We start from the raw sequence: 276,555 nt of genomic DNA, 5'->3' as shown, positions 1-276,555 counted from the left end.
TACAGACTCACAATGCAATTCCTCCAATATATTCACGAAATCAAAAAATTTTACCGATTTAAAAAATCACTAAATATAATAAGCAAATGATAGCGACATATCCCGGAAACGTGAATGATTTCGAACTATGTATTCAATATGGTAATATGTAGTACTTACTGGTTCCATTTTGGTGGCAGATATCCTTCTCTTATATATAAAACTTACAAACTTTAGCGATCCTCTTTGTACGATCCCCGGCTTATCGCATGGAATTTATTCTGAAGTTTCGACTTCCTACTTTAATGCATACATTTTCATTGACCGGCCATCTTTCGTTATTCTCAGCAATTAACGTCCAGGGGATTGTGATAGACCTTGATGTGGGCATCGAACTTTGTGTCTAGTTTCCAGCTAGAATATAACTGACGACCAAGTGGATTTCCCGCTAGTACTGTCGTTTAGCCATTCTTGAATGACACACCGTGCCTGGTTATCCGTTGAGAAGAACCTCTTTTCACTTTTCTAGCACTTCGGGACGAGTAGATAAAAATTTTACAAATTTTTGCTATTTTCAATTTTTAATGAAAAGAAATGTCGAGAGCGAAAAATTGTTTCGCCTCCAGCGCGTATGGTTGCTATCTTAGTTTTAGTTTCCATTTAGTATCGTTTCAAATTAAAATAATTGATTGGGTGATATAATAATATTATGATCTTAAAGCTTGATCTAGCCTGGATCAATTCATAATAGTCCCGCTGTTATTTCGAACCCCATTTTATGTATAAAAGTCTTATTTAAAGTAGTTTTCGTAGGTGAATAACATAACAATACTGGTTTCAATTATATAGTTATATAGTTACGGTCTGGTAGTATTTGAAGAAATTTGATATCTGTCTCACCCACCCAGATTCACTCACAAGTCACAAGTAACAACAGTGCTAATGGAGACTGGTTGAAAGTTATGCAAAAAAAAACTAGCACAAAATGTCCACCTTTACTCACAGTATATAATAGAGTCTTTTCAAAGTTCTTCACTATTGTTTCGCTGACGGCAGCCAAGCTTCTTATTTTACTTTGCACAATTCAATTAAAGCTACGCGTCTCAATTTAGCATCAGCTTAATTTGCTTCGCTCGGGGGAGATGAAAGAACTTTTCGTGTGACAATTCGCTTAGCTAATTTAATACATTCCCTTCTCATCTCTTGTTTCAGTGCAAAATTTCTTCGCTTCATCGAGACAAAGTGAGGAAAATGGAAAAAAAAACTTTTCCATCCCATTAGAGTACATTCTCGAATGAAGCCCTTGTCAAGGCGACGATCGGCTAGTTCACTGCGTTGGCAGTGCGAAAGAGTGCCACCGGGTGAGACTGGCGAGGAAGCGAGGAATAGTTTTCCATAATTAAGTCTGTCCGGCTCAATGAGTAGTCTTCATTATCGGAAAGTTGCGTTTCAAGCAGTAAATTAGCAATGATTCACCACCAGCCAACGAAATACCATACGAATCCTTTGACACATTTTCTCAACTTACACAACTCGCATGCCACAGCGGCAGCAGCAGCCGCAGCTGCAGCTGCTGCTCTGGATCAGCACCAGCAACAGTTCCACCACCACCACCACCACGCGCATCAAAAGCTTGGCGAGGATTTAAATCTGCTCAACAACAATAACGCGGTAGGTGGGGACGACGATTGTGATAAACACCCGGATCTGGTGGGTGGGAATAGTTTGGATATCGAGAACAACGATACGAACCAGACGAGCGATGCAGAGAATAACAACATAGATGTAATCGATGACGAAGACGATGTGTGCGAGGAAGATGTGCTGGAGATGGTGCGAAATGACAATCAAACCCCCGGAACGACCCCACTGGATGCCGACGGCATTGGGAAATCTTTCACTATAGCAGCCATTTTAGGCCTGAAAAAGAAACACGACGCCGAATGTCATAACTTCAGTGATGCTATGAATCTTTCGCTGAACAATCACGCTGACAGTGGGTCTGCCTTTCAGCAGCGAGTAAACCGAGAATCAGACTTGACCTCAACATTAGAGAACAACCAAAATCAAGTCAATCATCACATATCACAATCACCGCAAAGCAATGTTAATAGCAGCTTAGCAGCACTACAAACACTGCACCATATCCACGGTACTGCCAGCGGCTTTACACCACATCAATTCCATCAGCATCTTCCACCCGGTGGTAACGGTGGCGGTAACAGCGGTGCCAACAATGGTGGATCATTGCAGCATGCCCTTCAGCACCACACGCCCCATCATCCGCACCATCTTCATGCGCACCAGGCACTACCGGGACATCCTGGGGCACATCTTGGAGGCCATCAGCAGACACCACAGCAGCCGCATCTGCCCAACAACCATCACCACCCGCACCACCACCATCATCATCATCACCATTTGGCGATGGCGGCACATCACCATGCGCAGAATCATAATCGGGATAAGTTTAAGGGTAAGGATGATACTAGCTAAAAAGTTACAGGAATTGCCTCGAGAATGGGAAAATGCAAGGTTATAATCGTACAAATTGCTATCACCGTTGTAAATATTTCAATTTTATAGCAGTGTTTAGCCGAATTTATGTCTGATATTAACATTAATACAGTACTTTGTTGGCACGTCGTCTTTGCCGAATAGTGTTTTTTTAAATCGATTTTAAAATTTAATTATATTTATTGTAGTGTTCCAAAATTTAACATCTTTTTATGAAAATTCAAGATAAAATATTTGTGATTTTTTGAGTATGTATGACACTGGCATGTTACCGTTTCTATCTCTTATTTCGACATCCGGAATGAAATAGCTCAATTCAATTCCGTTTACTGCTAGTATGCCAGACTCGCATTTAATAAGTAATTGAATATTTTTGATAATTTTATTGCCTATCCCGAGATAAACTATCGTTTCGTCGATTTGTTGCTATATGTGACACAAATAAGTGCGAACGAAACAAAAATAAACGTCAAACCGCGTTTTTTCGCTCGCACTAATGCAAAGTGAACATGCGCGTAATTCGGCGCACGGCTTGGTGGCGCATGGCTGAAATGTCTCGATGTGGATTTTAGAAAAGATTCGCAATACATAACGTGCGTTTCGACTTCGTCTCGTCAGAATCCGGCACTAAATTAGTGACAAGGAATAAGCTAATTGTGTTCTTGAGCAAACTAGTCCTAATCAAGTGTAATGTCCCGCAAGTATGAACTCCTTTTCTTTTCTTTAGTGTCTCAGTTTTTGGAGCTAATGTCAATCCGGAGCTATTTATAGAAAAAAGTTATGTTGAAAAAATTGTACTTATTTTGTTACACCATACCAAATATATATTACCGTAAAGTATTTTTTTATGTACAGGCCCGAAGATGCTCGTTTTGACTTACTTTTTTTGTAGTACTTTTCACTGCCTATCTCATAGAATCGAAATATCTTCCACATGTTTTCACATCTTTTTTTACATTTTAACGACATTTAATTCGCTAAAGATTACTGGGTGGGGAAAGTTATGAAAATTTAGAGCCATAGTACTCAAGTGAGCGCAAGCATGTGAAGTATACAGATCGGAGAACTAGAAGTAGCACGGTCATTAGAAACAGGCTTAATATCCTACAGGCTTGACTTTTGTCTTCTGTTGGTGGGGGTCGAGCTTAGGCAGCATAACTACGATTCAATCAAGTTTCACATCTTTTAGTATTTGATGTTGAAAATAGCAATATTTTTAATCCATTTTATTTAAAAACTCAAGCACAGATAACAGACGTTTAAGCTCGATTTGAATCGTGTGTAAATACCCGCTACCGAAATTCCGAATAAATTAGACGTCTGAAACGTTTGGCAAACGTTTGCATATGGCGCAGTAATCGATACAATGCAGCTGCACTCAGCTGTCAAACACGTGTAGCAAACAGTTGCACAGATGGCAATAGTGAAACACGGATTTCCAACGTCTTCGACAAATATCTGTACTTTCTTAATTCCAACAACTTCATAGAACAATTAAAAGAATTAGAAAAACCTCGGAAAAAAGTTATAATGGAAAATTGATTTTTTGGGTGCCTCCCGCAAACAACGCGCTTTATTTCTATACCGTCACATTTCGGAGAGTTTTCTCGTAGTAGGATTTTCTATAATTTAGTCATCAGTCATGTCTCGAAAGTTAGTAGAAATAAATTTTCTATCTCACTTTAAGGTGGATACATCACAATTCAATATACATCAAAAGAAGACAGCTGAAAAAGTATTCCTAACCAGGGTTGTTAATGCGATGAATTCAACGATATCGATTCAACGTAATATCGTGGAATGGATATTTTTTTGTTTAACCCTTTCATGCCCAATTTTTTTTCTAGTGCATGCAGGGTTTCAAAACTATTTTTCCTTGAAAATGGTGGGGTCAAGAAACACGAAAAGCCTTTGCATAAAGGTAGGTGCTTCCCTCGCAGTGCTAGAAGCTGCTCCATTTTTATCTTCCAATGCTCAATACAATTCTCCTAGAATATTTACAATAGTCCAATTGCGTGGAAAATGTAGCCAAAGACAGGCAAAATTGATGAGTTTTATCAATTTTCAATAATATTGCAACATAACGAAGATATACGAAAAAATCATTTTCCGTCGTCAACGTCAATTGTTACTAGCAGCACTGCTCCATAGGAATCCAATCAGACTAATTGCAATAACTTCAGTTCTAGAGCTGGTCCTTGAAACTATTAATACTCAAATGAAAGGCAATAGTCACATTTATTAGCCTTACTTGTTTTTGTGAGCAAATTTTGCCGTAATCAAAAGATGTTTAACCCTCTAGTACCCAAATTTTTTTTGGATTGAAAAAAATTTTGTAGGTCGGATTCGTGATGAGAAAACGAAAATAATATTGATTATTCTTGTAAGTAATGGATTTTTCATTAAAGCCTTTAAATAAGTAGGCCGCCTAGAGGTGGCGTTGGGCACCTGGGCGAATAAAAAGCAAAAGATTTTTTCTTCTAGTTACTTTAACTTAAGCGAATACAGATGGTTGCTTATATTTTGGACTCCATCAGAACGCAAATAACCTAACTGTAAGGAGTATTTCTCTAGTGCTTCGGTTGTTTAAATATTGACTTCTTATTTATAGTAGGGGACTACAGGGTCTGCTGGCGATGGTTTCACTTATCATATTTTATCATTTTAATTAAAGAAGATCGTGTAAAAGAGAATGCGTTGCATAAAAGAGCAGACTGTTGGCTGCATTACTGAATTTTAAATATGTGACGCGAAAATCTCGCCAACTTACGACTATACGCGCAATGATGCTACCTGGCCACTTTTGATGATAAAGTATGGATCGCGTGAGATGTCTTTTCAATAAAACTGCAAATCAATCGATACTTGTTATTATTTTTCAGCCTCATTGTTCCGGCATTTTAAATTAGGCGCACACTTCGTATTCAAAAGCGAATTTTCGAAATCCTTCAGGTGAAATTTCGACGTAAACAAACTAAAAAAAAAAAATTGTTATTACGTATGCAATCATATACGGCCATGGAAAGTTCTTTTCGCACGCTATCGAAAAATCTAGTCATTCGTGGAATAGCTTTGAACTCGCTCTAAATAACAAAAATGCCGACATTTAAAAACTTCACATAGCGTAATGAGCCTATTTTCGTCTTAACCGTAAGAAGCCGGTGGTTAGATCGGCGTTAGCCATCTTTGTTCAACGCTTTGTTTCATGTTTAGTAGTTTTATTTAGATTTTTATAGAGACCGCCTAGAGGCGGTGTTGGGAACTAGAGGGTTAAAAACGTTGTTGTCCACAAACAACATGGGCATAAATGGGTTAATTCAACGGCGTTGATTTTGGAGTTAATTTCATCGTTAATCGTCAACGCACTTCGATGAGTGTAACATTAAGGTTATCAAAAAATTTGCGTTGATTTTTGTTTTAAACACTTGCAGAATGGTGTCTACACTATCTAATAGATGTACCAGTTTAATTTAACAATAAAAAATTATGTTTAATATTTGAATAATTATTTTCAAAGCTCATTATCTCATCGTTATGTTGAGAATATAATTTTTTAAACACCATGGGGACTTTTGGTAAATTGTGGGAATGGGGTCTTATAACTGATCTCTTAGTGAGGATATTATAGTTGACAAATCATGTCAATATCAAATAAAATAGTCTCGAAAAACTTGATGTCTTCAGTAAAGTTTTCAAGAATTTTATTGCAAATAACGTGTCTAAAGACACGAATGCTCCATATATTTAGTGTATTGAGATATATTAGTCTAATTACGAAAGTGAACCTTCAACACAAGTTATTCTGATATTACTGTATATGATCAATCTCTTCTGCTGTTAATAAACAATAAAATAAACATTTTATCCAAGCCATGTGTCTTTGAAGCTTACAGTAATATTGAAGAAAGCTGGATTTAAGAATAATTCGGTAAATATTGTTTTATATCTCGATATTCTACATGCATAGAGTTTTCATATCTTCAATAAAGACGTTTTAAATGAAGTTCTATACAACTTTGCTGATGACATCAAGTCTCTTACTACTTTTTTGAAGAGTTGATTTTCCATTATAATTTCTAGAAGGATTTATCACTACAATTATTATGTCAGATGTTTTTTATGTTCATTAGAACATCGATTTGGTTCTCAGTTTGTTAATCAAGTGATATCAAGGGTGTCGCTGATGAGGTGCTTCACATTCTGCTGCGGACTCCAAATGCACGTAAAATGCATCTTTTTCGTTCTTGGATCTCGCTGCGTGAGGGCTGTGTATGTTGAGGATGCTGTAGTTGCAGAAACTGCCTTTGATCCACACACATCCATTCGCTGATCATCTGTTACCTTATTACGGATTGGCGCATCTTGCCCAGCACTACAAAGCTGATTCCGAACTCGTTTGTTGTGCCGTCGCTCTAGTAGAATGTAACCACTCGATGCCCGCTTTTCCACATATTTCTTCCGATTTCTTCGTAACGTGGATTTTTTCTGGCCAGCTTGTTGGTTTTGACGCAACCTCCTGTCTCGTCTAAGAACAACCGTGCGGGGGTCGTAATCAGTTCTGTTTACGGTAGGGTTATAGCGCCCATGCCCATTCGCACTTTCTCATTTCGCTTCTACTGTAGAAGGCGGTAGTACCCAATCGATGTCGACCTTGTCGACCTACAGATTAAATGTCATCAATAGAAGCACAGGGAAGCATGAGATAGGAACTTGTAAACCTTGAGAAGTATTTACCATTTGACGACCAACCTTCTAAGTTGATGGTTTCGAAATTATGTGACCGTAAAAAAGTTATCGAACATATATTCCACTTTGAAAGTGTATATTCTTTGATTTTTTAAAAATTTATCTATGAAGATATGAAAGTAATTCTACATTATTTTCTCATTTGTAGAATGGAATGGTAACACTGCTGAACTGTTTTTGATTTTGAACTTTCAATAGTTTATCAAATTTACGCCGGCGGTAAAACATGATGATGAGTTATGTTCTACCATAGACCATGCAGTAGACTTGGGCGAAACGCCCAACTCCTACTTTGCAGAAGGCAAAGAATTCTTAACATTTCCTTTCGATCATGCCCATATGAGCCTGCCTAGTTCTAGTTTTCCGTTCTAAGTTTATAACTGATTCGCTCTAGAATACCTATCCGTCTTTCAATTTCATTGCTTTCGTTTCTCTTAGTCTTAAATTTGCCGAAAATAGCCAACAAAATCGATACAGTAGAACCTTGCGGCAATTAAAACATACTAACAAATTAACTTTTTTAAAACAAGATATGGTGTTTATATGACTCGCGGAAAAAATGTTCTCAATTGTTTTTTCACACACACACACTTCCCCGATTGTATCGATCAGGAGCTGGACAATGTTCAATGCTTCAATGTTAATTCTGGGGATTCGGACTCGTGGACGTGGAATCTTTCCCGCGCTGTTACAAAATGAATCTGACATTCTCAAACAGGTCTCGAGAAAGATTATGCTTATCAGTAATCAGGAATTTTAGCTTAGTTGAGTGTCCACTGCACGAAGTGCAACATGCTTATCAGTGTGGGAAATCCACCATCACTCTACGATGTTTACAACATTGAAAAGGTCTTCTTGTTCAAGCAATCTCGCTTGGACGTATTCCTAGATATCGAGGGTACCGTAAACCGGGGTGACATTGATCACTTTTCGAAGAAATCATTACATCTTTTTCAACACAACACATTTTTTTCAAGTTTAACATTTTTATACCAGGTACTGATGTATGGTGAAGAAGATTGGGGTTTTACCTGAAATTGTTCGCTTATAACCATTTGTCCAAAATTGATTTCAATTTCAAGACCGCTTTCGTATTCAGGAGTGACTTTGATAACCTGCATGTTCACCCATATTAAATTCTTGATGTCAATTTTTTACATTCAAATGTTTGTTTAGACTAATTCTGAAAAGATATTCAATTATCAAATATTAAAAATAGATGTTAATTGGTATTGTACGAAGTATCTCAATCTACTGTAAAATTCGAGTGATCAAAATTCGTATAATTCGGGCCAACTAGAATAAAAGAATCTGAAAACATTTTTAACTGCTACACTTGTTTTATTTCAGTAGTTTATCAATGTACAAAGAGTTTCATCCATTTTAACGCTTTGGAGTGTTGAATATAAAAATATTGCGAATTTTAGCTGGAAATAATCTGAAATTATTGGCAACTAGTTTTACAAAAAAATGTTTTTGAAATAAGCGAACTATTAAAAATAAATTTGGCGCACCCCACTATAAGGAAAAATTAAAACTCACTTAGAATTTATTACTCTCGCTAATATCTAAGAAATTAATCTTATAACAAGAGAAACCAAAAAACCGAACAATATGCTCAAAAAATAACAAATCAGTATTTTATAAGTTTAGAGCAAAACTTATTTCATTTCAAATTTTAAGGATTCGGTACACTATTCTGGCCAAATAAGCAATCTACGAAAAAAGTTTCGAGTGATCAAAGTCACCCCGATGATCAAAGTTACCCCGGTTTACGGCACTTTTAACAATGTGCTCTTATAGTCCTAAGACAATACGTGACAATAGGGGGGGGGGCGTTTTTGTTCCAATTTTACGTCAGAATGATTCTGACTTTTTGCGCCGTACGCAATGTTACTGCAGGGATATCGAAATGATGTTTGGCAGTGTTGCTATATTTATAGGAAAAGATTGTCATTATTTTTGACATATCTAAATTGAACTGAAATTGTGCGGCAAAGTGAAACAAGTATTTATCATTTATCATTTACCGTATACGTAGTTAACACTGTTAATACTAATACAGTTAATCACTGTAACAAAAATAAGATAGAAACCACACTATATTCTAAAATTATTCAGAAAATGGCTTCATTAAACCTTACTAACACTCATGACATGGAAAAACGGATTCAAGATACAAAACATGAACGGAATAAAATAAATTGACAAAATTCCATTTTCATTAATAAAAATAGCAGCACTGTTCGGAAGATTTCGGCAGGGTGAAAATAGGCGAAAGGAAGAATCCAGAAGGAAAAATAAGAAGCCGATCGTCATGTCTTGTCTTAGTTATAGTCTATTCTGGAAGCGATGCGTGGTCATAGAGTATCTACATGTATCTTGGTTGGATAAACGCAATGCTTAGTAATCGCATTCTTTGCTCGTCACTGAGATAAACAGAGAAGACAAAATTAAGTATTTGCCGTTGTCCTCAGGTTGGCGTTCTGTCACGTTTGCTATGGAACCAGGTTGCTTGGATTAGACCTCATCGATTAGTTCAATCTCTTGTCGGTACCGGTGGATCAGCTTTCCAATAAAGTCAGCAGCTATCCGACAGAAATCAGCTCTCTCAAAGCAGCATTTCCGGAAGTTTTCAGCGACGAACCAGGGCTATGTTCCAAAGCGAAATTAAAGTTGCTGATGCTTTGCAACCACATCAGTATCCACATCCATTGCCGCAAGATAGCTTCGCTGAACCAGCAAACTGCAAGGTCTTCATTCAAATCGACCTATCAGATGCATTTTTGCAAATGGATGTAGACGACTGTCGGGACCTACTTACGATTAACATACACCGGGGACTTTATCGGTACGATCGGCTTCCACCAGGAGTTAAAGCAGCCTCCGGAGTTGACGAAGCTGATTATTCACGAAATCTTGAAGTTGGCCTTTGTCGGATGAAAGGAATTCGAAAAATGCGCGTTCGGCCAACACCAGATCAAGTACATAGGGCATCGAATTGACGAGCAAGGTCAGCATCCTGATACAGCAAAAATCGAAGCACCAATCGACGTATCTGGAGTTCCATTATAATAGGAAGTTTGTCCCGAATATGAGCACAGAACGGTATTCACTAGATGAGCTTTTGAAATACGACAGGAAGTTCGTTTGTTCAGAAGGGTGCAAGAAAGCCTTCTCCGCCTTCACGAAAATTCCTAAATCGTAGCTGATTCTAACGCACTATAATCCACAGCTTGATATAATCGTTTTCAGATGGATCTATCATGGTAGTTAGTCCGCCGAGCAAGCCTATCCAATAAACAATTTAGTTGGATAATAGCTTGAACTGTCATTGTTCAGCTTATTCCCTCTCGATAAAAGCTTGTTCAGCTATCGGTGTTTGTTGGGTACAGTCCGCTAGATACAGCGAATCGACTCCGAAAGCGCCGGCTTTTCAAATTATTCCTTTGCGATTTCAATATCGTCTACTTGGGCACGGATAAGTTCGGAAACACAGATATCCTGTCTCGGCTGATTGAACAACATGTCAAACCCGAAGAAGACTGTTATTTCCAGCATTATTTTGTAGAATGATGTAAGATCAATCACATTGAATGCAGTTGACGCACTTCGTCTTAGTTTCAGAGCGATTCGGCATGCCACCCATACTGATTCAGTTTTAAGCATTATTCACCACTTCATTCAACAACGCTGTTCACACTCCAAAAACGCCAATAACTGGACCGGGAGATCCAGCTTTGGAACAGTAACCATGTTGATCTTGCTACCAATCACACGCGACTGTAGTGTGAGAAATGGACAAATGGTTACATGGGTGAATAAATTCTTGCTCCCAGCGATATTACACTCACATGTAGTTTTCCTTACAGGACATTCCATGTGAAGATTCTCTCTCGAGAGGAGTGGTTGTCTGGCTACATGAAGAGAAAACAACAAACACAAGTGGCCTGTTACACTGACGGCTCTCTGATAGAGGGACGTTCTGGTGCTGGTGTCTACCGTCGTGAAATGAGATTGAAACAGTCTCACTAGCTGGGTATACTGTACTATACAGCGTAAATTCGTTAGTTGGGGGCTCTTTAGATGGGGTGTTCGTTAGCTGGGTGTTCGCTAATTGGGTCGTACACCAACTAAAAGGCAACTGGATGTCAAAAGCTTATGTCAAATTTTCTTTGCCAATTAAGCAGACAATAGTTAGAAATGTGAGCTCGCTAACTGGGACGAAGTCGAGACCCAACTAACAAATCTGCGCTGTATTCCAAGCGGAAATCTTCGTGATTATGTACAGGATACAATCGACCCTTCAACAACAACAACGGCAAAGTTATAAACTTCCGCTCCGATAGTCAGGCTGCTATCAAGGCCCTTAGCTCGGACAAATCACGGTCCATCCTAGTGATCGCGGTACGAACCCAAATCGATGAACTTACAACATTGTCAACACTATCTATTTTGTACGGGTGCCCGGTAATTCTGATATTACTGGAAATGAATGGGTTGGCGGATTAGCCAGCGCAGGTAGAGCGATTGACTTTGTTGATCCTGAGCCCGCCCTACCAATTTGGATAATAGGAAAAAATCAGTACTGAGTTTCGTCCGAACACCGCATTTATTAGAGAAATTCACAAACCTGTAACCAGACAAGCGTTTCCAGAACAACCGTGCCGTGGGATTTCGAAAAATCTCCTACATTTTACGAAACTCCACTGCGTCATGCTGAATAGATCTTTAACGCAATTATCACACGGCAACTATTCCGAGCGCTGAGTCATTTTCATATGATCTTTGTGAATCTGACTACGGAAACTCACACACACTTAGTTTTTTCTGCCGAATCTCAGTTAATACGCAACTTTTGCCGAAATCTCAACAGCTGAGATCTTAGCTAGTTTTACTAAGATCTCAATAAAAGTGACGTTTGATAGCTGCGACTCGGAAAATATTTCACCGAAAATCAGCAAACAAATTTCAATTCACTGAGATATCAGTTTCTAAATCTGCTAACTGCAAGGCTGTTGTTACCAAGCCGACTTGAGTGTATCACCCAAATCAGAGACATACTAAAGCTCATTTTCCAATGCGGTAAAGAGCTTTCGGCTTTCTCGCATGCGATTTAAACTGCTTATGAGTTCAACTTACCAGCTGTTTCTTGACAGTAAACATTTTTGCCACCCTTCAAATTGTACTTCCTCCTCCTATCATTCCTTTCAGGGAAATGATTAGAAGACACGCCAAGACACAAATCCCTGAATACATACGGGGAATATGTTACTTGAGCCAATAAATACTGATTCCTGATTCTGATATATGGAAAGTAAATCGAGTGAATATTTTTGCGTTGGACTTAAAAAAATCACTTGAAACATTAAACAATCAAAATCTTGCAGAAATTTGCTTAGCAAATACAAAATTTGTTTATCGATAGCCATCTGATACCTGGATAATATCTAATCACTTCATTTACTCTAATACATATTTTTCAATCAAACAAGAATTAACTAACGATTGGTCTTTTTCCACAGATCTTGCAAAGAAATCCTCCATTTCAGCATCGTCAGCGCTCAAAAGCAAACGCGTCCGAACGATCTTCACACCGGAACAGCTAGAACGACTCGAGGCCGAGTTCGAGCGTCAACAGTACATGGTTGGTCCCGAACGGTTATACTTGGCACACACTCTTCAACTAACTGAGGCACAGGTAAATTACTTTTTCACTTTTGACTCCATGGAACTGCCGATCGTAAACAGCAGGCTTTACATTCTAGGTTAAGGTATGGTTCCAAAATCGTCGGATAAAATGGCGCAAACATCATCTGGAAATTACCCAGCAACGTTTGGCCCTGATTCGGCAGCGACAGATAGCAAGCGGTGTTGTTCCACCTCAAGTGGGACCCGTACCCGCTGACCGTGCGTCTCCATTATCCGAGGGTGCACAGCAGATCATCAGTGGTGGACGTATGATACTAGACCACGTAGGCGGAGAACCTGAATCACCAGAGCTGACTATCTGTACAGATTCGTTGGAGGCCCGAAGTATTAGTGAAAGCGATGAATAAACAAAAAGTAGCGGCACGCGCCTCAGTGCTGTGCAAGGAACCTAAAAATTGTAATTAAATACAGGGAATATAGATTTATGTTAAATATTTTGATTTGTAGACGTGAAAGTAGTCACCGACGTAGATTTGCTTATGAGTTGAATACTTACGATCGAACACGATAATCAATTTTATGTAAACAGTAGAAAATATGTGTATAAAATGTTGAAAACATTCATTAAAACTAGTTTTTTTCCGAAAGAAACTTAAAATACCTTAACTGAGACTGCGGAACCCAACTTCAGCACTGGGAAGATACATTGTAGAGAGTATGCGGAGTACGGACCTGGTGGGATGAACTGTCAGTGGGGTTTAAATACGCGAAAAATAAATAACGGTAATTACATGACAAATAAAGTGCTCTTATGAGTTGATTGGAGATCCGAATCATCCGATACCGGGAATAAATTTGGCGACGAGGATGATCTCATCTCTAGTACAGGGGCCCTATTCCCACAGTCACGTCACCTAGTGACTAGGATTTTTTCTTCGAGTCACTAAGTGACGTGACTGTGAGAACAGGGCCCCAGGCTAACAGACATAACACCATAGACTAACAGATATAACACTCAAAAACAAAGCTTCGCCCGCTTTAACGGTCATTTTAAATATATTTGTAGTTGGGACTGTGGCCACATTTGAAATTATGGCGCCACTGACATATGAACAAGCATATGGGGGGTAGACAACTAGTGAAAAGATGTTCCCAAACCTGAGGGGTAACCCACCAGTAAATGAGTGTTTGGGACCATGAATAAAAGGCGGAGCTAGTGTTCTGGGGAAGTTGTCGGATCGATGTTTTTTGAGGGAATTCCCTCATAGTGTTATGTCTGTTAGTCTGTGATAACACTATGAGGAAATTCCTTCACGATATCTTCTTCTTCTTCTGGTTCACTCTTTTTGAAAAGAGTCGAAAAGATGGCGCAGCATATTATACCATGTTCACACTAGAGTTGAAACACGTTTTAACACGTAGTGTAACCGTGGTATTAGCTATATTGCCAATTATTGTCGCGCTTATAATAAAATCTCACATTGCGGGCGTCTGAAAGGCGCATCAAATATAGCCGCAGTTGCTCCGCAAGCAGATTTCAGTGGAGCTTTATTTTTGTGCCAGCTGTGTGCTTTTCGAAAGCTTCAAGGAAAAAGCTGCCTATACATTTATATAGGCGGCTGTCACGCGCCTATCTCAATTGAGCTTTCATATAATCGCATATCGAGCGATTATCCTGCAAGGCACAATACTTATTCTTTTATAGTCTTGTCGACTTTACTTTCTGTGGACTGGGTACCCGAATAGAAATGTACAGTAACAAAACCACGATTTTCACTGTGACAGTACAGTAATTTTACAATAATTTACAGTAAGTTTTAGTGTTATGCTACAATACAAAAACAATAAACTTTAACGTTTTTACAGTAAATTTCAATGTAAAATAGACTTTTACAGTGAAAAAGGGGGGTGGTTATGTATCTTAACATTAAAAAAATTAATTTTTCTCCATGCATTTTTTTCTCGAAAACAGTAAAATTTAATGTAAATGCACTGTATCAGATTTTTGCTGAACAGTGAAATTTATTGTTACATGAAATTTTATTGTAGATCTACTGTGAGAACTTGGCATCGAACAATGTTGAAACAGTAATACCTATAATATTTATTGTTTTATGATTGTTTGTAGAGTAAATGCTATTGTAAAATTCTATCCGGGTATCGGCGAGAAGTCCGCAACGCCGCCACACCGGCCCAATCTAGCACACAAAACAATTGGTCCTTCCACAAAAAAAAACAATTCCTTCGGTACCAGGAGAATTTTGCGCGTTGAAAATCGCACCGGAAGTGTTCACAATACATCGCTAATTTTACCACAACAGTAGCTTCACCTATATACACGATCCGAAAAACTCATTGACAGGATGGTTATCCCTCAGACTCGGGAACACTTTTTCACTAGTGGTCTTTCCCCCATATACTTTGAATGCGATCGGAGTATGGTTTCAGCAAAGTTGGACACGATTTCCTAATGTGTCACGCTTTTTCATCGATTGAAACAGTTCTTGATACTGCAAGTTTTGACATTTGTATATTGAAGAAATGAACCGTTCGAAACATGTAAAGTATTCTTGTTCGAGTGTGCAAAATAATATTGTCAGTGTAGTGAAAACGTCAGCATCGGTTTCGGTTTGTTACGAATTTGCAAATTTAAATCTTTTTCCCCAGTATATCGGGTCTAAGTGTCTGACATCTCTATTGCGCACTTCCCACTTGACCACCAGTCAAACTAACCAGTCTATGAGAAGAATTTAATAGAATAATAGTAAGTGCTCAGTGCGGATAGAGTACAGTTTTGCTCAAAATCGTTTTTTCTCGAAATGTGCGAAATGGCGCTTCTCATACGATAGCACAACAGCGACGATGTCCTGTATGTCCGCATCCGCTCACTGTAGAGATGGTCGGGTTCGAGTTTTTGGACCTGAAACCCGGACTCGACCTGATCCCGACGGGTTTCGGGTCGAGTTCTGGTTCTATAAATTTAAACTTCTCGGGTTCGGGCTGGGTTCCGAGTTTTCGAATTTGAAATTCTGGGGTTTGGGTCGGATCCAGGTTTTTGAAATTTTAAACTTTCTCAAATTGAGCAACATTTGAAATAGGTACATCGTCTTATTTTTTTTAAACAGATAACTCAAGTAGTTTTATCCCAAAATTTATTTTCTAGATAAGACAGTATCATGAACAACGATGGCACTCATATGGTAATGGTATACCAGTGCCACAATGAAATAAGTGGTACATATATGAAACAGATACTTACTGTCAGATTGTTCCAGGGCTGGGCCGTTGCATGATCCGTATTCCTTCATGAAACACATTTCCACGATCTTAAGAAATTGATCGTAAAATTATTGTATGTTATGTTCAAGCCATTGGCGGATTTGTATAAGTTTGGAGTCGTTCGGAGAACTCCATTGGAGATGTCTACTGGCGTACATACCGTACTATCAGAAGCATAAAAGAAATTATATACCCCACCAAGGATGATCATCCTAACGCTAATGATGTGACATTAAGAAAACGTCAGAGAATTTTTATTGACACTCTTCGACACAAGTTTGATCGTACCAACCAGAAACGCGGGGGACGTCGTGTAAACTGTCGAATACGAATTGCCATAGCTTAATTTAATGTGTAATAAATTATACCAAACTACCCTCTAAGAACGGTTGGTTTCAAAATCGCCCAATGAAGGACGTTCGTTGGACCAATTTGGACGACGTCCAAATAACCGTTCAACAAACGTCCATCGTTGGACCCGTGTTGAACGATTTTGAAACAATTTTTTGGACGTCTCAGTGGGTATTCTGGAATGGTTTTCGTTAAAAAATTAGAAATTCTGGTTAAGTACGATGGGCAAGGTTGTTTGAAATTGTCATCATTAATCATCTCAAATTATAAATTTTCTGTTTCGGGTCGGGTTCGGGTTTTTAAATTTTGAAATAGGGATCTTTAGGGGTGTGCGGGTTAAGGCATATTCTGATGCAGATTAGTACCGTGAGTTAATATCTCAGTCCTTTTTCAATTTTTAGGCCCGAAACTATCGAAAAACATATTTTTTAGTTTGTTTCCTTTTAGGACAATAACACATCCAAACCCATGCGACTTGCACGACTCTATAGGTTGCCTTATCAGATCTACCATAATTTGCAGATGAAACTTGAGATGGCAGGCTTCTAGTGGATTGCAAAAGTACCAGATCATGCTATGTGGGATGCTGTCCCGGTTAACAATGAGGCGAACGAGATATTTGCAGATACGTCATTTAGTAGGACAACTGTCAGTTTGTTGGTTGACTTTAATTTGGTTTTTTAAAGTTTAAAAATCAGAAAAAAATAATTAAGGTTTAAGAATGATATGAGTGTACTCGTAAGGACACCCGCTATCAATCCATATGAAAAACTGACACAATTTTTTCAAATTAAACGTCCCTACTCTCGGGTTCGGGTTTTACGGAATTTTCATTCTCGGGTTCGGGTAGGACTCGGATTTCACAATTTTCAAGCTCACGGGTTCGGGTTCGAAAAAAAAAATGAAACCCGACCATCTCTAGCCGCTCAGGCTGCTTGTTTGCAGTGTCCTGTTTTCCCTTCCTCCTGGTGATCCGTCGCTTTCAATAGTCCTGTTGTTTATTGAAAGCGACGGATCACCAGGAGGAATATATTATATATATTTGCTTCTTTTCTCACTTATTATTTTGTTATTGCTCCCAGTAAAGTTCAGCCGGAAATGAACTGGAATTCTGGCTGGTTCCAGTTCGTATTCCGGCTCCAGTGCAACAACCGATTCTAACTAGAATCGGTTGTGTCACTGGAGCCGGAATACGAACTGGAACCAGCCAGAATTCCGGTTCATTTCCGGCTGAGCTTAACTGGGCTAGTAAGACTTGACTATGAAATGTCAATGTTAATCTATCAATTCGGTAGCATTTTCTAGAACTAATACTTGATATAATGAGAACAGAAAACTACATATTTTATTATTCTTATATCTTCTTCTTATTCTTATGTATACTCCACAGTACCCAAGCTCGACACTGGGAAAATACATTGTAGGGAGTATGCGGAGTACGGGTCTGGTGGGATGGACTGTCAGTGGGGTATAGATATGCGAAGAATAAAATTTAATTTAATTATTTAATAACAGTAACTACCAACTCCCTGTCAAGGATGGCGTCTCTGTACAGCTAGCATCACTGCCATGAAAATCAAAGCAATAATTTTGGACTGAATTATAAAAGCTGTCTTTGGTTACCAAGCGTCGATTTTCTGAATGATATTGTATTTAGTCATCCCGCAAGATGCAAAACGACATGTGGAATGCTTGAATATTGTGTATAGCGCCAAACAAAACTCTTTGTTTGGGGCTTTATAACTATAACTACAAACACTTTATACACAGACTAGCGAAGTGTCAAAAATTGCAGCCAAACGGACTGTCAAAAAGTGCAGCCAAACGAGCATGATGGTTTTGAGAGGGGAAGTGCAAGAGGAAGCCCATGCAAAGCTTACACACCAGTGATGCCAGATTTGCCTTCATTTTGAAGACATTTGAAATGTTGTGAAGACGTGTTTTTCATTTTGAAGACAAATTTATTCGGATGTTTGACTGATTTCTGGCTGAAAATCAATAACCGATTCAGAATCCTGGCCGGTGAAGACAGATGAAGACATTTTTTATAAAATGTGAAGACGTTTGAAAAAGATACCTGGTATCCCTGTTACACACTTAAAATCCATTACCTACCAGTAGGTAATTTTTATTTGCTGTCCATATTTCACTGCCGGAAAACAAGGGAGAGCGAATGATATTTTTACTCAAAGTTAATGGGATTAAGTTTAGTCGGCTTTGGGGAGTATCTCATTATTTTTGGGTAAATTTGGACTCTCTCTCGTACGTTTTTCGTTGAGGAAAGTAGGATGCACCGATTGAAGATTATCTACTGCTAGGTAATGCAAGTTTTCCGTGTATGGGAGCTTCCGTGATGCCAGTTTACATCCATGATTGCTAGTTTTACTGTTTTTCTCTCCGCTATCACCGCTATCCGCTATCACCGATCAATTTGTTGATAATTGTTTATGAAAATGAAGGAAAACCATCAATTTATAAGATGATGAGTAAACATCTTGCGAAAAGGGTGTAAAACATAGTGGTTTCTAATATTATTCGCAGAGCTATATGGGTGCTGTTTCGAAATGTAATTTGTTGAGCACCGTAGCCGCCGCAACATCATTTACCGTTTCTCCTAAGTTAAGCTAAACCTTTATGAGATGGTGTAAATTCATGATCACGCGAGGAAAGAATATATCCGGCTAATAGCTTTGTATCATACACAGCCGATCCTTCTCTCTGATAGCATTCACTGAATCTCCAACGTAGTCCAAAATATGAGGAGTTTGACATTGGTACTGATTGGGTCTCGGTTTCGAGTTGGAACTTTACTTATGGGACGATTTTTTATAATCACAATAATACCCCCATTACATTTGGCAGAAATGTATTGTCTATCTCGAGATAATATCACAGACGAACAGACATAACACTATGAGGGAATTTCTTAAAAAATATCGAACCGGCAATTTTCCCAGAACACTAGCTCCACCTTTTATTCACAGTCCCAAACACGCTTTTGCTGGTGGGTTACCCCTCAGGCTTGAGAACAATTTTTCACTAGTGGTCTATCCCCCATATGCTTGTTCATATGTCAGTGGCGCCATAATTTCAAAAGCGGCCACAGTCCCAACTACGAATATATTTAAAATGACCGTTAAAGTAGGCGAAGCATTATTTTCGAGTGTTATGTCTGTTAGTCTGTGATAATATAGCATTTCGTCGAGTTGTTGTTATATGGGAAACACTCGAGTGCGATCGAAACAAAAACAAACGTCAAAACGTTTTCTCACTCGCACTGATGCATATCCCAACAAACAACGAAAGCTGAACAAGCCTTTAACCAGTGAGAATAAACTGAACAAGAACTGTTTAAGCCATTATCCAGCCAAAATGTTTGTTGGGATTAGATGGGCGCGTAATTCAACGCACGGCCCGGTTGCGCATGGCTGAAAAGTCGCAATGTGGATTTAAGAAAAGATTCGCAATATGAGCCAAATAATTGCAAATGGCTGTAATTTCAAAATAATTGCAAATAAAACTAAATTTCTTACTCGTTTCATTATTATTTTGGCAGTGGTAAGCTTTTTTCCCGAGAAGAAAATGAAGTTTTTGTTGAAAGCTGCGACTCACTTGCGGGTGAAAAAAACCAAACTGTATCACTTTGCCAGTTCATGAGCTGAATCATAGGTGTCGGATGACTAATTTTGGTTTTGCCGCAAATCGCCAATAACGTCTCTTATATGTAGGTCGATGTCAAACTCCATATGCTGGTATAGGGTTGCCAGGAGGCTGGTAACTACTCCACAGTCGTATGTTTTCATATTAACCTTATGAAAACATAGTTTTTTATGCTTCAGAAGTTAATTCTTATGAATTTCGCTATACATTTTGTCTGAGTATATGTACTTGTGTGCCATACGAAAACTTGTAGTTACCCGAATAGAAATGCACAACAGTATTACCAACGAATCGTTGGTATTACAGCATTTTTATTGTTACATTACAACGAAAAACAATATTATTCTGGAAAATTTACAATGGAAATATAATCACATTTGTTGTTTCTACATCCGATTTCATTGTAAACCCGATTTTTACATCGAAAAAGGGGGGTCGTTAAGGGATGTAACAATGAAAAAATTGATCTTTTCCCATACATTCTGAAATCAAAAACATCGATTTACATTGTTTTTCCGTTGTAGAGGCATGAAGGACTGCATCATAAGTACATTGATGTTACCAGAAAAGTTGTTGTTAACAAATAAAACTGTTGTAAATTCAACGTTTCTACGATCAATTTCGATATTACCTTCTGTTCGTTTGTTGTTAGTTTGCATTTCAAATATATGTTTTGCGCTTGGTCAGTTTAACCTTTTTCCCATCTAATTGCTGCGTGAAGCGTATGGATTGAACACTTTCTGCAGTCAGATCAGTTTAGAGTACCCATTTCTCTAGGCAATAACTGTTCTTAAACTCTATAAGCAGACCTTATCCTAACATTTAGTCTGTGTGTAAAGAGTCTGTGGTTTTTAGTATCGATAACCCCTCGGCACGAATGATTCAAGAATTTCCCACCCCTGCAATCGTACAGTTGTATAACAATTTCGTTTCGACCAGTTTTCGTTTGACAATAATCATCAGCTGGAACGAACACTTTAGCATTTTTATAAAAACAAACAAGCCTTTACTTTATCAGTATGCGTGTGCCATTTCGAAAAAAAAGCTCACTGACAGCAGCAGACATCCTAGCAGCAGACGAACAAAAGTGACAGAGGAGGCCATCATCTTTATTCGGTTGAGTGTTGTTTTTTCACGGAACAAGCGATTTATCGAACGTGTGAATTTTCGTGAAAAACGGTAGCGATAACAAGCCAGTTGCTGCATTTCCGCGTTTAAACAGTTTCTCGTGACGTGCAAAAGTCTTCCAGTAAATTCTACCGTGAATATTTTCAAAAACGGGAAACAAATTTCACGAAGAGAAAAAAGCAAAAAATAGGTGTCTACGTTTGTGCCCTGATGGATGACCTGTTTCCCAAGCCCAGTTGGTGTTTTCATGAAATTTTATTCTATTCTTTTGTTTCCGAAAACAGCTGGTAGAATTTTAGTTAATTGGGATTGGGAAGTGCAGTTTTGATTTGCTCAGATGTGTTGCGTGTTTGCAAATGGATGGGGCCAGAGTCGAGCAATATTGATTGCCTCATAATGGCGTTTTGCTAAGGCCAAATTGCGAAGCGAAAGGGAAGAAGTGAAACGATTTTTCATCAAAGCGGAGTTATGAAATTAACGGAACTCCAGTGAGACAGTAATGTGTTTGTAGTGTATTTTCCAGTTTGCATCCAGTCCAGACGGGGCTGATAGTGGCCATTGCTGTTTCCGTTGCTTGCAGTTGATTGCCCCCGGGGGCGATTAGGGAGGGGGCAGAAGATCATTTTGCTTATTAGGCAATCATTGAATCACTTCAAAGTGTTGGGACCTAGTTCCAATGTGTCTGCCTTCCGGTTTCCGGAGCAAGGTCAGAAAAGCTGGAACCGACTGACATTGGTTTGTGGGAAATGTCCTCCTCGGCTGGACATCATCATCTAACAACGCTCCAGGTGGGCAGTAACAGTTCCACCGGAAGTAACGTTACGGTCAACGGAAACCGATCGATGCTAGCGGTTAACTTGGAGGCAGCGGTAATGGCCAACGATCCACTGCGGGATCTATTTGAAGCGTGCAAAACCGGCGATCTGGTTAAAGTGAAGAAGCTGATCACATCGCAGACGGTCAACGCGCGGGACACTGCTGGGAGGAAGTCTACCCCACTGCACTTTGCTGCTGGTAAGTAAAGGAATATTTTTCCGGATTTTTTTTTTTCTTTGTTTAGAATTGCTATTTATGGTCATGTCATCATAATCATGGTGGCCGAAAAATTCAAGTGTATCATGTTGCAATGAAATAGTAGACCTACAGGTTGCATCATCATGGACATCATGTTTTCATGGCTTGAAATTGATTGCCCCTTTGGCGATATGGGAGGGGATAGGTTATTGTGCTTGTTAGGCAATTATCTTAGAATCACTCCAAAGTTTTCGCAGAATCCAACTATGGCCTGAAATTCCAAGAACCGAGTTTTTAATCAGTTTCCGTTAAACATTACCTTGCCATTCGTAAATTGTTTCATCCGGGATGGACGATGTTTCTAGCCGCTCATTACAGGGAAAAGAGCCGATAGAAGTTCTGTTGTGCGACGATACTGTTTTGACAATCAACATCGGCTAATGTGTAATTTGCTCAGTAATCGTCATTGTAGGTGCTAAAGTACGATTCACACGATACAGCAGGCTTCCATCAACGATACGGAACATCAACGGAACGTCAAGATTAGTTACATTAGTTTTAAAATACCGCACGTGTGAACGGGTACGAGAGAAACACTTATCCTAACGGAACGGTGACGTTCCGTTGACGTTGACGGAAGCTGATGTATCGTCTGAATCGTCCTGATTGTTTGTACGACATATACCGGATATAAGAGGAAAAAACAGCTAAAGTAGATGTTCGGATATTGCATTTCAATTCTTGACATGAAACATCTGTCGATGAACCTTGTTGGAATCAAGTAACAATTTATCTATCGTAGTTCGAACAATATACCCGTCTGTAATCAGCACTAAAATATGGATAAATGTAATTCAAATGAACGCTACAGCTGGTTCAGGTTAATGGTTCATCATAAAAACCGATCTAATCCGCACTCCGATCAAGGTTTCCGTTCGTTTCCTCCAAACAACTGACCCACTTGCTAAATGGCCTATCGTTGCGCCTGGCTGCAAAACTTTTCAGCCAACGGGCTGAAGTGCAACCTGGGCGCACAGAGGTTATTTAGCATGATTTGTTTTCGTCTTGTCTTGGCGCAGTCATTTTTCTAGCCCCGCACACAAACACAATAGACAAACACTACCGCTGCAACGCCATCGATCGGCTCTCGGGGGTTTCACTTTTCAAAAAACCATAAGCAAAAATAATAGCCAACACTTGGTAATTCTCAGTCATCATCAACCCCCTTTCGCTCTCTCGCTTTGTTTAAATTTCAATTGTGGATTTCGCAAAGCCACAATCCCCGTCCCACAGCGCTTCGTGATTCGCACCCCACGACGACGACGACGGTGGCGTCGGTAGAAGCGTATTGTCGTTCCGTTTGCTGTTTTATGCTTCTTGTGAATATATGAACATCATGGTTTCTTTGTTTTTGCTATCATTTCGCATTGGTTGGAAACCGTAGAAAATGAATAGGTAATTGTATTGCCAGACAGACACAGACCCACAGACTAGCAAAGTGTCAAAAATGCAGCGCACCAGACTGCAAAAAAGAGAATTTCTGAAATATGTGGTTTGTTAGAAATTAAATAACTTATAACTTAACCACTATCCAATGGGATTTAGAAATGATGTGTTGTAATCAAGCGGCTGCTCTTCCAATGATAAAGGTTGGACAGAGAATGGGCAAAAATCAAAAACGTGTGTTAGATCTTCATAAAAATCAATCAGCTTATGTAGAATGTTGATACAGTACTGCTGATTGATTTTTATGAAGATCTAACTCACGGTGTGGAAAAAATTGCTTTTTCGTTTTCGTTTTTGTCGATTCTCTGTTCAACCTTAACCCATAGGATAGAATAGATAACACAAATAACGTGTGAATTCTCGTATCGTTATATTAAAGTTCTGTAACTATCATCCTTGACCTAATTAATGGTTAAACCAACAGGTTACCGTGCAAATAAAAAATTACTATTACAAATTATGCTCTTGTCAAACTGCAAATGATGAGAAATCAATTCTTTTTGATTATTTTTGTTACTTAACCATTACTGTAGCATTCGTGTCATTGGAATTACGCACAATATGAAAAACAGAAGGCGGAGTTCTAGCTTCTATTAGAAACGAGTAGAGTTACTATATTAAGAGTTAGGCAGACACAACAGCCTGAAAACTGGCAGCACTTATTTCAGGAAAGAAAACGCTGGCATCCCATGTAAATGTTCAAGATCTAGCTTGATAATTTCATTGTCGTCGTAAGTAAGAACTTCACATGCACGAATAGAAAAACCAATTCGAAGATCTGATGATATGATTCCGATCATGAATCGACCAAAGGTCCGAAGTCGCAATGATATCGAATCGAGAAAAATAGCTTTGAAAATTCGGTTCAGAAAATTAAATCGTATTTTAACAATGTTTGCATACTGCGCTTTCAAATGTATTGAAACACTTTGAAACAATACTAGTTTTCGGAAGCATAACTAAAATGTTTTATATAATAACGTTTTCGTTGATAAAATTGAAAACAGATTATTTCGCCGAGTGTTGTTATGAAATGTTGATTAGGCCATTTTGGAGTCGCCCTCTTGTTTTGACGACTCTCAATTTCGCCCTGCAGTGTCGCCAAAAACAAAAATCAAATGTGGCTTTCGCCGTGCTCGCTGGAGGGGAAAATTTGTTATTCCCCCTGGGCGTAACAAGCACTTGGTTTTTGTTTAGGGCGATTCTGTTTACGGACCTTGTAAACAATGATGCTGTCAATTTCGCCTGTATACACTACCTTAGAAATGCAGAGGCGTAACCCGCCTGGCATTTTGTTTACAGTTGAAAGTCGGATGCGCCGTTTTGTTTTTTATTGATTTTCATGAAGTGTGGAATATTTATAAATGAGTTTTTATATTTTTTATAAAGTATTTTTACTCCTCTTTCAGATATTAATCAAATCTCTGTTTGTGTACATTTGTTAGTTTCGCCCATTTGTCGGTTCACGATCGATTTCATACTTGTGCGAATATCTCTTCTTGTTACAGAAAAAAATTTGGTTCTTTTCGTTTCTCTACACTCGATAACACTGGATAAGAGTAAAATAGTTATGACCATAATCACAATACCTTTTCCATATACATCCAAAGAGAACATGTTATGTGACGTCATGCTCGATTGGCTCCGGTATTTTACATGTTCAATTGGTTCCGCGCAGTGTCTCCGCCTAACTATGAATATAGTAACTATAGACGAATTTCGCGCTAAATCGTATTCACAGTTGGCAGCACCCTCTCCGAATTTATCGAAACTTTCTGTACATAAAGACTTTGTCACAAAACTTTGTTTTTCCAAAAATGATCTAGACTGTCTTTTGAAAAGGGCCAAACTATTTTAACCAATTTTAACCAACTTCCAAGCGCGCTTCGTCTACCAAGAGCAATGGTAATTTAAAATTTTAAACTCGATTATCTCGAAATGTCGTTTTACTAAAAATGGTTTTTCCGTGATCACGATTGCCGAAAAACTACTTAATCAATTTACATAATTTTTTTTTCAATTGATCGTAATTAATTTTTCTCGTAGCTTAACGATTCTTTTTTATTCATAAACTTGTGTTTCTTGGATAAGAATTTTTTAATACAATTTTTAGAGATTAAACAGCATTTTTTTACTAAAAACGCTGTTAATCCACCTAACAGTGTGATGATACATTTCTTATAACTCTTCCTCGCTTTCTTCGGGTATTATATCGATTGACAACATTTAGAACTTGATGCTTCGCGATGTTTTTGATAACACATACTACATGGGATAGTGGCGGGACTCAGAGAATCGCTCAAATTAGCATAGGACAATATCAGTGCAAGAAATCTCAAAGGTTAAACTAATTCAATGGAAAAGCGGAAAAATGGCCCTTAAAATAGAAATAAAAACGAATTATTGCTAAGGCTCCGTTAATAAAATATATAAATTCTTAAATCAGTGCATTGTGTAAAGAAAACTAAATTTTCCTAAAGGGGTTATGTATGTTGTGCTGAGTCAAAAAATTCGACAAACTTTCGAATGGATTTGAAGTTCACACTTAATTGCTTTTACTCCAATTCCCAACGCGGCTGAGAACTAAGCACTGCAATTTCAGCTCTTGATATCTCGCTACCTTTGAAGTGCATGTGTGCATAGTTCAAACATTACTTCGATATCGACTTTTTATAAAAATGTCTTCCCAGTAGTATCTTTGATCTGAATTATTATCCCTAATCCTAATGCCAAACAACAAATAAAAGTCTCTCGAAACCCGTTAGGGAAAATCATTATCATTACTAGAATTTTCTTTTTCGCGTAACTTTTCGATAACCTTCCGTCACTTCTATTAAAAAATTTCAAATGCTTTATAATTTACATAATCTTATTAGGAACACTCGTTTAAGAAGCTTTTATAATATAATAATATATTTATTTTATAAAATTTTCTCTATCTGCAACATATAAACCCTTAAGTATATCAATTAATTTAGGATACCCTTTTAACATAAACTATCGCACGAATGGGAATAGGTTCGCCGAATTTTGGAAGAAGTCGATAAAATAACCCCTTGAAAACTACCTAAAAATTGGTGTAGCTCAATGCAATTGAAAGAAAATATCCTCAGAAAATGGGATGTACCTATTGCTGTGAATAATAAATACAGTAAAGACCCGTTTTTATCATCTCCATGGTGTATTTTAGGCTGACAAAATGGGGACATCAACTAAATCGCGACATTTTTCTTCATAATAAACTGAAGCTGTTAACATATTCTTCCCTTCCCTTGAGGTACTCTAATAACTATTTCTGATTATTTAAAATAGTCTTCTAGCGCAAAATTAAAAAAAATGAGTTTTTTGCATATTTGCATCTTTAAGATAAGGAAAACATGGTCAAGAAAGGATTTACTCAAATTCAGCCTTGTTTGTCTGCTAGAGTCCATCAAACATATTTTCATATGAGTCTGATAAAATTGGGGGCTGATCAAATCGGGTCTTCAATACATTATAATAGATAGGCAGTATTCGAAGAAGTTTCTTGTGGACTAGTGTAGAACGACTTTGTTTCTACTTTTTTTTATTGTAGTATTTGTCTTTATTGAAGCAGGGAAAAGCCCCTGGGAGTGCAACTTTTTAGCCGCTTTCTCCCACAGGCACAAAACCTACTTGTCTTTTCATCTGGTATTACAATGATTTTGAATCCTACTAGCTAACCCAATGAACTTTAAGTTCTTTGAAGGGTTGGCAAATGGTTTCTATATATATTTTTGGCATGATAATTTAAACAGATAAAGTAAAACAGATTTTTTTATTCATGATGTTCTTATATAAATTATTTTTAAAGATATCGCGCTAGGCTACCGCTTAAGTGAAGTTTTAGTTTTTTTGTGAATGAATTCCTATTTGTTGAGTTTTTTATATCAGTAGGCAAGTTATTGTACATAATGATTCCATCGTGTGTTAACCTTTTTCTTCCGTATTCTGTTCTAATTATATGCAATTGAAAGTGATTTGTGCGTCTAGTGTGATGGAGTCAGCGGCCTAGTTAGAAATTCGGTTTGGTTGGACTTCGGTGAAAATATAACTTGCTGTCCAAGTGGCATAATTACGAAACCGCTATCTTTGAAGCTTTAAAATTATGGAGAATAAGCTTTTCAAAAAAAATTAACAGTACCTTGAAAACATGGAGCCTTTATGTCTACAAAAAGTGGTTTGTAATAGCGCTCCCCAAAATTTTCTGAAGACATTAAGTCTGGAAAAAAAATTGTTTGAAAAGTAAATTCGCCATAAATACTTCTTGGAGGATATAACGCCAAAATTATTTTATCAAATGATGTGCTGTTAACGTTTGTAAAATTCATCGAAGATACTAAATTGGTGGAACGGAAAACACCATTTTTCATAAATTCCCCTACTTTTAGAAGGTGGTTTTCAAGTTATTAATTCTATAACATTTTCGTCTCAACTCAACGCATTCCCATAATAAAAACATTTTCAGCAAATGTTGAAAGTTATGTAATTTTTCGGTGAGCAGTTCTAAGTTTCATAGACATTACTGCAATTCCAGTTTCGCTTCCTATTAAAAAATTTCCCTAATCCATATTGCAGTACACCCCATCAAAACTGAACTCAGTATGATAGGATATTATGATTATGATTATTATTGATTTCAGAACTCTGGAATAAATTTATATTGGAATGTTTTTAGGCAGGTATTTGATATTGATGTTATTAGACAACTGTGAGATCAAGACCAATATATCAGTTACAGATCAGGATCGCATTCCCACAATTTTTAAAAGGTCCTGTTGATGTTTTAAACGATAGGTTATCAGTGTACTGATCAGATCATTATCATTGTAATATTAAATCAGTCAGCATCAATAAATTTTTAACCTCAATCCAATTTTTTTTGGGTGAGGGGGGTGGTTAAACCCCAAAGCATCCTCTTGGCTACACCACTGCTTGAAGTTATTCATAAAACTAGCGGTTTAGAGGGAAAGTTCTGCTGTTCTCTTGGCTATAAACTAATTCGCTACACTCGGATCTTTTTCTATAAGCCGAGTTACTAGGTGTGGCAGTCGTTGGACTAGCATCAATCTAAACGGCAGGTAACTTGCTTCAGCCACAATTGACTGAAGGCCCCAGATGACTGACGTTTCACTTCGTTTTATGATGGAGCAAACATTAGGACCATCTCATCGTGATTGCTGCTGGTAAGTCCTTCTCCGAAGAAAATCTTAAGAGATTACTAGCGTGCAGAGCCGTTTTCAGGAGTGCTGCTCGAGTACTGCTTTTAAGCCGACAAACCAGAATCCGGAGCATATTTGTTTCTTTGGAGTAGATTTTTGAATTTGTGTCGGTGAGATGTTGGAGATACGTCAATTTTAAGTCAGCCGCCACCATTGAGATTCTCATTTTCCTTAAAAAGCGGGATGAGGGTCTTGATTATTTGGATAAATAGGGTAAAGTGTCTATTTTCACCATACTAAGGAAGATGCCTCGCTGATCCATTAATTGTTCGGCCTACAAACAATGATGTAAGCACCGCAGGGAATATTGGGCATACCTGTTTTGTAGCACGGATATTTGTTAGTAAGTATAGAAATTGGATTTTCCTTCTTCATTACCAACGCCAGAGAGGTGACTCCACTATCTGGACTAAATATCGATCCATCAATTCATGGACCGGAGACCAACGGCTTTAGTTCCTTTCCGAAGGAAGACGTAACCACAGATTTTTTCTCCCCAGAAAAATCTCAACGAGCTCGGTTGGGATTGAACCCACACCAACTGTCACGCTTACCACTCATCCACCAGCGCCGTCATTTAAAAGCTCAGACAACCGTTTTAAGCTTTGACCCAGACAAACGTTCCGTTTGAGGCAGACAGCATCATAACAACAGCGCCAATTATTGTTTTCAACGAAAGCTCTGTTCGCCCAAACATAAACTAGTCGAAATATAAAAAATAACTACTTTTTTATTCAAAAATGTGATAAATAGGTTACTTTTTACCATACTGGATTAAGAACAACAATATATCCTTGAGTTTTAGCTCACTGTTCATTTGATATGTAACTGTCCTACATTGCAATGTAGGACAGTTACGCATCAAATTGTATGAAGTTCCGTTAGCGGATTCGCAAATATCACACAAATAATACTCAGTGCGCTTAATAGTAACCATGTGATAATTAAGTTTTCATTGTCCACCCAGTAACCTGGCTAAAATGCTACAATTGGGATTGTCAAAAATGCAACAAAATTCTTTGACATTTCGGATTCACATGCGGCAGATTTTTTTTGTTTGAACGCAAATTTGCAAACTACACCAATGGTGAGCTTGTTCGGATGCAGCCCAAGGGACCATTCATAAATTACGTAACGCTTTTAGGGGGGAGGGGGTCCGAGAAATTGTGACATATTGTTACATATGGGGAGGGGGAGTAAGCTAGAACATTACGTAACATGTTTTTACTGAAGAAAAAAAATTTTTTCGTGGAATTTGTTACGTAATAGGGGAGGGGGGGGGGGGGGGGGTAAGCAGAGAAATTTGTGACAATTTGTTACATGGGGGAGGGGGAGTCAATTTTGGGTAATTTTTGCGTTACGTAATTTATCGTAATCGACAGCGATAAAACTGATTCTTGACTAACGTAGTTAATCGCAGCGCCTGTTCTAGTAAATTTGTTTTCAGTAATACCGGAATGACCGGTTAACCAAAAAAATGGACAGCATTTGAAATCCTGCTTTCTTCGATTTGAGTTCGACTTGGGGTTACTAACTTGGGTCTCGGATATGCCGAACTAAGTGTTTTCGGGTAGCCTGACTGGCAGATCAAAACTAAATTCTACCGTAGGTTCCCTGTAGAAGTGTCGATGGTACGTCACACAGAATCACGGAGATAGTAGGTAAGAATAGAGACAAGCAAACGACGGAAATTTCGTTCGTGAACGGTATCGTCATACAGCGCACTGACTTTTCTTTCCTATTGCCAAAATAAAAATCCTAAAGGCAAACATACGTAGCACGCATATTCCATTGCCACTCCGCACTGGAATCAAACGAAATACCCACATCCACCTACCGCCGATGTTGGCATTGAACCTTACGTGGAGAAGCGGCACGACCGTCGAATAATTGGTATTCCTTGTTTCGACGACTTTCACTTTTTCGCCGACCGCGGTTACAAATTAGATCGCACGTGCCTGATGGGCTCTCGATGGCTAGTGTCCGATATTTTTAGTTTGCAATTACCCTTCAAACTAAAATGTTTGCTAGTATTGCTCGGATGCATGCTGAAGTTCATGATAAAGTGCAATTCTAATGGTGCACTGTCCAAGCGGTGCTTAAATGCTAGCACTCTTAGGTGATGGTTGAGAATCTTCTAGGGAGAGTAAATCAATTTTTTATCATCATTTAACGCTCCGTCGCTCTGTAGATGCAATCAAAGGAAGTGGATCTAGCTTGAATTACTATTTTCAGATACAGATATAGAGCTACAAAATTTACGTAAATTCCAAGGGCGTCCCATCAGTTTTTTCACCAAACCGTGCTCTACTAAAAATGGTTAGAAAAATACATTTAATATTGGTATTTTTTAATAGAGATAATTGGATCAATTATGGTGAATATTTTTTCTAGCAAGTATTTAAAATTATTATAGTAAAAGTAATTAAATAAACGTTTATTCAGCCATTGTTTAGCGTGCTGTTCATCCCTAAAAGAAAAAACATCTTGATTAAATAATAAAAAGGTTGCTATTTCGTTGTTCAGTCATAGTAAAAGAAAATTAATTTTTAGTACGTTCTGTTTTGTGGGTATTCTTGGCTCCAGCCGTTTTGTCCAATTATTGAAAAACCAAAGGCGTTATCGCAAACAAATGCCTTTCTTGTAAAATTACTTTTTTGTACGCCTTAGCAATGCATGAACGACTCTGGCGTCGATTTTTTTTAAATCTTAGTTTGAATGCCCCAGAAAGGCAAATTTTTTCCAAAAAATTGGACCAACAAAATTAAAAGTAGCTTTTCCAAATCCCAGCGTCAACTCAACTCAAAAATTTCTTTAGGACAAAGATATCATTAAAGAGAAAGATACCCAACTTCGACGTTTCCCATTAATTCCATTGGAGACTGATGAAAGAATTTAATTTATTTTGTCAACATGAAAAAAATTTATTAACAATTTCGTAAAATGATAATTTTTACCATTTTGAAAAATGTGGTCAGTTGTCGGCACCCTAAGAAAATTTACTAAAAATAGAAAAATATGAATGAAAATCATCAAGATTCAAAGGGAAAAGGAAATTTATTCATTTCAACAACCATCAAAGGCATTTTGAACATCATTCTGCATCAGAACCACAATCTGTGTATGTGATAAACTGGTGCGAATATTACGCTCTGCTAATGCACTGACGGATCGAATTCACTGCAATTGAGTGAGTATCAGGCAGTCCATTTTTTGACCAAAGCTTCAGACAAAACAGAAGTGAAAGGGGGAGAGAGCTACAGGGTAACCCCGTTATACCCCCTCGCCATTTTTTGATCGAGACAATCTGGTATATACAATGCGACCTAGCGGTGAAAACACAGGTTTTCTTTATGTAAATGTAAAACGCTAAACCGGAAGTCGCCTTCCTGGGTTTCAGAATGGTGCCAAAGATCGATCTCTGGTATCTATTCGTAAAACCCGGTCAAAATATACCCATTTTGATTAAGTTTTTGAGAACTCAGCATTTGCCACAAAAAATGGGGTGCCGACAACCGATTTTAGTAACATTTTTGAAAACTGAACAAAAAAAATTGTGGCGAACTTTTCGGTGCCATTCAATGTTGAATCACAAAATAGAATAAATTCACATCGTAAATATTCAATGCACATACTTTTTCGATCGATTCACTTCTTTCTATAACTCTAAGCAAATCACAAAAAAACTTTTAAGTGGAGTTTCACTTGTTCAAAAAATATATTGGTTGTAAAACAGAACATTCGAGTCTGTTTGTTTCAGCAATCGGCACAAAAAGATCGTGCTGATATAACACATAAATGATATTTATCAGAACGTCCATGTCTACTTTCTGTCAAAAGTGCCGACAACCGACCAGTGCCGGCAACCAACCGCTTTCCCCTACCTTTTGTTCAGTTAAAACTAGTTCATACTAGTGGGCTATTTCTGTATGAGTTTAGCAAATATTCGCCCTTTTGATCATCTACACATATGTCAAGTTACCTCATCGAGAGCGCTGCGGTGAGTAAAAATCGAACTAGTAATGGCACAAAACGGGAGTACTACGAAAGGCCGAATCACATAAGGCCGAAATCACTAAAGGCCGAAAACCACAAAAGGCCGAATCACAAAAGGTCATTGTAGTAACCTTTAATTTCTTTTTGATTTAATTAAATTAAATTAGATAAAATTAAAAAGAACAGCTTATATTAAAAAGATGGAAAAATATCCTAAAATAATGAACATGGCAGAATATATAAAAATCAGTTCAACACTTTTCTCGTTGCGTGTTTGCCGCTGTAATGGCATAAATAAACCAATTGCGACGATTTAAAGATTTAAAAGTGGTTATTTCCCAAAAAGGAAAACAGATGCTCAGTGTCAATGGGTTTCTCTTCAACATGAACAAAAAGATATTCTTACTTATAAAAATAAGATTATAAAAGTTCAGAGGCGACGCGTCGGTACGTTCAATCTGTTCATTGAACAGGTTTCCAAAATCGGACGACCCGAAACCCATTTTGAGTTACCACTAACAACAGTAGTACGATAACTATTTTAAATGAAAGTAATAATCTCCAAACTTCGAAGTTTGACAATTTGATCTGAACGATAAACCAACTCGACGTCTCCAGCGAGTAGAATTCAGAAATTTTCTGCTTTCCCATGACCGGTTCAACCAAAAACTTGCACGCATCTCATACTCTCACCGCATGCTCTGTATGGAACCAGCTTGATGAGCGATGGCTGGAATAACAGAGTGAGTGTCAAGGACGACTGCTTTTTCTATTCCCTTTTGCACCGGTTCAAATCAAATACTGAACCAGCGTGCATTGCTTGGCGTTGGAACTGTGTGCAAAACGAGAGCGCTTTATAGAGTTCTATGCAAATGATTTCACACTACTTGGGGGTTTATTTTCCTCCAGCTGTCATATTTAAACCTGTCCGTCAATTTAAACGTTTGAAATCGCTTGCCTAATGTATTTATAATGGTGTTTAAATGCTCTGTGTCACTGTGAAACTTATTCCGGAGACTTCAATACCGGTTGGGTTCGATCCACCATGCAAATAATCTGACCGAAAAGTTTTTTTTTTTTGATTTGTTTTCCTCCAGCTATCAGAAATTATGACAGGTGGAGGAAAACAAATCGTTGAACACACTAATACAGTTACAGATTGTCAAGTACTCTATAATTTCCAAACACATTGCGCCATACGTTCATACGCTTGTTTTCTGGCTGGATGTTGTTGGCTCGAATCAAAACTTGTCGAAAGTAAACAAAGTTCATTTCATATCGTCAACCTGGCGCCCAGGTGGTGAAATCGTTAGAATTCAACGGGGTGCTGGAGCGTTGCCAGATAATTTTTATTTCCAGTTTAAATTTTACTAAACTTCCCAGTTAAGCTCAGCCAGAATCCTGGCTGGTTCTAATTCGTATTCCGGCTCCGGTGACACAACCGATTCTAGTTAGAATCTTTAAGGGGTACCATTTCGATGCGACTTAGCCGCATAACGGAGGCCTAGGAACCGAAGCGGCGCAAAACCGCTGAGAATCCGCCGGGCGAGGTGGCCATCGACCCGCCGTCGGAAACAAGTGAACCTGTGATCCACTCGTTTGCCCAGCTTACTTCAACATAGGGGCTATACGTAGTTTAAGCACACGCAAAAGCTATGTGGCGTAGCCACATTGGGTGGTGGACACAAAATAATATTGGCAACGCTAGCAAAATGTAAACACAAATGAACACTCCGGATGAACCTATCGTCAATTGACATTTCGACCAGTTTTGATTCGAGCCAATGGAATACTTTACGCTGATGTGAAAAATGAACTCGATCTTCAATGATGAAAAATGAACTCGATGTTCATTTTTGACAGTTTGATTGTACTGTTTACATGGACTTAGAAAAATTCTTTGAGATTTGCTTCGAGTCGTCCACCGAATTTTTCTAAGTCCATGTAAACAGTACAAGTGAACTGTCAAGAAAACTGAGGTTAGCTGGGCCAGTAAAGAACCTAATAATATGGGCCCTGCCTAACAAAATGTTTCTCCCCTTGGGAGGGACATACTAGTAAGCGTATTTGGTTGGTTCAACGATAATAATGAACCATCTACTTTTGCTTGAAGGAAACTGTTTGTTTGCATTTACATGCTGAAAATATGTCTGAAACCGTAAATAGACAAACTCAAATCAGGAGATGTTCTAATCATGAGTGCATTGCAGTTTTCCTATATTTTGCGAGGAAAAAAAGTTCTCTGGATTTAATTAATTGCATGTGGAAAATTCCAATTGCTATCCCATTTGAAAGATGTAATATATTTTTTGCTCTTGTTCTACGGTAAATTAAGCATCATATGATCAGAAACGTCTCATGGAATTGAATTAGTGACGTTTCTTATCAGTTGCTTATTTCGTGACACTTTGAGGGCCCTCGTGATATATTGAACAGTTTGACTGTGGAACCACGCGTCGCCTCTGTAAAAGTTAAATTATTGCAATATTCTCTAATTAGGCTAACGATCGCTTCTACTGGGACTGCGCCACTAGACACCATTCGAAAAACAGGGACCACAATGAACTCCACAATCACGATGCCAATCCTTTGGACGGAATGGAGAAAGAGTACAAGTCGGACCTAAAACGGAAAGCTCTCGAGTCAATGGAAGTCCCTTCGAAAGTAATCCGTGAAGTTTGCATCCAATACGATCCAATCGTACAAACCCGAGTGTCGAGTAAAGCACGGAAAATAGTGATTCGAAGACACAGGGAAACAAGTGGAAACAATTTGCGTGTGATTAATCAGAACGGCGAATTCATCGTTCCAGATGAACTGAAGAAAACGCTGAATGGAAAGCTTTTCTTGCAAAAATACGTTCGCTACGAGAACAGCCACATTATGATATTCACAACGATAGCAAATCTTCAGCGACTGGCTGACTCCCGGTATTGGCACGTTGACGGCACATTCGCGACCGTTCCTCTGGAATTCACACAAATGTCTTCCATCCACGGGTCGTTGTCTTATCAAGACTACGAAACAGTTCCACTGGTATTCACTGCTGAATAATAAGACGCAAGAAACATATGCATGCGCATTTCAGGCACTGTTGGAAGTGTGCCAGGAAGCACAGATTGAGCTTCGTCCTCTCTGATTTTGAGAAAGCAGTTATTAAAGTGATGAAGGACATTTTTCCGGATGCAAATTGCTTTTTATGCTATTTCCATTTTTCGCAAAATTTATTAAAACAGTTGAATTTTCGAGGGTTGGAAATGCTGTATTCCAGTGATATGGATGTTTATATGACTGTAAAAAACCTACAAGTTAGTACAATTAGCATAAGCATAAGAGATCGCCCGTAGTTGCTACTCCGTTATTGACCAGAACCAAATTAGGTTGCAAAATGTTCATTGGAACAACATGCTTGGGAATAACATGATGAGCCACATTGTACAATCTATTCTGATCCCTGCATGCTGATCAATACCGACGCCGGCTACGTCCGAATGCAGATCTTCTGGGAAAGGAAGGAATGTTAGTCCGATACATGTTGCTGCTAGAGACCGAGGAATCCTCTGCATCTCCACATGTATCACGGGAAGGGGAGAGTTGTTAGTAAATGTGTCAGTAGTGTTATCATGTAATAATTGCTCTGGGCAGCCGGCTGCCGAAAATTTGGGAAATTTATCATTTGTTGTATTAATACGATTAGCAAAATGAGCACCTTGAACTCCGGATAGCCGTCTATAAGGAGCACTGCTTATATTTTTTAATAATATTCAATCACGCGACGAATTTGTTCGTGGTTTCTATCGTGTCGGTGCTGATTTTACCCGGCGATCGTTTGAATAAAATGCGGAATCTTATACAGAAGGTTCATCAGACTCTTCCATAGGTGTCGCGGAGTTAGTGGTTTGGAAGGGAATAGGGTCTAGCATTCGCTTCCAACCCCACACAGCCGACCGTGGGAGTATTGCCTAGTAAAGATAACCTTATCTGCGTAATGGGCCGGATCACTATTTATTGCGACATTATTTGGACTAATTTGGCTATTCCGTCTCTACGATATATTTTTGGGTTGCAAACTACCGAGTGATAACACGTTATACAGACAAAGAGTTATGATAGTTCGAGATGTTATAAATCAACGAAAGTATTTCCTATTTTCCTTATTGGACTGTTTGTGAACACGTATACGAACGATTATATCGAACATTGAAGGGAAATCGTTAACCCGATGCACGGGCCTGTTACCAATAACGGAACTTGAAATTAGACTTGCAAGATCACCAAAACAGATGCGGCGAACCTTCAGTACGCATCGACCCGCTATCATCGACACCAGTCAAATCAAAGTCCCATTGGAGCCAATCCCCGAACAACAATTCGTCTTTACGGTATTGTCTTCCCGGCCAGATCCGCTCGCACCCCCTCACTCTGCCACCACCGGCAGAAGGCCAACAGCACCCAGTCGTCGCCTGTCCGAGGACCAAATGTCATCAATAGACCCAGACTCGCGTGGGGGCATGAGATAGAATTGAACGCTAACCAATGAACATAACAGAAAAACACTTATTCTTCGTGCGGACATAACTGAAGGTAATTGCCAACAGGTCCCTGATCCCTCTCGCGAATTGTCAATTCTCAAACATTATACATGATTGAAGTCATCATTCCACTCGAATAAGGCCATGTGTTTTCCCTAAGCACATCCCAAGTAACAATTTTGGTTATATTGAAGTTTTATAGCGTTTAACAAAACTAATATTTAAAACCTACCATGCTAACTTTATAGTCTTATGTACTTCCTACAGGCAGCTATAAACCCACGTTATGACAAATTGGCCCAGTTTTATTGTAATCAGTAGAACTTGTTATGCAAACTATCATAGGAGTAATAGTTTTATTACAGTTCTATTCTACTCTTTAGGTGTGATACTAAACCAACAGCAAAAAACCTTCTCCTGACCTAGCAGTATGGAAAACCACTATATGAGCACTATGAAACCATCATAAAACTGTGTAAAGTCTTCCTGAAGAAGTCCATAAAACTTCGTATGCTATTCATGTTAAAACTTTCAGTTTTAACATGAATTTTTTCACTGATTAGATGCATTCAATAAAATTTTATCCTTGTTTTTTCCTTAACATCGCATGATGCCAATCATCGAACAAAATGTCATATTGTAAGGTATACATTATTTACAGAATAGTGAATAAAAGAACTTTATTATTGTTCATAACACATCCATGCGTGTTTGAAGGCATGCCGTTAAGGATTTATGGTGAAACATCATGAAAGAGCAACGCAAAATAGATGCGCCCCATGAATTCTACTAAAAAAGAGCATTCGGTAATATTTTTCTGCAAATATTGAAACAACACTTAATCAAGTTTTAGTAAAAAATGTGAAATGTTTTGTTAAAAAGTGCAGATTCTTTCAAAAAATGTCTCAACGTTTGATTCCACCCTTCATTCGAACAAGAAGGCGTATATTTGAGAAATTTTACTTTGCAATTAGCTATTTTTGCTTCAAGGCGATATTTTTTTTTAAATAAAACTTGGTATACTTAAATATTTCTTTCATAAGACAATTCTTCATAAAACGGTCATAACTGAGCAATTTATATAGCAAGCGTGTTTATCATGGCACTTCTGCATCTATGTTGGGAATGACAAGTTTTATGCTGGACTAAATCACAGCTTGCTGGTTTTGATTATTTTGACAGTGACTTTGTCCAGGATGGTACATGAAAGGTAGGGGTTTTTGCTACGTAACGATGCGGTTGTCAAATTTGAGTAGCGCAATAGATTAAAATAAACACACTGAATACTCGCAATCTCTATAGTGTGTTCACCATTTACTGTCAGTGTCATTTCAATCGAACACGAGATTTGTCAATAGTCCTCGTTGGATAAAGATTCCCAGATATTTTCTTCAAATTGTGTACCGAAATCTAGGGACAGATCTCTTGAGATGCATTTTTAAAAATCAACGAAATTAAATATTTACTTTCCTTCAAAATAGGAATTTGAAATGCATTTTGCGTTGCGTGTGAGACGTCAAAGCCCTACCACAAACTAACTCTACTCCAACAAAGTTTCGAACGAAGTAGATCAGCGTAAGACGCATGTTGAACAAATGTTTCGGCAAAAGAGTGAAAGTTGATGCAATAATGAAAATGAAATGCGTTTTGTCAAATTGGATTCAAATTTGTTATGCATTTCTAGTGATCTAACCCTAGACCGAAAGGCATTTGTATGAGCTTATTGTTTATAGTACTAAAACACAGATGGACTTCCTTTTTTGTAATATAATGCGAGAAGTGGTTCTTAAAATTGTTGCAACGGCTGTTTTTGTCGGAAAAGTCAATTTTTGTAAACAGTCAAAAAACAAATCATTGCAACCCTCCCAATTAGCCACTGTCAGTGATGTATTCTTCATCACACCTAGAAAGTTCATTTATTACATTGCTGCTTTCAATATTAAAAAATACCATGCCATTTGAGCCAACTACCAGCTTTTATTTAATTGTCAATAATGACATAATTTTCACAAGTGATCTAATTTCGATATTTACTTATTTTTCAAACGAATGTTATTTTGTTAAATGTGTTTTCTAGCATCAACATAAGTCACCAAATCGTAAATCGTTTTAAAAATGAAATAATTAAAGATTAATGAGCTTCTCTTGATTGACAACTTCATCAGCACGCACCAAAAAGCTCTCACCTTTATTTACCATCTTGATAATCATCCTGGAGAAACGAGAAAAACAAACCAATCCTCCTGTCAGCGGTTGTTCAGAAATTCTTTCTTTCTTTCTTTTTTTTTTTTTTTTTAATTGCCCGCCTCTCACCCCCACACCAAAAGGCTCGCAAAGAGAGCCCCCTGGTAGTGGACACATCAGTTCTCAGCGTGCAAAAAAAAGGTCAGCACAAAAATGAAAAAAAGGTATTCGCGAAGACGCTGAGAACGAAAAAATAGACAAAATTAACACGTGAAAGTAACCGGCACAAACATTACAGTATAATGTACAAATAATAGCTACAAAGAGCACCCAGTGGAACGCTAATTCCTTTTAAGGGGCCCGCTGTAGTATTAATATTAAATAGATTCGGATTTTAAACTAAACTATTTAAACTAAATTTAAATTTAATATTAACATTCTAAGAAAATGGAAAAGGAAAAGAAAGAAAGCTTTTAGGGGGAACATCAAGTTTATGCAGTTCATGTTAAGTTCATATTAAAAACACACTAATTTTATTTTTCAAATAACGTTTTAAGCTTGTTTCAAAATGGATGCGATTTGTTATCTGTCTTAACTCAGTAGGAAGCTGATTGAAAATCGTTGGCCCGGCAAAGGAAATGCGTTTCTGACCAAGGTTGCTGAAAGCCCTGGTGCGTTGTAAATTATTGGCTTGCCTAGTGGTATACATACGAATGCCTGTAGTAAACCGTATGTTATTATGTGCTAGAGGGTTGTACTGTGCATTAAAAACATACAATATTGTTTGTAATTCAGTCAATCCAAGCAAGGGCAATATGTTATGAGAATTATTAGTATAAAGCAGGATAGTTGGATACATGATTGGCTTCTTGAATATAATTTTAAGGCATCTATTCTGAAGTGTTTGAAGCTTTTTTAAATTGGATATGCTGGCATGCCCCCACAGTGATACAAGATAATTTAAAAGGGAATGGATATGCGCATAGTAGAACTTCAATAGTACGTGCTGTGGGATAAAAGAACAAACCCGGCGCATAGCCCCACATAATGAAGCGATCTTTTTTTCAAGTGATTTTATATGGTCGTTCCAAGAAAGTGTGGAATCAAGACAAAGACCCAGGTATTTGAAGACTTTCGTCTCCTCGATCATGTAGTTTTCAGTACACGGGTCAGGGTGTTGGGCTATAGATCTTCTAAATGAATGGAAAATCATATATTTGGTTTTGGATAAATTTACGGAGAGAAGGTTAGCGTTGAAATATTTTATAAGCAATTTTAAATCATCTTCCATATCTCGCACAATACCACTACAGCTGGTGTTTGGATAAAACAAGGCGGTATCATCTGCAAAAAGACGAGGTGTACCTTTTAATTTAAGCCTTCCTAAATCGTTTATGTAAAGCAAGAATAGCAATGGACCAATATTGCTGCCCTGTGGAACTCCTATTTCGATGCTTCTATACGAGCTAGATACATTTCCAATAGACACGCATTGAATCCTATTCGTCAAATAGCTGCGAATCAGATCATTGGCTAAACCCCTTATACCATAACATTCTAACTTTCCTAACAAAATAGAGTGATCTAGTGTATCAAACGCTTTTTTTAAATCCAGGAAAAGGGCGCCAACAACTTTTTTTTCGTCAATTTCTTTTGCAATAGAATTCTTAAGAGTTATTAACCTGCAAAGACGAAATGATGCTGTCTAATTCGTCTTCTGCTTTGGGTCAAAAGAAATTGAGGGAGAATTCCATTTCCGAATGGTATTTTCGAAGTAACTTATTTGCACTACAGTTATGCAAGTAAACAAAGATTCGAGCTTCTGTTGGCAATTTTATAACTCCTTAGTATAGCGCATGCCTTTCATTAGAGTAATTATTTTAAAGAGGTGTAAATATAGACATTACAAAACCTGAATACGTGCAAAATCTACGATAAAACTGTCTTATAATTTAATTTCTTGTTGTATGTTAGTTTTATTCCAGTTTTAACAAAGTATATAGAACCGTTTCACAACCACTATATAAACTTGTAACCTAAAGCTTTATCGTGGAAGTCATAACATAGTTTTATAGTGAAATTCAAGAACAAATGAAATGACAGCTGCATAAAACCATAATAAAATCACCGGTTTCAAGGATTCCTTCATAAAACCAGGATAAAACAATGATAAATCCCCGAGGCATTTTAATTGTTACTTGGGATTGAATGTTCTGTGGATCAGTTCCTTCGTTGGTAAAACAAACCCCAAACAAACATAGAAATTAGCTTGCTCAGTCCAAAGAAAAGTTAGCCGACCGGCGGACACGTGTTTTGCCTTTCTCATATAAAGAAAGGCTATGCAATCACTGTAAAAATCGACTTTTTAACCGAGGCCCGGAGGGCCGAGTGTCATACACCATTCGATTCAGTTCGACGAGATCGGCAAATGTCTGTGTGTGTATGTATGTGTGTGTGTGTATGTGTGTGTGTGTCATTTAAACTCACACAATTTTCTCAGAGATGGCTGAACCGATTTTCGCAAACTTAATTTCATCTGAAAGGTACAACGCTCCCATAAGCTGCTATTGAATTTTTAGTTGATCCGACTTCCGGTTCCGGAGTTACGGGTTGAAGAGTGCGGTCACACAGCAAATTCCCATATAAACTGGTACCACCATGATGTTCAAATGATGTAAAACATTAAAATTGATGTAACATTACTCTAGTTTGCGGGTCTGGATCACTAATGATCAATCAAAGCAGCTTTGACCACATTGGCCACCTATGACGGTTCATGACGCCCCCGGGGAACCCGCCAAGTTCCTAATCTAATATCACACCCATTCCCCAACGAATTCTCTACCGATTTTTACAAACTTGATTTCAAATGAAAGATACAGTAATACCATTGACTGCTGCTGAATTTCATTTAGTTCTGACTCTTGCTTCCGGAGTTACAGGGGTGTTAGTAAGGATACACTGGAATTTCCTATATAAATCGGTGCAATCGTAATACCTCAGAGGCTAAAAACTATTGAAATGGTCACCAAATTACTTCTAATCGATCTAGATCACTGATTGCCAATCAAACATTCTTTGAATATATTGTCCACTATCGACGATTCCGGAAGTCCGGAACTCCGGGCATATTCCACAATTAAAGTCACATCGCTTCTTCGGTGATGACTGAACCGATTTTCTCAAACCAAGTCTCAAATGGAAGGCAAAATATGCAGTTGAGTATTGCGTCGCCGCCCCTCCCCCCCCCCCCCCCGGCCTTGCCCTTACACCTCCCTCCTTCATCACTCCCCCCCCCCCTCTTGGACCACCCTCACGCCCGCATTTCCTTCATCGACCCCGTATACCGAAATAAGATGAAGGATTTCTGACGCATCCTCCACTCCCACAATACTAGCCCCCCATTCCCTCCACTTTCAAACCCATTCCACCAACATTTCAAAATATAATCACATGAAGATAACATTGAACTCATACTGATTATGCTAATTAAATAATATTCTTTTGCCTTTCTCATATAGAAAGGTTGTGCAATTGCTCCAAAAACCTACTTGCTAACCTCATATAACATTCGACTCAGTTCGCCGCGATCGCGAAATATCTGTGTGTATGTATGTGTGTATGTATGTATGTGTATGTATGTATGTATGTATGTATGTATGTATGTATGTATGTATGTATGTATGTATGTATGTATGTATGTATGTATGTATGTATGTATGTATGTATGTATGTATGTATGTATGTATGTATGTATGTATGTATGTATGTATGTATGTATATATGTAAGTATGTATGTATGTATGTATGTGTGTATGTGCGGATTTGTTAACAAAATGTCCACATCGGTTTCTCGGAGATGGCTGAACCGATTTTTACAAACTAAGATTCAAATGAAAGGTATAATATTCCCATAGGTTGCTATTGAATTTCATTTTCAACCGACATCTTGTTCCGGATTACGAGTTGAAGAGTATGGTTACAAAACAAAATTTGTTGATTTGTCCACATCGGTTCTCGGAATTTTCTGAACCGATTTTGACAAACTTGATTTTAAATGAATGGTCCATTAGCTGCTGTTGAATTTTGTGTGGATCCGAGTTCTGGTTTCTGAATTACAGGGTGATACGTACGATCACGTAGCAAATCCCGATTCTAACGAATTCTGCGATGAATGTAAAAAGGTGAAATTTTTTTCCAAAATGTAAACACAACTGTTGAATTTGTAGATCTAGGTCACCAACTGTCATTCAAAGTCTCTTTGGCCACACTGGCCACCATCGACGGATCCGGAAGCATCCAAATTCAGAATAACGGTTATATTAATTTCTCGAAAATGGCTAGACCGATTTGATCAACTTAGTCTCAAATTCCATCTCCATCCGACTTCCGGCTCCGAAGTTACGGCGATCACATAGAAAACTCCGATTCAAACCGATACCGCGATGAATGCAAAAAGGTGCTCTTATATCTACTTACCAAGTGTAATAAGAATGAAAGACATTTCCATAATGTTATATTGTACGAACCAGCTATTAAATCATAGTTTGGAGAAATGAAAAAGGCACAATTGCACCTCTAGGTGGATTAAAACAGGTTTTTTTACAGTGCCATCACATCAACGAACGCCCAAAATTTACATGCGACAAAATATCTGCAATCCCGAATATAAAAGAATCAAAACCTCTACTCATTTGCAATAAAATAAGAAAGCAATAAAAACAGTTGAATATCCAAGAATATTCAAAGATAGCACCGCTGACAAGGGACGCGGACGAAATTAACTGAGCTGGTTTGCCACCTATTTTTCAGGTGAAGAATTTTGGGGCGACACCTGGTAGTCGCTAGTCGCTGGTGAAACACCAATTATTTGAATATGTCAAATTTCCTTATCGCCGTATTTTTTCACTTTTCGGATCGAATTCTACTTTCTGAAAAACCATTTTTCACTATTTCTAGAAAGCACACTGCGCTTCTAGATGTCTTCTGTACACTTTTACAGTCCTTGCATCGGAAATCGACGGCCCGTAATGCGAGGAAAAGATTCCCTTTCATTTGCCGAAACTAGATTTTCACAAACTGTCACACCTCGCGTCTGTCGAAAAATGCTTTTATAAGCCACTTCACTTTGCATCATCGCTAAATTGCACCGTTATTCACACTTTCGATAACCAAAAGGCAGCAAACTGTGCCGCAAATAAGGCCATTACAAATCTTTTTTAAAAATTATGTCCAAGTACAAATTTTTTTCTGAAGGGGGGGGCAAACAAAAAATAAATATTTATTTTAATAAACACAATTTTTTTTTTCTTTTTACATTTTCTTTCGATTGTTCTCGTGGACGTTTCCGCAGGGTGATTTCGTATAGCGGGGTTGAGCTATTTGTTTTACTAGAAAAATTCAAGCAAACATTGAATCAATCAAAAGTGTGAATAGGAAAGGGATGCTAAAGTTTTCGTTTTAAATAATTTTCCGAACAGTGCAATTTCTAAATTCCCAATAAAAGCTTGAAAGTCCTCTATGAACTTAATGTAAACATTTAAGAGTACATTAAGGTATTAACTTTTGGTTGCTTGAATAGTTTTCGTTCCGTTGTGGCGGCATAAGGACCGACTGTACACACAAGGCATGAAAATCGGTCAAAGGTTTTTCATATAAGGAAGACTGTGCAATCACTCTGAAACTCGACTTTTTAAGCTACACCCGGAGTGTCGAGTGTCATATACCACTAGATGCAGTTCGTCGATATCTGAAAATGTCTGTATGTTTTATAGTATGGTTAAATAGCTTCAAAACTGCATTGGCCCTAGGTGGGACTCACTTTTGTGCCTAACCACTACTAACAGTCCTCACTTTTCTTCCTTCCTTTTGTTCCACGAGACTGCATCGAAGCGTTATATCGTGGGGAGGCTGATTCAGTCTTAAGACAAAATGATACATTAGAGCGGTTTAGCTCCGAACATATATCGGGCTAATCGCAGTGGTGAACTTCCGTTAGCCATTTGGCACCCGTTTCTGTGAACCATTTAGTTCCTGTTTTCGCGAGCCATCTCAATTCCTCGTCGGAAGTTCTCCCGATACCGATGCCTGTTGCGCGAGTCATTTAGCTCCCAGTTTTGTCGCAATCTACTCGCATAGTCCATAAATCCTACTCAAAGGGCCAACCAGTACTTGGCGAGGACGGTTCGGCGATACCGGATGGAGCGTAGCTTCTGGTTCGCTGCTTCCGGTTCGTTGAAAACTCGACGACCCACCGCTGGTGCTTCACTCGATCTACTCGATCTTGTCCCTGACGGTGAAACTAGTCTGCTCACATGCTTCGGTCCAGCGATTTCCGCTGGTTCGTGGTGCCCAGTACACTGGTGCCTCAAGCAAAGCTGTGGTTGCTTTCACAGCCTTCCCCTTAACATAATTGTCGTGACTTTAAAAGTTCAAGTCGATGATATATTTTCCGACCGCGCTGTCTTTCGGCTGCTAGTCTTCACCAACTCTGTTTTATGATGGGCAATCGTCTCCGTGTCGAGTGTCTCCTCTTCTAGCGATTGTCCGATTACTTGGAACACCACATCATCCGTGAAGCCGAAAATCGTTATATCTCTGGGAAGGTTCAGCTTCAATACTCCATCGTACACTGCGTTCCACAGCGTCGAGTCGAGGAACGTCAGTTGTAGTTGTGATTCCCCCTTGTCTGTCTCGTAGATCAGTGTTCGGTACTGAAAGTAGCTCTATAATATCCTGCAGAGTTACTCATGCTGTACAGCGAATGGGCGATTGCTTCCCAGCTAGTACTATTGAAGCATTCTTCACGCCTAAGGGAGCACCACGAAATCCTTATCTCTGCTGTCTCCACAGCTCCCACAACCGTTTGGATGGATTTCATTGTAGACCTGCCTATAAGGAAGCCGAATTACATGAGATGCCGTTCTCACGGTCCGCGTACTTCGTTAGCTTGTTCAGGATTACTCCTTCTCTCTAACATTACCAAGGGATATATTGACTACGCTGAAAGATTTCCATGTTGTCCCGGCATCGGAAGCAACATCAGCTTTTGTCGCTTCCAATTATCGGATCGTTTTGAACATATCCGGGCTCTTATGTATCGCTTCACTTTTATGGCTTTCGCCATCTCGATAAGCTGTTTGTTGGTAAATCGATCTTCATCTTTGTGATCATCCTCCTCACTGTACAGCGTAAATAGATTCATGTTGTGGGGGAAAACCTTTCGATGGTGACCTCCATCTTTTCCGGGCACCTTTCAGGTGGTGCAACTGAGCCTTTTATCTTTGTTATGCCAACTTTGTAGGTCTCTCCTAAGGAAATTCGCGTTGGCTTTGTGGCAAGGCTTTCTTGTACAGCTTGACTGCTTTGTTGAGAGCGGTTCTTGCAGCTCGCTTCCCTCGAGCTTTCTGACTTCTTTTTTAATTTTAAATATATTTGACACGGCACAATGCGTGAGCACAACTGAGCCGTGGAGCGCACCTTGGGGGTCATTTGGTCCGTTTTCTCTCGCGTTTTCGTTTACGTCCATGTCATCATCGGTACTGCATTCATCTTGCTCATCGTCGGATGTTCTTATTTGTTGTTTGTGCTTACGGGTCGCTATTGTAAATCCTTCTTCATCGGTATTAGATTCCTTATTGGTGGTGTTGGTTGTTGGTTTGGAAACATTTGCTGTAATCGTTGTTACTTCGATGTTGGTAATGGCAGTTGGTTTGGTGGTACTGGGGCCGATCGTTGTTGAGCTGGTGCTTGTGAATGCCCGGTCTGCAGTCGTTGGTTTAACATACGATGATTGTATACCGGCTTTGGTCGTATTAGGTGGAATTTCTTTAGCATTCTCTGCGCAAGGTTTCCCGTGGTGTAGCGGATGATCACAATATTGACAGGTAGGAATCTGTCCTGGATACGTGACTAGTATTCGTTGAGAATATTCAACACCATGAGGTGATTTGCATGTGAAAGTCAAGTAAGAGGGAATAGGTTTTGTCGGACGCATTCTCACCACACGAACGCCGTTGCGGAGTCTTGGGAAGAAGTTCCTCCAAGTATCTTCCTTAACACTATTCACCTCTCCGTATTTCGACAGGATTTGTTTGATAGCGAAGGAACTAGTACGTGGTGCCAGGTCATGTATCTTTATTTCAATACTGTCAACATCTATATACGTTGGGATACTGTATAAAATGTCATTACATTCGATGACGTGTTTCATGTTGTTCTGGGAAGCGAATGATTCTGCTTGACTAATGTTTTTTTAACATATTCAGTACCGCATGACGTAAATGGTGGAATTGCACCGCATAAAGTACCGCAAGCTACGTTGAACTTCAAGTTCACCTTCAACATTTGCTCCCCTTCATGAATTGATGGTATTACCGGATATTTCGTGTAGTCAACAGCAACACAGTTTGCCCGCATCGTGATATACTTTTGCTTTGCATTGTCACTCATTGTTTGTTCACGTTTCACACACTAGGCAGAAGGAATCAATTTTTGTCTTTGCAAATAGACCAAGCGTCGCGCGGGTAAATTTTATTATTTGCCCTGCTATTGCAGCGGAGCGATTTCAGGCTTCTGAACTGAGCGAGATAAGAAACCGAAGTGATCTCCGACTTCTTCTCCAAGTTCGGAGGCAACTTATACGTAGATCGATAATCGTCGTATTGCACCCGGCGACCGTTTCTCGGTTTCCCATCCCTTGGTATGGTCGCATTACACGCCCTTGTTAGTAGTGCCGTGAACTCGTTCGCATTTAGGTTGAAGAGGATACCCTCAAATTCAAGTTCTTCGACGGACACGTTCCTGTGAAAAATCGTTGTTTTCCATCTTCACTCGTTTATATATCTCCCACATATTCATATTCATGTGTAGTTCATAGTCCTGTTATCAATGCTGTACCAGATCGCTTGGTGGTCGCTGTGGATATATCCTCGCACACTTTTCAGTCCATCTTTCCGGTTACTCCAAGGCTACAAAAATTGACATCGATAATGGATTGCCGGTTCCCCCTGCGGTAAGTGCCGATGATACCATTATTTGTAAGATCTATATTTAGCTTTGCTAGAGCATTCTTGATCGCTGATGGCCAGACAAAGTTCTTTTGTTTCCAGCGTCTATCTCGAAAATTTCTCATGTTTCTGGTTCTTGGAATATTTCAGAATTAATGTCTCTTCGGCTTCTTGGAAAACGACTTATTCGATTTTCACAAGCTTAGCCTTAAATGGAAGGTTCGGTAGCAGATTTTGATCTGATCAAGTTCATAAGAATCGCACATATGGCTGCGGAAATACGGTATGAACACTACGATCCCATATGAAATCTTTAATTGTCAAAAACTTTTCGGTAAAGCTCATGTATATTGAATATTGAACCACATATAATTCGCCAGGAGTCTGATTTGAATTCAGATTGTTTCCTTATCAAAATTATTTTCGAATGCAACGATCGATTATGTCTCTATCGACTGTTGCGTTTAAAATGGAATCGATTCAGAAGTCGGTCTGTATTAGCCTTTCCATGAGATTTTCGTATGATGATACACAGATGGGTCCTTCCTTCCGCGACCAGCAAACGTTTCATTTGTTGTTGGACTGGATCGATGATCTCATTTAAAATTCACATTTACCCGAGGATGGTCAAAATAAAAATTATCATGGGATGGTAATTTCTAAAACTACCATAATAGTTTTCAGTTACGAAAAGCAAAACTCTATGGAAGCTATTGTAGCTCTATAAAACGTGACAATTTTTTGAATTTTGGTTATTTTAAAAAAATTATTTGCCCCCTGACTTTTTCAGCGATTTTGAAGGGGGGGGTGACATAATTTTTAAAAAAGATTTGCAATGGCCTTAGATGAATCGATTTCTGATGCCTGTTGGTCTGGTGGACTTGCGGTTGTATCTGATTCGTCCTTTTGTAATTCGGCCTTTTCGGGTTTCGGCCTTTTGGGGTAGGTTCGAACATCTTCGGCCTTTTGTGTTTCGGCTTTTTGGGATTCGGCCTTTTGTACCGCTCCCCTGAAAACTATGCCCCAAATTTTTGGCAGAAGCTGGGTATCTTATTGCAATCTTTGTTTGAGGGCAATCCTAAAAAAATCAGTCATCCTTTTCATCTCGTACAGACCAGATGCACAAAACACACTACTTGTGCTCAATATAGAGTACGAATAAATTCTACGCGTGTCGTTTCGCTACCTATAAACGCTAGAAACAGCAAAGTGAAAATGGAACTTGAGCTTAAGGAAGTGTCCGCCATTCAACTTCACCATATTCGCAATGAGCTTCTGATAACTTTCAATAGTTTAGACGCGGCAGAAAGTTATGTAAAGAAAAACAACATGCAACACGAAGTCAAATATGACAACGTTAAAACCAACATTCCCGTGGATATTGAAAACGATATGACGGAAATTCGCCTACGCGATCTAGCTCCGCGCACTAGCTCAGAATTCATTATAAGATTTATGTCGAAATACGAAGAAGTGGAATCCGTTACAAATGGCATTTGGAGAAGCTTTTTGCCTGGTATTCCCAACGGTGTTGAGGCGGTGAGAATACGACTGAAACAACATATTCCTTTTTACTTGACATTCGAATCCAAATCACCTCAATGGTTTTTCCATAGTCAAAGACCGCTATGCACATACCCTGGACAGACACCCACGTGCCAGTTTTGTATCCAAACAGCACACTACAGAAAGCCATGTGTCAAAATCATTAAAGAAAATTCATCTATTACAATTAATACTAACAACCTGGGACGGGACTTGCCGATAGATGTTTTCTTTTTCTTTTTTTCTGTTCATTCTATCGTTCGTCTCGCATAGCCTCTCTTTTTGCCTCACATAGTTTAAATGGACTGGCTGCATTGACCGTACCTCCTGGTTGCATTTGACGTTCGATTTTTTGCAAACTGCATGTCTCGTCTCAGCTAACAACTATACGCTGATTTACCAACTACCCACATATAACTAACAATCAATTAAAATCACTAAATTCGACTTTCTATCTCCATCCTTAGGTTATGGTCGCCGTGACGTGGTCGAATTTCTTCTAACCAACGGAGCATCGATTCAAGCTCGTGATGATGGCGGCCTGCACCCGCTACACAACGCCTGCTCTTTCGGGCATGCTGACGTCGTACGTCTGCTGTTGGAAGCCGGTGCCAATCCGAACACTAGGGACAATTGGAATTACACTCCTTTGCATGAGGCAGCCAGCAAGGGAAAGGTAGATGTTTGCATTGCACTGCTACAACATGGCGCAGATCCTAATATAAGGAATTCGGAAAATAAAATTCCGTTGGATTTGGCAGACTCCTGTACAAGCCCCGTACTGACTGGCGAGTACAGAAAGGATGAACTGCTGGAAGCGGCTCGATCCGGTTCGGAAGAACGTCTGTTGGAACTGTTAACACCACTGAATGTGAACTGTCATGCAAGTGACGGGCGTAAGTCCACCCCACTTCATCTGGCTGCCGGTTACAATCGTATACGGGTCGTACAGATTCTGCTGCAGCATGGTGCCGACGTTCATGCCAAGGACAAAGGCGGTCTTGTACCGCTGCACAATGCCTGTTCCTATGGTCACTTTGAAGTGACCGAACTGTTGATCAAAAATGGTGGCAACGTTAACGCCAATGATCTCTGGGCTTTCACCCCGTTACACGAGGCGGCATCCAAAAGCCGTGTCGAAGTATGCAGTCTGCTGCTTGCCGAGGGAGCTGATCCGACGCTATTAAACTGCCATAACAAGTCGGCTATCGATTCAGCGCCGACACGGGAACTGCAGGAAAAAATTACATGTGAGTAGAGTTTTAAACTATAAAATATATCAAAATTTTGTATTTTAAACCACATTTACAGATGAATACAAGGGGCACTGTGTGCTGGATGCTTGTCGTCAGGCTGATATTCAACGACTGAAAAAGAACCTCACAGCCGAAAATGTCAACTTTGTACACCCGTACAGTGGGGACACACCATTGCATGCAGTATCCCACTCGGTGTACCCGAAACGAAAGCAAGTTCTAGAGATTTTGATTCGTAAAGGTGCTCAGTTGAACGAGAAAAATAAAGACTTCCTAACACCGCTGCACATTGCAGCTGATAATTCACACTACGAGATTATGGACGTGCTTCTGCGTCATGGTGCCAAGGTGGATGCGCTCGATGGACTCGGTCAAACGACGCTACATCGGTGCGCTAGAGAGGATAACATTCAAGCATGTCGACTGTTGCTGTCGTACAACATCGACACCAGCATTGTGTCCCTGCAGGGCTACACTGCTGCCCAGTTAGCGACAGAGAATGTGCTGAAAATTTTGCAAGATCCGCCTTCAGACACAGTCGATCTAGAGTGCCAACTGTTGGAAGCGGCCAAAGCCGGTGATCTGGATACGGTTCGACGGATTGTGCTTTCCAATCCGATGACGGTAAATTGTCGTGATTTGGATGGGCGACATTCGACCCCACTGCACTTTGCTGCTGGCTATAATCGTGTCCCGGTGGTAGAGTTTCTCCTGGAGCACGGTGCAGAAGTTCACGCTTCCGACAAAGGTGGGCTTGTTCCGCTGCACAATGCCTGTTCCTACGGGCACTACGAAGTGACCGAGCTGCTAGTAAAACATGGAGCCAACGTGAATGTAGCCGACTTATGGAAATTTACTCCGTTACACGAAGCGGCCGCCAAGGGAAAGTATGAGATTGTGAAGTTGCTGATCAAGGTAAGATATTACGCTGGTTATAAAATACTATGATTTAAAGAACATATAATAAAATAATCAGTATAGTAGTAGCTCGTATAATGCTTAGCTGAACTCCCTATTATCAGGATGAACTCTAGCGTAGCATCATACAAGTATTTATAGTGTGCAAGCACACCAAATTGAAGCTCAATGCATATTCATTTTTCATAGCATGGAGCTGATGTAACGAAGAAGAACCGTGACGGTGCCACGCCGCTAGATTTAGTACGTGAAGGTGACCAAGATGTAGCAGATTTGCTACGAGGAAACGCAGCGCTTTTAGATGCAGCGAAGAAGGGCAATCTGGCTCGTGTTCAGCGACTCGTCGCGCCAGATAATATCAACTGCCGGGATGCTCAGGGCAGAAATTCGACTCCACTTCATTTAGCTGGTTCGTTTCTTGACATTAGAGTCTGATGCATTCGAATTTGCAATAATTTGTTAAATTCATTGATTCCAGCTGGCTACAATAATCTAGAAGTTGCCGAGTATCTCCTCGAACATGGCGCTGATGTAAACGCACAAGACAAGGGAGGTTTGATTCCCCTGCACAATGCTTCTTCCTACGGACATTTGGATATCGCAGCTTTGCTTATCAAACATAACACTGTGGTTAATGCTACTGACAAATGGGGCTATACCCCTCTGCATGAAGCAGCCCAGAAAGGACGTACTCAACTGTGTTCATTACTCGTAAGAATGCCATTGCTCACCATTTCATTAAACACATTTAATTTGATATTGTTTTACAACAGCTCGCTCACGGTGCCGATCCGTTTATGAAAAACCAGGAAGGCCAAACCAGTTTGGATCTGGCGACTGCGGAAGACGTCAAGTGTCTTCTACAGGATGCCATGGTAGCATCACAGGCCTCAACGGCCGCCGGTGGCAGTTCGGGAGTTGCCAGCAGTACGTTGATGGCAACCGCTTGTTCGCCAACAACTGAAACAGTTACATTGCCAACGGGTGCTTCGATGACCCTTTCGGTACCAGTGCCACAAGTATGCCAGTTGCAGCTATACGTCACAATGAATGTACTTATTTTTCCAACGATTTTCAGCTTCCCATCCGTAGCTGCCTCAGCCCCGCACAAGGGGCAGAGACTAATGTCGACGGCGTTGTAATAGACGACGACAAAATGCAAAATATGGTATCAATCGAATCATCCGTATCCGCTTTTCTCACTAGTCTACAGTTGGAACATTTAATTGAACTACTCGAGCGAGAACAAATCACAATGGACATTTTGGCTGAAATGGGCCACGAAGATTTAAAACAGGTGGGCGTTTCGGCGTACGGCTTTCGTCATAAAATACTGAAAGGGATTGCAACATTGCGTGCAACCACAGGTAGGTTAAAACCAACAAATAATTACCGTGATGCGATTCGTCTAACGTTATTTTAATCAGGTCTTGGATTAACTCCAAATCCGGGTACTCTCCTGGTTGATCTACTTCCCGATGACAAAGAGTTTCTTGCCGTCGAAGAAGAAATGCAAGCAACTATAAGAGAGCACCGAGATAACGGCCACGCTGGCGGTTTTTTCACTCGATACAATATTGTCAGAGTAAGTTAAGTGATTAAATACTGGTCTTCAGTAACTAATGCATATGCTTGTAGGTGCAAAAAGTACAGAATCGAAAACTGTGGGAGCGGTATGTCCACCGCCGTAAGGAAATCTCAGAAGAAAACGGTCACCAAGCCAGTGAACGAATGCTGTTTCACGGGTCATCCTTTATCAATGCCATCGTGCAGAAGGGTTTCGACGAGCGGCACGCCTACATCGGTGGCATGTTCGGAGCAGGGATTTATTTTGCGGAGCACAGTTCCAAATCGAACCAGTATGTTTTCGGAATCTGTGGTGGTATCGGATGCCCAGCACATAAGGATAAATCGTGCTATCAGTGTCATAGGTAACTAGCGCTGCATTGACAGTTAGTCAAAATTAATTTATTTTCGGTAACGCTTCCAATTTATTATCAGACAATTGCTGCTCTGTCGAGTGGCACTAGGAAAATCGTTCCTACAGTTTAGTGCAATGAAGATGGCGCATGCGCCACCTGGGCACCACTCCGTCATTGGACGACCCTCGGCTGGTGGGCTGCATTTTCCTGAGTACGTTGTATACCGTGGCGAACAGGTTAGTATAGCTGGTCATACAACAAATATAGCCCATTTTTCAAGAGGTCCTATGTGCAAATGACAGCTTTGTTTGCTTTTCTTGTGTCAATGAATCGGTCGCTTTTTCGATAAATTCTTAGATCTTTGTCTGATGTAAGTTGAAAGATTAATATTCACACTGTACAGACAACATTTTCGGATGGTGCTGTGATAATCGAAAGCTGAACAAAGTGAGTCTCACATTTGCACATAGCATTATTTGAAAAAAATAGCTAAAAATCAATATTTTGGATCGCAAGGGTGGCAAGAATCGAAACTTTGTTTTATCACCAAAAATGAGGATCACTTATGGTCACTTCAGTACCATTACAATGCGGTTGAAGATGTACTGAATTTCCTAACTATAAAGAGATAAGAGAAAAATCGCTTAGTCATCACTTAGTCAAGCAATCAGCAAATGGGTGTATGTCCAAAGCGAGAGAATGGTGTTATATTACAGGGTATTTGTTTACGTTGTACTTGATCTGACAGTGATCGATTTTCATTAAACTAACGATTTGTTTTTCACACAACACAGTGCTTTAAAAGAAAGTTATCGGTATCTAAATAATGGTCCAAGCCATATATTTTCCTCGTAGAGTTCAGAGAAGTGGTTCAGTTCACCTATATACGATGCACAAAAAATGCTACTTTAGATAGATAACTTCGTATAACCATCGTCATGGAAGCTTTGATTGAAATAGAACCCAGTCGTATAAATGGCGACTAGGCTTGTGACCCATGTGTAGAGTTCAGAAAATTATTCAAGTATTGTCCCATGCACCAACAACCTCGCCAAAAACCCACCGTTCACTAGAAAACTTGTATGGGGATTATGAAAGCCACTGTTATCGTTCTATCACGAGTGTGATGTAAGGCGTTAGCGGACCATTTATGAGAGTTGACATTCTACCAACCGCATTGAAAAAATTTAAGTTCACATTAAAATAAATAATTTCTAACTTCGGTCATTGTGGTAGGTTTAATTATTTGATGTTGGATGTTTTATAACCTTTGTCAGCATCATCATCATCACTGAATCGTACGTTGCCCGCAACATGATGAGTTGAAGAGTTGGTTCCTTATCCTCAACACGCTGCTACGGCCACTCACCGGCCTCCAACTGATCAGCTGTCGCTGCTACTTACCAACCATTACAAACCTAATGCCATGCTGACTTATCGCCACCACTATACTCGAACGAGGTATCCGTGGTTGTATTTATTATGCGAAATTCTCGTTCGCCGGTGCCACTACCACGCTTTCGAACCTTCTGAAGGGATGTAATCTTACTGATGATGCTGCCATTAAAAGATATTGCTGATACAGCACCGCATTTTTGCTTGTCCCGTTCCGGGACAGACGCTATGTAGAATAGCTCCTAAAATGGAGAACAGACGCTTTTTAATTTATCCCTGCCCTGTCAATATTCGACCAAGATCCCATAGGGGCTGGATATCCAATCTGAACTAAGGTTGCTTGTACTGCAGCTGATACCGCGGGGAGATAATGGATAGGAGCTTTGTATCAAAAGTGAATGTAAGAAGAAGAATCACTCCCGTATATTTACTAACAAATATCCTCCTCCCGTGATACTTGTGGAGTGCGCAGTAGTATATACGGCCTCTAGCAAAAGCAGGTATCGAACTAACATTCCTCCCCTTCTCTTCCGCGATCTACGTTCGGGCCTGGTTGGCGCCGGCATTGACCAATAAACACTTTAGGAGTTGCACATTTAAAGATGTTTCGCTACTCCCAAGCATAATTATCTGCCGAATTCCTGTGCAACTTCAGCTAGTCAAGATCGATAACGGAGTAGCAGACAGGGGTGGTCCACAAGCTCAATCGCAGGACTTTGTATCAAAGGTGAGTGACTACATGGTAGGACATCATGTTGTATGATGATACAGTATTGACAAACAAAAACATCCACTGGCCGCAGGCGGCTCCAATGTTGGATACTGCAAGACATCATCATCATCGTAGCACGCGTGTGTCGTTCAATAAGTCCTTAGAAAAAGATGGGAAAACAGTTTTTTGGAAATTTTTATTTTTATTTCTCAACATAATCTCCTTTCAGCTCTACACACTTTTACAACCGCTTTTATCCCGTCAAAAATAGGATTTCGGAAGTTCTGCAAAATACTTATTCGTTTGAGTAATGACGTCCTCCTTGGAAGTGAACCGTCGTCTGCCGAACCTGTCTCTTCGTGTCTGGAGTATAGTAGTGTATCCAGGTTTCGTCCACAGTGACATTTCGGAATTCGATAGGATTGCATTAGAAGTGCGTCAACATAACCACTACACGATTGGGTTTATTCTTCTCTGAGAGCAAACGCGGCACCCATCTCGCCAAAATTTGTTTCACAGACAATTATTCATGCAAAATTGAAGCGACTGTACCTTGTTATACGCCTGTGGTCTCAAGTAATTCCCGCACTGATTCGCCTATCGCTCAAAACCAGATCGTGGATTTTATCGATGATTTCAGGAGTAGACTCCTCAACTTGGTATCCTGAACGATGTCTATCTTTTGGGGATGAACACCATATTTAAACTCATTCACCCAATTGCAAACCGTCGCAAAAACAAGTGCAGATGTACCACGAACCTCATCCAACTCGGCTTTGATTTTTGTCCGGGTTTAAGCCTTTCAAGTGGATATGTTTGATGACAGCCTTGAACTCGCTTTTTTCCATTGTTATGAACAAACAAATGTTGTTGACTTTAATCTACAATAGAAATTGACCAACGCTATGGATCGAGCTGAAATTTTGACAGCTTTCCTATCGATAGTGATACTTACAAAAAAAAACTTTATCGGCACTACGAGCGCCACCTCTCGGATTTTCTAAGGACTTATTGAACGACACTCGTAATCATTGTACACTAAGGTTTTTTTTACACGGTTTTTTTCGCACGGTTTTTTTTTTACACGGCTTTTTTTACACGGTTTTCGCAATTAGCACGGTTTTTTTTTTGCACGGTTTTTGCAATTAACACGGTTTTTCGCAAAAATATTCTAAGTCCTTTTAAAGGCAAAAGACTTAGACGATTTCTCAACAATTTTTTTTGCACGGGTTTCGCAAAAATGTTCTAAGTCCTTTTGGAGGCAAAAAACTTAGACGATTTTTGATCAATTTTTTTTTGCGCGGATTTCGCAATTAACACGGTTTTAGCAAAAATCCTTATGAAGGCAAAAGACTTAGACGGTTTTTGACCAAGTTTTTTTTGCACGGATTTTGAAATTTACACGGTTTCTGCTTTTCCATTTTGAATGCAAAGAATTTCGAAGATTTTTGGAAAAGTGGAAGTGATTGCTTTTGGAACAGCATTAACGAGTAGATGCCAAATGTTCATGTCTGAGGCCATTTAGAAAACCAAGATGGCGACTTCCGGTTCAGTGGAATTCTCTGAAACCCCATCAATATGGCTATTTTTGGAACGGGATTGATGAGTGGACGTCAGATATCGATGTTTAAGGCCATTTTGAAAACCAAGATGGCGACTTCCGGTTCAGTGGAATTCTCTGAAACCCCATCAATATGGCTATTTTTGGAACGGGATTGATGAGTGGACGTCAGATATCGATGTTTAAGGCCATTTTGAAAACCAAGATGGCGACTTCCGGTTCAGTGGAATTCTCTGAAACCCCATCAATATGGCTATTTTTGGAACGGGATTGATGAGTGGAATTCAGATATCGATGTTTAAGGCCATTTGGAAAACCAAGATGGCGACTTCCGGTTCAGTGGAATTCTCTGAAACCCCATCAATATGGCTATTTTTGGAACGGGATTGATGAGTGGACGTCAGATATCGATGTTTAAGGCCATTTTGAAAACCAAGATGGCGACTTCCGGTTCAGTGGAATTCTCTGAAACCCCATCAATATGGCTATTTTTGGAACGGGATTGATGAGTGGAATTCAGATATCGATGTTTAAGGCCATTTGGAAAACCAAGATGGCGACTTCCGGTTCAGTGGAATTCTCAGAAACCCCATCAATATGGCTATTTTTGGAACGGGATTGATGAGTGGACGTCAGATATCGATGTTTAAGGCCATTTTGAAAACCAAGATGGCGACTTCCGGTTCAGTGGAATTCTCTGAAACCCCATCAATATGGCTATTTTTGGAACGGGATTGATGAGTGGCCGTCAGATATCGATGTTTAAGGCCATTTTAAAAACCAAGAAGGCGACTTCCGGTTCAGTGGAATTCTCTATAACCCAATCAGCATGCATATTTTCAGAGCGGGCCTAATAGAGCGCATGATAGAGATCAGTGTCAGAGGCCATTTGGAAAACCAAGATGGCGACTTCAGGTTCATTGGAATTCTCTAAAATCGAATCAATATGGGTATTTTTGGAATGGAATTGACGAATAGACGCTAGATATCGATGTCTGGTGCCATATTGAAATTCAAGATGGCGACTTCCGGTTCTGTGGAATTCTCCAAAGCCCAATCAATATGAGTATTTTTGGAACGGGATTGACGAGTAGGTGCCAAATATCAATGTCTGAGACCATTTCGAAAATCAAGATGGCTACTTCGGTTTAGTAAAATTTTCAATTACCACAACAATGTGAGAATTTTTGTAATAGCGTTAATGAATAGATACCGGATGTCAATTCCGGAAGTCATGTTTTCATCTAAGATGGTGACTTCTATTTTAGTGCCAAGACGATGTTTTAAATATAAAGACACGCGGCGAGAAAAATAGTAAATTTGGCTGCACGGTTTTACAAATTATTTGTCTGCTAGTTTTGGCAACCAGGAATATTGTGTAAACAGCGAGTGACTTGCAGTTTTAATGAATGCTTGGCGAATTCCTTTTTTGAAATATTTCCCACAATACTCAATCATGTAACTTGGAAACGCATTGATTTACGTTACTGAGCCTGCCTACATGTTTTTCGTTGCACTAGAAAAAATGTATCGATGATGCAGGATGCAGACATGCATTTCTTTTCATTTCAATCTTGATACTCCCCACGCATTACTTCCTAAATCCGCCATATTTGTTTACATTGCTAGTTTGGAACCGTTGTTTTGGGTTCGATTGGAACTTTTGGCTTCAGTCTTCGCGCATCTCTATAAGCATCATCTCTGCTTTAGTGTACATCTCATTCATCTTAAGGGGGCTTCTGGTGTAGTGGGCAAAAAATCGACTTCTTTTTTATCCGCTTAATTGTTAGTATTGAGCCTCTAGAATCGTCTCCCGCAATCTCGGTGACCACGCTGAACTTCTTTTGTTTTAAACAGCCATGCATTCCTCGCGCGTATTTGCTGTGACACACGCAGATTTCAATCTATCGGCAACAATTTTCTTAAGACTGACAGCGATAAAAATACAGTGTGAACAATACACTTTAAACTACTTCCACCCAAATTTTTAAGAGAAAATACCAAATGGATTGTTTTCCACGTCATTTTTTCCGTGATGCAATTTGATATGGAGTATCATTTAATAGCGTTTTTTCGAAACCGCGTTTTTCAAATTGGTGAACACGATAACTCAAAAACTAATTAAAGAATTGACTTGATTTTTTTATGAAAATGCACAATATGTGTAGCCTGTCGGTGAACCACAGAAAACGGAATGAAAAAATTGTTCTCTCTATTATTTTGAAGAAAAGTGCACGAATTTTACAGAAAAATATGAGATTTTTCGGTTTACATGAAGCCATTTTCCTAAACTCGAACTTTTTTTTGGGTTCATCGAGTAACTACAAGTCTAAGCTTTACAAATTTTACTTAATTTCCTGTGTCAAACAATTTTATCAAGAGTCATCGTGTTAGCCGCGGCGCTCCTCGACGTGGAAATGGTTGGACGTCTACTCTTGGAACGCTCGTATGTGTGGCTCTGCGTGGCTGCCGACCCTATTCTGCGCGGCGTGTAACGTGAGACGACTAATCTCACCTCACTCTACGTGACTTCACCCAATTCTGAAGAGTCACTTCGGGTGACGTGAGACTCCCATTTAACCGCAATGAGGAATCTCACCTCACCCGAGTCGACTCTCAGAATCGGGTGAGAAAAGTCACGTAAAATGAGGTGAGTTTCGTCGTCTCACGTCACATGCCGCGCAGAATAAGGCCGTGCAAATATTTTTTTCGTACAGAATAAACGTACAAATTTAAAGCTTAACATTACATAAAAGATGCATTGTTCCCTTGCCTTCAAAATCGTAAAACAAAATAACTTTCGGTTTGAGCACTTTACACCAGACGCCCCCCTTAATAATACAGCGAAGACCTGATTTTATTATTTCCCCCTGATTATGTCAGCTTTTTGATTCGACTTTGAGTCTCGCATGAAGATTCGCTCGATGAGCTCTAGCAGACGAACCAACTCAAATTCGAGTAAATCCATTCATGAGCACATTTTTCTTATCTTATAAATGCAAAATATACAAAAATAAATGTATCTTTTTGTTTTACGCTGGATATTTATACTAAATAATCAGAACCATCTTGGGTTTTACAATGACGCCAGACTTCTGGCAACTGCATATTTGTCAATCCAGTTCCAAAACACTCCATGTTGTGAGTTATACAGAATATCGCTAAGCCGATAGTCTCAATGTTGTATTTCAAAATGGCCTCAGACATTGATCTCTATCATGCGCTCATTAGGCCCGCTCGGAAAATATGCATACTGATTGGGTTATTGAAAATTCTGTTAGACCGGAAGTCGTCATCTTGGTATTCCAAATGGCCTCAGGCATCGATATTTGGTGCCTACTCGTTAACACTGTACCGAAAACAACCATATTGTTAAAGTGCGGGACAAAAGGAAACCTCAAGATCCGACGTTTCCACTTTTCCAAAAACCTAAGGAATTGGAAAAAGCAAAAACCGTGCTACTTACATAATCCGTGCAAAAAAAACCTGTTCAAAAATCGTCTAAGTCTTTTGCCTTCAAAAGGACACAACATTTTTGATAAAACTCCGAAATCATCCCTTTTCCTAAAATCGTCTAAGTCTTTTGCATTGAATGTAACGCGGTTTTTTTTGCACGATTTTCGGAATTACGCGGTTTTTTTTTGCACGGTTTTCTGAATTAACACGGTTTTTTTTACACGGATTTCGCAATTAACGCGGTTTTTTTTACACGGATTTCGCAATTAACGCGGTTTTTTTTACACGGATTTCGCAATTAACGCGGTTTTTTTTTGCACGGTTTTTTTTTACACGGTACGTATCCCCCGTGTAAAAAAAACCTTAGTGTATTCTAGATTTCCAGATTACTCGTTTGTTAGAAAACCCACCGCTCTGAGGAGGAGTTACTTTCGTTCTTCACAACTGGATGGTGTGGAAGAAAACAGCGAGCGACGTCCTTACCTTCTTCCTGGGAAACCAATTTCATATGACCCAACGTCTCGTACTCTTGCATAAACAATATATACTGCTCTCGCAGACCTGTATCCCGAGCTAGCCGCCTTTCTAACTGCAAGAATCTTCTTTCTGCAGTGACTCTAGACTCGCCCAACCTGGCTACCATTTCGTCATCTTTGGGGTAAGACACTATATACCGACCTGAGGATTCTCTCTGGGTTGTTTGTATGAAATAATCCTCGCATCTTGCCTCTTCCGGAGAGTAGTTACTTCCCAAGTCGACCTCCTCGCATTCCCAGAACTTCTCCAACATATCGTCTAACCGACTCGTAAGCGCAACATCACACAAGACAGATTTAATAGGGCCATCCACTGAATATCGTCCTGTAATCACCCATCCAAAGACTGAGTCGACCAATGATGGTAAGTTCTCCCCCAATCGTATACGTCGGTCGCTCGAAAAGAATTCAAAAAATGATTCTGCTCCTAGCACTAAATCGACGGTTTCATCCTGCAGAATATTTGGATCTGCTAACTCTATTCCGCTAGGTATATTCCATTTGCTTGCGTCTATCGATGCTGTACACATTTGGGCTGCTATTTTGGGTAGCACCAACATTTCCATAGGCTGTTTGAAATCCGTGACCCGGGAGTGTACAAGCACAGTAATCTTTCCATGCACTCTTGTAGCCAAACCTTGGATCCCAATAACGTCGACCATACTGCTCTCCTCCTTGACCGTCAAAAGCCTTCTGACCCGCTTGCTGATCAGATTGCATTCAGCTGCGCTATCCAATAGTGCCCTTGCACGAACCTTGTGACCTTGACCGACTTCCAAAACAACGATCGCTGTGAGCAGTAAAACACCCGTCGATGAAGTAGTGGTAGTGTTGCAGGATACAGTAGTAGTGGTCGCTAGGTTCACAACTCTTGAATCGGTTGACTCTTCACTTGTAACTGTTTGCTTCGGGTCAGTGTTGTTATTTGGCTTGCCTTCGGTCAATTTCCCCTTAAAACAAACGAGTGTGTGGTGTTTTGCCTTGCATTGCCGACAAGTGAACTTGGAATTGCACTCTCTTGCATGGTGCCCTCGGCGAAAACAATTTCGGCACAGTGAGTTACTTCGTAAAAGAGCATCCCTTTCCGAAACCGGCATTTTTTGGAACGATTGGCATTGGTAAAGCAGGTGGCTATCCGAGCAAGCCACACACTTTCCAGAGGTCGATGGTTGCTGAACCGTAGCATTGAAGGCTTTCACTGTGAGTGCCTTCTTTGGGTATTTTGATGGGGTTGGATCAATCTTCTGTTCAGCAGGCTTGTTGGGCATGGATTCCAAGATTCTAATCCGCCGCTGTAGAAAATCTGTGAGATCCTTTACGGTGTCGCTTTCCTTGGTGGAAGAAAATTCCTCCCAACTCCCCCTAGTAGTGTTGTCCAATCGTGAGCACAGCAGGTGTAATAGTAGCATATCCTTGTAGTCGGCTTGTTGCGGAGTGACCTGGTCCAAGGTCTTCACGATCCTCTCGAAGGCATCCAACAATGAATGAAGATCAGCTGCACATTCTCTTTTGGCGACAGGTAGCTCAAACAATGCTTGCACCTGACGTTTGCGAAGAACCTTCGTGTTCGAGTATCGCTTTGTTAACAGTTCCCATGCTACAGCATAATTTGCTTTGGTAAGGGGTAGAGATTCGATGATGGCTAATGCTTCTCCCTCTAATTGACTGCGTAGGAGGAGTAGTTCTCCAAGTCTGACATTTACGCCTGGGAGGGAGGAGTCACTCACGCGAGAATGTTCTCAGTTAGGATACTCAGTCACAACAATTGATCATAAGTGCATCGTCTTTGATCATTTAAACGTCTCGCTAGATATCGTCGCATATCGTAATCCCAAATCTATGAACTGGGACCTCTACGAAGAGGTCTTGGCGACTAGGTTTTAGGGGTATCTTCCGACGATTGAACCTTCAAGTGGCTTGGGTGAGGTCGTGCATAAAACAAGCTCGCTCATAGTAGCAGCATACCAAGAGGCTTGTCCGCTTCGAGTTATGCTTGCTTCTAGAGGAACACCTTGGTGGAATACCAAACTTATTCGACTCAAAAAGTTATGTAGAAGAGCTTGGAATCGCAGACGCAGGGACGGATCGGGGGCATTTAAGTTGGCTCGCAAAGCATACAGAAATGACCGATCCTTTGAGCGAAGTGGTTGGAAAAGCCTCTGCACAAATGTCTCAAGTCTCAACGAGACTAGTAGATTAAATAAGTTACTTTCAAAATTGAAAGACATTCATGTCAGTTCGATTGGAACTGCTAATGGTGAATACTAGTCTGACGAAGATGTAGTACTCAACTATATTTTTGAGACACACTTTCCAGGCTGTACGGAGCCATCACTGCCGACTGCCCCTGAGTTCTTTTCAGGTAGTTCTGATTCTTGGGTGTTTGCTCGTAGAATTGTGACAACCGAATCGATCAAATGGGCGATTGAAAGTTTTGCTTCGTATAAGTCTACTACAAAGAAGATATGAACACTTCAAGCATACTTTGAAAAAAGTTCCTACTTGTAGTCTTGCAACAGGATACATTCTATTGGTGTGACGGGAATTAACTGTAAAATTCATTCCCAAAGATGGCTTATGAGTTGTCTACAACATTAAATGAGCTTTTTCACAAAAGAAATCAAGTTTAGGAGTTTTTCTAGATATTGAGGTGCTTTTGACAACGTCTTTCGAATCCGTTTTTGAAGCTGCACGAGGTCATGGAGTACCTTCGTATATCACGAACTGGATACACGCTATGGTTAGAAACGGACATCTGTGCTCATCATTAAGACAAGTAGAGGTAAAGAAACTGAGTGTCTGCGGATGCCCTCAAGGTGGTGTGCTGTCACCACTTCTATGGAACCTTGTCGCCGATGACTTATTGAGGAAACTTAATGAGCTTAGGTTTACGACGTATGATTTCGTCGTTGGTTATCATAACGATCACCGGTATGTACTTGCATTAACGTACTTTTTGATTTGATGCAATAAGTCTTTTGTATTGTTGAGCAATTGTGTCCTCATGTTGGGCTATCAGTAATTCAAAATAAATCATCAATACTGCTTTTCACGCAACGAAGGATTACAACTGGAGCTCGTCCATTGCAATTCTTTGACTCTGAAATTATTGTCACAGATCAAGTTAAGTACGTTGGGGTAATCCTTGACTCAAAACTTAACTGGCTAGCTCACTTCGATTTCAGGATCAAGAAATGTAGACGGACTTTTGGCGAATTTTGGGGACTCAAACCCAAGTACATTCAGTGGATCTATACAACAATTGTTAGACCAATACTGGCTTACGGGTACCTTGTTTAGTGGCAGAAGGGAGAAGTTGTGAAATCCTATCAAAGTTAAACCATCTTCAGAGGATGGTCCTGATGGCGATGGCTGGTGCGTTCTCGAGAACACCTACTGCTGCTCTAGAGGCAATCTTGCACATAAAACCACTATGTGTTTTTGAAACAAGAAGCACTTTCTTGTGCATACCGTCTTAAGGTTACTGGGCTCTGGAGCAGTAACCCAGTAGATCGTGCAACTAACCACACAAGATTGTTGCCCCAAATGGTTACTTGGAATGAGTATACACTTGCCCCCAGTGACCTTACACTCACATGTAGTTTTCCTTTTAGAGCTTCCAATGTGAGAATTGAAGATCGATCGCAGCAACCTCTGACGACGAAGGTGTTTTTTTCGCTCCTGACACGTTTTTGAGAAAATAAAGTTTTCCGTTCGTTGCTTTTCAACAACTCAGCTGATAAAGAGAACAATTTTGCACATAGAAGTTCGTGCCCAAGCGGACTGAGTTCGAGGAGATACGACCTAAGGGATCCATCCGCAAGCGGCCCTACCTAAGGAAATCCCCTCAAAGTTGACAAACCCAGAACTGATTCATTCCGGTGACCTCCTGGCTGAAGGTTTCGTTGAACCCGACAAAACTGTTCACCCCGGAGTGTTCAATAAGGGATCTCCTGGGCTCGATTGAATGTAACAATAACTACAATTGGAATCCAGAAAATCGTGAGTATTCTGTGTGTGGGAGTCAAGGCCGCCATCACGAAAGATATAGATGACAGCATTCTGGATGATCTTATTACACGTGAGTCAGATTTATTTCCCATTTTCTAAAAGATTATTTTTGAAATTCGTTGGTTGGTTCGTTAGTATTATTGTTGCAGTTGAGGGCTGGAGGGTCCGACCGGCGACAGTCGTTTTTTCGCTTGTTTAAAGGTAATCCCTCATGTTGGAGATAGCGCACATTATAGCACATCATTGTATTAATTATGCGCACTACCTCCGACGTGATTCCCTTCCTTAGAATAAGAGAAAGTACGATTGTTGCTGGTCAGATTTTCCAGTTTTCAGAAGCAGCCAGAAAAGTTCGAAAAAACATCCGGATTTCTCGGCCGCGAATTAAGAGCGAGTAAAGGCGCTTTAACCAAGGCTTATTAGCCAGGGCAAGGTGTAAATACCTCTGTCCCATCCCAAAGGACCAAAGGAGTGACATTAACCTTCTTAGCCAAGTCACTCCCAACGATTTATTATATCCCCTTTAAACTGAAACGGTTGGTACGGTTGTCCTCGTTTCTTCCTCCTTTAAGATTAAAAAAATTCGTTGATTAACTTATTCATTAAATGAATAATTTAATTGTCTAATTTTGAAACATCTTCAATCCCAACTCTGCACAGTAGGCCTGGCCGTTTTAATATTTGCGATATATGAAAATATGCTTCAAATATTAATATTGACAAAGAAAAACACTACAGAATAACTGCAGTGTTTTCCAGGATGCTTTTCAATACTGGCTGTGTAAGGGTTAGAATAGAATAGAATAGAACTTCCAATGTGAGAATTCCTCTTCGCGAGGAATGGCTGTCTGGCTGGATGGAACGACAAATTGAAGAATACGTAATTTGTTATACTGACGGTTCTTTGTTGGAAAACCGAGCCGGTGCTGGTGCCTATTGTCATGAAATGAGATTAAACCAATCTCATTCGCTTGGTAGATACTGTACCGTATTCCAAGCAAAAAGAAGAACTTAGCAATGCTATCTATCTTCTAAGGATACCAGGTCATTCCAGTATTACTGGAAATGAATGGGCGGACGAATTGGCTAGAGCTGGCACTGCGACTGACTGCGTTGGTCCAGAACCAGTTCTACCACTGTCGATAAGTTGGATAAAGCACAAGATTCGCTCTTGGGCTGCATCCAAACATGCCAACCATTGGCGTAGCTTGCAAACTTGCGTTCAAACAAATACTTTTCTGCCGGATTTGAGTCCGAAAATATCAAATAATTTGTTGCATTTTTCAAACATAATTTCAGTACACTCAGGTTTTTTTACGCGAGGAATACAGGCAGCGAAAATGAAAACCGCGTAAACTTCAAAAACCGTGTAAATCAGCTCCGGCTCATTTGTGGACTCCTTTCGTGCCTCGGTCCCTATAGCACTCGTCAACTTCTTCGAGTAGAAAGTTTATGGGAATCGTTCCAGCTATAACGTAGGCTGCCTCTGACGAGATAGTTCGATACGCACTAAACACCCGTGTTCAACCGAGATGTGTTCCTCTTCGTCTGCAGTGCCGTCGACCATGCGTCTGAGTATCGATCTGGAAACGCTCGCACGTAGTCGCTTTTTACTGCTGCTGCATCGCGCATAAGTAGTCGATGTGGCTATCAAAGCTTAGCCGATCGTCTATCGTCACTCCAAGTTGCCTAACTTCCCGCTTTGAGTCGACGACACACTCTCCGAGCGAAATTTTCACCTGCTGCACTGCCTTTCTGTTGCTTATCAAACCCATCTCGGTTTGGTGGTAATCTAACGCCAGCTTCTTCTCGCGCATCCTGTTTTCCACAGCATCTACCGCCTCCGTGACGAATATTCGCCGATCACTAGGGGCACAACGTCGTCCGAAAAAACGATAATCCTCACGTCCCGGGGAGGCGCGGCTTCAGCACTCCGTTGTACATAGCATTCCAAAGTGTTGGACCGAGTGTGGAACCCTGTGGAACGCCCGATGTCATGGTTACACTTTTTTCGGTTTCAGTTTCGTAGATCGGTTGCTGACTCTGAAAGCAGCTCCTCAGAAGAATCCTACAGAGATGCTCGGAAACTCTCAGTCTGTGCAGCGAATCAGCTATTGCTGAACAACTATCTCTCTTGACTGTTGGCGTTTTCTTTACGTCCAGCGTAACCACTTCGCAGTAACGGTTTCCTCTTCTCCTTTGCTTCTGCGCAGTCTCCATAGTTTCCAGAACCGTTCGTATGGTGTCCACAGTGGATCTACCTTTCCAGAAGCCGAACTGCATATTGGATATTCTCTCACTCCGTGTACGTTGTAAGCCTGTTAGGAATTACTCTTTCAAGCACATATCCGACTATCGAACAGACATATCGGCCTGTATGCTTAACCCTCCGGAAGTCGCGCAATTGACTCACTGAATGAGCAGCCGCAGCTGCTCTAAGACGATTTCGCCAGATTTTCAGAGCAGCGCGCACTCAGTGCACTAGCGCGACTTCCGGAAGGTTAAGGATCCCAGGGGGCTTGCCAACTTCCAAATGTCTGGAAGCCTAACCGAACCCTAATCTCTCTAGCTGAAAAGCGTGTTGCCGTTAATCGAGTCGAACCCTCGACTCCAGCTCTAGCCCTGTTTACGCCCTTGGACAGCTTTGCCATACAGGTAGTGAGCGTGATCGATCGGAAAGTAGCAGGTCCAGAGTCGCAGCCATTGGGTTACGGAACTGGAATAACTGAAGTGGTCCGCCAGCTAAAATTTCGAAGCGATACAAATAACGTGAGTTGTTGGAGAAAAGGATAGCTGACCATGTCAGGCCCTCATGAGACATTTGTCAAAAGCCCATAAAAGCTCATTCAGAGTCAATCAGGTGTTGTACACATCAGTATCAGTATCTGGGTTGTCCGTAAAGTCATTTGCTCGCTTGAGTACGTCAGTAGTGCTCCACTGCCGTTTACCACGCAGTGTTAACTGTACGCCACAGTTCGGTCGTTGTGAATCTTAGTCACAAAATCTTCCCAAGATTTTTGTTTCACTGACTTGATTTCTTTTCGGGCCGCTGCTCTTGATTCCTGGAATCGGTTCAGTGCTGTTGATCTATCTGGATAGAGATCTCTAGATATCGAAGATGCTTTCAACGTTGCTTAATTGCTTGCCCAATAAATCTTAATTATTATTGTTTCATACCTTGCAGTCCCTTGCTTATTGAATGGTCGTTGCAACATATTGTGAATCAAAGGTCGTATTTAGATCTTGTTTCTAGTAATATCCGATTACAGTCAATATTGGAAGGTAGTCTTGAGAAAGACTGAATAATAACAGCTATCAAATTTTGTGACCGGATCGATCAAAGCTATAGTCTCCGCCAGTATTTAATTTTTGCCACCCCTGTTTGAGCGGTGATCACATCAAACCCCTTAATATTGAACAGACCTTAAACATCTAACAAATTTCTTTGGCAGGCCTATCCTGAGTATCTGATCACATATCAAATCATGAAACCGGAGGACAGTACCAGCTCCGAGGAGCCAGCTAGATGATGGACAATTTCCGCAGTCAACAACATCGGTCAGAACAACAACATACTCTTTGCAAACAGTAGCGCCACGAACAATAGCAACAGCAACAGCAGCATCAATAACAATCACAGCAATGGTATCGGCATCACGTCTACTGCTATTGCAGCAGTACATGCTTCCAGTTTCACCCGGATCCGGTCTACCACGCGATCGACAATGGCCAAGGCGACTGCGGTGCGAGTGTCCACGGGAAAAAAGTTTAGTCAGCTGCTCATCATTACGCCGGCGGTCGTAATTGATACCAGTAACGACGATGGCTATATTGGTCCATTCAATTCCCACGATAGTGGCTGTGGTAGCAGTGGAAGTGACGCTAGTTTGGAGAGCAACCCAGGCAACGAACAGGTGAATGTTAATAGTATTAGTAGTGACGGAAATAATAACGATAAGTCGAATCGATTGAAACTGTTGCCTAAAGTTCGGCAGCAGACAGGGAGTAAAGTGGCGTCATCATCGACGACGGGATGTGGGAATAGCCAGGGTCCTTCTTGGCGCTGGTGTTCGATCATTTGCTCTGCAGTTCGGTGTTTCAGGGCTGCCTCTCATACCCAGCAGCATTTTGGTCCAATTCGTTATAGTTCTAGTGGCGGGGGTGCATCAACTAGCTGCGAGAATTCAATTAGGAATCCGCTCACCGGCGGCAGCACTGGTGGAACGGAGCGTCGTAGCACAAGATTCAACAGTAACCACATCTATGAATATACTATCAAGAGCTATCGGTCCAGATCGACTGAACATGACCGTGTTAATAACAATAACAGTAGTATCAATGATCACGTAAATCGCTCAGAAAGCATGGCGGGCGATAGAGCCAACATCATGTACAAGTTGTGACAGAATTCTGGCGTATCGAAGATTTATTTTATTTTTTTCATACTCTGGTTGTCGATTGAACGAATCACCATACTGCCATCTTCTATGCCCTGTTTTTTTAATTGTTTCACCTTTGCATTGGCAACATGTTCAGTGGCGTATAAATATTGCATCGTAAAACAATTATGGATCATTTCTTTAGACACAGTCCTTGCGTGCCATCCTAACTGCACAACAGTCGATTTACGGCGACAGCTTTTGTACTATCAAAACAATTATCACTGTTTGATTTCTTACGCTACTTGTGTTCGCAAAATTACGCATAAATACATATAACTGCATACATCTATCTCCGATATATACATATATTGAATCAAGTAATTAACCCACTGAGTTAAATGCTTTGAAAGACATTATTAATACCACAGATAGCGAATCAACAATAAAGCGAAAAAATCCAAACTCTAACAAATAACGAAGAATGCTGATTCGACCAACATTTTGTCACTGAATATTTTACTATACTTTCAAGTACCAAGGTTATAACTTCCTGGATTTCAAACCGCAAGCAAAACTGTTAAAATTCTGTGTTTATTTCATAAGTGATTCATATTGGCCAAGAGACGGTGTTTGGTTTACATAAAAAATCATGGAACCTACTCTGAGCGACGGTGTATGGTAGAATTTTAAAAAAATGGAACCTATTCCGAAAAATTCTTAGCGCATTACATTTTCCCGCCACTGTTATCGAAAAAGCCCAACAAACCAGCAAACAGCACTGACCGTGCAATATTGACATGCGCAAAGTGAGAGTACTTATATCTTATAAGGTCATGATTAGCTATTTTGTTTCTTTCCTGTTGCAATTATACATTCGTGAGTTTTGTGTTTGTCAACATACTAAGCAAACTTTACGGTAATTACACGAACCACATTAACTGTTGGAAAGACAACTGAGCAAGTATGTATTCTCTATACTCTAAATTAGTAAGTATATTATACAATTATTCGTCAACACATGCGAACGCGAATTCGACCGACAAACGACGGTATGGTACGAAATGCCAATGACGGTTATTTTTTTTTTTCTTAGGGTAATAAATTATGATGGAGATGCATTACACGTGACGATCGACGCGATTTTCATTTGTGATGACAGCCTTCGCTAAATCGTTCAAACATGCTAATGCGCCCTCTGAATAAGTGAAGCAGGAGTTCAACTTTAAACGCACATCATTATTCAACAGTTGGTCGGATTAGCTTGCGGTCTTCGATAAACTTGTCGTTTCTTTTTCCTAATTCCGTGTTCTCTTGCTTAAGCGACTTCTAATTGTGTTTGTGAACGATTATAGTTTTCCCATTTTTTTTAAATCATGTATTGGTTTATTGATAAAATATCTACAGTTCATTATCTAATCTAAATTGCAATGAATTTGTGTTTATTGCATTTTTACTTTCATTGATGAATTGTATGTATATCACAAACAGTTTTAGAATCGATGGATTTGTAGTCCGAGGAACTCCGTTCAAGGTTGGTTGCACTGAGTCCATGAAATTTTTTCTTCGCCACCCATTCAGCAATGTCGTAAGCTTCTGTTGCAGTAGTGTCCATGCTTGCGTTACCCGAGGACACTCGCTGAATTTGTGTTTCAGTATTCATCAGACGCCGGTGTACCGTTTTCCCATTCACCATCAAGTATAGATCGGTTCGCTCTTGAGATGACAAATTTCGCGCTTTATGGATGTTCATCCATATTCGAGGCCAATCCATTTGATGGTTCTCTCGCTCGATTTTGGGCACTTCCGTGTTGTCCACGTAAAATTGGTGGATGATATTAGCGGTAGGGTTTTGCTGGATTTGGGGAGGGATTTGGGATATGTTCTGTTGTATTAGTTTCAAACAGGAGCAGTCTGCGGGAGGGTTTACCGGAATGGGGTTATTTTGACGGATAAACGACTTATAAAACGGCATAGAGGCGATCTCTGTTAAATGTCTGTTTATCAGCAGTGATTTGCAAATTTTTATGCTTAGGGATTTGTAGCTTGGAGACCTTGGATTCTGTTGGTCCCTAGAATCTAATAGCAACACGGCGCGCGCTTCAGGTGGTGGATAGAAGCGAAGGGATACTGGCAGATTGAATTATTTTTGCTATCAATTCAACTAGTTCCAGACAGATGCAGTATCCTATGGTTGGTGGTTCATTAGATATAATCTAAATTAAATATCATTCAATTTGCACAATGCATTAAAACTTAAGGCAATTAGCCAAAGTACTCGAATCATACCAATTTAAACCCAAATCTAAAGTAAACATCATTCGATTGCACAATATATTGAATTTAAAATTTAAGTGAACTATCCAAAGTATTGGGACCATATCAAGTCAAATGTTCAATATGTGCCTAGTAATTTTAAAGAACCATCATTCACGCGAACCAAACCGTCAAATAAAGTGGCTATGTTCCCAAATATAAGCAACTTAGAATACGTCCCTCCCGTTCTTTTCTTCTACTTCATTTGTCTGTTTTTGTTTTACTTCTATTAGTTTGCTTTTCCACTACTCATGTAAACCAAAAAATCAGTCAATTTAAACGCTTCTACTTAATGTCTTCATTTTTATCTTTTAATTCGGCATATTCCTTTTCCTTTTATCACTATATCTTAACTTAGATTCATTATAACACCAACAAAATCAATTGCATATGCTCTCATATACACTCATAATATCTCATTCAAAACGTACAAACACCGCTAGCCTTCGCGATAACACAAACCGAGTCACAAACGCGAACATGCAATTGTAATCATCCACACATACTCGCGATCTCGCCAACAACCCACCGCTCGTGAGTCGGTCACGTTAGGATGTCCCTGCCCTCGTTCTTAACAGCCTAGATTCATGTCTTCAGTTGGACCAATAAAAAAATGAGGCTCATATTCATTAGACAACACTTTCCATGGAAACGTGACCGGGAACTCTAGTGTTATGGGGGAATTATCTTCTAGTACCTGAACCGTCTGGTCTAGTCTACACATACACGGCCAATATATGTAGGGATCCTGAAAAATTGCAGACGTTCGCCCACAATTTTTCTTGTCATTATTAACATGTGTTCTATTTCACCGCTGCTGCCCGTCGATCTTCATCATCCGCCGTTGGTGATTAGCCTACCATCTTTGGTACCAGACATGCGTGAATCAACCTATGATAATACTGATTGCGAGTTGTTGCCGTTGGACTATAACAAAATCGATTTCGATGCACTTTTGAATACTCTGTCAGTAATCGATTGGGCAGTTCTTTTGGATGGACAGAATTCTGATGATATGGCTGAAACGTTTTGTGCTATGTTAAACAATTGGATGGATGCGAACGTACCGGTCCGTCGCCCCGCTGTTTTACCCGTATGGAGCACGTCTCTTCTGAGAAAATTAAAACGGAAACGTAACGCTTCCCAGCGTAGGTTACGACATCACCGCTCACTTGAAAACAAACGTAACTTTCATTTTGCATGTAATGAGTATCGTCAGCTGAATTCCTCGCTGTATAAATCGTACGTTTTGCGGGTGCAATCTGGGTTGAAACGAAATCCTAAATAATTTTGGAACTATGTGAACTCGAAGAGAAAGCTTTCCTCAATTCCATCTAATGTTTTTCTCCCCAATGTGGACTCATCAATAAGCGATGAGCAATGCGAATTGTTTGCTACTCATTTTTCGTCGATATTTGCTGCGCAATCGGTTACGTCATCAGAACTGGATTTAGCACTATTAAATGTTCCAGGTAACCTCTTAGATTTTGATAGCTTTGAGGTTACACCTGCAATGGTTACAAAAGCCGCAAAGAAATTAAAAAGTACATTCTCGCCTGGCCCTGACGGCATTCCTTCTGTGGTGCTATGCCGTAACATTGGTGCCCTTGCAGAACCGTTATGCAGAATATTCAACCAATCGTTCGATGATTCGAAATTTCCTGCAATTTGGAAGCAGTCGTTCATGGTTCCTGTCCATAAAAAAGGAGACAGGCGTAATGTCACGAATTATAGAGGGATTACCAGTTTATCTGCGGCATCAAAAATCTTCGAGATTATTGTGAGTGGCATTATTCTCGAGAGTGCCAAAAGCTACATTTCTAGCGACCAACATGGATTCATGCCTGGACGATCCGTCACAACGAATCTTCTCGATTTCACTACTACCTGTTTTGAACAGCTAGAGCGGGACACAAGTGGACGTTATTTACACCGATCTAAAAGCAGCGTTTGATTCGATTAATCTTGATATTCTTTTAGCTAAGTTATCCAAGCTAAGTGCATCGGAGCGCTTTGTTCAATGGCTGAAATCTTATCTGACTGGTAGGTCTCTTCGTGTCAAGCTCGAATCGAGAACTTCGTCGTGTTTCACCAACCCATCTGGAGTACCACAGGGCAGTAATCTCGGCCCACTACTGTTCGTGCTATACTTCAATGATGTAATGCTGTTACTTGCACCAGGGTGTAGACTTGCATATGCAGACGATCTAAAGCTGTATTTTACTGTGCGTAACATCGACGATTGCGTTCGCCTCCAATCAATATTGAATCTGTTCGTTGATTGGTGTGAACGAAATAAGCTGACCGTAAGCGTTCCAAAGTGTATGGTTATGTCCTACTACCGTCTCAGGCAACCACTAAATTTCGACTACACTATCAATGGCGAGGTTCTGCAAAGAACTGATCGATTCAGTGATCTGGGAGTTTTGCTCGATCATAAACTTACTTTTAGCCTACACCGTACAGCTGTCATCGCAAAAGCAAACAGGCAATTGGGGTTCATCTCGAAAATAGCGAAGGACTTCACTGACCCGTACTGCCTGAAAGCTCTCTACTGCTCGCTCGTCCGGCCAATTTTAGAAAGTGCCTCAGTAGTTTGGATTCCTTTTCAGTTGAATTCGATCTTAAGGATTGAAAGTGTGCAGCGTAAATTTATTAGATTGGCCCTGCGAAATCTAACGTGGCGCGATCCTTATAATCTTCCACCATATTCTGATCGCTGTAAATTGCTGAACATGGACACTCTAGAACGTCGGCGGAGAATTCAACAAGCGGGATTTGTTGCCAAGCTGCTGAATGGCGAAGTCGACTGCTCGAAACTTCTATCATTGCTAAACATTCGAGTGCCACCAAGACCTTTACGTAATGGTTCTCTTCTCGAGCCTCGGTTTCACCGGACAACCTTTGGTTATCACGAACCGATAACGGCAATGATTCGCACCTTTACGAGTGTTGAGGAGATGCAAGAATTTGGTGAGTCGTCCTCCCGCTTCATCGGACGGATTCGGAATAGTTGCAGGATATAGGTTTAAGTTTTATTTCATGTAGACAATAGTCAGATGAAAGAATAAAGATAATAATAATAATAATATGTGTGGCACATGTGGAATATGACACAAGCATTAAAGCGACCAGGCCAACTGTGCAGCGTACAAAATGAAGATGATTCAAAATTATACGGCAATCAAACTATTCAATTAATGAAGAATTTAATCAACGAATTATTTTGAACCTTAAATAAGGAAGAAACGTGGACAACCGTACACAACCGTTTCAATTTGATGGGGGTTTGATAAATCGTTGGGAGTGACTTTGCTAAGAGGGGTAATGTCACTCCTTTGGTTCCTGGGATGGGACAGCGATATTTAGCCCTGTTCTGACTAATGAGCCAAGGTTATAGCGCCTTTACTCGCTCTTTACCAACCTTATAGGCGCGATGAGGGTTAAATAATCAAAATAAAATAATAATTAAAACATGTTATAAAAAAGATCTCACTAAATTGTCTGCTTCGTAGAATCCTTGATCCAATAATGAACGTCGTCTCTGGCTGGTCGTTAATGATGCTGTATGGCACTATGGTTCTCCTTTTGTTGCAGACAACGGAGTTGGTGTTCATTTAATTGCTAGACACAGTACTAGAGATGGGCGAAACAGTTCACTTCGCAGAACCATTCCCGACTGAACAGTTCTGTAAAAAGAACTAGTTCAGATGAACCGTTCTTCCGTTCAGCTGATATTTTACTTGTATCTAGCGAATGTCTCTCAAAACATTCGATTCTTGGAGAGGAACCAAACAGATGGTGCCCAAACTATTATACCCCTGTATGCTTAACAAGTTCATCAAGGGTAGCGATTTCTTCATGATGTATAACTAGAGAAATAGAGAATGTGATGAGTCGTTCTTCGCCGGTTCCATTCTCGGAGAGCACAGAGAGCGGTTTGTGGGACGGCAAGTCGGTTCATTTTCATTCGTTCACCTAAAAATCGGTCCGAGAAATTCGCCAAACGGCTTTGGGTCAGGTTCAGTTCATTCGCTTTGAAGAGAATTGTGAACTACCGTTCTTTTAAAAAGAACTTCCGTTCGCTCATTCTCTTCGAAGAACCAGTTCACTTGAACCGTTCGCGAACGAATGGCCCATCTCTACACAGTACCATTCATCATTCGTTCATTGGCGACAATCATTTTCAGCTAGGGTTGCCACCTCTGACGAGGCTTTGACCCGGAGATTTTCACTGACCTGGGGGGTAGTGGATTTTGAGTGGCATTAGACGGAAATTGTAATCAAAGCGATTGTTCGGCATTTTAGAGTACTTTACTCGCTTTTTATTACTACGTTACAGTAAAGCTGTAAATTGCCAAGAATACAAAAGCACCAGCTACTCTCACTGTGGAGGATAAGTCGAACGAGCATTGCTTTTCTCCAAACTAACAGGAAAAGGAGAGCAAAGGAGGCAGGGCTGCGGCATCACAAGCGAAGCCCTATGTGGTATCGGTTATTCACCTCCCTCCCAACTCACCTCCCTATCCAACAGTTAGAATCTCTGCAGGAGTAACAATAGCAATATGGTAAAATTGCAGCAAAATACCTTTTTACACCATTTCCGCCATCTAGAAACGAAGGGTTAGCCAGGAAAAATAAATCTGAAGCAGAGTAATAGTTAACTTAGACTTTTTAAATGTTTTGTTAAGAAGCAATTAATTCCAAAAAAATGAAATTATGGTTCTTCCAACCAAACCCGGAGAAATTGATGAAAACCCCGGAGGCCCAGAGATCGCTCCTGAAAACCGGAGTCTCCGGGTCAAACTCGGAGGGGTGGCAACCCTATTTCAGCGGCATGCAGGGATCCTAACTCTTGATATCTTGATTCTTGGGGAGGAACGCATCTGACACCCAAAACCTTCCGCAACTAGTCCGACTCATCCAGAAAACTGATATTCCTGAACAAACCGTCCCAGGATGGCTACAGGTAACTGCTCAAAGGGGTTACTGTCACCAGCGCCGGCTTTCGTCAACCATAACTGCAAACCCAGTTCAAACAATGATTTGGCAATTCTCGGCCTTCGCACAATGAATAAATACTTTTCAAAACTGCAAGAACTGATTTTTATAAATGAAAAATACGTGACAGGTTGTGAAAACGCGTCCATCTTTCGCCCTATCTTCTAGTACCTGAACCGTACACTAAAAACTAAGCAACAAACTCACGGTTCGCGCGATCATTCAAGAACACACGCGAATATGCATATGGCCACACAGTTACAAAATCGAACTTATACACGCGAAATCACATACATTCTGGCATACGCGACAAACACGTGAACATACAAGCGCTTGAGCTTTTCGCGATCTTCCACGCACATCTACGGTTGCGGTCTCACAAACTTGATAAAACCACGGGATAAAATGAACTTTTTAACACTTATAAATTGGCATCACATAATCACAAAATACATGCATTAGCTATCAAACCTTATGGAGAAACATATTGTATTTATTTCTGAACAACCAACAGTAGTACTGTTCAATGCACCTTTTCATCACATTCTGCAGCGCAATTATTTGTCAAGTATACATCAATCCATTAACCCTACCCCAACCCACACCCTGTTCCTTGCCCATGGCGTTTTTGTGGTCCGCATAGACTATTCTGCCATTACCCCTCCTATCATCGGCCTTGGACTGACTTGCGCTCTCATTGCCCCACCAAACGCTGCAAAATGAAAATGAAATGTCTGTTTATCAGCAGTGATTTGCATTTCAACGCTGGTAAGTGCAGTTTTAATCCGCCTTGTGCAAAATTTCGTGCTAGCTGTTGGATATGTACACGGGCTGGGATGCCATGCCAGAGAAAGTTTCGCATCGTTGTAGTAAGTTTTGCCATATGCATGTTAGACGGCGGGAGGATAGAGGCAAGGTACCAGATCTTTGCCGTCGCAAAAGTATTCAATAGCGTCACTTTTTGTACAAGGGTTAGCGATCGCATCGAGTGTAGCCATATCAACCGACTAAATTTTCCCAGTATCTCATCCCAATTCTGCTTGCACATTAAGCGAATAGAATTGCTAAAGATTATATCCAAAAATTTTACAGTGTTTTACGTGATCATTGCCGCATTCTTGCTCGATCTTCGTTAGGAGTGGTTGTGAGTAGATGCTAAACAGACAGTTTGAACTCGGACTCCCTTGCGGTGCCGATCGTTGTATGGGAAAGGCGGCGGAAAGATGCCCGTTATTGAGTAAGCCAGACGACGACATCTCGGCGAGTCGAGAGAGTAAAAAGACTAACCTGCGGTTGAATCCGACCGAGCACATGTTGCCGAACAGGAATCTTCGGTCGACACGATCGAAAGCATGGTCCAGATCGAATGATATCAGCTTGACTCTCTGTTTACGGTGGATTAGTTGAGCAATTATATCTTTTAGCGACAAGGTAGCCTGGAATATGTTGCGTTCGTTGTTAGAGCATGTTTGCACGTCGCTCAGGATTCGGCGGATTCGCATAACATTCTCTATTCTTGCTTTGATGATTCGTGAGAGGAGCTTGAAGTCATAGTTTAGAAGCGATATTGGTCTGTAGGAGCGAGCAGTGTCATCTGTCCCCTTCTTTTTCACGAGAACGACCACACTCTCAACGAACTCATACGATGCCGAGTTCGTTGAGAGTGTGGCCTGTCGCAATTGTGAATATAGTTGTTGGTATTTGCAATGGAAATCGTAGGCCAAACTTGATTTCCATCGGAAGAATGATTTTATTTTGGGTTTGGCGCACGATAGCCACCAGCTTATCCATGACGGGAAGTTGCGTCGTTGGCGAGTCGTGGGAGAGACCAGAACCCCCTGCCGGGTTCTCTTCCAAGGTAGGGAAGGCATATTCGAACAGTGACGGCATTGTGGTTCGTGAAGGGGCACACGTGTGTATTCGCATTTCGTAGTTGATCGCAGAGGCCTGGGCTCACGTAGATGCGACCCAGTCTGGATATCGAGTTGTGTGTTATGTATGTGTGGCCGGGTGTCTGAGGGTTCAGTTTAGCCCACACGTCACGAAGTTGCATTTGTTGGGTGATCACTTGAAGAGACGGACTCGAGTTACTCCCTGTTGCATCGCACTGTCGTAGCACGCAGTTAAAATCACCTACCAAAATAACTGTGGCGGAGGTAGTATGGCAGCGTATTTTTGTAAAACCTCTCCCGCTCGGCTCTCATAGCGGTGCCGGATGGGGCAGGAATCAGAATATATTGGCTCAAATGGCACGTTCCCCGTACATAGTCGGGGATTTGTACCTTGCCGTGTGTTTTCATCATTTCCTGAGCGGAAGGAAAGGACAAGGAGGTGTGGGGAAGTAGAATTGGAAGGGTGGGAAAAATAACAGCACAAAACAAAAATAAACAACAGGTAAGTTAAACTCACAAGTAGTTCAACTTGCCTGCATATAAGCCTAAAGCTCTTTACCACATTGGATAGGAAACTTTAGTATGTCTTTGAGTTTCAGTCGTCCAAACATGGTTTCGTCTATATAAGGACGGCTGAAGACTCGAAATCGCAATTGCGCTACCGCTGGACAGTTGCATATCAGATGATATGAGGTTCCGTAGTCGGATTCACAAAGATCACATGAAAAATACTCAGCGCGCTGAATAGTTGCCATGTGATAATTGAGTTTGCAGTGGCCGGTTAAAGCCCTGGTCAGCATGCCGCAGTGGAGCTTCGAAAAATGTAAGAGATTTTTCGAAACCACTGGGCATGGTTGTTCTAGAAACGCCTTTGTTTGGCGACACGTTTGTAGATTTCTTCAATAATTGCGGTGCTCGGACGAAGCCCAGGACCGTATTTTTCTCTTATCCAACTTGTCGAAATTGGCAGCGCGGGCTCAGGACCAACGAAGCCAATCGCTGAACCTGCCCTGGCCAATTCGTCAGCCCCTTCATTTCCAGTAATACCGCAATGTCCGGGCACCCAGACAAGATAGATAGTGTTGACAATGCTTAGTTTTTCGATTTGGGTTCGGCACGTGATCACTAGCTTGGTCCGGGATTTGTCTGAGCTAAGTGCCTTGATTGCAGCCTGACTATCGGAGCAGAAGTTTATAACTCTGCCGGACAAACTCAGTTGAAGGGCCGATTGCACCCCGCACATAATCGCAAAGATTTCTGCTTGGAATACAGTACAGTATCTACCTAGTGAGTGAGATTGTTCCAATCTCATTTCACGACAGTAGACACCAGCACCAGCACGTCCCTCCATCAGAGAACCGTCAGTGTAACAAACCACTTGCGTTTGTTGTTGTCTTTCCATAAAGCCAGACAACCACTCCTCTCGAGAGGGAATCTTAACATGGAATGTCCTGTAAGGAAAACTACAAGTGAGTGTAATATCGCTGGAAGCAAGAATATCTTCACCCCATGTAACCATTTGTGACCACAATCGTGTATGATATGTGCGGCTGTCATTTCGCCGTCGATGGTGACAAATGATGAAATATTTGCTTTTACCATCATCTTTACCACTCGAACACCAGTCCCCACATGCCACCGAAAGCGTACTTCTCGTCCCACATGATCTCATGGATTGAGAGTACGTCCCCGTACTCTTGGAGAAAGCCGATAATATCTTTGTTCGTTACGTCTTCAGAGAGATTGTAAAGTTTAACTTTCACAGTTCCGTCCTCCAGCGTGATCCGAAGTTTGTAGGTCTTACCGATAGCTCTGCTTGTGTACATTGTCATGGTTTTCGACGATTGCTTGTGCCACAGCGAGTTCGTTGACTTTCACAAACGCACAAGCAAGGCTTCGGCTTGGTTGATTTCGCCCCACTCGAGAACGCTATTAACGAAATAGTGAAGCTCTTCATAGGACGGCTTCCGTGGTAGATGCGCATAATCGATGCGAAACGTGTTTTCGCGACGTCTCATTTTGACACTGATCGCGATTAATTCACTCGAAAAACGGGCCGGCGATGCCCCATTGCCGGTGAGTGAATACAAGTTCAAAAATAATAGCTCGTGCACGGATTCCGATGACCAGCGATACTAAACACGTCTGCTCGACTCGGAGGTTGAGTGCTAATTGACCATTCATTTTGGCGTACAAGATTTTATATAAACTTGAGACAGTCAAACCGCTAACACGTTGGGCCATGTGATCATTCAATGGAAAGAATTTTTTTTTACCTTTTTAACGACATTCAAATAGCTGGAGATACCCTGTAACCCTACTATGAAAGAACTAACTACGTAGTTCGATAGGAGTGTATGCTGTGCACATAAAATAACTTCTTCCGGAAGTAATGCCGTAAGGTAATGCTAGGGAGGAATCAGGTTCCGTGCAAGAGTAGTTGTATTAGAGGGTCGGGTGACTACCCAAACCAGTTCCTTGAGTTGTTGGTTTTTGTACATTTTTTGCAGCTCAGGTTGTTTTTGAACATTTTTTCTACTCTCTAAAAAATATACATTAGACCGGCAACAGTTTTGACTTTTTTTCGGAACACGTGTCCGACGCGGTATCCGGGTACCTTTTTGGGTTTCAATTAATGAACTTCCTATGTTTTGTCCATAGCTGGAAATTGAAACTTTGTGACATCTTAGAACTTCACTAAGTCAAGCTTTTGGGTTAATAATATTGTTGATATAGTAAGGGGTGGAGTTAGGAGGGGCTCCTGATTTTTTTTACTACGTAACATGCCGACGTAGGTACCCGGGTACCCACAAAACTGAAATGCTAATAACTAAGGTAATTTCCAACCGATTTCGATGCATTTGGCTGGTTTAGATTCAGGAACTCATCCGCTTTTAGACTTGGTAAAAATTAATCGGGTTACTTCATTCGGTTCCCGAGAATCCGGATTTCCGGAAGCAGGTTCCAGTATTGGGACACTATTTGTGAACTTCAATGGAATACTAGCAATATGGGTATCAAAATTCTTGGAATTGCATCAGTAGGCTGTATCTCGTAATTTTGGAACCATTTGGCGATTTGACCCCGGAACGGACATTCCGGAGCAGGTTCCCGTGGAGCCGTGAGTGGCCATTCCATTCCAATTCTATTTTTTTAAATTGTTTTTTTATTGGACACATAACCATATAAGTTAGAACAAACTTTCCCGAAAAACCTGTGTAAACATTTGAATGAAAATACGTTGAAAATCACCATCGCTTACAGGTTCGCATGCGTGAATCACCATTGTATCCAAGTTTGCACACAAGTCCCGTATAGCGATTGCTGGCCGACCGAAGCGCCGACCAGTGGCAAGTTGCTACTCGCTGTTGTCATTTCAAAGCGACAGTTTTATTTCTTACACAATTTGAAAACTTTACTTGTATGTCAGTTCTCAGTGACATAACCGTTAATCAAACGGTAATTGGCTTCACATACCATTTGTCAAATATGAGCTTTTTCCGAAAACTAATTCACTCACACGAGTTTTCAAGTTTGTATGTGAAAATATATGAAAAATAGGCACGAGAAACAAATTCAGTAACCAAATTTCCGTTACCCTGACGACGAGATGGTTGTTGATTGAAAAGAATGACAATCTTCAACCTCCAGATACAGTCCATTGCCTTGGTGCCGCCGAGTGCGCCAGCATGTACTATACGATGCCTCAGAACTGTGGTACGGTCGAACCATACGCTCTAAGCTTCCGTGTATTGAAGACACTGAAACTACTCCACCTATACTTCGGATTACCGGGATCGTGATGGCATTCAAAAACAAAGGGGAAAGAACGTGAGGAAACCAGGCGACACGTAACGGAATCAAATATCCAGACGGGTGACACTGTTTTAATCCAATATTTGACACCATCCAACAAAATGTAAACCTTTGACCAAAACAGATATACGGTTGTTAGAAGAACAGGTCCAAAGGTAACGGTTGAAGATTCAGGATCAATGAAACAATACGAGAGGAATGTTACACATGTAAAGAAAATTCGCAGTCGGCAACAAGCTCTTAAACTCAACACAACTTCAAGAACATTAGATAAACAAATAGAATTGCCTTCCATAAACGTAGGCCTAGATGTTGAAGAAAATTTTCCTGGATTTGACAATGAGGAGATTCAAGACAATAAAGTCCCATAGTCAACAGACGTGTACAAAATGAGCTACATGATTCGGAGCACCATGAAAATGTTTTATTCAGGATCTTACAGTTTGTGGTCATTGGAGTATTTTGGTGAGTAAATGAATTGATCATTGGGTTTTACGAGAATGATACAGTTTATGATTTACTGATGTGGCAGGGAAAGCACGGAAAAGTAAAACGCAGGATTTTCAGGATTTTTAATGTTGTTACAAATTTGACATTTTACGTGTTCGTTCTAAAATGCTATGCAGATAGATGAATACCTGCAGTTGGCCCTCATCGTGAGCTAAAACCGTAAACAAATTGAGTGTCGTCATATGCGTCTTGAACATTGGACAATGTTGTAGCAGTAGTTTGACAGATTTCAACTTTCAGTTAGCGCTCAACTTCTGAGTCGAATAGACGCGCTTTTGCTATCGTCGGACTACGGAAGTCGTGCACAGGCTATTGATTAACGTTCAGCCTCAACGAAAGGCATTTTGGGCATCGCCAGCCCTTCGTTACTATTGTATCTCGCGTCGTCGCGTTTAATGTGAAAATGAGACGTCGCGAAAACACGTTCCGCATAGATTATGCGCATCTTCCACGTAAACCATCATATGAAGAGCTACACAGCTTCGTCAGCTCAACTCTCGAACTGCAGAAGGAACAGGTCGTACGAATACAACCAAGCAGAAGCCTCGGGTGCGCTTTCATCAAGGTTACTGAACTATCGATCGCACAAAACATCGTTGAAAAGCACGACAACAAGCACGAGACAGAGATAGACGGCAAGATCTATAAACTGCGCATCACTATGGAGGATGGCGCGGTGGAAGTCAAATTATTCGATCTCTCCGAGGACGTACCAGACGAGAAAATCCTCGAGTTTTTGCAGACATACGGTGACGTTCTCTCTCTCAACGAGATAATGTGGGACGAACGATACGCGTTCGGCGGTATTCCTACTGGTGTTAGGGTAGCGAAAATGATGGTGAAGAAGAATATCCCGTCTTTTGTCACCATAGACGGAGAATCTACGGCCCTATCGTATCACGGACAGCAACAAACCTGCACTGCAACGAGTTTGTACATAATGGAATCTCGTGCATACAGAACAAAAAGCTCCTGGTCCAAAAGTACACTGCTGATCAAGCTAACGCGTCATACGCGAATGTTGCTAAACAACCACCCAGACCGAGTCCGAACACGCCGATGGTCAAAAAGGTCCTTAACAAACCATCGACTTCCAAGCCATTACAACCACAAACGACAGTGAGTATTTCGCCAGCTCTCACACACGTGTCAAAACCAGCTCAACCACCACGACGGTCAGACACCGATTGTTTTACAGATAGTAGGTTCAAGGTTCCGAACCTACAGCCACTACCGATCAGCAGTAATGACACACAGCGCAAGTATGTGTTAAACGACGGCAATGAAACCGACCATTCTACAACCTCTACAAGTAGCAGACGATCGCTTCGCCGGCCGCCAGGAAAAAAACATCGACACGACGAAGACGATGACACGCTTGGGGAAATGAATGATGCCTTGTAATGGATCACGCCAGCTATAACCTCGCAACCATCAACATTAATACAATTACGAACACAACCAAGCTCAACGCTCTACGCACATTCGTTCGAACGCTAGAACTTGACATCATCTTCCTACAGGAGGTAGAAAACGACCAGCTTACTATACCCGGATTCAACGTGATCTGCAATGTAGACCATACAAAGAGAGGTACCGCGATAGCTCTACGAGATCACATACGATTTTCGCACGTCGAAAAAAGCCTGGACAGTCGACTAACAGCTATACGAATTCAAAATACAACGCTCTGTAATGTGTATGCCCCGTCAGGTACAGCGATGAGAGCCGAACGAGAGCGGTTCTTTAACAACACACTAGCCTACTATCTTCGACACCCGACCGATCACGTTGTTCTAGCCGGCGATTTCAATTGTGTGGTAAGAGCGTGCGACGCGACAGGCAACAATATCAGCCCCGCTCTACGAACGTCTGTACAACAAATGCAACTTCACGACGTGTGGGTAAAACTTTGTCCACAAACAGACGGATACACTTACATCACGCACAACTCGATGTCGAGGCTAGATCGGTTCTACGTTAGCTCGGGCCTATGCGAGCATCTGAGAAACGCGACAACACACGTCTGCTCATTTACGAACCACAAAGCTGTAACCACCCGTCTCTGTCTCCCCTACCTCGGCCGAGAGCCTGGCCGCGGCTTTTGGTCCCTACGGCCACATCTTCTCGTTGCGGAGAACGTTGATGAATTCCAGATACGATGGCAGTATTGGACTCGCCAACGTCAACATTTTTCATCGTGGATGGGTTGGTGGACGTCGTACGCTAAGCCTAAAATCAAGTCATTTTTCCGGTGGAAATCAAAATTAATCTACGACGATTTTCACCGTGAGCACCAGCGACTGTATTCACAACTACGGCTAGCGTACGACAGATTCTACAATGACCCAACAATGCTACCGATCATCAACCGACTAAAAGCTGAAATGTTAACACACCAGCGAGAGTTCACGCATTTGTTTGTACACATTAACGAAACGCATGTATCTGGTGAACCACTATCCACGTTCCAGCTTGGAGAGAGAAAAAAGAAAAGAACGACGATCACGACGCTTAGGAACGAGAGAGATGAAGTTATGGAACGAACAGAAGACATCGAGCAACACATGTTTGAATACTACAGAAACCTGTATACCGCCGATGCGCCGCGAGAAGAGGGAGACGAAGAGTTTGTCTGCGACCGAGTAATACCCGATAACGACGAAGCGAATGAAGCCACCATGAGTGACATTACAACTACCGAAATACTCACTGCTATCAAAACGAGTGTACCTAGAAAATCTCCGGGCGCGGATGGGTTGCCGAGAGAATTCTATCTGCGAACCTTCAACGTCATACACCGGGAAATCAATTTAATTTTGAACGAGGCTCTCTCGTCTAATTTCCCCCCAGATTTCGTCAACAGTACTATAGTGTTAGTGAAGAAGAAAAATACCGATGATACTGCTCGCTCTTATAGGCCTATCTCGCTTATCAACTACGACTACAAACTGTTGTCCCGAATTCTCAAAGCACGACTTGAGAGGGTCGTTAGTAACCACCGGATACTGGGAGACACTCAAAAATGCTCTAATCCGGACCACAACATCTTTCAAGCTACTCTCTCTCTCTCAAAGATAGAATCGCCCAGCTGATTGCACGAAAACAAAAAGCAAAACTTATATCGTTCGATCTGGACCACGCGTTCGATCGGGTGAACCGTGAGTTCCTATATGGCAACATGCGTGCACTCGGCATCAACGATAGACTAGTAACACTACTTTCCAGACTCGCTGAGATGACATCGTGTCGACTGATAGTCAACGGACATCTGTCACCTCCCTTCCCCATACAACGATCGGTTGCACAGGGCAATCCTTTATCGTCGCTCTCTTTCGCACTGTACCTGGTACCATTATTAAAACGGCTTGAACAAGTGTGTGGGAATGATCTGATCGTGGCATACGCCGATGATATCAGCGTAATCGCTACATGCGTGCGAAAGATAGAGCAAATACACGACATCTTCTCCCGTTTCTCTCGCGTCTCAGGAGCGAGATTAAACCTAGCGAAAACGGTAGCAATCGACGTAGGACTCATTGACGGGAACCAGCTGAACGTGCCATGGTTGCAGACAACGGACACTGTAAAAATTTTAGGCATAACGTTCGCCAATTCAGTTCGACTTATGGTTAAATTGAACTGGGATTCTGCCGTGGAAAAATTTTCACGTCTTCTATGGCTACACTCTTTACGCACACTAACCCTCCTGCAAAAAGTAACACTACTAAACACCTACGTTACCTCCAGGATTTGGTACGTTGCTTCAATCTTGCCCCCATTAAATGTTCATACAGCAAAGCTGACTTCGTCAATGGGGACGTTCCTGTGGCGCGGACTACCAGCACGCGTACCCATACTACAACTGGCGAGAGATAGAGAGACCGGCGGCCTATGTCTTCAACTTCCAGCTATGAAGTGCAAATCACTGTTAATAAATCGCCACATCAAAGAGATAAACTCCATCCCATTTTATAAATCCTTCATAAACCAAGATAATCCCAACCCAATTCCAGCAGACTGTCCTAGCATAAAACTAATCCGTCAGAATCTCCCACAACTCCCCCCTCATATACAGCAAAACCCTACGGCGAATCTTATTCATAGATTCTTTATTAATAACACTGAGTTGCCAAGAATCGTGCGGCAGAATACGCTCTCTAACGTTGAATGGCGCCGTATATGGTCAAATATACACAGAACAAGAGGACTTTCTTCACAACAACGAACTGACTTGTTCCTTTTGGTGAACGGCAAAACCGAACACAGACGACTGCTATACACAATTCGACGATCGGATGGAGAGCAATGCGAACACTGCAACACGGCGATTGAAACTATACAGCACAAATTTACTGATTGCCCACGAGTAACGGACGCGTGGACATTGTTGCGGAGGATGGCAACCATTTCGCTTGGCGGCTGGAGAAGTATTGTTTTCTCGGATGTAATTAGACCCAGTTTACATGGAGTATCTAGAACAACAAAATGTAATATACTAAAACTATTTATAAACTATGTGAATTTCATAAACAGATGTAGTATAGTGGATTTGAATGAACTGAAATTTTACCTAGAAAATGATATGTAAATAGTAGTAAATATAATTTAATAAACACTGACTAAAATTTAAAAAAAAAAAAAAAAAAAAAAACGGTTGAAGATTCAGGATCAATGAAACAATACGAGAGGAATGTTACACATGTAAAGAAAATTCGCAGTCGGCAACAAGCTCTTAAACTCAACACAACTTCAAGAACATTAGATAAACAAATAGAATTGCCTTCCATCAACGTAGGCCTAGATGTTGAAGAAAATTTTCCTGGATTTGACAATGAGGAGATTCAAGACAATAAAGTCCCATAGTCAACAGACGTGTACAAAATGAGCTACATGATTCGGAGCACCATGATAATGTTTTATTCAGGATCTTACAGTTTGTGGTCATTGGAGTATTTTGGTGAGTAAATGAATTGATCATTGGGTTTTACGAGAATGATACAGTTTATGATTTACTGATGTGGCAGGGAAAGCACGGAAAAGTAAAACGCAGGATTTTCAGGATTTTTAATGTTGTTACAAATTTGACATTTTACGTGTTCGTTCTAAAATGCTATGCAGATAGATGAATACCTGCAGTTGGCCCTCATCGTGAGCTAAAACCGTAAACAAATTGAGTGTCGTCATATGCGTCTTGAACATTGGACAATGTTGTAGCAGTAGTTTGACAGATTTCAACTTGCCTTCGCAGACGGCTGTCCGAAAACATCCTGTCAACAACGCTTTGTCTTTAATGCGAGGCAATAAGTATCGCAGCACCTCGAAGGAATCTGAATAAATGCTGACAATAAGCGGACAACCGAGCGAAGTTCCTGGCGTAGCACTATCTCCATAGATGTTAACCTTATATTTTTCAACCAGCAGTTTTATCAACCGAACGCTTCCAATTTCACAGGCAATGTGGGAAAATGAGACATTCGGATGTGATTCCGATGGATCGAATGTTGAATATTGAAGTACCATTTCCAGCAGATGTATGTGTCTTAAGTACTCTGGTTTGTAGTCCAACAGGTACCGTACGTTAGCTCCTCGCTCAAGAAGCGCTCGTAATATGCTAAAACTATTACTTTTTTTATGTGCTATATATAGGTAAGCAGCGAGAGCAAGCGGGGTGAATCCATTTGTTTCCTGTTCCAGCAGCATATTTTCATTATCCAGTAAGTAACAAACAGTGTCCAGGTCGCAGACTCTGACGACGTTCACTAAAAGCGCTCTGTGTTGCAATTTATTTGGGCACTGGTCTAGTAGGTATTTGATTGTCTGCTTGTCTGTGCGAAATGAATTCCAACGCTCGGTCGAATAGAGTGCTGAAATAATTGGATCATACGCTACATTGCGCTGATATTCCTCCCAGATGGTTGGAAATTTTCCACAAAGGTATTTGATAAACTTGAATGCGTGTCGTCCGATTACTTTCTCTAACCACTGATAGGGCACGATTCTAGTGGTCAGTTTCTCGACAAAAAATTTCAAAAGCTTTTCGTTCAAATTGTTATACAAAATATATTCGATGATTTGTATCAGTTCGGTATCCTTTAACGATCTTCCGATTTTCAGGTAAAGTCGTTTAGAATGCCTATAGCTGTTGGCAATAGCCGCTGCTTTGATGACAGAAAAATCCACGATTGCGCCATGTTTTAGCAAGAGGCTTACATGTTTGAATTTGCCTACAGAAATATCCGTACACAATGGGTTCAATCCACTTGAGGAAGGTTTGATCGCTCCGGAAATCTCGGAAACTGCTAAGAACTGTTCAATTATGTATGGTTTAACTTGCCCGTATAAAGCGTGGTGCAATGCCGGTGTTGCGCTACCTTGCGATAGAATTTTTTTGTACAATTTCGATGGCAGAATTTTTTTCAGTTTGTTTAATGCCTCGATGTTTCCACTCCGAAAAATGAACTTCCACACATTGGGAATGTTTGGCGTATTCTTAAACATCGTGGTAAAATAAGCAAGAAGATCATTACGATGGTACAAAATAATCAACTGAAGAGTAGAAGAGTCCAGTGGTGGCCTACTGCGGCAGTTAAGCAGTATTTCAACGGTACCAAAATTACCAATGCAAGCGGCATACTGTATTGGATTTACGCCATCTGAATCCTTTTCGTTGACAAGTGATGCTACTTTGGAAATCTTTAAGGCGTCACGCAGTGCAGCTGAATTGTTTTCAGAACAAAATACGTGCAGCAAATTACGTCCCATGCTGTTGACGGAGTGCCATGGTAGTACCTTTGACAATTTTTTCACCAACTTTGGATGTTGAAAATTTGCTTTCGCCATGAAATCAAAACGTTTCCCGTAGCGATTGAACATTTCTTCAAACTTTTCTAATCTTCCTGTACGCATACAAAAGTGTAATGTACTTTCAATCTGTGATTCAAATACCTGTGCATCTTCCACCAAATTTGGATGTTGAAAATTGGCTTTCCCCATGATACCAAAATGGCGATTCCACATTTCTTCAAATTTTTCTGATCTTTCTATACTTTCAATCTGTGATTGTGTGATTTGCTGAGGGTGGTAACCAAGAAACTCACTTTTCACTAGACGCTTCCAGAGATGATAAAAAACTGATCGTTGAATAGGTTTATCCGAGTGAGAACAATGCTCAACGTAGGCGATAGCTTCGTCTGGATAATTGTAAATCAACACGTCCAACAGGTTGTGAGTTACTAGTTCACTTTCTTTCCAGTAGTGTATAAATTGTCCGTAGATATCAAATCGAGGGTCGCAGTTCCGCATTACACAATCCAGTTCTACCGAGAGTGGAACTTTCTGTTCCTTTAGCAGGCGTTTCCGACGTTCATACTTTTTAGCTATCGATCCAAATTGTGGAACGGGATCGTATTTGCTTTCGGTGTTCAGTAGTTGGTTTCGCTGTTCGTACAAAACCTGTACCGTAAGCTTGGTTGTTTCTGCTGGACAAATAATAGCCGAACCAGCTAATGTAGTGTCGTGTGCTAAAATATTGCGAATAGTCTTTCCAGTTGGCGGCGGGCACGGACTATTCAAGTATTCAAAGTTCGTTTGAAATGCTCTAGTGTGTGAAAGTATTTCACATATTTCGAGAAGACCCATATCGATTGCAAGAATTCGTGCTGAATCATGTTGTGTAACGCCACTAGGTTTTGCCATGACTAACTCATAGAGAGATTGGATCATTTGCACGAAAAGTAGCTGAAATTTACGACCATCCTCCAAGCGAAGGCGGTCGAGTGTTGCTGTGTTATACTGTATGGAACGTTCTTTTAGCACTTGCTCAAAAATTTTAAACTTCTTTTCCACGTTGAACACGTTAGCTGCATGATCAAGGCTTAATGGATTGTAAACCTTCCGAGTTAAAGCCTGATGTATGGAATAGAACTGATCCGTCTCCAACTGTACATCAAGAGCATTCAAGAGACCCTCTGTGTATAACTCATCTTGGTACGGTACATATTGATGAATATTGAACTTATTCATGTCATTCTGGCGGTCCTCTTTTCCAGCTAAGTGACGCATCAATTCATGAAGAATTGAATTAACTTCTGGCGAGATTTGCTTGTTAAACAGTACTTGAACTTTTTCGTTCGTTCTTCTCAATATTTCTAAAGATACTGACGGAAAAAATGGTATCTGCAACAATTGCAGTGTTGTTAGTGTTTTTCTTCTGACCGACGCTAGGTTATCCGCAACAGTGCAATAAAATATATCGCTAACCACACTGTTCTGATACTTACACAAGACTGCTCTGTGTTCAAGCTCTTTACTCTCAGCTAAACTCAGATCTTCATGAATAGCTCGTAGTGCTTCTCGGTGATTTGTACAATCTATATGAATGGTTAATTGTGCCAGAAGCTCGTACATTTGTTGGAATGTGGACAAACCTGCAACTTGTCCAATTTGTTTTGGCAATATTGCGCGCACCCATGCATAATACGATCTACACTGCTGAATTGATTTGAACCGTGCTACACGATTAAGACAAGATCGTAATGCTTTCGTGATAGCACACTCATGAAACAGTGTAATGTGTTTCCAGTTTTTTCGTAAATCATTTTGGACAGCTTCGCAGTGCTCCATTAGAACACTATCGAGTTCACCTCTATTGCACCGAATCCGAAAGTTGACATCAGTTAAAGACAGTCCGTGTGTTAAATTATTCCGTTTTTGTTCGTATATTTTTATCACCTGCCGTGTGCTTAACCGGCTCATATTATTATGCAAGGTTCTTTCAAGATTTGGCGTGTCTTGGGTACTTTTACTATATTCTCCAACAAACTGTGTAACCCTCCTGAGAGCAGCATATCCAAAAAAGCGAACATTCTCACGCGTTAAAGCGATATCTTTAACAATTTCAATACCACAAAGCATTTTTATTATTGAATGTAAATTCTTCATTCCATTATGTAGCCGCTCTAACAAATTCATTCCGTAACGTGTTTTGGAAGAAACTTTTTCGCTAAATGGTTTCGATCGACCGCTGTCCTGCCTTTTTCGTACAGTTTCAAGTGCCCAATGTAGAGTTTTCCTGCTTAGCTTCACGTTAGGGTGCAGTTTATTCCACTGCAATCGGATTTGTTGTGGGCTCTCCACCATGTCAATCAACATTTGCAGGTAAACATACTGCTGCTCGGTTAATCCAGCTCGACTTTTCCTTTTCTTTACTTGTTTCAATATACTACTGCTCAGTTTGTGGTTGGGAAATTTATTACTCCAACACACGTAAATGTCATTTCTTCCAACATATTGCAACAAATCTCGTTCCAATGCCTCGCCTTCTATCAATCGCCGGTTTTTAAATACCTTAATACCTCTTAGCTCGCATCCGAGTGTCTCCAGTAGCACCAAAAGAAACTCTTTATCTATCCACAGCACACAAACTTCTAAACCGCATCCTCTCATCTGCACTAATTTAAACATTGCCATGCAGTAAATAAATTTTCGTGCCTGTAACCGGTCCCACAGTTTGCGAGGCCCCAAACCACTAAGACCCTGTCTATGCCACAATAGATCAATAACGAACATATTTTCAGACACAATGTCCAAAGTTAACATGAACTCAGCGTCGACATTATAATCTACTTTATCGTATTTTAGTAAAAAATCTATCTCCCTCAGGATTATACCTATCCGTTCTAATATGCTAACTGAGCGCTGACTGTCACCGGGCGGCATCCTATCAACACTACTATAACAAACATTGAGCTGTAACTTCACGCAATACTCCATCATTTCTTGATCCATAGGAACATCTTTAATGTGAATCTCTTCCAACGCGAGCGAAACCAATTTGAATTTGTCTGCCTGTTTGGCGTTTATCATCTCGAAAAATAGATTCAACAATTCCACATTTCTACGCCTCACAAGACGATAAACCATCTGCTGTTGCGTGTGTAAAGATGCCTCCGCACTCAACATAGCCGTAACTAGCTCCTGCTGCTTCAGAGCAAGCGCCTGTTCCACAGGTGTTAGATTGTAACGGTTGCGTACATCACAGTCAATACCGGCCTCGATCAGTGCTTTCACCAGGTCCGGTTTCCGGTCGTAGTTGGACTCGATGATATCCGACCAGCAGGATTCCAACAGCTCCGAATCATCATTGTTTTTGATAAATTCAGCAAGGTGACCCATCTCAAAAGCGGCCAAAATTTCATCCATCTTCGTTTTGTCGTTGTTTAAATGAAAAGTGATCAGCGAATCGTGGATTGAAATGTTTCAATAGTTACTGTGGACCTATAAAATCGAACGATGTTAAAGAAACCGGTGAAAATTTATCGCTAGATATACGATACGATATGTTTATCAACTTGGCATTAGACCAACTCTTATCAACTCAGTATACACACACTTCAATGCAGTAAGATTACGTTCTATACAAATTATTTCACACATGCACTACTTGAGTGTTTTTGTTTTCCTACAGCTCTCATTTGTAGGACTGTCAGTGTCCTCTGAGCAAATTAAAACATTTCAAGAGTGCTGATTCAAAAGGTCCTTAGTGACAAATGTAAACAAACAGTTATTTGCAGAACAACATGTAATTATTACATATCTAACGAATAGCGAAAACCAGAACCCATTATGTCCTCTATTTATCAAAATAACAAGGATTTTACAAAAATTTTCATGATCACATTTTGAAATTTTGTACTTGAGACCTTTTAAATTGTAAGAACATATTCGTGAGATATTTCAACCTTCTTCGATTGTTCATAGGCGCGTTGCAAAAACGACGCAAGATTCATTTCATTCTATCCCAGTCAAAAAGGGCAAGTTGCTAGCTATCGGGGGGCTATTTGCCAACTTGGATGCGCTAATTGCTCTTCAATTTACCAGCAAATTGCTGGCAATTAGGGGGCTATTTCAAATTCAACATTTGGGCGATTTGCCGCCGTCATTTTTTTTGCCGCCCAACCCGCCCTTAAATCGCCCACAGAACGCGCCATTTAATCGCCCTTAATTGCCTAATATGAAAATTAGAAATAATACTTATTTTCGGATTCATTATCTACTCACATCTACTTACCAGTATACTAGGTAATCACCACCAAATTATAGGAAGAATCAATGATGAAATTAGTATTGCACTCCAAAACTTATCACAATCTGACGTTCATTAAGACTTTAGGTCAGAGATCTTGTTCTACTATACTTACACACGATTCCACAATTTTCTACATTCGTTGGCTAAATAAAGTGCACAAGACAAACAAAATACAAGTGAGAACACACCAATTGTTCAAATAACACCTTTAAGCTTAAGCCAAACATGAACAGCCATGTATGAAAAACGCAAAAAACAACCAAGTCCATTTCAGCCGCCAGAAAATATGTTTAAGTATTGAAATCGCCTTTAAATCGCATTCGCAAATTGCATTTGTTTGTAGGGGCAATTAACACAGGCGAGTTGAGTCAAACGTCAAACTTTTTAAATCGCCTGACCATGTTCGTCCGCATTTTTTTGACAGAGGATTGAAACCTTCAGAACATTAAAATTCGACTGTAATTACAATCAAATTCGAATGCTTTAATTTTTTTAATTTAAAAAACAATATCAAAAATCGACTCAAGGTAGGTAAAGGTATGGAACATGCGCGTTTACTTAAAATTACGTTCATTGAATCGTTGACTTAAAGATTACAAGGGTAAAGTAGGTTTTTTTTGAGCATCCAGTTTTTTGCAGTTTTTTTTTAAGAAAGGTTCCAGTTTTTTTTTTTGAAAAAAAAAAGCTTGGCAACGCTGCCTGGATATCTCAATTCGACGTCACCATTTCATAAGGCATTATATACAATATGCTCATGTTGAGAAAATGGCGTCTGAAAAATTACCTCTTACTTTATATTCCCATATATGAACAGGAGCTTGATTTAAGGACCAAACAACTCAATGTCGTGTTAAATTAACCACTTTTTCCGAATAATATACCAGATTTTATTAAAACAATTGTGTTTTGAACGATTTTTGCAGATAAATTTTTTGGTCCCTTTTGAAATATCGCACTGGTTTTGTGCCCTCTCTTATAATCCCTTTTCGGCGAGACGATAGCTTATAGTGCAGCAAATGATTATGTGACGTTTATTTTGATCCCTTTCTTGGTGTTGCGATGTTTTTGCTCCCTTTTCAAGTATAGTCTTTTTCATTAAGAAAAGGGCCCATAAACAAATTTTTCCGTTTTGTTGTTTGGTGTATATGAACCGTTAATTTTTGAGGGGAAGTGAAAGGGAGCATAAGCAAAACAAGTTGTTTTGCTTATGTGCCTTTTCGATAATCTATTATTTCGCCAACAGCCAGGCTTCAGAACCGGCTTATTTAAGGTGTGTTTAAAGCTTTGTTAGTGTCCATTTGAAGTAAGTATTAACCGGAATTGTTTACGTTTTGTTTATCGGCCCATTGGAAATGTTCTCGTCGAATTCATCTCTCGATAAGTTGTGACATAGGAAGGAGGGGGAGCCCAGCGAGCAAATTTTCTGGCAGAGACCGCTCTGCTAGATTTCTGTAAGCTTGGTTTGGCAGCCCTGTCAGATTTCTGCGCGTATCCTGTCGGGTTAGTTGAGCTAGGGCGAACTCAGTTTCGCTCGCGTTTTCTGGCAAATTTCGACAGGAACCGAGCTGAACCCTGGCATAACTCGGACATAAACTGTGCAAAGATCCTGGCAATTCCTACCTGGTAGAATTTAGCACGAATCGAGCAAAACATCTTACAAAGATGTGGCAGGAAGCGTGCAGAGATCTTGGCCGTACATTTCTGACTGGATTCCGGATAAAAGTGAGCAGCATCTGTTGGTTTAACCGCTTCTGGCAGAAACGGTTGTTGCATTTGAACGAATTCGTTGCCAGAATTCTCGCCCAAATCGCGTAAAATGTTCGCAGAGTAGATACAGAACACTAGATTAGGATTGTCGCTGGTCGAGGTGTATACAGGTGTACACATTTTTTTATGTGTGCATCAGCTGTCCCTTTTTTGGGCAAACAAGAAGAAATGAAGAAGAAAACAGAAGCACGTGATCCCATACTTCATTCTGATTGGTTAGTGATGTAAACATTTGCTCTTTCGCGGTCCCGGACGCCATACTTATTTTTACCACGTGCTTACAAGCTTCGTTTCGATTGGTCGGTTTGTTGATTATGTGCTTCGCGGTCCTGGGCCGCCATGATTAATTTGACTAGCAACAAACCAACACACTCAAACATGATGAATGTGAACACCTATACTATAATGCATCTCGGTCGCTGGTGTTCCCATTGAGTTCTTGTCGCTCGGTCTCACGAACACTTCTGCAGCTTCCTGGTTGAAAACAATCCCATTTGATTGTGCCGTCTTTGTTTATTGTTTTCCACCAGCTAGTGACGTAGTGTTTGTGTCATGTAACGTGTACGTACATGAGCCGTAGAAAAGTCTATTGTTTTCGCCTCGGAATATGTTTGTTTTGCTTCCGGTATATATCTGTCAAAGTATCGAAAGTCTCTCTAGTAAAAGTCTTTGGTCCGCGCTTTTGGTACACGCAGAAAAATATGGCCTGCTTTTAACCACAAACCGTTTAGTTGAACTTCAAATTGAGTTTGCCTATTTTTCCTTTCAGTCTCGTTTATTCTGCTGTGATTTTTATGCATTCAAGACCTAAAACGTCCAATGCATAAAATTTGCAACAGAATAAACGAGAGGCAAACAGAAAAATGATGTGATGTCTGCTATGTAACAAATTTCTATGTGGCATACTATTATAATTTCATTAATTTTCCTATGATATCTATGCGCACAGAGAACAGACGTCCATCTTCAGCATTCAACTTGTGTAAAATCTCTAACGGTTTCGAAGGTAATTAGGATATCCGAACCAGGTGCGGTACTGTCGTCATGTTTTTTTGTGGCTGAGTTCGACAGAATTGATAGCGGTTATTCCTCTACCCAGTCAAACTAGTCCGGAACCGGTTCGGACTTCCAGCATGAATTCCAGCGAACCGGTTCCGGAATGGATTTGACGGATAGTTGGGATAGGTTGGTGTGGCGGCGCTAGTGTTTATCGTATATTAATTCAAATGTTTACACACGTTTTTTAAATATTTTTGTTCGATCATGGATGTCTGTTCTCTGTGCTATGCGTGACAGGTAATTTTTATCTGCTACTACAAATTGCAAAAAAATGTGTGAAATCAATATATTCAGTATAACGAATTTTCTCGGTGTAAATTTTCGACTGCTATTGATATGAAATGAAAGAGTTTGTATATACTGCACAAGGAAATTAAAATTTATCAAAATTCAGTACTAGTTTAGACAATTTGTGCATTCTAATTAGTGAAAACACATTAGCCAAGAATGGCTATTGTTTTGCTGGCTAAAAGAAACAAAAATGATTTGTCGCTATGAAACGACGATAAAGGATTTTTTTTTGATTTTTTTATTTGGCCCATTTGACAGGTATATCCCGGAATCAAAACAACCCAGTAAAGTTCAGCCGGAAATGAACTGGAATTCTGGCTGGGTCCAGTTCGTATTCCGGCTCCAGTGCAACAACCGATTCTAACTAGAATCGGTTGTGTCACTGGAGCCGGAATACGAACTGGAACCAGCCAGAATTCCGGTTCATTTCCGGCTGAGCTTAACTGGGAATGATGCTCCTACCACTGATGCCAGTGATAATCCTAAGTGTTCTGTATCTACTGTACGCAGAAACTCTGCCAGCATCAATTTCGCTTTGTTCAACTTTTGCTAACTTTCTGCTTGCCACGCTGACCGGGCTGCTTTTGGCAGGTCTCATGCCCGATTTGGAATGACACTGACAGATAATTGGTAAACGCAATTGAAACGGCGAGTCTTTACCCAGTAAAGTTCAGCCGGAAATGAACTGGAATTCCGGCTGGTTCCAGTTCGCATTCCGGCTCCAGTGACACAACCGATTCTAACTAGAATCGGTTGTGTCACTGGAGCCGGAATACGAACTGGATCCAGCCGGAATTCCGGTTCATTTCCGGCTGAGCTTAACTGGGTATATTTACCAAAGATACAGCGTCTTTAGTCCAATTTAGTGACGAAAGTAAAGAAGCAAAAGAATATGAAGTGATATTTACAGTGTTTTGTTTTGGCATTTTTAGTTCGAATCAAAGTCTTTTCTGCCGAAGTCTGCTAACAAGGTAAGAAATTTACTGGCTGCGAATTGGAATTCATTATTTCAATAATTCAAGTAATAGAATAAAACTTGGGTCTTAATATTTAACCGAGCAAGAACAAACATTCATAATATGACGGTTAATTTGAAGCTACTTTTGTTTCACCGAAATAAAAAAATATTTAAATTAATTTTTTTTTTATTTGAATATTTGATATTTGGTGCAATGAAAATTTCCATCCACTACTATCAAAATAATTACGAAATTGATGCGGTCTTCTTGAAACATTGTAACATAGCTACATCAGACTGCAAAAGGTCGTCCGTGACGCATCTAGGAATAACATTCAGAACAGCTCATCTCTAATGGTATATAAAAGCCATTATTGTGAAATTAACTAATTGTAATTTTATTAGTGTTAACGAGAACCTGGTAGTCTAAACTATCTTCAGGTCAAGGAAAAAGAACTACGTTTTCTAACGAATGGAATAAGTAGAGTAAGTAATAGAATAATAGAAAGTGAATGAAGTCATGCATTAAGAATCATAAGAAATCGACACAATGAATAATAAGTAAGGACGAGGCGGATAAGAGCGCATTTTAGGAAAAAAAAGCCTAAAATTTCTGAATTTATAGCAATTGACCTGCACATTTTGTATAAAACATCAACGCAAATAAGGAAGCCATACAACTTATCTAACATAATCAAAATACAGCTTAGGTACCAGCTTATCAAAGATGGGGTATGATTGTTCTCGTTTGACTTGGCTTATCTTTGCATAACACTAAACTCGTGTTATCCTGTATAATAATGATTACCTCCAAAGTTGAAATATCCCAACACAATTGTAGAACCAATAGTGATTATTCCTGCTAATCGACCTACGGTGTTTTTTTTTTCTCTTCTGTCAGAGCCACGCAGTCATGGACTACAGTGCAGCTGAATCTCAGTGGGCATCCACGTTTAGCAGTATAAAATCCGGTCACGACAGTGCCTATCGTGTCATCGAGCGTGCCATCAAATTTGAGGAGCGCGAACGTCCTGACCTCGCGATAACGGACTACAAGAAGGGCATTGAGCTGATCGACGAAACACTGGCAATTCCGGTGGAAATACCCGAAAGCTTCAATAAGGATGCTAGCTGGGATAAGGCTGTTCGCATGATCCACAAAATGAAATGCACCCGAGGAGAAGTGTTGCAGCGAATCGGACAGCTTGGAATTAAAATGGATCAACAGGATGCCGAAACGAATGGGAAAAATGGCGAAATGGTCGGGGGAGATGCACTGAGGCCCAGAACATATACCGAGCTGGCGCAGGCTTTGCGCGAAATGCGTTGCTGCAGTGAGGAAATAGAAGGAGACAATAGTTTGGAGTTGCTGTTTTCCTGCGATGGAGTTAAGATGTACTATATTGAACCCGATGGAGTGGTTTCGAAAACTTTAGAGGATTCTACAATGCGCATCGTTAGAATCGAAAAGGATAATGTTAAAAAGTTGAAGAGCACGGTATTTATTCAAGTTATACCGACATCTGCAAGTGCTCGAATTCAAAATGTCGAAAGTCCACTAGAAACAGCTATAGAGGCTATGGAAGGTGTCGTTCTTGTCAATCAGATAGAAGAGCATCGTGGAGTGGATCCATCGCTAATCTATCCTTTGATTCCGGGAGTATCACCATACTATAGGACCGAATATGGAGCATTCATTATTCCGGATTTAACTAGTGACCACGGAAGAACGATTGGGCTTATAATCCCTCCAAATGCTGATGAGGTGGTGTTGGAAATATTTGTCGCTTTTCTGTCCGTTTTTGAAACACAGGGTCCTCGAGAAAAACGTAGCACAAGCGCAAATGTATCGGCAAACATTATTAAGGGAGCGTTTTACGTATCTAAAGGTTTGGTAAAGGGTGCAGAAAAGACTGGAGAATTTATCTCATACAGCACTCCTTATCTAATGACGAAAATACGTAAAACACCGGATGAAACTGCAACTCAAGTTCCAGGGAATGTGAAAACCGGAATAGAAATAGCAAAATCAGTCAGTGGGACAGCAGCAAATGTGACCAGTTACGTAGCGGGAAAGGTAGGGTCTGCCACTATGGCCCTGGGACGATTCCTGGCTCCTCACATTCAGAAGCACGGTTCAGATCTGCTCTCCTATAGTACCGGAATGACAGCGGAAGACGCCTCTGAAAAGGTCCATGGAGCCTTAACCATATGTGCCGGAGCCGTGGAAGGTTTCGGAACTGTTTACGCTGGTCTGGAAAAATCTGCATCCATCCTTGGAACGAGCCTAAGCCAAAGCACTGTTCAAATTGTACAGCACAAATACGGTCCGGAAGCGGGTGAAGTAGTCGGTAACTCTCTGGATACAGTTGGTAATGTGATCAATGTGACCAACAATGTGAACTACTTCACGCCCAAGGGAATTGCCAAACGGACGGCCAAAAACGCAGGGAAGGCATTGGTTGCTGGATATAGACCCGCTGTTCCGGAGGTGGATACTGGTGAAGGTTCCTCGAGTAGCCTAGCGAGCGGAACCATCACGGAGCAGCAAAAGCGTGTTGTGCCCGCAGCGGTTTTGTACCCGGATCTGTCCGGTTTGGCAAAGGAAGTTCACAAATCGGACTAAAACATTTTTTTTTTGGTTTATAGGGAATCTCAAACAATATGCTTTTGCAACTTGGTAGACGTAACATACAAATGATATATGAATAGTATTCATTGAATACCTACTGTTATCGTAAATTCGCTAAAAATATTTTAGTATACTGGAACCCACTTTTTATCAAAATGTAATTGAGCAGGTTATTGGGTGAAGTGATGCTTTTATATTTAGACATAAATGGTGTGATAAATCGTTCTCTATGATTACGTTAACTACTAAAAAGCAGGATTATTACAAAACTCAAGATTGAGCAAACAAAAATACGAATAACACGATCGATATTTTAGAAATGAGTTCTTATATACTCCAAATGTTGGCTATTGCTGTTTATAAAAACACATGACCCCGAGTTAATAGTAATTCTGAAAGCGGTTTGTAATGATATCTAATAAAACAAATCTCGCATGTTTTTTGTAAACCGCTAATAAGCATACTGTTAAAATTCTCTTTGAGAGAAAATTCTGGACAAACCGCAACTCGCCGAGAACGGTTGCTAACATTTAATGAAAGAAAAGTTTTTTCTTTCGTCTACTGTTGTGATTTATAATCAGCGAGTAATGGTTTCTCCGTAATTTCCTTTCAAAGTGAATTTTGACAGTATGATTATTGGCCAATTTCAAAAAACACGCGAGAAATAATACATCTACTTTGTTGGTTATTTCTCATACACGTTGTTATTATAATTACATGTTATCAGTCTGGTGCTTTCCAAAAATGTACGTTTGAGACTCGGCCTATTCACAACTTTCAATCATCTCTTGTCAGGAGCATTTTTCCATTTGCTGGAAATCCGCTGTTGCCAGTCCGTAAAAAGGGAAATCGACATCAATAATTGTCGTGGAATGAATCCATTGAACGTTAGTGGTACGATCACTGTTGCCTGTCGGAGTCCCAAGGGTTGCAAGTTCGAATGCTGCCTCTGGGGGGAATGGAATATTTTTCCACACAATTGCTTTCGTTAAACTCACCATTTCGTTCTTTGTGCCCTGTTGGATACCACCAAAAGTTTCTTTAATACGGTATTGGCGCTTACGTCAAAACCCCAAAAAAAATGAATTATTTAAATTAGTTATGGAATTTGCGTTTCGACTTCGTCTCACCAGAATCCGACACTTAGTTAACGGACTAAGCTAGCGACAGAAGTGAATCCGGCGCTAGCTTAGTCCGTTAAATAAGTTAGTGTCGGATTCTGATGAGACGAAGTCGAAATGCAAATTCCATAACTAATTTAGTTATAGGTTTGTGCTCTTCACGCACAAAGATTTTAAACAATTTTCTCCTTAAGGAGGGTAAAGGCACAGACATAACAGACATAATACATAACATAACAGAAAATTCCCTCAAAAAACTACATTGTTCATATGTCAGTGGAGTCATAATTGCAAATTATGACGTAAAGTTCTAAGTCTGTTGCCTTTGAGTAGAGACGTGTTTTTACGGTCCGCAATTAATTGTTATTTATTTATCTTTCTACCGTCGCGCGTGTGTTCAATACGACTATACTACGGTTATAATAATGAGCTGCAGTGTGAAATCTTGCAATATCAGCGATGATCGGTTCTTGTGGCAGTGTGAATACTGTAGAGACCTGTTTTAATCCACCTAGTGGTTCAATTGTGCCTTTCTCATTTCTCCAAACTATGGTTATGTTATGTTCAAAAGAGATTATAACTACTAGAGAGAGCAAAGCGCTACTGTCCCCATGTATTCACGAACTCAAACATGGGATCTCGCTCTAGCATATTGTATCCCATTACTTTAACATGTGTGTACCCAGGGAAACATGTGTCAAACTGATGGGCCTAGCATCCCCATAAAAAATTTGACATTTGCGAAATTGTGCACTCGACCGACGAAATCGGGTGACTTCAAGATCGACCTACTAATTTACCGACTAAATTGAATTACGTCGGGGGAAAATTTTTGTCACCATATTAATCAGTAGATTTTACACTTTTAAATCTGGTACCCGACTTAATTGACTGAAAAATCGGCTGGAAAAATTTTGTTGCATCGGAACAAGATTTAATAGTCATATTATTCCACATACGAAATAGGTTCTCGTATTGTTGACAAACGCTTATGTCGGGAATTTTATGTTCTAAATATATTTTTTTTAGCTTTACTTATATCACAGACTAACAGACATAACACTCGAAAACAAATCTTCGTCCGCTTTAACGGTCATTTCAAATATATTTGTAGTTGGGACTGTGACCACATTTGAAATTATGGCACCACTGACATATGAACAAGCATATGGGGGATAGACCACTAGTGAAAAATTGTTCCTAAACCTGAGGGGTAACCCACCAGTATATGAGTGTTTGGGACCGTGAATAAAAGGTGGAGCTAGTGTTCTGGGAAAATTGTCGGATCGATGTTTTTTGAGGGAATTTCCTCATAGTGTTATGTCTGTTAGTCTGTGCTTATATCTTCAATAAATTAAAAGTGAAATTGGTAAAAAATTACAGCTCCGCACTTTTAATAGGAAGAAATGATCGTATACTCGACTATTGCTCGGATTGATTTGGGTAAGTCTAATTAATATTTGTCAAGTTAGTTTTTATTAATTCTTAATAATATTCAGTTGATGACCTATTGATTCAATAAAATTGTTGCCTGTATGTTAAAAAAGCAACCAGGAAGTTCAAGAACACTACAATTCCACTTCACATTTTAAGAGCAACAAGAAGATCCGGAAGATCGACAAGCCATGTTAAGTTCCAAGGGTAAGTTTTTACATTTTTTTTTTTTTCATTTACATAAAATAAAACAATATAAACTTCATACATTTTTCTGCGAAAATGTCTTCTACTTATTTTGAGAAATTCCCAGTGAAGGTAAGGGACACCGGTTCGAATAATTCAAAACTATCGACAGATCTACCTATTTAATCGTTTTCCATCAACAGATTTCGACAAATTTCGTCAACAACAAAACGTAACGTTCAGTTTTTTTATTTTTTCTTTAAAGGTCTTCTTTTCGCTATCTTTACCCGTGCTGCAAACAGGATTTTTGTTGTGTTGCGTTTTCGTCCAGTGTTGCCAAATTTAATAACAAAAAGCGTTTAATTTTGAACTAGATTTTCGCTTTTCTTGAAATTTTTACGATCTTAAAGACTAGCATTGCTAGCATTATATTTGATGATGAATTTCAAAAAAAGACCACAATGAAGTTGTTGGATACGTCAAATAAATGAATAAATTTGAACCAACATTCTTCATATGTAGTCTTTCTTCAGTCTCAAAAACTCAACAAATCGAAATACAATTTCATCATTGGCGTCGAATATCGAAATCGTTAACCTCCAATATCCAGATGCAACAACACTCGGTATCCAGGACCCATCGGGAGCCAAGTCTCGCACCCAGTAGTGTCCTTTCGGAAAGGGACATACCCGCTCGTCCTCCACACGCGGCATATTAGTGTAATCAATGAAGTATGACTGGTATTCCTTGTACGGTCCGTTGAATATATTGCATGCCTTATCCTTGGAGATCTTCATGGGATACTCGTTCCACTGATTATTACCCAGTGCGCTACGTGCCGCCGTCAGCGATAGTTGATACTCGTCGGTTAAGTCTACGAAAAAGTCGCCCACTCCATCCAGTACCCAGGTAGTCCGGTTGAACTTGCGTACCCGTAGTCCGGAAAAGTTTGCTATATGGAATCCAGTTTGCTGCTCGAACCGTTCCAATTGAACCGTGACAGTGCAGTCCACGAAGTAGAACGATTTCAGTACCGTTAGGCTTAAAAGTACCAATGTCAGGTAGAACATTGTAAGTGAACTGAAGCTCATCTACGGTTTGGGTTTTATAATTTCACTGATGTCTGTTCCGTACAATGTATGTTTCACTTTACTAGCGCACTTGTAAACTGCTATCCAGATATTGATGACTCGGATAGAAGCTCGACAAACACGAGACGGGTGCCCATAGAACAACAAATGATAGTCATCGAGGTCGCTGCAAACCCTACAACATAGTCTGCTTCGAAGCGTTTAGTCATTTATTATTGACAGTTATCAATATCTGAGTACATGCGAACGTTCTCGAAATTGCAGATATACAATGAAACGTATAAAAAATCACACGTCACGTCAAGTCCGCAGTTTAGCTTCAATGTTCTGCTGGTCACATTTACTATTGTATCAGCTACTGTTACAGGGGTTGGTCGACAAACAGGTTGCCAACTTCACTCACAACGGAGTGACCCAGAAAGTAAGCCGAGCTGATCTGGCAAGCTATGCACTAGTCTACGAGACCAAATGTTGAATCTTAGCAAGCCAAATGTGCTTTTACGGTGGCACGAAGAACGTCAACAACTTTCCATACTACGAAGTCTACCATTTTCTATATTCCGGCTACTGGTTCAAAGACGATTCTGGTGATATGTTCAAAAGAATTCACTTTAAATTGAAGTGCTACCTGATCAAGGGAAATGAAACCTTAGTAGAATGCATCAATGAGTCAAGATACTATAATAGAGTACGAACCGCCCGTATTATTATGAATTAGATCTAATTTTAAACATTCAAAAAGAATGGGTCCTAGAAATTTAAAATACAGAATGTTCTTGATTGCTTCCTCTTTGAGTTAAGGATGAGATTCGTCTCATTGAGTTACTGCGATTACTGGTTCTGCTGCGTTCGTTCTACTGAACCTTCAACTACTGTCTTATCAGGATCTTCGGTTCCACCTAAAGCAACTCGTGAATTTCTTGGATAATTGATTTAACTACTTACTACAAACTTTTATTTATTCGCTTCCACATTCTTCACAAATATCCTTTCTTTACCCTCATAAACACAATAAACTGAAGTACAATTTCATCATTGGCATTAAATATCGAACCCGTTAATCTCCAATATCCAGATGCAACAACACTCGGTACAAAGGACCCATCGGGAGCCAAGTCTCGCACCCAGTAATGTCCTTTCGGAAAGGGACATACCCACTCTTCCTCCACGCGCGGCATATTAGTGTAATCAATGAAGTACGGCTGGTATTCCTTGTACGATCCGTTGAATACCTTGCATAACTTGTCCTTGGATATCTTAATGGGATACTCGTTCCACTGGTTATTGCCCAGTGAGCTGTGCGCAAATGTCACCGATGCTTGATACTCGTCGGTTAAGTCTACGAATAATTCGCCCGCTCCATCCAGTACCCAGGTGGTTCGATTGAACTTGCGTACCCGAACTCCTGAAAAGTTTGCCATATGGAATCCAGTTTGCTGCTCGAACCGTTCCAATTGCACCGTCACAGTGCAGTCCGCGAAGTGGATCGATTCCAGTACCAGTAGGCTTAAAAGTACCAATAGCAGGTAGAACATTGTAAGTGAACTGAAGCTGAAGCTTATCTACGGTTTGGGTTTTATAGTTTCACTGATGTCTGTTCCGTACAATGTATGCTTCACTTTACTAGCGCACATGTAAACTGCTATCCAGATATTGATGACTCAGATAGAAACTCGACAAACACGAGACAGGCGCCCATAGAACAACAAATGATAGTCATCGAGGTCGCTGTAAACCCTACAACAAAGTCTGCTACGAAGCGTTCAGTCGTCCATTAATGACACTAAAAGAGTTATCAATATCTGAGTACATGCGAATGTTCTCGGAATTCCAGGTATACAATGAAACGTATAAAACAACAAACACAAGCCACATCAATTGCTATTGTATCAGCTGCTGCTACTACGACTCCATGGATAGCGTAACTAAGAGGAGTCACCTGAAATAGGCCAAACAGGTTACCAACTTCACTGACTACGGAGTGACACAGAAAGTAAGCCAAGCTTATCTGGCAAGCTATGCACTAGTCCACGAGAGAAAATGTTGGATCTTAGCAAGCCAAATGTGCTTTTACGGTGGTACAAAGGATGTCAACAACTTCCCGTACTACGAGGTCTGCCATTTTCTATCTTCCGGCTACTGGTTCAAAGGCGATTCTGGTGATATGTTCAAAAGAATTCGCTTCAAATAGAAGTGCTACCTGATCAAGGGAAATAAAACCTTTGTAGGATACATCAGTAAGACAAGATACTGTAATAGAATAGGAACCGCCCGTATTATTATGAATTAGATCTAATTTTAGACTTTCAAATAGATTGGTGCTAAATACAGAATGTTCTTGATTGCTTCCTCTTTGAATTAAGGATGAGATTCGTCTCATTGAGTTACTGCGATTACTGGTTCTGCTGCGTTCGTTCTACTGAACCTTCAACTACTGTCTTATCAGGATCTTCGTTTCCACCTAAAGCAACTCGTAAATTTCTTGGATAATTGATTTAACTACTTACTACAAACTTATTTATTCGATTCAACCTTATTCACAAATATCCTTTCTTCACCCTCATAAACACAACAAACTTAAGCGCAATTTCATCACTGGCATCAAATATCGAACCAGTGAACCTCCAATATCCAGATGGAAAAACACTCGGTAGCCAGTCTCCATTAGGAGCAAAGTTTCGCACCCAATAAGACCCCTTTGGAAAGGGACATACCCATTTTACCCCAACGCGTGGAAAATTGGTGTATTCAATAAAGTACGGCTGGTATTCCTTGTACGCTCCGTTAAGAAAACTGCACATCCTGTTCTTGGAGATCTTCATGGGATACTCGTCCCACTGGTTATTGCCCAGGGGGCTGTGGGCCACTGTTAGCGATACTTGGTAGTCATCGGTAAAATCTACAAATGTTTCACCATCTCCATCCATTACCCATGTGGTCCGATTGAACTTGCGTACCCGAAGTCGGGAGTAGTTTGCTAAATGGTTTCCTAAGTGCTGCTCAAATCGATCAAATTAAACCTCCATGATCGAACAGTCCACGAAGTTGAGCGATTCCAGTACCAGTAGGTTCAAGAGTACTAATATCAGGCGAAACATTGTTGCTAAACTGAAGCTGAAGGTCGAACATCACTGTCGTTTTATGTGTTACACTAATACGATCTTACAATCAAAGTCGAGGCTGCGCTTGTAAACTATTATCCAGATATTGATAACCTTACTACATAGTAAAATATAATGCGAACTCGGACTAAATGAAATGTCATATGATAGTCGATAGTGACGCTGTTAAACTGGATGGATTACTGTAGCGGTTGAACAGAATTCAACTGGATTTATAAACGTCAGTCACGAAGGTACAGGTACGATTTGTAATGATTTTCGTGTTATCAATATCTAGCTACATGCTAATGTTTGCGGAATTGCGTTGCGCATTGCGATCGGTTTCGAATTTCTATTGGTCATATGAGCTGTGTGTGTTTGTTAGGCTCCGTTTGGCGACAGAAAATCACCTGGAACAGTTCCCATCTCGCTAACTGGATATTGTGCCTTGCAGGATAATCGCTCGATATGCGATTATATGAAAGCTCAATTGAGATAGGCGCGTGACAGCCGCCTATATAAATTAATAGGCAGCTTTTTCCTTGAAGCTTTCGAAAAGCACACAGCTGGTAGAAAAATAAAGCTCCACTGAAATCTGCTTGCGGAGCAACTGCGGCTATATTTGATGCGCCTTTCAGACGCCCGCAATGTGAGATTTTATTATAAGCGCGACAATACAGATCGGAAAAAGTGAAGTCAATGTAATTCTATGCGAAGAACATCAATTTTCACACTATTCTAGACAAACATGTCAAACGGTCCTAAATAGTGCTGCGATCAAAAATTTGCCACACAAGAATGTTTTTCTTTTGCAAGTTTAATTCATACAGAATAAAGAAAAAAAATATTCACTCTAGTTTCTTTTTTAGCAAATCTCGCTGACAATTGTCTTTCGCGTCTTCTGGAAGTTCCGCTTGGCGATTGACGAATATTTTTCTATTAGGAGGAGCTCTGGTTCCATGGCTTTTCTCCGTAATGGTAAGATTCCATATTCGGCCAAAACCGAACGGAACAATTGTGTTGCTTGAGGAAAGGCAACAGATGTTTTTCCAGGCTCTCCTGTACATAAATTCCCTGGTTGATGAACCCGGTCGGGATGTAAATGTCGCTCTTCAAGACACTAGAACAGATAGCCTACCACGAGAGATATTTCTTTGTGAACTTCGACAGCTTATCATGTTTGGAAATCTCTGCTACCTTTTCTCTTCCAGTCGATATAATATACCTATCCAGGAAGCTGTTACAGTCTGCCTTCACTTAAGTTACGTCATCCTATACCACGCAATCTAACTTCGTCAGAATCTTCATGTACAGCTTCCACGATCGTTCTCTGATCGACTTGTTTTGCTTACCGTCGCCATTTGGAGTCACCAGCTTCTTGTAAGTCGACCGTTCGGCTCGTTTTTTAGCTCAATACATGGTTGTAGACGACACTCCTAGCATGCTTGCGGCATCTCGGACGGAGAGGTTGGGTTTTCCGCTTGCAACAGCTGACCACCCTTTTCGTCGTTTTTGCAGTCTCCGATTTTCGGTTTTCCCCCTAATCCAGTCTACCTGACTGTCGACAAACGTTTTTCGTACACTTTTATTGCGTTGGTGGCAGCAGTTGATTTGGTCACATTCAACGATTTCGCCAACTCGACGTTCGACTTGCTTCGATGTCATTTTACTAACTGAAAAACCAATGTCAAAATCAAACAGTAGGCATGATGCTATACACACATACACACTCCTGATATACCCGGACATGTTCAGGATTGTGCTGCAGAAGTATCTAGATGAAGGTAAATGTGGAAGTTGCAGAAGCTGGTGTTGCTGCCAAAGCCAATGAAGCCACCAGGCGATCCGGCCTCGTTTAGGCCTATATATTTGCGACATACATTCGGAAAAATCCTGAAAATAATAATTCTTAACAGGATAACGAAATACGTGGAGGGCGAGCGCGGACTGCCCAAGATGCAGTTTGGATCCCGCAAAGGAGCATCGACAGTGGATGCGACAGTCAATGCGAGTGATAGTGGATGTTTCTCAGGGCTCAATTTTCGGTCCAGCTCTTTCGAACGGGATGTAGGATGGGGGGTTTTGACACTGCGGCTTCCCAGGAAAATGAAAATCATGGCTACGTATCACTACCGGTGATGGGTGAGACGTCTGCTACCTAACGGTTCGTCATCGATACTGCGGTATGGAATTACCGACTGGAGTGCGGCGCCGAAAATCAAGCGGAAAAGGCTGAACAGAACGTCCCGGTTGATAGCCCTGAATCGAAAGCGCGTATACAACAATATCTTCGGAGGCAGAATACATTATCACCGGGATGATCTCCATCTGTATCACCCTGGCGGAGGATATCGAGTGCTACAATCGGAGAAACACCAGAAACGTGAGGAAGATTATGAGAAACGATTCGATGGCGAGGTGGCAACAGGAATGGGACAATACGGAGAAGGAAAGGTGGTCTTCGAATGTCCGAGGTTCGAAGTGACGCGCAGGTAGATGCTTGAAACGGGAGGACCGGACTAGGGTTCGCAGTACCGACCCTTTTTGGCGAGAACCGGTACTACGGTACTGAAGCCCTTAGTACCGGTAAAGTACCGGTACTCGAAATTTTTTTTCAAAAAATTCCAAAAAAGCTTCAAAGAGAAATTGAATGCTCAAACTCAAACTTCTCAGATGATTGATTTGTGCTGATCAAAAAACATGTTTAATGTTTTTAATTGCTTCGGAATGGCATGACTCATTTCACAGAAGATATACGGCACCTTCTTTTATTTAGAAATCTAGGCCACTTTGAAATCAATAACTGCTAAGCGGTGCGATTTTTGTCGACTTCAACAGATGGTAAATGTAAGAAACCCTATTAACAACAGTAAATCAAAGCGAGAATGGCAGTAAATCCTCTCTTGCTTTTCTGTAAATAGGCTTCGACCTTTATTTCGTTTGCCTGCTAATGCATACCAAGGCTCCTTGCTTTCCTGTAAACTATGGAGTTTTGCTGAATTTTCCAATCACCAATAATTACAAATCGCCCTATTTGAAGCAGTTCACCATGTCTAAAAAAGTCGCCCAGTGAATAATGGAAACCAATCAGAATGTCGCTAATAAAAATAAATCATAGCAAATTTTTACGTCTCTTACGCTAGACGTGAATATTTTGGAATTTAGTGCTTTAGTAACTTCGACAAAATAGTTCAGGAATTTAAATATACCATTCAGTACAACGGGAGCTAGTAATGTATAATTTATAAAATTATTATGATGATGGCCCCTCCTCATTCCCCCACAATTTATCTAGAAGGTATTGCTTGTGGCACTAAAAACCGGATTCTAACCGCACTGCGCGCTTAATATTCTTCCATTAAATTCTCCTCATAGACTAGTTAGTTGGACTGGCCTGTCTATGAAAATACCATCTCTACACGGAAACAAATCCTTTATCGTTTTCATGAATAAAAAATCATGAAACCAAAATTTTTGTCATCCTTAGAAATCATGATTATGGTTCATCATATCATAATGAAAAAGACGAAGATCATGAACTATAACAAGCACTGCCATGATTACTGATCATGATCGCTACTTGTGTAACACATACCGGCAATGTTTGCTATGTGAGAGCCTGGTTGCCGCTATTTAGGTGTATTCACTGTTTTCCTTCAGGACATCATATTGAATGAGTCAAATTGAACAAATGCAGTCCGAGTCTTTGAGCGACGAATAAAAAAAAATGAAGTCACCCTAATAAAAAAAACTCTGAGTCTTTCGCAATGAACAAAGAACTTTAAAATCACGTAAATAAAGCAAGTTTAAGTCCATTAACTATAATTGGATTCTAGGCCCAAACCAAAGTGTATAATCGGAATTGGCCATTGGCGTTTATTCGATGCTAAGTGGATTTGGACAAAGTTGTTATACTACGACGATCAATATTACAATCCTGTTTTAAAGCAGCTCACAAGATAATATGTTTTGAACAGAGGCAAATTATCGTGAATTTTTAGCACTAATTTACGGAAAAAATATTTAAAAATTATAAAAGTTCTCATCATGATGTTTTGCGTCATTTAGAAGTGAAAATTTTCTCGCATGCCAAATAAGAAATAGATAAGCCATAAGTTCCCGAACCAGTCAACGAAGTAAAAATAGCAACAGTATTTAGGTTATCTCTATCCTATGCTGGTGGTGCAGAAGCTAAAGCATGGATCTCAAAAGGCTTCATTTAGGAAATATTACCAGTACGATCAGCACTACACCGCAGTTGTCCAATTGCGCGTTAGAAATCGGTTGCGAAAGCTGACAATGACGAATGTTTATAATGGCCAATTTCCCAATTAACTTGAAAATCAAGCGAGTATTGGCTTTTTGTGCGTAGACTATTTAATAAGCACATTAGGATCTCAATAGTGACAGGTTTGTTTAAACACGAAGAAATATTCTAAAATGTTCGAACAGCAGTTATTCGTTGCATCATGCATTATTTATCGTACGATGCATCAATACTGCAGCTCAATCATTTTCAACATAGCGATTTTAAAATCTATTCACTAGGGTTCTAACACGGTTTTTGAGCAAAAACCGTGGTGAATGAATAAGTGTCGATTTGAAATTAAGGCTTTTGCATGAAAACTGCCAATTTAATAATAGTAATTGTGAGAGGTTAATGAATTTTAGTAAACAAATTATAATTGGATTGATAAATCCATAATTTATTTTCAATTTCATAATATAAATTGACAATTTCTAGAAAATTAGTTCATGTTACCTAGAATCAGAATCGTCATTAAAACGCCTGAAATTATAGTCGTCGACGAAAAAAGAGTAACGCATATACTGCGTTACAGACAAATAGTTCATGATATGATGCATAGAAATCATGGTGTATTTTCATAGCATGAAAAATCACTATATTTCGAAAATCATGAGTCAGTTTTCTCATTTCGAGGAACGGATTTGTTCGCGTGTATCACTTGAAATAAATGTGTTTTGACAGCTCGCAGTTTTCAGTAGCAGCTTGATCACTCGCACTTTGAAAGTTCGGAGTCCAGGTTGGTGGGAAGTGCGCAATAATCAAAATAATTAAAAGTCATGTTGCGGACCGATATTTTGAAGCAGGTCCCCCTAGAGAGTCCACATATTTTTCATAAAAAATTGTATGGTACCGAAAATACCGGTACTGGCTTTTGTTCAGTACCGGTATTACGGTACCAAAAATGGGTCGGTATTCCCGGGATTTTCGGTACCGGTAGTAGCGGTACCACAACCCTAGACCGGACATCAACCCGGAAAACGTTGTCTATAGAATGACAAGCGACGTGAATGCGGCCGACAGAGTGGTGACGAAGAACGAGTTCGACTTTTAGCGGAAATGGCGCGATCAACAGCAAGCAGCGACTTCAAAGGAGCAATCACCGCCGGAAAGCTCTCTACCGTAGTAGGCTTGATCCACCGCAGATGACTAGTCTAGTAGATTGCGACAGAGCACCGGGTATGACTGGTCGAGGCGTCAGCGAACCGGACGCCACGCTCCATCCGAAATCGCCGGAATGACCACGGCACCTTGCCTGTTGGCCAGATAGAAATATAGCTAAAACCAAAGAAGAATCGGTATTGGGAGAACTACTTTCGCCGGGGAACTCTCCCTCGGCATAAGCGCGATTCACCCCCGTTGACTAGATTGAGCAGACCGTGACGAAACACCGCCAATCGCGGGTCGTTGGGGCCCCAACGAACCGAACTCGCTACTCCACTTGAATCGTCGAGTTGACCTCGGCACCAGACTGGTGCCAACCAGCTCAGTTTCGAGGGAAATTCTGTCACTGGGGAACCCTCTGTCGGAGTAGGCTAGGTCCATCGTCGGGGTCTAAACCGAGTAGCCATACAGAAATTGCTACGTTGTGTAGATGGTCGAAAGCTGCTAGTGTATCGAGGATGTGTGCTGTAACCCAACTATCTCTATACTATCTATGGATTAGTGTGTGTGCTGTACATAAAAAACCTCTCCGTAGTAATGCTATAAGGTAGTTCCAGGGGTTCCTTGCAAGTATAGTGGTTTCAACAGGTCGGGATGCTGCCCAAACCCGTTCTTTGAGTTGTTGGTTTTTGTACAGGGTGATTTTGAATATTTTTTTCTGCTCCCTCTACCTAAAAACGAACTTTTTCCGATCTCGACGAACTGAAGCGAATGGTATGTGAATCTCCACCTTCCGGGTCTCGGTTAACAAATCGATCTTTAGAGTGATTGTATAGCCTTTCTTTATATGAGAAACCCAAAAAACGCTTCTATTTTTAAACTGTTCTCATATAATAGTAATTTGTTCTTCAGAATCTAGTGCAGAAGTATGCTGAATAATAATGCAGAATTAGATAACAAACCAGCTGTGGGTAAAAATTACCATTAAAATCATTTGTTAAAAAGGACTCTATATCGAAATGTGTAGGACCTATAAAGTTTGCACGTTAAGAAGACATATTCCTAATAATATAATTTAAACTTTCTCGAAGACAACATATTTCTTTCCAGTTTTTTTAAAAAAGCTGATAACAGCACCTCCATAGCGACTGGACTTCGAACTAGTTTGTTGCAACTAAATAAAGCGCCAGATGCTATATGGCGGTGGTCAGCTATTTTTGTCCGCGTGCCTTATCACCAATTTTTATACAGTGATTCATCAGCAGTGCTATCTTTGAAAATGAACGACCTTGGTTATGCAACTAATTTTTCCGATCTTTTTTAAATGCAAATAATTAAGCAATCTTCATTTTGTTATATTCTGAATTGCACATATTTTGTCGTATGTAATTTTAAATGTACTTTCATTTGATGGCACTGTAAGGGAACACGTATCCGCCGGTTGATGCCAATCGAGCTGACATTTCTTTCGACTGAACAAACTAATTTATTTGTTTGTTTAGTGTTTATTTGACCAACTAGGAAACGAATCCACTGGGTCTTTAATGCGGGTGGGAAATACGTATGGTCTTGTCTGAGTGAATGACTTTAGTATTATGTATGAGGGTGGAGAATTGACAATTCGCAAGATCAATTCAAATCCAATTACCAATTTGCGGCAATCATTTCAGCACGAGGAACAAATGTTTTATTGTCATATTTAATGCTTTACTTTTAGTCCATTAACTTATCAGTCAATCCAATCAGTCAATGATTTAGTTAATTATTATTAAGATATAATATGCTTTCGCAGTTAAGTTTTTTTTCAGTAGAATGTTTTAAACCTACTTGTCTTCTGAACAAGGAGTTAAACAAATCTTATAAACTAACTTATAAACTATAAAGAGAGCTAATCGTTGCAATTGAAGATTGCAACGATTTTTGTCGAAAGTTGCTTATAATATTGTTTGTGGCACTATAAACTGGATTCTAACCGCACTGCGCACTTGCTATTCTTCTATTAAATTCTTCTCATAGACTGGTTAGCTCGACTGGTCTATCTATCAAAGTACCATCTCTATCACTTGAAATACATGTGTTTTGACAGCTCGCAGTTTTCAGTAGCAGTTTGATCACTCGCACTTTGAAAGTGCGGAGTCCAGGTTGGTGGGAAGTGCGCAATACTGTTCGTCATAATTTCTAATGTTTCTATGTTTGTGAGTCTGTGCAACTCATTTGTGCCAAACCAGGGAGGACCCTTCAAAATCATTTTAAGATTTTTATTCTGAATCCTTTGAAGCGTTTTCTTCCTAGTAGCACAACAACCTGCCCAGATTGGCACTGTATATAGCATTGCCGGTCTAAATATTTGTTTATAAATTAATAGTTTGTTCTTTAGGCAGAGCCTAGAATTCCTATTTATAAGGGGGTATAAACATTTTATATATTTGTTGCATTTTGTTTGGATTCCTTCAATGTGATCCTTAAAAGTGAGTTTTTTATCGTAAATCAAACCCAAGTATTTAACTTAATCTGACCACGTTAAATTCAAACCATTAAATTTAATAATATGGTTATTATTTGGTTTAAGAGAAGAAGCTCTTGGCTTATGCGGAAGCACAAGAAATTGTGTTTTTGCCGCATTAGTGGAAATTTTCTATTTTTTCAGGTAATCATTGAAAATATTCAAGCTTGTCGACTGCAGATAATACGAAGACTCCTACCAGTGGCTGAGATGCTAGTGTCATCACAGAAAAGTGACTTTTTACAGCCTGTAGGTAGATTTGGAAGATCAGAGGTAAAAATATTGTATAGGATTGGTGCGACGCTTGATCCTTGAGGGACGCCTGCTTTAACGGGTAGCTTATTAGATATATAATTCTGATAAGAAACCTGTAGGGTACGGTTAGTAAGATAATTTTTAATAATTTACTAATAGAAGAGAGTGAACTAATTGGTCGATAGCTAGATGCTTCTGCTGGGTTTTTATCTGGCTTCAAAATAGGAATAACCTTGGCATTTTTCCATTTTTCAGGGAAGTATGCTAATTCAAAACATTTGTTGAATATTTTGACCAAGTATCTCATGGTGATTTCGGGAAGGTTTTTAAGAATATTGTTGAAAATTCCATCCAGGTTATAGTTTTCATATTTATCAATTTTTTCATTATGGATTTGATTTCATCATAGTTTGTTTCAACAATATCGTCTAGAGACAATACTTGATTTGAAACGTTTTCATATTTTTATAGATTTTGGTTTCAATAGGATTCACAACGTTGAGATTAAAATTAGGAACGCTTTCAAACTGCTGAGCAAGTTTTTGAGCTTTTTCTTCGTTTGTAAGAAGTATGTGGTCACCTTCCTTCAAAGCTGGAATTGGTTTCTGAGGTTTCTTAAGAACATTTCATAGCAGGTACAGAAAGTTTCCAGAAAGTTTTAGAATTTGGCTTGATTTGTTCAACCTCTTTCGCGAAATTTTCATTTCTTAAGAGTGTGAATCTATGCTTAATTTCTTTTTAGATCCTGATAGATACATTTCATAGCAGGATCACGAGAACATTGATATTGACGTCTTCGAACATTCTTCAAGCGAATCAGAAGTTGAAGATCGTCGTCAATAATAGGAGTGTTAAATTTTTTCTGTGATGTTGGTACTGATAAATTTCTAGCATCAACTATAGAATTACTTAAATTTTGTAATGCCGTATCAATGTCAGCTTTATTTTGTAAATCAAGGTCATGATTAAAATTATTTTCAATATAAGTTTTGTACCTTTCCCAATTCGCTTTGTGATAATTGAACACTGAGCTAAAGGGATTGGAAACAGCTTCTTGAGAAAGTGAAAAAATCACTGGAAGATGATCAGAATCAAAGTCAGCATGTGTAATCAATTCGCTACAAAGGTGACTTTGATCTGTCAAAACCAAATCAATTGTTGATGGATTCCTCACAGACGAATAGCACGTAGGACCATTCGGGAACAAAATTGAATAATAACCAGCAGAGCAATCATTAAAAAGTAATTTACCGTTGGAATTGGTTTGAGCATTATTCCGCAGGGTCAGTGTTTGGCGTTAAAATCACCGATTATGAAGAATTTCGACCGAGTTTTTGTAAGTCTCCTTTCAACAAACTAATTTGCTCGCCAGTGCACTGAAAAGGCAAATAGGCTGCAGCAATAAAAATGATACCAAGATCAGTTTCAACTTCGATACCCAAACTCTCGATCACCTTGGTGTCAAGAGACGGCGTAACGGAATGTTTGAACCTGCGATTAACCGCTATTGCGATTCCTCCGCCGAATACAACAATTCGATCAAATCGATGAATAACAAAATTAGAGTTACTCTTTAATTTAATATTTGGTTTTAAAAAAGTTTCGATCACAACGTCTATATGCACATTATGTATCCTCAAGAAGTTGAAAAATTCGTCTTCGCACGTTTTTAATGAACGAGCACTCCAATTTAATAAATTTAAATGATTATTTAAAGTCATTGTTAAACTTTAATTTCGTTACAATTTTGTTAACAAATTCCCACCCGCTTGAAAAGCTTCAAACATGGAGGTAGAATTTAACATAGCAATCATCATAGGTAACATAGAGTCTTGCAAGTATTTTAATTTTTTCTTCCGTTACGCTACCTTGGACTAAAGGAAGCGTTGGGTGCAAACGAGTTTGTAGGTGTGGTAACGGTAGCCGTTATTTTGGCCTTGTTACCTGCCACTGAAGCATAAGATGACACACCTTTGTAGAATGGTGAGACGGAGGTAGAAGAAGTTATTAATCTATTTTGAATCGGATTAACACGTTTAGACGTGTTTGCTTGAAGTAGGTACATTTTTTATTTGTTTTTGTTGTCTAGAACTAGGTAGTCTTGAGAAAGACTGAACGAGCGAAAATATAGGTAGCCTTGAGAGACTGTTGCTGTTGAAAAACTCTAGGTAAACCAGGAGCTATCAAGATTTGTGACCGGTTCGAACGAAGGTTCAAGCCGGTATGCCATTTCGTGATAAATTTTATCCAATGCAGCGGACAGATCGGTGTAAATTGCATCCGTTTGATGTCCTTTCTCCAACTCTTGGATGATGTAGGGAGCATAACAAACTAGATTGGTGTTTGTTGAACGCTTGGGAAAGAACCCGTGTTGATCAGCGGATATGTAGTGTGAGCAGCAACGTGACATGAAATCAACTATTATCAACTCGAACAGCTTAGAAGATGCACATAAAGCTGCAATGCCGTGATAGTTCGAAATGATGCGCTTGTCTCCTTTTTTGTGCACTGGGAAAAGAAACGACTTTTTCCAGATTTCTGGGAATGTTCCTTTAGGTAGTGAACAGTTGAATATAGCTGCCAATGGAAACGCGACGTTAGTTGCACAATTTTTCAAAACTATCGATGGAATGCCATGAGGGCCGGGATTGGATGAGTTGTTTTTTAAGAGTAAGCGCGCTTCTAGAACCACTGCATTAGAGACGAGTGATGGAAATCCAACAGATGGAAAACACGGAATATTATTTGCCTCGTTTAAGATGGAATTGCTGTCAAGGTCTTCATTGCTGAATACACTACTAAAGTGATCGCGCAAAAGGCTGCAAATACCTTCAGTTGAGGATGCGTCATCATCACCATTAACCATGGTTTCCTCTGACCATTGACGTACTTCCAGAAGCTTTTAGGATCGGCTTTTAGTTTGTCCTGAAGTCGTTGTTGATAAGTTGCGAATAATTTGTTGTTTAAGTCTTTTGTATTCGTTGTTGATAGCCACGTATCCTGATTTCAGATGGCTAGAACGATGCTTAGAGAATTTTCGCAGCGCTGATCTTTTCTCCGTTTTCAAATGTTTTAGCCTTTTGCATGACCATATGGGTTGGTGCGGCTGGGGGCTAGTTCATTTTGGAACGAATTGTTCGATACCGTCAAGCAAAACGTGAGTGAACTGTAGGGCGGCCTGATTTGCGTCGCCAACTGGCAAGTACGTCGTGCAAATTGACACTGCTGAGAAATTGGTTCAGCGAAGAATAATCTGCTCTACTGCAGTCGTATGAAATAGTTTCTGTGGCTTCGTGGAAAGACGGTGGCTGGCTGAGACGATGGGAGATAAACAGTGGGGGATGGTGGATACAGTTCCAGTGGAGCTGGAGCTTTAAGAACAGTAATAGCGTTGGAAATCTTGTTGCTAGTGAAGCAAAGGTCCAAAGCCGGTAGTTTTCATTCACTATTCCATTTAATTGAACTAAACCAGCTGTGCAATAGTCGTCGAGTAACTGGGTGGCCGATGATCCAATAGATGACCGGCCGACATCGGGAAAATAATGGCCAGCGGAATGGGATTGCCATTTAACACCACTGAAGTTAAAGTCCCCCAAAACCATCATGTTATCATTCGCTTGCATTAGAGAAACAACCCAGGACAGGGAACGCGAGTGTTCATTAATAAGCTCGAAGTCATTGACGCGGTCTGGCGGGATGTAAACGATGCATATGTAAAAGGATGGTTTGGAAGGGTAAGAGCTATCCATACTTGTTCAACACCCGAGCATTCAGGAGGAATAATTAGACGGCTTTTATAACGCGAGTGGACCGCTAGGAGAACACCCCCGCCACGACGTTTAAGGCTGTTAGAAGAAGTGCGATCCGGACGGTATACGTTGTAGTTGTTGTTGAACAGGCTGGATAATGTGTCACTATTCAGCCACTTTTCAGTTAATGCATAAATATCAAACGCTTAGTCGGAGAGGGCCAGCGAGTACTGAGTAATGGATGAGTTGATTCCACCTACGTTCTGATACTATGATGTAAGCTCGTCAACGTTCATATTAGGGCTGGAGTGTAAGTTGTTGCTATCAGGAAGCAGCTGAACGTGTTCAGAGGGTTGCAAATCTGAAAGACGTGGAACGCTATTTGAACCTGCAGTTGTCCGGCCCAGCTTCGTTCAGTCGTGTAGCATATTTACCTGAGAAACTATGCTCAGTAGCAGTTAATTGCTACTTGCGTTTTCTTGAGCGGAACGGTTTAATGGAAGTCGGAAGCTAGACGATGGCAGCTATGGGAGCTCCTGCGTACTTTGTTTGTAAGATCGTACAAGATTACCTTAGTTTGGGTTCCCTCGCATTGCTCCATCCCAGGTAATGAAGAAGCGGCCTTTTTAGCTAATGCGGGCACTTTAGAAGGCGACACCGTGGAGCAATGGAGAGTTGGGACAGTGGTTACATTCTATCATCCCGTAGGTATCAACGAAACCTGGGTTTAGAGGAATAGATGTAGGTCGTGACTTCATTGTGTGGTGTCTCGGGTCATGTACAATCACTGCACGTTAGACGCTCATCTCCGACGTATTAAGCTGGCGAATAGCGGTATCTGCGCTTATGGCGATGGTTATCACGATATCGAACATATTGTCTGGACATGCGCCGAGTATTGTTCTGACAGATCTTAATTATTAAATTCCTTTAGGGCAAGCAGCGATCTCCTCTACGTGTCCCTCGTATACACTTTCCTAAAAAACTAACAATATACGGATTTAACTGCTCCTCTTATTTTCTTATCATTCTCAGGAGTGCCATCCTCCGCCTGTACCGTACACCAACGATGGTTTGATGAGACAAGGTGACACGAAACAACTCTGTCTCTGGAAAAATACAAAGCTCATCTTTGCCAAAAAAAAGATAACAGTGCATAATTCCAGCTGGATTGAAAATGATCGATTAGGATCGATTTGCGAGGATTCATTGAACTGCTCAGATAAACGTTCTGTCAAACTTTACAACGGGAAATTTCGAATACGTAATAGACAAGCAGTGTCAACTTTGGACAGTCCTAGTTTACATATCTTCAGTTGAATATATTTCCCCTTTTTTCTGGTTTTCCTCAACAAGTAGAATTCATAATCCTTGCATTACTCATACACATCAGTCTTCAACTGTGGTGCTGCATCATACACGCATTCCTTAAATTCAGATCTTTGCGGAGCGCTGTTTCGTTTACGGCCGTTTTCTACTAGAAACGCATTTTAATAATCAACCCCGGCTACCATCAGAGTGCAAGTAATAATAGTCTGTTCACTACATTTTCGTTCGATTTCAAATATAACGTTATCTAAGTCTGTGGATAGTTTTCTTGTTTTATACTTCTTTCTAAATTTTGTTAAGGGCGGCTGTAATCCGAAACGGGAAACGATTAATAGATAACAACTGTTTTTGTTTTACTTTTACTTTATCCACTTGTAATGTTTAAAGATGCTTTTTTAAAAGGGGAATTCTACCAAGTTTTACGATTTCTCTTTTTGTGTTCTGTAATGACTAATCTATTAGCGAATTTATTTCTATTACTACTCGCTTAAGAGTTCCATAAATTATATTGGTATTACTAATAAACAACAGCATTTTATTTTCGGACAGTTCTTTCCACACACATCGCACTAACCGTCGAATAGCTATTACTAAAAAAAAGTTTTAAAATTTATCTAATCTGGCAGACCTTGTCCTCACTCACCGGTCCAAATTACTCTCGGTCCAACGGAAACTCTACAGTCTACAGTCTGATAATAATATTAATGGTCAAATTTTAAAAGCGACAAGCAAAAAAAATGTACAAAAGTCGATGACCAAAGCAGCGATGCATAATCGGTTTTCAAAGCGGGACCAAATGTCCTAGCAACTGTTGATGTGTTCGCACGCCACTATTTCGATCAAAGACAGTAGAATGAAATTCTTATCTGAGATAAATTTACTTCATAAGCCTTCTAAACTTTCCGCCATTCATTCAAATACAACCCGCTCAAATCAAATTGTGGACTTTTTATCTCGGGTTCGTCAGGAATTTGTTGCAACAAATAGAATTTCATAGTTCATTTCATAGAAAATTAACACACATACACGATAACCACATACACACACAAAAGTGCACCGATTAACTAAAACAGTATAGTTTGTTTCGTCTTCTCGCTTGTGTGGTTCTTCCACTGCACGGTCAACTATTTCAATATTTTGCTTTTGTTGTGGCCAACAGTATGTTTATTTTCAAATATTGTATACCGAATATAATCTTATTTGTAATCATCTGTTTGTTATCCTGTTTGCGCAAAGCTTTCTATATGTTCCTGCTTCACGCGCACATACAAATATGCGTGAAACGTCCAGCGAATCGTCGAAAGAATGTATGTGTGTGTGAGTGAGGTTGTGTTTTTGTTATATGTCTGGTTGTTATTTTCTGACTGGTTTCTACTGCATATGATAAACGGGTCCTACTAAATACATTGTCCCGGCAAATCCTTACGTGATTTCAGCTATTATTTCGAACGATCCCACGTACACGGCACATCACACCCGAACGAACGTAACGTTGTGTAGGAGAGAAGAGAAAAACAAGAATAAGCAATAGGTTTGTTGGTTCGAAGGTGTTTGTGGGCACATCTGACTTGCGATGGGTTTTTGTTGGTTGGTTGGTTGGTTTATTTTGATCCGGTTTCCGATTTTTGTTTGTTTGTTATTCTTTCGTTCAGTATGCGTCGTCATCGTCAGTCTCTTGCTGGGGTTGAGCTCGGCCGCCAACGGCAGCAGAGGAGGAATACTCACGTGATGGACTTCGGCCCACCTGGACCATAGCTTGGGGCGTCGTCGATTCGTCCTTTTGAGAGCAATTCAGAAAGTCCCATATCAGGATGGTATCATCGTGGGAGCTACTCACTATCTGGAACTCGTCGAACTGAAGCCGGAAGACGCGGCCCGTGTGTTCCTGGGAAAGATAAAAAAAAATAATTACCGAAAGATGATCTTGAATGTGCCAGGGCAAATATGTTATTATACGCAGGTGGGGTCACAGTCACTCCCATAGTCTTTTTTGCAACTTCTCACGTAACTGTCAACTGTCAAAATTTAGTTTGATTAGTATTATTAATCATCGCCAGCACGACTGAAGTGGACTATAAGACACGCTGAACCACAACATCCATAGGCATTATTTTGATCGCTACCTCCGTTATCCCGCAAGGAAATCATCTGGGCTCAGTAACATTTTTTTCTATTTTAATGACGAATTTCGTCATCTAGGATTCGGCGCTTCGTTCAAACCATACACTTCATCAGTAGTGGCAAGTGCGTACAAACATCACTAGTGCAGTGAAGGGGTAGGATGGGATCGATTCTTTTATCTTCGACTTGCAAATGGGTGTGGCTGCCTGCTTTGTCAGACGAAAATGCACGGACGAACCGTTTTGTGACCACTTCTCAAGTAATTTATGAGAAGGATCTGCAAGCATACTGTCAAAATTTATTTGGAGCAAAAAAATCCGAACGTCCCGTTACTCGCAAAACCAGAGCTAGTAACGTCTTCAAAGTTTACTCCTATTGTTACGGAGGATCGCACCAGTCCCTCGAGTACCCCCCGGTCGCAAGAGAGCGCGGGGCAAATAGTATAAGTGACGAGAAGTATTGTAAGTAGAAGAAAGAATAATTATAAACTTATATTTACAATTGTGTGTTGGTCAGATAACTGACAGTGGGAAGATTGGTGAAAAAGGTGAATTAGGGTGACCAATGTGAGTCAACTGAATACAAAACAAAACAATAAAAATAATCGATTCATTTAGCTTGCAGCCTAATATCCAGAACAACGGTGTATTGCTGAAAAGACCCCGAAAATTCCCCCAACAAACTAAAAGATTGTTCAAGATGCGAAGCTCACGGAGCAAGAAAACCCACTGTCAGGCGTATATTGAAGTGGATACAGACCGAATGGTAAGCTACTGCCATTGCGCGAGTTGTGGTGGCACAACAGTTGCGTTGGTATCAACGGCAGTATCGCAGAGCCAGACCAAGCCTTTACATGTCCCAACTGTCAACGGTCATCATAGACGATACCAGTGGAAAGGCCCAAAAGTGGTACAAGTTTCAGAACAAGTTCTGTAAAGAATACTGCGAGTGCACGAGCTAAGTTAGTTCAGCTGCAGATGGATAGGTTGGAAGCGCAGAAGAAGATAGCGCTCAAACGTCTGAAGTTGCAATATGAGAAGCCCGAGAATGAGCTCGCAGCGATGAAGCTGCAAGTCGAAACGGAAACTCTGGAAGAAACCTTCCGGCTACGTGGGCAGCTGGAGTTCGGAAATGAGGATGATGATGACAACAGTGCGAATTCACAGCAGAATTCTTATAGCAAAGTGAGACAGTGGCGAAGTCAACAGTACGAGGCTATGAGCTCGACTATGATGAGACCCACAGAGGCAGCAACTGGGGCTGTTCAGTGGACGGAAAATACAACGACACCTAGGACAGATGCTAGACAGAAATGACGTAAGGTACCAACTAGCGATAAGCAAACCGTTTTGGATAGGGCGTTAGAAGGTATTTCACTGAACGATACAGCAGTACGGTCTTCGTTAGGGGGTCTCATTGGCCGAACTTCTGAAACCGTTGTGCACACATATGTCACTAGCAAACTAGATCCCCAAACCCGGTGTTAGAACCCGTCTTACCGAGTATCAGCGGTATGCAGTTAGCTATGCAGGTATACAGATCTTTCCCTCCCACACCGACCGGGAATGAACCGAAACCCTTAAATTATGCCCCGACAAATACTCAAGTTGGTCTGTATCGAAGTCTTCTGTCAAATAGTCCGATTGTTGTTGGTACCTACTGGAGTGAGTGCAAACAGTGTCGGAATATTAAGAACGAGACCCGGATATTTATCACAGCTGAAACCCATAACCGATGAATCAGAGCCGATCCCAGCGCCAACTGCAGGATACCCGATGCCGAGGTCCGGATTCGAACCGCACACCTTTTCGGGGCAACCTAGTGGACATCTACCGCCGATGTCCGGTGGTCAATCGTTGCCGGTACCAACAGATCGTTTCTTATCAGGTTTGGGAGCGCCACCAATGCCAAGAATACCGACATGGAATCAGGGCGGACAACTGAGTCAGAGCGCAAAGCAGTTGGATGAACCACTTCGGTTATCTTATCACGGTGGACCGAATCCGCAACAGCTCGCTGCCAGGCAGGTGATCTTCAAAGAGCTGCCTACCTTCTCGGGAAATCCAGAGGACTGGCCTCTATTCAGCAGCTCTTATTTCAACACGACGGAAGCGTGCGGATATTCTGATACAGAGAATTTGGCCAGACTGCAGTGGTGTTTGAAGGGGAACGCATTCGAAGCGGTACGAAGTCGTTTACTGCTACCGGCAGCTGTGTCACATGTTATTGCCACACTTGAGACGCTGTACGGTAGACTGGAGCTGTTAATCCACGCATTGCTGCAGAAGGTGCGCAACGTTCCAGGACCGAAGCAAGACCGGCTCGACACGTTTATCGGATACGGATTGGCAGTTCAAAATCTATGCGATCACCTGCATGCCGGCGGTCATTTGAACAATCAAATGCTATTGTTCGAGCTAGTGGACAAGATACCTGCGAACATGAAGCTTGATTGGTCGTTGTATAAAGAAAGGTGCAGAGAGGTGAACATTCGATCGTATTCCCAGTACATGTCGACGTTGGTTAGAGCGGCAAATGATGTGACACTACACTACGAACCGAGACAACCGCAACCGCAATTGCAGCCTACGAAGCTAGATGTCACAGAGGAACCAGCGAAAACGCCGGGGAAGGGTGAGGCTATGGATATACCTCCGCGCTTATCCGATCCAGCATGTCTGGTTTGCGAAGACTCAAAGCATCGGGTGAAGAACTGCGGTGTGCTTGCCAAGAAGACGTTGGACGAGCGCTGGAAGACTATACAGGAGCTCAAACTTTGTCGTATATGGGTGGGATCTCATGGAATGTGTCCGTGCCGAGTCAGAGTGTTAGATCGACGGATGCCAGCTTCATTCACCGCTACACTCAAAGCAGACGCAGAGAGAACTTGTGTCAAAACAGGGGAAGTTTGAACCCAAACCGTCGGGATCTGAAGCCGTTACCAACCATCACTAGGCAAGACCATACTTTTTCGAATTATCCCTGTAGAGCTGCATAAAAAACAACCGTTCGGTGTCAACTTACGCGTTCTTGGATAACGGGTGGTCGCGGATGCTGGTCGACGAAGATATTGCGATACAATTGGGCGTCAAAGGAAATTCGCTTTCACTGTGTCTGCAGTGGACAGCTAACACGAAACGAATTGAGACCGAGTCTCAGCGGATTGCTTTGAAGAATCGTGGAGAAGCCGATGCGACAAAGTTCACGCTGAGCGATGTGCGCACTGTGGGTAAGCTGGAGCTACAACCGCAGTGCCTGCGATACGCGGAGTTGGCTGAGTCGTTACCATATTTGAAAGGTCTCCCGATCAAAGATTACGAGAACGCATTGCTTCGTATTCTTAATGGTAACAACAATGCTCACGTGACTGCCATGCGCAAGATACGTTTGGGCCAGCCTGGAGAACCGATTGCGGCGAAATCGCGGCTCGGGTTGACTGTGTACGGCAAGCAAGACAAAACTGCGGATCGCGCACACAGTTTCCATAACTGCGAGTGTCAGGATGACCGGTCACGATCGTTAAACAGTTCTTCTCGGTGGAAAGTACGGGTATCGAGGTTGTAGGATGTCCCGAAACTCCGGAAGTACAACGTGCGAACAATATCCTTCAGAAAATTACGAAGCGTGTCGGTCAGCGGTTCGCGACGAGACTGCTGCGGCGATATGATTATTTCGAGTTTTCGGATAGCTATCCGATGGCAGTTCGTCGAGTGCAATGATTGGAGCGACGAATCTTGAAAGACCCAGTAATTGGCGACAGTATTGTGAAGAAGCTTTCCGAATACCAGGCGAAGGAGTACATCCATAAAGCGACCTCGGAGGAACTGGAGGAGGCGGACCCTAGACAAACTTGGTACCTTCCATTGGGTGTCGTTGTAAATCCGAAGAAGCCATCGAAAATCCGCATATTTTGTGATGCCACAGCCAAAGTAGATGGCATTTCGTTGAACACGATGCTGTTGAAAGGATCGGATCTTCTGAACTCTCTTCTGGCAGTGCTCTTCGGATTCCGGGAATGACGGGTGGTCCTCTGCGCGGATTTGAAAGAGATGTTCCATCGAATTAAAATTCGACGGGAAGATCGTCATGCACAACGGATGCTTTGGCGGGAAGACCCAAGTATAAACCCACAGTATATCTGATGTCACTACGTTTGGGGCCGCGTGATCACCATGCTCGTTACAACATGTGACATTACGTCGACGATTATCTGGACAGTGCAGACAGCGTAGAGGATGCGGTAAAAATAGCGTTGGAATTTAGGCACCCACCAATTTCACCTGCGAAATTGGTTGTTGAGCTCCAAGCTCCAAGGTTCTGGCACGGGTCGGGGAAGGCGACCCTGCTTTCGAGAAATGCATCCAGCTGGACAAGAATTGCTCCATGGAACCGGTACTTGGCATGTACTGGAAACCAGAAGAAGACGTCTTCACGTTCTCAACGACACTAGCGATTGAGACGAGCCACCACTGACAACGGACAACGGTTTACTATTGATCAATCTTGCCGAAAGAGAAAGGGTTATATAACCAATGAGCGAGATTTACTTCTGACTGTTGTCACTTGTTTCCAATCGTGGAAAACAATGAACGTCCCTTTTTTGCATACTGAACTATAGCCACTTATTAGAATTGTTAGAACACTTACCATTAACGTCTTTAAGCACAGCGTGTTGGTCTGCGCTCGAATGTCTAAGGCAGCTTGGAGATCCCACACCTTGATTTTGCCATCGTAAGCACCGCTCACGATGCGTTTCGAGTCGAATCGAATGCAGCGGACGAGCTCTTCGTGACCCTCGAGAATCCGCAAACAGGTACCACATTCGATGTCCCAAAGTCTGGAAAGTTAAACGGTGGGAAGGTACGTTAATAACTAAACGTAAAATGTTGCTCTATTCGTTACCTTATAGAATTATCTGAACTACCGCTAACAACCAGCCGGTCCCGGTACTGAAGACACGCGATGCCGCGCTTGTGACCATTGAGGGTGCGTACAAACTCGCACGTCGAAGTGTTCCACACTTTGATCGTGCGATCACCGGAAGCCGAGACAATGTATTTCTCGTCAAAATCCACTACATTAACAGCAGCCCGATGGCCTACCAGTACCCGCCGGAGGGCAATCTCCGTAGGCGATGTCATGTCCCACACGGCAATCGAGCGATCCTTCAAAATAAAATAAATTATCGGATGAATGTTTAGGGTATGTCTAAGACAGTAAAAATGATGTTTCTTTTTCCTACCTTGGAACAGGTCACCATCATGCCGTTGTTGAAGCGTAAATGCAGCACCGCTTCGCAGTGATGTATCAGTGTGTTAACCATATCACCAGAGTTTACGTCCCACACGCGGACCGTGGAATCACTGGAACCGCTGATGATCACTTTGTCGTCATATTGCAGACAAAGTACTGATCCGGTATGACCGGTTAAAATCTACAAAAAAAAACCAAATGAACACACCCCTCGTTGGTGTTATGAGCAAACAATTTGAAACATACCTTACAACATTGAAGCGAATTGCGGTCCCAGATTTTAATTGTATTATCTCTGAGACCGGACACGATCTTATCATCGTCGTACTGTAGACAGTACACGCCTTTCGAGTTCTCCGATCGACAGTTTATTCGCTGCAGGTTGTGATTACCGGTGCGCCAATTGTTCTCGATCGCTTCGATATCTTTCATTATTTTCGGGAACAGCTCACGGTAAAATTTGTGCGGTCTATGTGTTACACCCGGTCGCGGTATGAACAGATATTTAATCCTAAAAAAATACACACACGCGTTCGTTATTCTCTAGACAATACACATAAAGCAATCGGGAAATTTACCATCCTTTTCGTTCCGCAAGCCCTCGCCAGAGGGAATCGGTACGAACGTTCCGTTCTATTAGTTTTTTCCATAGCATGCCCTCTGATATGACTCGGGACCACTCTTTGCATACACGCTCTGCTCGGCACAGTGATTTGGCGTCCAGATAGGAGAGGATGTTTTCTGCTACATGATCCAGTCCCTTTGCTGCAATGGAATAGAGTTGAAATGGTAATTTAATTCGCAGAACTGTAACGATTGCAAGCTTTATATTTTATGCGAATAATGTTGAATATAGGGTAGAGAGCCTATTTTTCTTTCAAAAGCCGGAAGCCGCAGCAAAAAGAGTGACCTGCAAAGGGGTCAGCACTAGTAAGTTTAGATGCGTCCTCGTAATGAAAATACCCACATATTTTGGATGTGATTAAACTAATCAATCTATGAACTTCGTACAAAATACTTCTGTTGTTGTTGAGTACCCATAGCTAACGACAATAATTACGCCGTTGTGAAAGTATTGTAAGTATTTGAAGTACATATTTGTAGTCCTAAAAATACTTAATACAATACAATGCGCTTTACTTAAATTCCCTTTGGTAATGGAATTACAATAAATTTGTCAAGTACTTTGTTTTTAATGGCGCTACAATGAATCAAGTGTCAATTTTTGCAATGCGTCGTATTGAAGTGCTTATTCCTTAATGATCAGCGGCTTCAAGCAAAACGCCAACTTCTCCGTCCGAAATGTCGCCAAACAAGCTGGGAGTGTTATTTACAACCGTGCATTGAACTAAAAACGAACCAAAGCTTTGGTTGTTGCACCACAGTGCATCGGTAAACAAAACATAATGGTCATAGCACGATCCCGAAAGTTGAGCACGATACTGACGAAATTCAGTTGTGTGCTTATGGACACCTCGACAAGGCATACTTTAAACAGTTTCCTGGGCAGAAGTTTCATACGGCACCGGATGAGAAAAAGTGGCAACATTTTCAAGCAAACGAAACTGTCGAAGTTCGGTAAGAAGTATTTGGTTTGGCAGGCTATCTGTATCTGCGGCTTGAAAAGCAACATATTCACTTTGTATAACCGCAGTTGAGATCGCGTTTTTAAATTCGTAGGTTGTAACAGATTGACTAAATCATCAGGGGTTTTGATTTTTGAATATGACGAGATCGCAGAATGTGCACCAAAAAATCCTGAATTTTACTTCCGTCGCAAACCACAGCCCAATCTGACACGACTAAGAGGCACCCCCACGATAAATGGACCAGAAAGGCATGAAATGTCGAAACTCGGTGCCATGTCGAAAAGAATGCTTCCCATGAAAATCTCCGAAGAAAGGTCGGAAATGTGGTCTCCAACCTTTCTCCGCACACAAATATAGTCCCTCCCCAGAGTCAAATCTCGCGATCTCCGATAGCCTCACGGCCATACCCGACTGATCCCATATTCCTCACAGCCCCCTCCCCGCACGGGCTTGATTCGCTGCTCGGATCACCACCCCTACGCAACTAATGAGTTTGACTGAGTTAGTAGTGCACGGTACTTGTTATTTGATTGTCAACATGATTTTGACATAAAATTCTGGCATTTGCTTTTCAACTAGACATTGGCCCCACTAGCGATGGTCCAACAAAAGCGGTCTAATTAAAAGCCAGTGACTCAAAACCGCATGACTTGTAAAAAATACTTTTTTTTGTTGGCGACACATGGATTTTAGCACATTGTTGACCTGTTTTTGGCTTCATAAATAGGGTAACTGTACCCTTATTCATTTTAGCTCCTCTGTTCACCCCACTCATTTGTACACATTAGTAAGAGCAGTATCTGTATTCAACGTGAACAGCTTAAATGATAGGATGAATAAGGGTGCGTTGTACTTGGCTTTTCACGTTCAACACTAGCACTCATCTTCTTTAGCGCCGATTCGCCAGTCCAGAGCACGCGGTTATGCTGCAAAAGATTATTATTATTATTATTTAAAAAGGTTTTAACCTCAAGGGTCATTTGCCCTGTTCAAAAATAGATGCATTTCCGATTGACATCATTCAAATAAAAAGCTATTGCGCGCGAGTGAATACCCTTAACCAGAGCTTAAAAAAATGACATCTCTGCGAGAACTTGAAAGAGAAACTAAACTCAATTGATGCCCGCCGCGATGAATGAAATGTTTGGTTCGTTTCCCTCGTCATTCGTTCTCCCGACACAGCGCATTCAACACAATACACTTTACAATACACTTTATCAGAGCTTAAAAAAATTGACATCCCTGCGCGAACTTGAAAGAGAAACTAAACTCAATTGATGCCCGCTGCGATAAATGAAATGTTCGGTTCGTTTCCCTCGTTATTCGTTCTCCCGACACAGCGCATTCAGGTCTGGATATGTTCGGTTTCAGAAGCACACTGAAGTTTTTTTTTCTATGCTAGCTCTGAAAGAGATTATGGAGCAAAAGTGCACTAGATATACACTACACGGAAAAAAGTTATTCCCAAAATCGTGAATAAAGTGCCATGAATTCTGGAACAATCACGTTTTTACGTTACGAAAACAGGACCATGACCAAAAATCATAGCTCTTATAATTATGTTCAATTTCCCTTCAGTGACGCCCGCATAACGCTTTCATTAGTGGAAATATTTGATTTTGTTTTGTGAACTTCAGTCACGGTTTCCGCCAAGAACTAGTTCACAACTTTATGAACATTATTCATAAAACCAAAGAATGACTCATGATTTTTATCATAGTTATAGGAACAATAGTTCACACAATCAAAATATTCTGGCTATTTTTTCATTAACTATATCACGAAATTCGGAATTTTATTCATGAATCCATTCAATCCTCGTGAACTAATTCATGATTCCTAATATATTAGTCACGATCCAATATCCGTGCTCGTGAAATGGTTCACAAAATCAAATATTCATGCATTCGTGAACTGGTTCATGATTCCTAATATATTAGTTAGGATCCAATATCCATGCTCGTAAAATAGGTCACGGCATCATGAAATATTATTCATGTGTTCGTGAACCGGTTCATGATATCCAGTATAACAGTCACAACTTACCATTCGTTTTCGTGAAATAGTTGACGAAATCATAAAATATTATTCATGTACTCGTGAACTAGTTCATGATTCCTAACATACTAGTCATCATCCAATATCCGTACTCGTGAAATAGTTCACGAAATCATGAAATATTATTCATGTATTCGTGAACTGGTTCATGATACCAAGTTTAATAGTCACAACTTATTCGTTTTCGTGAAAAAGTTCACGAAATCATAAAATAATAATCATGTATTCGTGAACTGGTTCGTGATTCCTAGTACATGATTTATGATCTATCTAGTATCTATTAACGTGCTTGTGATATTTAAAAGATATTCCTAATCATTTGCAATTCCATGCAACATGGTAATGAAATTTTTACGTGAACTCTATCGCAAAAGTTGGAGTATTATTCGTGGAATCATTTTTGTTCCATGCACATTTTTATGAAATACCCAGGTGCTAGCGACCAGTAATAGGTACGAGCAGTAGATATAAAAAAACTACTAGAACCTCGAATATCGTTATTTATTTAATAAGGTTCATTGTGATATCCGGACAGAAAACGAAAACTTCACTGAGAACCCAAAATAGTGGGCGTGATATAGTTCACAGAACCAGATATCGTGAATGAGTCTTATTTTAATGATCCAGTTCATATTGTCACGTTATTCCGAGTAAAAAAAACCTGTTTTAATCCACCTAGTGGTGCGATTGTGCCTTTCTCATTTCTCTAAACTATGGCACGGAGGCTGTTTATGTTCAACATAATTGTGGAAATGTCCATTACATTCTTAGTACACTTTGCACATAAACACAATGGCTTGCCAGCCACGAACTTGATGAGCTACGTGTCGACGGTGAAACACTTGAAACAAAAAATATCATACTTTATTAGCCTAATCAGCATTAGATCAATGTTATCTGCTTGCTAACTCATTTCGTCATGCGGGGGTGGGTGTGTGAGGAGGGCGAAAGTCCCATGAACGAACGACTCCCCAGCTTAAATTGGTATGCTTTGTGATATAGTGGTGGTTCAAAGATGATGGGGTTGAAAGGGAGGGGTATGAGGACTGGATGGGGAGGTGGTCTGAGGGGTGATTTAAGGAGATTTTTAAGGGAGGGGAGTGAACAGTAGAGGGGGGGGGGGGTGTAACCCCTCTCCGTAAACCATCAACTACGCCCCTGTTAAAATCCAGAAACCTTATGCGAGTCAAAAAAAAAATTTGGCCGGGATTAGGTTGACGTTTTTCAGAGTGATTGCATAACCTTTCTATATGAGAAAGGCAAAAATGTGTAAAAATCCAAAAAAGTGAATCGTCGTCAAATTTTTTTTCGAGTTTGCATCAAATCTCGACGTTTCATGCACTTTGAAGACATTTAGCATCAAAAATAAAAATTCTATTTTTAATTTTTCCTATAGTGTACATGAGAAATTTCTGTGTGGCCGCACTCTTAAACCCGTAATTCCGGAACCAGAATTCCGATCGATCCAAAATTCAATAGCAGCCGATGGGAAGGTTGCACTTTTCATTTGAGTCTAAGTTTGTACAAATCGGTCCAGCCATCTCTGAGAAAATTGAGCGACATTATTTGACACATACGCACATACATACACACACATACACACAGACACACACACATACAGACTTTTTCCGATCTCGACGAACTGAGTCGAATGGGATATGACACACGGCCCTCCGGGCCGGGATTAGTTTGACGTTTTTCAGAGTAATTGCATAACCTTTCTATATGAGAAAGGCAAACACCATTAGTAACCAAAAAGTAATAGATCGCGATAAGGCGAAGAGAATTTACGAATACCATGATAAAAATGCTGATATCATTAACATTACTCTTTGAAAGTAAGCTCTAAAATAAAATATCATGATAACATGAACAGAAATTACAAAAATAGTGACTAAGATCCTGAAACCATGAGCACAAACCACACAACTAGTAACAAAAATATCTAAAATCGTGAACAAGATCCTGAAATCATGAACATGAATTGATCTATTCGTGACTAAAATATCACGAAAACATGAACAGAAGTTACAAAAATCGCGACTAAGATCCTGAAATCATGAACTTAAATCACCCAACTCGTGACAAAAATATTTAAAATCGTGACAAAGATCCTGAAATCATGATCATGCTGCACTCTACTCATGACTAAAATATCATGATAACGTGAATGAAAATTACGAACATCGCGACTAAGATCTTGAAATCATGAACTTTAATCCCGCTAACGTCATGAGAATTCACAAGAATCGCGAATAAGCTCTTGAAATCATGAACAACGTTTGACTGTCGACTGTGTATTCCCAAATAATGAACAAGAATCACAACAAAACTAAACATGTCCAGGGAACAACAACAGTAACCCAACCAACCATTCTAATGTAACGCCATGTATATATCGGAGTGAACTGGTTTTTAGAAAACAAAATAGTTTCATTAATACGAGGTATATTATTTATAATTTCAGGAACTTGGTCACGGTTTTCGTAAATCGTTCAGTTCATGAAATCATGACCTTTTGTTCATGAATTTATGAACGGATTTTTTCCGTGTACTACCCAAAAGTTTAAGTTCACCCTACAATGTTAATGTAATATTCAAAAAGCTGTGATTTTCTTCATTTATTGTTATTAATTATCATTACATAATTATTTTTAGACCCATTTCTCTACGGTCGACACATAAAATATGTAGTTTTTTTTCACTTTTCAATTTGAATGGATATTTTTTTCGGCAGTTTCGATTTTCAATGTAAAAATCTTTCTACTTACCTTTTAATAAAGAAAATTACAAAAAAAAAAAAAACAATTTGGAATATAATTTTTGTAGTGAGCTCTCGCAGCACTAAGATGTTGTATGTGATCTAAGCGTCACCCAAAGGCGTCAAACACCCTCCTACACTCTGACCAGTAGCGTGTAGCAACACGATATAGTCAAGACGCACGTGCTTGACATAGTTTTCTGAGAAACCCACTCAATTATGTAAAATTCGAAAAAAGCGAGTGAACTTAAACTTTTGACTGGTAGTGTAGATTATGCAGTGCACTTATGCTCGAAAAAGTAGAAGATGCCAGCTTCTGCCTTTTAAACTGTCTACATAATAACACATGAATGCTTTGATTGGTGAAGGAATTTATATTTCCGCTGCACTAAAGCATTCGATTCTGCATGAAATTTAAGTCAGTTGGCAAGTTAATGAATGAGGGAGACGGTGAATCTGAATGTTGGTTTCGGTAAATACAAGCAGAAATAGGTAACTGATTTTGAAATTTCGGAGCACTGACCGTCTGTTGGTTGTTCAGTTTGTACTCTCTCTCGCTCTCGTGTATATGTCCATGTCGTTGTCGCTAGAACTGTTTTAGTTTTCGCTTATGGTTGTTTTTTATGCTTCTTGTGTTTTTGAATAACTTTGATGTATCCGTCTGTTTGGTTATTCCATCGCTGAGTGTACTGGATGTTGGATTAGGGTTATCAAGAATTATTGTTTGGTCTACTGACTGTCATATGGCAGTGCAAGACTATTTATTAGTGTGTGGGTTGTAGTAGATACATTTTCAGTTTTGGCGCATGGTTTATCGTAATGCGCCGTCTGGTTGCAGAACTGACACGCTGGCGTCTATCCAGAATATGTGCATAGCGTTCTTTAAATGTAAGTATCGTGAGCATATTTGCATTCGAAGGTCAAGCAGGACGAAATAGGCTGGTACAGCTGCATTCTAACCACACGAACCCCATTGAGAATTCTGGGGGAAAAGTTTCTAGTTACAAGCGCGTATATATTTGGTTGGTTCGACAATAATAATTTAACCGTCTACTGTTGCGTCAAAGAAATCGTATGTTCACTTCTTTTACATACTAAAAATATGTCTACTGAAAGTGTAAAATAAACAAACTCAAATCAGTGGTTGTTCTACTCATGAACGCGTAGATGTTAAATGCCTGTTTCCCACGATAATTTGCGAGGAAAATAAGTTTTCTGGATTTAATGAATTGCATGTGGAACGTTTAAATTTCTATCAAATTTAAAAGAATTAAGGTATGATTTTAAACCGGTTGACCAATGTTTCAATCTATCTTAAACAGAAGGACGAATAATTCTCGGTGTGTAGAAAAGAAGATTGTATATTGCAAGTAATTTCAAATCATACAACTATATATAAGTATTCAATGATCCTATTATACATGGTTGTATTGCTTATGTTTCAGTTAAGAAATCTTTTTTCAAGTCTAATTAAGTGATAGTCTTCTCGGATATGATATATATTGTTTGTTCTTTTTCTATGGTAAATTAAACATTCTACAAGACGTTTATTGGACAATTAACTGGTGGTTTTTGTTTTGGTCAGCTCCAGCGCACAGTTTTCTGTCAACGAACATTGGTCCTATTTGTTAGATGTTGGATGAAATCGATGACGAAAAAATCAGCTGAACATAAACGTCTCATGGAACGGCATTAGAGATGATTGCGACGTTTTAGCCGCTTTGTGGTATATTGAACAGGTTGACGGTGGAACCACACGTCGCCTCTGGTATTTCGGCATGATTTTTGTTTTTAATGTATTCGGAGCTGATGCTGTGGTACACTAGGAGGTTGCTAACAGTCTGTTTTCTTCCTCCGGACAAAACCAGCCTAGAGGCCGTCTGATATCCGGCGGGTTTAAGTATCTCAACCAAGAATTACGACATGTCAGCAGAAACCACTGGGTTCCTGCTGCCATGTCGTAAGAGGCGACTGAAAACAGGAGAAGTCCTCAAGTCAAGGTGTTTCTCCGTGCCGAGGTCTGAATGGCAGGCAGTTCGCGCACGGAGTATTGCTGGGTTACGCGAATCTCTGACACAGTGAACGTTTGTTTCTTCGCAAATCGTGAGAATCAAGTGAAAATTACGTCCCCAATACCCATTTCGGGGTTCGCTGTGGGCGACTTTAAGCCAACGTATTTGGTATCTTCTAATTGCTGTAATAAAGGGCTGATGATGAAATGTAATGCTGTGATCGAGTATGGTTAGAGTGACACAAATTAATCTTCAGCATAAACCTACAGCAATGTATCACGCCTTGTACAGAAAGGAAAACTTTTCACAGATGCACAAAAGAAAACTTTTATGTTGGAGAGCTACTTAATCCCATCTTCGCAGTTTTCAACGAAAATAGCATGGCAAATCCACGTGAAATACCTCGGGCATGTATACTTGCGAATAGTGCTATTGACGCATGTTTCATATCCGGCCTCACAGCTAAACAAGAAAATGTTCTAGTGTTCGGCATATTTACCGCATAATGAATCATCATGTTCTGATGATATGAAACGGTTGTATCATACTGTGGCAGAGATGCACTTCCCACCACATCATTTGGGGCAGCTTAGATATCACTTTGACAGGCACCGAATTGATTGAATACTTAAGTAGTACAAATGTGCATATACTTAATGTGGGAAATCGCCCAACATTTGCACAATCTTGTAGGGGAGGGGTGTTAGATGAAACTCTGTGCTCTGAAGGTAATACTTTATTAATATTATTTACTATTTCATTTTTGACGCTGTGCGTCTACAGATTACAACTTAGTCTAGGTTACACAAGCATTTCAACACATAAAATCAATTTCATGACAGAGTTCATCTCGTTACAATAAAAACATAAATAGAGAACATTGATTACGTCGGCTCCATATGGATTTCCACTTTAAATGAAATCAACGGCATCGAAAATTCCTCGTCCATCACTGGAACAAGTTTCTTTACTGCGGCAAGGTTAACACTAAGCGATTCTTTGACCGTTTCGGCGACATCACTTTCACTCAGTGTATTTCTAATACGCGTAAATAGCAGAAATGTTATTCGAAGCTAACGAATGCATGTCTCTTGTTTCAACTTAATCGATTAGAGCGGTGAAGACTGAGCCAGAGGTACGGTTTGTAAAGGCACTAATACGCCGGGATTCGTTCATACCAGGTCCATAATTGTTTCATTCATTGTTGTTACTTGAATATTTAACTTGTATACTTTATCTAACAAATTCAATTCACACACGTCGGTTTGGGATTAGGGGTGTGCGTCGCTCCACGCCGACAATTTCAGGTAAAAATCGTAATGGCCAATTTCTTCACTGGATGAAAACCGGTTTTCGCAGAAAACCAGTTTTCGGGTCAACGAAAACCGGTTTTCATCGAAGTGAAGAAATTGGATGTAAGCGTTTTACCTTAAGTCAGCGGCGCACACCTCTATTTGGGATGCAGTGTTGGCAGCGGAAGCAGCGACTGATCGCGTTGAATTGGAAGCAGAAGCTTCAGAAATCAGTTTTCTCTTCTTAATGAATGCTTCGAAACGACGAACATCGCATTTGGCGTGATACTGCTCAGAACAAAAACAAACAAAGCGAAGCAATTGATTCTGTTTGTTTACCAAAATTTTCGCAATCCAGTACCTCGGAAACACTTCATTCAGCCGCACTTCTACACTATTTTGCAGGAAACGACGGTTGCGCGCAGAAATATCACAATAACCGGAATAATCACCGGTAGTACAACGTTTAACACAAGAAGCCAATACAAATTTCTCGAGCAACTCTCTTAGCATTTCAAATGCTATCTACCTTCTATGGCTACCCGGTCATTCCGGTATTACTGAAAATGAATGGGCAGACGAATTGGCTAGAGCTGGCACTACAACTACAACGATTAGTTCGATAAAGCACAAGATTCGCACCCAAGTAACAATTCTAGTTTTATAGCACACTACAAGTGCATTCTAAGTTTTAAGAGGGGCTCCAAGAGTTGGTTTAGCTTGCAAACTTGGGTTAAAAAAAAAACTATGCTGCCGGATGTGAATACGAAAATATAAAAGAATTTGTTTTATTTTTCCAAGCACGATTGCAATATTTCATTCAGCGCATTGGCATGGCTACTATTCAAAGTGCTGAGTATTATTCGTATGTTCTTTGTGAATCCGATAACGGAACGTCACATCATTTGATATATAACTGCCCTGCAGTAATGCCATTGTGCATCCGAATTTTTGGTTCTCCATACATAAATAAAACTATGTACACGGAGCTAAAACTCCAGGATATGCTTCTTTGCTGTTAACCCAGTGTGGTAAAGAGCTATACGCTTTATCAGTAGGGCTCATTATTCCTTAAGGAGTGAAAAATTCAGGCTATTTATTGTTGTGGGTTGTGATTGTATTGTGCTGCCATTTCTATTTCCCTCGCCCTTTGGAGGGAGGTGGTAGGGCGTGCTGCAAAAACCAACTGCATATTATACCTATCATGTGAGACTAAGTTAGTGAATATTGGTTCAATCATTACCGAAGTGGCTTTAAAGGATGTTCCACATCAAATTGCATCATGAAAAAAAAACGCTGTGGAAAATAACCCATTGGGTTATTTTCTCTTGAAAATTTGGGTAGAAGTAGTTTAATGTGTATTGTTAACACTGTATTTTTATCGCTGCCAGATATACGAATATACTCAGGTTTTTTGCGGGGGGTATTTTTTACGCGGATTTTTGAATGTACGCGGTTTTCATTTACGCGTATTTTTTAACTTACGCGGTATTCTTTTACGCGATTTTTGGAATTTACGCAGTTTTCATTTACGCGGATTTTTGAATTTACGCGGTATCCATTAATGAGGTTTCCATTAACGCGGATTCTTAACTTAACGCGGATTTTGAAATTTACGCGGTTTTCATTTAAGCGGATTTTGAAGTTTACGCGGTTTTCAGTTACGCGACCTGTATCCCCGTAAAACAAACCTGAGTGCATTTGAAAAATTGGCGTCACCCGAAGTGTCTACTGAAGCCTCTGCTTCCTCAGATGAAGTAACACGAGGGCCCTAAATCCTTCTGGCCGAATCTAGCATCGTGCCACTATTAAAATATTGTCCTGAAGTGGTACGAAACCAACGGGTCACTTTCGTACCCAACCAAGGATATGAATCCCCACCCTCTCCCCTATGCACCGGAATTAAAGCCCATCGAAAAATACTGGGTAATTATGAAGCATCCCAAGGACGTCAAATCTGAGGAAGATATGAGGAAAAAGTGGGTTTCCGTACGGAAGAAGCTGCAACCAGGGGCGACATTATGGAACCGTTTCGAATCGACTTTTTCATACAAGCTCGCATACAATAAACCTTTCGTTTCGAGATGTGTAATGCCACCCCAGATGTTGTAGAGAACGTAATGAATGGAGTTATGCGTAAGGTGCAAGCGTACGGTTACGGTATTGAAGTTGAATGAAATGCCAAAAACCTACTAATGGGCTATATTTTATTGCCTGAAAGTTTAAATAGGATCAGTCCACTAGGTAGTTTTCTACAGTGTTTTATCCGTGATGAAATTTGATGTGGAATACCCTTTAGTTCTGGAATATGCCAGGACCCCAGGACTTCCGGAATTATAGATACTAGACAACATATTCCAAAAATCTTTAATCTTTACATTTAAAACTATGTTTGTGCGAATAGGTTCAGCCTTCTCTTAGAAAATTGCGTGACATTATTTGACACACACACGTAAACACACATACATACAAACGTACACAGAGCCATTTTGCGACTTCGACGAGCTGAATCGAATGGTATACGACACTCGGTCCTCTGATCCTCAGTTGGAAAATCGATTTTTGGAGTGATGTCATAGCCTTAAAGACAATATGAGAATGGTAAAAATTGCATGAAATCGTCTATTACGTTTTCCTAGTTTTAAGAAATTCACAAAACTTTTTGCATTCCCTTTAGACAAAAACACGGTGCAAATTCTAGACCTTTTTAGTGATTGTGTCAACTATCAATGACCAATTGAAAGTAAAATCACAACCGATGCTTGAAAGAGAAAATCCAAAATGAAACACCACACATCGATCGATTGGCTCACATCTTTGCAAGGTGCGATCATACTTACTAGGTAACAGTGTGATGAAATCCCGCTGCAACATCGGTTTCAGGTAGGCATTGATGTGTCCGTGCTGGTAATGACACATGCGCGACAGGAGCTGCTCGACAAAGTCCACTTGGTCCGATTCGTTCCATTTCGTGAAGTAGGAAAGACAGGCATCCCGTTCGGTCTGGAATGACTGTGAAGGCTCTTTCTTCCGCGCCGGATCGTACAGTATCGATGTGGTGAACTGTGTGGATAGAAGAGAAGATGATCGAAGGTTAGAGAATACATTCGTGAATAATTCCATTGTTTAAAGTGCTGGCCAGTTTAGACATAACTAGTGCCAGTTTATAACGATGGGAACGTTAATAACAGCAGTTACTTTACACTATTCATTTAACATATGTACCAAAATATTGTCGCAAAAAAAATTTAAATGTCATTTAAAAGAAATCACCGCTTACAAAGCTATTTATATTATGGCTAAGCAACCATGGATGTTCTTAGTTTTGACAGGAGGTAATGCTTGGCTAACTTCAAGAATATACGAAAGACGACTGTTGAAAATGGCTGCCTTTAATATTAATCTATATACGTCATGCTTTCACTATTCTACATTGATTCATCGGTACGCTTGATTGATACTGGGTGTAGCATTCCCTTTCTTAGTTTTCTATTACGATGCGTCATGGGCCTCATGAAACGAACCGAAAAGGTTTTACCCCAGCACGTTATGTGCCGGCGCGGATATGGAGAACTATTAAAAAGATGCTAATGAAACAGATTCACAATTTATGAAGGTGATTCATTCGGTTAAGTCTTGCTAAACCGCCAGTCACAGTGACTACCAGAGTTATCAACAGAGTGAAGTTTGAACACGAAAAAAAAATATCGCGTGCGAATTTGGCGAGTGTTTTTATTATTTGTTTGTAGTTTATTTTTCATCTGACCTTTATTAATCTACATGAAGTGTTGTTGGAAGGGAAAAGCCCATTTGAAGAAATGCGCGTAAAAACCACTCATCTTTTTAACATTCTTTGCAAACATGTTTACGAAGTTAATTTCACGTTGAACATTATTACTAGAACAAACATTAAAGCATTAAGTTAAATACAACTAATAAGTTTTACAGTTTCCTTACCGCGTTATCGAAACAAGTGCATCGCGAATTGAATATGCACGAAGACAATCAGACATATTCTTTCGTGACGTTACAACGATTTGCCGAATCTTCATTCGACAAATATGTTATAACTTTATCCAATGGACGCCTACATCAAAATTTATTACAGATTCAAAAAGTAGAAAGATTCAATCAACATAAACTTAATATACTGGAAGAGAATTGTTTTATGACCGATAATGTAACGTGACGTTACAACGCGTCACAAATTAGAACTTTCAACGTATTTCAATAAAAGTCTTATCATCAAATTCTAGTATATTCAGTTTATGTTGATTGAATCTTTCATGAAATTTTGTCTACTTTCCGAATCTGTAATAAGTTTTTATGTAGGCGTTCATTTGATAAAATTATAACATATTTGTCGAATGAAGATTCCTCAAATCGTTGTAAACGTCACGAAAGAATGTGTAAGAAGAATTATCACATGGAGCAAAAATCTTAGGGCGAACCAGAAATCTGTATCAAAAGTCGAGGAAGAAGTTCGATTACTTTCTATAGAATGTCGAAACTAATTGCTCGAACAACTTTGCACATATTGCGGGATAAGAGCTTTGCAACACATATCATTGAAAGACAGTAAGTTTTCTCGAAAATATCTTATCGTCGATTATGGCACCTTTAAATAGCTGAACTATTAAAAAGTGATTAAGGATGTGATCTTTTTTTCTAAGAAAAGAGCATTTGTATTTTAAGGTTCAGACAAGAGAGTTGTCACTACGCAATTTTTATCGAACAGTGATTCAAAGAGAGAATTTGCCAAGCAAACGAAGATAATTTGTCAACAAACATCAACGCAAAATAGTAACACCAAATTAGTTTCTAAATAAATACAGTCTATAAGCATAAGGTCTTGAAAGTTTATAAATATTCTATTGTAAAACAGAAAGTCATTTTTGCTGTCTGGGTTTTCGCGTCTTCAACCTTTATATACATTCATCATTTATCAGCTAACATAACACAGACATATTTCGATATACATTTACCAAATTCTCTTCAGTATAATTACTGACCATGACAAGTCGGTTGAAATACCATCTAAAAACACCCAAGCATGTGTTACGAGTGGAAAACATCCTTGAGCTTATGGTTGAATCAGTGCAACACGACCAGCGCAATGAACCAGTCGTATAAAAATGCGCATTTTCTCTTTGAAGAACAGACACAGAAGATAGATTTCAATGACCTCCGAGTTTTCCACTCCAACCTATCCAAGCAGTTTCGCAAACCCACTCGCGTTGTCAATTTATTCCGACATTTTTCAAAGTCAACCTCCATAGTAATGTCATGCACTGGATACATTCACCCAAAGACGTTTGATTGCACTTTTCATTCGTGGTTCACTCGTACGAACAAGCGCAGCATCGTAGTGTGTCACATATTTTAATATTCTGCTGAAATTGCATTGCGAACGTGACGGGCGGGCCCCGTCGGGAAACTCCATTCCCAACCAAACCGCCACCGACCCTTCTTATGAGAGCACATCTCAGCAATGCCAAGTTCTTTCACCACAAACTATAACCAAAAAAAAACGGACAAACCGAAAGTAGGTTAAGTACCGTATGTGCAAGAGGGCATACCGAACGATGACTTTATACTGATGGTAAATGGCAGAAGTGACGGTATAGCGAGTGTGGTGTGAAGTGAGGTGTAACATTATTTTGGAACGTTAGACAATGTCAATGTGTGGCTAATGTAGAACAAAGAAAAGGAGGGTCATTGCCAGAGAAACGTGTGCACTTGAAGTTCTGAGGTTTTTTCTTTAGTTTTACACGCTGTAAATGTACCTTGACGTATACATGTTATTCTAATGAATCATGTCATGACTATTACTGGAATATTTCCAACGTTATTCTATATTACAACCGATGTAATATTTATAGTTTTTGTAAAAAGTTTAAGTGGGTGCTCTCTTCTCGAGGTCTGAAATTGAGTTTTTGGGGAATTAATTGCAAATTATGTACTGAATAGATTTTAAATTTTTATTTTATATTTTGAAGCTACATGTATTGACTTCTAAATTTTAAAACCAGAAAAGAATATTGGCGCCCTTGAAACGTTATTGATTACACTGCTGTTGAGTTAAACCTTTTATAAAAGTATTGATCCGATTTCAATATTTAAAAAAAACATCAGTAAACATACCACTATGTTTTTCCGCGACAGATTTTTTTTATTTCGAAAAGTGTAAAATTTATGCAACTATTTTTCAATTTTACGTCATTTTTGACATATTTAAGGCTATAAAAACAGAACAAAATAAAACTCTGTCGCGGGAAAACGTAGCCGTATATGCCGTATATGTATTTACCGAATAATTTAATCCCCCAATTGAATCTTGATGAAAATTTTTGCAATAAGTTTTATTTCTACAATAATGTTTTACAATATTCTTTTGGCCTATCTCCGCTTAAAATCGCGGTCGTCACATACATTTATTTTTAAAAAATTTTTTTCTTTAAATTGGTTAATTCTCGGCACAAAAAGGAACTTAACCTTTTATGATCTTTTTTTCGAGCGCAAATAGAGACCAAAAACATTTTTTTCCGAAACTGTAGACACAACAAACTAGTTTTAATCAGAATAGGTGCTTTTCCCGCAGTTCTAGAAGTTGCTTATTTTTTACCATCGATTACACTAATATTCCTAGAATATTTAGGGTTATTTTGTCCTAATTCATCTTAGTTAGCACCTTCATTCATCCTACCCATGTGAACAGCACGAAAATACTGCATAATTTTAAACAACTGTAGCGCTGTTAATTGTTGGACTTGAGCCATTTAATCAGCAATTGATTCAGGAAAGTCTAACTTAAGTTCTGTGAAACTTTACTTTGGCATTTCAACTGCACACTATTGAAAAATCCGCCTCATTGTGAAAATGTTAGAAAACAAAATTGTCACTTATGTTTTGTTAATCGCTGATTTTTTTAATACGAACAACAATTGATTGCACAACATATGACGGCGCCGGTGGTTGAGTGGTAAGCGTGACCGACACTCATTCCAGTTGACCTGGGTTCAATTCCAGCCGAGGTTGTTGAGATTTTTCTGAGGTGAAAAAATCTGTGGTAACGTCTTCCTTCGGAAGGGAATTAAAGCCGTTGGTCCCCGGTCCATGAATTGATAAATCGATATATCTAATCCAGATAGTGGAGCCACCTCTCTGGCGTCGGTAAAGAAGAAGTAGAATCCAACTTCCATACTTACCAACAAATATCTCCTCCTCCCGTGATACTTGTGGAGTGCGCAGTAGTTAATACGACCTCTAGCAAAAGCAAGTGTCGGACTAACTCCTTTCCTTCCGCGATCTACGTTCCGGCTTTGGCCGGCGCTGGTATTGATCAATAAACACTTAAGAATTACCAGGAGTTGTACATTGAAAGATGTTCCGCTACTCCCAAGCATAATTATCTACTTATTCCCTGTGCAACTTCAGCTAGTCCAGATCGACCACGGAGTAGCAGCCAGGGGAGGTCGCACAAGCTCAAGCCAAGCGTTGATTTCACAACAGATAACGAGATGAGGAATTGCTGGTTTATAAAGGGCGAACACGAAATTATTGCGACACCGAAAATGTCATTCCAATTTTCTTATAATGTTTAAAATCAAACCAAAATTTTAGGGTAGTTTTATACATATATTTACTTCAAAAATCAAAAGAAAAGTTAATCGATGGAGCCTTGAGTGTAAAATTGAACGCATTTTCGCTTGATGCCCTCCATCAAAGTCTTTGCAGTGTCATCCGGTACCAGATTCTCAGTTTTTTCCATTACCTAACATGTCCTTCTCGTCTTTGACTGTCTTTTTGCTCTTCCGAAGTTCCCGCTTCATCATTGCCCAGTACTGCTCCACCGGGCGCAGCTCCGGACAGTTTGGCGGATTCATGTCCTTTGGAACAAAATGGACAGAATTGGCCTCATACCACTCCAGGACACTTTTAGAATAGTCGCATGATGCCAAATCTGGCCAAAATAGCGGAGCTTCGCCGTGCTGCTGCAAGAACGGCAAAAGGCGCTTCTCAAGGCACTCAGATTTGTAGATCTCGCCATTTACTGTGCCCTTTGTCACGAAAGGCTCACTCCTCAGTCCGCAAGCGCAGATGGCCTGCCGAATGAGATATTTGGAGGCGAACTTCGACATTTTCTTCTTCTTAAATTTGTCGTCCACATAGAACTTGCTCTTGTCGGTGAAAAACTCCAACCCCGGAATTTGCTTAAAATCGGCTTTTATATACGTTTCGTCGTCCATCACACAGCAGCCATATTTTGTCAGCATCTTCTCGTAGAGCTTCCGTGCCCGAGTTTTAGCCGTCGATTCTTGCCGCTCATGTACCTTGTATGTATGTAGTCCAGCTCTCTTCTTTGCATTCTGGACGTAGCTCTGCGACATGCCGATCTTTTTAGCCAAATCACGGCTTGAGACGTTGGGATTTGCTTTAATCGTCCGCTTCACCTTTCCCTCCGTCTTTTTGTTCTCCGATCCCGGTTTTCTTCCAGCTCCTTTGCAGTGGTCCAACGCCAACCGCTCCTGAAACCACTTCAACACTCTGGAGACGGTTGAATGGTGAATGTTCAACATTTTTCCCAACTGCCGGTGCGACAGTCAGGAAATTCCAGGTGTTTGTTTGTAATTTGTTCTCTCGACTCGCGTTGGTTTCACCTCCATTTTCGTTGAATCGAAAAACACGACTTCGATTTTGACAGCATGTAAACAATACACAATACAAGAAAGTGTGCAAAATTTGGTTGATTTTTACCCAATGGTAAAAAGTTATGCCCTGTTGAATGTGTCGCAATAATTTCGTATTCGCCCTTTATCATGTGTACCGGTACGATTGCATTCGTTTAATAGGATAATCGACCCGAATCTCAAGGCATCTACCGGTAAACCGCCCCTATTAGGACTAATACATAATTGAATTTAATTTGGTTTATCTTTGCGCTTGTTAATGATTAGTTCGATACCTTTATTCCATAAATTGTTGAAAGTGATCATCCACAAACCCGAAATGCTTGGAATTATTAAAATAAATCAGGCAACACTATGCAAAAATGAAGCTAAAAATAATGAGGAAATGTATTCGATTGATGTACAAAAGGCGGATCTTTCATCTGCATCGCAAAGTTGATAAAAGAGGTTGCCGTGTTTCAAACGTGCTCATTTGACATGAACTGAGAAAAGGGAAAGTTCATCGATGCCTGCTGGACGCATTTAGCCGTTCGTAGGCCCAAGCGGTGAATGCATGACAGATAACGAGATACCGAATAGCTGATTTATTCCGCGCGTATAAGCAGTACCGGCAAAGTTTCAGTCGTTTCATAGCATACTCGACTCGAATCAGAAGACAACCAGCAAACGGTCTTTATTAGGATGAATACATAATGAAAAGAGATTTGAATTAGAAAAATCTTTCTATTAACTTGGTTTACCTTTGCGCTTGTTAATGAGCAATTCTGTACCTTTGGCAAAAAATAACATTTGAAAATGATATCAACATTCAAAATTGCTTTATGAAGAATCTTAATAGAAAATCAGCTGAATAAAAATAATAGAAAATTAGCTGAAAAGATTTGTTTTCGTTCTCTTATTCCGTTCCATCGTACATTTTGCCGCATTGATATGTGTGTTTCGGGTCAAACTATCTTTATTGTTTCTACCATAATGGAAAGAAACAAACAACAATCTGTGCAAATATTGGCGTAGTCGACTTACGACTTCGTGGGAACGGATACTTCTGCTTGTAACTGTCAACACGTTCATTTATTAACTGAGGCGTTTGTGATCATCGTTAAGATTTGCACGCGCAAATTTGTGATCATCGCTAAGATTCGTCGGTTTGTATAATCGCTAAGGGATCGAGTGTGTGCATGTCAATGCGTTTGATTGTGCGGATGCTTGTGTGTGGCGTGTACTAGCATGTATGTAATGAGTAATGATAGAATATTCGTATATGAGAGTAGGCATATGTGATAAATATAATGATAAATGTGTGTATGTGGAGAGAGAGAGAGAGAGAGAGAGAGAGAGAGAGATAAATAGTGCGTGTGATTCCCTAATAAAAAAGTATACACGAATTTTAACCCATGTAGTGCAACGACACCTCGGCTCTTAAATCATACCATGTTTATTAAGGTTACCCTTACTCCTCGTACAGTGATTACCTGATATTCTTTCTTTTTTTTATCGAAGGTTGTCCTACTGAAGCTGCAGAGCTAGGTTCTCGGAAAGACTCCCTGTCAGAATCACACACTCCAATTACAGACGAAGCAAGCAATTTCGCTCACTAAAACACTGCTCAAGGCCAATTGCAGCGAACCGTTATTCTGAATGTGATATTCATTGTACGGTTCAGACATGTGCGGGCGAAGGGCTCGAGCATTTGTAGGTTAACTTGTTGGATCACGTGTGCGTTTGTACGTCGTTTGTGCTAGCGTGTATGTAACTTCGCGTGTAAAAATTCGATTTTATAACCGTGTGTATTTCGCATATTCGCGTGTGTTCTTGGATGAACGCGCGCGGGCTTAATTTTCGGTGTTCGGTTCAGATTTTAGAAGAAAGTGGGTTCTTCCATATCACTAGAGTTCCCGGTCATGTCGTCATGGAAGGTGTTGTCTAGTGGATATGTGCTTTATTTTTTGATTGGTCCAACTGAAATTATGGACCTAAGTTGCTAGGGCACAGGGTAACGGTTTCCGGATGTGACTAATTCATGATCGCGCGAACACGGACGTTTGTAGGTTCGCGGTTGAGACAGCATTTGAAATTTCGTAAGTGCTAAAACGTTTACCTTATTACCGGGGTGTTATCAAGTTTGCGCGATCCCTGGCGTAGGTGTGCGTTGTTGATCGCGAAGGGCTTAAGCGTTCGTATGTTAACGTGTTCGTCGCGTGTGTTCGCGTGCATGTCACTTCGCGTGTAGAAAACTCGATTTTGTAACCATGTGGCTATTCACATACTCGCGAGTTCTTAGGTGGTCACCCGGACGGTCTTTTCGATATTTAGTTGTCGGTGTACGGATCACATTATGACAGGGAGTGAGTTATCCCATATCAGTAAAGTTACCGGTCATGTCGCCATGGAACGTGTTGTTCAGCGGATATGAAAGCTTTCTTTTTGAAGGGGCCATTCATAAACCACGGGGACGGGGAGGGTCTAGCAACTGAGGTAATCAACTATTTGCTCACTATTCGACTGTCCATGCCAGTTTTTTACTCTTTCCCTGTCCCAGTCGTCGAAATTCATAATCACAGGATTCACCAATAGAGTGTCTACAACAGAGCCTAAAATTCTCATACCTATTCAATGAACGACGAAATTCAGAAAATTCATCTTCGTCCTTTCCTTGTCTCTTTCGTCGCTAAATGCATGAAAAAATAAAACAATAAAGGCGATGTCCCCTCCTCTCTCGATTCTACGAAAACGAGTAGCAGCAGCAGCGACTTACGTTTTCCTATGACAATCCGAAATTTCAATTTCGTTTTGATGCATGCTCAGTAATTTGCGACTATCATTCATTAAATGAAATTAATGCAATGTGCATCTAATAATGTAACTAAAACATAGTTAAAATGAGAAATATGCACACCGATCACGCTTCCGTCTTACAATACCATCATTAGCTCGCAAATCTAAAGAATCGAGCATCGACAAATAAATATCATTGCTAGTGTATTTTCGTTTCCCCAGCAGTAAGGTCAATATCGAAGTTACCAATATCATTCTGAATCTCAAAGCGAAAACGATCGTGCGGAGAGAATAATGAAAACGCTCTGCTACATGCTTGCTTTGTCCTAACCCGTTGTCTCATTTTCGATTTCGCAAAATGCTAGTGGTATAGAAAGAAGCTTCGTTCTTTCGTCAGTTTCGCCAGATTTTGGCAAATGAAAAAAAAACATTTTCCGTCTCTAGTCTACAATGTCCGTCGGAACTGACAGCGGTAGAAGACAAAGGATTAAGTTGTCGAAAAACTCTTAAAAGCTTATTCATCTGACCCTATTCGACGCCTTTCAAAATTTTTTTCATGCAACTCCTTCCTCTTCCCTGAATTGCTCTTAGTATTCAAAAATGTTTCATACCTTCCAATCTTTTGCTAATTAATTGTCGTTACAACCTAAAAAAGAAAAATTTACTCACTCTTAGTCGTTAATAAAAAAGGAAAAAAATACGGTGCTTCGGCGCCACGAAGCCATTGTTACGAACCTCGTCCGTACAAATAAAAGAAACGTTGCTGAGCCTCTAACACACAAAGATATACAATTTTAAATTGTATATTTCACCGAGTAGACCTATCTATGTTTACATTTCTCACGTATCGATTCCCGGGTGGTTGTCATGTTTGACCTATCCGAAAACTCAATCTTGAGTATGAACAGAGCGCGTTTGGATTCCCACGCGCCATTATAAAGAAAGTGCTCACGTATAGAGATAATTACAGAAAATCCGTGCCAGCCTCGCGATAGTTTTTCATTCGCATCTTTCTGCAGCACGCGCCAAGTCAAGTGCAATCGAAGATGAATGGTGCTCTTTCCAGTTACCCCAATTCTATACATAATTCCACACAGGTGTCTTACTGGCTTGACCCGTCCCCATGCCACATATTGCTTCCCGTACCGTGCCGTAACAGTTTTCCGACATTTTCTTGTTTGTTTCGTTTTCACATGACCTATATTGCGCAAAGAGGCCTGACCATTATAGGGGGTATCTGTGCTTTCAATTGCGAAGAGCATTGAAGGCCTTTGTGCAATGTCTAATATATATGGCTAACGCTGAAGAGCACTGACTCGACACCGGCTGTTCTTCGGTTGCGGAATAAACCGTACAAAGGCTAACCGGGCCAAATGAGATCTAAAAAAGGGGCAAAATAGCCGGAGGATGTGGCAGTTGAAATTTTTTATTGTTGAATAGTCCGATTAAATCGACGAAAGTTGGCAATTACCGTAAAGTTTGTTTTTGAGTCCACAAGCATGAAAGATTAAATGGTTTTCAGGTCATTAGTGAACGGAAGTCGATTCGAGTGGTAACAGTTAATCCGGCTGAGATACTTCGCTTATTTTCCATTTGGTTTTTTTACCTTCCTGCACACTACCATTTTCAGCCAAAAGTTTTGGAGTTTGGAAGACCAGTTTTCAATTCGCACGCTGGCATGATTTCTGCGAAAGGTATCTTTATGATGGTGACTAACTAACCTAACAACCAACTACAACTCGTCTGTGCTATGATCATATATACTCATAGCTTATGCTATTCAGTCGATTGTCTTGTTTATGTTGCCGCAATGAGTATTACATTCCGATGTTACAAGCAATGAGCTGAATATAATGAATTAACCTGATTTTTAGAATTGCTCCAGGAACTTGATGCTTGAGAAAATATGCTGTGAATGGTTTTTAAGAATGAGTTTAAATGTTCCCGCCGGTAGCGTTCGCACACACCTTGAAATATTATTTTGTCAGTTTGATTACTCAACCTGAGCGAGTATGGTTAGTATCTGGTTGTAAATCTCAGCGCAACCTTCGAATGTCCATTGCTCCCTTTCCACCCTAGCCGACTGTGATCCATACCGGTAGCAGCTTTCAATTAGGAACGACACACTATGCCAATCGTGCCGTGCTCGTGATCTCCGTCAGTTCAGTAACCAGGGTCAGTAGGTATACCTTTGTCAAGGTTTTCCAGCGGTACGGACAGAATACCGTTGCTTCGTATAAGTAGTGCAGTACTGTCGCACTGCGAGTTGACTCTTGTTTATATACATGTTTAAATAATAATATTTATGTCGCCGGTGCCGTCAAGCCGTTATCTTTTCAATAAAGCATATCTATATGACCCTCACAGAGGGAAATTGACGACGATAACGCAAACATTTTCATCTATTAGCAACGGGTTCGTAAACGCTCTAACAATTGGTAATATATTTCGAAATAAAGTATTGTCATATAATCGTCTAGCGCATGTTTAATAGAGTATTTAGGAGTTCCTATTAACCAATTCCTATGCTATATGTCTCCTTAGTGGAGAACAATTTTGGAAAAAAACTATTTTTTCTCCATTAAGGGACCATCCATAAATCACGTAGAATTATATGGGGGAGGGAAGAGTTTTGCATTTTGTGAACTAGTTATGGAATCTGCGTTTCGACTTAGTCTCATCAGAATCCTACACTAACTTAGTGATAGGACGTCGGATTGACGCTAGCTTCGAAAATTGGAGACAATTTGTGTTCCTGGGCAAACCCCTAGGAGCTCATTTTAAGTTGATAAGAACTAACGAAATCGATTATGCTATATTTCTCGTTAGTGGAGAACAATTTTGGTAAAATCTATTTTTTTTCATTATCATGAGACGAAGCCGAAATGCAAAGTCCATAACTAATTTAATTATACGTTTTGTGCTCTTCACGTTTATTGATCAATGCCGGCGCCGCCAGGCCCGAACGTAGTTCGCTGAAGGAAAGGGAAGGAAATGTTAGTCCGATATTTGCTTTTGCTAAAGGCCATATATACTACTGCGCACTCCACAAGTATTACAGGAGAAGGATATTTGTTAGTAAGTCTAGAAGTTGGATTCTACTTCTAGTTTAGTATGTATTGTTTACACTGTATTTTTATCGCTGTCAGTTTTTCGAAAATTGAAAAAAATGGCGTCACCCGAAAAGCAACGCACAGTGGTCCCAAATTGAAAAAAGACGGTCATAACTATTTTCTGGCTCCCAGTTACGTTTTTGTGCTTCGGTGTCTTCAGAAAAGTTTCATAAAATTTGTTTGCGCATATTTTGAGATAGGCACCTTAATTCTCATTAAGGTGGTATAACAAGTTTTGAGTATCTTTTTTTTATTAAATAATCAAAAAAAAAATTTTCTTCTTTTAACTTATATAGTAATTCATTTGGAGTAACTTTGCTGAAGAAATTGTTTATCGATATATTTTTCAATGCAAGATATAACTGTGTGATTAAAATTGTACTCTAAAATCAAGTTTTTAAGGTTTTCTTCACAGGATCAGATTTAATCACTTAGGTATGTTCTAGAAAGTTTTAGATATCATCAAAACACACAACTTTTGTGAACACACCAATGGTCTTTGGCGTAAAATTTAGGATATAAAAACATATTTCAGTTAAAAAATAGGGTTTTTCTGCATCATTTTGTGTTTGAACCGGCAACTTCCGGTAGCCAATTTTTGGATATGTTTTACAATATAGTACAACCTTGCATTTGAAAAAAAACTGGAGTCCTATCTTGAAAGATTTGTATCTGAGTTCAATCAACAGTCACACGAAAAACGCATTGTCTTCTATCTCGTCATCTTGGATTTATCAGCCACCACTTATTGTCAATATAAAATTCGGCTACTCCATATTTTTTTAGTATTAGGAAAGGGTTTACACGGTGCTGCTAGCATGTGGAATACTGGCACCAGCATGCTAACTTACACGCAGAACTTTTTCATTCAACGATAGCATACTTTTCTATCTGCTTTTCGTTTCTTATGCCGTAAATTTTAAGCATTGTGCATATTCGGTCTATCCTCTTATTGAATGCTTACTAAAAGTATATTCTAGAAGATGCATAAAAATCACAGCAGAATAAAAGAGACGTCAATAAAAGGAACGCTAACTCTGCATATATTTATTTCTCAGTGTAATATAAATATGACATATGTGCATGCCATCCCGCAACCCTGCCAGAGTCACAAACGTCGAACAGGTCGAAACGTGAGCGCGTTGCGAAAAAATAGAAAAAGTTTACCGAAAGGATTTTGTTTTTTTCTACCGGAAAGAATATGGATTATTCCAGCGAATGTGAGTACTTTCATATATTGTATGAATGAAATACGAAACGTATATCATATTGATTGACAATTAACAGTTTTTTTTAATTATCGAATCATATTAAGTTTGACATGAATTGATGCATTAGCCCGGTTTTCGGTTTCTCATACAAAATTATAATATGTAAAACATATCTGAAAACTAGCCACCAATTGGAAAATGAGAGATATTTTTGTTTGTAATGTGTAAACACATTCAAAAATGCTCATGGTACAGTGATTGTTATTATAAGGATTATGTTGTGAATTTTTTGCTTTGTTTAACATACATCAGTTTTTCTCGACAAGATAGATACCGGTAACTTTATTTTCAGATGCTAAGCATGGTAGCAGACAACGAGATCTTTTCACTCGGAAAGAATGTTTCCAGCTCATTAAAAAATGTATCGGTAAAGGTACTGATAGCTGTTTTGTGGTTATCGAGCGTTCGCTTTCCGAACAGCTCGGCGGCATTCCATACACATTATCCGCAGAGTGTAAAAAAAATCTACGAATTTTAATTTCTGATCTTAAAAAGAAGTGGAATGATAGTCACAGAACGGAACGCGATTTCTTTAATCAAAATGCTGAATGGCTCAAATCAGAAGTTGTTTTTACTAGTGACAGTGTCGCCAACGACGACGACTTGCGCACTAACGACTCCTGCGCAAGGTCTTCGGCAGGGAGTACTGGTCGTCCCTTATCAGGATCTTCTTTCCAAGAATTGAGTGATCGAACTAAGCGGAGACGGACTGAAAGTCTTCGGAAACATTACGATTCTGAAGAGTTATGTTATGCCGCGCAAATGAGTCTAAGAGCCGAAAATAAGGTGGATGCAGCCAATTTGATAAAAGATATTGCAACCGGGAGCCCATCAAAAGTCCTTAAGTACAAAGAATACCTCAAACAGAAGCCTGAATCAACTCTTTCTGATAACGAAGCTGTTGCCCTCATGATTGACAATAATTTTTCCAAAAACCAGTACAATAGCATACGATCTGTCAGTCTTGGAAAAAATTGTGTTTTGTATCCACCTTATAAACAAGTTCTAGAAGCTAAAAAAAAATGTTATCCTTCACCTTCGGGAATTATTGTCAATGAGTCGAGCGCCGAAGTTAAATTACAACCATTACTGGATCATACAGTCGAACGCTTGTTGTTAGTGCGAGTAAATTTTATCGAATGTCTCCAATCAGATAGCGTAAATAATCTTGAATTACTCTGCAAATGGGGTTGTGATGGTACTTCTGGACAAAGTACATTTAAACAAAAATTTTCTGACGATGACGGATCTAAAACTGATGCCAACATGTTTGTCACTAGCTTGGTGCCTTTGCAGCTCATTTACGCAGATAAATCTGTTAGCAAGAACACAGTACTGTGGAAAAATCCTAGCCCTTCATCTCCTCGATTCTGCAGGCCGATAAGATTACAATTTTTGCATGAAACAGCTGAAGCAACAAGAACAGAAGTCGATGATATAAAAGATCAAGAGAAAAAATTGATGCCTTTTCAAACGATTGTAAATGGCAAACGAATAAACGTTTCATTTAAAATTTCATTAACAATGATAGACGGCAAGGTTTGTAATTCATTGACTAACACAAATTCTTCTCAACGTTGTTTTCTCTGCGATTCAACTTCTAGTCAGTTTAATCGAATTGATCAAATGTTGAAAAAGCCAGTAGTCTCCGAAAACTTAGAATTTGGAATTTCGTCGTTACATGCCTGGATTCGGTTCTTTGAGTGCTTATTGCATATTTCTTATAGACTAGATGTCAAGAAATGGCAATGTCGCTGCAAGGACGAAAAAGCTAGAATGGAGAAACGCAAAAAGGAAATTCAATTTCATTTTAAGCAGCAATTGGGACTTTTAGTAGATATACCAAAGCAGGGGTATGGAAGCACAAATGACGGTAACACAGCGCGCCGATTTTTCGAAAACGCTCAAGTTTCTGCATCCATCACGGGAATAGACCAGAATTTAATCGACAGGTTTTATGTGATTCTGCGGGTAATTGCATGTGGTTTGGATATACACATTGTGAAGTTTGAGGCGTATGCTCTGGAAACTGCACGAAGATTTGTCGAACTTTATCCATGGTACTACATGCCCACTAGTGTACACAAAATCTTGATACATGGAGCCCAAATCATAGAGTCTTCCTTGTTGCCGATAGGACAAATGTCTGAAGAGGCCCAGGAGGCTTGCAACAAATATATCAAGAAGTTCCGTCGAGATTTTAGCCGAAAATGTAGCAGGTCCAAAACAATGGAAGACGTTTTTTTTAGATTGCTAGTTTCGTCCGACCCCCTTATTTCTAGCATGCGTAAAGCGTCTTCAAAAAAAATAAAAGCGTTACCTGCTGAAGCAAAGGAGTTATTGAAAGAAACTGCGTTGGAGATCAGTAACGAACCAGATTTATCGATAGATGAAGTGGAGTGCAGTGACGATTATGAGAGTAATTGACTTATTATTTCTGCTGTGTAGAATAATTTGCGGTACTAATAATATAATGTTCCTTATGAAACTTTCAAACATTCGTGTATTTTTTACCAATTTTTAACAGGAATACATAATCAAAAGAAAAAACCATTGAAATTTAAGCTATTTGTCGACATGGTGCTGGGGGTATGCATTGATTTGCATGCTATCGACTTAGTGTACGCGTTTTCTCTGTTTCAGGGATTAATCTAAGATGGCGAGATAGAAGACAATGCGTTTTTCGTGTGAATGTTGATTGAGCTCAGATACAAATCTTTCAAGATAGGACTCCAGTTTTTTTTCAAATGCAAGGTTGTACTATATTGTAAAACATATCCAAAAATTGGCTGCCGGAAGTTGCCGGTTCAAACACAAAATGATGCAGAAAAACCCTATTTTTTAACTGAAATATGTTTTTATATCCTAAATTTTACGCCAAAGACCATTGGTGTGTTCACAAAAGTTGTGTGTTTTGATGATATCTAAAACTTTCTAGAACATACCTAAGTGATTAAATCTGATCCTGTGAAGAAAACTTAAAAAACTTGATTTTAGAGTACAATTTTAATCACACAGTTATATCTTGCATGGAAAAATATATCGATAAACAATTTCTTCAGCAAAGTTACTCCAAATGAATTACTGTATAAGTTAAAAGAAGAAAAATTTTTTTTTGATTGTTTAATAAAAAAAAGATACTCAAAACTTGTTATACCACCTTAATGAGAATTAAGGTGCCTATCTCAAAATATGCGCAAACAAATTTTATGAAACTTTTCTGAAGACACCGAAGCACAAAAACGTAACTGGGAGCCAGAAAATAGTTATGACCGTCTTTTTTCAATTTGGGACCACTGTGCAACGTCGCGAATTGATTTTGCGCAAGCACTTGGAAAATCCTCAACTTTCTCATCGGGACATCGGAAAACAATACTGAATCATGCACTCAACGGTGAGTCGTGTGATTAAACGTTACTACCAAACTCTGAGTATCGAACGGAAGGAGAAATGCGGTCAGAATGAATGTTCTATTAGTGATCAGGATCACAAGCGTGCAATGAAAGTGTTTAAGTGGAATCCCAATGCTTCGGTCAGGGATGAGGCCAAAAAGTTTAATCTGTCCAAGTTTTTCGTTCAGAGAGCCAAGGGCCGGGAGGGACTGCATACATACAAAGTGCAGAAGGCTCCACATCGTGGCTAACGGCGAAATACGATGGGAAAGTCACGAACCCGGAAACTGTACACCCAGATGCTGACGAAGCCACATTGTCTCATACTGTCATTTGAAAAATTTTAAAATTATTTTTATATTATTTAATACTGTTTAATTACAATGAAATAAGATCGGATGGAATTTAGGTGCACAAAAAAGTAGGTTTAAGATTTATATTTGGTCGTATTCAACGGGGAAAACAGATCGAAATGGTGAGTTGAACTAAAGCAATTATCGTCGCTGTTGTGCTATCTTATGACAAGCGCCATTTAGCACATTTCGAGAAAAACGATTTTTAAAGTTTGAGATTGAATATCTTGAAACTTATAAATGGTATAAACATTCCAAAGAAGACAATTAATGCTTCTATCCATTCTTCATCAATCTCTCAAATATTACGAAGATCGCTTGACTATGTTGCGAGTTTTTACTATGAATGTAAACAAAAGTCGCACTCACACGTGTCATAGGCGAGTATTGATGACAAAATTTGTATAACGTGTCATAATCGTGCATGAAAAATTTTCCATAGAAAAAAATCATCAATTTTTAACTTTTATTCATATCTTTGCGTTCATATGGGCTATAAACAATCGGTGAAATGCATTTTGAAGGGAATGAGTCAGGGCATCTAGAAAAAATAGTTATTTTTAGTTACAGTGTTGCCAAATATCCTTTATTTCCAATTTAAAACTAAAACTGTGTTTTTCTCACAACTCGTGTAATTTTCTTTTGAAAATGTTTATGTCATTGTGTTCCTCAGACATTTTCACGCATAAAAACATCTAAAACTTCAATATAACTTGAGCAAATCCCTAGATACAGTGATTTTAAGCAAAAAACTCACAATTTCTCATGACGTTTCTCGCAATATCTAAGTAACCAAGTAGAATTTCAAAATTCTGAAAACTTTGTAGAGATTTTTCAAACAAGTAATGTGGCATATCTAACTCAGTTTACCCCAAAATGGCGTTTGTCATAAGATAGCACAACAGCGACGTTATGTGAAATCACCCCAGAGGCTGGATTCGAACCTGCAACCCTTGTGACTCCGACCCAAGTAATTTTGAAACTCAGATTGACATAATCGCTTTGATTGAAAATATTGTTAATATTCAATCTTCAGTAAGTTTTATATGAAATTTGAGGGTCTTATTGAATGATATAGCTTGGAGAAGGTTACGAAAATATGTTTACATATTCCAAACAAAAGTTAATACTTAAACGCCGACTCCAACTATGGGGTGTTCAATGTCCATCTTACCCACAATGAGCACCTTTTAATTAAATTGACGTAGTTAGTGGTGCATATTGTTTTCAGTCAGTTATCGATGAACACCACAAGCATCGAGAAGAACCAACGAAATACAGAAATACTCGTCTCTTCTAAACTTCTAAAACTTTGAGTGTCACGGACAAAAATTAGATCTACGAGCATGCTTATCAACTTTTGTATTATTTTTGTGGATATTTTTGGATCAGAAGGGTTTGTATACTTTTAGTAACTAAGCTGTATTAGACAGGATTTACACTAAAGCTCTCAGGGTGTCCATTAGAGTGACAAGAAAAAAATGACCGGCATCGCGCCACCCCTGAGTCGATTCCTAGTCCCACCTGGAGTACTTGCTCCAAATTTGAAGCAAATCGGACTATCGGACCAACGTACCTGAAGTTTGTATGGGATTTTTCGACAATTTACATGGAGAAAATCCACTAGCTCGTATTTTAGCCGCTAGGCACTGTGTGCATCGTATTATCACTGCAAGTGAAAATATGAAAGATAATTTAATTGTCTACAACTTAGTCGAAGACTGCTAGTCAATCTGGCTTTGCTAGTAGAAATTAGTAAACTTTTAACGAAGCCTGAGTCAGTTTTTCATGGGGCCTAGCAGTGCATAGTTGTGTATCAGTACTCGATTCCCATGAACTAAACATTTTTGTAAAATAATGGTTAGGTTTGGTGCAATAGCTTGTTTAGAAACATTGCAGCAAATAATACGGACCATGTTTTTGTTTGAACATTTTAGTCCCATATAATGCCGCATAGAGGGCGTCAACACTAACTTTGGAACGAAGAGAGACAGAAATCAGATGTCTTCAAGAAAGTTGTAGTTACAGTAATTCTTCCGAACATTTCAATATTCTATCTCTATTCTATGAAAAGTTAGTGTTGGCGCTCTCTATGCGGACACAGGTGGAACTAAAATTTTCTAACCAAAACATTACTTATATTATGTACTACAATTCTTATCAACATACTATTCAGCTAAATCGAACCGTTATTTCACAAAAATGTTAAGTTGGTGGAAATCGAGTACTAATACATAACCATACACTGCTAGGTCCTATGAAAAACTGACTCAGACATCACTTCGTTAAAAGTTTAATAATTTCTTTTAACAAAACCGGATTGACTAGTAGTCTTCGACAAAGTCGTAGAAATTAAATTATATTAATTACAGTCATAAAACGATACATACAGTGCCATCTAGCGGTGAAAATGTGAGCTAGTGACTTTTCTCCATGTGAATTGTTGAAAAATCCTATTCAAACTTTAGGCACGTAGGTCTAGTAGCTAGACTTGTCCGATTTGCTTCAAATTTGAGATGACCTCAAGAATATAATAATTGAATGAATAATATAGGAGAATGAATGAATATATCATTCTTTCTTTCATGAGTTATCACCTTATCCATTTGAAACCTATTGTTAGAGCCGCGTCCGCCATATTTATTCAAAACATTTTATCAAATGGCAGGGCAACAATTGGGGCGCTCGATTCGAGTTTTCGTCGCGCTCAAACAACAAGAGATATTCATCGTTTTCAGAGCATGTGAGTTATTGGATGATGTTGATGCCAATTTATACGCATGCCATCGATTGTAGGCCGAGTAATTTAAAAAAAAAGTGAGATGCCCTCCATAATAGAGTAAAAATAGACACTTCACCCTATCGTGTTTTATAACACGATTTGTGACCCTGAAATGTATTTTTGGAACTCCGCGCAATTTTCGATTTCTGTCCGGAGATCACATTGAACCTTATCGAATAAATAACAATGTTCGAGGTCCTTATAGATTTTTTATATCTGTTACGTGCACCTGTTACTAATCGCTAGAAGCTGGACATAACCATATAATATTTCATGAAAACCCAATTTATGAAATAGTTCACGTGATAATTTCATAACCATGTGCATAGTTACATGAAATGGAAAGTGATTAGGAATATCTTCTATATCACAAACACTCAAGATGGAACGTGAATCGTGTATTAGGAATCATGAACCAGTTCACGAATCCTTGAATAATATTTTATGATTTTGTATACTATCGCAAGGGCAGGTGTGACTATCATACCAGGCTTCATGCCCCGATTCACCTTTCAATGAGTAAGACTGCATGATTTTGTGAACTATTTCACGAGTATGAAGGGTGAACTGGAATCATGAACTAGTTCCTGAATACATGGAAAATGTTTTATGATTTTGTGAACTATTTCACGCGCACAAATAGATAAGCGTGACTAATTCACTAGGAATCATATATCAGTTCACGTATACATGAATAATATATTATGATTTTGTGAGATATTTCACGAGCACAGGTAATGGATCATGATTAATGGATTGTGAATCATGGATTAGTTCACGATGACTTAAAGGATTCATGAACAATATTCCGAGCTACGAGTAAAAGATCATGAGAAATTATTTTAATTTCGTGAACTAATTCACAAACACGAAAAATCAGATCATGTTTAAGATGTAATAAATTATGGATCAGTTCATGTCGTATAGTCGGTCTACAAATAATGTTCCTAAATCTATGAATAAAATCACAAGTGAACCTTTGGTTTATGAATAATGTTCATACAATTGTGAACCAATTCACGTACAAAAAAATCGATTTGGTAATGACATGGTGGAAACCGTAACTGAAATTAACCAGACAAAAACAAAAATCTCCACTAATAAAAGCGTTAATTTGGCGTTACAGAAGAGAAATTGACATAATTATAAAACACATAGCTTTTGTTTAGCTTGATAGTTCCGGAATTCATGGCACTTTATTCACGTTTTTGGGAACAATTTTTTTCTTGCGGGTATGATACCGAAAAAAATACAACCGAAGTGCCTCATTGAATACCGGTCCCGCAACCCATTATAGTATTTTAATTAGAAAAATCGCACAGTTGACTATACCGTAACCCTGAGTTGCTCTATATTGAAAGTCTCGATTCCGCATTCAACATCCTTCTAGTTCCAATGGCATGATTGATTTTGGTATAATTCTACCATCATTTTCTACTCTACCCAGTTCGACTTCGAAGTATGGTTCACAATTCGCTCACCCAATAGTTCGCAATGTGCTAGAAAAACTGACCAATTACATAAATCAACTGTTCGTCTACTGCAGACAGACAGTGGGGAGCCCAATTTGACGAGGGAGGGAAAATAATCTGCTAATGCAATTTTCGTTGTTTATTCGTGTGGTGGGGGGAGAAGCTCTTTGTACCAATCGACTTTCCGCTAACCCAAACAAAAGAACTGATCTTGTCGTTCGTTTTGTGCGAAGCATCATTCGCTGATGGTCACCGATAATTTCTACGGAGAATTGATTTTTTATTGAGCAAATTTATGGTTTGTTATTGAAACTAAGCTTCTGCCGTACCGATAGAATTACATTCGGTTTGTCTTTGGTTTCTCCGATTGGTTCTGTAGAAGCTCTAGCTTGGTGAAAAAATAACAAGGATTGTACTGTTAATCGTACATGTCCCAGTGGCATTGGCGACCATATAGTCATCTCCATTGAAGCGTGTTATTGAAATTTAAAAAGTTTAAAAAAGATGTAACTTAAAATCGAGATCAGTTGAAATTAACCAATTTGTGTGAAGTGCACTCGACAAATTCACACAATTGTGCTTAATCAAATAGGTGCGAGGCACGAAAGTAAAGATACTTCGTGATTTCCCATCATATTGACAATGCATTCAGACTGACCGAATAACTGTCCAATTTTGTTGTAAAAAATGGTAAATTTTAAGATGCGCTGTTATTCCGAGTCAACGCTTGAATCGGATCCAAGAAATTTCAACTAAGTGTAGCTTTCATTCAACTAAACGGCATGCTGTCTCCACAGCACACAAATACCCTGATATTAGTCCTACGAAATTGATACGCTTATGGATGATAAACATTTGTCAGTTATTGAAATATTATTTGCCGGTTCGATATTTATGATTGGAGTATTACCGTCACGTACAGAAATATTCTCAAGTGGTTACCATTAACAGGGATGTCAATTCCTGAAAAAAAAACCCTGGAAAATCAAGGAATTTCAGGAAACTTTATTTGGTCTGGTAAAACCTGGAAGTTTCAGGGAATTTGCATTCAAATCAGTGAAAACTTTCGAACCGATGTCACATTGTCTTTTTATAAACACAACTGGATAATATTTATTCGACAATTGAGTTGGACGCGCACGCTCTCCTCAACAGATTTTATTTTGGAGCGAATAACATTATTAATCTCTCTGATATTTAGAATTTCTCACAACAATGTTAATATATTAAATAATTGGGATGTTGAATCGATTTATCAGCAGCCTTGTTGTGGCTCGTCTGACTTTGCAAGGCAACTACATGTGAGTAGGCTTGGTGTGCAGTCCGATGACTTTGACACGGCTCAATGCGTTAGCTTGCCCGAACCGTGGATATTTTTCATATTTACCAGTTGTAGACGAAAATTATGGGTCGATAATGTTAGAGACACAACCGCAGTGATGGAGTAATTATGGCTGTTACCCTTCCAGCAGTCGCGCTGGTGTACTGAGTGCACGCTGCTCGGGAAATCTAGCGAAATCGTCTTAGGACAACAGCGGCTGCTCGCTCAGTGGGCCATAAGCGCAACTGAGCGTTAAATCAAGCATACTGTTGATAATCCAGTTGCATTTCCAAAATTTTGAAACTAGGCTCTGTATTGAAATTTAAGAAGCATATTACTTCAAAGTTATTGAAAAATAAATTGATACACTATGCTATATTTCTCCAGAAGGGAAATAATTTTGAGGAAAACCAATTTTCCTCCATTAAGGAGAACATCGGGTAAAACCCCGTGTGCGCGAGAACATATAACTAAATTATTATGTTATTTGCGTTTCGATTTCATCTCATCAGAATCCGACAGGAATAAGCTAGCGCCGGATTGACGCAATGGAGCTATCGTGAACACACAAGTATGCAAGCACGAGGCATTTCACGCGGATTTGTCATGCCATTTTTGTTGAAACCCACGAAGACGGGGTTGAGTAGCTTTCCAACATAGAAATTCCTTTATGAGAATACGGTTCGTGAACCAAAGCTATGGAAGCTTTTCCTTCCTGCACAAGGAGGGATAGATTCATAGTTGCTATACGTTTATGCTGAAGATTGACTTGAGCAACTCTAACTATACTCAATCACAACACTACACATTTCATCATCTGCACATATTATACAACAACTAGAAGATACAAAATACGTTGGTCTATAGCGCCTATAGCAAATCCCGGAATGGGTATCAGGAACATGAACATGATTTGAATCCGTCGTCTGTGCCAGATATGCGCTTATTACAGAAAGGATTTAACCCACGTCATCCGCGACTGGCATATTTTAGTCATGCCAGCCATTCAGTCCTCGGCACGGAGAAATGCCTCGACTTAAGGACTCCTGTTTTCAGACGCCTCTTACGACACACTTAACCCAGTGGATCAATTCATGGCTGAGATACTTCAACCTGCCGGATGCCACACGGTCTTCATATTTTTTTTATTTCGATTATAGATGTTTTAACCTTAACCTTTAAATTCTTAAGCATTGCACAATAATTTCTTCATGGATATCTGATTAGAGCTTAATATTTCGTACCCACGCTACCAGATAGGGTTACCCAAACTTTACTCCAATATTTCGTTACAAATTGTCCTTAACACAGATCATTCAGCACGGGCTACGAAGAATCCTTTTAGGCATGATCATTGCTCGGAAATCTTAAGCTATATATGGAAAGGTTTTGGAAGATGGAGAGAAATCTTTTATATTTGACACCCAATATGCCTACACTGGTCAAGTTACGGTTGAGATATTGATCAATTAAAAAAATGTTGCAAAGTTTCATTGTTTGAAAGGATTTACTTTTTTTTTAATTTCAATTATAGAGGTTTTAACCTTAAGGTGAAAAATTTCTAACCCTATGTGCGGGGTCGGGACTCGAACCCAGGTGCGCTGCGTACAAGGCAATCGATTTACCAACTACGCTACGCCCACCCCTGGCCCAATATTCTAATAACACGGTGCTACAAAATAAAAAAATTCTATGCATTTCTTTTATAAGAAATGTAAAAAATGAATGTACTTTTGAAGTGGTCTGTTCAAATACAACACAAAACCACGTTTGATCAATTTAATATAACTTCAAATTCTTGATTTATGGCTAAAAACTATTTTTCACGACTTTTGGCACTAAGCATTTTTCTACGTTGTCATTTTTTAACCGATTTTTTGGGAGTTCTGGAAAGTAAGAGAAATTACCTTTTTTCAACGGTATGCTACGTTATGTTATTTTGTTAAAAATACTATGCGGTTTTGGAACAACAATATGAAATCAACCATTATTGCGATTTTGTCATTAAAAACATGAAAATTGCTCAACATTTTTATTAGGTGTCTTTGTTTAAAAAATACATAGCATACTGTTGGAAAGGTTACTTCTACTTTCCAAAACTCTCAAAAACTTGAAAATCGGCTAAAAAATGACAGCGTAGAAAAATTTTTAGTGCCAAAAGTCCCCAAAAATAATTTTTTGCTAGAAATGAAGATTTTTAGGGTATACAGAATTTTCTTACATGGTTTTGTGTTCAATTTGATGAGATCTACAACCTATACTAGGACATTTAAAAAGTACAAAATCACTATAGCAACGTGTAATGCTTTGAAACTCAGCTTAGCTATTGAACGTTATCAGTATTGGATTTCGTATGTAATGGAACTGTATGAAGATGGCTTTCGCATGCTCCAGTTTCATTTTCACCTTTCCCTAACAGAAGGCCGGATACGACAATATGCAATATCAACAGATACTTTATTGAACATCACCCACCATCGATCAACATCGGGTTCATCTTTCTTCATATCATTCATCTGACTCATAAGACGCAAAAAAAACGTGTATGCGCTTTTGACGGACGTAAAATTTACATGAATGCAGCTGCCGACCAGACTGCGGCAAAAATGTAGAAATGTTTAAACCAGGACTTCGGTACTTCCAACAGTGTGACAAACCGATCACCGGGTCCCTTGTGTGCGTGTTTCCCCTAGCGGAACGTTTGACTGATTGCCGTGGGCAGATATTTCTCAATCGTGGCAATCAGACATCCCAAAACTACAATCACTACGATAAGTTGAACGAACAGGAAATTAATCAAGTTGATCGACCGCAGATCCAGCAGACTGGCCAACATTGTAACCTTTTGGTGTTCGGTGCATGATACAATAGTGCATGGAACAAAAATGATTTTACGAATAATACTCTAGATTTTGTGAAAAAGTTCCCGTGAAAATTTTATGACCATGTTGCATGAAATTGAAACTGATTAGGGACACTTCTGGGAATCATGCACTAGCTCACGAGCTCATGAATAATATTCCATGATTTTGTGAAATATTTTACGTGCACGAATGGGCTGTCGTGACTAGTGTACTAGGAATCCAGTTCACGAATACATGAATAATATTTGATGATTTCGTGAACTATTTCACGAGCACGAAAGGTATGTCGTGACTGTTATGCTAGAAATCATGATTCACGAATTCACGAATACATGAAAAGTAATATGTGATTTCGCGAACTATTGCACGAGGACGAATGGTAAGTTGTGATTTTCATTTTCGAGTCAAGAATATATGAATTATATTCTATGATTTCGTGAACTATTGACGACCACGAATGGTAAATCGTGGCTATTATACTAGGAATCATGAACCAGTTCACGAATACATGAATAATATTGTAAGATTTCGTCAAATATTTTACGAATGCGAATGGTAAAACGTAACTAGTATTCACGAATACATGAATATTATTTCACGATTTCGTGAACTATTTCACGAGCACGAATGATAAGTCAGGACTATTATACTAGAAACCATGAACCAGTTCACGAATACATGAATATTTGATGATTTTGTGAACTATTCCTCGAGTACGGATTTGCATCGTGACTAATATATTAAAAATCATGAATTAGTTCACGAAGATTGTTTGGATTAATGAATAAAATTCGCAGATTCGTGAAATTGTTCACAGCAAAGTATCCAGACTGCTTTGATTTTGTAAACTAAAGTTCCAAAATCCATGAATAACATCATAAGTCAATTTTTGGTTTTATGAATAATGTTAAAGTTAAGTAGTTCACGTACAGAAAATTGATTTGGTGATGACACAGCGGAAAACACGACTTAAGTTCACAAAATAAAATCAAATATTTCTACTAGCGATACGTGGACTAGAGAAATTGAACAAAATTATAAAAGCCATGATTTTTGTTCATGGTCCTGTTTTCATAATGCAAAAACATGGTTGTCCCAGAACTCATGGCACTTCTCGATTTTGGGAACAATTTTTTTCCGTGTATTATCGTCAATTCTCCGGTACGGCTGTCCGGCCTAATATCCAGCCAAAAAGGTTAGAAGAAACATGTCTGACGAGGAACGCGGATTGAAACCATGAGGAAATGATAAAAGAAATAAAACAACGCGGAAAATGGAAAATGAACACACCGAGTGATACCCACAATGTCCACGTGGATGAACAGGAAGCATGGATGAATCAACTTCCCTCTGACGTTATTACTACCATTACTATGACGAAACACCGGACCACAAGATTCTTTTTAACAGTTCCTGGAAAACGCATTTTTCGTTATTTTAACCAGCTGAAAAACCTATACAACATAGTAATTTAAGAAAACAAATCTGCAATTTCAAGCGTTTTATAAAAATTGAATCCATTTTAGTTTTCATTTTTTACATTTCTTATAAAAGAAATGTATAGAATTCGCTCAAACTTTCAAGATTGTTTCCGAGGCCCGGAGGGCCGAGTCTTATATACCAATCGACTCAGCTCGACGATTTGGGACAATGTCTGTGTGTGTGTGTGTGTGTGTCTGTGTATGTAACGGACTAATTCTCATTCGTGTTTCTCAGCAATGGCTGAACCGATCTTATCCAAACCAATTTTAAATGAAAGAACTAAAAAACAGTATGAACGCTATTAATTTGTTTTTGATTCTGATGTTCAGTTTCCAAGATATGAATATTTGAATGCGTAAAAATGGCGTTTTTTGCAGTTTTTTTAAATTATCTGCCGAAATTGACAATATAGATTAACAATTTATATGTTTTTAGACAGCTTTAACGAATACCTTTCGAACAAGCTATAGACTGTTGAAATCGGACTATTATCAAAAGAGATATTTAACATTAAATGCGGACGAAAGATTTTTATCATTTCCCATTGCCAGAAATATGACCAAAAACATGTAATCTATTATTAACGCCAAAACGGCTTATTTTAGGTCAATAGTATCTTCGGAGAATTTAATGGAGGTAATATGCCCTTTCTCTTGGTATTGTGCTTTTGCTGATTAATCCCCCTATGAGTGAGATATTTTCACAAATTTTCTTGGAAGTGATTATATCGAAATGATGCCTTCAGCAAATTTGTAGCTCTTACTTTTGCGAATAACTTTACTGAAGACTTCAAATATCTATTTTGAATACTTTAAAAGTTATGGCTTGTTGTTTGTTGATTACTCTTTGTCGCCTATTTATTGTTCAATATAGTAATAATCCATTGAAATAAGCTAAACATTATTTCGATAAAACGAATTTTGTATTTCATTTTACTATCTACAACCGCTAGAAATAATCACCGAACACTTCCAAGTTGTCTGGAAGGAACTTGATAACTTATCAGTACAAAAATGTTCAATTTATGCGAACCTTCTGACTGCAATTTTTCTAACTTATAATAATCGGATCGATCTGAAACATATCGGAAAATGAAAAGCGAAATAAATAACTTCAAGCAACGGCGTAGCCAAGAGAAGGTTTTGAGGTTTAACACCATACAACCCCCCCCCCCCACACCAAAAAAAATATTGGATTGAAGTTGAAAATTTATTAATGCAGACTGATTTAATTCAATACTACAATAACAATTATCTGATCCGTAGATTGATAACCTGTTGTTGTAAACGTCATGAGGACTTTTGATAAATTGTCGGAATGGGGTCCTGATATGTAACTGATCTATTGGTCTTGATTTCACAGTTGTCTAATAGCATCAATATCAAATTCCTGCCTGAAAACCTTCCAATAGAAAATTCCAGAGTTCTGTAATCAATCATAATTCTCAGATTTTTTTTTTCAAATTTTCAGCTTTTTTCCTACACAATATTACGAAAGCTTATTACACAATTTTTCCTAATAGGTTTGTAAAAATTATAAACTATTTGAAATTTTTTAATAGTTTTATTTTTTATTTAACCGTGATTTTTTAATAAATAGTGATCATCGCTTCACAACGTAGTCTATTTTTCATGGTTTGCGGTGAGCACGAACTCTCGAATTGCTGAACTGAAAATTATGGAATAGAAATTAATTTTTAGTATTCTTTACAGACCCGCTGGTGCCCTAAGACGATTTCGCTAGATTTTTAGAGCACTGTGCACTAGACTGCCCAGAAAAATGATGAATTTTTGAAAACTCAATCGGCCCACCCCTGAGTAGATTCCTAGTCCCACCAGGAGTACTTGTACCAAATTTGAAGCAAATCGGACAAGTCTAGCTACCGGACCAACGTGCCTGAAGTTTATATTGGATTTTTCAACAATTTACATGGATAAAAAACTCACTAGCTCGTATTTTCGCCGCTAGGTGGCACTGTATACAACGTATTATCACTGTAAGTGAAAATAAGAAAGATATTTTAATTATCTACAACTTTGTCGCAGACTGCTAGTAAATCCGGCTATGTTAAAAGAAGTTATTAAACTTTTAACGAAGTGATGTCTGAGTCAGTTTTGCATGGGGCCTAGCAGTGCATGGTTGTGTATCGGTACTCGACTCCCGCGAACTATATATTTTTGTGAAATGATGGTTAGATTTAGCCGAATAGTATGTTTACAAGAATTATAGTAAATAATACGAGTTATGTTTTGGTTAGAAAATTTTAGTTCCACCTGTGACCGCATAGAGGGCGCCACTACTAACTTTTCATAGAAAAGAGATAGAGTATCAAGATGTTCAGTAGAAATACTGAAAAATGCCTGTTCTATAACTTTGTAGAAGACACCAAATTTCTACCTCTCTCCGTTGAAAAGTTAGTGGTGGCGCCCTCTATGCGGTAACAGGTGGAACTAAAATTTTCTAATCAAAGCATGACTCGTATTATTTACTATAATTCTTCTGAACATACCATTGAGCTAAACCTAACTATTATTTCACAAAAATGTTTAGTTCGTGTGAATCGAGTACTGATACACAACCATGCACTATTAGGCCCCATGCACAACTGACTCAGACATCACTTCGTTAAAAGTTTAATAACTTCTTTTAATAAAGTCGGATTTACTTGCAGTCTTCGACGAAGTTGTAGACAATTCAATTATCCTTCTTATTTTCACTTACAGTGATAATACGATGCATACAGTGCCACCTAGCGGCGAAAATGCGTGCTGGTGGGTTTTCTCCATGTAAATTGTTGAAAATTCCCATACAAATTTCAGGCCCGTTGGTCCGGTAGTTAGACTTGTCCGATTTGCTTCAAATTTGGAGCAAGTACTCCTGGTGGGACTAGGAATCGACGCAGAGGTGGGCCGATAGGGGTAATTTTTTTCCTGTCACCCTACTGTGCACCCAGTGCATTAACGCAAGTGACGGAAGGTTATCGAAAAGTTTCATGAAAATGAAAGTTCCAGTAATGATGATGATTTTCCCAAACGGTTCGTTTTCGTGAGGTTTTTATTTGTTCTTTGGCATTAGGATTAGCGATAATAATTCAAATCAAGAATACTACTGGGAAGTCACCTTTAGAAAAAGTCGATGTCGAAGTAAAATTTGAAACTATGCACGCATGCACTTCAGAGATAGCGTGATATCAGGAGCTGCGATTTCATTTCAACGCTTTTTTGTGAAAAGGGCAATACTTACAAATGTAAACATAGGGCTTTTTTCTTACATGCGAATGAGGGCTTTGAAACGTAACAAATTAACCTAAAAATTTTGATTCTACGATATTACTTTCTTAAACTACAGCAAAAAAAAACAACGGGTGATACTGTATTTTTGTTTGTTTATTTAAAGTTTCGCCATCCACGCTCCATGCAAACAAACAGGGCGATACTTTTTTTTGCTAGCAGTTTAGAGGCGAAACTGTTATTTTCGTATATTTTAGGATTATCAAACTGATACCAGCTGAAAATAGTAACAATGATCTCTATTGAAAAAACCCGGACGAAATCGGTGGTGTAAAACGGTAGTTATTGTAAAAAAACGTAAGGGCGATACTTCAATGCTGATAGATGGGACCGAAAAAGTAAACAATCGCCAAAGGGGCGATACTATCATTTTGTCAATTTCAATAGCAAAAACAAATTTTAATTTAATAATTTCAAATACTTTATGAAGTTTTGGGTTTCGATCACTGAATCATGCAATCTAGGATGTCAAAAAACACAATAGTTCTTAAATAGGAAATAAAACCAAGTCTGAAAATATTCACTGTTGATATTCTTTGAATGGTATCACTGCTAGTATCGCCCTTTTCAAGAAAAAGCGTTGATTTCTTAGTTCTCAGTCGCGTTGGAAATTTGAGTAAAGTATAAACTTCAAATCGATTCAAAAAAAAATCCACCACAATATAGATATTTTATTAACAGAGCGTTAACAATAATTCGTTGGTATGTCTATTTTATGGGCCATTTTTTCGCTTTCCCATTGATTTGGTTTGAGATTTCTAGCACTGATGTTGTCCTATGCTGATTTGAGCGGTTCTCTGAGTCCTGCCACTATCCCATGTAGTATGTGTTATCAAAAACATCGCGAAGCATCAAGTTCTAAATGCTCTCAAACGATATAATATCCGAAGAGAGTGATAAGAGTTATAAGAAATGTCTCATCACACTGTTAGGTGGATTAAACACGTTTTTTTTATAAAACTGACACTCTGTTTTGAAAAAAAAACTATTAGAGGCCAGTAAAATACTTATCAGCAAGGAATAAAGATGTACAAATATTGTCAAAATACCGGAAACCGCGTCTGGCTCTGACATCCTTGAAACAGCAATTGAAATTGAGCTCTTTCCGCAAAAAAGCCTTCTGCTTCCAGCACGTTTCCTAACATATTCAATAGCGGCACATAACTGCCGCCGTGTAGTTGCATACACGCGGTAAGCATTCGTGAGGCGGTCGACCTTCCAATCGATTATTGAACGTCCGTAGCTACTCCTACTGCAAACAATCGCTTTCCTATCCGGGCTAATCTCCATAAGTACCGTATTATTACTCGAACGTGTCGCGATGACTGCGTTAAACGAAACAAAACTACCGTTCGGAGTAATTTATCATTCTTTTAATTTGTTACGAAATTAACCTCAAAATTTGAGTACTTGTGCACCGAGCTGCTTTATCAAAGTTCGTGCTACATTGTACAACTTATTAGTACCTTTTGAATGGTACATATGGAGTTCCACGATACGGACAATCATTTCGTTGCATGTTTGCCTTGGTTGGGGCGCCAATCATCAGAGTATCGTTGGTATAAATAAGGCTTCCTTCATCAAACGGCAGCAAAATACTCGTTCCACTATTATTGGCTTTGACGAGCAGTCAGTTTCACATTATAGCGGCAGCTTATCGTGTATTATGGTAATGTTCCCGCCAGTAAATACAATTGTCGAAAGCGCGTTGAATACCCGAGGTGTAGGTCATGCAAGTAACGTTGATAAGCCTAAGCAAACCTAATAAACCTCTTGTCACCCGTAACCAACAACAATAAGACTGAATACACAAACCAGTAGCAGCACTATGCGAGTACTTAACAACAAGGCAGTATGCTATTGCAACTATGGGAAAACAAACACCTCACTGTCGGCGCAGCGGTTCCATGGTTCCATTCCGACGCGGCTAGGCAAATAATATAACACGACTTGTGGAAAGATTCCATTCAAATGCAGACAGAGCACAGCGAAACAAAGAAATGAAGATCTGATAAACCTAAGAAAAGATAATATGTTGGAAAAAAATAAATTTTCAATGGAGGTTAGCTGGAGCAAACAACTCCCATCTCATCGCGGATCACAAATGGCTGGCCAACTTTGCGAGTGAAATTGGCATTATCTCGGAATAAGTGATTCAAAAATCACCGTTGAACTAGCAACTAAAGCTCGCCTTTCTTGCGATCCATTTCGAAATAGTTGTAGCCAATGTTCGAATCAAACGTATGGGCTGGTTAACATCTTCGTTCAAAGGTTTGAAATCACAGAAAAAATAGAACATTCGTAAACCACATGTTCCCTTATAGTATAACCACTAACTACAATCGTGTAAGTATATGTCTACTACAATAGCTGCATCTCTCTATTACCACACCAATCGTTCAGAAACCAGTCAATCGACTAGTCGATCGATATACAAGGTAGGAGCGGTTTTATAATATCTATGTCGTCAGATAGTGCCATCGGGTGGAATCGCTTCAATCAGTCGCGAGTTGCTGCTACCTTCTTCAAGCTCGCTCGAAGGTACAGTAGTAACCAGCCTGCGGGTTTCGATGCTTACAGGCGCTTACAACATCAAATCACAAAACTGCACCCTCAAGCTGCCGAGTCAACACAACGAAATTGCACAATCTGTACACGATGAATGGCTTTGTGCGCAAAGTGTTGCATGTTAAGATAGGTCAAGAAGTTGGTTTCGTTTTGCACTGTATGAGACGGAAAGGAAAAAGGATGATCAGAAAAAATAAAAAACTGCATGCATTGGCTACTCTAAAATCAGAGAGTATCGATTCTGGAAATGATCGAGTCTAAGGCGATACAAACCTCCTACTCGATAGATGCAGTAGTTCTACCCACAAATGCAACAAAAGCAAAAGCCGTTTCAGGGCATATCGTACTTTCGTTAATTTTCACATTTTTGCCGTTCTCATATAGAAAGGTTATGCAATTGGTCGGAATTTCCGAATATCTTATACTATTCGACTCAGTTCGTCGAGATCGGAAAACGTCTGTATGTGTGTGTATGCGTGTATGTATGTATGTGTCAAGCAATCTCACCGATTTTTCTCAGAGATGGCACAAACTTTGTCTGAAATGAAAGGTACAACCTTCCCATAGGTTGCTATTGATTTTTTTTTATTGATCGGACTTCCGGTTCCGGAGTTACGGGTTGAAGAGTTGAATCACACCGCAAATTCCCATATAAACTGGTACCACCATGATGTCCAAATGATGCAATACATATTAAAATGTACACAACATTACTTGGATTTGCGTGTCTAGATCATTAATGACCCATCGAAGTCACCTTGACCACATTGGCCACCTATGACGGTTCTTGATGCCCCGGGGAACTTGCTAACTCCTTCAGTTAATGTAATACCTATTTCTCAGCGAATTATTTTCCGAATTTTACAAACTTGGTCTCAAATGAAAGGTCCAACGTTCCCATCAGCTGCTATTTAATTTCTAATTGATCCTACCTCCGGTTCCGGAAGTATAGGGTGATGAATACGAACACACAACAAATCCCGATTTCAACATATACTGCCATGAATGTAAAAATGTGGAAATTTTTCGAAAATGTGACCCCAATTGCTTGGATTTGTAGTTCTAGGTCGCTAATAGTCATTCAAAGTCTCTTTGGTCACATTAACCCCCATCGATGGTTCCGGAAGCCCTGGCGAAAGTATCCAAATTCAGAATGACAGTTATATCGATTTCTCAGTAATGACTGGAGCGATTTGACCAAACTCAGTCTCAAATGAACGGTGTTGCGTTTCCTAAAACTTATTAAATTAAATTATTAAAAGACCATTTCGATCCGACTTCCGGCTGCGGAGTTACGGATTGTGGAGTGTGGTCACATCGAAAACTCCTATTCAAACCGATACCGCGATGAAGACAAAAAGGATTTTTTCTGCTAAAATGGGAGCCAAGCATTTTGCATTTGTAGTTCTGACGCCCCATCGAAGTCGTGTTGACCACATTGACCACCATAGTCTTGCCCGGAAAAAAAGACCATCTTTCAAAATTATGGGAGGCGTCTGGTGTTGTGGGTAAAGAAACGACTTCTTTTTTATTCGCTTGTTAATATTGAACCTCTAGAATAGTCTTCCGCAATCTCTGTTGCCACGCTGAACTTTTGTTTCAAACAACCATGCGTTCCTCGCGCGTATTTGCTGTAACACATGCAAATTTCAATCTATCGGAAATTAATTAGCGTTTTTCTCGAAATTGCATTTTTCAAATTGTCGGACACGATTACTCAAAAAGTGTTCAACTCGATTGACTTTATTCCATAATAACTGCTAAATATGTGTAGCCAACCGATGAACCATTAATAAAAAAAATTATCCCCATTATTGTGAGCGAATTTTACACTAAAATATGAGATTTTTCGGTTTTTATAAAGCTATTTTCTGAAATTCAGACTTTTTTCTATTTTTTTTTAGTTCATCGAGTAACTACAAGTCTAAGCCTTAAAAATCTTACGTATGCGTGACTGAAAAATCCTTTTTTCGTACATACTGAATGTATAAATAAATCCTTACATTACACAAGAGGTACATTATTGCCTTACTTTCGAAATCGTAAAACAAAATTACTTTCGGGTTGTCTAGTCCAGACTAATCTACACCTGCACAACCAATACATGTAGAGGTCCTGGAAAATTGCAGACGTTCGCCTACAATTTTTCTTGTCAATATTAATGTTTGTGGCTCATGTGGTATGTGATACATTCACTAAAGCGGCCACGCCAACCGAAGCGTACAAAATGAAGATGATTCAAAATGATACGGCAAACAAATTATTTATTTAATCAGCGAATTATTTTGTACCGTGAATAAGGAAGAAACGTGGACAACCGTACCGACCATTTCAATTTGATAAGGGGTTTGATAAATCGTTGAATGTTACTTGGCTAAGAGAGTTAATATCACTCCTTTAGTCCTTTCCTGCGACAAATGTATTTAGCCCTGACCTTCCTAAAACAAAATTGCTTTCGGTTTGAGCACTTTACAGACGCCCCCCTTAGAAAAACTCACATTAGATTCTCGGAGATGTTTGGGCAAATTTTCACAAACTTAGTCCCAAATGATTATCTACATGATGTACATTATCTCGACAGACTGCTATGAAATTTCGTACGCATCGGTTAAATGGTTCCGGAAATATAGAATGAATTATTCGGTCATATAAGAAATCCCTATATAAGCCGGGACTCAAATTTCCGAGACATGAAATTGCAGAAATCGAATTCGTATTTTTGATGCCAGATTTCTTTAAAATGCATGAAACGCCGAGATTTTATGTTATACCGAAAAAAATAATTTGAGAAAAATCGATTTTTTGACTTTCTGGAAAGGTTATGCAATCGGTCGAAATTTCGACCAATCGGCCCGCAAGGCCGATTCGCTTATATTAATCGATTCACTTCGTCGGGATCGCAAAATGTGTGTATGTGTGTGAGCATGCGTGTGTCAAATAATGTCGCTAAATTTTCTCAGAGATGGCTGAACCGCTTTGCACAGTTTCAAATGAAAGGTATACCGCTCCCATACGCTGCTATTGATTTATTAGTTGATCCGATTTCCGGTTCCGGAGTTACGGGTCGAAAAGTACGGTCACGCAACAAATCCCCATATAAACTGGTAAAACCATGGTGTCCGAATGATGTAATACATATATAAATGGATTCAACATTACTTGGGTTAGCGGGTCTAGATCACTAATGACCAATCAAAGTAGCTTTGACCACATTGGCTTTGGGGAACTCGACAAGTTCCTAAGTTACTGTCCTATTTTCCACCGAACTCTTTACCGATATTTACAAACTGGTCTAGACCACTGATGGTGAATTAAAGATTCTTGGAATATATTGTCCACTATCGATAATTCTTGGGTTCCGGGCATATTCCAGAACTAAAGCCACTTCGGTGACGACTGAATCAATTATCACTAACCTAGTCTCAAATGGAAGGTATAATATGAAGTTGGGTGTTGCACTCCCCATCCATCCCTCTCTTTCCTTTCTCTCACTCCCCTCCCCAACTCACTCATCCCTTCCTCACAGACCAACCTCACACCCGTATTCGCTTCATCAAAATACGTTAGGTTGTTCCCGACGTATCCTCCCCCTCCGATTAATTATCCCCCACTTCCTTACCACCTCGCATTTCAAAATATGTTAACATGAAGACAACATTGAACTCACACTGATTAACGCTATTTAAATATATTTTTATTTGTTTGAAATGTGTCATCGTCGATATGTTGCTCTTCAGGCTCGTGGCAGTCATGCACCTACCAAGTTTAATAATAATGAAATAGACATTTCCACAATGTTACATTGAACGTACCCAGTTATTAAATCATAGCTATGATAAGTGAGAAAGGCACAGGTTTTTTCTATAAGCACCTGAAAACATGTTTTATTGTCTACTCCTTATTGCTATGAGACTTTAACTGTATACTCGTCCTATTCTTTTTTCATCCGACCTATAATACCTAAAGGATAGAACAATCAAAAATCGATCGACTTAGAGTTGGCGGCAGACGGTTGCCTATATTTTGTTTTTGACCTTTTCCATTCCAGTCAAAGTGGCGTCGAAGCAAGATAAACAGGAATTTTGTACTCACATAGGGAAATCTAAAAGAGGGATTCCAGAAGAAAGCTGTTTTCCACTGACAATTAGACCATTTTGACTCAAACACTTTTTTGAAAGGTATGAGTTTTTGCATGTATCACTGTGAATAAATAATGTTCGAGAACGTCGTATTTTGTTCAGCAAAACCATCAGAGAATGAGTTGTAAGGAATGAATCGTTCTTCGCCAAAAAATATGCACTGATGAAATTTGTATAATATTTTTTGTTTAAAATTAAAATGACAAAGAAAATAATTTTTAAAAATATTTTATTTTTTGTCAGTGAAAATCTAAAAAAAGGACATATTTTAAATGCGATTGCGTCTTGGAGAATTTTGTGTAATAGCCACTTCAAATGTATTTAGGTATCAAACTAATTAGCAAAAAATGTAATTTTATTACAAAATATAATTCTAAATGGCAATTTAAAACACAATGCTCTTAACAAAAAAAATCAAATCGTTAGTTTTGAAGATATTTTAAATTTTGTTTCAACAAAAATAATTAATTCTGGAGATTAAGCCCTTTTTATAAGTAATTCACGATTCTCCATCAAGAACAAAACCACTCAAATGATTTTCGTTATAAACATGAAAAGAAAAAGTATCCTCACTCATATCCCCAACACTTATAGTACGGATAACGTAATAAAATTGAACACTCTGCTGGAATTAAACGTAACTGCCCGAACCAAATCGATTAAATTTCGACTCATCGCTTCAAAAAATAGTTTTCCATAAAGTTGCAGACTTATTTCCGTCCAACCTAGCAATGTTTATTCTAGCTGCGAATTGTTTTTTAGAAATAAGTGGTTTATGTTGTCGTATGGTTTTTCTGCTCATTGACATGCCATAATCACGTTCAACGATGTTTTTGATTTCAGTCGACGAAAGTGATGAATTTTTTGGTTCCATGACGATAAGATGATCTTCAGTAAATGTCGTTTATCGTGGAGGGGTGTTGTTGCTCAAAATGTTTTATTGCATTATATAACCGCTTCCTGGAACGTCGGCATAATTCGACAATTTTATTTTTGGATATTTTCGTTATTTTTCACTAATTCTCTGTCCATCACTGTATGTGCGTACGTAGGGGCTTCAGGATCGCGCGTATCATTGCGAAAGACTCGAGCGTTTGTTCGTGAACGTGTTCGATCACGTGGGCATTTGTATGTCGCGTGTGCTAATGTGTATGTAACTTCACGTGTATAAATTCTATTTTAAAACCATGTGTCCATTTGCATATTTGTGGGTTTTCTTGGATGATCCCACGCGGACCGTGAATCTGGTACTTAATTTTCGGTGTACGGCTCAGATGCTAGGAGAGAGTGATATCACTAGAGCTCCCGATCATGTCGTTATGAACGTGTTGCCTAGTGGATGAGCATCATTTTTATATTGGTCCAACTAAAGGTATGGACCTAGACTACTAGGACCGTAGGGACTTCCGGACGTAACCGATTCTTGATCGCACAATCACGGGCGTTTGCAGGTTCACTCTTGAGACCGCGTTTGTAAATTTATAGCTGCTAAACCGTTCACTTAGTCCCCGGCATGTTACCTTGTTAGCAAGATCGTGAGCGTAAATGTGCAGTCTTTGTACATGAAGTGCACAAATTCTAACTTATTAATCATGGGTGCGTTTCGACTTCGTCTCATCAGAAACTGACACTAACATTTTGTTGGAATAGATTAGTGCTGGCTAGTTTAGGGATTTTTAGGGATTTAGCGTAAAACCGGCGCTAATCTATTCCGACAAAAAGTTAGCGTCGGTTTCTGATGAGACCAAATTTTACCAAAAATTTACACCCTGGTGAGAAATTTTGGTGATAACCCAATTTTTCTCCTTAGGGTGAAATATATCATAGTGATTTCATAGCGCCTGTCATAGAGAGGCAGGCTAGCCTCTAAACTTTAGTTAGTTTAGCTTGGGCGATCTTTTGCTTAACTGTGGGCCACCACAGAATGGTGGAATACGTCAATCGTGGTCCGTGTAGGACCAGTAAGCCAACCTCGGTTTGAGACCCCAAATTTTCCCGAAGAGTTTACTGCACGTCCACAATGCTGTTATTTCTTTATTAACGGCGTATCTCAGGTGCGAGTTCCAATTCAGTTTTTTGTCTAGGATAACACCTAGGTGTTTCGCTCCTTCTCACAGTGGCTCAAAACAGCGTTTTGAGGTACTTAATTCATTAGAGTCAAAACTGTCCATATTAGCGATTTCACATATTCTACAATGTTTGTGTATGTAAAAAGCGCTATCTTTTGGTAATATTATTATTTTTTAAATTGATCATAGTAGGCTACAGAAAATTTAACTTTTGAACCGAAAGAGATAGCGCTTGGATGTCTTCGATAAAGTTGTAGAGGAGAGTATTTTTATAAATTTTGCAGAAGACATGTTGTCTCTGTCGCTCATAGTAATCGAGTTATGTGAAGTTCTCTATGAAGAGCTCCTTCATTTCCTATTTTTACTTAAAACTTTTTTATTTCTGATTTTTTGCATTAACAATGTTCTAAGGTATTTTTTATCATCATAAAACACACAACTTTTTCGATGACACAAGATAGCTGTGAATTCTGTGTAAAGACTTATAGCTGATTTTGATTTAATTTTGGCCTGTTTTTGAGTCCGTGTAAATTCACTATCGGCAAAAATTGTAATTATGCTATCAATTATCCTGATAAGACTAGGATTCACCTACAAAACGAAGATAAAATTGTTTGTCCATAAGCACCCGTTCAAAAGTTATACACTTTTGAAAACTATGTCTGGCCCTCCTGAAGTCGCTTGAATGGCTCACTGAACGAGTAGGCGCTGGTGTTCAAAGACGCTTTCGCTTGATTTCCTGAGTGACGCGCACTCTGTGTACTAGCGCGTCTGCCGGACGGTTAACACTGATATTGAATGATTATCCAACGGGTGACATACAATTTCATCTCGGTCCAGATTATCGTATGAATGTTAGCTTCAAGGCAAAAAAGATTAAATAAAATTGATGATAAAAAATACCTTAGAACATTGCATAAAATTGATGATAAAAAATACCTTAGATTATGCATTTTATGATGATAAAAAATACCTTAGAATATTGTCAATGCAAAAAATCAGAAATAAAAAAGTTATAAGTAAAAATAGGAAATGAAGGAGTTCACCATAGAGAACTTCTCATAACTCGATTACTATGAGCGACAGAGACAACATGTCTTCTGCAAAATTTATAAAAATACTCTCCTACACTCGATTACTATGAGCGACAGAGACAACATGTCTTCTGCAAAACACACTTTGTCGAAGACATCCAAGCGCTATCTTTTTCGGTTCAAAAGTTAAATTTTCTGTAGCCTACTATGATCAATTTAAAAAAAAATAATATTACCAAAAGATGGCGCTTTTTACACACACAAACATTGTAGAATATGTGAAATCGCTAATATGGACAGTTTTGACTCCAATGAATTAAGTACCTCAAAACGCTGTTTTGAGCCACTGTGCTTCTGCGTGGTTGATAGTTCTGATCAATTCTCTTTAAACAAATTTCTAAAAAAAATCGCAAAAAAAGTGTTTTTTTCACGCTGAAACCCTTAATAACATCCCCCCCCCCCTCCCCCGCCATACCCAAAAAAAAAGTTTTTTGATAGTGATAGCGTCGAGAGATGGGAGCCTGAAGGTTGCACTTTTTTGAACCTTTCGAATTACGCTGGAAGCTGGCCAAACTCTATCAACATTTTATTCCGCTGTCTATACATAAAGAAGTCTTTGCTCAAATGAAAGAAGTAGACCATGGGCTTAGCATGACCAAACTCAACTTGCGTTAGTTATTCGATATACAATTGATAAAAGGTGCATTTATCAATATCCTTGATTTGACACAGAACAGTACGCGTGAAAATGGGACCTTGTGTGTTAAAGCGAAGCGAATCTTCGAACTAAACAATCTCATTTGTATTTAGGTGTGGATAACGCACATGCATGTTTCAATTGGCCAAGAAGAAATTATTGGCTTTGAAGGGCAGCTCATGAAATAAAGAATGGAAAAATTTATTATTTTCTATTCAACGAATATATAAATATTGCTGCTTCTATTATGATTTACTCCCATATTATTCAGAACAATGACTATATTCTTGATGTCATCAAAGATTAAACTGTGTGAGATTTTTCCATAGACTGTGACGAGTTGGCGAAGCAAACATGGTACTGTTGCGAACATTACATTCGTAGCTTAATACTTTGCCCGTCTAAAACACTGTAAACCAATAATAGTGCTGGTTCATTATTTTGCATAGCGGTGCTGCCAGGGCACACAGTGGGACGAGCCCGGACTTAAGTCCATATATGAATGTAATGCGATATTCTCGCAATCAGCTGAGCCATCAGAGACATTTTTGCGAGATTAAGTGATTTGAACGTAAAATGAATTTTTGGCAGCTTTTTAAGGGCATATTTCAGTTGTTTTTTGCATAATTTGACCATAGGAACTACATCAGGTTATTTTCGTTTTTCAAAGAAATGGTTGATTTTATGCATTGCATTACTTCACCAAAATTATCCGTGTGATAAAATTACATCATAAAAACGCCAAAAATAAGTCACTAGTTGGTTTAGTTAGTGTTTAGCTGTTTCTCATAATTTTTTATTGAATTCGAACTTCTAATGCGATAACAACAACGACGCCCATGAATGCCCGCGATCACACTATACTCATTCGAAAGCTTTTAATCTTCTCTTTAAAATAAGTATATGTTAGTTTTGCGAAAACTTGCGATAAGCAGTCAAAATTTTAAAAAAAACTGTGAATGGAGACGCATGGTTATTACTGATATTGAATTTGAATAATCACTTTATAGCTAGAATAATGACACGAATACATGCACAACTGTCAAATAGTATTGAGAGCATGATGAACAAGGGTTTTACTAGTGATCAAGAATAAGGAGCCGAGTGGGAAGCATGCTTTTTAAATGGTAGAGGCATTAAGAATGTTTGAAAATCAGCAAAAAATTTCAACCATCTGAAATAGGTTATAAAATGTTTCTAGAACTATTTCTTGCTAACTTGCGCAATAACTGTCAAATAGAGTGAATACAGTTGAGCTCTAGTCGTTTCGTGAGAGTATTTTGATCCGAATTTGTATAGCACTGATATAGCTTAAGGGTATGCGATACTATCCAAATAAAATAACACAATTTTTAAATGAACCATGTACACGAAAAAAGGGTTTTGGATTTATTTTCATTTAAGATATGAAATAAGCAATCTAAGTAACTTAAAACACACCTGCGAAAAAAAATCGTTGACCATCTTGTTGATTAGTGAATGCAATAAAACATTCCACTAAGACGCTCAAAATGTTTGTTTTGAAAATGATAGAAAATGTAGCTTTCATGTCAAGTAACCCACTAATGAATTAAATGTTCCAAAATTAGTCGAACACATCTTATTTGATCCGTAAAAACAAAATAGTCATTTCTGAAGCCCCATAATGAGATGTTCATTAATTCGTTTCAATATGGAAAATAAATTCCAAAATAAATCTTGAAAAAAATCATTATAAAAAACAAAATACTTACTTTTGAGCCACTCTAATAAGTAGTAAAGTTAATTTCTATTTCTATAATTAAAATAAAAATTCAGCGCGCAAAAACTTCTTTAAACACATTTTTGAACCTCAAAAACGATTTAGCACACGAAAATTAATATACACAAATTTTAATAACGATTTCGAAAAAAAATATTTTTGAGACACCCTAATGATTAGTAAACCCTTATTTTTGAAATGTTTTGACATCAAAAACGAATTCAGCGTATCAAAATTACATACAATCGTCCTATTTGAACCGATACGGCAAAGTTTGGACTTTAGTCCACGTTTTGTTTTAAGTCGTGCCACTGTGGCGCAGTTTAAGTTAACGGAGAAAATGAAATTTTGATAAATCGTCGTTGTCTTTAAATATTATTTCTAATGTTCTCGACTACAATTTGCAATCAATTGAACTATTGTCCAATTTTTAGAATTGTGTTAAGCTTCGGATGGTAAAAATTTAAAGCTACTAGCACTACAAGAAAAGCTCCTTTTTCCGTATTTGTTGAACCCAACGGTTTGAGTAAAAATAGTTTAGGAACAATACACGCGCTAGGAAAAAGCTGGGCACTAAATGGTTAAAGCCATATGGGGCGATGGCATAGCGTAGATTTTTCTAAACCGAAAAGGCTAGCCTAGGGTAGAAATCTCTATTTTACGAAAATATGCCCATCGTCCATAATGCCTAACGTACATTATGCCAATCGTCCATTAAGCCAAACTTACATTATTCCTAACGTACTTCCAAGTTGACTTCTGATCGATTTATAGTTGTTGACAAAGATGTACAAAGCCTTGGGAAAACTGATGTATATACATCATTCGACCATCTCAACGTAGACAAGCAAAGTGTAACAGTAATAGTGTAATAGCAAATTATTGTCAATGTTTAATGTAAACTAAATTCTCCTATTTTTCCGGATGTAAAGGCACTTATGTACTCCTTATATACTATTTAACACGCGACTGGGAAAAATTTCAACCTCGTGCAACCACAAACAACCACACCAAAACCACGAGAAATCATTTTACCCGTACTCTCAATTTAAAATCGGGAACATATCAAATCAATCAAGCCCAACAGAGGTATCGAAGTGTTTCCGACCTGTTTCTGTTGAACTATTTTATTTTTCTTTTTCCTTTCAACCACCACCAGCCGGGTTGAATGATATTTTGGGGGCAACCGAAAGTTGGCGAAGCCAACATTCGGGCTACAGTTTGGCGATTTGTGTCACAGACAATGGTACGACGTGCTGAATACGATGTAGTTGATGAAGGTAGCTAAGGTAGAACCGATAAAAATGTGCTGGAGAATGTTGGGTGTGCGCAGTAGTCACACTGCAGCTGATTAGAAAATGAGGAAGTAACGCAAAATTTCAGAGTAACGTTGAAGCACTACAGGCGAATAATGTCAGACATATAACCGGGCCGGTAACACGAAACTAAAAATCTATCCATGCACGTAAAAATTTTGTTAATCTGGGAACCGTGCATAATTTTCATGAGTAAAAGTAGTCCAGTTGAATATGAAAAAAAGTACTACTCCATTTGTCATAAAAAAAAGATAATTATTTCAGTACGTGAAATACAACTAAATATACAAGTAATGAATTAAAAACTGTAGAATGGAAGCTAAGAGTAATTGATGTCAAGAACAATAATCAAGCAGTCAGTGGAAAATGATAAATACACAGAAAAATCAAACTACTTGTGCACGAATCAAATCCACTCATTCAGCATAAACTTTTGCCCTAAGCACGTATACATTTTACAGGTCGTACGTGGTCGCGCTCTAAAAGTGGAATACAATTGAGCGCTACTAGCCAGCTTCAGCTAGTAACAATACACAGCACAAAAAAATCGGAATCCGTGGAATGAACAGAAACGTGCGAGAAATAGTTCCATTCGACGGTCGAGTTGTTTTCACCGGAGTTGTTGTGTCTGTTGGCACAGGGTTTTGTCTATCATCTGGGACCGTCGCTTCAAGATTCGCTTCCGCAGCTACTCTCGTTACGGGTGTACAATTTTTCGGGCGTAAAATAAATATGCACTTCGATTGTGGAAATGGATATAAAACTGTGAAAGCTAGATTTTTTGTTTGTTCAGTTTATTGACACAGGCAATGTTTTAGCTTGACTGATCCATGCGTATTTTAAGTTATTATAATTTATATAAAAAATAACTTAATAATTGCCCGACTTTTTTCCAATCAAATTGAGATTTTCGGGTGGAAAAAATAAAAATTGTCAGTCGAATAAAATGTTCACGAATTAGCTGGTTTAGGAGCAAATCTGCACACTTAACGTACTGTACTGAACGATATGTTCAAATGTCACCACTATTTGATCAAAATTTCAACTATCTTTTACTAAATTTCAAAGTATTCACATCTAGCGTAAGAGACGCAAAAATTTGTTTTGATTTATTTTATTAGCGACATTCTGAATGATTCCAATCATTCACTGGGTGGGGCGTAATAAGACTGTGGCCTAAGTCATATCTGTATTTGGTTTGCGCTTGAATATTTATCTACAAAAACACGAACAGCGATTTAGTATCTTACAATTTTAGAGTTGGTGAAATGCTTCAAATGGAGCGATTCGAAATTTTTGGGGATCGCAAAAATTAGCAAAACTATAGTTAACTGGAAGTTAGGAGCCTTTTTATGCATAAAAGTCGAAACCAATTTACAGCAAAGAGATAATGTCGATAATGACACGGATTTACATTCTGTTGAAGTCGACGACAGTCGCACCGCTTGTCAATTATTGAATTAGTCGGTGTTTATTCAGGCCGGACTATGTGACAATCAAGGCTGGAAGAAGTCATTTCAAATGACATTTTTATGTGAAAGTTCAGGAAAAAACCAACACGACAGCACCGGTGCAAGTTTAACTACGGCTGCTGTGCATGTAAACGGACGAGAGAAAAGCAAAAACGTTCGTGCTGCTGAGCGTGCCTGTTAAACGTTCGTGAAAGTTCGGTTATTCGGCTTGGTGCCGTAGTTTGGTTTGGTTCGCTAACAGTTGCAAATGTATGTATGTGTCTAACTTTCATCATCCGTTGCGTTGGAATTATTGCAAATAAATTTCATAGCAGCGGTTCAAAATGAATGTAGTGAACGATATTCATGGATACAGGATTGGAATATGCGGCAGTTGCTTTTTCGCTTGCTATAGGAAAGGACTGCAAGCAAAATATTAGCGGTCATTTAGTATCGTTGAAGGGGAAGTTGAAGGCCATTCAAAATCAATATTTTTGGACAATGAACAGGGGGGCCGATGCGTCAAAATTGAATTTTTTTCAACTTTTTGGTAACGAGTTTTATATTGAAGGAAGAGTTGTTGGCCATTCAAAATCAATAGTTTTGGACATTTACAATGTACAGGGAGGTCCGCCGATGCGTCAAAATCGAATTTTCAGCTTTTTGGTAGTGAGTTTTATATTGAAGGAGAAGTTGTTGGAAATTGAAAATTAATAGTTTTGGACATTTACAATGCGCAAGGGGGGTCCGCTATACAATATATTGATTTCGAGAAAAAGAGTTTAAAGTTTGAATGGCAGCATCCTTTACGTTATAATTGGAAATTAATTTTTATTTATTGTTACATATTTCAAAATCGGCAAGAGTGTAATGTAGCTGAAGAAATTCTTTATCTAGTGCTACCATTATCTCATTTTTTGATGTTTTGCGACTTAGTCCGGTCTGACTTAACACCGACCAATTCAAAGTGGTCTAAATCTCGAAATAAAAGAAGCTGCCGCATTTAAAAAACATCTTCCGCTGCAATGAGACATCAGTTTGAGCATTCAATTTCACTTTGAAGCATTTCTCGAATCTATTGAAAAAAAATATTCGGGTACCGGTACTGGGGGCTTCAGTACCGCGGTACCGGTACTTTACCGGTACTGGGGGCTTCAGTACCGCAGTACCGGTTCTCGCCAAAATGGGTCGGTACTACGAACCCTTCCTATTCCTAAATGGGTTGGTACTACGAACCCTTGTTATTGGTTCTGGTCCCTGTGTTATGGGTTGAAGTATGCGATAACATGCGCAATTCCCATGCAAACCAGTATAACTATTATAGCTAAATGATGCCAAATTCAAATTTAATTAGTTCAAAACTAATTCAATGACTTCAAAATTACTTGAAATTGTTGATCCAGATCATTAATTGCAAATCAAAGTTCTCTTTGACCACATTGAGAACCGTTGAGGATTCCGGAAGATCAGAGGAAATTGCCAAATTCGGCAATTAGATTCACACCTGTTTCTCCATTATTGCTGACTCGATTCTCACAATCTTAGTCTTAAATGAAGGTTATAGTATTCACATTGATTGCTACCGAATTTCATTTAAAGGAAGTATTGGTTCAGGAGTTAGGAGAAAAATAATCCGATCACACGTGAAGTTCCCATACAAGTCTTTTTGCCTTTCTCCTATAGGAAGGTTATGCAATCATTCTAAAATCGACTTTTAAACGGAGAACCGAAAGCCCAAAATTTTTAAACCACTAGGCTCACTTCGACGAGTTCGGCAAACAATTTGGTGTATATTTGTGACCAACAATCGCACATCGGTTACTCGTAGATGACCAAACTGATTTTCTTAAACTTAGTCTCAAATGAAAGGCATATGTTACTATTGAATTTAATTCTGATCAGACATGCGGTTCTGGATTTACTGGTAAAGAAGTGTGATCATGCAGCAAATCCCCACCACCATGATATCCAAATGAAGAATAACTTATTAAAAAGGGTGTTACATTACTTAGATTTGCAGTCCCTTAGTCGCTTTGATCACATAGGACGGTCTTGATACCCTGGCGAACTTGCCAATGTTCGGAGTTAATTTTACACCTATTCCTTAGATAATTCTGGACCGATTTCCACCATCTTCCGAATTGGAAATGATTGAAGCACTTGGCCGTTATTCAATTCAATGCTATGCGATCTCAGAATGGTTTTTGTGTTTTGACTGTAAATATGAAATTACCGTATTACACCAAAAATGAACGATAAACAAAATACTATTAGCGTGTTGTATTAAGGCAGCATGCGGCGCTTTGTTAGCTTTTTTCGCCATCTTTCTGTTTCTTTTACGCAATATTATTTGTAAGAAACCGCCCGTTTGTTTACTAGTTCATTGTTTGTTATAAGATGACCGTAATAACCGTATTAATGCTGTAAATAAAATGATGGTCATTTTCAATTCCTCTCAATGATGATTCCAATGAGTGAAGGATTCACGGGAGAACCGTCTTATGCTATTTTCGGTTTTAGAATCGAGTCGCCCTAGGTTCGCTCTAATGTTTACAGTTTCCATACAAAAGTGACAGCTCCGAGCGAACCTAGAGCAACTCTGATCTAAAAACGAAATCAGCATTACTGTTGCCAATTAATTGGAGTGAGAACCGGAGCTCAATATGAGCATAGCTTACTGTTTTGATTGCTAAACGGTTCATTCTCGTTTACCTAGTAGAATTGCCATCAGTACCGTGATGAAGCTCAGCACTGACTGAATTTCCTCCCGATCTGACTTTCGGTTCCGGAGTTAAAGGTTGGTTAGTGCGGTCACATAGGAATATGTATGTTTACTTATACTGGAATGTTACTGCAATTACTCTGAAATTCGTAAAGCTAACCCAAGGCAACAGGTATTCTAGATTTAACAAGGATGTCTGGCGACCGTTACTCCTCCACATATCGCACAACCATCCCCTCAACCCCTCGCCAAACCCCACCACCCCTTTCCATTCCACTCTCTTCAGACTACCACCACATCTCACATCCTACAGTCCCTTAACTCTCTCATTCTTATTGCCTTCACCCACCAGGCATACCAAAATAAACTGGGTGTGGTGGCTCTGTGTTGTGGTTTTTCATTCCCCTCACTCATCCACTCCCGCATGCCAAAATAAGTTTGCAAGAAGACACCATTGAACTAATGCTGATTAAGCTAATTAAGTATAATATATATTTTTTGCTTCAAGTGTTTCAGCATCAACACGTAGCTCATCCAATTCGTGGATGGCGAGCCATTGTACATAAATGTTCTAAGAATGTAATAGACGTTTCCACAATTATATTGAACATAACCAGCCATGGAATGATAGTTTGTAGAGATGAAAAGGCACAATTGTACATTGAAACAGGTTTTTATCTACAGGTCGCTATTGTGTATTCGTCTTCTTCGGCGTTTGCTTCTTTGGGGAAGATACTAGGGAACAAGGAGCAATCGTTTTTCCTCATTGGATGTGCTAGTCGTTTGTTTGGAGATACTAGGAGCAGCACTTTTTAGGATGTGCGACTGACTCTGGTTTAGCAGCATGGGTTGGTGGCTGTTTATTAGTGTTGATTGTAGTACACACAGTTTTTTATTCGATTCGGCGTATGGTTTTCCGTTATGAGTACAGAATTGGCCAAATGACGTCAGACTGGGGTAGTGTTCACTGGTGGAAACATAAATGTACGTTTTGCTATCGCTGTGAATCTTTTCTAGTGGATCTTTAACCGCATGTGCGGGGTTAAGAACCAAACCCAGCTTACCAACGCCCCTGTGTGAAATCTTAAATTAAACACTCCGAGCCGAAAAAATCTATCTGCATTAATTGTGCTGAACCGATAAAAACCGTTTCTCCAAATTTTAGTGATTGATTTTTCCTCTTAAAATCATCGAAAGATGATGACTAGAACTTATGAACTAGCTGTTGGAGATGTAGTTTATCCTCCAAAAGAGTTTCTGTGAATCCATTGACTGGAGGAAATATGTGATGTCATTGGCAGTGTTATCTTCCCTGGTTAGTAGATCACTTTTTGTACCCGGTTGTGGGCCAGCTTGGAAAAGTGCATTTTTTAGTTGCTATTTATTTTTTATGGCATAGTTTTTTAATTAACAATTTTGTGTCGATTTTTATGACAATTTCGGTACTTTTTCACTGAAAAGTTCCAAAAATCAAAATATCGAAAAAAGTACGTCGCTTGCTATTGTTATAAGGAATCAGAAAAACTTAAGTTTTGGCTCTAGATAAAAAATTACGGGAGATAGCTTTCCGGCCCTGGACCCCTTCCAAAAAAATAAAGCGCGCATGGGAAAAAATGCTGGAAAGCCGCCATCTTGTTGTGAAATTACATGATTTTTTTTAATTCATTACTTACGTTATATATCCCGTTTAACAAGATCTCGATTCATCTCTTTATCGCGTCAAGAAAAAGCAAGAAATATGCCTATTGTACCGTGCTCTATAGTAGTATAACCCCTTAGGGAGCCATACCCGGCGTATTTGGTAGGGCATACCTTGCAACTTTTTGAGAAAATTGATTTTTTAGATCATAAACATTTTCAATATTGGTGCTCATATTTTATTTAAAACGTATTGAAAATCATCGAAGCCTTCTACAATACACGCAAATAATTAGTTCTGATATAATCGCAATGTTGTGAATAAGTTTAACGAAAATGAAGCAAATATTACGAAAAAAGAATTTTAATGAAATTTTATAATATTCGCTATAACTTTGTTACTTAAAGACATAGAGCTTAGTTATCTACGACAACTTGTCATAGGTTTGAGCGTTCCAAAATTTGGCGAAGACACCAAACCTCTAAGATGCAAAATGGAGAAGCGCCACCTATGCGGTGGAAATCCAAATTAAATTACATTATCAAAATAAAGCGCAGATAAAACCAAGATACTTCGCTGAACGTAGCAACCAGAAGCGCTAAAGGTTTTATCTTGCTAATTCTTTTCCTGCCCCACTGTGCACTGGAGCTGGCATGCCGAAAAAGCTATCGAAAGCTGCACTATACTATATTTCTGCTTAGTTAGAAGAACAATTTTGATAAAAAAACTATTTTGACTGCGGGTCATCAAGTTTGACTAGGGATTTGCTCAGGAACACAAACTGTGTTTCCGTTTTTTTGAGCGAGCATCCATCCGACGCTAGCTTAGTCCTGTCACTAAGTTTGTGTGGTATTCTGATTAGACGATGTCGAAACGACAATTCCATAACTAATTTAGTTAAAGGTTTTGGGTGCTTCACGTGCAAATATTGTTTTAAACAATTTTCTCGATAACGGAGAAACCACTGTTTTCTCCAAAATTGTTCTCCACTAAGGAGAAATATAGCATAGTGCATCCTGCATTAACTTGCTAAGCCAACCAAATGAGTTCGTTTTCTTGCAAGACATCACACTTGACTTGTTTGCTCAGAAACACAAATTGTCTCAATTTTTTGGAGCTAGCATCAATCCGGCGCTAGCTTAATCTTGTCACTAAGTTATTGTCAGATTCTGATGAGACGAAGTCAAAGCGCAAATTCCGTAACTAATTTATCGAAAGCTGGTCGATGTGTATTGAAAGAAGTATTTTTTTTCTCCTGACAATATTGCCGATTTTAAGCACGAGAAAACGTCAAAACACCGAAGAAAACACCAATCCCGATAAAAATGCAATAACACAAATATAACAGAATGTAATTTTCGTAGTAAGCGGTATTATAAATTTGGTCTCGTTAGTAGTGAAAATAACAGAAAATTATATGAAGTAACAACGCGTGATATAGCTTTAAAATCTTACTGTTGTGTGTTGCTGATCGGGATTCCATCGCCTGTAACACGTGTTAGCGGCTAGTACATCTGCGATGTGCCCAAAAGTGCGATAGTTATTTCACATGTAGTCATTGTGATTCTGACCTATATAAGAAAAACTTTGAATCTGCATTGGTGTTACTTGGTATTTTTGGCTTTTTAGTTCATTTTCCTAGGTGGATGACAAACGGGGAAAACATTATATTTGACAATAAAAATTCTCAGGAAATTGCTCACAAGTTTTGTTTCGGAGTGAATCAAAATACTTTCTTTGATGAAAATGATGGAATGTTAGGTATTTGCCAAACCTTTCGAATGATATGTAAAAATCATACAAATATTCGAAACGAATTTTATGGACAAAAAACAATATCCGACCCACAATCTCTACTTCGGAAAATACAAATTAGACCTGGTAATACAGGTTTGAACATTGAATGAATACATATTAAAACATAAATCAACCGAAAAATAGCGTGTGTAACTTCACGTTCAAACACGAACCGATTCTAAGCAGGAAATTGTACCGCACCCGGATTGTCCAACGTCGATTGCGCACGCACCACGATAAGCGTTGGATTTTCCACTCGCTCATGGGACCAAAGCAATGAAATATTACAGACAGAGCAGAACCACGGTACAAATTCACCCAAATGCCAAGTTTAATCTATAATATGCAATGCCAGCGAACGAAAGCCTCAAGTCTGAGGTGATTACACTTCTTCCAAGTGTTTGCGACAACTACTGCGCGGCGATTGCTGCAGCAAATCAATTATGTACTTCCTCTTTTTTCCCAACCGGTCGCGGGGCAGTGCTTCTCGCTGCTCACGCTTATGCTTTATTACCACTATGATTATCTTCCTGCTTTTGCAGCAATATACCTTAAGGGAGACCGGCCGTCAATAAAACCATAGCAACTGCTTTTATATAATAAAAACAAAACAGTGCATTAAATGTCAGAGGTTAATTGGAATAGTTAAACTATATACGGCGATTTTAGACTCAAACAAATTGCAAAATGGCGGAATTATTGCTGAACTCGCGGTAACTTTCTTGTAAGGGTTACTCTATTTGCTGGTATACAACTCTTGCCTAAAACAATATAAAATATTTATTTTTGTATTTAAGACATCTTCTTCATCAATAAAAAAAATTAAAATTGGACTCCTTTAATGCCGCGATATACGAACTTTCTTAGTACTGCTTCTGTAAAGACGCTGCGTAGATTTTTCCCTGTTAAAAACATTGTTAGAACTTAACAAAATGCTCGAATCGAAATGAGATTAAAAAGAATAGGATTTTCGAAAATATGTGGCGATCAGTCCTCCACACAATCTTAAAAGATAGACGCGTGATTCAAAAAAATGTTTCTTTATCGCTTTAGATGACCGCTCTCCCTTAACCATCTTATATGCGTTGTACAACAGGGAGGGCACTAAAATGTTTTAGAAAGTCAAAACAATTAGCGTGTCTTCGAACCGCAGATGCACCAAGCTATACCCAGTTGTTGTTGTCCATGGAGTTGGAGCGAACAAAAAGTAGAAAACTTTCAACGACAAAGCGCCACTAATATGAGCTATGTAAACATATTTATCCAGTTCAAATACGATCGGGAATTATCCTGTTCCTGGAAGCCGACTTGTCATGACTTATTGACATTTCTTGAATTGCTTAGTTCCGTTTCTTCCTCTAGTCTATTGATGCATAAACTTACTGACAAAACTGTAAATGTGTTTATGTGTAAAATGGTCTAAGGGATCATCCATAAATGACGTAGCATTTCTTGAGTGATTCCCCCCCCCCCATCCCTATCGTAGCATTTCGTCACAAGCCTCTAAATACCCCCCTGGTAATTACGTAGCTTGACGGTAACCCTAGCCCCCCCCCATTGTCACCGTAAAAAAAACGATGCTGGTTAGATGAAACGGATAAGGTTGTCGTGACATCAGGTCAACCGCTATTCCCTTTAAAAAAGCTACGTAGCATGACATGACCCCCTACCCCCCTGTCGTCACACATCATCTCAAAATACAAAACTCCCCCCTCCCCCATATTATGCTACGTCATTTATGGATGGTCCCTAATTAAATCAAATTCTAGGATTTTTTTACTAAACCGCGTATTGCTTGTTGTCACTGCAAAATCAAAATTTTTAATAATGTTTAATAATGTCAGGCGCTTCGCCATGTTTCTAGTCATAACGCTTCACACTATTGATTACCATTCCATTTCCTGTGTTGCTTATATGTTATACTCATCCAATGAATGATGATTACCTGAAAGGAAACAAAAAAAATAGATTAGTATCTAATTTGTCGAGCTCTCGTGTAAAATGAGTACTTAGAGACAATCACACTATTTGTAGTTTTTCCCAGTATTTAAACATCTGATATGACCCACATGTGAAGGACTGAAAACAAAAAACTTTTGAAAACATCACCAGTACTCACAACCTTACAATTTTTACGATATTTTAAATCAAATGTAAACCGCAAACAGAAACAGTTTAGCCAGTATATACCACTACATGGAATATTTTACTAGTCCCAACTGTAAAATTCTAAAGTCTATGATTTGTTTTGTCCTGCACGAAACATAACCTGTAATACAACTGAATAGCAAAATCTAGCTCTCGGAACATATCCCGTCTCTAGTGCTGCATGTGTGCATCACCAAATACTGAACGAAGCTGCAACGATGGGAGCTCGATGACTGGAACTGTGTGGCATAAGGAAAAGTGTTCCTGGTCTAGAGCAGCAGCAACCAATCATCGACGATAAACCCTAAGGTTATGTAAACAGCCTTGCGCACGAGCAAGCGTGCGCGCTCCTTTATATGTAATGAGTGAGCGATGGGGGTACCGTTACAGCACAGATGCGAAACAGTATAGATAAAATGTCACTACCAGTTCCTCGTAATTTTATATCTTGACATCCACCTTTTAGCATGCGTAATAGTGTTTTGGTTCGTATGCGAGTATAGGCAAATTAAATACGACTATCATTGCCGCAAGCAACTAAGTCTCGTTCTTGTTCTTCATATAAAAATACATAACACGTAAGGCCGTTATCATCCTATGATAACGGCTGGTGAGCAATCGAGACCATTATACTGAGCGACCTAACGGGGAGGGCTTATTACAAAATCATTTGTCAATCATGTATGATAGATTGAGAGAACTTCCAGAACATTGGTTTAAACCTGATTTCCTGAATTAATTCTTCGCTTCGATGGTTCACTGTCGTCGATTTTGATAGATAATTTCCAAACTAAAAAATATTACTTCACCCAAGTATTATTGCACACTAACCAAACACGCAAATTTAGCCGAAATTTCATTTTATATTAAAGTTAGCGTGATTTGACCATTTTGATCCTGCTAGGGAGAATGCATGTACATTCTAAAACGTGATAGAAAATCTTTCTCATTATCTATGTCTAAAAAAAGTTATTTTTAATAACGTAATTGGGAAAATTTTTCGATAACATACAATTCGTTACACGAAAGAGCCAGAAAAACTCTCTACAATTGCAAACGAAATATCACCCACTAAAACACCGCTTAAGGCTAATTACAGCGGGCCACGATCCTGATTGTGATATTGCATATACGATTTGGATGTGGAGGCGTGGAAGCATGTTGATCGGCTGGGAACGAGCGTTTATATGTTTGCGCTTGAGACCGCTTTTATAAACTTAAAGGTGCTAAAACACTCACCTCATCGCCGTTTTCCTGTACGAGATCGCGGACGTAGGTGTGCGTGGATGATCGCAAAAGATTGGAGTGTTTGTACGTAACCGTGCAACTGCGACCACTATTCAGGTTATCTTTTGTGGCTGCCCCCGTTTGCTCTACATGTAAGAAATTGCTCGAATCCAATGAAGTTGGAAGCGAATTTTTTGTTCCTCCACATGTGCCGTTCCAACCGTTATTAATGCAGCTAAAGTACCTTCCGAAGTATCGCTTCCTTCGGAAAAATAATGCTGCACAATGTCAGAGAATATGTTCCGAGCTTTCAGGCTCGTAGTTACGGAATCGACAAATCTAGAGAAAATTTTCAATAGAACGTAAGTAACAATGAGAGATTCTCTTTGAGCTCTTTCTCTTCTGTTCATTACTCGGCCATTTCAACATTTACTACTCTACTCTTTGCATAATATTGTAGTAAAAACCGTCGGCTTTCGATATGTACTGGAAAATTAGTACAAAGTGTTGTAATGACGTCGTAATAAACGAAAGAGAAAGTAAACAAAGAGAGGCTCTCAATGTTACTTACGTCCTATTGAAAATTTTCTCTAGAAATGTCGATGTAGGTAGCAAGGGCGTTGACTTTTGCCAATTTTTTTCAGGTGATACTTGGCAGGACAATGCACAGTGGTCCAGAAAGCAAAATTAGCAGAAAACAATTGTCAACGCTTTCATCTTTGGATGAAATGATTTGATGCCTTAGAAACATATTTTGTGCGTGACAAACTGCTTCTGTTGGCTGAAGCGGTTTTAGGGTTGTCCTAAAAACATCGAAGTTACAAAAATGTTTTCATATTCCGGTGGAATAGAACGATTCTTTGTTCTGCAATTTTCTAGAGGAATCAATTCTTAACAACTTTGTTGAAGACAACAACTTTGTATTTCAAGTCGTTTTCACTTTAGTGATTTCCATTACATAACTTAGGGCTCCTCTAAAAAACAGTTTTTTTCCGTACAATTTATTGATGTGATTTTTAATAGTGGTGTTTTGAACACTTCAAGAGAATGATTAGGGGGAACCTTTGCTGGAAGAAGAAAGTTTTTATCTTGTCTGGTTCAAAAGTTATATATGAATTTCACTGAAAATACGTCCTTTTCAAAGAGGGCAAACGAAAATAGATATTTCTAATTGTTTTACCTATTTGAATATAGTTAGAGTATAGTATAGAGATATACTAACAAAAGGAATCATAACATACCGAATAAAGAAAAAAGATGCAAAGAGCTTGATTAGAAGTGTATAAATTGATCAATACTATTTTGGTATACATGAGTAATGGAAAAGCAAACTAATAGATGTACAAAATAAACAGACTAATGTAGTAGAATAGAAAAACACATGTAACATGCAATCAAACAACTTTAATTCGTCTAAATGCAGCAAATTATGTATATTTACCGTTAACGACAATTGCATTCTGTTAGACTTTCATCATGCTATGCTGGCCGGGAATGAAGGATTCACGCGCGTCGGTAAATTTATTGTACCATAATTTATCCAATTCCACCTTCCCGAATGAATAGAACCAAATTCACAAATTGAACACCGGAAGTATTAGCCCGATATTCTATCATATACGCCAGGTTTGCATCCAATCCCTGATCCAACTGTCACAAATACTTAGACGAACACATGCACAGATAGACATCGACTAGCACATAACAATTGTACACCAGTACGAAAAACTACAATTATTACAAAACGACAACTAATAGGTTTTTACTTATGAATTAACTGAATTGATTTAATTATTAAATTGATTTAATTAGCTTATGCACCGTGACCAAGTCGACCGACAAATGGATACACAATGACTCCCACTGTGAGCCCCGTCCACGAATACCGCCATGGACCTGTGGAACAGTGTTTGCAAACACGGCACACATCCAAAGTCAATCCACGTCGAACCGCCAGACGGCCACGTCACCGCGCACAGACTAGTGGTTGTGCGTAAGTAAGCGCGGGTGCAGGATATGAAAAAAAACATAAAACAAAAAAGGCGCATAAGCCCTCTCGGTCTCCACGATGCACCACTATCGAGGCGTAATGCAATAACCATCTTAAAGCAATTGTCCCTCAGAGGTTCTGTAGCACTGATGCACGCAATATGCTTGACGACGTTTGCAATACCGTCATACCCCTCAACCTTGGGGAGGAAGTGACAGAAAAGGTGAAATAATGTACTATTATTGTGCAGAAATTGCCAGTCCGTTTTCTGAATTATTATTACTATTATAAATGTCAAATTCAAAAGCTTGATATCGGCTCGACCAAAGTATTTGGAAAGCTTCAATCGGCTTTTCTGCAATGTGTTTGCAACGCTTTCTTTTTAGTATGATGAATAAAAAAGAGAAACAATAAACGAGATATTTACTTTTAAATCAATGACTATAAAGGCCATCGCATGAGTGGGGTTTCTTTATGAAAACACTAACTACCAGAGCATAGATAAATTGACATCCCTGCTTGGGCACGAAAAAGAAAGGAAATTCAAATCATGCCCGACGCGACGATTGAGATGTTTGGTTCATTTCCCTCGTCATTCGTTCTTTCAATACAGCGCATTCACATTCGCATATGTTCGGTTTCAGAACCAACCTGTTTTTTTATGCTACCTCTGAGAGATTACCGAGAAAAAGTACATCGGGTAGAGATTATGCAATTCACTTATGCTCGGAAATGTAAAAGATGCCAACTTAAGCCTTCAAACTGCCATATAGGGTAATGTACCTATTATGGCAGTAGAGCCTATGGTGACCCTATTTCGTACCGCTTGGTTTCGAACCAAGTATATGAGATAATAACAATATCGATTTGGCTAAAACAGGCGTTCAAAAATATGTTCGTTATATTTTTTTTGTTATGCGCATATTTAATTAATACTATCTTCTAAATTCAACTTTAAATTAAAATAAAATCACCTTATTGAAACATCTGCTAATTCGCCTTACAGTGAACCGAACCAGGACGCAACGGCGCTTAGCAAAATAAACACTTACGAGCCAGCATTTACCGTCTCATATCTCGTTATTCCTGCACACAAAAATTGAACATTGCACTGATACATACCTTTCTTTTAACTGGAGAATATTTTTACGATTATTTTACTTAAAAACACTCGTTGCATATTAGTATAGATCTAGTGTTATAATAGGTTATTATTAAATACGGGGGCTCACATTATCGCCATGTTTTGTCCGATACACTACCACAATCAAAACAAACTATTTGCATGTATTATATAGAAAAGAATGACCAGTGAGGCCAAACCAAAACATGAACTTGAAAATATATTGTAATGCAATTTTGGGAATATAAGTAGTCAATTATTTCAAGTTATTCAACTAATTGTTGATTGCAGAGATTTTATTTTCATCTGCACATACAATTCGGATCGGGACAAAGCAATGTGTGATGTGAAACTTGTCATGCCAATTGTTAAGCTTCACATGATTATTTCCTACGAGCGCAATTCTGGGCAGGGTTGCCACTATTTTTCAAAGAATATCTGGCAGATCAATTAAAATGTCTGGCAAAATCTGTCACTTAACAGCGACCTCAAAGTCATTAATATTTATCAATCGATTTTTGATAAATTTTGGAAAATATGCCCCAAATTTCCAAAATGTGTGTGCAAACACTTCTTTAATTTAAAAATCTGGCAGAATGAGAGGTTTGTTTTTTTGTCTGGAAGCTGCAAAAAACTCTTGCTGTGACAGATAAATCTGGCATAATGGCATCCCTGATTCTGGGTACTGGAATCGTTCATGTGAGAATAGATTCACAGAATAGAACATTTAGTTTCATTTATGCTTAAAATAGAGAAAATTCAGCTAAATAAGCATTATATAGACGTTTAAGAAATAGTACACTGATACTTTATTGTGAGAAATGTTATAGGTAATATAGCTTCTTTTAAAGTTGTTCAAAAAATAGTGCGAACCTCTCCCTAATGGTGCCAAAATAGTCTCATCACCCTAATAACAAATTTCGGTAAATTCAAGCAGAAATAGACAACTGAGTTTGAATGTCGTACCACTGTAAATTAAAGCGGTTTTCAAGAATTGATCAAAATTATGTATCCTGTTCACCCACTGGCGGATTTAAGGAGGTGTCCAGTCATTCAGAGAACTCCACTACAGATGTCAAAGTAGCTCTACTGACGCACATATTATACTATCTTAGCTTAGCTTAGTTGACCTTCCGTGATTGATCACAGCCTGTTGAAATTGAATATTGAACCAAATGTATGATACTTGGGAGTAGTACATCATACTCAATGTGCAACCTAAAGAGACTAAAATTATAGTATGATCAATAACGTAGATGGCCACGCCCATGCAGGTCAATTTTGGGATAAAAAGGAATGTAAGTTCAACACTTGTGAATATTATGACCGAGGAATTCTCTGCATCATCCACAACTGTCGCCTTATTAGTAAGTAGGGAAATTAAGCAGGATATATCTTGGTAGATATTGTGATTTATTGAAATACTCACGCGCTTTGTCTTTTCATTTTAGATCAAAGCTTTAAGGAGTGCAACCTCCAGTAGAAATATGAATGCCGAATAGGCATTTTAAGAATTATCATTCCGCGAGGCGTTACGTAACAGGATAAAGCCGCGTGGAATACAATAGAGGTAATGATATGATCTTAACAGTCGCTCGCTATCAATTTCCGATAGTTAAAAACGAGCAATTTGAACTCCGAACAGCCGACCATTGGGAGTATTGCTTCTTATTAACACTTCAGTGATTATTTCTAAAGTTTGCAGTACAAAGCAAACGTACAGAAAGTATAAGCAAACCCAAATGAATACGAAAATTCAGTGCGAAATGTTAATGACAAATTGGAATCTCCACTCTCCCTACCAAACACGTCTCCATAATTGGGTTAAATACCATATTACAAACGACATGCGTAATAAATATAATAAACACAACGACAAGGGCTTTTGATCCATCGGCGGCCCAATGGATGGGAGAAGAGCAATACTGGCAAAGACCGACTACCATATGAGCGGTTCAAACTCGAAAGAGTGACCTAGAGTACTGCATTGGATGATTTGGAAGAAAGGACCAGCAGTGCGATTTTATGAAGTTTTAGCTTCCGATAGCCCTACATTTTCTGACAGAGAGAAGTTCTGGAGTGTTCAAATGTTTACCACTGTTTAGGAAAGCAAAAGTAGTACAAAGTTAGCGTCAGACCTTCTTGAGACTTCAAAGTCTTTTGGAGGTATTCGTCATTAGATTTGTCAGTAGGCGGTTTCAGATTTAGTAAAAAACTGGCTTATTTTGACACATCTACAGATCGCTTGTCACACAAAAAATATTTTGTGTTATTCGACAACTTCATCTTCGGCCAACTCAAAAAAATTCCTACTTGAATGTTTGCTTTTTTTAAATACGGTTTTTAAACCAAAGCTTTGGAAGTTATACCTTGGCGTCGAAGAACCGGTATATTAATACATGCTGTTACTAAGTGTAGAATTAGAATTAAAACGTTGGTGCACAATCGGGAATAGCGAATCAGAAAAGATGACTATTTAAGTACGACGCTTAAGGTTGATTGAAACTGTCATCATTGGGTTTCCTGCTTTTCCACGAGTTAGGACCCGATTTAGCCACCTTTCAGTCTATGATGTCGACGAGGGAGTGCATACGAGATTCGGGTTGAGTCCTGGCGCTTAAATTTAAAAATCGTCGGGTATTTTTATTGGTTCTGCATATTAACAGTTTCGGGATCGAATCGGCTTTCACACATTTTAAAATCGGGTTCGAGTTTTTCAATTGTGAAACACCCAAGTGGTTCAATTTTGGAATTTTCAAATTCAGATTTTTCAATATTTTTAATCGCAGGTCCGATCGTGATTTTATATTTTTGCCTTTCTCCTATAGAAAGGTTATGCAATCACTCTGAACATTGTCAACCTAATCCCGGCCCGGAGGACCGTCTGTCATATACCATTCGACTGAATTCGTCAAATTCGGCAAATGTCTGTGTGTGTGCGTATGTATGTGTGTATGTATGTATGAATGTATGTGACCAAAAATAGGCACATCGGTTACTCGGAGATGGCTGAACCGATTTCATCAAACTTTGTTTCAAATGAAAGGTACAACGTTCCCATAGGCTGCTATTGAATTTCATTAAATTCAGAGTTCCGGTTCCGGAGTTACGGGTTTAAGAGTGCGGACACACAGCAAATTCACATTTTTGCCTTTCTCCTATAGAAAGGTTATGCAATCACTCTGAACATCGTCAACCTAATCCCGGCCCAGAGGGCCGTCTGTCATATACCATTCGACTCAGTTCGTCGAATTCGGCAAATGTCCGTGTATGTGCGTATGTATGTGTGTATGTATGTATGTGACCAAAAATAAGCACATCGGTTACTCGGAGATGGCTGAACCGATTTCATCAAACTTAGTCTCAAATGAAAGGTACAACGTTCCCATAGGCTGCTGTTGAATGTCATTAAATTCAGTGTTCCGGTTCCGGAGTTACGGGTTTAAGAGTGCGGACACACAGCAAATTCGCATTTTTGCCTTTCTCCTATAGAAAGGTTATGCAATCACTCTGAACATCGTCAACCTAATCCCTAATTTTTTTTGACTTATATAGGTTTTCTGTATTTTAACAGGGTCGTAGTTAGGGGGATTCGGTGAGGGGCACCCCCCACATCACTCACCACCCTTCCCTAAACCGCCCTTCCCTCTTCAAGTACCCTTCCACGCGAATAAAATTTTCTAATTCCTCTAGAATAAACTTTCCTAGTGGGTCTGAATACCCAGTGAAAAATTTGGTTTTAAATGATTTTGAGTTGAGAGACCAATTTAAAATTTCTTAACAAGTTGAAAATTTTTGGCGGGGTCCAAACCTCCGAGCCCTTCTCCTGGATCCGCCGCTGGTTTCAAGTGTTTCAGCGTCGACACATAGTTCAAGTTCGTAGCTGTCGATTCATTGTACGTATGTGCAGGGATGTTATGCATCTCAGAGCAAATAAAGAGAAGAATAACAAACGCTCTTTGCACTTTTCATGCGAACCACCGCTCTTCTCTTTCACAATAAACCTCTTCACTCCGATGCGTGTTGCTCCCACACGTGTATTCTACTCCATGACTGCACGCCACAAAGAGTAGAAATAAAGAGGCTCTTTAGTGTGTATCTTGGTCCCACGCGCACGTAAGTAGAGAAGGCAACCATAAAACATTTTTTAAAACGTTCTTCCGATCTAATTTTATCTGAATTGTAGTTTGATTCGCCTTCCTACCTGCTTGCCAGTGAGGGGAGGCACAAAAAAGTGGCTCATCAAGGTGACTGAACGAAATTGCGCAGCTCTTGGTGCACAGATCTTACTCTTTTTCGTTTTCAAGTTTCTCTTTGTGCGGTCGTTCTGCACATCGCTGTGTTTTTGTGCTGCTCTATTTTTAATCGGTATATTTCGCTCTTTGTGGCTCACTGTGTGAGCAAATAACAAGCCTGCGTATGTGCAAATCGCGCCGAATATCTAATAGGCAGTTCCACCATTATATTAAACATAACCAGCTATGGAATCGTAGTTTGGATAAATGAGAAAAGCACAATTGCACCACTAGGTGGTTTAAAACGGGTTTTTAAATATTAGGATTGGAGTTCGAAAAATATGAAACTCGACTATCCCCAATTTTAGCCAATTGGCATTCGATTTGCACAAACTACACCGATCTGAGAAAGCAACTCGCCGGGTAGAAAAGCCTTCTCCGAACAAGCTGTCTCACCCAGGGTCAAAAAAGGTCGGCAAATATCGGGAACCACATACACCCAAGCGAATTGATCAATTCACTTGTAATTTGAAACATACATCCACCAACCTGTCATGATGACATCCGTACCAACAAGAATGGGCCACGACAGTCGAAGGCTCAGAACCAATCCGCCCCATCTTAAATAAAAATAAATGTGCCGGGATGGGTAAACAGCAGCTCACCTGGATTTGAATCCCAACCCCGCACATAGTTAAAAAAATGTTTTTTTTTTACCTTACTTAAGAATCGAATGACGCTAAGGTTAAAGCCTCAATGCTTTAAAAAAAATACTTTTACCTGTCCATAACTCTTTGAAAGTCTCATTTAATCAGAGGTCACAACCATTATCCCACTCAGACAGAACAATGCGTATTTTTCCTGTATACCCAGATATCAATTCCTAGCTTATCAAACTGTACAAAGTAAGCTAATAATTTGTACTGTAGCTTATCAGTTCAGAACCACCGGGAAGAATTTGACCGCATAACCAATAGCTGTAACTTTTTCTATTAAGTACATTATATTGGAATTATGGGTAAAATTAGTTCAATGTGTATTGTTTACATTGTGTATGTTACACCAGCAATTCTGCAATCGATACGAAACTGGAACCGGAAGAACATCAGCGGCGTAAACAAATTAAGCCCTCGCACTTAGAAAATGCTGATTTCTCTCACCGTGCCATTAGCAAGAAGCTGACAATGGTCCAGTCTGCGGTAATCGTATATTGAACCGATACGAAGGAAACAAGTGGTCCAAATGGATATTCGTATAGTGTGAATGACCACAAGCGGGTAATCGAAACCTTCAGGAGCAATCCAATACTTCAGTGAGAGACGTTGCGAAAAAAATGCATTGTACACAAAAAACTAAAGGACTGAGGACTACACACGTAAAAAGTAAAAAAGCGCCGAATTGCGATGAACGGCAGAATGGGAAAATCACGTTCGCGAAAGTTCTACACTGAACTGTTTACGAAACCGCACTGTCACGACGAGACATAGCCGAAAGCAGATTTTCGACAACTTCCTAGGCTCCTTTTCTTCGCTACTAGTCATAAAATCGATGTCCAACAGAACATTTATTGGCAAATGACGTCATTCCTTAGACTGAAGCATGCAATGGTACGCAGTACGTCTAGCATTAGCACTCATCCTTATTAGCACCGATTCTCTAATCCGGAGCACACGTCCTTAGACTGCCAAATATCATCTGATCAATCGTAATTTTTGGGAGCTCTGATATGGGACATTCCACGTCCAAAGAGTCCCAATAGACAACGATAATTTTTACAAAATCAACATATTGAAAGGTTCAGGTTGGAAATATAAAAAAATATTTTTGTCCTTGTTGATAGTAGCTCTGGTTGAAACTCGTTCTAGAGTAGTGAGAAAGACTTCAATTTCCATACCGAAGAATTCAATCTAGAATCTAGATCAAATGCCCTTCAACGCACAAAGTTTTTGAAGATGTGCGGTTTAAAATGTCAAAGATGCTCTCGCAATTTTGAACATACGTGTATGTATGACAATTCTTTCCAACAGTATCGTATTTGTTTACAAATTATTCCAACATTACATCAAACTATTACAATGTATTACAGTATAGTTTCTTGCATACATGACAGAATAACGACCCGATTGTGATTACGCTAAATTATATGGACTTTTATGGGCGTGTATAACGTATCGATCACGTGATAAAACAATATTACTAGTTTTTTTTATTTGATTTGTAAAATGGCTGTTGAATGTCCGATTAAAACAGTTCACGATTCGAGCATCGTCGTTTATGTGGACTAACAGAGCACGAACGATTTGTTGAACATATGAAAACATGCTAACACCCATCGCTATCCTAAGCCAAAACGCTGTGTTGTGATGAGTGTTAGGTAAGCTATATTGTTATGCGTGCGCCGGCTGCACAGGGTGTAAAACCCAACAGACGCAGGCACAGCTTGGAGACGGACACGTGTTTCCATAAGCCTTAGTCCCCCTCCCGCTATCTGTCAAACGAAAAGCCACATTTTTTTGAGTTTGTGATGTTGATAATGGTTGGTGGCCAACTGGGACTTGGTCAACATCGTGTTTTATTGCGGTTATAGCACTATTATTTTCTATAGGCATATTATACCCTTTTCGAGCTTGAACCGCTCTGATTGCGGAGTTGTTTCGTAATCCATTTTGAAAAGCGCGTTCGTTGCTCAACGTGCTGTGGTTGAGCAGAAGAATCGTTAATTCATGGTATCAAGAATTGCAAACGAAGTGGGCTCAGTTTTTAGTTGTGATCACTCTCTCGTTTTTTACGTGAAAAAACCTCCCCTTGGGCTGGTGCAAATGTAACGTTAGGTCTCAATTTTCACGCCATGTACACAAACGGCAACAGCTAAGACGTGAAGCGAGACGAGGGAGGATTGTGATTTAATCGATTTCACCAAAATGCCATTCTCCTTTCGGCACAGTTCAATAAATAAAGTTTGCACACCCAACGACTTCCTCGCTCAGATTAGGGTCGCGTGATTGTCGAAAACCCTGTTTGTTCTCCCAATCGGTCAGCTAATGGATCCCGGTTGTGATAAATGTTTGGAGCTATGTGTTCGTAGATAATTGTGACTGGAAGTTGATTGCCAGCAGAGAAAGTTGTTAGTCGCGTCTATATTAATAGCCCATTGACGATTTTAGGATCAACTAATCGGATAGGTAATTGTTATCTATAAATGGGCACCGCGTAGTAGACTGTGCTCATGGTGTTTTGGATACGATGAACTAGGGAAGTTTTTGCGATATATAAGTTCCAGCAGTCGGTGAGATGTTGTGAATCACACCAATATTCGTTATTTTGTGAATATTTTGTGAAATATGGTATCAGCTGTAAAATGCCTCTATTGTTATAATCTTACTTTTTAATTGGAGCTTGTGTCATCAATAGGCGTTCTTAGTGTTTTATAAGTGTACATTACTAAATAACGTCACAGTTTTCGAGTGATTTTTAATACTCCCTCATCCAGCATTTCTTCAGAAGCTTCGAAACAACCCTTTCTGATAATGAAATCATGAATGAATTTTGCAGTACAATTAGGGTTAGCTGAAAGGTTATTAAAAAAATTAAATCACATAATGGCAACGAACAAAAGGTTTGCTGCTTTTTCCCGTCCAAGTTTTCAAATCGAAGCATGACCATTCTGCTCATTTTTAAATTTCGGGAAACGAGAGCGCAGACTCTCTCGCTGAATGGTCGCATTGAACAGTAATATTTTCGAATGATCTAATTTTTCAGCATGTCCCGACGGAGAACGCACAAAAGTTGGCAGAATCCGTGGAGCGATGAAAATCTGGGGCTGTAGCTACATTCCATTATTTAAAAATGTATCGACGAAAGCCCCATACTCTCGACACTCATCTCTTTCGTATCGATTACTGATTGTAATCCGCGCGTTTGTGACAAACGTTACCAAGACATCGAGCCCATTGTTTGGTCGTGTGCTGAATATTGCGGGGGTCGCCATTAGAAGATACACTAGGGGCTCGAGGAAGACCGATACTACTCTTACATGTTGTCGATATACTATTTTTTGAAAACAATCAATGTATTTTTTCAATGCACTAATTTGGAAACATAAATAGTGTTTCCGTTTTGGGATCTAGCGTGAAACCGGCGCTAAGCTATTCCGAGAATAAGTTGGTTTCAGTTTCTGATGAGACGTAGTCGAAATAAAATAAAATTCTAGTTATGTTACTTTTTTACCAAAGGGGTGGCCGTAGCGTAGTTGGCAAATCGATTGCCTTGTACGCAGCTCAGACCCTAAAATTGAGACTTCTATACTTTATATTGCGAGAGTTGTCCTACTAGAGCTGTAGAGCTGGGTTATCGGAAGGGCTCCCCGCCAGAATCACTCACTACAATTGCAGACGAAACTGGAAATGTCACCCACTAAAGCACTCTTTAAGGCCAATTGCAACGGGCCGTAACTCGGATTGTGATATTGAGTAGGTATACGGTTCAGATGGGTGAGCGCAGGGACTTTACGAGTAGTTGTGCGTGGATGATGATTGCATGTTTGTCTTTGTGTATTATCGTGAACAACTCGAGTGTTTGTAAGGTTACGTGTTCGTAGGTGTTTGAATGTCGTGTGGGCGTTTGTATGTTGTGTGGACGTTAGTATGTCGCGTGTGCTAGTGGGTATATTACTTCGAGTGTATAAATTAGATTTTATTACCGTGTATCCATTTGCATTTGCATGTTTTCTTGGATGATCGTGTACGGTTCAGATGCTAGAAGAGAGTGAGTTATCCCATAACACTGGAGTTCCCGTTCATGTCATGTGATGTTGTGCAGTGGATATGAGCGTCACTTTTCTCTGCTTGGTCCAACTGAAGGCATGGACCTAGGTGGCTAGGGCCGAGAGTAGAGACGTCTGGACGTAATCGACTCATTATCGCGCACGGGCGTATGTAGGTTCGCTCTTGAGACCGCGTTTGTAAATTCGTAAGTGCTAAAACGTTAACTTAGTCACCAGGGTGTTATCTTGTTTGCGAAACCACGGGTGTATGTTTACGTGGATTGTCGCGAAGGGCTCGAGCGTTTGTCGTGTCTGTCGCGCGTTCTAGAGTGTCTAACTACTAAACTAAAAATCTGATACTTAATTTTTAGTGAATGGTTCAAATGCTATAAGAGAATAAGTTTCTTCATATCACTGAAGTTCTCGATCATGTCGCCATGAAACGTGTTGGCTATTGGAAAGGAGCGTCACTTTTCTGGTTCAACTGAAGACATGAAGCTAGGCTGCTAGGACCAAAAGTAGAGATTTCCGGACGAGACCATTATTATCGCGCGAACGGGCGTTAAGTTCCTACTTAGGGCCGCTTTTTTAAGTTTATTAGTGCTAAAACATTCACTTAATCACCGGGGTGTTTTCGTGTTCGCGAGACCACGGGCGTTGATGATCGCGAAGATAAGCATGTGTATGTTAACGTCCTGTATGCTAGAAGAGACTGAGATACCCCATATCAAGAGATCCCGGTTATGTCGCCGTGGAACGTGTTTAGTGGATATGAGCGTCATTTTTTGATGGGTCCAACTTAAGGCATGTACCTGTGCTACTAGGACCGAGGGTATGGGCTTTCGGATGAGACCGATTCATGATCGTGCGAACATATGTGTTTGTAGGTCCGCGCTTGAGACTGCGTTTATTATTTTATAGGTGCTAAAACGTTTACTTAATTACCGGAGTGTTTTCATTTTTGCGAGATCGCGGGCGTAGTTGTCGTGGAAGCGTTTGTATGTTAACGTGTTTGTTGCGTCTGCTAGCGTGTATGTAACTTTGCGTGGATGAATTCGATCTCGTAGCCATGTGGCCATTCGCATATTTGCGAGCGTGCTTGAATGATCGGGCGAACCGTGAAACTGGTGCTTAATTTTAAATGTGCGGTTTAGATACTAGCAAAGAGTTCCCCCATATCACTAGACTTCCCAGTAATGTCACCAGGGAATATGTTGTCTAGTGGATATGAACGACATTTTCCGAATGGCCCAAATGAAGGCATGAGTCTAGACTGCTAGAACCTAGCGTAGGGACTCCCGAAGGTAACCGATTAATGATCCCGCGAACGGTGGGTTAATGCTTGAGAACGCGTTTGTAAATGTATAATTGCTAAATCGTTCACTTAATTACCAGAGTGGATGATTACAATTGCATGTTCGCGATTGTGACCAGATTTGTGTTATCGCGAAGGTAACGAGCGTTTGTAAGTTTGGAATGAGAAAGATTGTGAGTGTATATGAGTGAATATGCATTGATTGTGTGAGTGTTAGAATGCATCTTATTTAAGATATAGTAAAAAAATAAAAAATGGCATAAAAAAGATAAAAAGATGCAGAGATTAAGAAGACGCAAATAAATTGACCGATATTTTTTTGGTATATATAAGTAGTGAAAAATCAAATTAATAGAAGTACAATAGAAGCAGACTAATGAACATATGGTCGGTGTTAAGTCAGACCGGACTAGGTCGCAAACCATCAAAAATGAGATAATGATAGAACTGCATAAAGAATTTCGTCAGCTACATTCCATTTTTGCCATATTTGAAATATGCAACATTAAAAAAGAATTATGGCAAAAATTAATTTCGAATCATAATGTGAAGGAAGCTGCGATTCAAACTTTAAACTCGTTATGCCCGAAATCAATATTTTTTCACTTAGTCCGGTCTGACTTAACATCGACCATATGCAACGTGAAATCAGACTACTCGAACTCGTCTAAATGCCAGCAAAAAATATTTATTTAGCAAAAATTCTATTAAGATTTTGTCATACTATGCTGACCGGAAATGAATGATTCACATGCGTCGGTAAATTAATCGTATTTGTTCCTTTGGGCTGTAAACCTGGGCATCGAGTTTTCCACGGAGAAAACCGAGCTGGTCATTTTTTTGTCTGGCAAGCGTGATCAAGCTTAACTTCAGCTTCTACTAACGGGTAGAAGATGTATTATTAATGGTAAGTTTCAAATAATTTTGCGAATTGTTTTTCGATTGAGTGAAAAGAATTTTCAGCATCTGTAAAGACACATAACCCCAAAGTGTTGACTGAAACAATATAGCTATTAATTTTAAAATCGTAATAATATTTTACAGAAAAACCTAGTTATGTTACTGTTCTGTTCTGTAAACCGCGATGCGAAAAGCCAACCTACAAAGTGAACTCACAACTATTATTTTCATTTCCTCATGCAACCACGTCATGTCAAAATTCGGTCATATTTAGATTATTTTCATTTTTTAATTATCCAGAAGTATTGATAACTATACGTTATAAGTATGTGTAGCATCATATAAATCAGCCTTTAACATTAGAGTGATCATATTTCCTAACCTTTCTCCATCGCCTTATTTTTTTCGCACCAATAGAAATGCAAATTCACAACTAAGCATTAATTCAATTCGAACAATTACAATTATGTGTATCCGGTTAATTTGGTTGCGTTTCGTACGTAACCATTGGTTTATTATTCACTAAATTAGCATTAAAGCAAAATAGCCCATGTATTGACTATCCGTGTGCAGTCCACCATGTTTATGGTGACTTTCCTTCTGTGTAAACCTATTATTTTATCTGTTTCGAAATTAATAGCTGATTAGAAAGAGTTCGCTGACGTCGGCTATGGCTATGCATTTCTCTGATCGGTAAAATCCGATAGTCCTTTCGAATAATTTTCTGCTGGCAACACTTTCGAAACTGAAAGTTTAATATCTTTTGCCGGGTTGTCGTTTCCTATTGGCGTTCGTAAGTAGGCACAAAATGCAATGGATAAAATAGTGCGAAATTATCACCGATTACAGCATCCACCCACCCTAAGGGACCATTCATAAATTACGCAACGCTTTTAGGGGGGGAGGGGGTACGACAAGTTGTGACAAGTTGTGACATAGGGGGGAGGGAGTGTTAACTAGATCGTTACGTAACATGTTTTCATCGAAGAAAAAAAAATTTTTTCTTGGAATTTGTTACGTAACAGGGGAGGGGGGACGGAAAAATTTGTGACAATTTGTTACATAGGGGGAGGGGGGAGTCAATTTTGGGCAATTTTTGCGTTACGTAATTTATGAATGGTCCCTAATGGAAATTCAAATTGATAGCATCCACCTTGAACGGAAATCGGTTACAAAACACACCCTGCCGGGTGGCGGAACATGCACCATTGAGATGTATGTAATTTGTGTGTTTTGCGTCAGCAAGGAAGTTAACCCAGTTGCACTGTAGCAAATGGCAAAAACAAAATCAACACCATCACCGAATCAACGCTTATCATAACTTTCCATTGTGGCTGCTTAATGGTTTAATTGCTCAGCAGCACAACCAGCGAGGCAGGCTTTTGCTGAATGCGTTTTGCTGTTGATGCCAGTTATCATCGCATCACTTTCGCTTTCGGCTTCGATTGCTTCTCCTGGGGCATTTTCGCCTTTTTACGGTCAGATATGAAAATGATGTGTACGGGTCAATGCGTTTGCTCTACTCCGGCATACGGCAGACAATGCATCGCATATTGAAAGTGAAATTTTAGAGTGGTCAGGAGCGAGATGCCAAATGGCGCTGCCAGCTATGTTTGCGTGTTTAATATGCTGTATGCTCTATGACTGTATTGTAGGGCATGAAAAGTTAAAAGTTAACATCGCTTTGAAATATTGCAACCAATTTTTTCCTTGGCCTGATATCAGACAAGTGCGCTAACAGGCTATCGTCACAAAAAACATACAAATACAAAAAAAAATATTGTTTTTTGTTTAAAAAGAGTGTAGTGGGTAAAAAATCTACTTTTTTTATTCGCCTTATTGTTAGTATTGAACCACTAGAATAGTCTCCCGAGGTAGCGGTGGCCCGGCTGAACTTCTTTTGTTTTAAACAGCCGTGGGTTCCTCGCGCGTATTTGCTGTAACACACGAGGATTTCAATCTATCGGCAACTCTAAAGGCGTTTTTCTCGAAACCGCGTTTTTCAAACACGATAACTAAAGAGTAATTATTTAAAAGGTCCTAAGTGCCATTGAGCTCGAACTGAGAAAAACGAGGCTGAAGTTTCATGAACCTAAAACAAATCCCTATTAGAGAACAAATATGTGTTTTGAATGAACAATTATGCCAATATAGTCTAAGGACTATGCTCTTTAGGTAAATAATACTAAAAACATGAAATGTTTAATGCTAATGTAGTTTTTAAGCGCTTTAGAATGATGCGTCCTTTTGAAAATTATAGGACCTTTCACATAGGTCTTTTTAGGGTCTAAGAATCATACGACGCTGCACATAAGGCTTTTTTTCAGCAAATGTAGCTCTTACGACGAATATTGAATTTCTTCAAAGTTTTCGACAAAATGAGCACCGGAATACGATTGTTCTTCATTATTATGGTAAATATTTGCACTGGATTTAAACGAAGTCTTGCAGAAAAAAATGCGGGAAACTTTAGTTTATATTAACAAACCATTGGCTGGAACTGGTTAAAACCAACGAATGGTATGTTACTTTAGAATAACTAAGCTTTCCAATTATCATTTAATTTATTATACTTTCTAAATTCAACTTCGAAAATAAGTCGCATGAACAGAAGAAAATAATTTCTTTTATTTTGAGGCTTATGACGTTTTTACTAGGTAGGGTGAAGTGCCTATTTTCACCATACTAAGGAGGGCGCCTCACTGATTCATTAATTACTCGGCCTACAAACAATGGAATGCGTACAAAGTGGCATCAATAGCTTTGCTTCGTTGCTAAGTACCAAGATAATAACATACAAGCGCTGAAAACAGTGAAATTCTCGTGTTTGAGCGCAACGAAAACACGAATCGAGTGCCCCTATTGTTGCGCTACCATTTGACTCAATGCGTTAAACAAAGATGGCAGACACTGCTCTAACCAACGGCTTCAAATGGGTAGCGTGATAATAGAAACATACCAATAATGGGCTCATCACCCTACCTATGTGCAGTGCGGAAAACATAGAATGAAATGAATCTTGCGTCGTTTTTGCATGGCGCCTATGAACAGTTGCAGAGGTTTTGAAATGTTTCACGCATAGGTCCTTTCAATTTAAAAGGTCTCAAGTGCAAAATTTCAAAACATGATCATGAAAACTTTGCGACTTTTTATATAATGCTTGTTATTTTGATAAATACGGAGTATAATGAATCTTGGTTTTCGGTATTCGTTAGCTATGTTGTAATCACATGCTGCGCTGCAAATAACTCAGTTTGCTTACATTTGTCACTAAGGACCATTTGAATCAGCACTCTTGAACTCAAAAATTAATCAACGAATTGACTTGATTTTTTTATGAGAATGCACAATACGTGTAGCCTGTCGATGAACCACAGAAAACTGAAAGCAAAAAAATCTCCCTATTATTTTGAAGAAAAATGAGCGAATTTTACAGTAAAATATGAGATTTTTCGGTTTTCATGAAGCCATTTTCCAAAGCTCAAGCTTTTTTTTTGTTTTGAGTAACTACGATTCTAAGTTTTACAAATCTAATCGATTTTCCGGTGCCAGAAAATTTTATCAGGAGTTACCGTGTTTGCCGCGGTGTTCCTCGACGTGTAAATGGTTGGACATCTACTCTTGGAACTCGCGTGTGTTCTGCGTGACTGAAAATATTTTTTTTTCGTACACAATTAAGGTTTAAATAAATATTAACATTACACACAAGAGCCATTGTTGCCGTGCCTTCAAAATCGTAAAGCAGAATAACTTATGGTTTGAGCACTTTACATCAGACACCATTCTTAAGGAGACCAATAGCTGTATAACCTGAGATAATACTCAAAAGTATCAATCAAAACTGAACTCTGAATATTTTCGGAGATAGGAATAGCAGAAGAATCAACTTGTGTCAGACTACGTCGGGTAAATTCGGAAATTTCAAAACGCGTTTTCAAATCGATAGGGAAACTGGAAGTAGGACAGAGATCTTAATGATGCGCTCAAATATGCAGTACAGAAAAAGCATTTTTGTTTGTCTCATATAGAAAGGTTATGCAATCACTCTGAAAATTGTCAACCTAATCCCGGCACGAAGGTTCGAGTGTCTTGTCCTCTTGGACTCAGTTCGTCGAGATCACCAAATGTCTGTATGTGTGTATGTATTTCCTAATCTCACTCACTTTTTTTAGAGATGGCTGGACCAAATTGCTCAAACCTAGTTTCAAATGAACGGTATAACGCTCCCATAAGCTGCTATTAAATTTTCAGTTGATCCGACTTCCGGTTTCGGAGTTATAGGTTTAATAGTGCGACCGCACAGAAATTTCCCATAAAAACTGGTTCCACCATGATATCAAAATGATGCAAAACTTTTTAAAATGGGTGCAAAATTACTTGGATTTGCCAGTCTAGATCACTAATGACAACCCAAACTCGCGTTGACCACTATGGCCACCTACGACGGTTCCTGAGTTGATAGAAGCAGGAACTGAATAACGTTCAAATGGGGGAATAAAAGAAAAAATATAAAAATCGAGGGGGGGGGGGCATAGCGTGGTTGGTAAATCGAAGGCCTTGTACGCAGCTCGCATGGGTTCAAATCTTAACCTCGCATATAGGATTAGAGATTTTTCTTAAGAGATTTGATCCAAAATATGTTTAAATTGCATAAAACGTCGAGAATTGATGCAATCTCGAAAAAAAACTTGACAAAAACGGACTTTTTTGGATTTTGGCGAATTTTTGCCTTTCTCATATAGAAAGGTTATGCAATCTCTCTGAAAATCGTCAACCTATTCCCGGTCAATTTGGCCGGAGGACCAAAATTATTTTTTCTACTGACATTGGGTTTCTGGATTTTAACAGGGGCGTAGCTAGCTAGAGGTGTACTGAGAGGGATTACCCCCTCCCCCTCTCTGCGACCCACCTTTTTTACACGCCGCTTAGATCAACCCTCATTACACACCCCTTCAGACCACCACCCAATCCATCCCTCATATCCCCCTCCTCATCATCTTTATACCACCACTACTAGGCATCCCAAATTAAGCTGGGGAGCGGTTCGTTAGTGGACAACTTTAGTTAGCAGGAAGACAACATTGAACTAATGCTGATAAGGCTTATTAAATATATTTTTGTTTCAAGTGTTTCACCGGTGAAACCTTGCTCATCAGATTCGTGGCTGGCGAGCCATTGTGTGTAGGTGTAAAGTGTACTAAGAATGTACTAGACATTTCCACAATTGAAACGAGCCTAGCCAGTTATGGAATCATAGTTTGGAGAAATGAGAATGGCACAATTGCACCGCTAGATGGATTAAACAGGTTTTTCTTTTAAAGCTTAATACGCTATATTATAGTTTGATACGTAGTTTTTCTAGTGTCCAGATGAATTATTTATTTTTTTGAGAGTAGCCCAACTGGAGCTGTAGAGCTTGGCTCTCGCATCCCTTTCAGAATCACTCAGTACAATTGCAGACGTGACGGAAAATGTTGCCTACTAGAACACTGTTTAAGGACAATTGTAACTGTTTGTGATTCTTATTGTGATATTTATTATACGGTTTATGTGTGCGGGCGTATGAACTTCGCGATAGCGTGGGCATGAGTATCTATTCGTTCGCGCTTGAGACCTCGTTGATCAGATTGTAAGTGCAGTAGCGTTCACTAAATCATCCGATCGTAATTGCAAAATCTCGGGCGTATTTGAGCATGAATGATCGCAATAGCGCGCACGCCTTTTTATATCATCGCGAAGGACTCGAGCGTTGTAATGGTAACGTGTTTGATCGCGAGGCCGTTTGTGCGTCGTGTGTTCTAGCGTGTATGTAACTTTGCATGTAAAGGTAAAGGTTTCACTGTGGTGAAAAAACACACTTCTTTGCGATTTTTTTTAGAACTTCACATGAAGCAAATTCAAAACTTTTGTGCATTATAGTATATCATTTCAATAACATGCTTTAATTTTTTTATGCAAAAATATCGACAAAGAACTCGGTGACGAAGCTTTTTGTGGAACGTCTCAGGAAAAACATGATTTGCGGTGTTACCTGCCATTCCAAAACTACTGAAGCGATCTCTTTCAAACTTTGCATACACATTCTATGTAAGAAATGCCTAACCCCTACGTCACCGTCGTTTGTTTGATATTTTTGCAAATAAAAATTATAGCGTGTTTTTGAAATGATACACTATAATGTACAATAGTTTTGATAAATTTGCTTCACATAAAGTTCTAAAAAAATTCGCAAAAAAAGTGTTTTTTTCTTCACGCTAAAACCTTTACCCCCCCCCCCCCCTTTAAAAAAATGTTCGCTGTCGCTATTAGCACACTATAGTAATAGTAGAGATACAAAAAAATACTTTTATTGTGTTTATTTCTTATAAGTCTCATTAAAAATTAAAAAAAAAATGAATTTTTTCTCATCAGATTCTATCGAAGCTTTTGATATTTCTGCAAAAAGCTTATCAAATCGAATTTCTGGTGTTCTCTTGGTTCGTCATAGATGAACTTGATCTTTGATGATCAAAGTCTGAAAAAAGTAGTTTTACTAAGAAGTGTGTGTCACTTATAAGCGAATGAATCCGATAAGCAGAATGTAGAACGCTTGCAAATCTTGTCTTACGAAATGAAATGACACTGAAGGTTGCAATGATGTGCGTAAGGATTACTTGGAAATGTCCATACCAAGAAATAATGCTTTAGCATAAAATACTCTTGTTTATACACATATTTGCACCACACATACTCACACTTTATTAATCACGCATATATCACATTTTTAATAAACGTAAAGTTTTTAATAAAGTGGAGAAAAAATAAATTAAAGGGAGTGTCGATCTTACCCCTACGGGGTGTTGGTTTTACCCGCAGTGCCTAGAAGAAGCCACTTTGTTTTCCAAGTTTTGCAATCAATAATTTTCAATAGTTAATATTTTTTGAAGCGCTTGCAAAATTAAGCCGTGTTTTTTTTCGAGAGTTGTCCTACTGGAGCTGTAGAGCTAGCTTCTCGGAAGCGCTCCCCGTCAGAATCACATACTACAATTTGCAGACGAGCAGGCAATGTCGCCCACTAAAACACTGCATTAGGCCAATTGTAGCGGGCCGTGATTCTGAATGTGATATTCATTGTACGGTTCAGGTATGTGCGGGCATAGAGACTCGCGATCGCGTGTATCATCGCGAAGAGCTCGAGCATTTGTACGTTAACGTGTTCGATCGCGTGTGCGTTTGTATGTCGCGCGTGTTAACGTGTATGTAACTTCGCGTGTATAAATTCTATTTTATTGCCGTGTGCCTTTCGCATATTCGCGTGTGTTCTTGAATAATCGCGCGCGGACCGTGAGTCTAATACAGGCATTGCATTTATCGCTCATATGAGTAAATGCGCCCGGATAGTTTGCTACTGCGACAATAAAAACTCACATTTTCACACGAAAAGTTATTGGCACTCACACAACTTCTCCGGATAAATACAATGTGTTATTTCTCCGGATAAATAAAACAGCCGGAGAATGAGTGAATGAGTTTATCACGGTATCCTTTTGGCGTTCCCTGCTTTGCTGTCGTTATTCCAAAACACGATAAAACAAGTCCATCATACTTCTTTGCCGCTTTTCTTTGTAATTAAGTGTATTTTTTTAAGTTTTTATTGATTTCCACGAAATTAAAATTTTATCACCTTCTCCGGTGAGAAGGAAAAAGTCAAATAAATTTTATCCGGAAAATCATTCTCACGCTATTTGTGGAGACGGAGAATTTTGCGACTCATCTTATCTCGGAAAAGTTGGACATCGGATAAGCTACTTCTCGCGTGAGTGAGAGAGAATTACAACCCCTGGTCTAATACTTTATTTTTTGGTGTACTGTTAAGATGCTAAAAGAGTGTGAGATCTTCCATATCACTAGAGTGCCCGGTGATGTCGCCATAGAACGTGTTGTCTAGTGGATATGTGCATTATTTTTTTTTTTTTGGTCCTACTGAATATATGGACCTAAGTTATTAGGACAAAGAGTAATGGTTTCCGGACGTGACCGATTCATGAGCGCGTGAAAACGGACGTTTGTAGGTTCGTGTTTGAGACAGCGTTTGAAACTTCGTGAGTGCTAAAACGTTCTCCTTATTACCGGGGTGTTATTAAGTTTGCGCGATCGCGAACGTAGGTGTGCGTTGTTAATCGCGAAGGGCTTAAGCGTTCGTACGTTAACGTGTTTGTCACGTGTGCGCGTGTACAAGACTGGATTTTAAAACCGTGTGGCATTTCCTATATACGCGAGCGTTCTTGGATGGTCACGCGGACCTTCATTCTGATAGTTTTTGGTGTACAATTCACATTCTGACAGGGAGTAAGTTACCCCATATCACTAGAGTCCTCGGTCATGTCGCCATGTAACGCCAGTGGATATGAGAGCTTTCTTTTTTTTTAATTGATCCAATTGAAGGCATGGACCTAGTCTGCTGATATCAAGGATAGAAACATCCGGAAGTGACCGATTCATGATCGTGCAAGTGCGGGAGTTTTTAGGTTCACGCTTGAGACCGCGTTTGAAAATTTATAGGAGCTGAGACATTCACTTCATCACTGGGATGCCATCATGTTTACTAGATGCCGGGAATGATCGCGAAGGGCTCGAGCATTTGTATATGAATGTGTTTGTCACGTGTATGTCACTTCGCGTGTATAACTTCGATTTTATAATGACGTAGTGTGTATTTTTGTTTGATCGCGCGCGGACCGTGAATCTGAAGCTTAATTTTTAGTGTATGGTACAGATGGTAGTCCGTTTCCCCATATTACTTGAGTTCCAGGTTATGTCACCATGGAACGTGTTGTTTAGTGAATATGAGCATCACTTTTTTGATTGGTTCAACTGAAGGCATTAGTCCAGACTGGTAAAACTTTCGGACGTGACCGTTTCATGATCGCGCGAGTGGTGGTTTAATGTTTGAGACCGCGTATGGAAGTTTAAAGATGCCACGTTTACCTAATTACCGGGGTGTTTTCATGTAGGCGAAATAGCGGGCGTAAGTATATGTGGATTATTGCAATTGCATGATCGCGTTTGTGGCCAGGTTTGTGTTATCACGAAGGCCACGAGCGTTTGTACCTATATGAGTATAGATAGCGTATAGAAGAGATATACTAATAAAAGGAATCAAAACATGCCATATAAAGAAAAAAAACGATGCAAAGAGCTTGATTAGAAATGTATGAACTGAACAATACTATTTTGGTATACATAAATAATGGAAAATCAAGCTAATAGATGTACAAAAGAAACAGACTAATGAAGCAAAATAGAAAAAACATATGTAACATGCAAACTCGTCTAAATGCAGCAAATGTTGTATATTTATCATTAACGACAATTGCATGCTGTTAGACTTTCATCATGCTATGCTGGCCGGGAATGGATGTGACCGCCGGTGGTTGAGTGGTAAGCGTGACCGCCACTCATTCCAGTTGGCCTGGGTTCAATTCCAGCCGAAGTCGTTGAGATTTTTCTGAGGTGAAAAAATCGGTGGTCACGTCTTCCTTCGGAAGGGAAGTAAAGCCGTTGGTCCCCCGTCCATGAAATTGATGGATCGATATCTAGTCTAGGTGGTGGAATCACCTCTCTGGCGTCGGTAAAGAAGAAGTATATCCAACTTCTATACTCTACTAACAAAAGAATCCTCCTCCCGTGATACTTGTGCAGTGCGCAGTAGTATATACGGCCTCTAGCAAAAGCAAGTATCGGACTAACAATTCCTTTCCTTTCCTTCCGCGATCTACGTTCGGGCCTGGCCGGCGCCGGTATTGATCAGAAACACTTTAGGAGTACCAGGAGTTGCACATTGAAAGATGTTTCGCTAATCCCAAGCATAATTGTCTACTGATTCCCTGTGCAACTTCAGCTAGTCCCGATCAATAACGGAGTAGCAGCCCAGGGGTGGTCGCACAAGCACAAGCTATACTGGCCGGGAATGGACGACTCGCGTGCGTCGGTAAATTTAGTTTACCCTAATTTATCCAACCCGATTTTTTGAGAATGAATAGAACCAAATGCTCAGATTGATCACCAAAAGTATTAGCCACTATTCTATCATATACGTCAGTTCTGCATCTATTCCCTGACCCAACTGTCACAAATACTCAGACGAATACATACATAGATAGACATACGACTAGCACATAACAGTTGTACACTAGTACGAAAAACTACGATTATCACAAAGCTACAACTAATAGGTTTCTACTTATTCAACTTTATTAAATTAATTTGATTATTAAATTAATTTAATTGGTATATGCACGATGATGAAGTTGACCGATAAATGGACACACAATGACTCCCTCCGTGAGCCCCGTCCACGAATACCACCAATAGAACAATATTTGCAAACACGGCACACAGCAAAAGTCAATCTACGCCGGTCGGCCACGACACCGCGCATAGGCCAGTGGTTTAGCGTTGGTATGCGCAGGTGCAGAGTATGAAGCAACATATAACATAAAAAAGGCACATAAGCCCTCTCGGTCTCCTCGATGCACCACTATCGAGGCGTAATGCAATACCCATCTTAAAGCAATTGATGCTTGATGATGTTTGCAATACCGTCAAACCCCTAAACCTTGGGGAGGGCTGTACCTCTTGGACTATTTCTACGCTGAAAATGTTACACGGCAGACCAGAATCGAACATCCAGGGACTCTATCGTTCGAAAGGTTCAAAGTCTTCCGCCACCCCGTATTGAAACCCTGGAACCTCTGGCAACTTATCGTTCATCGTGGGAAAACTATGCGTTAGTATAGTTTATGAACAATGCACCCTTCAACTACGAGCTAATCAGGCTTCAAATGGTGAGATATCATTGTTCTCAAAATTCTCCAATCTCAGTGCTCTTCCACCTTTTCGGGCCATGCGCCCTTTTCGGAATATTGATCTAATCATGTACCCCTTCCTGAAAATTGCTTATCACCATTGTCCTGCCTGAAAGGACAAAATGATTTTCAGTTGGATTTTTTTTTTTCAATTAGAAACATGTTTCTGAACATACGCAGCCGGCATCCTAATTCTTTGCACATTGGAACAGAACATACATAGATAAAGGATAAAGATGTTCGTGGTGCACACGTCACAGAGGAACCAGCGAAAACACCGGGGAAGGAAGAGGCAATGAATATACCTGCGCGCCTATCCGATCCAGCATGTCTGGTTTCCAATGACCCAAAGCATCGGGTGAAGAACTGTAATGTGCTTACCAAGACGTTGGACGAACACTGGATCGCTGTTTGGATTTGAACAGCTCATAGAAAGCGACTGTGCCGAACTTCTTGCTACACTCAAAGCACAAGCAGAATGGACTTGGGTAAAACAGGAGGAACTCGAACCCAAACCGTAAGGATCTAAGGCCGTGACCAACCATCACTACGCTGGCAAGGCTGTACTTTTGCGAATTATTCCTGTAAAGCTGCGGTGTCAACTTTTTTTTTGTTGTAGACGAACCACTCCGACCAGTATTTAGATCTGTTGTGGTGTCAACTTACGCGTTCTTGGATGACGTCTCTTTGTGGACGCTGGTCGATTCGCTCCCATTGTGTCGGTAGTGGACGACTAAAATAAATGACCGGATCTCAGCGGATGGAGTTGAAGATTCGTGGAGAAGCCGATGGTACAACGTACATGCTGAACGATGTGCGCACATATCCCGAGTCTCCGGAAGTACAACACGCGAATAATATCTTCCAGAAAACTACGAAGCGTGTCAGTCAGCGTTTCGAGACGAGCTACTGTAGCAGCCTGATTGTTTCGAGTTTTCTGATAGTTATCCGATGGCAATTCGTCGATTGCAGTGCTTGGAGCGACGAATCATGAAATACCTAGTGATTAGCTAAAGTGTTGTGAGGCAGCTTTTCGAATATCAGGTAAAAGGGACATCCATAAGTCGACCTCGGACGAACTGGAGAAGGCGGATTCTTGGTACCGTCCATTGGGTGTCGTTCTAATTACGAAGAAACCATCGAAAATAGGATGCCCCATTTTGATAAACGCTTTTCCTGCAGTACTCTTCGGATTTCGGGAAAAACAAGAGGATCTCTGCGCAGATTTAGAGATGTTCCACCAAATTAAAATTCGACGGGAGGATCGTCATGCACAACAGATGCTTTGACGGGATGACGAACGTATGGAACCCACCGTGTATCTTATAGATGCTGCTATATTTGAGGCCGCGAGTTCTCCATGCTTGTTATAACATGCGAAAAGCCGGAATGCTGATGAACATACTCAAGAGTTCCCAGCAGCTGTTGATGCCGTAATCCGGAAGCATTATGCAGAGAGCGTAGAGGAATCGATAAAATAGCGTTGGAAGTTAGGCACGTCCACTTCCTTGCTGGGAATTACTGACATGTCTGATACACAGTGAAGCGATTTTAAAGTCTGTCATCAACTGGGAACGTTTCTCGAACTGGACTCGACCATTGCGGGCAGTGGCGTACGTTCTTCGATATCGGAAAATTCCACCTCAGAGATCTAAAAACGAATTGCCATCATCTGGGTCTGTCACGCAGCGGGAGCGGAGTCAACCATTTCTCGACTGGTCCAAAGTGAAGTGTATCCCGATGAAGTTGCCAACCTGACGACAGACAAAGATCATCATAAGATGAGACGATTTTCGATAATTCTACCAAAGGAGCATGTAGTTACCCGTATACTGCTGGTATTGTATTACAGGAGGTTCCTGCGTGCTAATGGGAAAACTGTCGTCAATGAGGTCAATGAGCGCTTGCACGTGTCTACGCTGGTGAGGTCGGTAAAAGTAACGCTGGTGGCGATGTAAAACGCCCAAGATTCCAAACGTGGAGATACTGGTTACTGTTGTGATCGAAGCGGAAAGCGTCCTCCTTCACCGCTACTAGACGTTTTGATTTGGTTTAAGGAATACCGGGCAGCTGTGTGCGACAAAATATGCGAAATGTACTTTCATGGAGACCTCAGACTTAGTATTCACATGAGGGAAAACGACCAGAATCAGAAATCTTCGGATGCGTATTTCCATCTGCAGTTTATGATTTATGGTATGATTAAGGTTGCCATGCTTGTTACTATGTAGTCTGATGAAAACGTCAAATGGATCCATGCAAAGGCTGGACGCGAAATGAGTTGTCCAATTCATTAGCTGTGTTCACCAACTGGACCGTTACTAGTACGGGCGAGAGGAGCTTAATGGTTACATTGGTGGCACTCGCAGAAGAAATTCTAGAAATTGTTCCAAAAGACTGCGCAGCTTACAACTTCTAAATCATCTTGTTGCTCGGAATAATATTTAAATTATGGAAAGAAGAATGAATAATAACCAGTCTGGTCTGCTGTTTAAATTGGCACTTTCATCCATCTTCACAATTTTAGTTAGTATTCTTGATCTACAACGATAAAGTCCCAATAAGGGAACATAAAAATTCAAACATTTTCTATTATACCTAGATAATTAAATACTGTTTACTATGATATCCTACTCAAAAAAAAAGAAGCACATGTTCTACCAGAAACATTCGAAATGATCGTCAATTGTTAATATTCATCAATGACATTTTCGAATTTTATGTAGTGATGTAAAATGTTACGTTGATATCGTAACATATTGTCGAATACGACGTTTTTCGGTCCAGGAAGATGGAGTTTTTATTTTCGTGTAAATTCTGAGCAATTGTGAACAAAAAAAACTTGAACGAGAATTCTGCAGGTCATTCAGAATCTGTATTCAATTTAATGTTCTTACGTAGTAAGCAAATTTAGGATGAACAAAACCGCAGCATAATGCGAAGAAAACCCATTCGAACGCAGTGACATTTCCCACTATTAGTAGCGATGTTTCATTGGTGCGAACGTTGCGCTGGAAATCTACCGATGCAAAGGGGGAAAAACGGAGACTCGACCCGCAGGAAGGGGAACCTGTTTTACGACCGCAACACAGACCTGGGCTAAAAGTAGGCCTCCCACAAAGCAGAACCGGATTCTAACATATTTTCTCTTCGACGTTCGCCCATTAGCTCTTACCTGTGGGCTGCTGTTGTTGGACTCGTCCATTATTTTATCGGTCTCCATTTTCATCATCTCGGTGCTGCTGTTGTCGTCTATTTTGTTGGCTTACGACTTCGGGACAGGGGTAACAAATTTCTTCGACCCTCTCTATCGTTTACGGGACGGATGCTAGCAATCGAGTTGAATCGGCTCAGGATGTATTCCGACGACAGAATTTGCACTTCCGAGATGTATACTTTACGAATTGGTCACAAATTACACTCACTGGGAATCATCCACTTTTTAGGCTCTTCCGATGACTCTTCAAATAAGCTTCTTGGCGATACTTTCGACACGAGGAATGCACAAACACCAGCAAGATCGTGCACCGTTTTTATTCACCTCTTCCTTTCGTAATTCACTCGCACACGGAAACTCGGATCAAATTATGGAAGGGCAGATCACTACCTTGGTTGCTTCAAATTAGAACCACGGAAATCATCCTCATAAGGATCCTTATTTCAGGGAATACTCTTAAATAATAGTTATAAACTGTATAATATATTCTCACGAAATAAACCATGCATTGTTCGCCAGAGATCCTGCAGCAAAAGATGGAACACCCTCAATGACAAATTTTGACAGCAGTGCTACAACACAAAAACAGAACCGCACCACTACCAGCGCCCCGAGCTGTTACACAAACACCACCACCCGGAGAAATCGGATCGAAGTTGCATCCAGAAGTGTGCGACTGCTTCGTTTCTTTCTTCCTCTCTAAATACCTTCCACGAAAAAGAATGCTTCTTTCCGACTTTGAACCATCTAAGTACTGTTGTAAAATGCATTAACTATCTTCTCGAAACATGAAAATAGCGAAATTGTAACACAAAATGTGACAGGCAAGCGTTGCAGTTGCAGTACGCACGGTGGTGCAAATGCAAGTAGGAAAGGCACGCACGAAACGAAACGAACAACGACCGCACGGTACGAGTGACGTCAACGAACTGCGCGATCGGTCCGCGAGCTGCTGAAAAAGCGTACGTGTGTGTTGGTTCGCGCACGGCCCCTCTACTGTGGTGTTTTGTGTCGATGAGTTTTCGAAATCGAGAAACGATTCGTAAGCAGGGTTGGACATGATATGCGGGATGCTATAAAAAAGTCGAGGGGATACAAGCGATAGTATACACTGAGGACCAGATTTAAAAATAATCGAAGCTCTTTTTGACGGCTGAAAATCTCGACAAACATATGATTACGGCCTAAAAGCCAACTGTCACAATCCACTTTGAATGGAAATTCCGGACAAACCGTTACACGCCAATCACAGATGTTGGTAGTAAACGAAAGAGAAAAGTTTTCTCTTTCATAAACTGTTGTGAACTGTGTTCGACTAGTAACGGTTTGTCCGGAATTTCCATTCAAAGTGGATTGTGACAGTTGGCTTTTAGGCCGTAATCATATGTTTGTCGAGAAATGAACCATATCCCTAATATTGCTTGTGGCACTAAAAGTTGGATTCTAGCCGCACTGCGCACTTACTATTCTTCTATTAAATTATTCTCATGGACTGGTTAGTTTGACTGGTCTGTCTATGAAAGTACCATCTCTATCATTTGAAATACATGTGTTTTGACAGCTCGCAGTTTTCAGTAGCAGTTTGATCACTCGCACTTTGAAAGTGCGGAGTCCAGGTTGGTGGGAAGTGCGCAATAAGAAAAATTATAGACGAACTTCAACCCATATAGTGCATATAGATTCTACATATTGATTGGAACAGGTCTTTAGGATCTTTAATGATACGATATTTATTAGCGATGTGACTCGGCGTCTATGGCAAAAATATTCATTCAAAAACCCATGATACTAATTCAGTCGAATATCATAAATAATATTCATTTCACTAATTATCTAGGTAAATGTTTTCAAATGTTGGTAAAGCATACAAAATAATAATTATCATTTTCCTAGATGCACGTTCTTTTCGAGCATTAATCGGAGACGAATGAAATCCTGCTTTGAATGAATGCAGTTTGTTCGTTGACGTTTGCAGTAGCTTCACTGAATATTGAAAATGAGTGCTGTTGAATATGATCAATTTTCATTCAATAAATTTGAATATAATTCCGTTGAGGACCGATTTTCCATCCTTGCTTACCTTTTAAATCACGTCTAATGGCTTTTCCGTATAAATAAATACCATTCTACCCAAGTAACAAGGGGCGTGACACTTCTAATAACTTATAAATTATTATACAATTATACTGTTTTTGTAGATTTATAGACAATTATAAAATAATTATAGTTTTATAGACAGCTTATATTTATACAACTTTCGAACTTTTTTTCGAACTTATTCTCAGTGTGCGGTGAATTTGTATGAGTTGTCACTTTCATTGTTTACATTGTTGAAATCAAGTGCTTAGCTAAAATTTAAAAATCGGCTTTGTTCGAGACCGCATTCAGATTATTGTAGCAACGATAACTTTCGGAATGGGAATCAAGGAAGCAAGCATCAGTCAGAAGGAGAATCAAAAACCCCAACTGACCGTATCAGCATTGATGACGAGGAAGCAGATTTAGATTTGAATGAAATTGCTACATTGCAACAGGCAGTAATAAAAAATGGTGATGCGTCCTTTGGTGGAGGCTCCAATGTTTAAGCCGAGAGTACTACGAACAATAGTTACAAATCAAGGAGAATCATTTACGATGATAGCACTGACGAATCAATAGATCCGAGTCCAGAAAAACAGACTAAAATTGAACAGATAGTAGAGGCAATAGTGCCATCTCCAGAAAAACCAATCGAAGTTGTTCAGCCCACTTTCAGATTTAAAACGGCCCGTAGTGCAGCAATGTCCGGAACCAGGCTATCAAATAAACGAATATTTTATTTATTATGATAGCGATGATGATGATGGAAAAAGGGATGCGTTGCTGGTGCTGAGGAGAAAAAATTGAGCAACGATTGTTTCGACACAAGGCAATAAATGCATTTCGGAGGTCATGCTTCAAATAAATATTTTTAAGTTAAAATATGATTAAAGATAAACCGAGATTCTTGTAAACATCGAAGCCATTTTCCGGATATTCATATTTGTCTCATTTTTGCAGCGTTAGTTTAAATCAATCGCTCTTGTCGGTTGGGTTAATTCTCTTTATATGATAAAGGTCATGGCTCCTGCAATTTATGTATAATGGCTTAGGTGTGGGTGAGGGGAATCAGTGAGTCTAGTTATGTATGGTATGCAAACTAGGCTCGATGGCGAAACCAAGAAATGTATTATAGATCAAACAACAAATGTACTGAAACTTCCGAGATGAAACGATGTAAATCTGCACTTGCAGTAGTGTGTACAACTATGGGATAATCCAATTGGGTGTGAAATGTCCAATGAATTTTGTAACGATTTCGTCGTAAATTCTAGTGGAAGTGCAACTTTTAACAGATAGTTTATTGGTCCTTTTCAAATTGAACGCGAGGAAAGATCTTAAACACTAATCGCTCAACTAACTGACTGCTGAACAATGATGGATTCTTTAACATCATAACGGATTTGTTTACTTCCAATATTGTGTGCCAGCATTTCGATTGGAGAGCTGCATTGTACTGAAAAAAATAGTGAAGGTACGAAAATTAGTCTATCCGTCAAGTTAGCTATGCTTGTTACTATTACCAGTACTGATGTTCTTGGTACTAATCATCATGTGACAGCGTTTCAGACACCAGGGATGATGTTACGAACCAAGCTTCCAATATGCTGATCGAATGTTTTGATACCTGCATTTGTCTGTTGCGCGCAATTAGTATTTTTTACAGAGCCATTATAACTAATTAGTTGCTGACAGGACTAGTTTCGGTTAGTTGAGTTTCTCCTGCTGCAGTTGAATACTTCCCACTCCTCTGCCGTGGTGTAAAGCCTTGTAATATATTTGCTGCGGATGGAGCACGATGATGGAAAGGCTACAGCTGCTGGGAAATATTCGTGATTGCGCTGAAATAGTGGCTGTTTCGGCTGGGATGGTTGAATCACTATCAGTGTCAATACAAATATTTTGGTGCAAGTAACTGGTAGAGAACAAGATTGGGATTTTACAAAGATGCGTTTTTGTGTCTGGCTACGATTTTACTGAACCACCACTGCGACCACTGCAGGTGAGAATAGTGGCACCCACTACCAACCGGAAAATGAGCCGCAAGTCCTTCTGGCTCCAGTTAGCACGCGTCTCAAGTGACAAAACTGGTTCTTATTAGTATCGTTTGTGTCACTGGAATGAATACTAACTACAACCAGCCAGAATATTTAGTTACTTACCATTTCTAGTTGATACGACACAATTTTTTCATTGTTTTTAATCACACGCGTAGCTAAGGCTACTATGGCAACGGCAGTTCGAATTTTTTTTCGAACTTTCATCGCTTCGAATACAGTTATAACTTTTATAGACAATCATAAATAAATATGAGGGGATATAAAAAATATAAAATCAGGCGAAATATTTTATAAAAGAGTGTCACGCCCTCGCCAAGTAACCAATGAGCATTATACACAAGTAACCAATAAGCATTATAACGTAGCCTAATATCTGCTTTAGATCCACATATAAAGCTGTCCTAAAAAGCCGTGAAGCCCTAAATACTTATTTAATGCCGATATTATGCCAGAAAAGGCGAAATATAGTGCTATTACTGTGCGGAGATTGACAGCTCGTTTCTGCAGTACTAATGCTATTATATAGCACCAGCGTGAAAATATCAAATTTGAAAGCCTAATATTGGCACTACTAATGCTATTAAAAAGCTTCAGTTGGCTGCCGCCATGGTTTTAAAACTAGTTCCTATGTTTCCTTTCGGTATGATGAGCAAAAAGGAAAAAAAATGAAATAAAATGTTCTGTTTAAAACCGTAATTGACTCTCTTCTAATGCATTGTAATGAATATCCTTAATAGGTTTTCGTTCTCACATGATATGAATGTTTTACCTTTAGTATGTCTCGAACTGAGGTACCTTACCTTGTCCTTCACGGTAAGTGCGCTGCGTTTGTTCCCTGAACTATATTGCATTTGTTCGATTGAAATGAAATATGCCGAATATATTCTTCAAGAAGAGTTTGCATAACAAATAAACCCACAGCATTACAATTGCATTATATCGGCTTTTTATTTGCTCTATAGTGGCACTAACTGCCCTTGTAAAGCTTACATGCTTTAAAGATCATTGAAGCATGTACGCGTTATATCAGCTTTATATACGCATATAGAGCAAGCAATAATGTGCAGTTATGCATTATTGATGCTAATATAGAGCTTTATTGCGTTGTTAATGCTGTAATAGAGTATCAATACAACATTAGTTCAAATGTATAGCCAATATAGTGCAATGGCTTAATGCTTATGGTTACTTGGGTAGAAACGTTTTGAACTATTTCCAAACTATGCATATAATACTCTCCATATTGCGAATACTACTGATATGTTCGATCATTATAATTCAACTATTAAACTACCATACTCATTTTAGTAGTGAAATTGAATTCGCCATTCAGATCATATTTAGTTGGACAATGTTCCAGTTAGCGGAGGTCCAACTAAAAAACGGTCCCGTTAAAAAGTGTCCAACCAGCAACGGTATTCGCTTCTTCTGTTTTTTCTCCTTCTAATAGCAAAACAGAGTAAACGAGGGCAAGTTTTTCTGCTGTTTCTTCCGGAGCAATAATTGAGAGTACTGGAACAAATCTATTAGCGAGTTTTTTCTGCTAATTATCTCCGAAAAATCTTAGAGCAAGTAGTAAATTAAACCTCAAAAAACAATAGAGATCTTTGGGGGTGTGCGGGTTACGGCATTTTTGATGCAGATCAGTGCTGTGAGTTTATAGAGTTATAGTTAGAGTTGCACGACTCTATAAATTGCTGCATCAGATCAGACCATCAACCATAGTTTGCAAACATTTGGGATTGCAAGCTGCTGGCGGATTGCAAAAGTATCAGATCATCCCTATGTGGTACTGTCCCGGTTAACAGTAAGGCGAACGAGATACGTCAATTAGTAGGACAACTGTCAGTTTGTTGGCTGAGTTTAATTCAATGTTTTTAATCATAAGGTCAGAAAAGCATAATTGAGGTTTAAAAATAATATGAGTGTACTCGTAAGGACACTCACTATCAAAACATATGAAAAACTGACACAATTTTTCCAAATTAAAGATCCCTACTTTGAAATTTTTACCCTTAATCCGTAAAGATTCGTTCCTTGATGAAAAATAATGCAGATGGGAAAGTAAATTCCACAAAGCGATATGCTGATACGGATAGACTATAGGAGATAACAAGCTTTATTCTGTATTATGACGGATCGCATCCTTTGCAAACGGTATAATGGAAATTGTTTTTGTTTTATAAATGGAATATTTGGGTTAGGTCTACATTAAACTGTAGTTCCGTTTTGACAAAAGCGGTTCCTGGACGTTTTTTTTTTCAATTTATCATCTAGATTCCTAGATACTTTAAATAAATGGCGAATTCAAACCCAATTCGGTTCTATACTCAAACATTATTTCAAGGCGACTCTTCAAAAAATAATACAGGTTAGGTTTGCTTTTATCTTTAATGATTTGAATAATAAAGACTGAAATCGGTACATTTCAAAGACATGCAATGTTATCATTGTTATTACTAAACATTATTAATGCTTCCCCTTCTTCTTTTTATGCTGGCTTTTCCTCGGTAGTTGTCTGGGAGCTGGACCGGAAGGTGCAACTTCATGTGCCGCCGGTGTAGCCGGAGACTGCCGAGTCTGGTTGTAAGACTTGCTCATGTCACTAAAAAAAGAATTAAAGTGTTTATTCAACAATATTAAACAAATCCAAAAAACGATCTTACTATTGATCCGCCTGGCCTGAAGCGGTTCCCTGACTGCCCTTTATGACTTCCTTCACACGACGATCCCGCTTCTTTCGATACCCGGTACGTTCGTAACGTGGCAACCAACGTTCCGGATCGGGAGCAGAACTAGCATCGTAGTTCTTCGGTAGCTTTCCCTTGCGTTTACGTGTTACCTTCTTTAGTTTCTTAGCCTTCTCACTACCAGGTGTACTAGGCGATTGATCCGATTTACCCGAGGCCGGTATTTTCTTCTTCACTGCCTTGGCAATCATCATCCAGTTAGTGGCTTCCAGTGCATCGATTTCGGACGCAGTTGTCAGAGTGTCTAAAGCTGGAAGTTTTTTACTGGCTTCTTGAGCCTTCTTCGGATTAAATTGTGCATATGCAATTACCAACTGAGCAAGAATTTTCATATCGGTTGGATTCGTTTTCAGAAGCTCCTCCAAACTTTTAGCTGCTGTTTCGGATTCACCACCACGTAGATGGAAACTGGCGGCCTGTCGCCACATGTCTGTAAGATCTCCACCTGCGGTACCCTTATTCTTTTTATACCACTCTACTGCATTCTTCAGAATACTTGAGGCTGCAGCTTTGTTGTCCAAACCAAGATAAAGAGTAACAAGTGCCGATACAACACCAGGTCGATACTTGGCTTCTCCAAGACTTTCCAGAGTTTCTACGGCGGCTTTTCGATTTCCAGCCAACAGCTGAAGCTGAACTATGGCAAACTTAACTTCTAATTCCTGCGTCGGCTGCTTCTTGGAGTAGTTTTCTAGCAGATCAACGCCATCCTTGTATTTTTTGTCTCTTGCCAACTGGCTAACTCGTACCAACAATGATTGAAACTCCATGTCCTGATAGGAATTACCCAGTCGGCTTGCTAACATGTGACAATCGGCTTGATTGGTAAAGAATGCCAGCAGACAGTTGTTAAATGCTATTATCTTTTTCTGCTTGGAGGTTAATTTATGTTCAGCCTGTTCGGAAGTAGCTGCCTTCATTTTTTTCTTCGAATCGAACACATTTTGATCCTTGTTGATTACTACCAGATTGTTGCTCGCCACTGCCGTCAGAGCGTGATCGTTCGTCTTATGCTTCAACGCGTCCGTGTAGATGACAGAGGCTTCCTTGGATTTTCCCTGCATCTGCAAGCAGTAAGCTAGTTGAACTTTAATAATCGCTACCTCATCCATGATATCATCTTCCGTGGCCCCGTCTTCTTCTAGGAATTCTCGGCACATCTTTTCGCTGGCTCGTAATTTCTTTTCAGCTTCTGGAAACTGCTGGTTGCCGGCAAGCGCACAACCTGCATTGTACGTCAGCTCGTACGTGTCTTCCCGCAAAGTTGGCAACTCCTTTTTGGTGCCTTCTACGCAAAGATTTGCCACCACCGCACTCAAATTGGTCGTTCGCTCGTCGTCGTAGTCATCGTGGGTATTTTTTATAATATCCTTGTACAGGTCGAAACTTTCCTCGAAACGCTCAAGACTAAAATAATTTGATGTTACTATCAATTAGGGTACACCAGATCAACCCTTAAACACCTACCGATAGAGAATCTGTGCAAGTAGTTCCTTCAAATTGGATGGCAGTGGTTTGATTCCACTGTTTTGGATCGTCTTGTATGCCGCTTCCGGTTGGTTCAGACGGTACTCGCAATATGCCCGCTCGAAGGTACAGTCATGAGCTGGCTGAGTGCGATCGAGGAACTTGAGCACCTCCTCGAACTTGGACACCTGGATCAGACACACGAGCTTACACTGGAGTGCTTCGAGCTCGTTTTGATCGAGTGCTAGAACTGTATAGGGGTGTTTTATTGATATGATGTGTTAGTGTTTTATTGGGAAACTAGAACAGTCTAAGTAGAGTCTGATGAAGGAAAAAACAGGTAAATTGGCAAGCTATTCAGAAGATTTTTGTTAAAATTCTGCGTTGTCTAATTCCGTTACTAAGAAATTGTGACGAATATTCGGAAAAAAACACTGGGAACGGTTCTGTACAATAAACAAAAACAAGCGTAGCACCAACAAAAGGTTCCGAGTTGGAAATCGATGGGGTACGGTACGAGGTTGTCGATGAATTCATATAACTTGGAACAATAGTGATATTTCATAACGATAGTGGCGAGATAAAACGGCGTGTTTCGACTGCAAATAGGACTTTCTATGATTTACATAGTCAGCTAAAATCCCGTAGCTTACAGATGGGTACAAAACTTTCCCTATACAAATCGCTGGTACTGGATGTGACTCTGCACGACAATGGCCGTTAAAGGAAGCAGACTATCGAGCGCTAGTGTGTAAGAGAAGAATTCGGCTAGTACGATGATTAATCTGCGGAACATGCTCTTTAAGACACCTCTGCCACTGTACATCAGCTAATCTTTGCTATCTCTTGTAATTATTCCCGAACGCTTCCGCCGAATCCGTTAGTATGTGAGCTTCTTCGCGCTCGTTCGATGAAAAGCTTCGTAAGAAGTGATTTGGCGTCAAAGATTCGTTCTCGTCCGATTCCTGTAGAAGATACATTAACGGGCGGGGGTTCACAATGCCCTCGGCTTTCGTCAGTACTGTCAGCAATATATTGTCATTTAATTTCCATCCAGCGTGAATCGCCTTGACGGCATTCTTTGTCTATCTAACCATGCGCTCCCAATAGCCAGCAATGTGGGGTACCGCGGGTGGAATAAAGTTCCAGCGTGTTCTAGCATCCGTAAAGGCGTGAGCACATTCCACGTCGATACGCTTAGCTTCCATTTTGAGCTCTTTATTAGCAGCTTGAAAATTATTGCAATTGTCAGAAAACACTTCCAAGGACACTCCCTGCGCCCTACTGTAACGACAAGCGGTCCAAAGTAGTCCAGACTAACATAGCTGAATGGCCTCCGGTGTGACGTTAGACGCTGCTCGGGTAAAGGTTCCATTCTAGGGATATAAGGGCGACATTTGCGAACTTCACACCAATCGCTCTCTTTCTCTGCATGCCATACATGCCATGCCTTTAGCTTCGGAATGAAAAAGCGCTGACGCTAACCGACCTCATTCACAACAGTCTCTCGGTTTGCATGACCAAATTTCTGATGGTAATGTTGTAGCAATTTTGAAGTAATGTTATGTGCCTACGGCAGCACAACAGGAAGCAGTAGCTCAAATGATACGAAATCAGCATAAATCGCGCTTCTTTCCATCCGTATCTCCCCATATTCATCCAGTAGTGGTGATCGCTTGCAGAGGGAACTGCATTGGTCGACAGGATGCCATTTTTCTAATTTGACTGATGCGGGAACAGTTTCTATTGGAAGTCGTTTGACATTTCTTCGGCATTCGACAAGAATCGATAGACGCATGCTATACCACGGATCAGTATGTTCCATCGAGAAAACAATCTTGCATCAATTAGCGGTCCCTGAAAAAAATCTCGTAGAATAAATGTATAGCTTTCAGTTCTTCCGGGACACATGCTTCAACGGCGCTACCTCTGATTTAGCTGCTGCTAATGCACACCGTGGTATGCCTTTAACTACTAACCAAAAATAGGTAACGCACCAATACGCATTTTCACTCGCAATTCATAATCTCTGTTTGTAGTTTCTGAGAAATTTGAATCATCGCCACTTCTTCCATCAACGCAGTCTATTGTCTATTTTTTCAACCCAGGAACAACCTTATCGCCAGAGATCTTGGATCATGATTTTCCCATGAATGGTGTACGGAGCAAGCATAGCGCGGGGGTTGAAAAAGCTCATTACGTAACTTAAAACTTCGCGTTTCGTTGGGCGATGCAATCCTGAAAAGAATGGCTGTATAATGTCTCGTAATTTGAAGCTGAACACAAACACATCTTCGATGGGGTCCCACGAAATCCCCAGAACTTGCTTTCTACCACCAGATTTGCCGCAGTTGAAATGAACCACATAATTATCGCATTGCTCACCGATACGCTTTAGGAATTCTGCGCTTTTTGAGACCCAATTCCAAATTTGAAATCTGGATTTGAAATGAATGAATCTCACTTCTTCAGCTCTTTTCACCCCCTCATGAACCGTATCCACACTATCGTGATAATCATCGACATAGTGTTTGTCGATTATGGCATTCGCAGCATCCGAGTATTGCTTTGCATATTCATTGGCGGTCTTATTTTTGATAAATCACGAAGAGCTTGTCGACCCAAACGCCGCAACTCACATAACGTAGATCTCCGAAGGTTTGTTGGAGTCTGCTCGATAGAAAAACCTTTAGTATTGCGTCTTTGTCTCGAATTAGCAGTTGGTGATACATTACCCGGATTTTTGCCACAACCACAATTGAGGGCAGGTACCATACCTTTCCTTCCTCCGTTTCAGCCAACTCTTTTGTCGTAGCTTTATGGGCATAACCTTTACGAAGATATTCATCCACCTGCTGCAGCTCCATATCTTTCGAAAGCATATTTTCCAAGTTCTGCATACGTTTTACTGCCATCGGAAAGCTGTTCGGTAGTTGCGGGTAGTTTGCTCTCCACAAAAGCCCAATGTCAAAACGATTACCGATTCGTACGGTAGTCTGCTCCAGCAGTTCTCGGGCTCTTCGATCTTCTGTCGACTCAGTAAGAACCGTAACGCTTACTTCCGATTCGTCTAGTGTTTAATGAGTACCAAACAGATCGTGCAGATCTTGTTCAACGGTGTGTACATTTCGCAAGAGGAACTGATCGAAGGAATCTCTTGTAGAAATCGCGACGTGAATACGCCTTGATTCTCGCACTAAACGTGACATATCTGTCGTCCATTTAACAGGGATCGGCGGATGAAGCAACTGATGATGACGTTCCCGACAACCGCCTACACCACAGTGACCCTTTAAGCAGCATCCTATTTGAAAACGTTCACTTAGACATAACTGACATACCTTCCATTTTTCCACCTTGCGCATCTTACCATCCCACGATAGTTTTTGAAATTCTTCACAGAACCAAATGGATCAGCTCAATCGCATACCTGACATGGTTTACGATTTGTACTTTCCTCTCTGTAAGTCAGATGCTGTCGATGTTGAATTTGAGGTTGATCAATAACACCAACATGCAAATGCAAATATGCTGCTTGTTCTTTCTGCTTCCTTTTTTTTTCTTTTCGCTCTCTTTCAAATCTGAGTGGTTGCTGTCTAGCTGGTACCACGAATAGCGTAACCTGGCGTGCTACAGAGAACTTGAAAACGTCGCCAAGTTTACCACTTTCAGCTGTCTTTTATAGCGTACCCATTCTAGTTTTGTACTCGATGATAGCTTATCCACCATTTCTTTTACCAGCATAGCGTTGACGAGGTGATCCCGCAGTTCCGCGGCGACCAAATGAACGCAGAGTTGTTGCACTGCCATACCGAATGAGATGAATGTAGACAACTGATCAATTCGAGGTGACTCAGCTTGTTTTGCTTTCAGCAATAACGAGTGAAGTAGCTGCTCCGGCCTGCCATAAAGTTGTCTCTATGTTTCAATGACTTGTGGAACCGTTTCGGGGAGTAACAGTCGATTACAAACAGCCACTAGCAATTGGCCGTTCAAGCATTCTTGTAATTTGACGACCCAAGTAACCACGACGCTTCAAATGATGTAAAGTTAACAGTCTTAAATGAGTCGTTCGTCGAATGCGATAAAATGCTTCATTGCTGTAAATGCAACACCAATGCTTTTATAAAGTGGAAAAGGGCGATTAAGCGACTGATGTAAGAGCTGTTAAAGAAAGCATTTATTTTACATTAATAACGCTCTTATAAAGCTTTAGTCTGCTAAAGGCATTACTAGAGGCTGCAATAATGTTTGTTTCGTTTTGACAGATCGATGTTATATAACACTACATAAAGCTGATATAATATCAAAATGAAAATAATTAAAATGAAAAATGAACGTTTTCCTTTTTCCATTTCTTCTTATTCGTCAGATACAACATTAACATCACCACAAAATTTCAATTCCTTCAGATTTTTTAAATTAATTTTAGGGGATCTGAACCATGATCATCTGACATCAGCTTCATACGAGGTAGGCCGTTAGCACTCTTATCTGTGGAGGATAGCTGCCGACGGAATGATATTTGCAATATATGAATAACGTTTTACATTATATAGCCTTTGTTAATGCAATGACACGTCGGTATAGAAGGAGAGGTGCAAACATTTGTCATTTTTTGAGTAGATTAGTATTTATCGTGTGGCTCTCGGATCGCGAAATATAAACATCAACAAACGAAGCAGAGATCAGTTTTTAGTAGAGATTCCGAAACATGGTTAGTATTGACATCAAATTGTGCAGATGAAATAATGAGCATTTAGTGGTTTCTCTATGATATGCTTCATCTGAGTTGGAAATTATAGGGATGCATACTCGTGTTGTTTAATTTCATGTATTCCTCCACGGAAATAGGATTGGTTAAAAGCTATAGGTGCTACAGCGCTCCGATATTTTTGCCCCATTCGTAGAAAATTGTCCGTTTGCCACACTACTCTCCATGTTGTTTCAGGTTGATATTTTTTATTAGAACATTTTCTTCATAAACGTCAAATTATTTTAATGTTTCGTAACATTTAGTTCAAGCATTATATGCTTTTCAAATGTAGCGCAGTAGAGCGTCAAAGCATTTGTAAATGCAATGCAATCAAACACTAAACCGTTGCTCTAAAGGTGTGTATAATGCCTGTTACATTGCTCATAAGAGGCAATGTCTTGAAACATTTGGGATGTTGTGTTATGGTAGCACTGCTTTAAGAAAGTAGTTTTAGAGCAAATGAACATTATCGATGTTAAAATAATGCTTCAATATAATGCATGCGGTTATTTGGGGATATTGTCGAGGTTCGAGTAGTTTCAGACTCTATTGCCGTTGTGAAAGCTGCTCAAAAACAAAGGCAACTCTGTTTACTGCGTTTGCATCTCGTATTCGTCGTAGTCTGAATCAGTGGACTCCTCGTGCCGAGATGAATTTTGATTTCCCGCGCGAGTAATTGATTTTCCTACTGAACGGTATTGACTTCGGAGTAGTGGTTCAGATCTCTCGCCAACTTGTCGCTAGCGTACCTTTTCTGTTGTGTTCTGCTGCTCAGTAGCTTTGTGTGTAGGGCTTTTAGTAAATTCTCCCCGGTGATCCGCAAAATCACTTCTGTCTTTGGTCAGTGGTGATTTGAGCTTGATTTCTCCTGATCTATTTTCGAAATAATCGACGTAGACTCGTTGTCAGCTGAACCCTTTTCTTCGGCGAATATCTTCCTGACTTCCGACGGTGTACAGTCTGCACAACTCCAGGACCGTTGTTTTATCTCCTTGGTCACTCCTACACACTTGAAGTGGTACCAGCGCTTGCACGTCTCGCAAAACACCATTACCTCGTCATCATGATCCGGCTTATCGCCAGCGGTGCAATTGAAACCTGCCCTTTCGAGGTTATGATCTTCGGCACGAATTATTAATTTTTAATTTTTTTGCAATTAATTAATAAATTAGATTTATTGCGCACTTCCCACCAACCTGGACTCCGCACTTTCAAAGTGCGAGTGATCAAACTGCTACTGAAAACTGCGAGCTGTCAAAACACATGTATTTCAAATGATAGAGATGGTAATTTCATAGACAGACCAGTCAAACTAACCAGTCTATGAGAATAATTTAATAGAAGAATAGTAAGTGCGCAGTGTGGCTAGAATCCAGCTTTTAGTGCCACAAGCAATAGATCATTTGATATATGATTTATTTAATAATTTTCTTCCTTTCTGATGATCCGAACAGTATATTTCCTGAGTATCTTTCACCAAAATGTGCCAGTTTTAATAAAATTGTTTCCTACGGCACGTGTAGCTCGATCCACCTCGTTTTAATTTCCTTTAGTTTTTTCCTCTTTTCGTCACTGACACATAGTATACCGTGTTGCCATCCAAGCGTACCATCGGTTTATTCCGTAGGTTCACTTCTCCATAACACTCGGTTCGCGTCTCTATACCCACGGTTGCGTCCGATACCTTCCAGATCTTGCTGCGCTTGTTCAGCCCACCTATCATGCTGTGCTCCTCGCCGCCTTATACCTGCTGGATTTGAGCAAACACAATTTTAGCAGGGTTGTTGTCCGGCATTATCGTAACGTGCCGTGCCCATCGTATACTTCCGGCACTGGCCACCTTCTGGATACTTGGTTCGCCATAGAGCCTGGCGAGCTCCGTTCTCCTGCACGCCGCCAAAGATACTCCTAAGCACAGACTCCGACTGCTTGCAGGTACTCCTCGAGCATGGTCCAGGTTTCGTCCCGTAGACGACCACCGGTCTTATCAGCATTCTGTACATGGTACATTTAGTGCGAGAGTGAACTTTATTTGATCGCAATTTTTTTAGAGCCTATAGTAGGTACGACTTCCATTGATGATGCGTCTTCCGATTTCTCGACTGTTATTATTATCAGCCGTTAGCAGAGATCCGAGTTATATGAATTATTCTAATACCTCGAATACATTCCGTCGATCGTAACATTGCTTCCTAGGCGAGATCTTCTCGTTCAGTCGTTCCTATAAGCATGCACTTTGTTTTAGACGCGTTCACTACCAATCCAGCATTTGCTGCTTCTAGTCTCAGTCGTTCAATGCTCAACCACCGTTTCAAATGTTCTCCCAATAAGATCCATGCCATCCGCAAAGTATACAAACTGGTTGGATCGTGTAAAAATCGTACCTCGGATATTGAACCCGGCAAGTTGAGTTTGATAGTTAACCCAGCAAAATGATAGGGGTTAAGGTGATTGAAGGGAAGGTGTGTGAGTCCGTCATAATTTTAAAATATTGTCATTTCACACGACAAAAAATCGACTACCCATCTCTAACGCTGTTACATTAGAAAAAAAAAATCAAAATCAGTATATAGCAATTTCCTGAACGTAGCTATGTCCGGACTTTTTAATTTTTATTTCCGAAACCACAATTTCTACGTTTACTTGAAATACATTCTCTTCTTATTTTGGTCCGATTTTAGCACAAATATGGTTTCATTTTGCAGGAAAACGAAAGAACTTAGTTTACGATTAGGAAATATTTGCAAAATTTGCTTTGTAAAGTTTGAAATTAGGACTTCTTCGTTTATCTGCTTGGAAAAATGAATATGGGTCATTCCGCGGGAAGTGATCAAAAAAAGATGGAAACTTCAAATCAACCTTCAGATTTGAACTCATTTTGGAGAAACTATTCATCTATGGCCAATATATTGAAATCTTAATTTTTTAACAATTGAATCACCCCTCGGTCCATGGGAGCACTCCCTATTTTGACGAATTGCTAAAACCCGATTTTCCTTTGATTATATCTACGGTTTTATTTACTCTAAAATCAAACCGCAAGTTGTTTTTGAAGGAAATTGTTCAAGGAGTCTAGAAAAAATAATTAGTTTTTAGCGACAGTGTTGCCAACTATGCGAGTTTTTCACTTAAAAAATTAGCGGACTAGGCTAGCGCCGGATTCACACTAGCTCCAAAAAACAAAGACACAATTTGTGTTGCTAAGCAAAACTCTAGTCAAGCTTGAAGCTAGCTTCAATCCGGTCCGTTAACTAAGTTAGTGTCGGATTCTGATGAGACGAAGTCGAAACGCAAATTCCATAACTGATTTAGTAGTAGGTTTTGTGCTCTTCACGCGCAAAGATGGTTTGAAACAATTTTCTCCTTAATAGAAAAAAAAAATAGTTTTTACCAAAATTGTTCTCCGCTAAGGAGAAATATAGCATGTTAGGTTTTGTGCGACTTTTGTTCGAAGATTTGTCACTGTTCGACGGTATCGCGTTCTGCTAAGCCGATTCAACTCACCGCCATGGCACGGTACGGACGAGATACTTACTCTTGTTGGCCGCTTTTAAGGCTTTTTCGTACTCCCCATTGGAACCAAGTTTATTCAGCTCGGTGTAGAGCTGTCGTATAGTTGCTTCTTTGCTCTCGGCTTTGGACATGTCGAGTAGCTACTAATTTTCCGAAATTCTAGAAAATGAACTTGATTACTACCAAAATATTAAACGTGCCACTTTTATATTGGTTGTTGACGGTTCGTTTGCGAGCAAGGTTGACAACTTGGCAGGGATTCGGGCTTTGAATTAGAAACGGATGAATGCTATAAAATTCGATGTTCGAAAGTCGAATATACCGAGAGCTGTCAAAATCACATGACGTATTTTTTCTCTGTTGACATTCTCAGTTTCTTGCTAATGTTCGTGATTAAAAGTTTTAATTCCAATTAAAATCTGTAAAAATGCCCGAAACCCGTGACGAAATCTGCCAACTGATGGACAAGCTACTGATCCACTCACTGGAACTGATCGAGCAGGAGGTTGCATTGAAAACAAAAATCGAAACCATCACGAACGAAGGTCAGCTGGACTTGGCTCAAACTCGTTACCATAAGGCTCGTAATTCCGTATCATCCGTCCAGCTGCCAACTGAGGATTACAAACAATTTAGTGCGCTGAATTCGCTAACCGAGGAACAGGACGAATTGGGAAACACTAAACTGCAGTTGGATCAGCACCAGGTCGATAAGGATGCCGGGTATATCGATCCCATTCGATGGTTCGGAATTTTGATTCCACAAACGCTGCAGAATGCCCGCAAGAAGTTTACGCAGTCGTTGAACTATGTGGTGGAGTGTGCCAATGTGCAAATTCAGTTAAGGAATACACTATTGAGCTATGATAAGTTGAATAAAATGAAGCTGGAACTGTAATACGATTATGGTATGCGATTGAATTGTGAACGCCATTGGTTGATTTTTAGTTTCATCAATCAGTTTAATCCTAATTTTTTCAAGAAACTGCAACAGGACCCGCTCGAATAAAGATTATTTTGGTTTTATATAAAAACAGGTGATGAATTAGTTAACTCAAATAATTTGAGTACTCGAGTACTTTTTCAAATGGACGTAAGTAACATTGAGAGCCTCTCTTTGTTTACTTTCTCTTTCGTTTATTACGACGTCATTACAACACTTTGTACTAATTTTCCAGTACATATCGAAAGCCGACGGTTTTTACTACAATATTATGCAAAGAGTAGAGTAGTAAATGTTGAAATGGCCGAGTAATGAACAGAAGAGAAAGACCTCAAAGAGAATCTCTCATTGTTACTTACGTCCATTTGAAAAAGTACTTTAATGATACTTCGAAATTTCAGTCTCATTCATTCGTAGCTCGAAAAAAGATTGTAGTAGTAGTAAGTTAAATACCTATATATCTCCGTTATATACCTTTGCTACAACAGAGAGCAAACAAAATCATTCACTCGCACGACGATGCTCATCTGCGACTGAGGTGAAACATGCAACCGTGGATTTGACAGTGTTTATGGTTCACAGCATTCGTCCTAATTATTGAAACAGTTTTACCAAAATTATTTGAAGAGCAGTGAAAGTTTTAGATGACGTGGTGTTCAGCAGAATAAACAGAACAACTATAAGCGCTGGAAGGATGAACAAGCAGAACGGGCATACGACAGCAGCGGTAAGAATTTCACCAGAACTGAACTTGTTTCAGGAAACGGTGATACGACTGCTGTTGTTTGCCATTTATATGTAAGTAATGGTTGACGTACGAAAACTAAACATTCGTGACGAAATTGAAGCGATGTTGCTAAGAACTTTGTGTTCAGTTTGTTTAATCTGTTGTATAAATAGTATCAGGCGCAATTATTGCTCGCGCCTAGGTTTCAAATGAAGAAAAGACGATCTATAATCATTCTGAATCAGCATTTATCAAGTGATCAAATAAAGGGCTGGTAAACTAACCATATCCTAGGATATATTTGCAATGTGGAGTGAAAATCAACTTGAACGGCGATAATATCAGTAAATAAGTACAATCAAACTTCTCTATGTTACCCAACAATAGCTACTTCGAAATCAAGGACCCCTTCATCCGCCAAATCAACCCAGATGAGATGTGGCTCTACAAAAATCCTCGCACGGATAGTTACGTACCTTTAACTGCTCTTTACCCATCGGTGTTCGGATTTGCCGCGGTCGTATTTTTAGTATACTACTTCCGCACCGGAGATTTCAATGACTTCAAATCTGCCTGGTTGGGTTTAACGTTAGCATGCTCGTTGAATGGAGTGATAACGCATTCAATCAAGGTCGCAGTTGGTCGGCCAAGGCCAGACTTTTACTGGCGCTGCTTCCCGGACGGAGTGATGAATGCCGACATGGTATGTAGTGGGGACAGCCGAACGGTGATGGATGGGCGAAAGAGTTTCCCAAGCGGACATGCCTCCTGTAAGTCGAACTCAAAGGCTATAAAGATGAACATAACATATTTTCATTTTTCAACAGTCGCTTTCGCAGCATTGGCTTTCATTTCGTGTTACCTGTGTGCAAAGCTGCACGTTTTTACCGAACGTGGACGAGGTCAATCCTGGCGGTTACTGACGGCTGGGGCACCGTTGCTAGCTGCCACGCTGGTTGCCATTAGTCGCACCTGCGATTATCATCACCACTGGCAGGATGTAACAGTAGGATCGCTGATAGGGCTGGTCGAAGCGTACCTTTGCTATCGGCAGTACTATCCACCGATGGAATCGCGTTTCGGGTTCCTTCCCTACATGGGTGACACGAAATCGCAAAGTACAAGTAAGACAAAATCCGAATCTCCCATCGTGAATTCAGACCCCGACAGCAAAATGTTGCTGGGATCAGAAGACAAAGATAACAAATGGACTTAATTTCAAGCTCTTAAAACAGTTTTACAACAGGTAATATAGTACATAATCAATATATGTATATTAAAATTCTTCCATTGTGATCGGTCAACAGAGGTATTGTTTTAACAGGATTATTAAACTATTTAGATTAAAATTAACACGAATTTACAACTGAATTCTCATCTCGGCAGTATAACTGCTACTATTAGCGATGTTGTATCAGGTTTTGAAATACATATACGAAACTACTCGTCTTCAACCTGGAATGTCATCTGTACAATATCACCAAGTCCACACTCGAGGATGTCTCCGTTCTTTACAGGCCCTGCTCCAGCGGGTGTACCAGTCAAAATCAAATCGTTCTTTTCCAAGGACATATACTTCGAGGTGAAAGCAATCAGCTCCGCGATCTGAAAAGGATTTACTATCACTATTTTAACAAAAGATTTTTGTTTATAAATTGATAATGATCTGTCTAAATTCTTTTAAAACAAAGATTGAAGTATTGCTTTAAGTTAATAGTAGACCACTAGTATACAAACAGTAGCTCAACAGTGACATCCATCACTCACCGTAAATATCAGATTCCTAGTCGTGTCGTCCTGCTTCATCTGTTCATTGACCTTGCACCATACACGCACATCGGTCGGATCACCTAGCTCTTCCGGCGAAATGAACCGGCTCACCGGAGTCGACGTGTCGAATCCCTTACCCAGACACCAAGGCAGCCCTTTCGATCGGGCATCCACAATGAAGTCCATTCCGGTCATATCCAGTGCTAAGCAGTAACCGGCCACGTAGCTCATGGCCTGATCGGTACTAATATTCTTGCAGGACTTCCCAATAATGACACCGAGCTCGGCTTCATAGTTGATTGAGCCGAATACTTTTGGGATCTGTTACAAAAGAACTGTATGTAAACTTTGCCGCTCAACTTGGAATATAAACAAATATCAGGTAATCAAACATGATTATATAACGCGCACAGTATTCAGCTGTTTTGCGCTTTCAAAGGAAAACAAAATCAAACGGGAATCAGATTCATTCGAAAAATCGATACATCGTAAGGCTAATTATGTGACAATAGCAAACTCGTCACCGACCTTGATAACGCCCTCATTGCTTGATATCAGTGTCGATATGGGCTTGAAAAATATCACAGGGTTAGCGGGTTTTGCTGCGTTGGTCTGGCGCAGAATCTCTCTAGAAATAGAAAATCATCTGATCCGGTTATGTTTGCGCGTAAGTAAAGCATTGCCAACTTACTTGTAGTTCACGCCAGCACCAATAATTTTGCGTGTAGATTTAATAAACTTTTGGGACATTTTTCAAACCCGGCTGTGCTACTTCGAATCGTTACTACTCTGCGTGTACAAGCAGACACTTTGTAGCAAACAACTGATATGAGCAGGTCTCTCCACTCAACTGCTTTGTCTAGGTACTGGATTATCAGTATTGCCTCTGCCATCAATTCAGTTTGGTTGGCAAAACGAGATATGTTGTGTGTTTGTTGCAGCGCAGTCTGCTAGTAGCCACCGTCTAATCAGGCCAGCAAAGAAGAGAACGAGTCAGAATCTGGTTACAGCAGGTTCGCGCTGAACTTCGATGAATCTAATGCAAAACTGAGACCTTATCGATCTTATATTATACCGCACAGAACGGTTCATAAATCATGCTGTTATGGTACTGTATATGTGCTCTTTTAACACGTGTTGGGTTGCGTTTAGGGGAAATGGGGGCATCGTCGTCATAAGTTGGGGATCTATCAAGTCACTAATGTGGTTTTCGTTTGAAGCGAAACTGAGTCAGTTCCTAACCCCAACTGCTGTCAAAATGTATGAACTGACAGCAGTTGGGGTTAGAACCTGACTCAGTTTCAGGTTCAAGCGAAATCGCCATAAGGCTGTTCGCAATGCTGATGTATGGTCGCTTCTATTTAACATCACCGACTAAAACAGATCGATCGCAATACTCTGGGATGCAGTTTTATTTTTCGAACACTTTTTTGGAAAAGATTTTGGACAGCTCGACTGTTGTTTTAAGTTTTCCTTAATTTGGAATACGAATAAAATCGAGGGGAATTATTAATGAAATGAACTTACAATTTATAATTCTGAACGGATTAATAAAAATTACCATTGGTTAGTTCGACATGGATCCGCATTTCAAAAATTGCTTGAGAATGGTTTGGAATGGCCGAGGTTGGTTTAAATCAGCCCCCTGCTGGGCAGCCATTTTGTCCTAGCCAACATCTGCCTTTGTTAAAAACAACCCAATGCTATTGCACGGGCGACATGGGCCTAGAGGCGGCTAGGCCCACTATATGTTGACTACTGTCAAAGTCTGTATATCTCAATAGACTTATCCAGCTGCGTTAGTATTGTGCCGTTTTGACGTTTAAATTGGGAGGAAAACAAATCATTTGCACTGCGAATTGGGAGGAAAACAAATCGCTTGTGGGATTAAGGGAGGGCGGTAGCATAAAAATGCGAGATCTCAGTGTGTGTATTTTAAACGTCAGATATCTCAATAGCGGATGACAGGAGTGACATCTCCTGGTTTAAATATAATAATTGGCGATTCTACGTTGAAACCGCTCGCAGATAGCGCTGGAAGGAAAGTGTTGCTGATTTTATTCTGTTCTGTCATAGTGCATATATTTTCTGTAAACATTGGTAAAAAATGACTTTTAAACACCAAATTACCGATCAATTTGTTGATAATTGTTTATGAAAATGGAGGAAAATCATCATTTTATCAGATGATGAGTAAACATCTTGCGAAAAGAGTGTAAAACATAGTGGTTTCTAATATTCGCAGAGCTATATGCGCGCTGTTTCGAAATGTAATTTGTTGAGCACCGTAGCCGCCGCAACAGCATTTCCCGTTCGTCCTAAGTTAAGCTAAACCTTCATGAGATGTTGTAAATTCATGAAACTCTCCAGATCACGCGAGGAAAGAATATATCCGGTTAATAGGAAAGTGTCAGCTTTGTATCATGCACAGCCGATCCTTCTCTCCGATAGTCTTCACTGAATCTCCTACGTAGTTCAAAATATAAAGGAGTTTGACATTGGTGCTGATTGGGTCTCGGTTTCGAGTTGGAACTTTATTTATGGAACGATTTTTTATAACCACAATAATACCCCGATTACATTTCGAAGAAATGTATGAGTCAAATAGTTGCAAATGGATGTACTTTCAGAATAATTGCAAATAAAACTAAATTTCTTACTCGTTTCATTCATATTTTGGCAGTGGTTAGCTTTTTCCGAGAAGATAATGAAGATTTTGTTGTAAGCTACGACTCACTTACGGGTGAAAAAAAGCAAATTGTATCACTTTGCCAGTTCATGAGCTGAATCATAGGTGTCGCATGACTAATTTTGGTTTTGCCGCAAATCGCCAATTGCTCGAAATTCACGTTTTGCTAGCTTCAGTGCTCGATGAAATCAAAACAAAACATTTCCAGCAGCATAACTGCAGTAACAAATAAAAGCGAAAACATAAATTCAAGCATGATTTTTGAAAACTGCGAAACTCGCACTTGACCCAAACAGAGAAAACGGCGATGACATTTTCGAAGTTTTGTTTTAAATGTTATTTAAAAACCATACCGATTTTTACACCAATTATTCATCCAAAATGCTCACCAAAGACGCCTTTCCATTGAATGGAGCGAACATTCGCGATCAAGACATTTAAAAGAGCGTATTGAAGAAAAATTAAAGTTACGATGTTATTAGTATCACGCTCACAGTTTCGTCGTTTTACTTTCGTTGGTTTGGTATCTTTGTTGCACTTACGTTATTTCAGTTTCGTCAATTGTGGTGACTAATCTTATCATTTTTTAATCAATTCTATGACTGAACTGTTCCGCCGAGGCAGTATGCCAATGAGGACTACCAACATTTGTAGTTTGTCACTTTTGAGAAGTGTGTTGAAGACAAATAAAGGTTACGTTATTCTGAGCATCACTCTTACAGTTTCGACATTTTTCAATTAGTCGATTTTAGTGTCTCATTTTTGCTCGCATTGTCATAAGTATTTAGAATTGATCTACTGTAGGATAGATTTAGATAATCAAAAATAAAAATGTGCTGAAAGTGCATTAGTGGTGCTTAGAATAACATTACTTGCATTCTTTTTCTCTAAAATATTGGCTAGAATTAAGGAACTGCGTGCTCTTGCTCCCCTTATAGAAACATTACCTATATTGAGCATTTTAGTAGAAAGATTGTAGTATATTTTAATGATTTAGTTACAAAAACCGATTAAATTAAAATAACGTAAGTGTTACAGCACTACCAAACCTAACGTAACTAACATGACGAAACTGTATTTATGCACTGTTGACGTGTCAGTTGTTTGTTCGTCATTATTTCGATTGCGCATTTTTCAGCTGCATTACCGAATAATGAAACGAATGTTTGTCAGCATGTACGTTAAGATGCGTAGAATGCGGGGGAGTGATAATCTCAGTTTGTTTACATTTGTTAGTTACGGTGTTTTCAAAAATCATGCTTGAATTTTGCGGCCAGAATTATGCACGCTCATTCATAAAAACCTAGGATAGGATCCGCCAGCTGGCTTCTTCTTATATTTTACTAATCCCTGTTGAAAACGACATACCCCCACTCGACCAATGTTGCCAAAATATTTGTTTTGTTTCGGTCGTATATTTGTTCTGATTAAAATATTCTATATTATGTACCAATTTCATGGAAAAATCAAAGATTTAGTCTTTATATCCGCATTTAAACGATCATAACGTTTTTTCCATCGGAATACAGCAAAACAAAATAATATATATTCGTTGTTGGACATTACGAAAAATATCTTCACGCCTCTTCATTTTTGTAAGTTGCTTTCTGAGTCAAGCAACCTCTGTCACAAGAAGAATTTTCTCTGTTCGGATTTATATTAAATATTCTAAAACTACTTTTCTGCAAGGTTTAATTTTTGTTTTGGAGGAATGTATAGGTTTTTACATGTGATTGTTTCGGAGAAAACAGCAGTAGAAAATACACTCTCCTAGTTACACCGATGACCGATTCAGTTGAAAACTGTAAAATTCAACTGTATCGATAATACCAAAGGAAGAACAAGAAGCGACTTCCGGGATAACTTTCTCCCTGTTTGCTCAGTACTTCCAATTTACTCGGTACTGGAACAAAGACAATTTTTACATGATGTTCAAAATATTTTCATACTTACGCTACACAGCCTGTTGATTTCGAAAAGAGGCATTTCCGCATTACTCCGCACACAGAACAGAATCCACGATAACCGCGCTACCGGATCTCTCGGGAATTTCAGTTCTGGATAATATGTTTGATTTCGTCTGCCAAATAATGCCTGCACTTCATAATTACAGACGGATGTTATAGAAAGAAAGCGGTATCTCGAGAAAACAAAAAAATCAACACGGTTAACAATCGTCGTTTTATGTTTGATATCACAATATGACAACACTTCCAAGCAGCCCTTTGGTACTTTTAGTTTCCAAGCCGAAGGTTTGCCTATGTCACTTTCGTCCAATCACGAGCTGGTTCAGAATTGGTTCAAAAACAGAAGACAGAGCTGGCGGATCCTATCCTAGATAAAAACTCAAATTTGAGTGGCCAGCCACTCAATTTCATAAAAAGTGCACGTAGTCAAAAAATGAGTTTGCCTCGTTTACTCAGTTTTGAGTTTGGGATGCTAATGTCAAATTTGAGTAGATTTTACTCAAAAAGCAAATGCGGAAAATAATAATTCCGTATTTTTTATATAACAACAAAGAATCTCACCGGCACCTTACATATCATTTACCTGAACCTCCAGGCGCTAGCAATGCCTGGAAATATAATCCTTAAAGGTTTCTCTGCACGTATTCCATGTCTATCGGCGCCTCATAGTAATGGCAGAAACTACAAAAATACGAATGGATGTTTGATTTGAATATCAACAAACCTCAGAGAAACTTACCTTATAATTTTGTGAATGATCCAAGTCGGCACTACAACTACGGGATTTGCGGCTTTATCTTTCATAAAACTTTTAGTCAACGACAAAGTTCGTTCACTTTCTTTTGAAGTTAACTATTTTTTTCACTCGAAATATTGAAAATTGAATGGTTACTCACCAGTTGAGTTCAATCTACTCAAATAAAAACTCATTTTTTGACACATTGCTTCTATTTTTGAAATTGAGTGCTCTGAACTCAAATTTTGAGTAGTGTTGTATGAGCGTGCACGCTCATTCAAAACTACTCAAAATTTGAGTTTCCGCTACTCAATTTTAAAAACCGGGGCAAACTGTCAAAAGATGGGTATCGATTTGAGTAGAATTGACTGAACTTTTGAGTAACCATGAGATTATAAACTATTTGAGTGAAAAAAAAACTTACTGGTACACGAAGTGGAACAGCCCGCACAAAAAAATTGAAAATAGATTCAAATGTTGATTCAACAGCAAAAGAATCAACGAGGAGACATTCGGAAAACTAAAAGGTAAGTTTTCACAAGTAAGGTTTCTTTTTTTAAATAACATGCTTTATTATTTTGCAGATCCAGTAGCACGAGCTCCTATTTACAGGAAAAAGGAGAAAGGACCTCGGAATAAATTTATAAGCATCGTATTAACAACTAGAGATGCAGGTAAGTGGAATTTTATATACAGATTAATGCGTTTGTTAGTATTTTTAAAAATACAGATCGGTTAAATTTCATATTTTGTCTTTGCGTAAAAGGTACCCAAAATTGACATTTTGTACCCGAACTCAAAACTGAGTAAGTGAGGAAAACTCAATTTTTGACCATGTGCACTTTTTATGGAATTGAGTGGCTGGTCACTCACTTTTGAGTTATTTTCAATGAGCGTGTGTGGGAAGTTGCGAACATAAAGTATGCAGAGTTGCCAGTTTCATCAAATTGGTCGAAATTCGAGCAAAATGGCTTGAGGTTTGATAGGGTAACCAACCTAATTTGGACCCTACATATTTTAGACCCCGTTCATGTATTTCCTTCCTGCACTACCAAGTTTCTTAGCATTTCCATACTAAATTTGCAAAAGGGCGAATAAGATTTGTAAACAAACTTTTATTTCGATGGTTTCTCTTAATTTACTATAATTTCAAGGCAGAAAACAATTGAAATCACTTCTACGAAGGGTAAAAATTTACAAAAACGCATATTTTACATGAAATTCCACTCTGCAGCAGACTAGTGAGCGAATAAAGTTTGTTTACAAAAAACAATTTCGCCCTTTTGACGAATTAATATTGATTTGTTTTGTTTGATGCAAGAATTACATTCCTTGGGTTGCAAGTTGGGTTGTCTATTAAGTTTCAATTCCATTAGTTCATCCCGCATAAATGAAAACATTATCTGGAATCCTCCATATTATACGAAAATCATAAGTGTTATGGTAACCACATATATTAAGGCATATTTATGATATTACTATAAATAATATAAATAAAAAAAATATATTGAAGATTTGTGTTATTGTTACAATACAATTAGAGGTGCTTTCGCAGAAATGTTAAAAAAATATCTAAATGATTTGGCTTGAAATCACAATGATAGTAATCGTTGTCATGTGGTTCTGCAACGGGAGAACTTTCCAGTGCATTCGAATCTCGACGGGGACTGAGACAAGGTGATGGACTCTCATGTCTACTATTCAACATCGCTCTGGAAGGTGTGATGCGACAAGCCGGGCTCAACAGCCACGGCACGATCTTCACGAAATCCGGCCAATTTGTGTGCTTCGCGAACGACATGGACATTATCGCCCGAACATTTGGAACGGTGACAGACATGTACACCCGCCTGAAACGCGAAGCAGCGAAGGTCGGACTGGTGGTAAATGCGTCCAAAACAAAGTATATGCTGTTAGGCGGAATCTAAAACGACTGGATCCGGCTAGAAAACAGCGTTACGATCGACGGGGATACCTTCGAGGTAGTGGAGGATTTTGTCTACCTAGGACCCTTATTAACGGCTGACAATAACGTGAGCCGTGAAAGCCGAAGACGCATCATCAGTGGAAATCGGGCCTACTATGGGCTCCAGAAGAAACAGCGGTCGAGAAAGATTCACCCCCACACCAAATGCACCATGTACAAAATGCTAAATGGTTCTCTACGGGCACGACACCATGCTCGAGGAGGACCTGCAAGCGCTAGGAGTTTTCGAGCGATGGGTACTGTCGTGACGCTGTTTGTTCAGCCACAACACAACACGAAAATACGTCCGATCGTTCCAACTTTTGCCAACAGAACCCCGCTCGGGTTCAACCTCTGCGACCGCGAACCTTCGCTTGTTCTCACGGACCAAGCTACGCTCTCACCCGAAGTTTGTTCGAGTTACCAATCCCGCAAAGCTTAGTAACAGGCATATGTGGCTCGTACATCGGAATTCTCACTCGACCATATGCTCATGCTCTTTCTCTTTTTTTGTTGCTTTCTTTCCCTTTTTTCTCTCTATCTCGCTTTCTCTTCTCCGTACACTCATGAGAGCTGCTCTCCGCTTCTCATTAATCGCATCTCAAATAGACTCGGAAATAAATTCTCGTCATCGTACTGCCGTCTCTAGCAAGATGTTTATTGCATGCAGTATCCGATCCGAACTTTTTCTTTCACCAATACTCTCAAACAAGTACACTACTAACAAAGTATTGGCGATTTGCGGCAAAACCAAAATTAGTCATGCGACACCTATGATTCAGCTCATGAACTGGTAAAGTGATACAGTTTGCTTTTTTTCACCCGCAAGTGAGTGGTAGCTTACAACAAAAACTTTATTATCTTCTCGGAAAAAGCTTACAACTGCCAAAATATGAATGAAACGAGTAAGAAATTTAGTTTTATTTGCAATTATCCTGAAATTACAGCCATTTGCACATTACAGCCTATTTGGCTCATACATTTCTTCGAAATGTATTCGGGGTATTATTGTGGTTATCAAAAATCGTTCCATAAATAAAGTTCCAACTTGAAACCGAGACCCAATCATTACCAATGTCAAACTCCTTCATATTTTGGACTACGTAGGAGATTCAGTGAAGACTATCAGAGAGAAGGATCGGCTGTATATGATACAAAGCTGACACTTTCCTATTAACCAGATATATTCTTTCCTCGCGTGATCCGGAGAGTTGCATGAATTTACACCATCTCATGAAGGTTTAGCTTAACTTAGGAGGAACTGGAAATGATGTTGCGGCGGCTACGATGCTCAACAAATTACATTTTGGAACAGCACACATATAGCTCTGCGAATAATATTAGAAACCACTATGTTTTACAACCTTTTCGCAAGATGTTTACTGATCATCTTATAAAATGATGGTTTTCCATCATTTTCATAAACAATTATCAACAAATTGATCGGTGATTTGGTGTTTAAAAGTTATTTTTTTACCAATGTTTACAGAAAATATATGCACTATGACAGAACAGAATCAAATCAGCAACACTTTGCTTCCAGCGCTATCTGTGAGCGGTTTCAACGTAGAATCGCCAATAGCCATTCTAGATTTATGTTAATACGCTGATAATTTTTTCTATTCTATTTTTGATGTTTAATTACTCTACACTTTTATCTACTACAGGTACTAAGGACGATCTTCGACGGTGTGCAGGAGAACGGTGTGTAGCGGCGAAGGATGAACCACGACCTCGCTGCACTCTATGGCGAACCCAGTATCCAAAGGTGGCCAAAGCTGGAAGGATACGGTGGGTAGGGCATGTTGCAAGAATGCCGGACAATAATCCTGCAAAGATGGTGTTCGCTAATGATCCGGTTGGTACAAGATGGCGAGGAGCGCAGAGAGGGGCGTAACCGATGTTGGAGAGCTGCAGCTACAAATCGAAAATTGTGGAGGCAAATTGTTGATTCAGTGTTATCATGAAATTGATGTTGAACTAAATAAATTAATGAATGGTTCTGCAAGTTTTCCTTTTAAGACAAATGTGTATGGGAAAATATCTTGGAAAGATAACCATAATGTTTAGTGCAAGTCATATTGTTTTCTTGTAGCTTTCAATAGTCGTTAAGGGACCATCCATAAATGACGTAGCAGTTTTTGAGTAATTTTTATCACCTCCCTCCCCCATCGTAGCATTTCGTCACAAACCTCTAAATACCCACCCTGATAATTACGTAGCTTGACGAAAACTCTCCCCCCTCTCTGATTCCGTAATTTAAAAAAAAAATGAAAAACGATGTTAGTTATTCCCCTTTTAAAAAGCTACGTAGCCTGACATGACCCCCTACCCCCCTGTCGTCACACATCATCACAAAATGCAAAACTCCCCCCTCCCACATATAATGCTACATCATTTATGGATGATCCCTAATGTTGAATTGAATGTGTTGTTCAGCAATATTGTAAAACTATTCATATCTAGATTTGTAAATGCTAGAGTATATGGTCGGTGTTAAGTCAGACCGGACTAAGTGACAGTGCATTAATTTCGAGAACAAACGCGTTTAAAGTTTAAATCGCAGCATCCTTTACATTATAATTGGAAAATAATTTTTGCCATAATTCTTGTTTATTGTTTCATATTTCAAATCTGGTAAAAGTGGAATGTAGATGAAGAAATTCTTTATCCAATGCTATCATTAACTCATTTTTTGATGTTTTGCGACTTAGTCCGGTCTGACTTAACACCGACCATATGATCTCGTAACACTTTTATGCATTTTTTTTTGCTAAATCACTTAAGTTAAAGACTCGTTAGTAATGATACGTAGAATAAAATAAACATAGAAACAACTGGCGTTAAAGATTTTCTGTTAAAGTAAAAGAGCATCATGATTTTAAGATAGATTTTTATAAAAGCACTAACATCATATATTCCAGTGCGGGTTATCCTCTTGCTCAGATCAGATGTTAGAAACCGCTCCGCTGCTATAGCAGGGTAAGTAACCAAATTTACCCGCGCATTGTTTTGTCTATTTGCTAAAGCAAAAATTGATACCTACCTAATGTGTGAAACGTGAACAAACAATCGAAGAAACACCCTGAATGGGTCATTCGAAAGGAACAGAAAGAACGAGGTTTCAAGTATCAGAGAACTAATGGTACTTTTGCTCTTGCTCGAAGCATATTGTCTATCTCGAGATAATCTAGCATTTCGTCGAGTTCTTGCTATATGGGATACAAACTAGTGGCAGAACACTTGTGATGCATTTTTAAAAATCAGCGAAATTAAATGCATTCATTTCCATCAAAATAGAAATTCATAATGTGTTTTGCGTTACGTGCAATGTTTTTGCGTTGTGTGCAATGTTGTTTGCGTTGCGTGTAAGACGTCAAAACCCTACAGAAAAACTAGCCCTACATTTAACAAAACGTCGAACAAAGTGGATCAGCGTAGGACGCTTGTTAAACAAACTTTTCTGCGAGGCAGAGTAAAGCTGATGCAAAAATGGAAATTAAATGCATTTTTTTCAATTTGATGCAAATTTGTTGTACATTCTTAGAGTGATCTGCACCTAGGATACAAACGAGTGCGATCGAAACAAAAAGAAACGTCCAAATTTTTCTCACTCGCTCTGATGCAAACTAGATGGGCGCGTAACTCAACGCACGATTCGGTGGCGCATGGCTCAAAAGTCGTGTTTGGGCCTAGGGGTGGCCCTTGATGTGGGAAATTTGCAGCTTGCTGTTGATGGCTGGCACTGTTTATAAATGTCCGCTGACAACTAAAACTCTTGGATGGACCACTCAAAACAAACCGCAAACAACTTATGTGGACTGTATTTTGGAAAACCACTTGCAACTGGATGTGAATTTATTGGAAGGAAAAACACTTTTTGCAATTTATTTGTACAGTTGTGATTCGCTGGTTGGGCCACACCTCTGTCCAACTAACGAATTTGATACGTTAGTTGGATCAACTGACAGATGTCAAAAACTCTCCAAAGGAGACGTTAGTAGTGTAATTTCATCTATTCACATCTCTAATAATTGTCAGATTGATTGTCAAAGTAAATTTGACATAAGATTTTGACATTCAGATGCTTTTAAGTTGGACAACGGTCCAACTAGCGGAGGTCCAACTAAAAAGCGGTTCAGTTAAAAAGTGTCCAACCAGCAAATCACTGGACTAGGATTCAATAGCAAGAATCCGTATTGTGGTTAAATACGTCAGTCTTGAAGAGGCAGGGCCAAATGTATAAGTAAACAAATAGGAATTGCGCCCTTCTAAGGCCATAGGAAATCTACACCGTATCTCAGGAGAATAGGGAAAAACTTAAGGACTAAAAGGGACAAATTTTCCCGTAGCGATATATAAATCGCGCGGGCAACGTGTAGCTTAAAGATAACGTTTGTAAATATTTTCTGAATAAATTAAGTTCCAAAGTTTAAAACAGTGAATCCTCACCAATAAGAGAAAATTCTTTAAAGTGAAAAACAGGAAGAAACAACGGCAGGAGAAGTGGCTAACTCAACTGGTAAGAAAATCAAGTGAACCATCCTTCTTTGTCCTCGTCGTTACAGGGATCATCCATGAATTACGTAGCATTTTCTGAGTGATTTTTAATACCCCTTTTCCCAATCGTAGCATTTTGTCACAAACCTATAAATACCCCCTGGTAATTACGTAGCTTTACGGTAACCCCCCTCCCCTTATCACGGTAAAAATTTAAAAATAAAAACGATGTTAGATGAAACGGGTAAGATTGTCGTGACATCAGGTCAACCCCTATTCCCCTTTAAGAAAGTTACGTAGCATGACATGACCCCCTACCCCCCCCCCCCCCCCTTGTCGTCACACATCATCACACAATACAAAACTCCCCCCTCCCCCATATACGTCATTTATGGATGGTCTCTGTTTTGTCAACAGTTGTTACGTCATTTAATTAGCAATGGACTGGAAGGTGAAGTATATTTTTCAATATTAAGAGCCATAGTACTCAAGGGAGAGCAAGGAGTTAAACGGAGAAAGTTTAGAAAAGCGTGGAAGGATCATATATGCAAGCTTAGAGCTTACCGGCGACTTAACTTTTTGTCTGCTACCGTAGGAGTCAAGATCTTTGGCATTAGAAATGTGAATCACCTGAGTCTACGGCATGTCCGGACAAGCGTAAAGTAACTTGTTACTTCATGCTGTCGGAACCGACTGATGTACCTGATGCTGTCTCTGTTTTATCTACCAAATAGCGATACTTTTTCGTTAGTTATAATAGATCACTTTAATTAATGAATAAAAAAAGATATGCTAAACTTCATTCTTTTTCTTGGTTTGACATCATTGGTTTTACGGACCTAATCATGTGTTAGTCGAGAAATAAAAATTAAATGCATTTTTTCTAATTTGATGCAGATTCGTTATACATTCTTAGAGTTATCTACCCCTAAGTCAAGGATGATTTTCAGATATTTGTGAGTTGAGTTGAACTATATCACGACCAAGACGTATTCGTGGTCCATCGGCTTTCCTTTGGAGAATATTATCCTACCAATTTTACTTGTGTTCGTTTTTTATTTTTTGCTTGCAGAGTCCTTCGTTATGTTTCCGGAGGAATCTGGTTGCCTTTTCCAATTTTGTTCGAATTCCGACCAATTTGATGGAACTGGCAACTCTGCATGCTCAATTTTCGAATCTTTCAATTTTTCTGGCAACAAAATTTATGCTCTTGTTTTCATTTGTTCCTGCAGTTATGCTTCTGGTAATGTTTTGTTTCGATTCCATCGAGCCAGAGATGCCAGATTTGCAGACAAGTCTGCAAATTCGCGGACTTTTCATTTAAACTGCAGATTTTTTCGATGACGCAGATATTTGCAGATTTTTTAGTTTGGTTGCAGATATTTGCAGATTTTTTAGTTTGGTTGCAGATATTTGCAGATTTTTGAGTATAAAGCTTTTGGTTACACTAGCTTTCCTGACATTTTTTGTTCTTCCCAGACTTTTAAAATTATTATTGCAGACATTTGAAAAAAGTACCTGGCATCTCTGCATCGAGCACTGAAACTGTCAAAACGTGAATCTCGAGCAATTTTCTTCATGCAGCCACGTCCCGAATAGAATTTTACAATATAGCATTTACCCTATAAGCAATCATAAAACAAATATTGTAGTTATTATTGTTTCAACATTGTTCTACGCAGAGTTTTCGCAGTTGGTTTACAATAAAATTTCATGTAATAACAATTTTACTGTTAATCAAAAAACTGATATAGTAAATTCACATTAAATTTTACTGTTTTCGAGAAAAAAAATGTAGGGAAAAAATCGATCTTTTCTATGTTAAGATACATAACCACCCCCTTTTTTACTGTAAAAGCCAATTTTACATTGGAATGTACTGTAGAAACGGTGAAGTTGATTGTTTTTGTATTGTAGCATAACACTATAATTTACTGAAAATTATTGTAAAATTACTGTACTGTCACATTTTCAAATCATGGTTTTGTTACTGTACATTTCTATTCGAACCATCCTCGGCCATTCCAAACCATTATCCAGTAATGTTAAAAGTTCGAATTCACTCCGAACAAACCTATGCCAATTTTTATGAATCCAAGCAGAATTTCAAATTATATCAACGCTTTTTTGTGAAAAGGGCGATACTTACAAATGTAAACATAAGGCTTTTTTCATACATGCGAATGAGGGCTTTAAAACGCAACAAATTAACCTAAAAATTTGGATTCTACGATATTGCTTTCTTAAACTACAGCAAAAAATACATCGGGCAAAACTGTATTTTTGTTTGTTTATTTAAAGTTTCGCCCTCCACGCTCCATGCAAACAAGAAGGGCGATACTTATTTTGATAGTAGTTTAGAGGCGAAACTGTTTTTTTCGAATTTTTTTTGGATAATCAAGCTGATACCAGCTGTAAATAGTAACAATGATCGCTCTTGACAAAACCCGGACGAAATCGGTGGTGTAATACGGTAGTTATTGTAAAAAAACATAAGGGCGATACTTCAATGCTGATAGGTGGGACCGAAAAAGTAAACAATCGCCAAAGGGGCGATACTAATATTTTGTCGATTTAAATAGCAAAAACAAATTTTAATTTAATAATTTCAAATACTTTATGCAGTTTTGGGTTTAGATCACTGAATCATGCAATCTAGGATGTAAAAAACACAATAGTTCTTAAATAGGAAAACCAAGCCTTGAAATATTCACTATTGATTTTCTGTGAATGGTGTCACTGCTAGTATCGCCCTTTTCAAGAAAAAGCGTTGATATATTCATTTCATCAACAAATCACGGAGTGTCGTTCCCCTCGGCACTGATTTTAAATTACACAATGCGATAGGTAACCAAATAGTTGAACAGTTAACCCAGCAGAAAGATGTGGTTCTATTAATTCGATTTCATAAAATGGTTTTGATTTATCATTTTACGTACCAAAACATACAACATGTCTTTAAAGTCAACCCTCTTCCGAAAAGACCTGGAAAAACCAAAAAGATCTTATATCTAGCTTAATGACCCAATTTTTCTGTGTAATCATAAACTCACCCGTTTTGATTTGTTTAATCTGATCGTGTAAAAAAATCACACGCAAAAAAGTCTAAAGTCACGTCCTGCGGCCCTGTCGAATCCAAAAGTCATCGAGTAGTTTTTTTAATCGTTTCGCTTTCAAGTCGATGATCGGTGGTGTGTGTTTTTGTAAGGAATATTATTAAATTTTTATACTATAGTTTCTGCTTAGCCATAGCCTGGTAGGTGTATTTATCATTTAATTTGTAGCCGCTGAAGCAAACGCGTATAAAGCTGGAACGTAGCTGGATGAATAATAATGATCAAATTTACTATAGAAATTTTGCCCCAAACGCAGGCTTAGGAAAAACAAGGAGTGCACCAGTAAGGAGTGAAATGGTTCACGGTAACGTTAAAACTCAGGACAGTGATTAGTAGTTTTTTCAAAGTATCAGGAGTTTGAAGAAATGTTAGGAACCTAAAACGTATAAGAACTTGAGGGTTTCAGCTCAAGCACGTAATAGATGAAAACTTTTTGCAGTGCGATAGTATTCTGACTACTATGTGAACTATTTCCAATCAGTGTTCTTATTAGTATTGGAACATAACTGCGGTGTGATTAGAAATTATTAAAACATAATTTGTGTGATAAGTGATTACGCAGGCAAAATAAATGGGAGTGTTAGTTTCCGAAATGCTACTGCTGATTAGCGCTTTGTTGCTGCTGATAGCAACCAACCGGGGTGAGTCAGAGTTTTAGAATTAAATTAACACTTTTAAGGCAACTTTGTTTACTATCCCCACAAACAGTTTCGGCAACTACTTATAGCATCAATTTGACAACCTCCGGCTCGGTCGTACTGGGAGGAACTGTAGAGTTTCATGCCGTACTGTTGACCGATGGAAAACCAGTGGAGGATCAATATGAAATCATTTGGTCTGACAATTTGAATCCACCAAACACTCAAAAGGTATGTTTTAGAAATTAAAAACTTACTAGCTGTAACCATCATTGTTAAAGAAGAACGTCCTTAAGATGGCTCGCCATTTTTTGTTAACTCTCCGGAGGTTGTGTAAATCACTCACTTAAGCTAGTGCTTAAAGACGATTTCGTTGAATTTTCAAAGCGACGTGCATGCAGTGCACTAGCACGAGTGCCGGAAGGTTACCCATAACGACACGTTCCAGCGATTAATACAAACTGATAGGAAACCTTCGACTAGTGTAAACAAAATTACCATTGTTTCTAGATGAAAAAAAGTTCCGAATGAAAAAGCAAAAAATGTTTGCAAGCGTGGAAAATCAAAATTAGCTCATTCTCATATTATGGATTTATTTCCTTTGCTATTTCTTTTCTTAGGGTGAACTCAGAACGCCCAACTGCAGTTGGACCATTACATACCGGAACAACGTAAATGCAGGCAATTATCAGGCTACTGTTATCTATCGGCGGTTCTATATCATCACCTATTTTGAAGCGGCCCGCAAAACCATTGATTTCAACTTGACAAGTGAGTAAATGGAATCTTGCCTTTAATTGTCTTTATTCGTTTTTTTTTGTTTTTGAACAGGTCTTCTCAACGGGCAGATGCGACTAACTCAGAATCAGTCTGTCGTTGATACGGATTACGTGTCAAGTTCACTGGTGTTGAATCAAACAGTCACGTTAACCGAAAGCGATGCACTGGTGCTAGCAAAGGCTACCTACGTCCGAACTTATTGGTTCATCAACTGTCAATATCTAGGCCCATCGGATGAGTTTACCAGGTTGAGCAATTTCACAAAGGAAAATGAGGAGTACACTATTGAGGCACTGGTGGTGGCGTCGTTCGATAAGGTGCAGTTTTTTTCTATTACCATTCGCATAGTCAACATGAAAATTACCTGTATGGCAAATCCTTCAACACCTGGTCACATCATTAATATTGTTACGTTTTATATGCTGTTTATGGTTTACCACTAACGATAATATTGTTGGAACCATATTTTAGAAGGACTTTGTACCATATCATTAAAATTGTAGTGCAATACTTAAAGATTTTTTGTACAGCTTCCAGAACCAACAACGACTACTACTACTACAACAACTACTACAACAACCACTACAACTACAACAACAACTACTACAACGCCGCCTACTACGACGAGTTCGACTACTCCATCAACTACTACGTCGACGACTACAACAAACGGTATGACATAAGCAGTTAACCGTTCATGAAGCTAGTCTAATTTGTTCTTTTCTATACCTAGCACCATCCAATGATACAACAACCCTGTCGACAACCAGTACCTCTACTACAACACCGGCTATTACTACAACTTCTGTCAACCCGGTGAATGCTAACGACAAGAGACGTCGGCGACAAGCAGACTCCTTTGGCGATGTACTTGCCAGCGTCAGTCCGGTGCTGCTTGGTATGGTTGATACTCAAAGTAAGTGCATATAACTTTTTTCTGCACTGTAACGGTCGAAACGGAAGGCCGAGACGTACTCTATGAATTTGTTGTTGTTTGCATGAAATTGGAATACCGACAGCTATAGAAAAATTTGAGCTAATGTTTACATCGAGGGTTTTGCTATTTTCCCGTGCGGCTAAATGTTTGCTATCACACAGGCAGTGTACAGGAAATATCGAGAGATGAATCAATAGCACCAGCTTCCACCTTACTCGATCTGTACTGCCTGTAATTGCATATTTGTACGTACCATGGGATTTCCCATTGGGTACAAAGAACCTTCTAAGCTTTTCGCTAGTGGATGGACTGCGGGATGGTTTCTCGGAAACTGAATTGCTATTTGTCCATCAAGTAGCACAATAGGTGCTTTGGTCATCCGAGTGAAGCTTATGGCGTTTTCGTTTTTTCTTGGTGCTACACCGGTGTTGTGCAAAAAAAGAGATAGCCTGATTACACCCAAGTTTGAATGAGTGTAGCACCGACTACACCGGTGTAGTGCAAAGTCAAAAACGAAAACGCCATTAGTTTGTCTAAGAATACCGACAGTCAATTCAATGGACGTTGTTGAACTTATGGAAATTCGCTAGCTTGCGCCTTAGAATCACGAGCGTGTCTGGATTCTGCGTATACTTTCTGCTAAATTTGGTTTTCAACGTGACATATGTCCATCTAGAATAGAAGATTCAGCAGGACTGCATTTTTGCGCAAGAAAGGTTATGCAATCACTCTAAAAACCGTCTGTTTAACCGATGCTCGGAGGGCCGAGTTGTAGTAATACCATTCGACTTAGTTAGTCGAGTTCGGAAAATGTCTGTTTTTAGTAAGGCCTAAAAGTCTGGTCTGTAGTCTATTGGCACTGTATGAGAGGAGTCTCCATCTATTAAGTCACCGTTTAGTTCTCGTCTGAGTGAGCCGTTTAGCTGCTAATTTTCTTGAGCCATATACCTCCTGTTTCCGTGAGTCATTTACCTCCCAACCTTATCACGATTTACTCGCTGAAAGCTCCCCGACGGAGGAATTTCTCCCGACACCGATACCTGCATTTTTGAGCCATTTAGCTCCAAACTTTATCGAGATCTACTCGGATATTATCCGGTGGTGAAACTACCCTACTCAGACTAAGAGTTTCCCAACGGAGGAATTTCTCTCGGTATCGATGTCTGTTTCGTGAGCGAATTAGAATCTACCCACTTTGAATTCCACGGCGGTGGATTTATCCCGATACCAATGTTTGTTTTCATGAGCCATTTGGCTCCCCGCTTCGCCCCAATCTACTCGATCTAGTCGATGGCGGTGGATCTAGCCTACTCAACTATGGTGTCGGGGCCGGTTTGTTGTTTCACGGCGGCTGTCGAGTCGGCGGCGCTGCTTTGCCACTTCTTCTGCAGCTCGTCACTATTCTGTTGATCGAATGCCAGATATGCTAATCGTGGTACATCTCTTCGGCGATATTGTCGACTCCGGGCGAACTTAGGATATTCGATGACCTCGTATTCCGGTGTCTCTTGCACGATCGCACACTCTAGGTAACGGAGAGACGAAGCCTGTCCAAACCGATGCAAGTACTTCCGAAAGCAACCGTGCCCGGACAAAAACTGCTTTAAATAGAAGTGCAGCTTGCCATGCCGCCTATGCACCCACATCGACACATTTCAGATGAGTCGGTGGATCTACCTTCCTTTCTCCGCGTTGTCCCACTCTTGCTACCACGTAACCAAAAGGTCCGTTCTGACCAGTCTCCTTGCATTTCGTGTAGAATTCCACGTTCTCAGCCAGAGTGATGCAGATGGAAATCATCCCGCCTCCGACGATATCGTTCTGTACGTACTGGCGACACGAATAGTCATTAGGCGAAATGTTCTTGTTAACTTCGTTTGGTTCCGCTTTGAGTTTTGCGCAGCAGCCCAGGCCGGTACGCTATACCTCAGTATTGAGGATGAGACACCCACCAAGAGACGTCTAATGCTGCATCTTGCTCCTCCATAATTCGGCATTCCTTGCCAATGCGTTATGTCCTCGCAGCCTTCTCGTATGCATAGTCAAAATGGCTGATGTAATTTAACCGATCGTCGACTATCACACCCAGGTGCATTAGCGCACGCATCGATTGAACTGAGCGTCCGTTGACAACGTCATCTGGAAAGCCGATCATCTCAACTCCCCTCATCAGTTGCAGTGTTAACACTCCGTTGTACATTATATTCCAGAGAGGTCGACCGAGTAAGGAGCCCTGATGTACTACCGCCGTGGCCCTAATCGACCTGTACCCATGCTCGTTTCGTAGACCAGTATTTGTTTCTGAAAGTAACTTTTCAGAACAGTGGACAAATAGTTGAACGCGTTCCTTATGTCTATCATCACCCGGGCGCAGTAGCGAATGCCCTATCTCCTTTGTTTCGATGACCATGCGGATAGCGTCCACCGTCCTTTTCCGGAATCCGAACTGCCTCTGCGATAGTACTTCGTCAGCCTATTGAGGATGACTGTCCAGAAGTTTACCAAGAGTATCCAGCAGGCATTGTTACATTACATGCCCTCGCTACTGTTTCCGACAGCTCATCGGCACTCAGAATTGGAGTCGTTACTACGAAGTGCTTCCATAAAAAGATCCTTATCGAAGTAGTCCTTTATTTTCCTGAAATCGGCGGCGCGGCACGGCGGTGCAAACCTCTAATCCAGCTTCCTAGTCAGCAGAAACCTAGTCACCAGAAACTCTTCTCCGTTTGTTTAGTGGCTCTTGGGATCAATCGTAACTAGCACATTAACCATCCGACTTTGATCTTATCCCTAGACCTCGACACCTACCGGTCGGCTCGTCTACCGTACAGCGTACAACGAGTAGATCGCGGCGAAGCGAGGAGTCAAATGGCTCCTGGTGTCCTGACAAAACTGGGTGCCCTTTGGTTCATGAAATGGACATCGGTACTGAGAGAAATTCCGCCATATTCTGTAGTCCTTGGCTGACGGCAAACATAGACTGGAGAGTGTGCGAGAAGTATCCCCATAGCGACCACCAGACGATTCGCTACCGCATCGGCCAATGAAACCCTGCTGCAGCACGGAGAAGTACGACCGGCAAGCTAAAGTGGAAAACGAAAGTCCCTAACAAGAACCTCTCTGATCAGTCACTTCGGCGAACAGCGGAATCAAGTACGTTTATGCAACTGATCTAACAAGAAGGACTGTGACGACTTGTTAAGTTACAATGCCACGAAAACTAAAGACATGCAGTAGACGGTGTGCAGTTTATTAAATGAGTAGCTCAGTACGCTTATCTTAGGCAGAAGTAAATGCGACTCGCAGCGGGCGTTTGTATATAACCCTCTAACACTGCAGCTACCAGGGAAAATTACAATCCTGCGTTCGCGGACGACGTGTCACTAACGGTGATGAGTGAGACACTTGGAGAAAAGGAGGTATCGATGACGGAGACAATAGACGCCATCGAGAGCTGGATGAACGGGGTCAAGCTGCAAATAGCTCACCACAAGACGGATGTGTTGTTGGTCAGCAACTGCAAGGCGGTTCATTGGATACTGATCACCGTCGAAGGGCACGTGATTGCATCGAAGCGTGCACTGAAGCAATTGAGAGTGATAATCGATGACCGGTTGAGCTTTAACAACGTTGATTACACCTGCGAAAATTCGGTCTGTTATCTAGTGTTTCTCCCGTCATCGATACTGCGATATGAGGTTTCTGCCTAGGGTGCGGCGCCATGCGGAAAGGCGATAAGCTAAACAGGACATTCCGGCTGGCACGAGTTAGAGTTGCGATTGGGTACAGAATAGTGTCTTCGAAGACAGTATGCGTTATCGCCGAGATGATCCCCATCTGATTCACCCTGGTGGAGGATATCAAGTGCTACAATTAAAAACCAGAAACGTGCGGAAAATGATGAAAATTGATTCGATGGTGACGTGGCAGCAGGAATGGGACAATACGGAGAAAGGAAAGTGGACCTACCGGCTTATATCAAACCTGTCGACGTGGGTCAATAGAAAGCCCGATGAGATGACTTTCCACCTAAAACAGCTCCTATCGGACCACGGCTGCTTCGGGAAGTATCTTGATCGGTCCGGATACGCAACGTCACCATTGTGCCCAGAGTTTGAGAACGTCGAAGGGAAACCGGAGCATATGGTCTTTGAATGTCCGAGGTTTGAAGCGACGTGCAGGGATCTACTTAAAACGGGAGGACAGGTCAATAACCCGGATAATGCAGCCTACAGAATGACATAAAGACGTAAAGACGTGGAACGCAGTCAACAGAGCTATGATGTAGATCATTACCGTGTTACAGCGGAAACGGCGTGATGTACATCGAGCAAACGGTTTCGGGAGAGCAATCACCTCCAGACAACTCTCCGCAGGAATAAGCTAGATCCACCGCCGAGGACTAGTCGAGTAGACTGCAACAGAGCACATAGTACGGGTCGTCGAAACGCCCGTACTATGTGCTCTGACGCCACACTCCATCCAGACAGGCCAGATCGACCGCATGCACCCCACCGGTTATTCCGATAGATATATAGCGAAAACCAATGAAGAATCGGTATTGGGAGAACTTATTTCGCTAGGGAACTCTGTCAGCGTGAGCTAGATTCAACGCTGGGGACTAGATTGAGTAGACCGCGACGAGATACCACCAGTCGCGGGTCATCGGGACAGCAGTGAACCAGACGCCTTGCTTTACCGGAATCGCCGAACTGACCTCGGCACCTAGCTGCTTAGCTTCGGGAGAACTCTCGCCGGGGAACTCTGTCGGAGTAGGCCATGTCCATCGTCTGGGATTAGACCGAGCAGTTTGTGAACAAGTCGGGTAGCTAAATGGCTCATCAAGGAAGTAGTGCTAAATGGCACAAGAAGAGAACTAAAGGGCTTAAAGGACACGAAGCCAAAGAGCTCAAGAAGTTGTGGTACAGAAACCAAAAAAGAATTGGTATCGGGAAAACTTTTCGCCAAGGAGCTCTCCGTCAGCGTACAGTCAGATTCACCGCCGGGAACTAGACTTAGCAGACCGCGACGAGACACCATCAGTCGCGCCGGGGTTCCAGCAAACCGGACGGCCTACTCCACCGGAATCACCGAATTGACCTCGGTACCTGGCGGGTTGGACAAAAAATATTCATATCCCGCCACTGCCGATACGCTTTCTTATAAAGTTAAGTTCAATCGCAGGCTTCTAACAGCACTCAGCTAGACCTGGATACCCTCATTAGATACAACAAACCCCTACCAGAACAAATATCATGTCTAACTGGGATCTACCCAGCAAACAAGCAAACTTCGTTTCAAAGCCAAGCGACAACACCGAGGAAGCCCCGATGGATTCAACCTCATCTCCAAAAGCAAACACGGCATGGGAACATTCCGCTCAAAATAAAAAAAAACTCGCTCGCTCGCTCACCCCTTCGAGTGAGAGCCGGGGTTGGAGAGAAGCCAATTCGCGACTCCGGTGTACAAGGTCTCGGCCGCTACACTCACAGGCAAACAACCAGTAACAGTGTTCCGACCCCATCGCTAATGAACGATACATACACTCTAGAGAAATAGGAACGGTTTCAGAGACTGCTTGGGGAACATAAAAATGCTAATCACTCAGTCCTACTTGATTTTTCCGGCCCTGTATATAAAACGTATGATGTGGCACCAACCCTGTGTCGTGGTTAGACAACTACAACGACTAGAGAAGTTAACCCATCTCTTCACCCTCGCTTAGCCGTCCGGCAGTCGCGCTAGTGCACGCTGCACTGAAAATCTAGCCAAATCAAGCTTAGAGCAGCTGCGGCTGCTCGTTCAGTGAGCCATTTGCACGACTTCCGGAGGGTTAACGCTTAAGCCAGGTTTAATCGTACTGGTCCAGGTTCACAAGGTTTAAAAGTTAGGCGAGGGTGAAGAAATCGGCCCTTAGGAAGCCAAAAGTAGGAACAAACTATCTGGGCTTATATAACATATGACCGGGCTAGCTTGATACGGAACTGCTGACCGTCGCACGAATTATGTCCTAACCGGTCAGGTAACCAAATAGGCGAGGTCTGCAACGCTATTAAACTAAAGGTCGAAACCAGCCTACATCTAAGACCAGTACATAGCGCCCCTGGATTTATCCATCTAATCCACAGATTTCGCTGGGGCCAGTTGGTAGTACATCGGAAGTAGCGTACATGTTCCAAGTCGTCTGTCGCACGCGCGCTCATCACTAAGTACAACACGTCGTAGCCGCTGGATAATGGTTGGAGGAGACCTAGCGCCAGCACCATTTTACCTTCGCCATATGAAGACCTTCATGCTTATCTCGTCACCCGCATATACAAACTATCGAAAGCCACTGCGATTCGCTGACAATCTGTTGGGTTTCTGATCTTTGTTGGAACACCGGAAACACTACTAGCTCACGGGAGACTTACCGTGAAACCGTTTACACAAAATGGTACTTTCCGCGGACACGAATCCCCTAAACTGTTAAATTCCGGCAGGTTAAAGGACTGCTGGACAGAGGGATTTCTCCCGATTGCACGCTGTTCACACGAAGGTAACCCACGAACACACAATCACCAGTTTCGATCCACCGGTGTGCCGAAGATGTCAAACGAGGCTCCTGGTGAACTACCTGGAGTTCACCAACCTTTGCATCCTCCACCAGTTTCATCCGTGACATCCTGGCCAACCATCCAGCTAGCGCTCTTATTTCCTTTTTGAGCTTGGCTCCCCGGACGTATTTAGGATACTTTCACAAGCACCGAATCCATTAAGCACCTCTGACAGGTAGAATAATATGTATAGCTCCGCAGGGTTCACGCCCAGCCTATGTTATTGATAACTCCTGGCCAAAACCTACGAGGATCGATACAAATCCTTACGGACTCTTCGCCCCACTCGGATTGGGTGCACAGGAGGTTGTCCATTGCCGAATTTACACCACACAACCAGCACAACTCGAATCAAACACCCATCGTAAGTGCACACAGAAACCATCCTATCCACGGCTCCTCCGGTTCACTCACTCTTAGTAGTTGTATGGGGAGGCTCTCCAAGTCTCATTACCTTTGCTTCGCCGGCTCCGACTCACAATTTGACAAAACAGTACTCATAATGCGCCCATAGGTTACACGACTCAAACACCCGTTTACGCGGCTTATGGTTAAATCTCATAAAAACAACGTAACACATTGTGGGAACAGTACATGAACAATATCATAATAAATATATCGTAGAAAACAGGTTTGTTGTTTGGATTGTATGCCAAATGGTTTTTAACAATGCGGAGCAATGCAATGAAAGCACCTATGATAATCAAAAAAATATTTTTGCTTTACTTAAATCACTGAGAACTGATATACAAGCACAGAGAACAGACAATAAGCTAGAACAAACTTTCCTGAAAAACCTGTGTAAACATTTAAATGAAAATACGTTGAAAATCACCATCACCATGGCAGGTCTCAGTGATACGAGTAAAGTTCTCAACTTGTGTAAGAAATAAAACTGTCGCTTTAAAATGACAACAGCGAGTAGCAACTTGCCACTGGTCGGCGCTTCGGTCGGCCAGTAATCGCAATGGAACATGTGTGCAAACTTGGATACAATGGTGATTCACGCATGCGAACCTGTATGCGAGGTTGATTTTCAACGTATTTTCATTTAAATGTTTACACAGGTTTTTCAGGAAAGTTTGTTCTAGCTTATATGTCTGTTCTCTGTGCTTGAATCCAACGGTTCAAAGAAAAAATAGTTTCAAATCCGCTACAGTGGCATCACTATTCAGGTCATAATTTATTCATAACAAAACGGAATCGCATGTAAAATGGCAAATTTACTTTGTATTTCATGTTTTTTCAAACTAAAAGATTAACTCAAATAGAGATCGAAGTAACTAATCTTTACTTTCAGATATAATAAACGGTGAACGAATTCCAGATCATCTCCTGGATCAGGTCGAGGACGACCAGGTTGTAGTTAGTCACATTATTAAAAAGGCAGATCCCAAGTTTAACATCGAAGACTCCCGGCAGCCATTTGTGTGCGGCAACAGCTCGATGGTTCCTCCAGATCCGAAAAAGACCTACGGTCATTTTGTGAGACGCATAGTTGTACAAAGTAAGTGTCCTCGGAAACAATACTTATTAGATGATGCTGGTCTATCTCTGACTATATCTGTTGTCCGTGTCTCTTCTAGATCCCATCACCAACCTCAACATCTCCGGACCACAGTGGGTTCAACAGGGTGACATGGTTGATCTAAAGTTTCAGTGTTCCGGTTCGCCGCCCTTCAAATTTTGCTATAATGTCAATCTAGGTAGCCTCAAGTTACCCGGATCTGTTATCGCTAAACTAATTAAATGTCAAAAAAATCGTAGGTCAACATAACATCACGGCCAACGAAACGTGCCACGAGGATTGGCTCACCAACATGGATCGCTGTAAGTTCCGCTTCCATCGTTACTTCTTTACTAACGAGCAGCGTTCATTGGTGATCTTCCTGAAGAATCGCGTTTCTGTACACATCACCCAAGTCGGGCTGCAATTTTACGAGAGTAAGTTCCCGGATGGCTTTCTTCCAGTACAGTAACAGAATAACGATTCTCGTTCTGATTTACAGATAAGCCAAAATCTCAATTATCGGTAATCGTGGTCCCGATTGGATTTTGTCTGCTGGCGGTCATTCTGGTGGTGTTCGGTGTAGCCTACTACATCCAAAATCGGGAACGCTTCATCGTGGAAGTAGCCGATTTTAACTTTGGTGACACGAACTCGTTGGATGACGATATGGAGTATAAGACATTCCAACAGCGGCTGCTTGACAGCTTGCGGGACTCCATTAGGCTGCCCCGGTTTCGCCTTGGGTCGGGCGGCGCCAACCACGATGGAGACGACATGTCCTCATCGACAGTAGGCGAGAGTTCACTGCGGTACGGCTCGATGACCTAAGGATTTATAGTTTAGGTTTGTTTTCCCTGGTCCCCGCGTACTGCCTCTGACTAAGAAGAGAGGAATTTCGTTTCGTCACTTAATATAATATTCATTTAAAGTTTTCAATCCGCCCCAATTGTGTAGTAAAATAACCTCAGGTTCATTAGAAAACGTCAGTTTCAATTAGCAGTATTCATAACCTGTTCATGTTCAGATCACGCCCGCACAAAGCACCTTTTTTGTGATGCGTATTATTTGCATACACAGAGTTTTTTGTGAAGTCTGCGGAATACATTCCGTCAAACTTTTATTCCATTTGTGTAAAATTCCAGCATTGCAGGAAATCGAGATGATGAATCGTCGTTTGAACACATGAAACTATTAAATCAGAAACATTGCTGAATCCCAAGTCTGCCGAGCTACCACACCTAACCAGCAAGGAACTTTTGTTTATCTACTTTCGAATCATGATTATATATAGTGATATTTAGATCATAAAGACTGTTTTCAAAAATTAAAAAGAAGCTATGGAAATTCCAGACTATCCAAAACCTAAGAATTCATGAAACGTGAACTACTTCGTGATCTGATGAATCTTTTTCCTCCATTGAATTATTTTGTTTACCTTATTAAACTTTATATGTTATATGTTACAAAAATGTGATACCCGAGGAATGATGCATGCGTTTTTTATATATTTTTTTAAATCATACAAATTCAGACCAGAAATGATCAAACGTTCTGTTCAAATTTTGCGTTATCAAACAAATTAAAACTAATCAAACCAGCACAGAGGTGTGATTATAAGTGTATATAGTACTATATTATAGATACAATCAATTAAAGTTAACTTTAGGACTTACTAATACGATCTTGCTGCTTGCAAATTACAAGTGCAGTAGGTGACAAAAAGATACGAATCGGTGATCTTTTACAAATCAAAGCGGTTGAGTTTATTCGCGATAATGTTGGAAACATACTATGCTATATAGATATTTGATGGCTTCTGGGATCGCTACAGTAGAAAGTAGATGTTTGCAAAAGCCCGAGTTACAGTGAATATTATGGCATGACCAAGAATAGAGCTACGAGAGCACAGTTTCGTTGGTAAAACTTATACGCTAACATCAGAATATACAAAATGATAAAATTGACCTCACAATTATTTTTTTCGAAATACCTTGGCTTGGTTCTTCCGTGAAGTAGTCGTTAACAAGTAAGCCGGGGGTTTCGAATGCAAACCAATTTTTTTCAAAGAGTAAAACATTTCAACTTGTTCCATACATTTATTACCTAATTTTCCTCCTCTTGCTATCCACGATCTTGGGGTTCACAACACCGTAGTGCTTGGTAACCGAGCCAGGATTGGCCGATTTCTGGCGAGTTCGCAGCTGCTGTTGCTGGAAGGACTTGCTTGCTCCAAAATTCTGCCCTTTCCGGCGCCGGTTAGACCGTTCACCTTCCTCCTTTTCGCGCTTTCGTTCTTCGATAATCTCTTTGTAGTTACGGTACGTGTTCTTTGGTGGTTTCGCACCCAACTTTATGGCCAACGCCACTTTTGCCGTATGTTTTGTTTCCTTATCAAAACCGGATATGCCAAAATTAATAACCTCCTTTCGTGCCCTGCTGATATCGAACGTCCGGTGATCTTCGCGTGGCTTCCGTTTGCGTTGATAGGCATCGGAAAAAATATCATCGATGTCGCGTCCAGTGTCTTGGTCACTCTCGTTGCCGTGGGAGCTATCCTCTCGGTTCGTTGGTTTCGGTATTTTCGGTTTATTGGCCTTTGCTTTGCCGGGTTCGAAGATGGTAACACTGAAGTCGTCTTTATTTTTCCGCTTCAGTAATAAAGATGCTTTGGTTTCGATGGGAATGAAGTCTGCAGCCATCTTGAATAATTCTATTACGAATACAATTTTTTATTTTAAATCTAGCATTAAACATCAACACATTCGAATATTTTAAAATACCTTGAAGATGAAATTTTATTTCACTCCATGCTGTTTTGTTCGGTTTGTGTTACATGAATGTTGACAAACATGAACGGGCCCTTCGGGAATTCCTTGTGTCAATGCTCAGCAATGTGGATGTGGGTACAAAAATTAAGATGAAGTGAAAGAAAGGTGGGAACATTTGACGCTTTTGAGTGTATTAGTTTTATATTTGCAAATTTAAGCATGGACAATAGAGTGGGACATGGTTATATGAAAAAAATTAAATTTCGCTCCGAGTAACTTTTTGGGTTCCATTTGGGTCCTAGAATAACTGTGCAAATTCTAAGCTCGATTGGTGAAACTATATTTTTGCGCCCATCGTTTAAAGTTTACATGGGATTTCGTAAGGGGAAATCGACTTTTACGAAATAATTCATCCAACAGTCGCCCAGTGCTTCCTAAAAATAAATCAATGTAAAATTTTTATAGCAAATTTATCAAGGAAACAAGGTCTCGAAGACTGAAAAACGATTTGACGATTGTGGAAAAAGTTATTAAACAAAAATCAACTAATGTTCTGAAAATTGATGAAAATTTCAATTTTCATAGCACCACTGCTGCTGACGGTCGAATTATATACAGAATTTTTAATTTTCTCCAATTTTGTACAAAAGAAGCCTCAATTTACCCTGAAAACTCTTGGGAAGTGACCAAACAGTTCAGATCGTTGATTTAGAACAGTAAAAGAGAGTCAAAACAAAATTATATATAATTGGACAGCCAAATGCAGTGGTGCTAGAAAAAATGAATATTTTTCCAATCGTCAGAGCATCAGTCGATTTTTGCTTAATAACTTTTTCCACAATCCGACAATTACCGTGGTATTACAACGCTAAGCGCAATTCCTAAGCTGTTTGAAATGGCTGTGTTGGAACCCATCTCCAGCCACTGCAAACAGTATATCTCCGAGACTCAGCATGGATTTATGCCGAAACGTTCAACATCTACGAATCTTCTGTCGTTCACAACATATGTTACAGATGCTATGTCGGACGGCCTTCAAACTGATGTTATCTACACGGATCTTTCAGCTGCTTTTGACAAGATAAATCACGCTATTGCAGTGGCAAAATTGGATAGACTTGGCTTTGGTACTAATATTCTCCGTTGGATGCAATCGTATCTCAGTGATCGTCGTCTAGCAGTCAAGATAGGTGATTGTGTATCCGAAGAGTTCTTTGCTTCATCTGGTATTCCGCAAGGCAGCCATCTCGGTCCATTGATTTTTCTTCTGTATTTCAACGACGTTAACTTTTGTTTAGAAGGACCACGGTTGTCTTTCGCCGACGACCTCAAGTTATACCATAGAATACGGAATACTGATGATGCAGCTTTCCTTCAACGCCAACTGGAAACCTTTGCGGAATGGTGCGAGATCAACCGAATGACCCTAAACCCCAAGAAATGTACGGTCATTACGTTCTCGAGGAAAAAAACGCCAATTCGATTCAATTACTGTCTAGCTGAATCCACAATTGACAGAGCGAATTGCGTCAAAGATCTCGGAGTTTTTCTCGATGAACAACTGACGTTTAAACAGCATATCAGCTATATTGTCGCAAAGGCATCACGCTGTTTGGGGTTCATAATGAGAATATCTAAGCACTTTTCAGATATTTACTGCTTGAAATCTCTCTACTGCTCACTCGTTCGATCAACTCTGGAATATTGTTCAGTTGTGTGGAACCCTCATTATCTCAACGGTGTCCATCGAATTGAGACAGTACAGCGCAGATTTGTTCGGTTTGCCCTTCGTCGATTGCCTTGGAGCAATCCTCACCAGCTGCCAAGTTATGAAAGCCGGGGTTTGCTTATTGGACTCGATACATTGCAAGTGCGACGGGATCTATTCCGTGCTATGACGATTTCGGATATTTTGCAAGATCGAATTGACTGCCCCGAGCTTCTCAGTGCGATAAATATGAATGTTCGCCCTCGCGCCCTTCGCAATAATTTATTCCTCCGATTACCTCTTCGCCGGACTAACTATGGAGTAAACGGTGCCATCATTGGTTTGCAGCGGACCTTCAACAGAGTGTCATCCGAGTTCGATCTTCACATTCCACGTAGCAGATTACATGTTGACTTTTTAAATAGATTAAGAAATTATCATTAGGACCACACTGTGTCTGTTGATATTAATTAATTATAAATAAATAAATAAATAAATAAATCGTCAAATCGTTTTGCGGTCTTCGAGGCTTTGTTTCCTTGATAAATTTCCAATAGAAATTTTACATCGATTTATTTTTAGGAAGCAATGGGCGACTCATGGATGAATTATTTTGTAAAAGTCGATTTTCCCATACGAATTCCCATATAAACTTTAAACCATGGGCGCAAAAATATAGTTTCACCTATCGAGCTTAGAATTTGCACGGTAGTTCTAGGACCCAAATGTAACCCAAAAAGTTACTCGGAGCTGGAATCTAATTTTTGTCCCACCCTAATGGACAAGCCCGAACAGAAAGCAATATCGAAATTGATCGTAGAAACGAATTTACAACAGCTTTATTTTGTTAACAACAACTTTTCTTGTAACATCAATGTACTTATGATGTAGTCCTTCGTGCCTCCAAAATTTACAACGGAACAACAATGTAAATCGATGTTTTTGATTTCAGAATGTATGGGAAAAGATCATTTTTTCATTGTTACGGCCCCCCTTTTTCCGTGTAAAAATCGGGTTAACAACACTCAAAAAAAGTAAACGTTATGCCTATTGATTTTACACATAGATTTTTGCAATTAACGGAGGGATATAGACACTATTTGCTGGAACATAAACTTAATGTGTGTATTTACAAGAAATATTAATCTTACATTTACATTTCATAACTATTAGGCACATAAAATCCCATTCTATAACAATACACTGAGGAAAAAAATATAGTATTACTGACCGGGCATTTCTAGTTCATTTAACTATTCGTCAAAATAGTAGTTTCGACCATGAGTTTGATAATACCAAACTTCTGAATTGCAGAATATACTAGAAAACTTTATTACCACCTAACAATGCTGTTGGTGTTTATGACGTTTCGAATGTGGTCACTCCAACTATACATATACCATTTCTAAACTGACAATGATTTAGTCTTAATCACCCTCTGTGGTGATTTTGACTATTCCAGTGTCAGTTTTGAGATGCTAAAATTGTTAGAGTGACTATATATAAGTAAAATGAAAATATGAACTATTTAACGTATAACCAGTGTCAATGTCATAAATACTATTGTCTTCTTCGCAATTTAATAATAAGCCAAGAAGACTATATATATAGTTGATATCACAATGCTAATGTTGAAATAACTAAATACATTGTTTATGTGAACGTGACCCCCGGCAACATAACCTTTGGCGTATAGTATTTTTCAGCCGACTGTGCTTTATATTTGTGCCAACTATGCATCCTGTCAATTTTTTCATT

General features: G+C 39.7%; 11 protein-coding genes across 15 annotated transcripts; 6 read left to right on the top strand and 5 right to left on the bottom strand.

Annotated features, from left to right (window-relative positions):
- The first annotated feature begins 1,207 nt into the window (after positions 1-1,207).
- Positions 1,208-13,490, top strand: LOC131684748 (homeobox protein goosecoid-like). The gene is made up of 3 exons (XM_058967877.1): positions 1,208-2,455; positions 12,768-12,943; positions 13,011-13,490. Exons 1-3 carry the CDS (start codon positions 1,447-1,449, stop codon positions 13,299-13,301), a joined length of 1,476 nt encoding a protein of 491 aa, XP_058823860.1. The 5' UTR covers positions 1,208-1,446; the 3' UTR covers positions 13,302-13,490.
- A 7,753-nt stretch (positions 13,491-21,243) lies between these two features.
- LOC131684747 (poly [ADP-ribose] polymerase tankyrase) lies at positions 21,244-71,614 on the top strand. Its single transcript, XM_058967876.1, has 11 exons — positions 21,244-22,326; positions 50,805-51,587; positions 51,649-52,508; positions 52,701-52,920; positions 52,990-53,222; positions 53,285-53,530; positions 53,590-53,878; positions 53,939-54,096; positions 54,150-54,442; positions 54,513-54,669; positions 69,557-71,614. The coding sequence occupies exons 1-11, from the start codon at positions 22,059-22,061 to the stop codon at positions 69,632-69,634; spliced, it is 3,585 nt and encodes a 1,194-aa protein (XP_058823859.1). The 5' UTR covers positions 21,244-22,058; the 3' UTR covers positions 69,635-71,614.
- A 17,459-nt stretch (positions 71,615-89,073) lies between these two features.
- Positions 89,074-94,469, bottom strand: LOC131684746 (uncharacterized). Its single transcript, XM_058967875.1, has 2 exons — positions 94,356-94,469; positions 89,074-94,296 (listed from the first exon to the last, which is right to left on the bottom strand). The coding sequence occupies exon 2, from the start codon at positions 94,219-94,221 to the stop codon at positions 89,095-89,097; it is 5,127 nt and encodes a 1,708-aa protein (XP_058823858.1). The 5' UTR covers positions 94,222-94,296; positions 94,356-94,469; the 3' UTR covers positions 89,074-89,094.
- A 4,602-nt stretch (positions 94,470-99,071) lies between these two features.
- LOC131684745 (protein spartin) lies at positions 99,072-102,471 on the top strand. 3 transcript variants are annotated; one of them, XM_058967873.1, is made up of 2 exons: positions 99,072-99,195; positions 100,084-102,471. In XM_058967873.1, exon 2 carries the CDS (start codon positions 100,096-100,098, stop codon positions 101,806-101,808), a length of 1,713 nt encoding a protein of 570 aa, XP_058823856.1. In that variant the 5' UTR covers positions 99,072-99,195; positions 100,084-100,095; the 3' UTR covers positions 101,809-102,471. The 3 variants fall into 3 exon arrangements, with proteins under 3 accessions (XP_058823856.1, XP_058823855.1, XP_058823857.1); XM_058967872.1 differs by lacking the exon at positions 99,072-99,195 and adding an exon at positions 99,519-99,539; XM_058967874.1 differs by lacking the exon at positions 99,072-99,195 and adding an exon at positions 99,534-99,668.
- Positions 102,472-121,962: 19,491 nt separating this feature from the next.
- On the bottom strand, positions 121,963-225,770 carry LOC131684744 (F-box/WD repeat-containing protein 11). Of its 2 annotated transcripts, XM_058967871.1 has the most exons (9): positions 224,780-225,770; positions 141,920-142,142; positions 129,946-130,132; positions 129,614-129,878; positions 129,357-129,548; positions 129,017-129,279; positions 128,762-128,951; positions 123,719-123,878; positions 121,963-123,429 (listed from the first exon to the last, which is right to left on the bottom strand). In XM_058967871.1, exons 1-9 carry the CDS (start codon positions 224,834-224,836, stop codon positions 123,416-123,418), a joined length of 1,551 nt encoding a protein of 516 aa, XP_058823854.1. In that variant the 5' UTR covers positions 224,837-225,770; the 3' UTR covers positions 121,963-123,415. The 2 variants fall into 2 exon arrangements, with proteins under 2 accessions (XP_058823854.1, XP_058823853.1); XM_058967870.1 differs by having other exon boundaries at positions 121,963-123,878.
- A 5,567-nt stretch (positions 225,771-231,337) lies between these two features.
- LOC131684742 (signal recognition particle subunit SRP72) lies at positions 231,338-241,695 on the bottom strand. The gene is made up of 4 exons (XM_058967867.1): positions 241,469-241,695; positions 233,178-233,427; positions 231,627-233,117; positions 231,338-231,565 (listed from the first exon to the last, which is right to left on the bottom strand). The coding sequence occupies exons 1-4, from the start codon at positions 241,575-241,577 to the stop codon at positions 231,430-231,432; spliced, it is 1,986 nt and encodes a 661-aa protein (XP_058823850.1). The 5' UTR covers positions 241,578-241,695; the 3' UTR covers positions 231,338-231,429.
- An 87-nt stretch (positions 241,696-241,782) lies between these two features.
- On the top strand, positions 241,783-242,346 carry LOC131684743 (coiled-coil domain-containing protein 115). The gene has a single exon (XM_058967868.1). It carries the CDS (start codon positions 241,874-241,876, stop codon positions 242,342-242,344), a length of 471 nt encoding a protein of 156 aa, XP_058823851.1. The 5' UTR covers positions 241,783-241,873; the 3' UTR covers positions 242,345-242,346.
- Positions 242,347-242,882: 536 nt separating this feature from the next.
- On the top strand, positions 242,883-244,570 carry LOC131684740 (phospholipid phosphatase 5). Its single transcript, XM_058967865.1, has 3 exons — positions 242,883-243,187; positions 243,504-243,886; positions 243,944-244,570. The coding sequence occupies exons 1-3, from the start codon at positions 243,084-243,086 to the stop codon at positions 244,330-244,332; spliced, it is 876 nt and encodes a 291-aa protein (XP_058823848.1). The 5' UTR covers positions 242,883-243,083; the 3' UTR covers positions 244,333-244,570.
- On the bottom strand, positions 244,367-245,962 carry LOC131684741 (acylpyruvase FAHD1, mitochondrial). Its single transcript, XM_058967866.1, has 4 exons — positions 245,578-245,962; positions 245,415-245,514; positions 244,884-245,207; positions 244,367-244,721 (listed from the first exon to the last, which is right to left on the bottom strand). The coding sequence occupies exons 1-4, from the start codon at positions 245,634-245,636 to the stop codon at positions 244,557-244,559; spliced, it is 648 nt and encodes a 215-aa protein (XP_058823849.1). The 5' UTR covers positions 245,637-245,962; the 3' UTR covers positions 244,367-244,556.
- Positions 245,963-259,867: 13,905 nt separating this feature from the next.
- Positions 259,868-272,281, top strand: LOC131684738 (uncharacterized). 2 transcript variants are annotated; one of them, XM_058967863.1, is made up of 11 exons: positions 259,868-260,000; positions 260,097-260,501; positions 260,569-260,729; positions 261,119-261,269; positions 261,330-261,595; positions 261,809-261,950; positions 262,012-262,194; positions 270,112-270,318; positions 270,398-270,517; positions 270,579-270,755; positions 270,821-272,281. In XM_058967863.1, the coding sequence occupies exons 2-11, from the start codon at positions 260,432-260,434 to the stop codon at positions 271,147-271,149; spliced, it is 1,806 nt and encodes a 601-aa protein (XP_058823846.1). In that variant the 5' UTR covers positions 259,868-260,000; positions 260,097-260,431; the 3' UTR covers positions 271,150-272,281. The 2 variants fall into 2 exon arrangements, with proteins under 2 accessions (XP_058823846.1, XP_058823845.1); XM_058967862.1 differs by having other exon boundaries at positions 259,892-260,501.
- A 123-nt stretch (positions 272,282-272,404) lies between these two features.
- LOC131684739 (uncharacterized protein C1orf131) lies at positions 272,405-273,209 on the bottom strand. Its single transcript, XM_058967864.1, has 2 exons — positions 273,102-273,209; positions 272,405-273,031 (listed from the first exon to the last, which is right to left on the bottom strand). The coding sequence occupies exon 2, from the start codon at positions 273,018-273,020 to the stop codon at positions 272,421-272,423; it is 600 nt and encodes a 199-aa protein (XP_058823847.1). The 5' UTR covers positions 273,021-273,031; positions 273,102-273,209; the 3' UTR covers positions 272,405-272,420.
- Positions 273,210-276,555: the final 3,346 nt, after the last annotated feature.

The sequence above is a fragment of the Topomyia yanbarensis genome, chromosome 2, assembly GCF_030247195.1.
Source record: "Topomyia yanbarensis strain Yona2022 chromosome 2, ASM3024719v1, whole genome shotgun sequence".
Lineage (NCBI taxonomy): Eukaryota > Metazoa > Arthropoda > Insecta > Diptera > Culicidae > Topomyia > Topomyia yanbarensis.
This window is presented reverse-complemented; position numbering and strand designations above follow the sequence as displayed.

Coding starts and splice junctions, on each gene's coding strand:
- LOC131684740 (XM_058967865.1), top strand. CDS start 243,084: ATGAACAAGCAGAACGGGCATACGACAGCAGCGGTAAGAATTTCACCA. Junction 243,188..243,503: donor CTGTTGTTTGCCATTTATAT/GTAAGTAATGGT, acceptor ACCCAACAATAG/CTACTTCGAAATCAAGGACC. Junction 243,887..243,943: donor CCCAAGCGGACATGCCTCCT/GTAAGTCGAACT, acceptor ATTTTTCAACAG/TCGCTTTCGCAGCATTGGCT.
- LOC131684742 (XM_058967867.1), bottom strand. CDS start 241,577: ATGTCCAAAGCCGAGAGCAAAGAAGCAACTATACGACAGCTCTACACC. Junction 233,428..241,468: donor CTTAAAAGCGGCCAACAAGA/GTAAGTATCTCG, acceptor ACCCCTATACAG/TTCTAGCACTCGATCAAAAC. Junction 233,118..233,177: donor CTTGCACAGATTCTCTATCG/GTAGGTGTTTAA, acceptor AAATTATTTTAG/TCTTGAGCGTTTCGAGGAAA.
- LOC131684738 (XM_058967863.1), top strand. CDS start 260,432: ATGGGAGTGTTAGTTTCCGAAATGCTACTGCTGATTAGCGCTTTGTTG. Junction 260,730..261,118: donor ATCCACCAAACACTCAAAAG/GTATGTTTTAGA, acceptor TTCTTTTCTTAG/GGTGAACTCAGAACGCCCAA. Junction 270,756..270,820: donor CGGGCTGCAATTTTACGAGA/GTAAGTTCCCGG, acceptor TCTGATTTACAG/ATAAGCCAAAATCTCAATTA.
- LOC131684748 (XM_058967877.1), top strand. CDS start 1,447: ATGATTCACCACCAGCCAACGAAATACCATACGAATCCTTTGACACAT. Junction 2,456..12,767: donor TAATCGGGATAAGTTTAAGG/GTAAGGATGATA, acceptor CTTTTTCCACAG/ATCTTGCAAAGAAATCCTCC. Junction 12,944..13,010: donor TTCAACTAACTGAGGCACAG/GTAAATTACTTT, acceptor TTTACATTCTAG/GTTAAGGTATGGTTCCAAAA.
- LOC131684744 (XM_058967870.1), bottom strand. CDS start 224,836: ATGATGAAAATGGAGACCGATAAAATAATGGACGAGTCCAACAACAGC. Junction 142,143..224,779: donor CCAACAACAGCAGCCCACAG/GTAAGAGCTAAT, acceptor CTATCCACACAG/TTCACCACATCGATACTGTA. Junction 130,133..141,919: donor TTTCATCACACTGTTACCTA/GTAAGTATGATC, acceptor ATTCCATTGCAG/CAAAGGGACTGGATCATGTA.
- LOC131684739 (XM_058967864.1), bottom strand. CDS start 273,020: ATGGCTGCAGACTTCATTCCCATCGAAACCAAAGCATCTTTATTACTG.
- LOC131684743 (XM_058967868.1), top strand. CDS start 241,874: ATGCCCGAAACCCGTGACGAAATCTGCCAACTGATGGACAAGCTACTG.
- LOC131684747 (XM_058967876.1), top strand. CDS start 22,059: ATGTCCTCCTCGGCTGGACATCATCATCTAACAACGCTCCAGGTGGGC. Junction 22,327..50,804: donor CCCACTGCACTTTGCTGCTG/GTAAGTAAAGGA, acceptor CTCCATCCTTAG/GTTATGGTCGCCGTGACGTG. Junction 52,509..52,700: donor TTGTGAAGTTGCTGATCAAG/GTAAGATATTAC, acceptor CATTTTTCATAG/CATGGAGCTGATGTAACGAA.
- LOC131684746 (XM_058967875.1), bottom strand. CDS start 94,221: ATGGATGAAATTTTGGCCGCTTTTGAGATGGGTCACCTTGCTGAATTT.
- LOC131684741 (XM_058967866.1), bottom strand. CDS start 245,636: ATGTCCCAAAAGTTTATTAAATCTACACGCAAAATTATTGGTGCTGGC. Junction 245,208..245,414: donor GCAATGAGGGCGTTATCAAG/GTCGGTGACGAG, acceptor CTTTTGTAACAG/ATCCCAAAAGTATTCGGCTC. Junction 244,722..244,883: donor CTAGGAATCTGATATTTACG/GTGAGTGATGGA, acceptor AATCCTTTTCAG/ATCGCGGAGCTGATTGCTTT.